General features: G+C 41.1%; 1 protein-coding gene and 1 long non-coding RNA gene across 3 annotated transcripts; one reads left to right on the forward strand and one right to left on the reverse strand.

Moving 5' to 3' along the window:
- Positions 1 to 24959: 24959 nt before the first annotated feature.
- Positions 24960 to 116318, reverse strand: LOC309828931. Its single transcript, XR_014297370.1, has 4 exons — positions 116185 to 116318; positions 64318 to 64423; positions 29617 to 29667; positions 24960 to 25083 (listed from the first exon to the last, which is right to left on the reverse strand). It is a non-coding gene; the product is annotated as an uncharacterized lncRNA (long non-coding RNA).
- A 903-nt stretch (positions 116319 to 117221) lies between these two features.
- Positions 117222 to 154262, forward strand: TMEM170B (transmembrane protein 170B; the record flags this gene model as incomplete). Of its 2 annotated transcripts, XM_082663168.1 has the most annotated exons (3): positions 117222 to 117318; positions 141424 to 141594; positions 152186 to 154262. In XM_082663168.1, 3 exons carry the CDS (start codon positions 117222 to 117224, stop codon positions 152314 to 152316), a joined length of 399 nt encoding a protein of 132 aa, XP_082519294.1. In that variant the 3' UTR covers positions 152317 to 154262. The 2 variants fall into 2 exon arrangements, with proteins under 2 accessions (XP_082519294.1, XP_082519295.1); XM_082663169.1 differs by lacking the exon at positions 141424 to 141594.
- Positions 154263 to 275980: the final 121718 nt, after the last annotated feature.

The raw sequence follows: 275980 nt of genomic DNA on the forward strand, positions 1-275980 counted from the left end.
CATTCATAACTGAGTCATCGGTGCTTTTGAAAGCTGTATAATGGAGAGCATGTGGTGTACCGTTGTTGAAATGTGTTTATGGTCGTCATATAACTCATAACTCAGGTCCCTTGTCAGCCATAAGGTCCATGAAGACACAACCTCACTAAATCCAATACTATATTATAAGGAAAACTGGATTTGATGGACTCGAGTCATATTTGCCGTGCTTCTTGAAGGCATGAAACCTACTGTAAGTGGTTTTAATTCCTTGACCACTTCCCACATATGAGCTCCTTGAGGATGGGGACTTTATCTGCTTGGCTTCACTGCGAGATCCTCAACACCATGCACAGTGCCTGGCCCAAACGGGGCTCTTAACAATTGTTGAATAAATAACTGTTAAGTTATTTTCTAAAAGGAGATATGTTATCTGTGATGGTTAATTTCACGTGTTACCTTGGTCAGCCCAAGATACCTGGATAAGCGGCACTATTCACAATAGCCAAAACAAGGAAACAACCTAAATGTCCATCAACAGATGAATGGATAGAGAAGATGTGGTATGTATATACAGTGGAATATTACTCAGCCATAAAAAAGGACGAAAGAATGCCATTTGAAGCAACATGGATGCAACTAGAGATTACCATACTAAGTGAAGTAAGTCAGAAAGAGAAAGACAAATACCGTATGGTATCACTTATATGTGGAATCTAAAATATGGCACAAATGAGCCTATCTACAAAACAGAAACAGACTCACAGACATAGAGAACAACAGACTTGTGGTTGCCAAGGGGGAGAGGGGCGGGAGAGGGAAGGACTGGGAGTTTGGGATGAGCAGATGTAAACTATCATATATAGGATGGATAAACAACAAGGTCCTACTGTAGAGCACAGGGAACTACATTCAATATCCTGTGGTAAACCATAATGGAAAAGAAATAAAAAAAAAGAATGTCTGTATGTGTATAACTGAGTCACTTTGCTGTACAGCAGAATTTGGAACAACATTGTAAATCAACTATACTTCAGATAAAAAAAAAATTAAGTTAAAAAAACATACCCAGATATTTGGTCAAACATTATTTCAGAGGTTGCTGTGAAGTTATTTTTTTAAGTAGGATTAACATTTGTAGACTCAGAGCAAAGTAATAACCCTCCATACTCTGGGCGGGCCTCATCTAATCAGACGACGGCCTGAAGAGAAAAAAGACCAACTTCTGCTTTGAGTAAGAGTTCTGCCAGCAGACTGACTCTGTGCTCAACCGCAACATCAAATCTTCCCTGGGCCTCCCGCCTGCCAGTCTACTCTGTAGATTTTGAACTTGCCAGCTTCCATGAATGCATGAGTCATTTCCTTAAAATTAATCTCTCTTTATATGTACATATATACACACATCCTACTGGTTCTGTTTCCCTGCAATATCCCTTAGTCTTTTCCTCTCTCAGTGAATTAGTCAATATATAAATGTAATTTACCAGGAAGTATCCTCAACCACCAAGACCCTACAGTCAACGAAGCCAGATCAGTGACACAACCCCTGACACTAGCAGTTGACCTCAACTTCTCCACTCTGGTGGAGGGATAGAGAGCATTACCTCCTCAATGGTCTGTCTCTCTTGTGATGTAAAGCCCTGCATATTTTCCCTCTAGAGAAACAGGTGCTAAGAGAACACGGAACTTGCTACAGCCATGCTGCGATGCTGTTATGTGAGAAGGCACAGGCTCACTACTGTGTTTTTTGGGGAAAATACTTGCCATGGTTATGCTGAGCCACTGATAGTATCACTTCCTCTAAATATTTCCACTCTTTACAAGTGAAGCTGTGGGTGGGGAATTTCAGAGTCACGGAACTAGTCCAAAGGTTATGAAAGGTTCACGGACACGGTACCATTTGATGATGACTATGTGCTCATTAGTCCCATATACTCTAAGGAAAAGATGAATCTAAAAATACATCAGTGGGGGCTTCCCTGGTGGCGCAGTGGTTGAGAGTCCGCCTGCCGATGCAGGGGACACGGGTTCGTGCCCCGGTCCGGGAAGATCCCACATGCCGCGGAGCAGCTGGGCCCGTGAGCCATGGCCGCTGAGCCTGCGTGTCCGGAGCCTGTGCTCTGCAACGGGAGAGGCCACAGCAGTGAGAGGCCCGTGTACCGCAAAATAAAATAAAATAATAAATAAATAAAAAGACATCAGTGGGAAGGCGCCAGGGGAGTTTTGTATGAAATGTGGACTCTTCAGGATCTAGCAATGTGGTTAATACTCATGGTGGTCATTTGCTGATTGGGCAGAGGATGCTTTTGAAAACGAAGTTTCACATAGATCCTTGCACCAAGGGTTTATGCGGTAGGGGAAGTGGCCAGTGAGAGTGAAAGCTTTCCTTAATGCGCCCACAACCAGCACATTTCTCCACCCAGGAGTCCTTTTTATTTCTTCTTTTCCTCCATTTAAGGCCCCTTTCCTCCTTTGATGTCTTTTTCCTTTTGGCTCTCAAGTGCCTAATTCATTCACCTTTTATCCCCAGTTAAAACCTGTTTCTAACATGTTTAGAGACGTGCATGAGAGACGGAGAAATTTGGGAAGCATTGTGCCTTCCTGCAATCATACTCCAAGTCTTCATCTTTGGCAATGACCTAGCACTGTCAACTGATAGAGACATTGTCACTTGTTTACACAACAGAATGCTCTATAGCCTTGAAAATGAGTTGTCAGTATTTACATCGACATGGATAACCCTCCAAAACAATGTTGAGCCATAGAGCCAGTTATGGAGGAATGCATATGGTATGATTACACGTGTTTCAAGTTCCCAAACAGGCAGAAATCAACTGCATATACACATAAACTATATGTAAATTAATTTATATATAAATTGCACATACACATATATGTATACATATAGGCACATGAGGCCAATCTGAAAAGTCACGGAATGTGATTAACACAAAACTTAAGACCGCAGTTCCTTTCAAGGGTTGGGAAGGTGGGCAGTGGGTACACGTGTGTTTGTTTTCTTATTTTTCCTATTATTTGGAAGGTATGTACACATTACGTGTACCTCTTTGTAGTATGAAATGTTTCGCATTATTTAACTATTTTTCTAAAATGAAACTTATCTGGATTACCAACCCTTGTTTACCACCTTCCTTGGAAAGTGGAGGGAGGGCCTTGGGGGAGAACAGCTGCCTATGGAAATTAAATAGAGTTGAGTTATAGACCTCCTTTAACCAAAGCTTCTAATCTGAAGTGAATGTGTAAAGGAATGTGGATGCATTGGCATCTCTCTGCCTGTTACCTTATTTCACCTCTGCAGTTACTCTGAACCCCCAGGGTTTGTCCTTAGGGCAGAACTACCCTGCACTGGAGCCTGGGGCTGTGTCAATTTCAGGCAGTCTTTCCCATCACTGCCTGGACATTTGGGAGCCATTGTGGTCACAGTGAAGTTGCTTATTTTGATGACCAAAAAGCCTGCAGCACACAGGGTGGCTTGGACACTCCCTTCCGAGGACGTCCAGGCCATTCCTGGCCCTGCAGGGTTTCCATATCAAGTGTGCCGCCAGTACAATGAGTACCATGATTCTTTTCTTTAAACTGACTCACTTTTAGGGTGGTGGGGGATGGTGAATTGGGGGAAGGTGGTCAAAAGGCACAAACTTCCAGTTATAAGATAAATAAATGCTAGGGATGTCATGTGCAACATGATAAATATAATGAACACTGCTCTACGTTATATAGCAAAGTTTTTAAGAGAGTAAATCCTAAGAATTTTTGTCACAAGGAAAATATACTTTTTTCGATGTCTTTAATGTTGTATCTATATGAGATGATGAATGTTCTACTATAATAATCATTTCATGATGTATGTAAGTCAAATCATTATGTTGTACACCTTAAACTTATTCAGTGCTATATGTCAACCATATCTCAATAAAACTGGAAGAAAACAAAAAAAGAAAAATAGACACTTTTTCGAAAATTAAAGACATGTAAATTAAAAAATAAAAACCTACTTTCATGCCAGTCCTGCAAATAAAAACACATTGCCATTGTTGTTACTATAAGGTAGTCATTAAAAAAATAAATGCAGGAAGACGAAACCATGATACTACATTTTAGCTAGCTACCATTGCCTGCTGATGGCTTATAGCCTGAGGTCTACTTTCTCTTTGTGCCAAAGGTAAATGGCCACAGGTCAGAGGGGTCTTTAGATCAGGCCTACGACACAGGATCAAAGAGAGAAATGGAAAAGATTTCTCTGTATGACAATGTCTAGTGACTCAATGTGATTAAATGCCATATCTGGGTACCAAGTACCAGATCAAATTATCATATTGTGTCCCACACTTTGGAACTTTTGATCAAATGAGTTTATGGGGAGACAGAGAAGCAGAGGGAAAGTGGAGGAGGTTTGCGGTAGGATGTGTCTTCACGTGGTGTAGTTTCGTACAGGACAGGATAAGTCTAAAGGAGCTTCCCCATGCTGGTACCTGGGTCCTTTCTCCAAGTGGGACCTCACAAGGGAACGAGAAGGACCCTCCCCCCACCCCAGGGCCCTTGAGTGGATATGAGGTGTGTTGCAGGGAGGGAAGGGTGAAAAGAGGAGAGGAAAGCCATAAAGGGCACATCACCAAGCCAGCTACCACTGTGGGCAACTGAAGTACAAGTCCAGGTAGAAATTTTGAGAAAAGGTGAAAGACTGTCTTAGAGTTATTCCACTCGGGCCCAAGGAGCTGGGATATTTACAGCCCATTAGAGAGTTAACTTCTGGACATTTTCATTTGTCTTTGGGCAATTACAGTGACCCTACCTGGCCTGGAGAAAGCCTTCAGGTCATGAGAGAAAGGTGCAGGCTGTTAGAAGTCAGCCCAGTCCTGCTGAGGCCTGAAGGATGTAGGCAGGACTGTGACTGCTTCTACTATGCCCCTTCCCTGCTAGATACTTTAAAAATTGTTACCACATTTAATCCTTACCCACAGCCCTTCCCCACAGCGATTAATTTCCCCTTATTTACATATAAAGGAAGAGGCACCAGGAGTTATATCATTTGACCAAAGTCATACAGTCTGTGTTCTCCTGCACCTCTGGTTATACCTTTCTAGTCTTCTTTTTCCTTTCTTTTTTAAAAAAATATTGAGGTGAAACTCACATAATGTAAATTAGCCAATGTAAAGGGAACAATTCAGTAACAGTCAATATATTCACAGTGCTGTGCAACCACCCCCTCTATCTAGTTCCAAAACATTGGTATCATCCCCAAAAGAGGCCCCATACCCATTAAGCAGTTGTTCCCCATATTTCCCTGCTCCCAGACCCCAATCTACATTCTGTTTCTATTGATTTACCTATTACGGACATTTCGTTTAAATGGAATCATACACTTTGGGGGCCTGGTTTTTTGAGGTTCATACATGTTGTAGCATGTATCAGATCTTCATTCTTTTTTTTTTTTTTTAACTTATTTTTGGCTGCTTCGGGTCTTCGTTGCTGCGTGCAGGCTTTCTCCAGTTGTGGCGAGCAGGGGCTCCTCTTCGCAGTGGTATGCGGGCTTCTCACTGCGGTGGCCTCTCCTGTTGCGGAGCATGGGCTCTAGGTGTGCAGGCTTCAGGAGCTGTGGCGTGCAGGCTCAGTAATTGTGGCTCGCAGGCTCTAGAGCACAGGCTCAGTAGTTGCGGTGCATGGGCTTAGTTGCTCCGCCACATGTGGTATCCTCCTGGACCAGGCATCGAACCTGTGTTCCCTGCGTTGGCAGGTGGACTCCCAACCACTGCGCCACCAGGGAAGTCCCAGAACCTTCATTCCTTTTTGTGGCTGAATAATATTCCATCGTATGGTTATACCAGAATCTATTTATCCATTCATCTGCTGATGGACATTTAAGCTGTTTCTACTTTTTCGCGATTGTGAAATCGTGCTGGTATGAAAGCATGAGCCCCTGTTTTCAATTCGTCGGGGTATATAGCTAGGAGTGGAATTGCTGGGTCATGTGGTAATTCTGTGTTTAACTTTTCAAGAAACTACCTAGTCTTCTTAGAGAGTTCATTCTCCTCTCCCTCTATTTAAATGTTAGGATTTCTTGAGGTTCCTTCCTAAGCCACCCCCCTCATTTCTCACTTGATATTCTCTCTCAAGGACGTTTCATCCATACCCATGGCATCAATCAGCATCTATATGTTCAGGATCCCCAGGACACTGCTCTGAGTTCTAGACCAGCATGTCAACTGCCTGGCTGACATCTGCCTCTGGATGTGTTCAAGGCCCTCCAGAATCATCCATTGCAGAGCGGAACTCACGCCAGGCCTGGCCATTCACCAGCTACTCTAGTCTCTGTGAGCGGCAGGCAGCGTCGACATCCACGAGGACGCCCCAGCCAGAAAACTGGGGAGCGTCTCAACACTCCCCCTGGGATCTCTCTCCTATTTACCCCCAGGTCCTGTTGATTTTCCTTTCTTGATGGCTCTTTATCTGTCTAGCTCCGCCTCTACTGCTACCACCCTTGTCTCGTCTGTATTCCCGCTGATATCCTTGCTTGGCTGACTTCATCAGCCTTCTAACCAGTCTCCCTGTCAGCAGGTGTGGCCCGTCCCATCCACTCTCCACACGGTAGCAAAAGGGATTTATTAAAAATGCAGATCAGACCACGACACCCCAAGCTTCTCCACCAGTTTTAGAATAAGCAGCATCTTCACCGCTGCCTCTTTCTCTAGCCTCGTCCTGAGCCACTCTTCTCTTCCCTCTGGCCACACTGGCCTTAATTTAGCTGGACAATTCGGGTCTCCCGCCTCAGGGAGCGCCATAAGCTGCTCCCTACACCTGGCACTAGCCAGCCCTTTGCCTTATTCATGCCTGTTCTCCTCCAGTTGTCGTGGCCCCTGTGCTATGGAAACCTCGCTGACGCCCAGACAGATCAGTCTCCCCCGCGATGTGCTCTGGTCCTCATTGCACTTGGGTAATGATTAATCAACAGACTACAAGCTTTTGGGGGGCAGGGCAATGTCAGTTTTGCTCCATCTTACTTAAGTTTTGACTTAAAAGTGGCTTCCACACCGTGAATACTCACTAGAGACTTGTACAATAATTTAGTGACCTAATTCACGAGAAATGGTGGAGCTCTAACACGAAACTGAGTTCACACCCTGCCCTTTCCACTGCTCCCCTTTGCTCCATTCTTAGAACAGAAATGTCCTTAAAAATAAGCAAACTTGGGAGCAAACAGAAACAAGGGGGAAAACCGCTTGGCTGGTTCCCAGAGTTCTGTCTGGAGGATAGTTCTTCACACCCACTTCTGGGTGGGAAACCAGCTGCTGGGAGGAAGGGAGGGGCTCTCCAGGCAGGAGCTGAAAAGACCAGAGCCCCCGCCCTCACCTCTGGTCACTAGCTCCAGGACTAGACTGCTCACCGACCTCCTGGCAGCTTGAGATAGCATCTGACCCTTCTAGAAGGGTCTTTCCTCTTTAAAGCTGTATGTATTCTTCATTTTGAAGTAATTTCAGAAAGATAAAAAGTTGCCTCAAGTCTTTTGCGGAAGAAAGGCAATTGAATGAATGAACACATTAAATGGATTAATAAATACAGAGAAATGTAAGGGTGGAGCTGTTCGGGTGGCCCAGTGTGGACACAGAGAACAGTGTAATTTGTCCCCAACCCCTTAGAGGGGATACTAATGACCCATTCTCTGCAGAGCCTGGACACACACAGAGTCTGATTCTCATCACCACTTCTTGCCCCTCCGTCATTCCCATAGAGGCTGAAAACGACATTCTAAATGACTCTAATCCACCATAAACTGTAAGTGACAGCCCACACGTAGAGGTTCTGAAATAATTAGGAAAAGGAAAAGCTCAGGGTCATTTCAGGTAAGCTCTCCGGGCCGGTAGGAAGGGGGAGGAGCGAGGCCGGTAGGAAGGGGGAGGAGCCATGTATTTTACACACCAGGAAGCACCTACCCAGGAAGATATGAAACTAGAATCACATAGGTTTTAAGTTGCACTAAAGCAGTGCCTCCAGGTCAACCTGAAGGGGGAGACTCTTTCCTCCTGAGGCCTGTTGAGTCCCTCCCAGCAGCTGCAGATAAGGGCGCCCCCAGCAGGGAACACAGCTGGTTGTCTGACACCAGCTCAGGAAGTCAGAGTCTGAGCGAACCTCCCCGCCTTCCCCTCAGGCCACAGCAAGTGTCTGGGAACTCACCCCGGGCGAACGGCTGCGGGATCCTCTGGTTGGGTCCTTGCCCTCCCTCTGGGCGGGCAGGCAGGAGGTGGTGGCTCAGTCCTGCCTCATGGCCGTGCTTCTGTGTTGCTGCAGCCACTAGACTTGCTTCTGAAGGCAGCTGTGAGCATTTCCCCACGGAGCAACTGCACATGCAGACTGTGAATGGTGACCTTGTGGGTGTTTTTCCTTCCGGTTGCTGTGAAGTGATGTTGTCTCAGTTCATTTCCTCTCTGTGCATCTTTTTTTTTTTTTTTTTCCTCTGTCAGACCTCCTGATATGCTGAGGACCACTGGTTGTTTAGGGACAGGCGAGCCATCTAGTTCTGATCGGCACCGTTTGCTGTTTTGAGAAAGAGATCTTTAGATTAGGATCACCATGAAATTCTGTGGGATGTACTTTCTAAGTGGCACAAGCACCTTTCTAGGCTGCACTGAGGCAAAAATTAGGTTTTTCAAGACCAATCAATTTAGGATTTTGTGGTTTTATGAGCTCAATATGTTCTAAAGAGTTCTACTATAAATTGACACGAAACATCCTTTCATTTGACAAATATTTATTGAGCCTGTACTCTGTGTGCTGGGGGCTAGGTACCCAAACAGATCATTTCTATGTACAACGTGATATAGAAGCCTAGATTTGATTATGTGAAAGGGAAATTGAAGGTATTTCATTCCAAACCCTTGTCTTCTTCCAGCTGGGCATTTGAGTAGCAGACAAGGGGATGTACTCTGAGACTGACCACCTGGGTTTGAATCATGGCTCTACTCTTTAAACACTTTTGATCCTTCCGTGCCTCAACTTCCTCATCTGTAAAATGGGAATAATAAAAGGGCTGCTGTGAGAATTGAATGAGTTAGTATATGCACCCAAAGAGCACCTGGCACAATCAATAAGTAAACAGCATATGCGTGCTTACCATTATTATTAGTGGCAAATTATACATAACTTCAGTCCTTGGTTTTTTTTCCTTTTCTGCCCCACTTCCCACCCCTTGCTGGTGCCTAGGAAATGACTTGGGGGCATAGAGGATTGAGGGAAGAGGGAGACGGTTTGAAGGACTGATATTCCGAAATGATGTGGTGGTGACTGATGTTTCTGCTCCTGCCTGCTTCATCCCCGAGACAAGGACAGGGCTGTCCTTGGCCTTCCCCTCATCTTTACACTCTGTTCATGTTGTCTGTTGCACTCTTGTGACTTCTGTTTTCTTGTTGTTTTGTTTAGTTTTAATTTCCTGTAATACTTCTCTGAAACTCAGATCCACGTTATTTATTTTTAAATGTCGAGCTGGCCTGAATCATGCTAAGAAATACGCTGTCCGTAAACAGATGCTACCTTTAAACAAAGAAACAAGAACTCAGCTCAATGCCTTGTGCAATTGGGACTTTATAAATACATCAACAATAAGAAGATCTACATTAATCTTTATACATGTACATAATTAGCAAACTTCATGGTACAAATACCATTAAGGTACTCCATTTTTTTTCATTCTCTTCCCTCTCCTTAAAAAACTATTCTTGAGTACATGCTATATATCAGGAACTGGTCCAGATTTGAGGTAGAGTTATTCTAAGTTTTTATTTTATAGTGCAGAGTATTTATTCATGATAAATCAATAGAGGTAGAGGAGAAGTATAGACAGTAAATAATTTTTTCAAAATGCTCCTCTATGCATTTCCCATATCAGTTAAATACCATATCAGTAAAATATTATCTGCTTCATTAGATGTTTATGCAGTATAAATTTAAATGCTAAATTTTAGAAAAAATATTTTACAGTTATATAGTGTAACTTGAAGATTAATGCTAGCTAGTTGTTTCCATAAGTCAATGATACACTAGATATTCTAAAAAAACTAAGCTTGGGCTTCTTTTAAATAAAGTCCTTGAGTTTGGCAACTTGATTATCCTTAACTCTGTTATTTCATCTACATCCTCATGGCTTCTTTCCCCACTTTCCCCCTCATGCCTGGACCTCCCACTGCTGAGCTCTTCAGGATGGAGAGAGGGCACATCTGTCAAGGCAAACTAAGGAGCTCAGACTTTGTCCAAAGACAGATCAGATTTGTTTGCAAAAAACAAGTTAAATATTTTTCCCACTTGGAAAATGGAAGTTTCCTACGTCTGTTTTCCTACTTACAGTCTTAGATTTCCTTCTTTTTTTTGTGTGTGTGGTTTGTTTTCTTCTTTTGATTAGTGGAAGGTTATGCCACATATCAGAATTCTGACAAACCACAGATGGTTCTGACAAAAAACAAACAAGTGTAATTTGTAATCACTGTATCCAATGAAGACTGTGTTTACATTTTCATCTTTATTTACACAGTCTTCCTGACTGCTTTAATTAGTTTCTTCATGCCATCTCAGATTGCTGGAATCTCAGCACCACAGAATGGTTTATAACTACCTGTTAAGCAGTAGCCAACCTCCAGGCAGTGGTTTTGAATGTCATGGATATTTGGTCCAAGCAGGGCCAGCTGTATGAAGTGGAGGCTGAGGGGTGAAGGAGAAAGAAGTGAGGAGAATTTGAGAAGATAAAAAGTTTAAAAAGTCTATCGCCAAGTCGTGTCCGTGTGTGTGCGTGTGTGTGCGTGTGTGCGTGTGTGTATTTATGATTCCATTTGCTTGACTCATTTCCCTCCACGACTGAAGACAGTATTAGCCCTGGGGAATCAGCTGCCCACGGAGGAATTTAAATGAATATGCTCGAGCGTTGGTCTGGCACGTTTCACGAGCAGAATTGTCTAGTGTTGTAACGTATGCCTCCTCCCTTCTCGGGACTGTGAGTTGGTCTTGTGGTTTTCATTTTTGGATGAAGAAATCAGAGTTCAAAAAGCCCCAGCTCATTTGTCCATTCAATAACTATCGTGGACCTGCAAACTCCTCTGATCTTTCCCACAGTTTTGATATATCAGTTCACAAGACTCAGGGCCTGCACTCAAGAGACTCAGAGCTTAGTTGGTAGATTATCTAGTGAGATCACGATTCCCCTTAACGGGTTCACTCACGATATTAAAAGCATTTATTGAACAAGTGCTATGATAAATCAAAAATGAATGAAAATCAGCTCCTAAGAGAAATTACAGTCTAGTAGGCATGACAAAATGAACCTTATTCACCTTCCTCTTTTGTTCTCTTGCTGCTTACAACCCTCCTGTTCTCTCTCTTGTAACAGGATGTCTTTGCCTTCCATCTCTTCTGTTCTCCCGTCCATCAACCAAGTCCTAGAGTGTCGCACCCTTACATTGCCAGAACCCCATGGAAAGCTATTCCAGTGACATGTTAATGTCGATTTCCTTGTTCTTGTTCTTCTGGGTGTTCACCCATTCCCAGCCCTAAGTGGAAGTTCAGTCTACTTTCTCTCATGCTTCAGAGCAACCCAGACTCACTGGGAAAAGTTAACAAAGGCCAAATTGTTTCCTGGCATCTCTCTCTCAATAACCTCAGCTGAGGCCCTTCTGCTGCTCAGGAATCTTCTCACTCATTTCCTACTCTCTGTCAGGTCTTCTTTCCAAACTTTCCTCTCTCTCCAGAAGCCCTGAGCCCAGCCCTGAGCTCACACCATGCAGAGGTAAGATGCCGATGTGAGCTCGTTCAGCGTCCCTCATGATCTCTGCAGAATTTCACTCTTTCATCCATCCAGATCCTCACTTTCTGCTCATTCTTCAATCCTTTGAATTATAGTTTCAATCATTATCATTGGATTAATAAAAATAGCTACCTTTTTTTAAATTTTTTTTTTTTTGCCGTACGCGGGCCTCTCACTGTTGTGGCCTCTCCCGTGCGGAGCACAGGCTCCGGATGCGCAGGCTCAGCGGCCATGGCTCATGGGCCCAGCCGCTCCGCGGCATGTGGGATCCTCCCGGACCGGGGCACGAACCCGCGTCCCCTGCATCGGCAGGCGGACTCTCAACCACTGCGCCACCAGGGAAGCCCGCTACCATTTTTGATGTTTATCATTAGGAGGAAAATGACATTTTCATAGATGAAACCATTCTTCTAGCTCACAGAATAGCTGTTTGAAGAAACATGGGTTCCAAGAAGAGCTAAAGGCAGGAAGACTGAATTCTTTTTAAGACAGAACTGATGACAAACATAAAGGGTTCTGATTTATTGGAGGCATTCATTGCATTTAAGCATCCGGCAAACACCAAGCACTGATTTCTCCATTACTTATATCTCGATCACCTATCCCTCTACTAAATGATAACCACCTTTGACTTCCCAAAGAATAATTAGCAAAATCTTGTCAGTGTTGATTTCACCATAATTTTTAAATTAATTTTTAAAATATACAACTAGTAAATTTATATGGTAAAAAAACTAACGTTGAAGGTAAAATTAAAGTGCTTTCCAACCATCAACCCTAATTTCAGGTCTCGCCTCTGCTTTGCCCAAAGGGAACCCCTGCTACCTGTTTGGTGTGTATTCTTCGAAGACATCTGCTAGGCATTTACACGAATATACGTAACCACCGTCAATTTGCAACATGCACGTGTGCAACCTTGCCTTTGAGCGCGCTCTTGTGCACAAACAGAACACAAGACTGAAACCATCACATTATGCTCGGTTTCTGAGGGAACTGTACAAACTGATGTTCTGGTTTCACATGAAATAGGAACTTGAAAGCAACATCTTATTCATAAGAATACACAAAATAAAATTACACTGTTGTTTTCGATGGTTGAAGAGATTAGACTCCTCCATCTATCTGACTTTTGACCATTTGTTTTCTAAATATACAAAAATGTGGATTTACATCCAACTGGTTTGCCCCTGAGTAGAGATTCCCAGATCAAATACCAAAGGTTGATTAGTCATTTGATAAGGTGATTTTTCTGGATTTTCCTTTATGCCTACACAATCACTTAACCAAAAAATCAAGTCAAATCATGCCTCTCTCGAGGTAGGTTTGCTGCCCTGACAGTGACCCAGTCCCAGGGAGGGACTGCCAAGTATCATGATAATTTACAGCCCCTTTTTGCTCTGCCATGGCTGGTTCTTTAGCCTTCCTTTCCCTTGAGCACATCCTCCTCCTGATTCTCAGAGCAGCCTCCATTTCACAAGCCCATATTGACAGATTCCTACTCTAAAGACTTAGAAATATTTTTTTACTGATTCCTGGTACTTAAAGCCCCAGCACACTTGTTCCCTTTAGTTTTGATATAAGTATTTTACTCTAAGACAATAGAAATTCTAAAAAGAAATCCAACTTATCCCTCCTCTATTTTCACCACAACTTTTCCTATTGTATAAGCGAAAAGCCCTGTGCCCACAGGTTCATGGAAACCCTAATACTTAGTGCCTTAATTCTATTCACTCTTCTTCTTACTCTGCCTCCTTCCTTTCATGCTCAGCTTTCCTGAAAGAGTTGTTTCACCTACACTGTGTGCTCCCACTGCCACACCTTCCACTCCCTTCTTCCTCACTGCGTTCCCTCCATCTTGACCTCTAGCTCTCACCCCCAGCTCTGCATGCAGTAGTCCCTGTTAATGTCACCCATGGCATCCTAGATGGTGAAACCAAACGACATCACAATGGCTTTCCTCTGTTGCATTTAAAATGACCAATCACTTCTTTCCTCTCAGACCCCTCTTTCTTTCTCTGGGGGATCCCGTTCAGCTCAGTTCACTTCCTTCACAGTTCACTACATCCCCCCGCTTATTGCTACCCATGTTCCACCACTGGACCTCACATATTTTCACTCTACTTCTCCCTCTGGATGGGCTCCTCTACTCCCATTTAGGTCTGGGGCAAGTCTTTTCCTCCTGACTCTCCACTAATGTCATTATCATCCCTTCAGTCTCTGTCTTAGTCAGTTCTAGCTGCTTTAACGAAATTCCATGGGCTGGATGGTTCAAACAACCAAACATTTATTTTTCACAGTTCTGGAGGCAAGAAGTCTGAAACCAAGGGTGCCAACACAGTTGGGTTTTGGTGAGGGTCCTCTTCCTGGTTTGTAAATGGCTCTCTTTTTGCTGTATCCTCACATGGGGGAGAGAGATGATCCTTCTTTGTCTCTTCTTATAAGGACATTAATCCCATTCATGAGAGCTCCATCCTCATGACCTACTTACCTCCCCAACGTCGATCTCCTAATGCCATCACATTGGGGATTAGGCTTCAACATAAGAATCTGGGGGGGACATAAACATTTAGTCCATGGCAGTCTCTCTGCCCTAAAACATTACAAACATCTCCTTGCTTCTTAAATCTAACCTGTCACCAAATCCTGTTATTTAAAAAATTAAATCTTAAATCTTGTTGACCAATTCCATACATGCCCACTGCTGATACCTTAGTTTAGTTTCATTGCTTGGACTGTCACAACAATTTCTAACTGTGACAGGGCACAAGGTGGGTCCTCAGGAGACATTAGTTGAATGAGCATCTCCACAATACTAGATGTTTTCATAGAAAAATTTCAAATCTTCTCATGTCACTGTCTGCTTAAAAACTTCCACCAACTCCCTGTTGCCTACAAAACAAAGTGAGATGACTTAGATGGTGAATCGAGATCCATGCTCTCTTCTTCGATTCTCTCCTGCTTATCCACACCTAGAGTTCTTCTCACCTTCCCATCACCATGTACTGCTCACTCTTCCCTAGTATTTCATGTCTTCTCATGATTTGGGGATTGTAAAGCCTGTTCCCCTAACTAGAATGCCATTCCTTCTTCTCTTTCCGGCGACATGCTTCAAGACTGCACTCCCCTGGACAGAGAATCTTTTCCCCCTTTCACTGTCACCAAAACTCCTATTATTGTGCTCGTCACATAGTATCATAATAGTGTGTCTGTTTCCTTGGACTTCAAGGCTCCAGATGGCAAGGAACTGTTGCTTATTCATTTTGTTTAGACCAAACTAAACATTTTACAAAGTGGTCTGTAGAGGTCTTGTATCAAAATCTCCCGCAAGGTGGTTAAATACAGATCCCCAGGTCCCACCCTTGAATTGCTGAATCAGTTTCTCTGGGGAGTGGAACCCTCCCAGCTAATTCTTATGCACATGAACATTTGGGGACACAGTTACAACATCCAACAAACATTTGATGAATAAAGACACGATGAAAAGTGCTAAGGTCTCTACTCCTGAAAATCTGCTCTATTTCCTTCATTCCTCTGGGGTGTAGTTTGGCTGGAGACAGGTCCAGGGAACTTGGCTCGGCCGCAGGTCAAAGTGATCTAATGGGAAACAGCTTTGCGTTATTCTCTAATCAGGTCATGCAAAGCACCTATTGTCCTGTCTAAATGCGAAATTAGGTTTAGGGCCATTCAAAGCCTTGAAGATGGTTGGTCGTGATAAGAGCTAACAAATTCTTGCTCAAGTGAGAACTGGTATTTCGGGCATGCTCTGCAATTTTAACTCACCAAAGCCAAGTTCTTAACCTTAAGTGGTTCAGAAGTACCTTCAAAGGAGTCTCACTGTCTCATTTGCTGTGCTTATCACCAGTATTGGTAACTCTAATATCAGTTAATAGTCCTCCCCTATTGACATTGGGTAGCTGTGAATGAGCCTAAGAGTTTTTAGACTTTGGGTGAGGCTGATGGACTTGTGAAGCCACAGGGTCTCTAAAATGTCCTTCTAAAATTTCTTCAGTAGACTTTTGAACTCCATCAACATGACCTTGAGCTCTGTCACAGTGCACCATACCAGGCCTAACAAAGACTAAAAAACGTGCAGTATCTAAATGACCTCAGGACTACACAAAGTACCTTCAAGAAATGTTTGTTGGGCTTATTATTTACCAAATAAATCTTACCAAAAGTACACATAACCACTTCTTTATTACACAAGTAACATATACTCATTGTTGAAACCAGAAAAAGTAAGGAATTCAAAAAGACGACATAACCAATATTACATTGGAATGTGTATTCGTTTAAATGTTTTCCTATATATATGTAGAGTGATATTATAGTGGATTAGTTTACTATTGTTGCAGTAACAAGTTACCACAGAATTAATGGCTTAAGACAAAAGACATTTATCATCTTACAGTTCTGTAGGTTAGAAGTCCCACACAGTCTCCTGGGCTAGTTAGTGTGTAGGCGTGGCTGCATTCTTTTGGAGGGGCTAGGGGAGAGTCTGTTTCCTTGCCTTCTTCTCTTCTAGAGGTTGCCCATATTCCTTGGCTACTGGCCTCTTCTTTCATCTTCAAAGTCAGTAATGTTGAACCTCTATGACTGCTCCTCTATAGTTATATCTCCCCCAACCTCAGCTGGGAAAAGTTCTCCTATTTGATTTTAAGGACCCATGTGACTAGCTTGGACTCTCATGGATAATATAGGAGCCCAATTCAAGGTCTCTAACTTCATCACACTTGCAAAATCCCTTTTGCCATGTAAAGTGACATATTCTTAGATTCCTAGAATTAGGACATGGACATGCTGGGGTCATTATTCTGCCTATCGCAGGTAGAGATTGAACCTCTAATGTTCACGGAGGTTAAGTGACTTACCCAAGATCACAAAGTTTGTAAATATTGAACCTAGTAGTTAAGTTCTTTCAGATTGCAAGAGCTTGACCCAATCAGATTCTCAGCAAATGGAGATTTATGATGAAGGCACGTAAGGGACAACGGTAGGCAGTTGGCATAAACGCAGGACCGAGCCTCCCAGGAACTGGCACTTCATCCTCAGTCCACAGACCCCAGGATCTTGCTGACTCTCAGCAGCGGCCACCCTCAGCACCAAACGAGGCCACTGCCTCTTTCTTAATACTTCTCATACCCTTTTTAGCTCCCTCCAATGTCCTGCTTAGCTTCTTAATCTTAAATTCTACTGATTCATGGCTTTAGCCCATGGTCTCCTCTCCATGAATCTCTTGGTTTTTGAACCCTTCTGTCACATATATTTTTCTCTCTGTGTCACCTTCATACTTCTTAAGAGAAAGGATCTGATAGAGTCCATTGGCCACGACAGGCCACTGGACACCCCTGTCCTATAGAGGGCTCCTACTGGATTATCTCATTGGCTGCTGGTCAGCCTACGGATGGCCATCTTCAAAAACAACTGCCCCTTCCTGGTTCCATCAGCCAGGATCAGGGGGTCAAATGTGATGATCTGTTTGTAGGAAATCATTTAGGGTCCCTTCCCTCAGAATAGGGCCATGAGCAAGTGGGCACAAAGAGACTCTTCTCCAAAGCCTCGGCCAGAACGTCTTCCCCACGCACCCCTGCATACACTGCAGCTGAACCATATCTGGGAACCACAACTGGAATAATCTAGCTGAATGAAAGAGTATAAGCAGGGGCTGAACAAGAGGAAGAGACATTGCCCAGAACTAATACTGAATATGGACATTTTGAAAACGATTTAGGTAATTGTTTTCAGTACTTTAAGGCCCTAATTGCTGATCTTCAACAAAAAGGCCACACAGGCTTATGAAAGTTCTAAAATTATATCGTATTTATCAGTCACCAGGACCTCAACTTGCTTCCACAAACCACATAGGGCCTTGTGAAATGAGGCTTTGGAAAGGGGACCCTGATGTTTCTAAATTTTCATCCATTTGTTTCTCTATCTGCATTTGCTCTGAAAGGGGAAAGTGGCCTCATTAATTTGGAAAGAATGAGTCTAAACATGTTTCAGAAGGAGAAAAACTCTCTTGGGCATGCTGAAGCCCGTCCCCCCTGCCCCCTCCCGCCCTTCCTGATAGAAGAATGTTGCCATAAAACTTTCATCTGATATTTCCCACAAAAATGTGAGCTGTGGTCGCAGCTCAAAGATGCCAACACAAATCTTGAACACAGCCACCTCCTGACTGAAAACACAATCTAGGCTGTTCTTTAGTCTGGACCTTGGTAACCAGGGACACAAATTGATTTTAAATTTCAACTAATTACATGGGAGGAAATGGCCGTCTGATAGACAGAGGTCTTAACACAAATATTTCTCCCTGGTGACAGAGTACTGAGATGCTGCCATGTTACACACAACCAGGGTTTTTTCCAGGTGGTGTTGTGCTCTTTTTCTCTCCTCCTCTTGTGCTTTTAGAGAGAATGCCAATGGCATGCTGTCACCTCAATTTTCTATACCCTGTAATAATTCATTGAATTCATTCATCTTTACTCTGAAATACACAACATTCTTCATGCTGGCAATCAAAACATTTTTTTTTTGAGCAATTACCACTGTGTTAGGAGCTGGGAATAAACCAGTGGGTAAAAATATACATAGTATATTGTGTATATTGGATGCTTTGGCTACAAATAATGTGAAAATAGAACTTAAAGTGGCTTGAACAATAAATACCTGTTGCCTCACCAAGCAAGAAGTCTGGGGGTAGATCAATGAATATCTTCATGTCAGTTTTATTCTCAGGTGGTTGGTTCCCTCACAGTTGCAAAGTGGCTGCAATAGCTTTAGGTAGTACCTTCTCAACCACATCCAAATGCAAATAAATACATAAATAAACAAAGCCAAAATGAAGACACTCCCCAGCAGAAATGCCCTCACGTCCTAGGAGGCAGAACTGCATCACAAGCCTGTCCCTGAGCTGATCAATAGCAAGACAAATGAAATGGTCATAATTTGCTTAGACTAGTCAAATTTTGGCCCTGGAATTAGGAAAGGGCTCAGTCTTCGCTGAAGCACAGGGTTACCCCATACACAAAGAAAATCCAGTTCTGTCAGCAGGAAGATAGGATTAGCTATTGGATAAGAAACCAGCACGTCCACCTCTGTGGAACTTCCAGATGACATAGGAAGGACAGGACAAACACTCCCCAACATACAGGTTTTTCATAAGGAGTCCAAAAGACAGAGGTTCCAGTATCCGTTAGTAGTTACAAGATCTTGGGTTAGCCTCTTGGAACCTCAATTTCTGAATATGTAAAATGGGAAATCATACCTATCTCACTGGGTTGCTCTGAGGATCAAATATATTAGTACTTGCAAAATACCTAGCACTGTGCCTGGCCCATGGGAATTGCCCCAAACATGCCATTTCCTTCTTCAAGGCCCTCAGGCTGCTCAAGTCTAAATGGCTGGATAACTGACAAGTCAATGAGCCTATATTCTGATTGATAAACACTGGGATATTAGGATTTACAGAGGCTTCCTGGGGGAGGTATTACTATCACAGTTGCCAGGAACCAGTAAGGTCCCCAAAATGCTGTTGCTACCTCCAATGGGTCCTTTCCATTTCTTCCTATTACTTTATCTTTCTGCAGCCTTGCTACTCTTGTCAATCCCCTTTCCTTTGGAACTCTATCTTCTCTTGTGTTCTGTGATGATTTTATCTGGGTTTACCGCCTTCCTCTCTAGCATCTCCTTTCCATGCTCCCTTAAAAGGTCCTCTTTATGGTTTTCCCCAGAACTGTGTTCTTCAACCCTGCTGCAATCTCACCTGTCGATCCCCGACGTGAGATTTCATCCTTTCTTATAGCCTCAATTCCTAGTTATACATTTACAACACATATTAGACATTCAATACACATTTCTTTCATCCATTTTTAGTCAATCATGTATTCAACAAGTATTTATTGAAGGCCTGGTACTATATGCCCATTACTGTTCTTCAGTAAGATAGATAGAGATATAGCAATAAATAAAAGAGACCACACCCTGCTCTTGCGAACTTACATACTAATGAAGAGACAGATAATGAATAAGCAAACATTTCCTGTTAGAGATGAAGTAAGTGCCGTAGAAAATATCATGATGGGTACGTGGGGAAGGAAGGTCAGGAGGGAGAGACAGCTCCTTTACAGGGTGCCTAGGAATGCTTCTTTGATAAGACATTTACACACAGACCTGAAAGGTGTGAGTGACCAAGACGTGAGGCATGGCAGCGGGAACAAAGAACACCAGTGCCCTGCAGTGGGATCGAACTTGGCATCATCAAGAAACCCTCAGGGGGCTAGAATGAAGTGATCCAGGGGAAAGAGGAAGGAAACAGATCAGGGGGCAGTGGGGAGGGTTTCACAGGCAATGTCAGGGCTTTGGCCTCGCCTTTGAGGGAAATGGAGAGCCACGGGTTTTTGTTTTTGTTTTTTTTAATTTTTAAAATTTATTTCTGGCTGCGTTGGGTCTTTGTTGCTGTGCTCGGGCTTTCTCTAGTTGTGGCGAGCAGAGGCCACTCCTCGTTGCGGTGCGTGGCTTCTCATTGCGGTGGCTTCTCTTGCTGTGGAGCATGGGCTCTAGGGCACACGGGCTTCGGTAGTTGTAGCACGCGAGCTCAGTAGTTGTGGCACACGGGCTTAGTTGCTCCACGGCATGTGGGATCTTCCCAGACCAGGGCTCGAACCCGTGTCCCCTGCATTGGCAGGCGGATTCTTAACCACTGCACCACCAGGGAAGCCCGAGCCACTGGATTTTAAGAAGAGTGATAGGATCTGACTTACACCCTTAGAGGATCACTCTGGTGTCTCTGTTAAGAAGAGACCCTGAAGGCCAGAGCAAAGGCAGGAATTTCTGTTAGGAGACAACTGCAATAATCAAAGCAAGAGACGATGAGGGCTTGGATCAGGGTGGTAGCAATGCAGTGTTGAGAAATGGATGAATTTTGGCTCTAATTTGAGGTGAGATCAATAGGATTTTCTGTTAGATGTGGGAGTGAAGGAAAGAAACCAAGGTTAAGCCCAAAGGTTTGGGCTCTGGCAAGTGGAAGGAGGCGTGGTCATTTTCAGGGATAAGGAAGGCTGTGGGGGACCTGGTGGGGAGGGGAGAGTTAGATTTGGGGCAGGCTAAGTTCTACATGGTTCTTAGACCCTGTGTAGCTGTTGAGAAGGAAGTAGGATATATGAATGTGGACACCAGGGGAGAGGTCTGGAGACAGACCTTTGGGAGTCACCAGCATGTAGGGTGACATTTGAAGCAGTGACACTGGGTGACATCACCAAGGGTGTGTGTTTGAAAAAGGGAAGCAAACTGACGCGTGAGCGTTGGGCATGCGACATGGAGAGGCTGGGAGAGGACAGTCACCAGGAGAGGAGACTGAGAAGTGGCCTGAGACAAAGGACCGCCGCCAGTGCATGGTGCCCTGAAAGGTCAGCAAAGAGTGTCCAGGGGGACATGAAGTGTGTCAACTACTGAAAGGGGAAGTACGATGGGGGCTGAGAACTGCCCGATGGATTTGGGGATGCGGAGGCCACCGATGACCTTGACAAAGCAGTTTCAGTTGTGGGTGGGAGGCAATGGGAGAAGTTGGAGGCTGCAGTGCAGACAACTTCTCCAAGAGCTTTGCTGTAAAGCAGAAGAATGGGGTGATAGTGGAAAGACGGTAGAGGGTCCAGGGAGGCTTTTTTTTTTTTTTTGGTTTGGTTTTATTGATAGGAGATTTAATAGGCTCGAATAATAGACAATCTAATAGGAAAATTTTTATGACACAGGGGAGAGAGGAGTGAATTGTTGGAGTGAGGTCCTGGAAAGGGCAAGGGGATGGGATATAGGAAACAGTGGAGACGTGGCTTCTGCCAAGAGTTTAGTTAAACTACTCCGTGGCGTTTCTGCCTCAGCGCTCATGTTGTTTGGCCAAGTGACCTGCAGGGGCCTTAAACAGACACCAGCCCCTCATACCAGCCAATGGCCTAAAGAATAGCCCACAGAGTCACAAGCAAATGTAAGTTCCTGATATGACTTCCCCAGCAGCCCTTGTGATCAAACAGGCTCCCCTGTCTCCCAGGGCCTTCCCTTTGTGCGCCCCTTAGATAAGACCCCATGGAGCTTACCAAAACCACACTCATTTTGGTTTGAATTGACCAACCTGGCCTTAGCCTGGGAAACCCAAGGCACTCCCCCCATGACCCTAATAAAGGCACATGTCCCAGGACCTGTCACTCTCACAGCCTGTACCCTGTCTTGACCTCCCCTCATGGCCCCTGGCGGCCTGCCCAGTACTTCCTCCAGAACCAATGAGTAATGAACCTATTTCAATGTTTCTTGTGGTCTTTTGTTGAACATCATTCACCATCTCACACCCTGTGCTTTCCTTAACAAATGCTAACAAAGTTGTTAACAGCTTCTCCTGAAGAGGAAGGGCAGACTACAGGTATGGGGGTGTGAGTGGGTGCATGACCGCTGCTGACCCTTCCATTTTTTCCTGTGAAATAGAAAATAAGGTTATCAGCCAGGACTGAAGTCTGGGGAGGAGGTGATGGAGGTTTAAGGAGAAAGGATAGGATGTGAGATAGTCATCTTGAAGAGTGAATGAATTAGGGAAATGTGGTAGGGTCACTGAATCAACACTGGCTACTGCGTGTTGGCTCCCAAATCTATTTTTGAACACTGGTATCGCTCCTATCTCCAAACTCATATATCCAGCTATCTACTGGTATTTGTCCCCTGGCTTTCTCGTGGGAAAATTAAAGCCATTCTCTCTCTGCCCACCTCCAGCCAATCCTCCTACGCTCCCTATTTCAGTGACTGTCACTCCCATGCCCCCCGCGCCCCGTTTCCAAAGCAGAATAATAAAGCCTTTGAATAACTCATAAACTAGTGTAGGAAAATATTTCTTATTTTCTGAGGTTGAGAACACTGGAAGAGAATCATGTTTTGGAAGGACCATTATTAGCTCAGTCTGAACATTATCGACTTGAGATGTCAGTGAGAGATCCAATTGGAAGTGGTGAGGAGTTCAGCTGACACACATTGGGTGGCTGACTGATTATTCCTTTAGTAATAAGGCCACAGTTCACCTGGGGCTCCTGTTCAAATGCAGACGGTGATTCAGTAGATTTAATGCTAAGCTTCAGAGTCTGTAGTTCTAAGAAATTTCCAGATGATGCCAACAATACAGGTTCATAAACCTCACTTTGAGGGGTAAAGGTTAGGAGAAAGAAACCCATGCAGATCATTTCAATTTAATGTGTTCAGAGTTATAATAAAAAGGGAACTACATGGACATAGTTCAGCATAAGAATTAGGCAAAACCATGGAGACTGTTAACTGGCAGGCCAAGGAATGTGTTCTCAGTTCTGAGAAGTATGGAGAACCATGGAAGCATTTGAACAGAGCATAACATGGTTCTATTGCAAAATGCTCATTGAAGGTCAACCATGTGTCAATTGCTACTTCAACAGCGGTGATAACGCTGTGAACAGGGAAACCGGGGGTCTTGCATCCTGGAGGGGTTAGGGAGCTCATAGTAAGCAAACAAATAAATAAACAAGGACATTTTAGACTGTAGAAGTGCTGTAAAGAAAAGAAAAAGGATTCACGTGATTGAGCCTGGCGGGACTGCTCTAGTGGGAGTAGTTGTTGAGCCAAGAGGTAACCACGCAGTGGAACCAGTCAGTCCTGCAAGCATGGGGGAAAAGCATTCTGGGCAGAAGGAACAGCAAGGTGGTGGCCTTGAGGCAGGAGTGAGCACTGAGGCAGGAGGATCAATCAAGTCAGAGTGACTGGAGCCTAGCGAACAAAGGGAAGTGGTATGAGATGGGGTAGGGAAGATGAGCAGGGGCCAGGTCATGTGAGGGCTTTGAAAGCTGCGCTAAAGAGTTTGCATTTCATTTTAATGTGGGAATGAAATAATCCAATTTTTAAAAGATAACTTTTGCTACTCTGTGAAGATTGTATTGTCCGTATGTTTGTTAGGTCCGGTGGAACATGGATTCCTTGGATGTGCTCAGAACTGTACTTTAGAAAGATGAATCTGTCAACAACTTATAAAATAGCTCAGAGAACAGAAGCTCTTCAGAAGTGTGTACAATTGAGAGTTAAGGACAGCACAAACTGGGGAAATCAGACTCACACTTCCAAATGAGGCTACAGGAAGCGAGATGAGAGATTCAAATAGTACTCAACGCTCTTAAGCTAGGACTTTCTCATTAACTCCCTCGTTTAATCCTCTCTACAACCCCACAATGTTGGTTACAAAAATCAGTTTCTGAGGTTTTAACCCAGACCTATTGAAAAAGAGATCCAAGGGCATCTGGTTGTCAGTACATAAATGCTTCAGGGGATTTTAAATTCAGGGGAGGTTGATTTGCTGCATCTCCACCTCCTTCTGTCTAAAAGAATGAAGGTGGTTACCATTTCGTAAGCACCAATCGCTCTCTCTAACCCTTCCTGCTTTTCTTTAAACTCTGCTGATTAACTTACAACCTAAGTGGTGAGATTTCAGGATTCCAGGATGAATCCACAATGAAAATGCCAACGATTAAGCTTCTGGAGTTTGCTAAAGAAGTCTCTGCTCCTTGCTGGGGTTGGTGTGAATCTTTGCTGGGGTTTTAAAAGAAAAACCTTGATGTAATGCTCTCAGTTGCAGTCCTCATTTGTATTTTAATGTAAATGAGTTTCAGATCCTTCTTGAGAGAAAATTTTGTCTGGGAAACTATGGACAGTTCTGTGCCCAGAGTTGGGGGCGAAAGGCTTGGGGAGTAGAATGGGGAAGGGGAAAGGGGAAGGAGGTGGCACAGGGCACTCAACTTCACTTCCTTCCCGCGTTTGCGTGGAGCCAGGAAACAACCACCCATCTCCTTCCTGAGCCCGAGGGCTCTTAGATTGTTTGCTGAAGAAGAAAAAATAATCTGGTTTTATAACTTTGCATTAGCTGTGCTCGTTTAGATTCTCATGTGAACCATGCATCTGGATGGTTACCTTAAAATATGCATTTCTTTAAAAAGAAAACCCTGATCTGCATTTTGACCACTTTCCCTTGGTGTTGCTGCTGGGCTGTGTTCAGCCATCTCCAAGCCAGAAAAGGTCTCGTAGGCACAGGGAAGCTCCAAGGTAGGGCAGGGAGAACTGCACACTTGACAGTCAACTTCACAGAAACAGGGAGATGACAAAAGTGGAAGGAAGGAAAGTCATCACTTACTGAGTGCCAACTGTGTGCCCGGGTCTGCTTGGACACATCTCGCGAAGGTTCTCTCAGGGCCTCCTCATTTCCTCTGGTTCTCCTCGGAATCTCCAGTATTAGAGATGAGCCCAAATGGTGAACACACCTCCTGCCAAGTCATTTATATGAGTGTTAGTAATAACTCATATTTATCAAGCATATAATGCTCGCCAGGCGCTTTACAGTGTTCCTTCATTTAGTACTCTCAACATCTTAGGAGATGCTTCTCATTCATATATTCATTTCCAGATAAAATAACTGAACCCTAGAGATTCTACGTGACTTATCCAAAATCAACGGTGCTGTGATTCAAACCCACGCCACCAGATTCTTAAGATCACATGTTTAGTTGTTATGGGATATCACCTTTCACTGAGACAGTAAAGTCATAAAATTATACCTGCTCTGGGTATAACTTGCCCGTAGGTTTATCTTTGAGGTCTTTAGGTCCCTTAATTTTTGTCTCCTTTTTCTCCCTAAAGGCATCCTCTCATCATTTAAGGTACCTACAGCCCTCCTATATTGTATACCTCACTACAGTACCACCTCTTTTCTGAAAAAATTACCTAGTATAACTCACTAATTCACACTGATGCTATCTATGCCTTCTAGGCATAAGTGCATTTAAAATTTTTTTATCTCTAACCATAAAGAGGGTTTTTTTGTGTTTTTTTTTTTTTTTTTCTGAGAATTTTCAGCTATCAACTCAGGGATAAAGGATCCGTTTGTCTCTACTATGGTCTGGGGATGTCTTCGGCTGGTGACTGGTTGGAATATCTAGGTGTAAGAACTTCCTCTCAAGGGTTTCCTGCTTATCTGGAGAGGGTGAGCTCCAGAACCAGTCACAGGAGGTGTGTTCTCTGAGTGATGTGAGGTATAGGAACAGGTGTCCTGGCCTCATTAACTCCGGGACCTGTGATTCTGAGACACTGAGCCTACTCTGCCTGAGCATTCATTTATTCATTCATTCCTCAAGGAAGCATGGTCACTTCGAATGGCACCGGGGATGCTCTGATAACCCAGACATTGTTCCTGTTGCCACAGAGTTCACAATACAGAGTAGGAGACAGACATTAAGTAAGAAACGTCAATGAAAAATGGGCATATTTCATCTCCCATTGGTCCTTTTCCTTCCTCTTCCTTTCTTACTCCATTGACATTATAATTTTTCTCCCAACCTTTTGCCCCAAGGCTCCCAGATGTCACATATCTAGAACCTTCCTTCCACCCTTGTGCCATCTTGGACTTTTCTATCTCACTTTTGCCTAGTGGGTGATTATTCCATTTGGTCCGCTCACTGCCAGCCAGAAAACCCATGGCTTGTGACCCATTTTGATCTGCCATGAGTCTTTTTGTCATTTTAAACACACACAATTAGGAACAGTGTCAAGAACAGGGAATAGTTGATGGTCATCTTCAGAGTATCCATTAATTAATTCATTTAGCAAGCATTACATAGCTGGTATCTGCCAGGAATTGAGGTATATGGATGGAAAGGAAAAACACATTTTCTGCATAGTAAAAAATATATAAATTTCCAAAGGAAAGGACCCCCATCTATCTTCTTCATGACCCTGTCCCCAATATCTAACTCCTTAGCACAAGGTGGGAACTCAATAAATATCTGCGAAGCAAAAGAATGAATTCATGTTTTGGCTGAAAAGACAGATATATAAAGAACTGTAATAAGGTAGGATGACCATTCATTCAATAAATATTGCTTGAATATCTCTAAGTGTTACATAATATGTCAAACAAGACAGATGCTGTCCTTGCCCTTATGAACCTTACAGTTAAAAAATTGCACAGATAAGTATTGGAGTTATGATAAGTAATGTGAAGAAGTGTAGGGTCTGGAGAGCGTGAAACATGGTATGTTTACCCGGCTCATGAGAAAGCCCTATAACTCAATAAAGCTCAGATTACTTCTGAAAAACTGGAAGATTAATATGGTTGAAACATTTTGAGTGGAGGAAAGGAGAGAGTAGAAAGAGCAAGGTTAGGAAGAAAAGCAGAGATTGGATCCCCACGGTGTTAAGGCGAGATCCCCAGATGTGAGGGCAAGTTAAGGGTTCAGGGCTTATCTTGAGAGCAGTGAGAAGCTTTTCTAAGATTTTAAGAGCAAGATATGATGGATTTTAATTTTTAGAAAATCATTCTGCTTTGAAGATAAAGAATGGGAAGAGATCAAGAATGGACAGTAGGAGACCAATTAGGAGGCTATTGCAGTGATCTAGGTATGAGGTGACAGTGACTTGAACTAGGAGGGTGATATTGGAGACAGAAAGAAGTGGATGGATCCAAAGTATATCTTGGTTGTAAGATCAATACAACATGATCATTGGATTGTGGGTGCGTGGTGGTGACAGTAAAGGAGAGAGGTTGTCAAGCATAACTCTCGTCAATCCCATAAATGTCGGTGTCATTTTCTGAGATTGAAAATACTGGAGGAGAATCACGTGCTTTGGAGGAACATTAGGTTCCTAACCTAGTTAGGTTTTGGATACTATCACCTTGAGATACCTGTGAGAGATCCAAATGGAAATTTTTAACAGTCTAATGGATACATATGGTGTGACTGCCTGGCCCAGCATTCTTCCTCTAGTATAATTATGAGGTGTGCATGTGACTCAATCTAAGGCAATTGTAATATCTTGACTCCCAGGCCACAGGGACTGATTTATAGAGAAGTCATGTGAACATCAATGGACCAATCAAATTCCTTCTCTTAGTCTGAGTGGACAGAAGAGAGATTTTTACACTCTGGTTGCAGAGCTGTGAGGATATATGTTCAGAGCTCTTAATGATTATGGGGATTATACTGGCTTAGAAAAATGAAAATAATGTGCAGAGAGACAGGAGCCGGAGAGAAAGGATCCTGAGAATAACAGTGTCCTCTTGCTTCTGCCCCTGGTTCGGTTACATGAATTAAGAGTCAGTATGTGTCTATTAATCTTGCACTCTCTCTCTGACTCTTTCTGTTTCTCTGTCTCTCTTCCCCCCTTTTTTTTTTTTTTTTGTATGTTTGTCTGTTTTTTATCTTAAGCTAGTTTTGGGTGGGATTTTATCACTTATAATCATGACAATGCTAGCAATATATACAGTTGGATTTATTAGCTAGAACTCATACAGCGAGACCTTGGCTGTAGATATATTGTTGAGGCTTGTTGATATATCATTTGAGACAGGGAGTGGACAAGGTCACCAAGAAAGAAAGGAAAGAGACAGAGTACTGAGGTCTAAGCTCTGATGAACTCTAACACTAAAGATCCAGGAGAGGAGGATGAATTCCCAAGGAGGTTGAGAGAAATGTCCTAAGTCATTGGAGGAAAACCAGCAGAATGTGGTGTCCCAGATACTAAGGGTGTTTTAAAGAGGTGGTGATCGACTACATAGAATGTTCCAGAGAGGGCAAATATGATAAGAACTGAAAGGCAGCCATGGGACTGGGCAGCACAGATGTCATTGGTGCCTTTACCAAGAAAAATTTAGTGAAGTGAGAGGTTAGAAGCCAGGTGGAGTGGATTGAGGAGGAGATGGGGGTGAAGAAGTAAATAAAGCCTGAGTTTGGAAACAATTCTTTGGAGAATCCTAGCTGTAAAGGGGAGGAATGGGTAGGATGGCACTGGAGAGGGAGATCAAAGAGGGATATTGTTTATTTTATTTATTTTTTTAAAGATGAGAGGTACTAAAACCAAATTATATTTAAAGATCTATTAGAGCACAGAGAGAACGCAGGTAACTCTGCTTGGGTGAGTAGAAGGAGGTCTCCCTGAGGAGATAACTGTGAGCTGGGTTTTGAAGAAAGAGTAAAACTTTTCCAGAGGAAGATGGCATTGCATGCAAAAGGAGATTGTAAGCCAACACACAATGCTGCGTTTAAAGAATGGTCAACAGCTCAGAGCATGGAACATTTTCGTCCTGGACCCTGTTAGAAGAAAGGAAAACCATCCAAGACTTCTTCTCCCTTTTAGACTTGTTCTCAATTTCATCTTTAAAATAATTCATTAGACCAGATTATCTTTAAAGTCTGTACCAATATTAAAATCCATAGCTAACGGTGATCTGTCTTGAATGTTTTGTTAGACTGATAGCAATACTCCCCCAAATGAATACGCCACCCCAGCTGTTTTCTGAAATTATGCTTTATATTGTGAGGCTTCCAGGAGGTTGGAGGCTCAGCTTAAAGGGGTCCCCTCAGAAAAAAAATAATCGTGAAATATCTTTGAAGTCTACTGTGTTCTACCTTAAAGGTTCATGTGCATCCTATTCCTTAATATATCTGACATGAGTACTATTAAATGGTTTTATTATTCACTGATGCCCCAGGAAGATAGGCCAGCTACCCCTTTAGATTTAAGTATTTCCACCTAGTTATACGCATAAGCTCTGAGCAAGGCTGAACGTCCCTGGCTGGCTTCTATTTCCTAGTCTTTCCTCACTTGCCCACTCACGACCAGCTTCATAGAGGCAGAGAGTCTGAGTGTCAGCTCTCTGCACAAGTGAAATATGGTAGAACCTGGGATGGAGAGGAAGGGAGCTTTAAGAGTAGCTTAAACTGAGTTAGTTGATCTTTATAAATGTCCTGTGCCAGCGGGAATCGAGTAATTGCATTATGAGCCTTAGCATCTCAGATACTCACATATCATAGGCTTCACATCAACGTGGGTGTATAAAAGCCACATAAAATTGCCTGAAAGAAAAAAACAACACACATTAATTGGATTCTTGGCAAAAGACTGAAAAAAATGTCCCAGACTGATGAAGCAAGTTATTTTTAGACAATTTTGCCCTAAAATATGTTGGTGCCTCTGTGAATGAGTTCATAACACATGCTGAAAACTCCTTTGGCCTGATCCTTTCAAACAAATCTCCATTTTTTCCTTTTTATTACATAATAAAATAAAATGAGCTGTCTCCCAGTGCCTCCTCTTAGAAGCATTCCTCAGCTGAAATGTCTTTTTTCTGCTTCCATCTTCACGTTTACCTTCCTATGAGCCCCTTCCTTTTTTTTTTCATATGCCCTACTTTTGTAACCTAAAGACATTGATAGAAATTTAAGTTCTTTCCACCATTCATTTAGTATTTCAGTTGTCCCCATTTTTAACCCATGAGCTCATTCTTATGATCCATCAGATTTCCTACATCTCAGCCCTCTGTCCTTTTTCTAATGAACAAGTAGAGGACTGACACTTTATATGGCATTGCAAGGGGAGGATTAAGCCACTGGTAGTTACAGAGATCTGGCTTAGTGATAAGAGATCTGCCAATGATTAGAAGACTTCACCTACTTGGTCTTAAGATGGAATTAGTCCAGATGGTGCCAATGGGAATTAAGGGACTGTATGGTCCCGGAGCAAACACAATGCCTGTCTTTTGGATGCTCTTAATCTCAGAGGTAAATGAGGGAAATAGGGCTTTCTGAGGCCTTGGCCACACATTCCCCGGTCATTATAGTACCAAATACTCATGATTCAAAGTGACTGGTTATCAGATACTAGACACATCTTCTAAATCATTAAAGGATTGAAGGGTCTGCTTGATGGTCCCATGTTACTAAAATTAATGAGTTTTAAAGTCATTTATTATATTTCTGAAGCTGCATCTACAGAGGTATTCAATAATCTTGGTCATATATATCACTGGAAGGAAAGACAAATTTAATTCTTCAAGAAAGCATGACATGGATATAGATATGTTTCCTTAGTGTGTCCTGTTTACTTTGCTTACAGAACCTCTACTGTGTATATCCTGGACAAACTTCATGAACTCTATGCAAACAGGCATACTTATAGTGCTTCCTTCTTTATGTTTCTAGCAACCTAGAATTTGACATCACAATTAAAGTACATTCTTAGTGTATGTATTGCTTTCAGGGGCTAGGAAAATCCAGAGGCCCTCTGTACTCACATGATCTTGCCCTATAAATTATTCCCTAAAAGATTGTCTGATGACAGAAACAATCAATTTCCAGTCTTCATGTGTAAGCTCAAATCTCTGATAAAATGCACATTGTCTGATTGAAACATTCTTTATATTGTTATCATTCATTTCGACTTTAATGTAAATGAAGACCCTGAGAAGTTGTGACTTAGAGTGGAGGGGAGAGCTGGGGTTACTGGGTGCTATTGGGTGATAATGAGGAAAGATTCGCTGAGGGTGGAAATCAATCAATCCTGACTTTGCTTAATTCAACAGTTGTGCATGAGATGAACTTGCTCTCAGTCAGGAAACTAGCGCAATTCCTCCAAAAGGAGGAGCTTCCAAACTTTTCTGTAACTAGGAATGGAATCTAAGGCCAGCTCCCATCTCTGGAGGCCCCATCCATGGGCATCACCATCTCTGTCAATGTGGGCAAATCAAAATGACTTCTTTTCAGAAATCTTAGGCATTTATATCCATCACACATTCTTTATGGCTAACTAACTTTCTTGCTTCTGATTACAGATTTGACTCTCGAAAAGGAGTGATGCAAAAACTTCCTGTCAAGTCATAGAGTTTGCACGTACAGTTTTCTTTTCTTGAGATGTCTTTGTCTGGTTTTGCTAACAGGATACTACTAGCTTTAGTATAATGAGTTGGAAAGTGTCCCCTTTTTTTTTCTTTTTTGAGAAAGCTTATGAAGGATTGGTATTTTTCTTTAAACATTTGATAGAACGCACCAGTGATACCATTGGACCTGGGCTTTTCCTTCTGGAAAGTTCTTTGATTACTACATTATAGAGGAAAAGAAAGTAGATTAGTGGTTTTCTGATGACCACCTGGTAGTGGTTGATTTCCTAGTAACTGCTGAGGGGCTGAGGGTTTCTTTTTCGAGGGTGACGAAAATATTCTAAAATTAGTTTGTGGTTATGGTTGCACAACTATGTGAATATACTAAAAACACTGGATTGTTCACTCTGAGTGAGTGAACTCTATGGTATGTGCTAAAATAGCTTTTAAAATTGTTGATATTTTATTAAATTAATCAACATGTTTTGTTAATATTATGTTTATCACCATTTCTTGTATCCCATGCCCTCCCTCTGGGTCCACTTTTTTTTTAAACTTAAATATATTATCTAATATTTGTGCTCATAAGCATCAATTGGTGGTAAACTCTCTTGCTCTTTCTTTATGAATCTAACAACACCTTTATTTCTCTTCTTTTTGTTTTTTTTTAATGATAGTTTGTCTGGGTATGAAAGTCTAGACTTAGATAATTTCACTTAGTATTTTGAGGATATTATTCTTTTATCGCCTCGTATCTACTCTTGCTGTCAATTTGTCAGTCCTTTGTAAGTAATCTGTCTTTTTACTCTAGTCATTTTAAAGATTTTTTTCCCCTCCCTTTGTTCTCAATGATTTGTAGTCTCACTACATTTGTTACCTTGTAGTAATTAATATTTATTTATCCCTCTGGGCCCTTAGATTTAATTTTGAATCTGAGGACTCATGTCTTTTTTCAGTTCTGTAAAAACATTAGCAAATCTCTCTTCAAATATTGCTTTTCTACCTTTCTGGGAAATTCTATTAAATAAATTAGACATTTCCATTTATCCTCTAAGACCTTTAACTGTTTTGTCATATTTTCCTTTCTTTATCTTTTTGTGATGCAGTCTAGTAAAACCCTCAGGGCTATCTTCCAATTCCCTGGTTCTGTACTGTCTAGTTGTTTATCAAAATTTTTTTCAATAAATACTTTTCTCATGTCTAAATTTTTTACATTGTTTCTTTTAGATCTACCTATTTTGTTTAATTTCTTCCAGATTTTGCTTGCCAATTAGGTGTTCTATTTTTAGTGGATGTTATTCTTTCGCTTATCTCCTTTATCATCCTGAAAGTCTCTGTCAGGCTCTTCTTGTACTTTAATTTTGTTGGGCTAAATGTACACCCTTTTTTATATTGGCTATGTCTTAGCATTCTTTTCTTTGTTTCTGGTATCATGGTTTCTAGGCTCATTTTGAGAAGGAATTAAGTTTTCTTTTTGTTGTTTTCCTTCTCTGTTTATCCCTCTCTCTCTAGTTTTTACAATTGCCTCCATTTGGCTTCTTGGGGCTTGCTGACCAAACAAGTCTTATGTTAACAGGTTTGGAGCTCACATACCTTAAGGATTATGGCCTCAAGGATTAAGGTTTATGGCCAATCTGGTCATAGAGCCAGAAGTTAGCTCCTTTTGGTTCCTGGAAATGAGGCTGTTTTTATGTCTTACCAATTCAAAGAGGCAATATTCCCAGGCAACAATTAGCAGAGCTTTTCTCAACCTTTATTATTACTACTAATAATACTACTGGGGTTTTTATGTTTTTTTTTTTAATAAGGGGAAATTCCATCCCAGTCTCCAGCTTGAGTCCTGTTGCCACTTCATACTGAGTAATTTTAATTACTGTAATCTCAGATGAACAAAACTCCCAGATATCTTTGCTTGCTTCCTGCCCCAGAAGCAGGCCCAGATCTTTGTGCCATATGCTACTGATTGCTTTGCTTTTCTGGTACGCATACCTAGTCCATGTAGGTGCTTATTGTGTTTTGAACCTACTTATGTCGTTTTACTTTTTTATTTATACTTCACCTATCATTGTACTTATTTGAAGGGGGGATTGAGTATAAAAAGCATATACTTACTAATATAATCTTAATACCTGCTTAGGGTGATTCTTGCTTAAATACAATTTCCAAATTGCTTTAAAAATAATTTGAGCCCAACTGAAATAAACACTTTCTTAATGCTTTCTTAAACTTTAGAGCAGTGTTGTCCAATAGCAATGAAATGCAAGCCACATATATACTTTTACATTTTCTAGCAACTACAGTAAAAATCTTTTCAAAAAACAGGTGAAATGAACTCTCATAATATATTTTAGTTAACCCAATATATCCAACATATTATCATTTTAAAATAAAATCAATATGAAATTATTAATGAGATATCGTTATTCTTCTTTTCACACTAATTCTATGCAATCTAGCATGTATTTTGTACTAACGGCACATCTCAATTCAGAAGAGCCATGTTTCTATTGCTCAACAGCCACATGTGGCTCGTGGCTTCCATATTGGATGGTGCAAATTTATAGTATTTATAAAATAATAGTAAATCTAATCACCACCATCACCAGTTTGGACTTTTTAAACTTCTTTTGTTCCAAGAATTTCATTAAGTAATTAAGACACACAGAGCAAAATTTAGACGGTCGCAAAAGCTGTATGGTCCTCTATATTATACTTGTCATCACAATGCTAGTATATTTGGAGAACTTTCCTTAGCTGCTTTTTCTAAACTCAGGAAAGATAGTGAAAGTCTTGTGTGTACAAATTTACGACAGAAATAAGACCATTTAGGCTTTCAATCTTGAAAAACTGGTTTCTGAAAAATCAAAGTTTTTGGTTTTTTTCTGAGTGACAGGAAATGAGATATATAGGGTTTGAAATGGTCATTACGTTAATTACTTAATGAATTAATTAAGAAGTTAAACTCCATTTACTACTGAAAAGCATTTGAAGGTGCTAGTAAGAATTAGAAAGGTGTCAGAAGTGTAAAGTATGATGGAGTTTTATGAGTTTATATGGATTTTCTTTCAGTTAGGATTAATTTTCATTTCCCCCTAGACATAGGATATTTGGTTTTTCTGAGTGTTCTAACAATGATTTTGAAAGGCTGTTTACAGTCTAACATCTCAGGTATCTCAGACACCTAGGTAGATCTGTTGGGTGCAAAAACTCCTTGCCCCTGTGCGGTATTAACAAACCTTGTTACTTCCGGGGAAAGTAATCCTTTCAAAATACTTGGTTACATTGTTAAATCACTTGTTTTCTAAACCATGGGACTACTTTCTCTCAAGATCTCGAAATCACACTCCTTTATAAAATTGTTTGTTTCTACAGCTTAGAAACATTGATAGTTCATCAACCTCTTGATTTTATGGCCAATCTTTAGACATGCTAATTTGTCACATATTTTGAAACCCCTTCCTTCATGGGGAGTGGTTTTCCCCAGTAATTCCCAATCATGTTATATTTAATGAGAACAACACCAGTAATCACATTGGTACATAGCCCTTTTCTCTTTGGAATCTCTAAATGGTTTCCAGATTGGTGAGGGGTTGGTTTTCAAAAGCTCCTTGTGAAGAGAGAAGGGGAGGGGATTAGTTCCTAATCAAGGTAGTGGCGATGAGGCTCTGGACAAAACTGCGTCGTTACCCGTGTTGTTCAGTCCATCTGTGCTATAACACTTCCATCCGGACTGAATGTTCCAATGAGCTGAGATGCACCTATTGGGCAGGGACTCTTCTTATGCTGGCTGGGGAACCATCATGCTGTCCTCACAGCTGGATATGACAGGTTCCAGGAACTCAGAAATTGTTCTTGACATGATGGGAAACATATTTCTGCCTGAGCACCAGGAATGCGTCATTTCCTATGTAAGGAGTAATAGTACTGCTGCACCCCCAGCTCTTTCTATCTCAGTTGCCATGGCTTATCGTTCCCTATGGCACTTATCACCACATAACATGTTACATACTTGTTAATTTTCTGCCTCTACCCACTAGCATGTAACCTCCATGAAATCCCTAGCTTTGTCTGTTTTGTTCACAGGTGTGTTTCCTGCCTCAGGCACTTAGTAGGAGTCCAGTAAAGCTTTATTGAATGGAAGAATGAATTTACGCGCAAGAATCCTGCCTTCTTTCAAACAGTGAAGTGGAGCTAGGGAAGCCTAGATTGAGATCCCAGCGCTCTGGTTTGTGAACTGTGAGAGCTCGAGCAAGTTCTCTGGCTTTCAGGTGTCTCAGGTATGAAATGAGCAATAATATGTACCTTATAGGTCAACGGAGGGTTAGATGATGTCAAATGCTCAGGCAAGCTCAGGACCTGGCCTGCAGTAAGCACTCAACAAAGGACGGCTATCTGGAAAAAATAAATCACTATTCCAGTGGTTCCTCACCCAGAAAGTTGTTAGCACTCAGAACCAGTTGTTAGAATTCAGAACCTTCACTTCAACCACAGAGGTTTAAACCTCAGGGCTAAGTCACATTCCTTCAAGGATCTGGGCAAAGACCTGGGCCTGTCACGGGTTCCAGAGTCTTTAAGGCAGCAGAATGTGCTTAGGGGTTTTCCAGCAAATTTCAACACAGTCTTCAGGAATACCCTGCTCTGTGCACTGGGGCCATCGGCCGGCTTTGCACCCCAGCCCAGTGGGGACAGCGCTCGTGATACCCCACAGCACGTAGCTTTCAACAAACAGAAGTAAAAATTTGGTTCAGCCCCCTCTGGCTGGGGGTTATCAAGCTGGCTTTGCTAAAGGGTGCTTTGTCCTTATTTGGACGGGGTGAGAAGTGGTGATGGGAGGCAAGAAAGTCTGGGGTGGGGTCCCTCCTAGACTCCTGATTACCAGCCCTAGCTGGTAGCTAGTGCTGAAACAGCAGCGTCAGTGTGGCGACAGCTGACTCACAGCCCAAACCCTCATCTTTGGAAAGAGAGATACCTGGGCGGTCCTGCTTCTCTTCCTGGGCCCTCCTGGAGGAGGCATACCTCTGAAAGCAAGTGAGTGTTAAGTGCATAATCTTATCTGCTTCTCAAAGCACAGAAGGAATACTTTACCAACCATTTGAAATAACTGGCATTGCAAAAATGCAATATTAAGCTGATAAGCATTCCTGAAAGCTCCAGGAGTGGGTAGATGCAGGCTCACTTCAACCGAGCTAATAATACAGTGTAATGAGTGAGACAGAGACGTGAAAAGCCACTTCGGAGCTGTTGGCACTTTGACGCATGTGAGCTATTGTTATCATTACTAATACACAGACTATATGTTTCAGATGAAGAAAAGGGAGGTAAAAGGATTTAAGAAACAGAGTGTGCAAATAAAGATTTCTATTAAAACACGTATGTGCATGCATGGGTGTGCTGGTACACATGCACATGCACACACGTGCACATACACTGTCTTTGCAAGGTACTCATTCTCTCTGACTTCTGGGCAGAGAGTGGTCACGCAGAGCCCCGACACTGTGCCCACTCCCAGCTCCCACCTCAGCTGACTCCCCGCAGGAATGCTAGGAATGTTCTCCCTCCCCCTCCCTGCCCCCCATGCCATCCACCAAAATCATGGGCTCCAATCCCAGAGCCTGGAGAATTCTTCCCTAGGCCTTTCAAGGTGATCCACGTTCTACTTTCTCTAAATGTCTGTCACATGTCTGTGTTGTCCCGTTTCTGTAATTGGAAATTTGTTTTTGTAACTGGAAGAGTGGAATACACCAATCCCTTCACTCCCTCCCCCACAACTGCCGACCACCTCGAACAAGGTAGGGGCGACGGGGTGCGTTTCTTTCACACTCCCTCTTCCTCTGCGAGAGGCCTCCCTAGGACAGGGAGGTGACCCAACGGACAGAAAAGTAGCATTTCAGAGCTTCTGCAGGGCTTCCTGCAGCCGTCTATGATTAGCGGGTCCTGACTTATCTGGGGTTTCTTAAGCAGGGGTCAGGGGTCCAGGGGCAGCCTGGAGTCCCTCTGAGGGTGAGCAGAGCCGGGGGTGGGGGGGGCGACAACACTTGACATTTTTCAGTATATTGATATAAACTATGAATTTCACAGGCTAGAATTACACTGTATTAGTGTGGAATGGGTTATGCTGTATTCAAAAAACATGCTTGTTCCTGGATATTGAAGTACATCCCCTGATGTTAAAAAGTACTGGTTATTTTTGGAGGTGGTGAGTGTGCATGGTGTGTGTGTAATCAGCAAGCCCTCCTTCAGTGGCCCACCCTGGAGACCCCCAAGGAGACTGTACTTCAAAGCCCCTCCCAGATCCCATGCAGTCAAAAAATTCATTGAGCACCTACTCTGTGCCAAGTAATGTTCTATGTAAATGAACCAGTTCCCACCCTCCGGGAGGTCACAACCTGCCAGGAGGCCAGAGAAGACAAAGGCAGAGGGTACACAGAGCGGTGGCAGGGGGAGGCTGATAGCCCAATTTAGATGAGTAAGATGATTAAACACTGATGTGAAGCGAATTCTAGAAAGAATTCCTCTCTCCTGGAGTAGAAACAATTTCCTGTAATTCTTTTATGTAGAAATCTAATCTCATGAGGGTTTTTTTTTTTTTTTTGGTCCCTTTCCTGACTAATTTGTTTTTCTGGTATGTGTGTGTGTGTGCGTGTGCGTGTGTGTGTGTGTGTGTGTGCGTGTGTAACTGTCACTGAGATTGCCTTGGCTTAGCCTGAACCCCATGTCACTTTTACTCTTCCTTAAACCCTTTCAGTGCCCCCCACATCACTATACACACCACACACACACACCACAAGACACCACACACACTACATACACACCACATACCACGTACACCACACACACACACCCCTTTGTGTTGGGATGTCCTAAAATGCAGTGACCTGGGCTTACCAGGTGCCTTTCAGTCTTCCATCGCATAACATGGCCGTGGGGAGAGGGGACACTGGGCAGGTCTTTCTCCCCCTAAGACAGTTTATGGCTAAGAGCAGCCTCCTGGGAGTTTCTGGGATCTGTTCTTATTCCTATTCATACCTTTACGTCAAAATTGACTAGGAATATAATAATCCTTATGACTTGCTTGAAAGGACATAGGAAGTCAGGTGTTTTTTTTTAATTTGCTTTTTCTAAAAGGTTAAAATTAAGGCAGGAAGGAGCAGAGCATCACTCCACGGGGCTCGGCTGGGATGGGTTGTCTGTGTATCTTTCCCATTTTATCCACGGTTCACCTTCCTCAACTACATGGGGAGTCAACTCGGAGGTGATTTCAGATGCCCTCCTCACCCACACGCTTAACCCATCCTTCTCAGGCTGTTCTCCCACTGCCCGGCCTCTGCACTTCAGTCATTTCCCCTCCTGAAAATGCTTTGGGCCTCCCAGTCTCCTGGCTTGACTCACCCTTGTCCCCTGACCTGAAAGAGTAACCTCTTCCTGTCATCCCTCCATCCCCTGCATTGAGTCCTACCCCTTCCTGAAAGCATTGCTGAAATTCCACCTTCTTCATGAAGCCTGCCCGGAATCAACTGAGCCAGGACAGCTCACTTCTCAACTTGGAGAGGATTCTCTGTGCTCAAGTAGTGCTGATCTCATTCATTTATTTGACAAATATTTGTTAAACAGCTAGTATGCACTAAATAAACATCACGCTCCTTGTGGGAGACACAGCGATGGATGAAACACAAAGCTTTCTGTCCTATTGTTGGTGCCCAGACTGCTTGTAGTTCTTTGTACAGGAAGACTGGGTGCAACACTTCCTTGTACCTCCCAGAAGGTAGTAAGAATTCAGTCGAATTTACTGAACTGATTAACCAATGAAGTCATTCTTTCTTTCGTGCAATGCCATACAGAGTTTGAGTCAACACTGTAAATAACCCTTCTGAATAACCAAAGCTGAGTGTGGAAAGAAGAGGAATACACTTCACTCTTATTAAAAACAGCGTGTGATTGTTTTCTGTAACAAATGTAGAATTCCGGTTTTATCAAACATATCTCAGAGAAACACCCCAGCCCCCAAGACAGACAGCGGTTGTAAACATCTCCCCTTCCTGCTCAGAGACTGTAATTCCAGAGCCTGACCTGTGAAATACCAGTTCTCTTCTCCCTCCCCAGGATGTAAGCTAAGCCCCGAGGGTATTTGCGTGTTTAGACCCTCTCTGGGTGATGCCTACCACAGGGCTGGGAGTTAGCTCAGCCCACAGACCACTAGCAGAGGGGTTGAGAAAAGACAGACGGGACAGAAAGGAACACAGTTGCTCAGTGACCCACAGTCTGGATCCTAGAAGCCTCATTATGGTTAGACACATTGCTTCACTATTGACCTTGTTCTCTGATACATACATTCTCATGTGTACACTGTGTCTTTTCTAACCAGTTCCTCCTTCCCACCAACACCAACATACTAAAAGATGGCAAATGGCACGTATACTGGCATTCTTCTGCAGCTTAAGGCCCAGTCAAGACTCCTGATGCCTTAAAAGAAAAACAAATGACATCAGCTACTTCCTTCCTGATAACTCCACTACTTTAAAGCAACACTGAAGTTTTGTTTATAAAAATACACTGGTGATTACATAACCAATGAGATCTATATTCTCACCATATTTTGTTTATTACAGACTCAATTAAAAATTTCAGCCCTCGTGTCATCTTCCTTAAGCTTTGTGGTTTACTTGACAATCTGGTGAAACTTCACACTTACCTGAGGGTTGGCTGTGCACTTTAAGGTGTCAGAGCATGAGGAGTTCTATGCTGAGGTGAAGGAGGCTAAATGCAGTAGGCTTCCTGTCTTAAATTAGCCATTAGGTCATAGGCTTCTGGGGGACCCCATGACATCAGGTGACCAGAGTGGTGGAGCAACAGGAGTCCATGAATCACATGATGGCTGGGGAGGAAACTGAACAATTCTCCTGTCTAGCTGAGATTGTTAACGCCCAGGCTGGGGAAGAGCTGTGTCACCCTTCTGTGGCCCTGAGCTGGGCAAACCTGTGGGTTTCTGGAGAAGTCTCTGTTTGTATGGCTAAATAATAAAAGACTGTCTTAGATGGGCCTATGCTTATACTGAGTGATGAACCATTATTAGAGTCCTGCTAACTGATGATACTTTTTTTTTTTTTTTTGCGGTACGCAGGCCTCTCACTGTTGCGGTTTCTCCTGTTGCGGAGCACAGGCTCCGGAAGCGCAGGCTCAGCGGCATGGCTCACGGGCCCAGCCGCTCTGCGGCATGTGGGATCTTCCCGGACCGGGGCATGAACTCGTGTCCGCTGCATCAGCAGGCAGACTCTCAACCACTGCGCCACCAGGGAAGCCCCTGATCATACTTTTGACTGACTAAAGAGGAGTCTTATGGTTTTCAGCCATCAAGTCCATGCGCGTTGGGAGTGGGCCAGAAGAACTTGTCAGTCAGTTCTTCACCATGCATTCCTTTCTCCTCTTAATATCAGCAAAAGCTATGCTATGAACTAAATGTGTGCCTCCAAATTTATACGTTGAATCTCTGATCCCCAAAGAGATGGTATTTGGAGGTGGGGTCTTAAGAGGCAGTGTGGTTTGGATGAGGTCCTGAGGGTGGAGCTCCCATGATGGGATTAGTGCCCTTACAAGAAGAGACAACTTCTCCATCACATGAGGACACAGCAAGATGGCAGCCATCTGCAAGCCAGGAAGAGAGCCCCACTAGACACCAAATATGCCAGCAACTTGATCTTGAACTTCCTAGCCTCCAGAACTGTGAGAAATAAATGTCTATTGCCTAAGCTGCCCAGTCTATGGTATTTTGTTATGGCAACCCAAGCTGACCAAGACAAGCTGTTTGTACTTGTTGAAAAGAAAATTGCTCACACCCAACTCTTTTAAGCACACTACCCTCTTTTCTCTTTATTCACCTAATAATTGTAGTATTTAATTAGCATCTTTTTATGTACTCTCCTTTATCTTTTTATCTGTCCCAATATCCTTTTGCACCTCACTGCTTATCTTTTCTGCTTTTACATAATTACCTGGATAAATCCTAGTGCATGTATGTCAAGACTCATCTCGGGTGGCCCCTCTGCCATGAAGCCTTCCCTGCTCTCTTCTCCTTCACCCCAGCCTGGATTCAGCACTCCTATAGCACACCGTGGTGGCTCCTACCAAAACCTCTATTCCTCTGTGTTTTACTCTTTAATGTCCTTCACTAGACTGAGTTTCTCATTGAAGGCAAGAGTGTGTGCTGAGTTCCAGGAGCAGAGCCTAGAGCAATAGGCATAGAAAATGCTTATTGAGTGAAAAATGTTTTTCAGTGAAATCCTTGGAACAGAGAGTTAAATCATTGATACAAATTAGGGTCAGTGTGCAGGGAAGGACATGGGGGAGATATGCTGGGCAAAGACTAGGGAGCCTCCTGGGGTTAGGTAGGAACTTTCAAGTCAAAATGGGGCCTCAAATGTTGCTGAAATTGTTGAGACAAAAGCAGTGAAGTAACAGAGGAGTCTGTAATGGAACCGGTTGTAGAAGCCCATAATGCGGTATCTCAGGAAGTGATGAAGTTCAGTATGGAGGGTCAGAGACTCTAGAATTTTTACCCATTTGAACAACTGTCATGGGTTAAATTGCTCAAAAGATGTTGAAGTCCTAACCCCTAGTACCTGTGAATGTGACCTTATTTGGAAATAGGGTCTTTGCAGATGATCAAGTTAAGATGAGGTCACTAGATTGGGCCCTAATCCAGTATGAATGGTGTCCTTATAAAAAGGGAAAATTTGGACACAGAGACAGAAACACATGAAGGGAGATGATGTGAAGACATGGGAGAATGCTATCAATAAGCCAAGGAATGCCTGGGGCTGCCAGAGGCAGGAGAAAATAATGGAACAGATTCTCCCTCCCAGCCCTCAGGAGGAACCAACCCTGCAGACACCTTGATCTCAGTGTTCCAGCCTCCAGAACTGTGAGGAAATAAATTTCTGTCTTTGAAGCCACCCTGTTTGTGGTACTTTGTTAACGACAGTCCTAGGAAACTAGTATAAAGTTCTGCACCAGACTCTGAATTGGGGTAATTTATCCTGGAATCTCTAGCACCTGGCATATTCACGAGATGTTTGCAGAAATCTGAGGATTAATTCACCGTGACAGAGGCTTGAAGTGCCTCTAAGGCAAGCTTTCCTCATACTTTAAGTTGGAGGACGAGAGGCTAAAAAGGGTAGAAAAATGAGAGGCTGGAATTTGTACACACCAGAATTTTGCCCAAGCTTTTACTGTCACCACCCACCCTCCACCCCCAAATCAAGACAACTTCTCAATACAGAGACCCCAGCAGGACTCCAAGATCCAAGAAGGCTGTTTGTGTTTAGAGCCATCACTAATGAGGATGACAGAGAACACGATGTCCTCACCCTGGGTCCTGCCCCCATTCCTACCCTGGGGTTTAGCTACCCCACAATTGCATAGGAAACTCTTGTTTCTTATTATTTAAAGGTTAACTTGAAATTCATTTCTGATGAGAAAAGTAAGAAAACTCTGGAAAGCTGTGCTTGAGTAAATGTTTTACCTTAGGTTAGCTTCCAATTCCAGAAACTTTGAAAACTATAAAGCTGGAGTGATGGATTTATGTGGTTCCCTGACCAATACAGATATTTGTAATAATAATAATAATAGAGCAAAAGATAGCACAACCTCAGAATTTTTTCCCTTTACTCAGCTGAAAATTAAACCAGACAGGCAATTACCAAGGTTTTGCCATAATATATAATATGTATACACCGCATTTATGGCATATTTCATATTACATGGTTATTATTCTGCATTTTCATCCAATCATCTTATTTTTATGTGGTGAATGACTACAAGCTAAAAGTCAAGTGAGAAAGGCACTGGTGGAGAAATAAAACACAGACTCAGTAAAATAGGGCCCATTAAAGAATGTGACCACCATTACAATGGACCACAATTGGGGGTGTTGGCAATGAACTCTTGAAGACTGGGAAAATACTAAGGTACTAAGGTGAGAAGCACCATCTCTAATACCATTTTTACTGCTCCAGTTCTGTAATTCATCCTACTATCATACACAGTCATTCCTCATTTGTCTTTCTCAAGCATGATGGTTAGATAGCTTTGTGAGTGCTTTTGTAATGTTCTACTCACTTAACTAAAAAAAAAAAAAAAAAATTAAACGAGGAGAGTACCATGTTAAAATAGAATTGACAATGTCTTTAAATATGTTTTTTAGACCCTAGAGAATGCCATTGTATATTCTGACATGTTATTAGAGGAAGACGAAACCGCTCTATTAAATTCTAAAAATAAACTTGGATCCATTTTTATAGCTCATTCAACTGATTTTCTAAGTTATGAGTCATTTGTTTGGTGCTTTTGGTGTTTGATGTCATTTACTTGAAGCTAAGTTGAATCCTATTTTGGGTATGTAAGCAAAGAAATGAAGGATTATAGTAAATTGGCCTGCTATTCAGATTTTAAAAAATGTTTTTCCTAACAGTGTTTGGTCTATCTTTTCTTTTGCCTTCTTTCCTCTTTCTAAATTCCTGAACTTCCTCTGTCTTTTCTTCTGGAGCTAAAGTTTTGTTTCTTTTTGTTTATTTCCTTCTCACTTGCTCTAACTTTTCCCTTTTTTCTTCTGGAGTTAATGTAAACCATCACCACTGGGAAGTCCAGAGTTTTCCATCCTGAGGATAAACGCCACTCAGCAAAGTAGGTCTGAATTACCTACTTGCTCAGCCAAGTAGGTAAAATTCAACTTCTTAATCATATTCGAAAAAGTAGGATTGGTAGAGAGAAGCTCTTTTTTTTCCTCCAATGTAGGAGAAAGTGGTCATGTGAAGTATATTAAAACTGAAGGATGGAGATACCACTCATTGGCACCGTAACTTATATGTAAGTTATCATCTGTTATAATTACATATTGGACCATATATTCTGACTTTGAGAACCAAAAATCAGCATGCATATGTTATGAGCAATTCTTTTCTGACCTACCAAAGAGCAGTAAATGACAAAGCAATCTGTCAAAATATGTAACTTCTTTTCTATAATCACTAGGTAGAGTGAGCTAGTTAAACTCAGGATGTGGGACCATTTATTTCTGCTCTGTAGCTTAACGTCTAGCTCACAGTAAGGCTTCAAAGGTCAAAGTGAATCAAACTAAAGGAGTAAACCCTTGATCAGAATCAAATCTGCAGCTGCCTGTTGGAATAGGCTTTTCTCTTCTTCCCTTGAATTCTGGGGAATCCCTGTAATCTTTGAGTAACTTGATTCAGAGCCTAAGCACTTGATTCTAGTCTTTCATTTTCTTATCACTGACTGTAAACTGAAGAAATTACTGATTCTGTGTTGCCTTAGCAGACACAGCTTGTAAATGCACTGTATAGTGGGGAATTAACAAAACCAACTCAATTCACAGTGGCTGCTGTGATCAGAACAGCTAATGTGGTCAACCAGAATAAATCTTAGAGGGTTGCTTTCCTTTCGCCAGAAACAGAAATGCATTCTTGGGCATAAATCAATGTATGGCTTAAGGCCATCTACTGGATTTCTCAACCGTCTTCTCTGTGGTGTAGTGCACTGTGTTGGAACCCCATAGCTTGAATTCTTGATCCTCAAGGCATGGCCAGGACAGTGAACTCCAGGTCAGTTAGGAATTCCTGGCAGTGCTTAGGCGTCCAGGTAGTCATGTGAGAGGCAGTAGAATTCAAACAGATGTTACACTGGGGTGTCCAATTCTGTGCAGAGTCAAAGTGATCCCCACGTCATGATCCTGTTTGAACACTCATCCCTGTAGGCTATTTGGAGACATTTAGGCTATAATAGAACCACCTATAGCCTAGTTGGATGGAAAGAACATGGCATTTAGAGGCAGCCCAATGTGGCTAAAACTTCTGGCTCCAACATTTACTGTGTGATCTTGGGTAAATTACTTAAACTCTTTGAGCAGCATTAGTTTCCTCATCTACAAATTAGAAAGTATTCCTATATTGTAAGTTGTTGTTTCAGATTAAATGAGATTATACCAAAAGAAGTTCTTACTACAATTCATGGCATACAGCAAATACCAAATAAAAGATAGCCCTTCTTCCTCTCTGCCTGCTCTTCTTATCCTTCGTATTTTTCTTCTTCTTATTTTTATTTTGTCTCTGTAACTGGAGCAAATACTCAGCACAGAAGGCTGCAACCATCGTGCACAGAACCAGGTGTGATTCAGGATGCTGGGCCTCCTCCCAGCCTTGTGTGTGTGTGTGTGTGTGTGTGCACGCATGTGTAAGAGCAGGGAAAGGGTTTTGGGTGGAGGGAGAAGGTGACAGACTTTCTAAGGCAAAGGTGTTATCTCATACAGCCCAGTGCCTGAATTCCCCACCCACCTCCTTCACAGCTTAGGCTCCTTGAGCCAGAGCGGATGACGTGCTCTTTTGATATGATTGCTAACTCTGCAGGCTCTCCAATCCCCATGTCCTAGGGGGTGTGGAAAGAGAGAGGCGGTATCTTTCTAATGGATGGTTCTGCACCCTCACGAAGACTACTCCCAGGTTGACGGGATTCAGAGGGTTGCTGGCATCCAGTCACCCTTCCCTTCACTCCAGTCGCCTTTTGGTGAAAGCAGGGCTACTCAGAAGCTTTTTCACCAAAACATTATCAAATGTCAGCGTGCACGTGGCCTGAGCTGAATATGGGCTGCTAAAGGCTTGAGTGCTGCCTCTCTTTCATGTTTGCACAGCCGCTGCTGCTCATCGCTGGGCCAGTCCTATAGCCTGCAAAGGACAGGGGCGAATAGTCCAGAGCAAGATTCCACTGAACTGGAATGGAGCCAGGGATGAGCGCACTGAGCCAACCTGTCCAGGCAGGGACCTGAGAGCCCTTTCTTCCTGTGTCCAGCCTCGTTTGCTCTGAAGACAGACGGGGAACATAAAGGCTCTCTTCTGGCTGTGATGAGGCATTCAGGTGATAGAAAAGAAAGCCAGAGAGAAGCTGGGGAAGTGAGACAGGAATTGCTTTTTATTGACTTGTTAGTGACCCACAAGGCACAAGGCCTTTCACTTGGCTCCTTCGTTATCCCAAACATCGGGACAAGGAATAGTCAAGAGGAACACAGTAGGAATCAATGACGTAGAACTTGACAGACAAGAAAATCAGTGTCTTGGGCAAACCAGCTGTCTGTAACTAGATGACCAAACTTAAGGTGTGAGAAAGAGGCAGATAAACACAAAGCCAGAGAAAGAAGGCACAAATCCAGTCATCTATTTATTTAGTTAAGATTATTTACCAAATACCTATTATATGCCAGGCACTGAGCTAAAAGCTAAGGTTATAATAGCAAACAAATCAGATATAGACCCCCCCTCATGCTTGTAGAATCTGGTGTGGGATCTTACAGCCTAGATAAGTGAACATTCATTTATACAATAATGTTTCAGTTCCTAGTGCTCTGTAACAAATCATCCCCAAATCTAACAGCTTAAACCAACCACTTTATTATGTTCATGGCTCTGCAGCTTAGGAATTTGAATAGGGTACAGGATTCCATGATGTCTGGGCCTCAGCTGAGAAGACTCATGGTTGAGGGTGACTTAAGGGCTGGGGGCTAGAATTATCTGAAGATGTCTTCACTCACTTGGCTGGCAGTCCTTGCTGAGCTGTCATCTGAGAGCTACTGTCTGGTACACCTACATGAGTTATCTCCACCATGACTATATTAAGGGAGACCGTCTTAAGGGAGACTTCTCACATGGCAACTAGCCTCCCCCAGAGCAAGTGTCTCAACAAAATCAGACTAAAGCTTCAGGGCCTTTTCTGAACCAGCCTTAGAAATCATGGGCCATCACTTCCACCACCTTCTACTGGTTACTAAGGCCAGCCTAGATCCCATGGAAGGAGAATCAGACTCCTCCAACCTCTGTCCCCAACCTCTTGATGAAGGAGAACAAGGTAAGACTGTGTGGGCCACAACAGATACAGTTGTGGCCATCTTTAGAAAATAAATATGCCCAAAATACAGTGAAATAAGCGCTACGGTAGGGAGGACAGGAGAACATATAAAGGGACCTAATCTTGGCTGGTAGCGTTAACCAGTAATTTTTCAAAGGAAGTGCCTACTAAGCTGAAATGGAGGCTCAGTGGAAGTTAGCTAAAGACTGTCTTAGTTCAGGCTGCTAAAACAAATTACCATAGGCTGGGTGGCTTAAACAATAAACATTTATTTCTCACAGTACTGAGGGCTGGAAGTCTAAGGTCAGGGCACCAGCATGATCAGGTTCTGATGAGGGTCTTCTTTCCGGTTTACAGACCTTCTCTTTGGAGCCTCACACAGCAGAGAGAGAGAGAGAGAGATCTACTCTCTTCCACATCTTATGAGGACACTAATTCCATATGGAAGTTCTACCCTCATAACCTAATCACCTTCCAGAGGCCCTGTCTCCTAATACCATCCACTTGGGGGTTTGGGTTTAAACATATGAATTTGGGAGCATTCAAACATGCAAAGTCCGAAACAAAGACTATGTGTAAAGCAGTATTTTAAGCAAATAAAAAAGCATGGGCAAAGGCCCAGAGGCTGGTGGGAACGTAGCCATATATGGAACTGAGATCATTTTCACACGGCTACTTTGCAGTGTGTGAGTGTGGTGCCCCGTCACGGAGGACGAGATAGAGGTTTTGGAGGGAAGTTAGCATGTGTATATGTGTGTGTTTCTGGAGGATAAAAAAATGAAGCTGGAGAGGTAAGCAAGGGCCAGATCATGAAGATTCTGGGGAAACATACAAGGGAGTTTGACCAATAGTTACTGGGAAGCGAAAAGAAATGTTGTCTGTATATAGAAAGGTCACTACAGGCAGCATAAAAATGGGAACAGAATTCAAATGCAGACAGCACGTAATTTTCCAAAACCCAGACTCTGGAAAAAATAGGATGTTTATCTTGCCTGTTTGGATGAAAGTGCATGGTGATTGTCTCCTTTATTATTATTTTAAAAATGTAAATGAGTGGAGTTCCCTGTGTTATACAGTAGGTCCTCTGCTCAGTACTCTGCAATGGCCTATATGGGAAAAGACTCTAAAAAAAGAGTGGATATATGTGTATGTATAACTGATTCACTTTGCTGTACACCTGAACCTAACACAACATTGTAAATCAACTAACTCCCATAAAATTTTTTTAAAAATGTAAATGGAAAGTCCTCTTCACTATCCCAAAGAAGCGTACTGAAGACTCATGGACTCAGAAAACCCCCTCCTCAGCATATAGCATCTTCATCACACATACAAGACTTTCCTGATTCCTATCAAAAGCAGTACGTGCCTTGGAAATACCAACCTAAAGCCTAACGTTCAGCACCATTTATTGTTAGTATAATTTTTCATGAACGTGGAGAAAAACTTCTCTCCAAGAGAAAATGTAAATCCGCAGTCAGCCATTTATTCTCTAGAAAGAATCAAACCTTCCTCAGGAAGGGAAGATCGAGTAGGAGATGCCATCATTATAAGACATTTTATGACACTGCAGACTACGTGGCAAATGACCATGGATGTGAAACCATTCATTTCCTGCAGTGTGGTTCCCAAGTGTTTGCTTTCTTGGAACAATGATGGGAAATTTCCTAACACAAGAAGGACTATGACATCAGCTCCACTTACATGTTGCTCTTCCTAGTCTTGGAAAATGTCCCATTATCCTTCATGCATTAGATGGATCTAAAACAAGCAAGTCTAGACAGTGGAAACCATATATAAGATCTATGGTTTCTTTCTCCATTATGTAGTACTGTAGAGTGTAAGTCACTCAATAATCTCCCTCTAATTGAAGGAAAACTGGGGAAGTACACAAGGGTATAAAATATATATGTCAGGTAATAAATCTTTGGCTATTTGCCTAGGTAATTAGTAGCTACTTCAAGTCATTTAAAGAAGTAGCTGTGTCTTGGGCTTCCCTGGTGGTGCAGTGGTTAAGAATCCGCCTGCCAATGCAGGGGACAAGGGTTCGATCCCTGGTCCAGGAAGATCCCACATGCTGCAGAGCAACTAAGCCTGTGCACCGCAACTACTGAAGCCCGTGCGCCTAGAGCCTGTGCTCTGCAACAAGAGAAGCCACGGCAATGAGAAGCCTGCGCACCGCAACGAAGAGTAGCCCCCGCTCGCCACAACTAGAGAAAGCCCGCGCTCAGCAACGAAGACCCAACACAGCCAAAAATAAATATAAATAAATTTATTAAAAAAATAAAAAAGAAGTAGCTGGGTCTTCCATAAATGGTACTGGGAAAACTGGACAGCCACATGCAAAAGAATGAAAGTAGACCCCTATCTTATACCATACACAAAGTGAACTCACAATGGATTAAAGACATGAATGTAAAACCTGAAACCAGAATTCCTGGAAGAAAACACAAGCAATAAGCTAAGCTCCTTGACATCAGTCTTGGTGATGATTTTTTAGATTTGACATGAAAAGCAAAGGAAATAAAAGTAGAAATACACAAATGGGACTACATCAAACTAAAAAGCTTCTGCAGAGAAAAGAAGCTTGATGAAAAGTTTTTTCATCAACAAAATGAAAAGGTAACCTGCTAAATGAGAGAAAATATTTGCAATTCATATATCTAATAAGGGGCTAATATCCAAAATATATAAAGAACTCATACAACTCAATAGCAAAGAAGTCCAAACAAACAAAAAACAATCCAATTAAAAAAATGGGCAGAGGATACGATAGACATTTTTCCAAAGAAGATATACAGATGGCCAAAAGGTACATGAAAAGGTGATCAACATCACTAATCATTATGTAAATGCAAATCAGAACCACTGTGAGATATTACCTCACACCTGTCAGAATGGCTATTATCAAAAAGACAACAGATAACAGGGTTGGTGAGGACGTAGAGAAAAGGGAACTCTTGTGCACTGTTGGAGGGAACGTAAACTGGTACAGCCACTAAGGAAAACAGTATGAGGTTTCCTCAAAAAATTAAAAATAGAACTACCATATGATCCAGCAATTCCACTTCTGGGTATTTATCCACAGAAAATGAAAACACTGATTTGAGAAGATATATGCACCCCCATGTTGATTGTAGCATTGTTTACAATAGACAAGACATGAAAACAACCTAAGTGTCCACCAACAAATGAATGGGCGCTATTCCTGTGTGAGCTCAGGTACGGTTTCCTCTAATCATTTTGGGTGGTTCTTTCTCTAGCTTCAGATAGTTTCCTCATACACATACACTGATGATTACTCAACTGATTCCTGACGGAGACCCTGCTGCAGATCTCCATGTTTTTCTCTCCACGCAGCTCTCCTCTTTTCAGGATTGTGTCCTGTGAACTCTATCTGTCTTGCTCTTCTGAGACTCTCAGCTCCATCTCCTCAAATCAAGGAGATCAGCAGGCTCCACCTGTGTTCCCTCTCCTAGTGACACAGCCTGCAAATGAAAGGCAGCAAGTTGGAGCAATTATAGGACTTTTTTCTCATTAGGATCACTATCCTCTGTTACTTGATGTCCAGTGTCTTAAAAACTGTTGCTTCTCATATTTGTTCTTTTTTTTTCTCAAATAGGAGGAGAAATCCAGGCCCTGTTACTCCATCTTGACTGAAAACTGAATTTCTCCTTTTTTTTTTTAAAGCCGTGGCTATATTGGGTTTTTCTATTCCTTTACCAGAACTTAATCCTAACAATCACAGAAAATTATTAGCAACTTGATAAATAGAGAAATAGTACACTAGAAAAATTTGAATAAATTGTTCAGAATGAAACACAGAGAAAAAAAAGAAATAGAAAATATGAAAAGTTATAAGAGACATAGGGATAGAATGAGAAACTGCAAAATACTTCTGTGTGCCAGTCCTTCCTACTGGGTTTAGTTTTCTTCCTACTGATGTACATCCTCTTGTAGTTATTTTCAATGATGGAAAGACCGTGAGTTATAAACTCTCTCAGGCTCAAAAAAACTGTTTGAAACAGTTTTTCTTTTAAATAAATTTATTTATTTTATTTACATGTTTTTGGCTGCGTTGGGTCTTCGTTGCTGCACGCAGGCTTTCTCTAGTTGCGGTGAGTGGGGGCTACTCTTCGTTGCAGTGTGCGGGCTTCTCATTGCGGTGGCTTCTCTTGTGTGGAGCACGGGCTCTAGGCACGCGGGCTTCAGTAGTTGTGGCATGCAGGCTTCAGTAGTTGCGGCATGCGGGCTCTAGAGCGCAGGCTCAGTAGTCGTGGCACACGAGCTTAGTTGCTCTGCAGCATGTGGGATCTTCCCGGACCAGGGATCGAACCCTTGTCCCCTGCATTGGCAGGCGGATTCTCAACCACTGTGCCACCAGCAAAGCCTCTGTGTGAAATTGTCTTTATTTCACTTTTACTCTTGAATAATAATTTAGCTAGATAGGACCTTCCAGATTGACAACTATGTTCTCCCAATACTCTTTTGTTTTCTGGCCTCTAGTAATGCTAATGAGAATTTTGCTGTTAGTCTAATTATTGTTCCTTTGTAAGTAGTTTACTTTTTATTCTGACTGTTTTAAAAATTTTCTTTTGTCTTTAGTAACCTGCTGCTTGCTAGTGACCATGTCTCAGAACTTCCTTCATTTTTAAGACTAATATTCCATTATAAGTGTATATCACATTCTGTTGAACTTCTTAATAATTTTTGAACAAGGGTTCCTGCATTTTCATTTTGCACTTGCCCTGCAATTATGTAGCTAGTTCTGCTTTTATTCTATCACAGAAAACTTTTATCAAAAAGCTGTAAAAGAATATAGGAGGAGAAATTATTAGTGTGCCCTTCACAAAACTATTCCAATAGTCCAACAGAAAAATTACTCAGAAAGTTAAACCCTTCACAGATACACAGAGTACCCAGCCCTGGCTCCTGACTCTGAGGTGTTACCTCTCTGCAAGGAGGGCTTCCTTCTTCAAACCAATAGAATGTGAATTTTCATCTCCCCTTGGAGAAACCTGTCCCCTACTCACTGGTAGCAGTTACGTCCTAGAATTCCCTTCCTACTCATTTCTATACCTCAACCAGCTCAATTCCTAGGACAACCACTTGCAGCAAAACACTTCTCAAGTTAAGCTAGACTCTCACTGGGAGGTAGGGGGCTTCCTGAAGACAGTCCAGGATAAATGTTGGCTCTACAAGTTCAGTGCTCTTTGAGATTTCCCTGGTAGTATAATGTGCAAATATGCCTTATTATTTCTGAGTCATCTCAGAAGTAACTCTTGTCTCAGAAGAGACATTAAGTTTCAGAAACATCACAATCAAGATCCATATTGAGGATAAGAAACATTTTTCTAATTACAGGAAACTGTGCTCAGACTGCTCCCCAAGGGGATGGCAATATACATTATGATGTACTGAAGTGACAGGTTGGCCTTTGTCTCCTTCCTAATTCCACAACTTGACCAGAGGCCCACAGCACATTAAAAATGAGCCCTAGCATATATAACTTTTCCAAATAACAGAACTATTTGTTTCTTGATGTCCTTCCTCTGGCCACATAAAAACCTGGATGAAGCTTTGACATAAGGGCTCTTCTGTACCTTAGGCAGAACACATTTTTAAACAAAACATACTGACGCTGCTTTTTGTACTAAAAAGCAAATCAGAATTAAAGTACTTTCCTAATTTAAAGCGATTCCCAAGGGTTGGAGGATAGGATACTGCAGGGTTATATGTGTGGTGGAGGGGTGCTGCTCACAACATGTGTTTCGGGTGAATGAGAGTACGTGAAATTTTGGATAACAAAATAATCCTTAGAGAAAAGTCTCTTAGGTAGCTGGGGTTCTAAGTATACATGAAAGAGGTCAGACCTCACAATAATAAAAATCAAGTTTGGCTTCATGATCTCAGCTAGTGCTTTTGATCTGGTTCTTAAAGATCCTGCAGGTATTTTAGAAGTAATCTGGTTCATATTGTCTGGACGTGGGCTGACCAGCACAGTGGCAACTAGTCACAGGTTGCTTTGGGACCCTTGAAATGTGCTGTGAGGGTAACATTCACACTTGATTTTGAAGATTTAGTATGAAAAAAGCACTTACATATCTCACCAGCCTTAAGAATGATAGCATTTTGTACATATTGGGTTAAAGATATACTATTTAAATGAACTTTATTTGTTTCTTTCTACTTTTTTAATGGGGCTACAGACCACTTAGAATTGCTTTCGTGGCTCTGTCTCTATTAGACAGCACTGGTCCGGAACCCAGTTAGTTTTTGATACCAACCCATTTAGCTTTGGACCTTTGGTGTTCACAGACATGTTCTCATCCCAAAGACCCGTCACAGTTTGCACTCTTTTTAACTCTAATCTCAGAAGTGAGTCCTTTGCTGGTGAGTGGGCCCAGCCTACCCCCAGCAGACATACCTTGATCCCTCTACAAGTTATTTCCTACACAGACTTCGGGGAAAGGGGAAATCATTTTATTTCTTTGAAGAAAATACCCCCTCCTCAATCCAAACTGACGTTCCACACTGTGGGGTTTTTTAAGCTGAAATTTGGATCACAGCAAGGAGTTGAACTGTCAAATTTGGCAGGACGTTTTTTTCTAACACCAATGAGCCTGTCAACCGTACTATAAATAAATACATGATTTAAAGCCACGGATATCTTCCTCAGTGTCTTGGCTGGAGCAGCAGAGACTCATAAAGAGAAAGAGAAGACGTCAGCAAAAGCAGGATTTCACTAGACTTTATTCTAAAGAAGGCAGCTAATTCGTAGTGTGAGGAAGTGCACAGAAGACACTGTGCTCAGTGAATTCAGGTGAGACTTATTTAATAGATACAAAATTGATTTTGCTGCTGGAAGCTAAAGGGCAGAGAGAAGGGAGACAGAGGGGAGAGAAGGAGGCATAAGAATATATGCCGTAGGATTTCATAACTTAAGAATGTTAAGAATATACTCCATGCGTTAATTTTTTATTTTCTAAATGAAAGGTTTTTCTATTTTGTACTTGGTTAATAAATAATAAGTGTAATTTTACAGTATTTTAAAATTCATTTGGTGTTGTATTGAGCAAAACATGTAGAACAGGATATATAGCTCATTCATTTTTATTGTAAATTTTATTTAATGAAGTTCATGTTGAACTTGTAATTGGAGCTCATAATTAATACATCCTGTGAGGAACAAAAAATTTGGATTCCCACCTTTCTTATAACCCTATTATTTAAACATTAAAATCTTATTTAGGATTTTTGTTTAAGTTTGATGTTTCTAAGAGGTTACTATTCTAATTTTTTTCCAAGCTGATTTAGAAACTTCTGATGCATCTTGAATTTTGTTTGAATTTTTCCTTGTGTGATATGAAATACCCTAATACCCCCTTAAAATGCAAGTGATGGGTAACAGAACTAACATTTTCCTTGAAATCGCTTTATTGTAGTTACTTTATTGTGTCTGGGAGCAGTGATGGATTTTTCTGGATGTCACCCAAATGTCTTTACCGTGTTTAGCATTATAATAGGAGTCTCTCTTTTTTTTTCCACTGTAATTTCAGCTCCTGAACGAACTCCAGAATACGTATGGTGCACTGTTTGACACTGCAATGAAGAACACTGGTTGCCTGCCTCCCAACCCCTCCTGAGGGTTAATACTAGGAATTATAATAAATAAGTGAAATATGGAGCCCCTTTCCTGACCTCCCTCATGGCCTGCTTGAGAGAGCCTGAGATAACTACTGAGAAAAAACTATATATGTATTTATTGTAGTGCTTCTAAAGTTAATTGTGGTAATGGTATTTCTCTGCTAGTTAAATTAACTACTTTATTTAGAACAAAAGCCCAGATGAAATCCTATTATTTCAATCTACCTAATGTACCATTAACATTGAATCAGTATTACAGTCATGGTAGTTATTATTATTGCAATTAATCTCAGCTTTAATATCATATTTATATATAGCTGAATCATAGATGAACTTATTATAGCTGTATGTGCCAAGAGCTGCTTACCGCTAATACCTTTCCATTTCTGTCTGAGGACTTTCTTTCTGGCCACTGGATCCTGACTGTTCCAACAATACAAAGGTTAAGCCAGAAGTGCCAGAGAATTAATACCCTCAGAAATGGCCCAAAACCAGTATCAAATGGGGAAGCTGAGGGATAAATGTCACAACTTTCTTACCCCTTCGTTAGTTTAACTTTGAGACATTTTCTGCTCCAGTACTCTATAAACTTTATCACTAGGGGATACTGTTCAAAATTCACATTCTGGGCTTCCCTGGTGGCGCAGTGGTTGAGAGTCCGCCTGCCGATGCAGGGCACACGGGTTCGTGCCCCGGTCCGGGAAGATCCCACATGCCGCGGAGTGGCTGGGCCCGTGAGCCATGGCCGCTGACCCTGCGCGTCCGGAGACTGTGCTCCGCAATGGGAGAGGCCGCAGCGGTGAGAGGCCCGCGTCCCGCAAAAAAAAAAAAAAAATTCCCATTCTGATTTAGTAGATTTGGGGTGGAGCTTGAGATAATAGTGATAATCCACTTTGCGTAGAAGTTTTACAGTCTCCCAGAATCCCCCAGAGGAATTAGGTTCCCTTTGCCTTCAATGGGAAGTTGTTCGATTATTCTCCTTTAGTTTTCTTCTCTTCCCTGTTTCTCACATCTTTATTCTCCTACTAGTGTTCCCTACCTGCATGTGGATCCTTATCTCAGGGTCTGCTTCTGGGGGAACCCAAATCAATAATATACATACACATACAATACTTATCCATGCCCTGTTCTATCTATTTAGATCCTGACTATCTATCGATCTATCATCTATCATCTTGAACACAGCAACACAGTGCAGCTTCTTAAAGAATCCAGACAATTGAAGAGCTAGAAGAGAAAGGATAAAGAAATCCAGGAGACAGCAGAAAGAGTAAGCTGGTGATCAACAGCTAAAAAACGGACTTTGCCTCCTTTGTATGTAGCTGTCAAGAGGATGTGATATTTGGGAACTCTGGTTAAAGAGGAGACGGTGCCTCTTGAGAAGTCCACAGAGGGACAGCAATTCTGCTAGGAAAGATGGGCGAGGACTTTTCACCTGAGTCTATTATTCAGGACATGCTGTTGGGAGGGTTGGCCATCGGGGTCATGGAAAGGAGGTAGGTCCAATGTTAATATTGGAAAGGAATGAAATCAGCATAAGCAGAGGGACACTGGCTGAGGTGGCAGGGGAGGCAATGCCACACTTCGTGCTTGTGGGTCAGCTCTGCAAAGGAGAGGAAGATTAGTGAATGGGCTTTGCAGATGTTCACCTGGGATTCTTTAGTGACTTTGTGCAGCTGATACAACGTGTGCTACTTATCTTGTGGGAGCAGGATTGAGAGCAAAGCTCTGGACTTCCTCAGCTCAGATCCCACCTCTGCCACTTCCTGGCTATGCCACCTTAGCATGTTCTTCAACCTCTTTAAGCATCAGTTTTCCCATCTATATAGTGGAGACATAATGCCTATCTCATAGCATTGTAATGAAAATCAAAGGAGACGTTGTGAATAAAGTACTTGTGTTAATAGTTAATAACCAGAGGATAAGAGAGTTGCCCTAATATTGCAAATATACCCAAGAATGCTGGGGAAATGGTGGGTGGTGGTTTTACCTGATTCAGGCATTGTGTACGCACGCGCACACACACGCACACACACACACACGTACATGTTTAATATCATATTCGTAGAAAGCCACTGGGGTGATAATGCCCTGATGGTGTCAGTCAGTCCCAGCTATGATAGCCGAAAAATCCTACTACTGCTCTTTGCTATGCATGAAATCACTCTGTGAAATCTCTCTTTGAGCAAAGCCAACACCTGTCCTTGGCGGAATGCAAAGGGAAACTTGGTTTAAAGCTCTTGCTCCCCCTTCTTTTAAAAGTCTGTGATCCCTGCTAAGATAGTTCCTGCCAAGGCCACTTTTGGTTTCTGAGTCAGGCCATCCAAGTTCTCTCAGGGCACAGGCTCAGTCCTGACGGTGTCCTACTGTACCTGAGAGTCTGGGGGCTGAAAGAGAGGAAGAGTCACTTTGTTTTTACCACCAAGACCAACAGATCACACCCAGTGGTCGCACCATTTGCTGTGGCTTCTCTCCACGGTCCTGACAGGTTGATATTCTGGAAGGTCAAGGACGGGTCAGTTCTTAGGATTGTGCGGAAGAGAATCAGTCATTGTTATCACCATTTGATCCCAGCAGTTCTTTCATCTCAGTCTTTTGAAAGCAACTTCCGCTCCTTAACCAGGTTCTGCCCCAGTCTCTTCATGGGCCAAAGAAGGTGGTAGCTGATGGAAATCACAGATGTGGCCAAACCTCCCTGGCAGCAGTCTGCTCGGAGGTCACATGGCCTCCTTCCAGTAACAGGTGGCACTCGGCCTCTACTTTTCAAGAGAGTTTGAATCAAGAGACATTCAGGGTAAAACACTGTCACGTTGCTTTTAATTTTCTGTATAGCTTGTTTTCTATAAGCTATTTGACAGCTGGCTTTTTGACATAAGCTTGTAGGAGTGTCGTAGGTCTCAGAAGCAAAAGTCTCTGCTCTTTCAATAGTATGAGTTGCCCTTGTTTCAAATTTCAGGATGCCACATAATAGATATACCACACACACACACTTTGTCTCACACAGCCTTACACACACACATGGAAGTGTGGAAGCAGTCAGAGAAGGAAGCATAAAGAATTTATTATAATTATGAGTAAAATAAGTAGAATCTTATTTATACTAGACTACTATTATGAAGGATAATCATCTGTTAGTTAATTAATATGCTGGACTTGAAAGTGGCTCTAACTTGTGCTGAAACTTGAAATGTTTGTCCTCCCCCCTCCTCCTTTCCAACTGGGAATAATAAAAGATCCAAGATTCACACATACTTGTGAAACTCAAACACCTTTTAAAAGAATCGACAGGCAGCAAATCTAATCTAAAATACTCACATTGAAACCACTGATCAGAGAAATCTAAGTGGCCCTAATTAACAAAGGGACTCAAGCATTCCCTGCTTGGGGGGAATAGCCCAAGTTCCAAATGCAGACTTGATGTTCATAGAGCATGCAAAGACACAGAGTTCAAACACAGAGACCATGGGATGTTGCCTAGAGCTCCACCGATGGCATCAGAAACACAAACATTACATCTGACAGGCGTGTGATATAACACAGCTGACTTATATGGAAGATTTTAGCGCTGCCCCTTATTCTCCCTTATGTAAAGGGGTTCAATAGGGTGACCACCTAGGGATACACGCGTGCATTCATATTTGTAGCTCCCCTAGGAAAGAATCAGAGGCCAAGAGTGGGTGACCTGGACTCTTGTTTGGACTGGAGAGCACAGACAGCAGCTGCAGCCTGTCACTGAGATTGGCTGCTGACAGGAAAAAGCATTAACAATTTCATCAGATCTTATAGATCAGTAACAATGGAACACCCTTCCCCTAACTGGTGGCCACTGTGGTAGCTACAGTTGGTTTGATGGAAATCAGTATTTAAAAAAAAATTTTAAATGTGGTAAAATACATGGAACATAAAATTTACCGTCTTACTCATTTTTAAGTCTACAGTTCAGTAGTTTTAAGTACACTCATATTGTTGTGCAAGCAATCTGCAGAAATCTCTTCATTTGCAAAACTGAAACTCTGTACCCATTAAATAATAACTCCCCATTTCCTCTCTCCCCCAGCCCCTGGAAACCACCATTCTATTTTCTGTCTCTGAAGGTGACTACTCTAGGTATCTTACATAAGTGGAATCATATAGTATTTGTCCTTTTGTGATTGGCTTATTTAACTTAGCATAATGTCCTCAAGGTTCATCTATGTTATAGTATGTGTTGGAATTTCCTTCCTTGTAAAGGCTGAATAGTATTCCATTTATGAATATACCACATCTTGATTATCCATTGATCTGCCAATGAACACCTGGATTGCTTCTATCTTTTGGCTGTTGTGAATAATGCTGCTATAAACATTGGCCTATGAAATCAGCATTTTTAATTACAATGGTAACAGGCTCAAATTCCATTTCATGACTAACTTACTGTCTGATCCTCAAGAAACGGTGTTTTGTAGAGAGTGTAAAATCACTCTATTTCAGGAAGCCCTTTTGGCCCATGATCCTCACTGATATGGCTGAGGGGTGTTAGGAAATCGGTGGGCACGGAGCAGAAATGAAGCTAATTGGTCTATAAATCTATCTCAGTTTTAATCTTCAGCTCTTTAGCACTAAATTTCATTGTTCCAGCAAGATGCACTGAATGAAAAATATTACTCAAGAGTTCTACCCTTGTTGATACAACAGTATTGGCTAATACTTGCAAAGTGCTTAAAATGTTCCAAACACCATTCTTAACTATTACACTATCAGTATCCCTGTTGTACAAATAGGAAATGAGTCAGAGAGTGGCAAAGCACCTGGCCCAGAGGTACACAGCTAGTCAGATATTTAAACCCCAGTAGTTTTGCTCCAGAATTCATGCCCTTTACCACCACACTACACTGTATCTCATTTTTTCACATATATGAATAGGTGTGTGTGTGTGTGTGTGTATGTCTATAATTGTTATTTTTTTGACAACCAGCAATGAAAGAAGTCCCCTTAGAACTCCAAAATGATAATTCTAGAAAAATGGTGCAACAACATGTGATAGAAAATACTCTGGTTTTGTAACTGAACACAACTTTGAATCCTAGCTCTCCCATCAACTGTCTGATAACATTGACCAAGTGTTTTATCCTCTTGACTTTAGTTTCCTCATCCGGAAATGGGAGCAATATAATATCTACTTGGCTTATTTGTCAACATTTAAGGAAATAATGTCTATAAAATAATTAGCTCCTGGTAGGTACTCAACAAATGCTAGTTCTCTTAACTTTTATGAGGCAAGAGAAGAATGTGATCTCAAAAAAGTGATATGTGTTTTCATAACAACCTGCACTGCATAAACACATTAATCTCCACTTTATTTTTCTATGCACAAGGTACTTAATTAGATGGCCTCTTCTCTCTTTTGCATTCTGCCAGAGTCTGTTCAGAAATACAAGAGACATGCTATGTTGGATACCTAACGGTAGGTCCTGATAAAAATCAACTCCGTATTTTCTTCAAGTGGGGAAGGAACTCCAAATGCCAGGATCAGGGGCACAGCTAAGGGGCTGTACCTGTATCCTCCTTCCCTTTGCTCCAGAATACCATGACTTTGAGCACTCATCATAAATCAGCCTTCATTGCCAGCACAGAAAGAACTGCCTCCCAGCCTTGACCCAAGGCCATAATTGTGTAATCATGTCTTCACAGCCTTATAATCAAATTCTTGCCTCTTCCCTTGATTTGATTTTTTTTAATGGTGTAACAATTTGATTAGTAGAAAATGCTATAAAATCCACTATTTTATTGATAAAACAATACTCACATGGAAGCTAAGATATTATTTGTCCACTTAGCTCAGTTGATTCAAGAATGATCATACTTGGTAGGATAGTGCTGCACAAGGAAAGATTTCTTCAAATTGCCCCAAGACGCTTTGCTTTGAAGACATGCAGTGAAGCACTAAGGGGACCAACGAGATGCACATACATCCAGGCCTGACCCTCTCAAAAGAAGACTTTCTAGACAGCAGAGAAGGAGTTTCTTCATAGAGATTGAAAGATAGCGTATGTCCCCATGTGGACATACTTGCATCTTTACACATGTATATGAAACAAATATATGTCTCATGTAGTTTCTCACTATCTCTATTATTTTAGAGCAGTTTAAGGTTCACAGCAAAACTGAGAGGAAGATATGGAGGTATCCCCTATAACCCACATGTACTCAGACTCCCCCACTATCAGCCTCCTCCACCAGAGAGCTACATTTGTTACTGCTGATGAAGCTACACTGACACATCATTATCACCCAAAGACCAAGGTTTGCATTAGGGTTCACCTTTGGTGTTGTACATTCTTTGGGTTTGAACAACTATATAATGACGTGAATGTATAATGTCTAATGACAGTGGAAGTGTGGGTTGTCTTTCCTCATCGCTCTCTCTTGTTTATTGCCTGAGATGAAAGGTTGAAAGGCCAGTATCCAGTTAAGCTGTATGGAGGGGCTGGTGCTTTCCTGCATGGAAGAACTAACTGGAAAAACTACCATTTTCCAGAGGTGGATCATCATTTCTGACGTTTAAGATGTGGCCACCAGCTCTGTTTTTGTGTGCTGTGGTAGTTCGTGATTTCTGATGTCTTTTCTCGAACAAGTAGGTCCCTCCTTGGGAGTGAGTAGAATGTCTCCTGCCAACACTTAAGTCAGATCACGTTTTTCCCTTAGGCCAACTCTGCTTACAACTGTTCTTGAACTATTCAGTTACTGCTATAAAGCACTCCTCACAAATTTTAAAGGGTAATCACTGAGCATTTGCATTTTTTAAGTTCTCGGGACCACTTTTCTTAGTTATCTGCACTGTCTGCTATTAGGTCATATTCTCATTGCTGAGATGAAGCCAAGCATGAGATAGGGTAGTGACTGGTTCAGAGGTTAAGGTGAATTTTGGTTCAAGGTGAGAATTCACAGGCTTTGGTCCATTGAGCCATGTTTCCCATGCTTACCTATCTGTGAAACAGCAGCTATGAGTTGAAACTCTGAGAAACATTCTCAGTAAAGTGGAAGATTTTGAAAGAACCAACCTCCCCCCCTTCCCCCTCTTCTTTTGATATAGCATCTGTCACACTCCTCGTAGCATCTGTCACCTGTCCTCCTTGGCTTGTGACCTTGTGACGGGGTGCTCGCTGCCTCACAAGCAACTCATCTCAGATCCAAGTATCTCTTCTTGACAAAAGGTGTTCCTTCTTTAGGTAGAACCCTGTGTCCCTAAGAGTCTGCTTGGTCCTTGAAACTTGGCCAGCATTTTGGGACAAAGAGTTTCAGAAATAATTTTTAAAAGGGAAACGGTTGCACGCCTGAGTAGCTAGATCATTGCATTTGAAGTTCATGAGCCTTATTTATATAATTGATAAATCAGGTTAGTTCTCTGTTTCTCAGGGTATCGTCTCTTTTCTTTTTACCTCTGTCATTTTCTCCTATTTTCTGCCTGGTGTCTTCCTTCTCTTGTAGATGTTTCTATCTTTTTCTGTCTCAGGTTTATATTTCTCCCTGTGATGTTTTTCTATTTTTCTCTTTTTTGCTTCTTTTCCTTTTCCCCTATTTGCCTTTTCTGTCAATTTTAATGAATATTTATTAGATACCTATTTCAGACTAAGGGGTGTGCTAAGTGCGTAAGGAAATATAGGGAAAGCCTTTGCCCTTCAAGAAAATAAGCTCTTCTGTGGAATCTGGTATCTCTCCTTTAATTAAGCACAATAAAAAACAGTTATTTTTCCTGGCTTTGTCTTTTGTTCCTCATAGTTAACTGGAAAAAAAGGCAAATTGAACATGTTCTATTTCTTATTGGAAGGAACAAAAAGATAATCTAAGTGGGCTTATTTTTTGTACCTTTATGTGACACTAAATTAATTTTTTCACTTTTTACATCAATGGGACTTGGTTGAAAAACATGTTTTTTCTTCATCCCCGCATTACTCCCTTTTCTTTGAGAAAAATGTTAGGAATAAGGCTCGAGTGCTCTGGACACTCTATTGGTTTTTCTATGTTATCAGTAAGCAACGGCATATGGTTGGCTTATATTCAACACCAGTCGGTTTTTCACAGAGTGAACTGGATGAATCCAGTAGTCCTCAACTTGAGCCTGCATCAGAATCACCTAGAAGGCCAGTTAAAGCACCCATTTCTGGGTCCTACACACCAGAGTTTCTGATTCAGCAAGTCTGGGGTGGGGCCTGAGATCTGTTTCTCTAACAAGTTCTGGAGTGCTGCTACAGGTCTGGGGACTGTATTTTGAGAACCACTGTATTCAACTGAACTTCGAATAGTAAAGAGACAGTTTTGCCAGTAGGGAATCGGTGGCAGGTCTATTCACCTATGCTCATTTTTAGGGTTCAGAACAGTGGAACTTAAAATAAACCTTTAAATAAAAATATTATTTAATACACTGTTCTTATATAAATGTTTTTCTGTGAGTGAAGAAAAGGATCTTCTCCAGAGTCTCAGAACTTCAGCCTGGCACAGATCCAGAAGGCAGGAGGAGCCTTCCTCGGACGCTACTTAGTGTTTGCACGCTTCTCTCCAACTGTGCCACGCACTGCTAGCCAGTTTTAGGTCAACCTTGCTATACTGTTTTTCTAAGCAAAGGAGCAAAAACATGAGCATGATTCAGGTTATAAACTGTTGATTTTAAGGACCTCCTGCTCTCATGGTTTTGGTAACTTAAAGAAATCTAATCTCCGTAAACTACCCTGCTGTGACTTTCCCTGATATCATGTTTATTTGAGCTTTGGATTCAACAGTAAGATCATGATTTAAAAGAAAAGAAACAGCAACCTTAAAAGTCAGGTTTCTTCTAGACCCAGGCTGTAGACAGGCCAGCTGTTGTGGGCGTGGACATCCGTCCCTGTACACACGTGTGTGGTGTGTGCACATCCTTGCAAAGGGCAGGTGTGTGTGGGAAGAGTGGAGAGCTCTGGCACTACCCAACTCAGGAAACATACAAATACTTCATCATTTAACATCCCTGAGGGTCAGGACGATGGCTGGGCTCGGTGACACAGGAAAGAATTTAAAAACTCCTACAAATCATAGTTAAATGTTATTTAATAAATTTAAGCTTCCAAGAAAACATTTCTATTAACTTGCTGATTTCCTGTCCATCCCAGTAATAGCAAACTTATTGCAGTGGTTCTCAAATGAGAACCTTTTTGATTTTCCAAGACAAACTGTAAGTTGTTACACTACTTCCCATCTGAACCATAAAAAACTTCACTGTGAGTATTGAGAATATTTCACTTACAAATGTTATACTATCTTTTTTTTTTTTTAATGTATTCAGCAGACTTACCTTCAGACCCCAGTTTAGCGGTGCAGAGAACACTTCATTTCGATTCATTTAGTCTTGTCTGTAGGTACGTTGGTAGAACTGGAGAGATTCTGACACATACACTTGCCTGGGAGAGAGGAGATTTAAAATGTTACAACCAAAGAACAGCAGGATGGGATGTCCGAACTCTATTCCAAAGTACCCTAGTAATTTTCTCAAGATGCGAATACCACAGCAGATCACTTCGTCCATTGTCTTCTTTGGTTTTTCAAAGAACCTCAGTTTCTGGGACAAGGATAGAGACCCTGGAGACAATCTAACTAGCCAGGAAGGTAATTCCTTGTTCCAGAACCAGGCTATCCCAGAATAAAGTAAGTCTTGTTCTCTTTGATGACTCTTCGTAATCTGTGCATCGAGTCATGAATAAATATCTGAACTTGCCAAATTCTGAGCACCTCAGATCTGATTTCAAAAATTACGAATGCACAGAGCTTACCCTGAAATATTCTGGTGTAACATATGAGGTAAGGCTCAGGCAACGGGATCTTTTAAAAGTTGATTCTAGTGGTTTGGGAACCACTCTGATATGAGAACACAGAGGGGAGAGCCACTGATTTTCCAGGGGGCAGGAGAAAACAAGGCCTGGGAAGACTTCACAGAGAAGGTGACATTTAAGCTGGGCTTAGAAGCATGAATATGATTTCAACAAATGCATGAGGCTTTTCTAGGTAGAGGGTAAACCACAGGAGGTCCTGGGCGGTGTAAGAATCCACGGCATGTTTGGGGAAGCAGGGCAGCATGTAGTAATCACGTGGGGCTACATCAGAGGATGTGTGGGGATGGAGTAGGAAAGAAGGGAGGGTGGGAAAAGTAGACTGGGGGCCAAGGACACACTCTCTTGAGTGTTACGTAAGAAATTTGAATTTTGGTGCAGGCAGTGGACAATCATCAACAATTTTTATTTTAAGGAATGCTTTTTTAAATTAATTAATTAATTTTTTTTTTTTTTTTTCTTTTGCGGTACGCGGGCCTCTCACTGTTGCGGCCTCTCCCGTTGCGGAGCACAGGCTCCGGACGCGCAGGCTCAGCGGCCATGGCTCACGAGCCCAGCCGCTCCGCGGCATGTGGGCTTCCCGGACCGGGGCACGAACCCGTGTCCCCTGCATCGGCAGGCGGACTCTCAACCACTGCGCCACCAGGGAAGCCCAATTAATTCTTTTTTAAGGAATGATTTTTTTTAAACGAATCTGTATTCTAGAAATGTAATTTGTGAAATAGCATGGAAGAAAAAGTGTAGTAAAAAGAAATGGAAAACAGAGTCTTCGTTAGTGAGGCTATCCAATAGACCAGATAGAAATAGTCAGGGTCTGATTTTAAAAAGTGGCAGCGAGAATGAGCGATGGATCTGAGACACACTTGTAGGAAGAGTTTATGTGCCTAAGTAAGAAGGAAGAAATGAAGATGGTGTCCATTTTCCTGACACAGTGGATGAAGTAAGAGGTAATACTTTTGACCAAGCTAAGAAATAAGAAGAGGAATCCAGTTGGTAACTGTTGAGTTGGAGATGCCAGGGTAAGGATGCCCAGTAGTAAGGTACCAGTGGGGCTGAGGTTCAGGCAAGAAGTCTAGGGTGCGGACACAGGTCTGGAAGTACTCAGTGACTATGTGACATCATAGGAGGGGCCCCAGGAGAGTCTGGAGTGAGGGATGAGAAACTGACAGTGGTGAGACCCTGGAACCGCCAGTCTTTAAAAGGTAGGCAGAGGGAGAGGAACTAATATAGAGATGGAGGAGGAAAGAGTTATCAGAGAAGATGGGGAAAAAAACCAAAATAACTTCAAAAATGGACAACTAAGGGAGTCAAGGGAGAAAAGTTGCAGAAAGAAGGAAGGGATCAACAAGAAAATTGACTTGATCTCCTTAACGGGTCATTAAAGAATCTGCAAGAACAGTCTAGCTCTAGCTCAGCTAAGGAAGTGGTGGCTTCCAGTGTTGCAGGATGGGTGAGATTTAAGTGAGTAGGGAAGTGAATGGAACTTTCCAATGGGAAAGACAGTCAAGGTGTAGAATTGGAAGGAGTCGGGTCCCAGAGGAGGGGGTAGAGGAATGGAGATGGCTACAGGGGGATGATTATACCTATTTAAATGTGCAGAGACTTTCCTGGTGGTGCAGTGGTTAAGAATCCACCTGCCAATGCAGGGGATACGGGTTTGTGCCCTTGTCCAGAAGGATCCCACATGCCGCAGAGCAACTAAGCCAGTGTGCCACAGCTACTGAGCCTGTGCTCTAGAGCCCACAAGCCACAACTACGGACCCCGAGTGCCACAACTACTGAAGCCTGTGCACCTCAGGCCTGTGCTCCACAACAAAGAGAAGCCACCGCAATGAGAAGCCTGCGCACAGCAACGAAGAGTAGCCCCCTCTTACCATAACTAGAGAAAGCCCGAGCACAGCAATGAAGACCCAATGCAGCCAAAAATAAAAATAAAATAAAATTTATTTTAAAAATGTGCATAGGACGAGAAAGGAGATTAAAATACACAAAATGGATGACGGCAGCAATGTTAAGGAACTGGCTGGGTTATGGGAGATATTTTCTCTTTCTTAATTTTTCTATGTTGTTGTTTTACATATTTTTGCAGTTCTTTTACCTCACTTTTATATTGGAGGATGAACTTTATTTTTAAGAGCCATCTGAAGGAACAGCCTTAGAAAAGACTAGACACCTCTTCTAAGATAGGAAGAAAGATGGTAAGAATATCTGTAGCTATAGATGACTTGGGAAGCAGAGGGAAGGGAATTTAGGAAGTTCATCCCAGATGGTCTTTGTGACGCTTGTCCCGCTTTCTAAGTGGAATTAATGACTCTTCCCCTACTCTCCCTTTACCCTATACACCTATGCATTAATTCACCTACATGGTTTGACTGCCCTTACTTGTTTTCCTGTCTATTTATCTCCCTCTACCCAGCTATAAGCCCCTCCAGGGTAGAGATCACAACTTACTTGTCTTTATGTTCCAAAAACTTAGCATAATTCCTGCCTCATAGCAGGTACCCAATGAATTCTTCTTTTTTTTTTTTTTTTTTTTTTAACCGGTACGCGGGCCTCTCACTGTTGTGTCCTCTCCCGTTGCGGAGCACAGGCTCCGGACGCGCAGGCTCAGCGGCCATGGCTCACGGGTCCAGCCGCTCCGCGGCATGTGGGATCTTCCCGGACCGGGGCACGCACCCGCGTCCCCTGCATCGGCTGGCGGACTCTCAACCACTGTGCCACCAGGGAAGACCCCCAATGAATTCTTATTGAAAATACTCCCTTTTCTTAAGAACTTGGATCACCCCCTGAGAGTAAAGGGGGTAAGAATCGGGTGAGAACTTAAGAAAAGAAGTTACGTTCAGAAACAACTGTGCTGGAGAAGGGCAGAGTGACTGGCGAAGGATCCGTGTAAGGATCCTTGGGAAAAAATCTGCTCTAGAGGAGACAGGGGTGTTTTATCACATTAGTTTAAGGGCAGCATTAGCAGCAATAAGGTAATGATGCAGGCACTACCTTGTAAGAGCAAAAGTCCTAGTTGAGGCTTTCAGAGACATTTGATAGTTACCAAGAAGCCTCCTAAGACTTCCTCTCACATGCTGGTGAGTGCGGAGCCCTGAAGTCAGGACATCCACAGCCCCCCTCATCCTAAGAGGCACTCTTCAGTGTGTCAAGGAACGTGATGCGTGTGCTGTGACCGCCCCCTCTCAGTCACTGGGCACAGGAACAATCAGAACTCCCCCTCCGCTGGGAGAAGGTCACAGTCCAAGAAGACAGGTAAACCCGAAGTTGAAAGCCCACACAGCTCTCAAGGATGCCAACTGGCTTTGCCGTGTCGGGTGAGTTCTCACATTCCCTCGGCCAAGTCTCCTGTTTTGTAACGAGTTCAGTCAAGGGTTTTACTGGAGTAGACAAGCATGAAATGAATTTTCCAGAGAAGTTTCCGAAGTGGGGGAAAGTTCATGGCTCGAAAGCACCGGTGGGCAATGAAACGAGACCGTGAACTTCTGTTTTTCTTTATAAAAAAGAAAAAAGAGAGTTTTCCAGGTTTGAAAATCTGAATCTAAAACTTGTGCTGTGTCCTCAGCTCTCAGCCCATCTTATTCTCTAGCCCTGGTGTTGCAAGCTTATTTTATGCTGTTTCAGAGCTGCCCAAGTGGGTGACCTGGTCCCACTGAGCACCAGGATATTGGGTGGAAGACATGCAGGCTAGCCTCCCTTTGCCAGAGACCTCTGCTTTGTGACCCCTCGGTCACAGCTACCCAAAGGAACTCACTGAGGGCAAACCTACTGAAGGCTGCTTGCCTTAACCAGCTGGTAATCCCTCATTATAAGTCTTTATTAGACGGTTGTTTATTATTATTAGGAACTCATCTTTCACTCACCTAAAACCAAATGCTAGTTTTAAGGATGAAGAAGCAAAACTAAAACCAATCTGGCCATCACTCTCAGCTTTGGGCATTACCTACTCAGCCCTTGTCTTTGATATACAATCAAATACAAATGAATGTTAGGCTCCCAGACTTAGGAGAAAAAAATAAAATAAAGTAGAAATACAGCTTTTATAAAACAAACAAACGAAAATGCTTTGATTCATCCTAGTCTACCACCCATCCAATCTGCTGGTTCTCAAACCTGGTTTCACTGTCTGACCTTGAGTAAGTTATTTAATAAGTTTCTGGAACTCAATTATCTCTAAATTGGAATAATAATACCTATTTGGAAGGGTGGTTGTGAGAATTAAGTAAAGTATAGAGCACGTAACCCTTGATAAATGTCTATTTCCGTTACCTTCAAACTGCCTCTTGGAATTACTCCTATATCTCCATTAAAATTGCCATATGATCCAGCAATCCCACTCCTGGGCATATATCCAGACAAAACTATAATCCAAAAGATATATACACCCCTATGTTCATAGCAGCAGTATTTACAATAGCCGAGACATGGAAACAACCTAAATGCCCATTGACAGATGAATGGATAAAGATAGTGTGCTGTATATATATGTATATACACACATACACATATACATACAGTGGAATATTACTCAGCCATGAAAAAGAATGAAATAATACAATTTGCAGCAACATGGATGGGCCTAGAGATGATCATACTAAGTGAAGTAAGTCAGAAAGAGAAAGACAAATACCATACTTATCTGTGGAATCTAAAATATGACACAAATGAACATATCTACAAAATAGAAACAGACTCACAGATTATAGAGAACAGACTTGTAGGTTGCCAAGGGGGAGGGGGTGTGGGGAGGGAAGGATTGGGAGTTTGAGATTAGCACATGCAAACTAGTTGAATAGGATGGATAAACAACAAGGTCCTACTGTTTAGCACAGGGAACTATATTCAATATCCTGTGATAAACCATAACGGAAAAGAATAGGAAAAAGAATATATATATGTATAACTGAATCACTTTGCTGTACAGGAGAAATTAACACAACATTGTAAATAAACTATACTTCAATAAAATAAAAATAAAATAAAATAACCATCATCAGAGTGCAGATCTTTAATTTATTACGTTTTACAACCTTATTGCAGAAATGGCATCATAATAAGACCTCGAGCTTACCTCCTTGCAACCCACCTTGCCTTATGCCATCAATCCTTTCCCTTCCTAAAACATCACTTCCTTCGTGTCGCCCTTGCTTGAGGTTTTCTCCAGCTTCTCACTGCCTTCTCACCCTGCAGCCTGGAGTTTAAAACCCACAGCCGCTTCACACCATCATTTCCTATGACTATTCTAAATGTTTCCATTTCAATCAGGGTACCCTTTAAAACTTTCTCCTAGGGATAGGGAATTCTAACTTATTTTTTCTACCTTTTTTATTTTGTTTTTGTGCATGTGTCTCTCTTCACACTTTCTCCTCACTGCTCACATCTGTCTCTATCAAAATCCACTGCATTCAACAAGATTTAGCGGAAGTCCAGCTCAGTCCGTAGAGTAATTCCTGCTTCTCCAGTCCACACCGACCTTTAGCCTCTTGCTGAACTCTGACTGCCTTGATAGTCCTCATCATGGTTTCACGCTTTCCACAGCGGAGGCACGCGCAGAACATGGAAATCCCAAGCACACGCAGGTAAATACTGACCGTCGTTTTCTTGAGTGCACAGCCCAAGAGACCGAGCTAAGTGGTTAAACTAACTCAGGAGTGGCCCCTCTTCGGCAAACTCTGCCTTCCTTTCCTTGCCCTTCCTTCTTCCCTCTTTTTCTTCTTTTCTTCCAGTAAAAAAGTATTTTATATTAACTCTTTTATCCTGATCTGCAACACCTTATATTTAATTTACCAATTTTTCCCTATGTTTTAGAGGTAATTCTTTGACATTTTCAAGAGTGTTAAATGTAATATCTTCACCTGACCTTCAGCGTTTCAGGCATTGTTTCAAGTCGGGATTTAGAATTGCTGAATTGTATGTTTGAAGTAACACACCTGTTAGTTGAAATTTTGTTTTATTTTTTACTTTAGAATTATACACAAAATTTTTTTGATGATACAGTGTGTCACAAAACACAGATGGTTTAGCATCCATTTATATTATGAGCTCATAGCATTACATCAGTGTTTCATAGATACAAGTTCATATCCCGAGGTATTGTTGCAATGAGTTCCATATCAGCATCTTTATTTTGTAATTCTTGAGAAGAAGAAGAGTTAGTATCACATAGTCTTGGGATCAATGTATTTGAAATAAAAATGTTAATTTTGTAGCATTTTTAGAATTCCAATGATTGAAAATCACGTACAAGCAACCCTAACCCTTCCACAGCTTTGCTCACATTCTAAATTCAGATAAAATGAAATGCACAAAACAGACAGAAAATAGAAAAAATTAAATTTTGCTAGTGAAACTCTGAGAGCTCTCATAACTTAATCTTTGATTTTTTGCCATCGTTAAGGGATACACTGCTGAAAAGCTAAGACTTAAAAGCTTAGGATCTCCCTCTAATCTATTAAAGTTCCATATCCTCTTTGAACAGAAGTTGCAAATGAAACATGTTCCTTACTCTAATGCTCAGATACTTTACAAGGAGTAGACTGGCAAACAATCAAGGAAAACCAAATGGCTTGAATAATCTAAAAACTGATTTATTCACTCAACAAATACTTATTGAACATCTATTGTGGACAGTCGTTGTTCTAGACAGCAGTGATGCAGGTATGAATAAGACAGAGCAAGTCCTTACTCTTATGGAGCTCACATTCTTGTGGGAGATGAATGACAGCAAATGAGAAAACAAGCCTATAATTACAACCTGTAGTAAGGGCTTTAATAGGAATGAACTGGGTGTGCTGCTGGGAGAGCACTTCCTTTGAACAGTCATCAGGGAGGTTTGATCTAAGGGGCTAACAGTAACGTATAAATTGAGACAAATAAGAAGGTGCCAGATAAGCAAAGGGATAGAGGGAGAGCATCTCGGCATATTGAAGGAGCAAGAAGACAGCCAACATGGCTGGGAGAGAGGAAGTGAGGTAGAAAAATGGTTTAAGGTGACAAGCAGTTAGGTAGGGGCCAAGTTAACTGGAGTCTTGCAAACTGGGGAACAGAGGTGCATTTTATTCTAAGTGCTTTTGGAAGGGAAATACCTGGTTGGTTTAAAGCATGGAAATGACATGCTCTGATTTATATTTTTAAAAAATCTCTCTGGTTGCTGTGTGGAAGTGGATTGTTCGTGGCGGAGAAGCAGAAGTAGGGAGACATTCAGAGGCAACTGCAGTCATCAAAGTGATGATCATGGTTTGGATTAGCATGATAGCAATGAAGATAAGGCGAGGTGGATGGATTTGAGATCTATTTTGAAGATGAAGCTACCAGACTCACTGATGGATTAGGAAAAAAAAAAAGAAAAATCAAGGCTTGAACTCCCGAGTGGGTAGTGAGGCCATTATCGAAGACTGGGAGGACTGGGAAGGAGCAGGATGGAGGGTAGGAGAAAATTAACTATATTTGCCATACCTCTTAGTGAGCCAAATGGAGGTAATGAATACAAAATTGGATATCCAAGTCTGGAGCTCAGAGGAGAGTTCAGGAATGAATGAGAACCTGGGAGTCATGGCATATCAATGACATCTCAAGCCTTAGGATAGGAAGGATTATTTCCCTAGAAAGACAATGTAGGTAGAGAAAAGGGCCTGGAACTCTGCCCTGGGAGCCCTCCAACATATTAGAGACTAAGCTGAAAAGGAGGCTTCATCAGTGAAGATACAAAGAACTGCCAGAGAGGTATGAGGAAAACCAGGTAAATACAGACTAAGAGACATGAGAGGTTCCAGTAAAGGAAGTGGTAAGCTGTGGTAAAAGATACTGAGGGACTGGGTCAGAGAAGGACCTTGAAAAGAGTCTTGGATTTGGCAACATGGAAGTTTTCTGGGATTTGGACAAGAATATCTTAGGAAAATCCGCAGGGGTGAGGAAGTGGATACAGAAACCATAGATGACTCTGTTGAGAATTTTGCTACAAAAGGGAGAAGAGAAAAAAGGCAGAAGCTGGAAGAGGATGTGGGGTTAAAGGACGTTTTTGTTTGTATGTTTTGCATTGTTTTGTTTTAAGATGAGAGACAGACAAGTGATTAGTATTCCAGAGGGAATGATCTAGAAGGGCTGCAAGCCTGCTGATGCAGGAAGGAGGGCACTTACAGGAGTGAAGCCAGCCCTCAGTGGCGGAGCTAATTATACTACCCAAGTGAAAGCAGACACTACCACACCTAGGAAATGTTCAGGTTTCAAACATGTATTCTAAGACAAATCTTTTGCCTTCTGTAATAAAAATATAAAGTCTGAGTAAAAGTGTTGCAATTTGTTTTCTATAATTCCTAAAATCACAGAGCAGGGATATAAAGAAGCATCTTTAACACTCGTATTCATACCTATCGACCTTCTATTTTTGTTTCTTCCACTTATTATTTGTAGCAGCTTTTAATCAGACAAGAATCCAAAACTTGCTAAAGTGTTTTCAAAGCTTCCTCCAGCTTAAAGGTGGAAACACATTCCCCAGACCCCAGACCCCCTGCCACCTTGGGAAATGTCAGAAAATAAAAGGACTTTATTTTCTCAAATGAAATGGCTCTAAGTTTAGAGAGCGATTAAATATGAACTTAGCTGAGGAAACAAACAAAAAAGAAAACGTGAATAAAATGCAAGGCAGAAGGAGTACAGTTTTAGAAAAATTATTGAAAAACTTCTGACAAATTAATAGTGTACTTTTAAATCATGATTCCACCATATAAATAAGAGTGAGACCTGAATCTGGAAAAATCCCATTGAGCCATCAGGACAATATACAAAAGGAAATGTGTTGTCTGGGGACTAAAGGGTGCACAGAAAATTGTACGCTTAGGGTGCAGCTTGGATACAGTGAATATGAAACTTGGCACTTTCTTTAAGTGTAATTAGGAGCTTGGGATGGATTCAAAGATTAGACACTGCTACCAAAAAATAAAGGGATAAACAGTCACACTAAGTCTCCATTTCCATCTCTGATCTCTCTCCAACCTTCCACCACGGCCAGAATATCCCTGTTCTCAATCTTATGATCTGAACCCCATTTTCTAACCTACGATATATGTTCCCACCAGTTCCTAAAGACCAGTGCTTGGGGTGAGGGTGGTGGGCTAGACAGATACAAATTTTAAAGACAGCTTCAAATTTTTAATTTCATATTTTCATTTGAGGAAGCAACACCATTGCTTTTTCCTTCATGAAATCTTTCCCAATCTTTCCAGCAGGAAGTAATCTCTCTCTTCCCTAAACTCCCACAGCACCATATCTGTGCCACTTTTTACGTGTTCTCATGTATATATGGTTATTTTTAGTTATTTTCCGTTTACCCTATTGGGTAAACCCTGGATGGAAGGGTTCAGGCTTTTCGATCTTAATATTTCCGATTGCACTTAACACAATGTCTCGTATTTAGTACGTATTGAATAAATATTTAAATATTGGCTGAAAAGTTTTACGAGATTTTTGTGACATGAAGGTGCCTGATTCAGGGTAAAATTACAGTGTGTTTGGATCGGAAGATTGCTGTTCAGCTCTTTACTACCAGAGCCATCGCTCTGCACGACCTCGGGCCACTGCTGGCACTGAGCTCTGTGTGAGTGGAGGCCCCAGATCTTTGTAACAAAGCGTTCCCTTTTCCTACTGAGGCCTTTCATTGCTACAGGGTTACATCCTTCACTGCACACCCTCAAGGTATGAGGAGGGCAGCATAACAGAATGAGTAAAAGCGTGGACTCTGGTGCCAGACAGCTTGGGTTCCGTAGCCTCCCACTCAGACCTCCCTTCAAGAGAGGGGGGCAGAGCCCCCCGTGGCTTCTTTGGATCCCCTGCAGCACTGGTGGCAGACCACACTTCTCTTAGACTCCTCCCAGCCGTGACTGAGCAACAGGAGGCTATGAAACTCCACCATTCATGCTGCCTGAGGGAATCTCCCACTTTGACCCAGGGACTCCCCATCCATCAGTCTGTCTGAGGCTTTCCCAGACCTGCACAGGAGTCTGAGGCTCTCGCTACCCAGTCCTTCCTTCCTTCTTGCCTTTCACAAATATCACACCTGCATCTCGGTCTGAAGCCTGTCCCTGCCCACTCCTCCTGCCTCTTCCTTCTTTATCTGTCATAGATGTTTGTCCCAGTGAGCCTCATCTGTATCTACTCTCACCCTGGTATTTGTTCTCAGAGAACCTATAAGGGTACAAGTTCAAATCTTGGCTCTTTTATTTTATAACCTCAAGATGTAACTTCAGGCAAATAATTAATTTTTATTTTTGCCTCTGTTTCCTCACTTGCAAAAATAGGAAAAGAATAGCACTAACTTCATACGGCTGTTGTGAAAATTAAATTAATTCCTGTGTGCAAAGCACTTTGGACAGTGCTCAGAGACCAAGCCTCTGCAAGTGTTCGCTATGATGAATTTTTCAGTGCCCAGGGCTGAATAGGCCTTGAATCAATGTGTGATGAATGTTAAGTTCCTGTTGGAAGTAAACATCACTATTATTTCAATTATCAGTGGAAAGTATTTCTGACTCTGTTATGTGAATAACTTAATTCTCCACTCCTCCTGGTAGGTATTGCTGTGTTCTTAATCTCCAGATTGATCTGTGGAATAGTATTCTGAAATGATTCTAGGATAATTTCCTGAGTTCCTAAGCATTCCATTATTATTTTTTTAAAAATTAAAATAAATTATGTTAGTTAAATGCTTTGCTCCTGCCTATATTCACTTGTTCTTCCTAACTCTTTGGTGAAAAAGAAGAACGACCCTCGTCCTGTTTATGACAGTTAGGAAAAGTACGACTCTACTCCTTCTTCTTTTCTCTAGACTAAACATTCCCAGTTCTCCCAATGCTTTCTTTTTGATCTTCATTTCCAAACTATTTATCACTTGTGCTCTCTTTCCTTGAAAGTTCTCCAGAGTTCCAAATAGTTGAGCCATGCACTGAAGAAACTTCTCCAAGGAGGTTTAAGTGATTGCAAATAGAAGAAATAAGAACTTTGCTTGTCTTCCCCAAAAATCCTGTGGTTAATAAAATCCAAGGAAGACAGTTTCTTTCTTTAATTTATAACTTCACTTTATTGGGGGGAAAGCAGTAGATTAATAAGGAATTAAGTGGAAGCAATTGGTTTTGCATCTGGACCTAGTTACTATAAAAGAAATTCAGTATGAAGAGTTTCTATTTTTAATTAGAATAAAATGCATTTGTTTATCATTGTTAAAAAGCTAATTTGAAAGGCTTAATATTAATTAGTTCACATATGATTTGCTGGTAACCACATAACTAAGAAAAAATTTCAGGGATCAGAACTTAAAAGGCGCTCTAAAGTTCTGTCAAAAATAAACAAGCAAAACAAAACAAAACACCAATTAAAACTAGAATTTTGTTTCCTAATACATCTTTTTTGGCAGTTCAACGACTTTATGGTGCCAAAGTCAAATCCTTGATTAGAATGTTCGTTTTGAATCCTATTTTTAAGTAAGCACTACCTTTTGTATCCCTTACTAGTCCTTACGAATCAGGCCTGTTTTTACTTCCTCTCCGTTTGCTGAAAATGAACGTGAAGCACAGTTTCCACGGCCCCCTGGCTTCTGATCTGGAGTATCCATGAGCAGAATAATCGCAGACAGTCTGTGCAGACTCGATCAGTAGTCTCAGCTTCATATGTTGGTGTTTGTGATGGGCAGCCCAGGCCACCAGCCACCAGGCTCACAGTACAATGCCCGGCACTGCGTCCATCACACCAATCAGTGGAAACAGGTGGGGAAGCTTGTAATTCACCTATAGAAGCGTGGAGAAGAGGATGGGTTTTCTGAGAAAGAGCCTGTAGGCATTTCCCCCTTTTTTAACATCAGGATTATCCAGAGATACCAACAGACTAGGCTCAGTCCGCCATGCTTTATTCAGATCCAAAAGCTTTGCCTCATCTGTAAATAAAATAAGTGGGAGACAACCACTCAAAGAGGGAAATCAGAGATTTAGAACACCTTGGGATGTGGCAACAACAAGAGTGTAGCAGGGGACAGGAAGGCGACAAGACAATGAGTCTTAAGCTTCCCTAAAACTAACAAGAGCTGTGCTTTTAAAAGCTTGTCATCTGAAACCAACACGGGGTTGAGAGAGAAAATTAGTGCATTCTGAGGCCCTTGCCTTAAAAATAAATGAAAAGTCCACGTGCTTAAAAAAGACAACAACAGATACTAAAACTAAAATAAAATTGAATTACAAATTACTTAAACTCTCCCACCACGAATCGCCCAGCTGTCCCAGATTTTTCTCATCAAAGGAGGTTCTGTAATACAATCAACAGATCAGAGATGTAAACATGGAAGAAAAGAATAAGATCTCCTTGGTTACGTGTAGGCCCATTAGTCCAACATGGTTTCATGTATTTAAAAATCATGCTGAAGTCACTTTGGAATGTCTACAACCAATCATTTTTCCCAGTTAGGAATTTTTCCCAGTAAGAATGGGAATAAGAATAGAAAACAACAGAAAGTAGAAATAGAAAACAATAGAAACAGAAACAATAGAAACAAAACAAACAGAAAGTAGAATAGAAAACAACAAAAAGTCATCAGTAAGGTAGCCCAAGAGTCATAGGATTTTATGAGATGCTATTAAACCAGCGAACGATTTTCCCATCCATTCCTTTCATATAATGGACTAGACGCCAACTCTGGTCATTGCTCTTTCCATCATCCTTCTCCCTCCTTTCTGGAAATGCACACAAGTCAAATTCAGGGGTGTGGCTGGTGTAAGTCCTCTGGGCTGAGAATGAGGACCCCTGGAGCCTGGACCTACCAACTGATACGAGCTGTGTGATGCTGGACCTCAGATTCTTCAGAAGTCAAGAGGAAGAGTTAGACCAGATGGTTTGATAGGGCTGCCATAACAAAGTACCACAGATGGAGTGGCTTAAACCAGTGGTCACCAACATTTTTGGCACCAGGGACCAGTTTTGTGGAAGACAGTTTTTCCACGGACCAGGGGGGCGGGGGTTGGTTCAGGCAGTAATGCGAGCGATGGGGAGCCACAGGGAGTGGAGGGGGAGCGGCAGATGAAGCTTCACTCGCTCGCCCACCGCTCACCTCCTGCTGTGCGGCCCGGTTCCCGTGCACAGGTACCGGTCCATGGCCCGGGAGTTGGGCACCCCTGGCTTAAACAACAGAGTGTATGCTCTCACAGTTCTAGAGCCTGGAAGTCCAAGATCTAGGCGTTGGCAGGTTTTGTTTCTTCTGAAATCTCTCTCCTTGGCTTGCAGGTGGCTGTCTTCTCCCCGTGTCCTCACGTCATGTCTGTGTCCTAATCTTCTCTTCTTATAAGCACACCAGTCAGAGTGGATTAGGGCCAACCCATATGACTTCATAATCACCTCTTTAAAGGTCCCATCTCCAAATGCAATTACATTCTGAGGTACTGGCAGTTGGAACATATGAATTTTGGGGGGACACAATTCAGCTCATAACAGTCTCCAGGGTACCTTTCAATTCCAGAGTTCTCTGATTTCTTTTCTCTCTCAAATACTGCCTTTTCATTAGCTTATCTTCCCTTTTCTAACATGGAGAGACTCAGCCTGCTATCTTTATAGACTGCAGGGAACTGAGGCTGCACTTTTAGGCTGTCTGTAGTCTTCCTCCGTGTAAGTTAAAGCTACTCAGTAGGGGAGGCGGCACCATTCCAGACAGTAGGTGGGTCAACAGGAATTTTCTGCACTTTTTCTAAAGACAGGACCATTGAGCCCATGGCCACTGGAGACTCTTCGTTAAGGACCTGGCACTGTGAGAATTTTCTGCAATTATTTTTTGCAAGGACGCCAACACTTCCACCTTACTCTGCCTTCCAGACTTACGTGTTGTTTATGTTCTTTCAGATTGCAAGAAACAGAATTGTGCTTGGGTTTTTTTAAATCATTTGTTGAGTTGTTTTATTTTTCCATAAGGATACAAGGGCAAGTAAGGAAGACAGAATCTCAGCAAGGCTTTCCAGAGGATGAAACACTTAAAAATACTATGAAATTCCAAGGTTCTAGACAGCTCGTTTCTTCAGGGAAGATATCCGTTGTTCTTTACTCAGAGTGACTTCGGGTGACAAAATGATCATTCTATCTCTACCTCTACTGCTCCCTGAGTCTCTCTGATGTCTTTGAGTTCTACGTCCTTGACACAGAGGACGAGTGGTTGGCCAGTTATCAGTCAGTACGCATGCACTGCCTCTGTTGGATAGAACTCTTCTACCAAGCCACCCCATTGGATATTGGTTAGCTTAGCAATGGCTGGCTCCTGTCAGCTGTCTATGTCTGGTCCTATCAACCTCATGATGAGACCACATGGCTCTAAGTAAGGTGACTAATGGCCGAGGACTTCCTTTGAGATGACATTAGGTGTTCTAGGTACTCTAAGATTTCAAAAAAGTAGAAAGTAGAGCCAGCAGTCAACTCGCTAACTATTCGCAGCATATCTCACCTTTTTCCTTCCATTGACCAGGAAGCTAAAGAGTAGTTTGTATTTATCGCCTTTACTCTCTCACCTTCATCCACTACTATCCTAATCCTTGAAATTCTGAGCCCACCTTCCTTAACTCTAACTGGAATTACCTTCCAATTTTAACATCAGTTTGTCATTTTCTCCTCAAACTTGCTGCTGCACTTAAAACTGTTGATGGACCACCCTTACTTGCAAAGCCTCTTGCCTTGGCTTCTGTGACTGCATTATTCAGGGGATGGAAAGTGGACCACAAGCTGTAGGGAAAGCCTTGGAGTCAATGGCTCTGGATCTGCATCCTGATTCTCCCCACTCAACATCTGTGCAGCACTGTGTGTGTTAATTCTATTCCATTCAATATTTATTTTTGTGTACCTATCACATTTGCGATGATTGAGTAATGGGGAGGAATTCCAGATAACACCAATGTTTGGACTCAGATGAATGAAAAAATAGATGTGCAGATGCTTAAGCCTTACTCCTTATACCCAAGTAGACACTAAGATCTATTGATTCCACCTCCATAATATTGCTCACATCTATTCCTCTTCTTTATCCCTGTCACCCTGGTAGAATTCCCCACTACCTTTGACCTGGCTTAGTGGTTAACAAACTGAGTTCTGAATAGCTCCTGGAAATCCCAGGGAGATTCCTCAAGGACTTCTGTAGGTGTCCTACAGAAGGCAAGAAAGTGGTGTGGCCCCTCACAGGGACTGTTCCTGCCTCCTCATTTAAACAGGATCAGTTATGTGTTTTGTTTTGTTTGTTCTTGGAAAAAACCTTTTTTATTTTACTTTTTTAAAAAACCCCACTGGCCCACGTATTGATTCTGTCGCATCATAAGACTCTATCTTCAGAGTACCTCCCTTACAATCCGCTTTATAGTTGGCTTTCAGGTCATTTAAAGCGAAGCACCCTTCTGTTCATGTCCTTTCTCCACTGTCTGGAAATGCACTACTAGATACGGCAGCCATTAGCCGTATATGACTATTAAGAATCTATAAAAGAGTGGATATATGTATATGTAAAACTGATTCACTTTGCTGTACAGCAGAAACTAACACAACATTGAAAATCAACAATACTCCATTAACATTTTAAAAAAGAATGAACCCTAATGTAAAAAAATAAAAATTAAAAAAATAATTTAAACTAAATTAAAAATCCAGTTCATTAGTTGCACCAGCCTATTTCAAGTATTTGATAGCCACATGTATCTCGGGGCCACCATATTGCACAGCTCCTATTTGGAACATTTTCATCATTGCACAAGTTTCTATTGGATAGAGCTGGCCTAGCTCACTAGATTAAAATTTCTGACTTTGACATAGGATTTAAATCTTTCCTTTCTAGGCCCTTCTGCTGCTGTTTTCCTTCATATAAAGCTCCAGTTAGACTGAGCTGTTCCCAAATATACCTACTCACTTCTGCCTTCATGCCTCAGCTTACCCAGCCCCGCCCAGAGTACCCTTCACTCCATCACTGTATGCCCAACCCTACTCCTAATTGGGGGGGCTGTCCTCCATGAAGTCCTTGAAAGTTTCCCAACTCAAAGTTATTCCCTTGTCCTGCGAATTCTCATAGAATTTTAAATGATGCACCCTAATGTCATCCACCACCATTTCTTCACGGGCAGAATCAGTGACCTGGGGACCCAGCCACGCAGTTTCTAAACAGCACACTGGGTATGTCACATCTGCTACTTCGGGTCTACAAAGTGGTTTGGGGGAGCTTTAGGGCTTCTTAGGAGTGCATTATGAAATGCTCTAGAAATTTCCATTACTAGCTGAGAGACTGGAGATACTCTGAGGTCTCATAGTCCACAATTTGTGGTTAAGCCAAAGAGCGCAGCGTTTGTTAGTGTGTTATAGATAAGTATATTACATATACATCCTCTGAACACCAAGTGATGAGACACTGCCATAAGTTATACCCGAAAAGCAATCCCATCATTTACAGACACGTGTTAGATAGAAACATCATTCTACTACCTTTACCATACATTTGTGTTTGTTTTGGCTTTGTTTTAATCCCTACGGTGGGGATTAAAACAAAATAACAGGATCTGAGTTGATCAAATCCCTTGTGGTTGATCATCAAGATGGTAGGTCAGCTAGAGCGGGGGTTGAGTCAGTTACAGGACACCCTCGAAGAATCAGCTCTTCAGAGTTCAGTTCTCTCCCACTCTAGTCCCCTTTGATTTATAATCTACCAGCCTGCAGAGTCCTGACCTCACAGCGTAAGGCTCTAATCAGATAAGCTCACCATAAACCTTTCTTTATTCTCAAAACCCCTGCTCCATTCAAGCCCCGGCTATACTTGAGCCCCCTCAGGGGAGGGCCAGACTTCAGGAGGTACTTAGAGACAGGCAGACCGTCATCATCGTGCAGGCTGCCAACCTTCTCAGGTTACTGTGAATGATTATAGATAAAGTCTGCTTTGAATTTGTTGGAAGAGGGGGAGACTTACAATGTATTTGGTTCAGGCAATTCATTTTAAAGGTTTGGGTTCCCCAATTTCCTGCAATCATAATCATGGTCCATTTTCACAGTCACTAGACTATCAAATCCTGTGTACATAAAATAAAGACCTAGAAAAAAATGGGAACTTTAAAATCTGTAAGTTAAAGTAGTGGTACAAATATTGTTTGGGACACTGTGAAACAGTAATCAGAATTACCCTCTCGCCATCAGAAGCTAACTGCGGCAGAGACACTGCTTTTGCCACGTTTCTAGATGTAGTAAAGATTCGGTACAACGTTGTTTAGAAATCATAGCATTGCAGATCCCTTCTCTACCACATTTAAAATGGAAAAAAAGAAGTGTGGGTGGGGATTTTCTTCTCCTTTGTCTGCACATCCAGTCTGGGGGCAGCGTTATTCATCAGAAATAAGCTTTCTTGTTTTTTAGACTGTGTTTACGACGGTTTTCGAAAACGTCTTCTTATGTATGCTAATTCGTTGGTACTGAAGCCTTTTTCCATTCCGTCAAGCTCACCTTCCGAAAGGGATAGTGAAAAGTTAGGGGCTGGCTCCCCCTGGTGCCTTGGTTGGAGAACCGCAGCTGCATGTCTGAGACCATCTGCCAACGGATAAGAGTGCCCTCTAGCGCATAGAGGCAGAGTAAAGCTACAAATTAAATGCTAATTACTAATTAAATACTCATGAAAAAATGAAAACTACAAAATACTAACACTACAGGAAAAAAGTGACCAATTATGCCCGAACTATGTGCCAAGCATTGCACTAAGGGCCGGATGAGCATTGGTGCTTTGGCTGTCCACTGCAGTGGGACACACCGTCCCCTAACACGGCAGCTTAAAATAATGATCGTTTATTATCTCCCACGGTTTCAGTAAGCCAGGAATTCCACAGCAGCTCCGTTGGATGGCTCTGGCTGGAGGTTCCTCACGAGACTGCAGTCAGATGGTGACTGGGGCATCTCCAAGACTCGTTTGTTCACGTCTGGTGGCTGAGCTGGTGAGACTGGAAGAGCTGGGGCTGGAACATCCAGCACCTCTCCCTGTCTCTCCATGATGGCCGTACCTGCCCCTTGCAAAGAATTCTCTCTCTGCTTTCTACCAAGATGCTGGTGTGTGTGTCTGTGTGTGTCTGTGCAACTCGCACAGATTTACTTAGTGCATTAAAGAAGGAACTGGCACAGTGACAACGATAGTTCAAAGAAGGAGAGGAAGAACTATTATATCCAGTCAGTGGATGAAAAGAATGCTGAAATAAGATTACAAATTAGATGGAAACCGATCAATGTCCTATAAAACAATAAAAGCACAATCGGTAGGATTTATTTTTTTCTACTGGACAGGAATAAATTGCAATGTATAGATCTTCTATAAGTGAATGTTAACTTTACAGAGCCCTCTCTGTAGACCCTCCTCTGATTCCCCAGAATATCCAGACTTCTTTCAGGTTGGATCCCAACGAAGAGGGCCAGGGGGAAGCTACATTGCTTTTTATGACCCAGCCTCAGAAGTCATGCAGTATCCCCTCTGCTGTGCCCCACTGAAAGAGGCAGTTACAGAGGGCCACCCAGGCTCAAGGAGAGGGAACGTAAACCCCACCTGGGATGGGATATATATTTGGTGGCCATTTGTATAAAAATACAATCGACAATTGTTTTACTTAATTCTCCCCCAAACTACATGAGGTTGCTACTATCATTATCCCAATTTTACAGTTAAGGGAATGAGGTCAAGAGACATTAAAACTGTGCTTCATATGTCCTTTGTATGTCATACTGGAGCATTGTCTAATAAGCCATGTGAAGTGCTATCTGTACATGGTTTTCAGTCTGGGCACTGCTGACATTTTGGGCCAGGTAACCTTTGTTGTAAGAGCTGTCCTGTGTATCGTAGGCTGTTTAGCAGCATCCCTGGCCTCTACCCACTTGATGTCAGTAGCATCCCCTCCCTCCCTCCCCTCGGTTGTAATAACTAAAAATGTCTCCAGACATTGTCAAATATCTCGGTGGGGGACTGCAACTCTGGCCCCATTAAGAACCACTGTTTTAGGGGAAGGTAACTTTGTTTGATTATTTACTATTGATTAGGCCAGGCTCTGTAAATGGCCCAGGGCCTAGGCCATTTCTGATCAATGTGGAAACCCTCCACCAGGCAACCTTTGCTCTGGACCTCCCGTTGGGCTGGCTGAGACTTTTGCAGGGCAACACTGCAATTTGAGACCCTTCCTAACATATTCTTCTGCCTCCCAACCAACCTTTCACAGATTACAGGCCTGCATCCTGGTCTGCATCTACTGCAGAGCCCTTTCCTGCTTCAGGCACCACTCAAAGCTGGTAGCCATCATGCCACCCAATGTGCTCTTAGCTGTGGAAGGAATTGCCTCTAGAACTCAAAGAGGCCTACGAGGTACCGTGCTTCCTTCTCTGAGGTGGGGCTTCAAGATGCAGCGATTCGTCTTCGGCTTTGGAGGGGATATCCAGTGTGCACCTGACAACTGCACTTCTGAAAACTTCCCTGAAGTGGCAGTTCTCTGAATCTATGTGGAATTCTGAGTTGGTAGGTTTTTCTTTTTTCTTTCAGTATTTTAAAGATGTCACTCCATTATCTTCTGGGTTGTATATATTCTAATGAGAAATCTGCTGTAATTTTATTTGGACTGCCTTCAAGCTTTTTTCTTTATCTTTGGGTTCCAGTAGTTTAACTGTTATTTGTCTATAGGTGGATGTCTTTTTCTCACATTTATGCTGCTTGGGGTTTCCTGTAATTCCTGGATGTGCATTTTGAAGTCTTTCTCCTTACGTTGTTTTTGTTAGCACTTCAAATATTGTCTGTCCTATTCTTTCTCTTTTATTTTCCTTATATGGCATCAACTTCTCTTCCTCTCATGCTTTGACCCAGGTGTGACAGTGCTTATATCCTTAGAAGGGCCTGTCTTCTTTAAATTTCAGACTTCTTGGCTATCCTGCAAACTTAGTTCTCTGACGGGTTCAAAAGAGTTATAATTTTATAGTTTATCTTACACTTTCTTGTATTATTGTGGAAGTGATGTTTTCTTTCTAAAATATAGCTTTATATATATATATATATATATATATATATTTTTTTTTTTTTTAAATCTTTTGGCCGTGCTGCACGGCATGTGGGATCTTAGTTCTCAGAGCAAGGATGGAACCTGCGCCCCCTGCATTGGCCGCGCAGAGTCTTAACCACTGGACCGCCAGGGAAGTCCCTAGTTTTCTATATCTTAAGGATAAGTGAAACTTACCATAATTTTTAATTTTGTTATAATTTAAAATTTAGATAAATGATGCAAAAATAGTATGAGAAGCTCCTAAATAAACTTTATCCAGATTCATCAGTTATCTACATGTGCCTCATTGCCTTATCATTCTCTCTCTGTCTCTCTGCCTTTCTCTCTCTTTATATATATTTATCTACCTATGTCTGTATTTATATATCTTATGAATTATTTGAGAACTGGCTGGAGTCATTGTATCTTTTACCCTAAATACTTTAAACATCATTTTTGTGAGGACTTTTCCTTATAAACAATAGTATATTTATCACAATCAATATGCTTAACATTAAGAACATATTTCTATATCTATATCATTCATATATATAAAAATTAAGCTTACAATACACAGAAGGACTTCTTAGAATTGCCAACCCATACCCCTGTAAAAAGCAATCCTATTAACTAGGGCTCAATATCTCTCTACAGTTTTTTCAGGTAAAATTTAAATACATTGAAATGCATAAATTATAAGTGTTCAATTTAATGAGGTTTAAAAATTGACATACTCCCAATATCACACTGAAATTTAACCTCTTTATGAAGACTGCCTAGGCTAGCCGCCACATGCAACTTGAACATCCCTCTACTACAAAATTTACCGCAAATATTTCTCTATATTTTCACTAGACTATGAACTCATTAAAGAAAGAGACTATGCTTTCAGTTTGGGGCCCCCAGTTTCAAACAATATCTGGCATATAATGAGGTATCAATAAAAGTTCGTTAAATAAGTAAAATGGCAATTGGAACAAATAGCCTGCAGTTTAAATAAGGGAGTTGTGTAATTTTCAATTTAAGATCTTCTTACTACTTCTACTAGATCACCAGTAAGGAATGTATGATAAAAATTGTCAAGACACGAAAGGAAAAAAAAAGACAGCAGTTGGAACACTAATAAATCATTATGTTCTTAGAACTCTTTACAAAGACATGAAACTCTTTTAATCATTCATGCAGCATTTTCAATTGGTGGGTGGTACAAATTACTACCACTTTTTTTATACAGTAAAACTTTCAGTTTTAACAAGATATTTAAAAGCAAATATATGTTACCTGTCCAAAACCTAATGGAGAAGTACTTTTATGTAGTTCCTGGTTGATATTCTAACACCTGAGATTTACTATTTTCAGTTGTCTAAAAGCAGTGGTAGCCAAATCTGTTGACAGACAGCTCTTTCCTCAATATCACTAACTATCTTGGCAAAGGGATAGGCTACGTGAATTGAAATTTGATTATGCAGTTGCTTCAGAGTCATGTCTGTAGTTGCTCTTCTTTTTCTTATTAAGAAAAACAAAATATATACTCTTTTGAATATAATTAACTAAGTAAATGTTTTTAATTCCTGTGAGAAAGTACTACAGAACAGTTTTATGTAGTAAAACTAACCCTAAAATAGATACACAGAGTCAGGAGTTTTCTTGTAGTTCCCTTATCTATTTCAAGTCTTCAGAGCTTATTGATACACTATTTATATTTCCTAGGATAACTGATCAAATCCTTCTAATCAATAAAAATTCAGCTTAAGAATCATTTCCCCTTTGGATCTTTCTAATAACAAGTAAGTAGTATCACCTCTGCTCAACTGCCATACCTTATATACAACTCTATTCTTATACTTTCTCACGCTATATTTTAGTGATGCATTTTCATATCATTCTCTTCCACTACACCAAGACAGTCCATTAGAACTTTTTGGATGATTGAAATGTTCTATATGTATTCTAGTCACTACTGTAGTAAAAGTATAGCACTAGACTCTGAGCTCTGTGAGGGCAGAGACTGTACCTTATTCACTTTTATGTATCCAGTACCTAGGACATAGCAGATCCTTGATAAATATGTGGGGATAAACACAACCAATCAATCAAAGAATAAATCAAGGGACTTCCCTGGTGGTGCAGTGGTTAAGAATCCACCTGCCAATGCAGGGGACACGGGTTCGATCCCTGGTCCAGGAAGATACCACATGCCACGGAGCAACTAAGCCCATGAGCCACAACTACCGAGCCTGAGCTCTAGCGCTCACAAGCCACAACTACTGAGCCTGTGCACCACAACTACTGAAGCCCATGTGCTCTAGGGCCCGTGTGCCACAACTACTGAGCCCACGTGCTGCAACTACTGAAGACTGTGTGCCTAGAGCCCGTGCTCCACAAGAGAAGCCACCGCAATGAGAAGCCCGTGCACTGCAACAAAGAGTAGCCCCCGCTCACCACAACTGGAGAAAGCCCGTGTGCAGCAACGAAGACCCAATGCAGGCAAAAATAAAATAAATAAATTTAAAAAAGAGAGAATCTCTTAAAAAAAAAAAGAATAAATTAAACATTTTACAGTGGTAGAGTCGAAGAAAATCTACTTACAACCAACACCAGGCAACTGCTACAAGAGGTAATGGGAAAACTAATTAGTAATCTCTGATTTCTCAGTGAATTAAAAAGTAATGCAAATAGATTTCCAGTAGTGGAAAAGTAGCTTCTATCAGTCAACTCACTCTCAGAGAACAACTATAAACTCTAACTAAAATACAAAATATAATAAGTTGAAGGCAGTCAGTGGAACTAAAAGAAGCGAAGTAAATCTATATTTGAAAGAAGTAAATGGCACAGGGTAATTTTCCTGTTTTGATACAGATTTTTGTTTGAGGCTAAGCCCTAGTTTCAGCTTGCTGAGTGGCTAAAATTCTAATAGAAATCCATAGTCTTACTGGCTTGGAAAGCCATAGGTCAGAGTTTGGGGACACCACACAGCTGGAACCTGAGGGAGGTTGGAATCCTGGAAAGGTGAAAGCGATAGACATGGTGGGGAGAGGGGGATTCTGTATATAAACTTGGCCAAAATCTCTGGTTGATCCCTGAACTACATACACATGGGGTAAACTTCAAATAGGCCAATTAAATCTAAAAGAAAGGCAATAAGTGGAAACTGACCTTGAGATGACCCAGATGTTAGAATTAGCAGATACGGATTTTAAAGCAACTATTTATAACCATCTCAAGGATTTAGAGGAAAACACACTTATGATTAACAAATAGAAAATCTTAGCAGAGAAACTGAAACCACAAAAAAGAACCAATTGAAAATTCTAGAAATGGAAAATATAGTATTTACAATTAAAAATTTACAAAGTGGCTTGACACAGACCGAAATGAGAAAAGAGTAAGTAAATTTGAAAATAGATCAATAGAAAGTGTCTAAGTTGCAAAATTGAAAGAAAAGGTTGGAGAAAATAAAGAGTGTCAGTGAGCTATGCAGGCACCGTAGAAAGGTCTAACATTTGTGTACTTGCTGTCTTAGAATAAGAGAGAAAAAAAATATAAGGAAATGATAGTGATAATTTCCCCAAATTTGGTGAAAGGCACGCATTTACACATCTAACAAGTCCAGTAAACCCCAATCAGGAAAAAGACAAAGAAAAGCATATCTAGGCACATCAGAGTCAAACTTCTAAAAGCCATAGTTTAAAAGAAACTCTTGAAAGCAACTGCAGACTAGCTACAGATTAATTTATTACATGCAGTGGAATGATATGATTTAACAATGATTTGTTGTCAGAAACACTGGACACAAGAAGATAATGGAATGACATCTCTAAAATGCTGAAAGAAGAAAAAAGTCAATTCAGTGCAGTGAAAATATCCTTCAAGAATGAAAGCGAAATAAAGATAGATGAAAACTAAGAGAACTTTTTATCAGCAGACTTGCAGTACAAAAAAACCACAGAAGTTCATCAGTTGAGAAAAATTGATGCCAAAGGGACATTCAAATGTTCAGAGGAAAGTGAAGTACCAAAAATGATAGATGTGTGGCTAAATATAAAAGATTTTTTCTGTAGTTTTTTAGAAATATGTATGACTGTTTAAGCAAAAATTATAACATTTTATTGTTTGATTTATAATATTTGTAGATGTAATATAGACAACTAAAAAATAAAGGAGCTTAAAAATCTATATTTTTGAAAGATCATTATATTTTGTAATGAAATGGTCCAATATTAAATGTAAGAAAAATGTGAAAAATTAAGGATACTGTATATATTGTGGTTCCTAGAGCAACCAGTTGAAATAATGCAAAATGATATAACTGAAATGCCACAATCCCTTGAAAGGGGATTCTCAAAAAGATTCAATTAAATCAAAAGAAATTAAGAAAGTAGGAACAGAGAATCAAAAAACAAATACAAAAATGATGGGACCAAAGGAAAACAATTAGTAAAATGGATGGTCCAAACTCAACCATATCAATAATTGGATTAAATGTAAATGGACTAAACACTCCAAATAGTAGTCAGAAGTTCTCAGAATAGATAAAAAAAAATAAGACCCAACATAATCTCTCCATAAGAGATGAACTTAAAATATAAAAATACAAACAGGTTGAAAGTAAATGATATCAAAAGATAAATCATGCAAACAGAAAACAGAAGAAGGTTGGAATAGGTAGATTAGCATGAGATATAACAGATGCCAAGGCAAAGAGTATTACCAGAGATAAAGAGAGACACACTAGAACAATAAAAAGGATAAATTTGTTAAGACATAAGAATCATACATGTATGTGCCTAATAAAAGAGGTTCAAATACATTAGATGAAAAAGTAACATAATTAAAGGAAGAGACAAATCCACAATTACAGTGGAGTCTTCTCTCAGCAATTGACAGAACAAATAGACAAAAGATCTCAGTAACACTAAAACTTCCTTCACCTAATTGACATTTATAGAACACTACACCTAACAATTGCAGGATAAACATTCTTTTCAAGTGCACATGGCATATTAACCAAGATAAACCATTTGCTGGACCATAACACACATTCTAATATATTTTAAAGGATTGAAATAATATAGACTATGTTTTCCGATCACAGGCAATTAGTTAGAAATCAACAACAATAAGATATGTAGGAGGGATAAAACCTAAATATTTGGAAATTAAACAACATACTTGTCAATAATTTATGGGTAAAGGAAAAATGACAAGATACATCAGAAAATATTTCAAACTGAATTATAATGAAAATATAGCATACTAAAATTTGTGAGCTACAGCTAAAGGAAAATTTATAGCTTTTAAATGCCTAGATAAGGAAAGGATAAAGGTATAAAATCAATGACCTAAGAGTCTACAGTAAGACCTAGAGAACGTAGAGCAAAGGACAGACGGTCCCCAACTTACAATGGGTCAACTTACAAATTTTGAACTTTACAATGGTGCAAAAGCAATGTGCATTCAGTAGAATTTGAATTTACAATTTTGGTCTTTCCCCAGGCTAGCGATACGTAGTATGATACTCTCTTGGGATGCTGGACAGCGGTGGCAAGCTGCAGCTTCCAGTCAGTGCCACAATCACAGGGTAGACAACTGATACACTTACAACCATTCTGTTTTTCATTTTCAGTACAGTATTCAATAAATCACATGAGATATTCAACACTTTATTATAAAATAGGCTTTGTGTGACATGATTTTGCTCAACTGCAGGTTACTGTTAAGTGTTTTGAGCATGTTTAAGGTAGGCTAGGCTAGCCTATGATGTTTGGTAGATTAGGTATATTAAATGCATTTTCGACTTAGGATATTTTCAACTCACAGTGGGTTTATTGGGACATAACCTCATTGTAAGTGGAGGAAGATCTGTAAATCCAGAGTAAGTAGAATGAAGGAAATAGTAAAGAGGAGAAATCAATGAAATAGAAAATAGATAAATGAAAGAGAAAATTAACACATAAATTTTTTTTCTTTTTGAGAGAATAACAAAGTTAATAAGCCCTACATAGGTTGATAAAGAAAAAAATAAGAAAAATTACCAATATCAGGAATAAATGTGTGAATATACTACGGATGCTACAGATATTATAAACAACTTTATGTTAATAAATTCAACAACTAGATGAAATTTATGAATAAAACAACTTACCAAAACAGACACAGAAGAAATAGGAAATTTTACTGGCCCTATATCTATTAAGTAAATTGAATTTGTTATTGAAATCTTTTCTCGAATACAACATCGGGGTCAGACGGTTTCACTGGTGAACTCTGCTAAACATTTAGGTAAGAGATCAATCTTACACAAATGCTTTCCAAAACAGAAGAGGAGGAAGCACTTTGCAATGTGTTTTATGAGGCTAGAATGACCCTGATACTAAATCTGACACAGACATTTTTAAAAAAGAAAATTAAAACACCAGTCATGTCAAACTGCCCACCTAATTTAGTTTCCTTCCTCCACTACCAACAGGCAAACAAGCTTCCCTGAATTGGGGGAAGGGGAGGGAAAAGCAGGCTGGCTGGCTGGTGGGCGACAATATCAAACTTTTGCACAGCCCCCAACTGAACATGGAAGATAATGCAGTCCAATCTGACTTTCTTTAGGTTCCTGAAAGATCTGGACAGAAGCCAGAAGTGGGTGAAGAAATGTAAGATATGTGACTTAGAAGATAAAACACCTGATCTACTAAGCAAACATTACTGCCAAATGCTTTAAGAAACCTATGGTTTGTAGAACGAGTACCTAAAAAGGAGTTCTTTGAGATTATGCTGTGCCAGCAGTAGTTGATTTCACCAGTCACCTGAACAATCCACGTGGAGACATTGAGAATTAGTAAAATAACTGAGTGATCATGAAATGAGAATACAAACAGAAAAAGAAATGGTAAAACTTCTGAACAGGAACAAACTCAGAAATAAAGAAACCATAGCAATCCTCACCACTCCAACGCAGAGGAAGAAGGTAAAGAACAAGATTTGAAGGCATTTTTATCCTTAAACTTCGCAGAGAAAGAAAACAAGGAGCAGCTAAAATCTTCATCTGAAGTTTGATTTTTATAAAGCACAAGTCTGGATTAACATGAAGCTGACAAAATCTCTAAAGATATCTTTTCTCCTGCTGGAGTGCAGAGGATATTCTGGTGAGGCAGTTCTGAGAAAGTGCTTCGAGACAGTAGCAGTTACACATCCATCCTTTTGAAAACACAGCAGAAATACGTGCTGGACACTGCAAGAGTGCCATTGGAGAGAAACAGGGAAGTGAGAGACTCACCTCTTCCATTATCACTGATAATAAGATGGACATAGTAGGTGAGGAGCAATCACCAGTACTGGTGAGGTTCATCAATGAATCTCAATCCAGACAGAGGAATATGAGCTTTCTACCTTCTGAAGTTGATGCAGAAATTCTGGCTATGAACTTTCACACTATGATAATGGACGAGTGGGGGACAAACATGGAGCACTGATGTGGTCTGGCTTAGATTATGTCTAGTGGACTTTCTCCCAAACGCAACTCATGGTAACTAGACTTTTAGAGAAACAACCCCAAAATATCTACACAGTCTATTCTTCCTCTGCCTTAAATACATAGTTGTCAAAAGCAGCGTCTGTTGTGGGAGTATCTGTTGCTTTGGGAGAAATTAAAGATGTTTGTTCTTTTTTCTGTTGATCACAACTGCTTTAGAACTTAACAATGTAATATCTGTCCTCTTTCAGAACACTGAAGGATAAAAGGCACATGAACTGAAGGAATTTTGCCAGTCTCAATGAATAGGTGGGTATGATGCTTTTGAAAATTTTGTAGAACTCCTGTAAATACTCGTTTTGTGTTTAGATGGTATAAATAATGATACGAATCTAACGAATGTTAGATAGAATAACTTTATAGTTGGTTGAGCTTTTGTTCTCTGTAGTGCATTAACAGATTTTGTTTTAATTATTATTGTTGTTCATAAAAATATCCTATTTTTTAAAATAGCCTTTGGAAAAAACTTCCAGGGCCGCATTTCCAATATTTCTTTGCAGTAGAGTTGCACTCTATGAAGAGATGGAAATATTTATGTTTATCGTAAATTTTGATTTGAGAAAGCTATGATTGAGCACCAAACTTGATATTTAAATGGAATTTCCTGGAACTTCCTCTGGGCTCAGCAAGATAATCTCAACTAACCATTAAGAATTAGTATAAACAAATACTTAGTATCCCAACAATGAAACACATTATTCAGGACGTTAAAGATATTTTCTTACAATAGCACCTCACAAGTTCTTTTTTTTCTAAATTTTCTTAGTTTTTTTTTTTTATTAATTTTTATTGGCGTATGGTTGCTTTACCATGTTGTGTTAGCCTCCACTGCACAACAGAATGAATCAGCCGTACACATACAGATATCCCCTCTCCTCCCTTCTGGACTTCCCTTCCATTTAGGTTACCACAGTGCACTAGGTGAGTTCCCCTGTGTTATACAGCATGTTCCCATCAGTTGTCCATTTTATACATAGTATCAATAATGTATATTTGTCAATCCCAGTCTCCTAATTCCTCCCACCCCACACTTTTCCCCATTGGTATCCATACATACAGCAATCCCACTACTGGGCATATACCCAGAGAAAACCATAAATCAAAAAAAACATGTACCCCAATGTTCATAGCAGCACTATTTACAATAGCCAGGACATGGAAGCAACCTAAATGTCCATCAACAGAGGAACGTATAAAGAAGATGTGGTACATATATATAACGGAATATTACTCAGCCATAAAAAGGAATGAAATTGTGTCATTTGTAGAGATGTGGATGGACCTAGAGAGTGTCATACAGAGTGAAGTAAGTCAGAAGGAGAAAAGCAAATATCATATAATAATGCATATATATGGAATCTAGAAAAATGGTACAAATGATCTTAGTTGCAAAGCAGAAATAGAGACAGATGTAGAAAACAAATGTATGGGCACCTCACAGTTCTTAAATGCTTATGTCTTATAGCACCAGTCCTGGAACAGCTCACATTCAACACCATGCCAACATGTACCAAAGTGACTTATCCATTCCCAACACACTCTCTGCCAACCTTCATTGTTGGAGAATCAAACAAAACACAGAGAAAAGGACACAGAACTTCCATTAACCATGTACAAAGCCCCCTACCTGTCTCACTTCAATTTTTTTCTTAATGTCTATACATGGCTGAAGGTCCTGTGTATTCTTCCCTGATGAAGTTTGAGAATGAGAGCAATGAAATTAGATGAAAGCATCTTAAGCATAATTAAGAAATATTTCAACAGACCAGAGGTCAAATAACTTTACTTTGTTTAACATAAATCTTGATATAAAATATGATCTTAATTTAATGGTAGACACATATATCAAACTATGAATTTAAGCCAGAGTTTCCTACAAGTACTTTAAAAAGAACACTGGGGGCTTCCCTAGTGACGCAGTAGTTGAGAGTCCGCCTGCCGATGCAGGGGACACGCGTTCGTGCCCCGGTCTGCGAGGATCCCACGTGCCGCGGAGCGGCTGGGCCCATGAGCCATGACCACTGAGCCTGCGCGTCCGGAGCCTGTGCTCCGCAACGGGAGAGGCCACGACAGTGAGAGGCCCGCGTACAGCAAAAAAAAAAAAAAAAAAAAAAAAAAAAAGAACACTGAAAATACCTAAGAGAAGTTTTAAAAATTGGTTTTATCCTTACAGTTGATATTTGGAGGAAAAGCTCTAAGGTGTATGTAGGCCATTCAATCACTGACTATTTGCTTCTGAGCCTTCCATTGAAGGCATTAAACATTGATAAGCTGCTGGTTAAATGGCTGCTGTTTGAACTTTTATTCTCTGAAAACCTCTCATTTCAGAAGACAGCATTGAAAGAACATTTCATTTCTCTGTGATTTCTCTTGGTGGTACTCCGGGGAAATTTTAGTTGAGTCACTTGAAATAGAACATTATTATTGCCATGAATCAAATTATTAGGTATTAGTTTCCAGTTCTTTGAGGAAATAAATGTTGGAGAGGTGTGGGGAGAAGGAATATATTTCATAAAATACTGCAATAAAGCTCAGGACTGACCATTGACTAGTAGGTGTTTTAGTATGTGGTTAAAAATCTGTAATGGGCAGTTAAGGAAATTACCAACAAGTAGAATAAACTTTGAGATCACCAAACAGAGATTGCAATGTAGATTTTGTCTCCATTAAGTAGAAAATTGAAGTTCGAATAGAAAGCAATCCACTGTGGTTCTTCTTCTGGATGTTATTTACAATCATTGTCGAATTTATACCTTAGCTGAGTGTAGTCTTTCTAGCAGGTGTACATTGAACACTTTTGTTTCATGGTCAAGATAGAATCAGAAGCCAAGGCTACTGACCATCTATTTGACTGTTTTTTCTCTCCATGACCATACCTACTGCCTTGTTTTTTTTTTGTTTGTTTTTTGTTGTTGTTGTTTTGTTTTTGCGGTACGCAGGCCTCTCACTGTTGTGGCCTCTCCTGTTGCGGAGCACAGGCTCTGGACATGCAGGCTCAGCAGCCATAGCTCACGGACCCAGTCACTCCGCGGCATGTGGGATCTTCCCGGACCGGGGTACAAACCCGCGTCCCCTGCATCGGCAGGCGGACTCTCAACCACTGCGCCACCAGGGGAAGTCCTGCCTTGTTTTGATTTATAAAAATTACCTGGGAAAAATAGGAATTTTTTTTTGCTTATATAAAAATAATACAGAAATTATTGCTGTTATTCTGGTGAGAAAAATGTTGTACAATGTGTTTTAATCTAAACAAAACGTAAATTTTATTTTTTTAAAGAAAATTCCAAAAATTCCTTTATAACCATAGATGCAAAACTCCTTAACGAAATATTCACAAATGGAATCCAGCAATATATTAAAAGAATGATATACCATGACAAAGTAGAGTTTATCCCAGGAATGCAAGGTTGGTTTCACATTTAAAAGTCAATCAATATTACTCATTGTATTGACAGATAAAAGGAACAAAATCATAGGATCTTCTCAATAGATGTGTAAAAAGTACTTGACAAATTTAAAAAACTCTCATGATATTATATTAACAAAAAAAATCTAAGTAAACCAGAAATAGAAGGGAACTTCCTTCACCTGATAAAGGATATTTATGGGGGACTTCCCTGGCGGTCCAGTGGTTAAGACTCCACGCTTCCACCGCAGGGGGCATGGGTTCGATCCCTGGTGGAGAACTAAGATCCCACATGCTGTGCGGTATGGCCAGGAAAAAAAAGGATATTTATGAAAACCTTCCAGTTAATATAATGCTCAGTGGTGAGAGAATAAGAGTTTTTCCTCTCAGACTGGACACAGGGCAAAGATGTCTCCACTTAACGTTGCAATGGAGGCCCCAGCCAGTGGACTAGGGCAATAAAATGAAGTAAAGAGCTTAATGTGTTTGTATGAAAATTCTAGGGAACCAATAAGCAACTACTAGAACTAATAAGCAAATTTTAAAATGTTGCAGGATACATTGTCAATATTCTAAAATCAATTGTTCTTTTATAACTTACTGATTTAATGGTAATAAAATTAAAATTTTTCATTTACAATAGCAACTAAAACATAAAAATTTAGAAGTGAATTAAACATGCAAGACCTCTTCACTAAAAATTACAAAACATTGCTGAGAGAAATTAAGGAAAACCCCAATAAATGGACATATGTACCATGTTAATGGATTAGAAGACGCAAGTAAATCTGAAAAAGAAGAACAAAGTTGGAGGATTTACACTATCTGAATTCAAAATTTACTAAGGCAACATTAATCAAGACAGTGTGATACTGGCATAAGGACTGAGAAACATCAATGGAACAGGATAGAGAGCCCAGAAATAGACTCACACTCGTAAAATCAATTAATTTCCAACAAAGGTACCAAAGCAATACATTGGGGGACGAGGAAAATCTTTCTAATGAAAGGTACTGGAATAATTAGATATTCAACTGGGAAATGTTTATTCAAAAGGAAACTGGATGTTCTTCAGCATTACTCTTGTTCAATACACTAATCTGATGTGTTGTTCTTTTCTATTTATACATTAGCCTATCAAAGCACTTTTTCCACTATTATAATAATATTCCTACTGCAAAAGTGTTATTTTTCTTTTTATAAAAATAACCTTTTTAAGTTTTAAAAGCAATAGTTTTTCACTTATGACAACTCATATGTTAAAGTATAAAGTAAACAAAATTACCCATGATTACACAAGAAAACCAGAAATCACCCAAGTTGACCTTTTGGGTTGGTCTTTCTAATCTTCTGTATATAGTGTCATAAAATTGTATATTGCATTTTTAATCTAATATTATTTTGCATGTAATTTTCTTTCTCCAAGACTCTGAGATTTTATTTTTGTTTGCATGTAATATGATGATATTAGCTTTCATTTTAACATCTTTTTATGACACTTGTAATTGCATTTCCTGAAGATATAAATTTTAACTGTAAGCTACATCCAAACTGCACTTCCAACAGACATCTATTTCTGGAGTATCTGCCAAACTCATAAATGACTCTTCTTCCATGGCAATGGTCCATTTCACAATCCCCTATCTAAAATGTAACTGTACTATTGAACAAGCATGACTCAGGGAAGCAATCATGGAACAAATTTTATTTTAAATTTAAACTGTTACTTTAAATTTATTTCATATGTTTAGTTGTTCTCTTGCCCCTGATGAAATTTAGGGCAGGTCACAAAACTGAGCATTTCAAAATTATTTTTAAGTATCCTGTTACAAGAAAAACCACAGAAGCAATCTCTAGGCAGCCAAATTTACAGTAGATAATCTGTTCTAAGGCCACAAGTGATTGTTAAAGTTCTGGCAACCTGAACTAAATGGGCCAATTACTCTCTCACACAGGAATTCCGAAATTAAGTCCAGAGTAAAGTTTGCCTGCAATTGTAGCACACACTGTGGACTGAAGGCCAGAGAAACGGAGTCTTCAAAGAGAAAGAAGACAAGAGGAAATGCAAAAAGGAGAAGCAGATATGGACCAAGAGCATTTCCTGGATTCTGCCAGCTGTTAATTGCTGGTTTCACTTCCTTCCAGAACTCCAGTTGCGTTCCTGCCTTTGGGTTCTGTGAAACCCCTCAATCATTGTAATACCAACTTCTAACTTTTTTTTTGTTGAATTAAGTTTTTGTTAAAGGGGCCCAAATAATACAGAAATGAGTATGGACTATGGGAAGTTTTATCCCTTAAACAACTAACATATTCGTGATCAGTATATCCTTTGGCTTTGGATGATGGCCTTTCTCTGATCTACTCCCTCCATCTGAGGGTCCATGTTAGCTGTAAACTTGTAGTGTTCCCTGCTCACTCACTAAGGTGCTGACTGTAGGGTTACCTAGATCGTCTTTGCTCTTTTGAAACATCAATGTCAAACTTTTATGTATAGTTTCCTGATTTGAGAGAGCACATTGTCAGAAAACGCATAGGATTTGATATTCAGTGACTCCTGCAGATGTTTTTAATTCTAATTCCTTTGCGTTGTTCTTAGAAAGGAAATCAAGTTTTATTTGTCTTACTATTATTTCCAAGGTAGTCAATAATTTTAATACTGTGAGAATAAAGCACTTGAGATTTTTTGGCTTCTGAATGTCAATGAGTTCTGTTTTCAGAAATTTGCCTTGGGTGAAGCATAAATTTACATGACATAGTTTTAGTGACTGAGGGAAAATTCACTCACATTGCTAATAAAAAAGTTCCAGTATTACCAATATAATTTGTATTGGTTAGTGTAGCTCTAAGGATATGTCTAGAAAACCAAAGATAGCAGAGAATTAACACAACCCTAAAATGTCCTGATATTAATTTTTCATCACATGATTTAGAAAATTATCTTTACTAGTCATATTGCAGACTCTACGTTGGGTGAAATACTTTTAGCTTAGAAAACCAGTCTGTAGGACACATTATGTTTTAGAAACTTGGTTTCTTCACACTCTCAAACTATTGTGAAACTTTATTAAATTAAGTGAATCAAACAAAAATTATTCAATAAATATTCAACATTTGCTAGGTGATATGGGTGTTATAGCCAAAAAAAAAAAAAAAAGACATGTGGCCTTTGCCCTCCTTTACCTGGTAAAGTAGTTGGGAAGAGATACAGAGTAAGAGTAATAAAACAAGACAGTGCAGAGTGATGCGTATGCTGATTTTTAGAAGTTCTGAGATGGGGGAGAGAGAAATGGAAAAAAAAGTAAACAAAGAAGCTAAGAACAGAGGATACAGAGAGAGAGTATATCTTGCATTTATGACAACTTTTCTGTCATTCCCTTCTTGGGGATCCACTGAAATGAACTGAAGCTGAAATGGTCAGAGAGAACTTCCTAGAGAGTTGATTTGATTTGGGACCTGAAGGAAGACACAGGATTTGAAAGGATAAATGGCTAAGTAGACAACATAAGCCAAAGTATGGAGATGAGAATACATTCAGGTTTGCAGAGGAGCAATTAACTGTACTAGCGTTGGAAGCCATAGGAAATAATACTGGGTGAGCATGGTGAAAAAGAGAAGTCAAAGGATTTTAAACATGAAGAACATAGGGAATTGCTGAGCAGAGGGATAATAGGATGAAAATTGGTTTGGGAGGATTAGTTGGGCAAGGTTATGAAAGGTGCTTGGGAAGGGTGGAGACTGGCATCTGGCAAGGTAGCCAGGGCGTTGCTGTAGTGATCCTTCCATGAGGTAATGAGGGCAGTGTCATCGCAAATAGGAAGGACCAATAAGAGCTTTCCAAAAAAGAAAACTACCTGATCTTGAGCAATCTGAGTCAGAGATGATGGTAGAACTTCTTGTCTAAAGGAATTGGGAGGTATGAGGCTGGAACTTAGGGAAGAGGACAGCATGAAGAAGTAGATTGACATAGATTTACTAGCCAATGATATAGAAGCGACAGCTGAAGCCAAGAGAATGAGGGAGGATTCATCAAAGAAGGAATGTGGAGGAGAGAACAGAGAAATGAAAGTTGGAAACCACCCACATTTAGGGCATAGGACAAATAAAATGAGCCAATGCAAGAGGGAACATGTGGCCTGGGATGTAGGTGAGACTCAGATAGTGTTGCCAGATAATTAAGGCAGCAGAGTGGTTAAGGAGGAGGACGCTGTCACCAGTGCTGGAAGAAGGTGAAGGAGCGAGAAGATGAGGACTTTAGGAGAAGAGTTAATAGTGATCTGGGACTGGAAACCAGATCACATAGACAAGGGAGGGAAGGAGCTATGTAGTGATGAGTGAGTGGACATGTGCAGAATAATGAAGCAGTTAGGAGGACAGGGTCTGATGGCAACTCTACCTGAATCCTGGCTCCAACCAGACTGGGCAAATCAACACACAGAAGTTGACCTAAGTCTCCATGCACTGGATTGAATAGCATCCCCCCAAATTCATGTCCTTCCCAGAACCTCAGAATGTGACCTTATTTCGAAATAGGGTTGTTGCAGATGTAACTAGTAAAGGTGAGGTTATACCACAGTAGGGTGGGCCCTTAGTCCAATATGACTGATGTCCTTATAAGAAGAGGAAAGGACACAGAAAGAGACACACACAGGAAAGATGACCACGTGAGGATGGAGGCAGAGACTGGAATTAATATGCAACTGCAAGCCAAGGAAAACTCAGGATGCCTGGCAACACCAGAAGTTAGGAGAAAGGCACAGAACAGATTCTCTCCTAGAAACTTGAGAGAGTACAGCCCTGCTAACAGGGCTGATTTTGGACGTCGAGACCCCAGAACTATGAGAAAAAACATTTCCGTTGTTTTAAGCCACCATTTTGTGGTACTTTGTTATGGCAGCTCCAGTAAACTAATATTCTTGGTAATCTCATCCTTAAAGTGAGGATACTAACACTCTCATTATAGGAAGGGTTAGCAATATAATATGAAAAATGCTTAGCACAGTGTCTGCCCCACTGGAAGAGCCCAGTTATATATTGTCATATATTATTTTTTTCTTTGAACAATTTGGTGTGGAAGAAAGGAAAAAGTGGTCCTAAAAAACCACACATATGGTGAGGTAAATATTGTTATTGCTTCTTTTTACATTTTTATTTTAAACATTTTATCAAGAAGGCACCTTTTTTTTTATACAGCACGTTCTTATTAGTCATCCATTTTATACACATCAGTGTATACATGTCAGTCCCAATCGCCCAATTCATCACACCACCATCCCCATCCCACCATGGCTTTCCCCCATTGGTGTCCAGACGTTTGTTCTCTACATCTGTGCCTCAATTTCTGTCCTGCAAACCGGTTCATCTGTACCATTTTTCTAGGTTCCACATATATGCATTAATATACAATATTTGTTTTTCTCTTTCTGACGTACTTCACTCTGTATGACAGTCTCTAGATTCATCTGCGTCTCAACAAATGACCCAACTTCGATCCTTTTTATGGCTGAGTAATATTCCATTGTGTCTATGTACCACATCTTCTTTATCCATTCATCTGTCGATGGGCATTTAGGTTGCTTCCGTGACCTGGCTATTGTAAACAGTGCTGCAGTGAACATTGGGGTGCATGTGTCTTTTTGAATTATGGTTTTCTCTGGGTATATGCCCAGTAGTGGGAGTGCTGGATCATATGGTAATTCTATTTTTGTTTTTTAAGGAACCTCCATACTGTTCTCCATAGTGGCTGTATCAATTTACATTCTCACCAACAGTGCAGGAGGGTTCCCTTTTCTCCACACCCTCTCCAGCATTTGTTGTTTGTAGATTTTGTGATGATGCCCATTCTAACTGGTGTGAGGTGATACCCCATTGTAGTTTTGATTTGCATTTTTCTAATAATTAGTGAGGCTGAGCAGCTTTTCATGTGCTTCTTGGCCATCTGAATGGCTTCTTTGGAGAAATGTCTATTTAGGTCTTCTGACCATTTTTGGATTGGGTTGTTTCTTTCTTTAATATTGATCTGCATGAGCTATGTATATATATTTTGGAGATTAACCCTTTGTCCGTTGATTTGTTTGCAAATATTTTCTCCCATTCTCAGGGTTGTCTTTTCGTCTTATTTATGGTTTCCTTTGCTGTGCAAACGCTTTTAAGTTTCATTAGGTCCCATTTGTTTATTTTTGTTTTTATTTCCATTACTCTAGGAGGTGGATCAAAAAAAGATCTTGTTGTGATTTATATCAAAGAGTGTTCTGCCTATGTTTTCCTCTAAGGGTTTTATAGTTTCCGGTCTTACATTTACGTCTCAAATCCATTTTGAGTTTATTTTTGTGTATGGTGTCAGGGAGTGTTCTAATTTTATTCTTTTACATGTAGCTGTCCAGTTTTCCAAGCACCACTTATTGAAGAGACTGTCTTTTCTCCATTGTATATCCTTGTCTCTTTTGTCATAGATTAGTTGACCATAGGTGCATGGGTTTATCTCTGGGCTTTCTATCTTGTTCCATTTATCTATGTTTCTGTTTTTGTGCCAGTACCATATTGTCTTGATTACTGTAGTTTTGTAGTATAGTCTGAAGTTACGGAGTCTGATTCCTCCAGCTCCATTTTTGTCCCTCAAGACTGCTTTGGCTCTTCGGGTTCTTTTGTGTCTCCATACAAATTTTAAGATTTTTTGGTTCTAGTTCCGTAAAAAATGCCATTGGTAATTTGATAGGGATTGCATTGAATCTGTAGATTGCTTTGGGTAGTATAGTCATTTTCACAATATTGATTCTTCCAATCCAAGAACATGGTATATCTCTCCATATGTTGGTATCATCTTTAATTTCTTTCATCAGTGTCTTATAGTTTTCTGCATACAGGTCTTTTGTCTCCCTAGGTAGGTTTATTCCTAGGTATTTTATTCTTTTTGTTGCAATGGTAAATGGGAGTGTTTCCTTAATTTCTCTTTCAGATTTTCATCATTAGTGTATAGGAATGCAAGAGATTTCTGTGTGTTAATTTTGTATCCTGCAATTTTACCAAATTCATTGATTAGCTCTAGTAGTTTTCTGGTAGCATCTTTAGGATTCTCTATGTATAGTATCATGTCATCTCAGACAGTGACAGTTTTACTTCTTCTTTCCCAATTTGTATTCCTTTTATTTCTTTTTCTTCTCTGATTGCCGTGGCTAGGACTTCCAAAACTATGTTGAATAATAGTGGTGAGAGTGGACAACCTTGTCTTGTTCCTGATCTTAGAGGAAATGCTTTCAGTTTTTCTCCATTGAGAATGATGTTTGCTGTGGGTTTGTTGTATATGGCCTTTATTATGTTGAGGTAGGTTCCCTCTGTGCCCACTTTCTCGAGAGTTTTTATCATAAATGGGTGTTGAATTCTGTCAAAAGCTTTTTCTGCATCTATTGAGACGATCATATGGTTTTTATTCTTCAATTTGTTAATATAGTGTATCACATTGATTGATTTGCATATATTGAAGAATCCTTGAATCCCTGGGATAAATCCCACTTGATCATGGTGTATGATCCTTTTAATGTGGTGTTGGATTCTGTTTGCTAGTTTGTTTTGTTTTGTTTTTTTGCAGTATGCAGGCCTCTCACCGTTGTGGCCTCTCCTGCTGTGGAGCACAGGCTCCAGACGCGCAGGCTCAGTGGCCATGGCTCACGGGCCCAGCTGCTCCGCGGCATGTGGGATCCTGCTAGACTGGGGCACGAACCCACGTCCCCTGCATTGGCAGGCGGACTCTCAACCACTGAGCCGCCAGGGAAGCCCTGTTTGCTAGTATTTTGTTGAGGATTTTTGCATCTATATTCATGAGTGATATTGGTCTGTAATTTTCTTTTTTTGTAGTATCTTTGTCTGGTTTTGGTATCAGGGTGATGGTGGCCTCATAGAATGAGTTTGGGAGTGTTTCTTCCTCTGCAATTTTTTGGAAGAGTTTGAGAAGGATGGGTGTTAGCTCTTCTCTAAATGTTTGATAGAATTCACCTGTGAAGCCTTCTGGTCCTGGACTTTTGTTTGTTGGAAGATTTTTAATTACAGTTTCAATTTCATTACTTGTGATTCGTCTGTTCATATTTTCCATTTCTTCCTGGTTCAGTCTTGGAAGGTTGTACCTTTCTAAGAATTTGTCCATTTATTCCAGGTGGTCCACTTTATTGGCATAGAGCTGCTTGTAGTAGTCTCTTAGGATGCTTTGTATTTCTGCAGTGTCTGCTGTAACTTCTCCTTTTTCATTTCTAATTTTATTGATTTGAGTCCTCTCCCTCTTTTTCTTGATGAGTCCGGCTAATGGTTTATCAATTTTGTTTATCTTCTCAAAGAACCAGCTTTTAGTTTTACTGATCTTTGCTATTGTTTTCTTTGTTTCTATTTCATTTATTTCTGCTCTGATCTTTATGATTTCTTTCCTTCTGCTAACTTTGGGTTTTGTTTGTTCTTCTTTCTCTACTTCCTTTAGGTGTAAGGTTAGATTATTTATTTGAGATTTTTCTTGTTTCTTGAGGTAGGCTTGTATAGCTATAAAATTCCCTCTTAGAACTGCTTTTGCTGCATCCTATAGGTTTTGGATCGTCGTGTTTTCATTGTCATTTGTCTCTAGGTATTTTTTGATTTCCTCTTTGATTTCTTCAGTGATCTCTTGGTTATTTAGTAACGTATTGTTTAGCCTCCATGTGTTTGTGTTTTTTACGTTTTTTCCCCTGTAATTCATTTCTAATCTCATAGCATTGTGGTCAGAGAAGATGCTTGATATGATTTCAATTTACTTAAATTTACTGAGGCTTGATTTATGACCCAAGATGTGAGCTATCCTGGAGAATGTTCTGTGTGCACTTGAGAAGAAAGTGTAATCTGCTGTTTTTGGATGGAATGTCCTATAAATATCAATTAAATCTATCTGGTCTATTGTGTCATTTAAAGCTTGTGTTTCCTTATTAATTTTCTGTCTGGATGATATGTCCATTCGTGTAAGTGAGGTGTTAAAGTCCCCCACTATTATTGTGTTGCTGTCAATTTCCTCTTTTACAGCTGTTAGCATTTGCCTTATATATCGAGGTGCTCCTATGTTGGGTGTATATATATTTATAATTGTTATATCTTCTTCTTGGATTGATCCCTTGATCATTATGTAGTGTCCTTCCTTGTATCTTGTAACATTCTTTATTTTAAAGTCTATTTTATCTGATATGAGTATTGCTATTCCAGCTTTCTTTTGATGTCCATTTGCACAGAATGTCTTTTTCCAATCCCTCACTTTCAGTCTGTATGTGTCTCTAGGTCTGAAGTGGGTCTCTTGTAGACAGCATATATATGGGTCTTGTTTTTGTATCCATTCAGCCAGTCTGTGTCTTTTGGTTGGAGCATTTAATCCATTCACGTTTAAGGTAATTATCGATATGTATGTTCCTATGACCATTTTCTTAATTGTTTTGGGTTTGTTTTTGTAGGTCCTTTTCTTCTCTTGTGTTTCCCACTTAGAGAAGTTCCTTTAGCATTTGTTGTAGAGCTGGTTTGGTGGTGCTGAATTCTCTTAGCTTTTGCTGGTCTGTAAAGCTTTTGATTTCTCCATCGAATATGAATGAGATCCTTGCCAGTTAGAGTAATTTTGGTTGTAGGTTCCTCCCTTTCATCACTTTAAGTATTTCATGCCACTTCCTTCTGGCTTGTAGAGCTTCTGCTGAGAAATCAGCTGTTAACCTTATGGGAGTTCCCTTGTATATTATTTGTCATTTTTCCCTTGCTGCTTTCAATCATTTTTCTTTGTCTTTAATTTTTGCCAATTTGATTACTATGTGTCTCGGTGTATTCCTCCTTGGGTTTATCCTGTATGGGACTCTCTGTGCTTCCTGGATTTGGGTGGCTATTTCCTTTCCCATGTTAGGGAAGTTTTCGACTATAATCTCTTCAAATATTTTCTCGGGTCCTTTCTCTCTCTCTTGTCCTTCTGGGACTCCTATAATGTGAATGTTGTCACGTTTAATGTTGTCCCAGAGATCTCTTAGGCTGTCTTCATTTCTTTTCAGTCTTTTTTCTTTATTCTGTTCCACGGCAGTGAATTCCGCCATTCTGTCTTCCAGGTCACTTATCTGTTCCTCTGCCTCAGTTATTTTGCTATTGATTCCTTCTAGTGTATTTTTCATTTCAGTTATTGTATTGTTCATCTCTGTTTGTTTGTTCTTTAATTCTTCTAGGTTTTTGTTAAACATTTCTTGCATCTTCTCAATCTTTACCTCCATTCTTTTTCTGAGGTCCTGGATCATCTTCACTATCATTATTCTGAATTCTTTTTCTGGAAGGTTGCCTATCTCCAGTTCATTTAGTTGTTTTTCTGGGGTTTTATCTTGTTCCTTCATCTGGTACATAGCCCTCTGCCTTTTTATCTTGTCTGTCTTTCTGTGAATGTGGTTTTTGTTCCACAGGCTGCAGGACTGTAGTTCTTCTTGCTTCTGCTGTCTGCTCTCTGGTGGATGAAGCTATCTAAGAGGCTTGTGTAACTTTCCTCATAGGAGGGGCTGGTGGTGGGTAGAGCTGTTTCTCTGGTGGGCAAGGCTCAGTAAAACTTTAATCTGCTTCACTACTGATGGGTGGGGCTGGGTTCCCTTCCTGTTGGTTGTTCGGCCTGAGGTAACCCAACGCTGGAGCCTACCTGTGCTCTTTGGTGGGGCTAATGGCAAACTCTGGGAGGGCTCATGCCAAGAAGTACTTCCCAGAACTTCTGCTGCCAGTGTCCTTGTCCCCATGGTGAGCCACAGCCACCCCCCGCCTGTGCAGGTGACCCTCCAACACTAGCAGGTAGGTCTGGTTCAGTCTCCCCTGGGGTCACTGCTCCTTCCCCTGGGTCCCGATGCACACACTACTTTGTGTGTGCCCTCCAAGAATGGAGTCTCTGTTTCCCCCAGTCCTGTCGAAGTCCTGCAATCAAATCCCACTTGCCTTCAAAGTCTGATTCTCTAGGAATTCCTCCTCCTACTGCCAGACCCCCAGGTTGGGAAGCCTGACGTGGGGCTCGGACCCTTCACTCCAGTGGGTGGACTTCTGTGGTACAAGTGTTCTCCAGTCTGTGAGTCACCCACCCAGCAGTTATGGGATTTGATTTTACTGTGATTGCGCCACTCCTACCATCTCACTGTGGCTTCTCCTTTGTCTTTGGATGCGGGGTATCTTTTTTGGTGAGTTCCAGTGTCTTCCTGTCGATGATTGTCCAGCAGCTAGTTGTGATTCTGGTGCTCTCACAAGAGGGAGTGAGAGCATGTACTTTTACTCCGCCATCTTGGTTCAGGGCCAATTGTTTCTTTTTAAGTAGGAGTTATGTGTGCATATTTAAACACAGAAAATAAATAAAATCTCCAGAGAGAGGAACAGACTAAAGAATTTAGAGATAATATATATCTTCATCAAAGACCAAATCCAGGGCAAATGAAAGATTTCATGAGATGTGACTATAAAGTAATAGATTGCATGTTTTAATGACTTACTACCATTTATAGTTCCAAAATGATATAATTCTTCAGAGAAGACACTCTGGAAGGTAGATTGTTATTCTAATGGCGTTGCCATTACTTCAAACACATTTTAATTTTCTTCCAAACCAGGTAGTTCCAAACTACACAAAGGTTTCACCACTCATGACACACCTCACTTTTACTCAAAAGACGTTTCTTGCCAGGCTGGCCACTCAACTGACATTACATCAAGCAACTTCTGACTCTTTCCAAATGCCAAGTCCACCCTTAAATTATAAACATTAGTACCATTGAGGGCATTTTTTAAAAGTGTGCCAAATATTTATCAAAGTAGTCTTAAATACCCAAATGTGAAAGAAAACATTCTGATTTCAAATAGAGTATCAATCTTGTTGGCATACATGCTTGATGACTTCAAACCAGGCAAGGCTTTTGACAAAAGTTTTTTTAAGTACATATTATATATCAATTTTTCCCCGGATACTTCAACAGTTAAGCCCTAACTGGCTACTCACTGAAGCAATGATGGTATTTTTACTCGTGAATTTCCAACTGAGGTCCACTCAGCAATTTCTAAGTACATTTAAATACATGGCTTTATTTTTTCCTCCTTATTTCTTATACCTCAATATGCATGAGAAGGAAATGGCCTTGTTTTTCAAAGGCTTACAAAGAACAGAAAGGAATAAACTATGATTTCAAAATGCCTAATAAGCTATTCACATCATGTTCAGATTTTCAGAAAGGAAGAAGGACAAGCAAAGGGAAAAAGGGTCATCTTTAACTTGACCCTGCTGTAACTTTCCCAGAAATTACAGAAAGAAAGAAAAAAAGATCATTAACAAAACATCACTTTGCTTAAAACAGAAACAGACTCATAGACCTAGAGAACGAATTTACGGTTACTGTGGGGAAAGGTTGGGGGAGGGATAGATTGGGAGTTTGGGATTGACATGTACGCACTGCTATATTTAAGATAAAATGTCTTTTCATGAAAAAAAAAGTCACTTTGCTTAAAATGAGATCTTTTTAATGGGACTCTTAGTTCACATGAAACACAAATTTTTCACTGCCTCATCTTCACGCTGGAGTAAATTAAATTCTTTATTCATCCTTCTATTGCATTCTGTGTCATATTTCACAGTGAAATACTAGCCTGCACTTTATTTGAGCTTGGAAATCCAGGAAAAATATAAGGAGGTTGAAATAAAAGAGGAGGCTCCCTCGGAGGCCAGACTCTGAGAAGCAAGAAATGCGCCCTGTTGCAGAGAGGAAGTTGCATTTTGTTGTACAACTTTTTGGTTACGCAGAACTCTTGGCTAATCGTGAGAGATGACATCTGTTCAACAATTGCACAACTTACTCCTCACTCAATCAACATCTGTTAATTTGATTTGATTTATTTTTTTAAAATTTATTTATTTAATTAATTTATTTTTGGCTGCGTTGGGTCTTTGTTGCCCTATGCAGGCTTCCTCTAGTTGCAGTGAGTGAGGGCTGCTCTCCATTGCGGTGCGCGGGCTTCTCATTGCGGTGGCTTCTCTTATTGTGGAGCACGGGCTCTAGGCTCACGGGCTCAGTAGTTGTGGCTCCCAGGCTCTAGAGCGCAGGCTCAGTAGTTGTGGTGCACGGGCTTAGCTGCTCCACAGCATATAGGATCTTCCTGGACCAGGGCTCGAACCCGTGTCCCCTGCATTGGCAGGCAGACTCTTAACCACTGCACCACCAGGGAAGCCCCTGTTAATTTGATTTTAAGACACAGTCTTCCATTCCTTTGGTCATCAGGAGTGATGGAGAAACTAAGAGAAGGAGCCAAGTGCCCTACTTGATACTACCTTTTCCCCAACTGAGAACTGGGTCACGTGACCTTGGCTATGAAGAAGGCGCTAATCATCCTGTCTTATTTTTATAATACCCTCAGCACTTATGGAATATATATATATATATAGTAAATATATATGTCCGTAACTGAGTTTACGCATTGTATTACATATATAAATATATACATATATGTAATATTATTTACTGACTACACACATATATTATGTAACATATGTAAAATATATAATATATATTATTCCTGCAATATACAATACATATATGTAAATTATTATACATATTACTATACGTTACATATAATACATATTAAAATGTATACTATATACATGTATAATAACACATTATGCATTACATTATACACGTATACATAATAAACATACATTTACATATATATAATTATACAATGTTAGTGTATACTCAGTCACAGGTTGTTGTTAACTGTCTTCTATTGTTTCTAATGCATGTTTTATTCTCTTAAACCAATGCTAGGGTCTTTAAGGGAAGGAACAGTGTTTTTCTTATTTTTTAACACATGATTAGTATAATGAAAGAAAAGTGATGAAAATTATTAACTTCAGTTCAAACTTATACTTTTACAGTGGGCCAGATGTTCTCATTTCATTCCCAGTTACCCCAGATATTTACTATCCAGGTAGATCCCAGGGGAACCGCAACAGGGCTGCAGCTCTCATGCAACACCAGAAAGAAATAAGATTTGTTGTTTAAACCAATGAGATTCTAAGTTTCTTTGTTATGTAGCATGGTCTAGTGAAACCTAAGGTATAGCCTAAAGCAGATCTAGTGGACAAAAATAAGTAAGATTATAGAAGACCTTTAGTAACGTAATAAATATGGTAGATCTTATTCATATAGACCACACTATTCCCTAAAAACAGAGAATGCACCTTCTTTAATTGTGTACTCACTTCCCCAAATTAACCATATACTGGGCTACAAAGAAAACATCGGTAAATCCCTCAAAGTGGAAATGGTATAAATAACAGTCTTTGGCTACACAGTAATTAAACTATGAACTGCTAAAAAAATATAGAACTGCCTCCCTTTGAAAGTTCAAAGTTAAAAAAGAATCTCTCTTTTACATAACTTCAAAGTAGAAATCAAAAGTAAGATGGCAGAATTTCTAGAAGGTAACAACAGGAAATGTTACTAGAACATCATGTATCAAAAGCTACAGGATAGAGCTTCCCCGGCGGCGCAGTGGTTGAGAGTCCGCCTGCCGATGCAGGGGATGCGGGTTCGTGCCCCGGTCCGGGAAGATCGCACGTGCCGCGGAGCAACTAAGCCCGTGAGCCATGGACACTGAGCCTGCGCGTCCGGAGCCTGTGTTCCGCAACTGGAGAGGCCACAGCAGTGAGAGGCCCGCGTACCGCAAAAAAAAAAAAAAAAAAAAAAAAGCTACACGATACAACCTAAGCAGTGCTCAGGGCAAATTCAAAGTTAAATATTTATAAAAATAACAAAACTATCCAAAGAATAGCAGAAGAAACTAACTGATAATGATAAAAGAAAAAAAGTGAATATACAGAAACACAGAGAACTGATAAATACATCTTAGAGCTGATTAATTGGAAAAAATATAAAATGATTAGCAAATATAATTAAGATAAAATTAGAGAATGTGTACGTTCGCAAAATAAGCAACTTGTTGGAGAAGTTAAAAGATTTGCAAGAGGTATTGATTAACACTGCAAATTACTTTTAAAAATTGTATCAGATAGATAAAAATGGTTCAAATGAAAAAATTACAAAAAGAAATCAGGAAGAGAAAAAATATCGAAATGGATAAACTGCCATAGGAAAAAACACTACCTAGAAAAAAACTGACAAAGAGCTGCTTCCCTAAAGCATCGACAGCAGTTTTACAGTTGAATTTCACCAAACACCAAAGGAAAAGAAAAATCTAAATAAGGACAGCTTCTAAATATTTTGTATAAAGCCAACACAACATTAATTAGCAAAAATAAAAAATAAAAATAAAAACCACAAACTAAATTAAACACAATTCTAAAGAGAAACGTACAGATCAATCTCACTCACAATACTGATGACATAATTCTAATAAAAGATTAAGACATGGAATTAAGTAGCATATTAAAAGAATGAGAGATCATGACTAAGTGGCATTAACTCTAGAAACTCAAAGAAAATGTATTAGGAAAATTTTAATATAATCCTCATATATTTAGGACCAAAGGAAGAATCACATTGTCATATCCATAGATGCTAAAAAGAGACATATTCAACAACTTTTCAAAATCAAATTTCTTAATAAAATAAAACATTAAAATATCTCAACATCCCTTAAATTTATTTATAAATGTAACACGACTTCAGTGAAAATATAACCAGTAATATTTTTAGAATTAGGAAGCTGATTTTAAAGTTCTTCCAGAATAATACACATTCAAGATTAATCAGGAAAAAAATCGAAAGATGAATAGAAAAGGAAGACCTATCTTAGAAGAATCTGAAGCATATTGTACAGTTAAAGAAAATAAAAATAGTATGGTGCTGACACATGAATAGATAGATAGGACAAAAATGAAAGTCCAGAAATAAATCCAAGTATACACAGAAATTTTGAACATGATATAGCTGGTGTTTTAGGTCAGTGGGAAAATGATGGATTTTTCAATAAATGTTTTGGGACAATTCAGTTGCCATCTGGAAAAACAAAATTAGATCTCTACTAAACGTTTTACATTAAAAAAATTCCAAGTGGACCAAAGGTGTAAACAAAGACACCCATAAAATTTTTAGAAAAGATATGAGACTTAAAAAAATCAAATCTGAGAAGGGAAGACATTTTAAAGCATGGCGGAAGACTTAGATACCATAAAAGAAAAGGCTGACAACATAAGTATCAGAAATTTCTACATGACCAAAGAGTTTTGTTAAAGCTAAAAGGCTACTGACAAACTGAAAAAGATGTATACAGTACATATCACAAATGGTTAATTTGTTAAATATTTAAAAGCTCCTACATGTAAGGTTTTAAAAGATAAATTACCCCAAAGAAAAATGGGCAGAAGTGCCTAGAAAAGGCAATCAATATGTTCCTTCACACACACATAAAATGTGTCACCTCACTTAAAACCAGAAAATCGCCAATAAAATACAGTGAAATACCATTTTCACCATTTTGTTCTTGGCATACAATGTGTTACGATGTTTAGCGCAACAATTAAGTACTTTAAGAATTGAGTTTAGTGTGGATTATGCATCAGGAATCTACAAGTGGCATTTAATCAACACACTATTTTATGTGTTTTATGTTTGGCCTTCCATCCATAATATGACCAGACTGGATGCAGGGTAATTTCAGACACTGGTTTTTAGGGGGGAAACTGAGTCTCCTGTGTTGCCAAATGCAGGATTTTGTATGCGTGTGATTTTAGCGGAGTCTTTCTTTACACTCATATTCAGGCCTCAGAGAATGAATTCTTAGAGTTCAAATGTCGTGTATTATCTTTTTTAAAGACTTAGGATAATAAACAAGGAGCTACACGGCAGTGGGGAGTGGGCTGGGCAGCATCTGGCAGAAATTGGAAGGTAGGTGGTTTGTATGCACAGGTGAAGGGAAGACAACAAGGATGAGGTGGAAAATGGAGCTAGAGGCACGGGCAGTTACCTGCCTGTCCTTCCATCTCAAACATGCTCCTAACCCTCCAGGACTGTGGGTGGATGTCATTTCCCACTGCCAATATGGAGCATCTCTCTGCTCTTTTCTGGACAGGGCTGGACCCCTCAGTAGCCCCATAATGGTGACCTGGCACCCTAGGTATGCCATATCTTACTGCGGAGACAAAATAGGACATACCTTGTTTTTCTGCTTTACTGTGATGGAAATGTCTCTTGACTCTTAACAGGGGTTCTGAGAAACATTTCAACAAGTAAATTTCAGTGCACTACCTATTTTAAAATAATATGCACGACCATTTCTTCCTCTTATTTCTGTCATTTCTTCCAACAGAATTTTATATTCTTCTTCAAAAAAACCAACAGTGCTTTCGCTGTGTGTGTGTGTGTGTGTGTGTGTGTGTGCGTGTGCGTATAAGAACAAGAAACAAGATTTGGGCAGGAGTGAGGTTTTGTGTATAGATTTTGAAAAAAAAATTGTCTAATAGTGTTATAAAATTTAACACTATTAAATTAGTGTTATGAAATTTCAACCCATCCTTGTGAAAATTAAATAAGCTAATATGTTGTACTTGGCACAAGGTCTGGCAGGAGGAAGGAGCTGTGTTGATTATTACTACTAGTTAAATGATGCCAAAAATCTGAAGAGGTACCATTAGTATTCCCATTTTAAAGCTAGTAAGTGATGCAGCCAGTGTTCAAACCATATTTTCCAGATAATGAATCTTTTAAACCTGCCCCATCACTCAGAGTTTGGAGCTGCTGAAATGTGTCGTGAGATGAAATTAGGTTGCCTATGTAATGTGATTCTGTGATATAGTACTGTACAGCGAGAAAGGAAGATAATAAAGGAGAAAGATGTCCTCATAGTTAATGTTTTTCTCAAAGGATCAATATCATTTTATATTCTAATTGACTTTAAAAGCTTTCTTCTGGGCCCTCTCTGGACAATTAATAGGATTCCTAAGACTTATGGGTGTTCCCTTACTTGTGTGTAAGAAATAAACTAGGAACTCTTTGTGAATTGTTATTTATTTCACATGCAAGGGCACGGGGCTAAAAGAGACCTCTAGAATTTATTTGGGGTGTTCCCTGATTTCTGGCAGGAATGTGACTAAACCATTCCTTGACCGGTGTATTAACTCAATACTGAAAGAAATTACACAACTTCCACCTGCATTAATTCAGTTTTGGGTTTCATAACCTTGGTCATTGGGAAATGTTCAATTCACTTAAGAATATACGCTTCCAACATATCATGTTTATCATTAGCTTTATCAAGGCAAACACAAGTTGAATGCAAGGTATTAGCCTAGAGAGCTGAGACCTTATGAATCTTCAAATCCTGTAGGTAATGCCTAGCACAGAACATTATTACAGATAACAGATGCCAAATAAATGCTTACTGAATTGAGCTGAATAGCAAGGGAAACGTCGTCTGGTTATCAAAGTGCATTATCGATTTGGGTCTTCCTTGCTGTGTCTTACTTTCTCATTTCCAGAAATCAACACTTAGGTTCCATTAAAAAAATTATGTGAAACAAGAAAAATGCTGACTTTTCTAAGTTTATTCATTTATTCATTCAACAAATATTTGATGAACACCATGTGCTAGGCACTGTCCCAGGTTCTGAATATTTTAAATGCATGCTACCATGTTGTAAACAGTAGTGTGTAATAATAAGAACCCCACTGATTCCGTGTAAACTAACTAAAAGTTCCTGATGTGAGAGTTTAATGAGCTGCTGCTTAGAGAGTTTGATATGAACCCTTCATTGAATGTAGTCATATTCTCTAATACCGCTAATCATATCATGTCAAATCTCTTATTGGTAATCATTAGGTAACCTGCATCTCCCCATCCAGAACCTTAAAGGTATGGAGTTGATAGTTAGGTAAGGAAGATGTGGCTACTGGAAAGAATGAACAGACTAGGAATTCAGAAACTAGGCTGTGAAGTGGTGTCACCTCTCTAAGGCACTTAATTCTGCAGAATCAGTTTCCCCTATCTGTAAAATAAAGTGAATTAGCAAAGTGGTAAAGCCTCTTTTAAGTTTGATTATTTTATAATCTTAAATTAAGATCTCATGAATTCTATATCCTCAGAAGACGATAACTCCACATTATGAGTTTTGGCTCAGTTCTTATTAGTGATGCAGACTCTTCCCTTTCCTCCTGTGTTGCGACATCAAACAGACAATACATATGCCAACTAAAAATTGTTTTTTGCCTTCTGGTTCTATAAGAATGAAGTCAGTAGCCACTGCAGCCGCTAAACTTCCCCACACCCTGAAAGGAGTTCAGGGTGGAGATCAGGAATGAGGCCCTCCGTGCTCCAGGAAAAACTGGCACAACAGGTCTTCAGTTAGGTATTTTCAGGAGAATTTATGAGCCCAATTTCTTGCATCTTCTCACATCTACAAAAGCACTAAAATCATTAACAGAGACACCTGCTCCTCGTGACCAGCACCAACCTTCTTGTGACCAGCAGCAACTTTCTGCCAAAATGTGTGCTTAAGGGCACATACGTCCCTTTCACCAAAGTCACATATATACTGACCTCCGCACCTCCTCAGAGCAGCTGCTCAGAGCTGCCTGAAAGCCTGTATCCCCGGCTACAGTCCTCGTTCTGCCCCAAATAAAACTTAACTCACACCTCTGTCGCCGTACATTATTTCCGTTGACACGTACATACGTATATAAGTATACATATGTATATTTTAAGGTGGTCCCCAAGAACACCCTTTACAGGTGATCCAACCCTCCTGCGTTTTGCCCAAAGTACTTGATGATTTAGCTCCAGCATGAACTTCGGCGTCCTTTGCAGATTTTCTTTTCAGACAGTAAAGAGATTGAAAAAGGATGGGGAGAGGCGGCTGACTGGTGCATATGTGATCACTGCCAAAATTTAATTCTTATTTTTCAAGATAAAAGGTTTCAGACTTCAAGGAGGAGTTCACTTTGTTGTGGCTGAATTTTAGACAGTTCCTCGGGCTAACGGTGGATATGGAGAAAGGCAGCAAACCACGGGAAGAGAGGTCTAGTTTAAGTCCTGAGCTGGGCGGGGCTGGGGGGAGATAACGGAGACTTTTACAATTTAGGTAAAGAGAGTACTGCAACGAAAAATGAGCTAGCCCCGAGGGTGGCCTTGAGGTGTAGGCCACCTGCCTAGCCCCGGGACTCCAGGTGATTTCAGATGCCGGAACCGCGGGAGGCCCAGGTTCTGGCTGTGGGTAGGACTGGATGAATCGTAAAGTGGGTCTGTTTCTGTTTTAATGGCTTTCGGATATATTCTGCAAGTAGTAACCTACCCAGGTCATGTGACTCACCCCCCCAAAAAAAATCCCAAACCCCAAACCCACAAACTGACAAATCTACAATGTTGAGATATTTACACTTGTTAGAAAAAGTTGTACTCAAACCTTTTTATCCAATGTATTTCATTCGAAGCCAAAGATGTGAACTGTCACAGCATCCACCTGACGGAGTTTGACACCTCGCTCCCCGTCACGTAGGGTCGGGGCTGCAGCTCAGCCTGGAGCTCCAGCACCGCCCGGATTCTCCCAGGGCGCGCGCCCGGGGCCGAGGGGCCGGGGGCAGGGAGGGCGTGGAGCTGGTTCCCCTGGAGCGCCCAGTCAGCAGCGAGGCCCGGCGGTGGCGCTAGTGACGTAGGCCGCGCTTCCCTCCGCCCCACTGCGGGCCGAGGCTCAGCCCCGTCAGCCTCGCGAGCTCGCGCGCGCGCAAAGCAGGAGGAGGAGGGCTTTGGGGCCGGCCGGCTGTCGAAGGGCGACGGGTCGCGGGAAGAGGGAGAATGAGCATGCGCAGCAGCTCCGGGGAGGGCGGGGGAGGTGGGGACCCGTGCGCGCGCGCACGATCGGCCCGGGGCGGCCGCGGGTGGAGGGGGCGGTTCCTCGAGTGTCGGCGGCAGGAGGGTTGGCAGGCTGGCGGCAGGTGCTGCCGCGGCCACTGCCGCCGCCGCCGCCGCCTCCGCCTCCTCCGAGTCCCGGGTCTGCTCGTCCTCTCGCGGTGATGAGCTGAGCCCCGTCGGGGGCTGCACCTGCCGGCTGCCCATCACCCCGGACCTCCCGGCGTGACCTCGGCCTCCTCGCGTGCCCGGCCCCCGCGGCTCCGAGCTGCCCCTGAGAGGGAGCGGCAGCGGCCTCCTCCGACCCGAGTTATCGCTCGGGGGCCGAGCAGGGAGAGCGCCCGGCCCCCTCCCCTCCCCAGTCCGCCGTCCTCGATGTCTCCCCGGCGGGGAGGGGGCTGCCTGGGAGACGCGCTGAGCGGCCCCCCCCGGAGGCCCGTCGGCGGCAGCAACAGCGACCAGCCCGGCGACCCGAAGCCTCCCCCGGCGGCGGCGGCCTGGAGGAGCCGCGCACCCGCCGCCGCCCCCGGAGCCTCGCAGCCGCCGCCGCCGCCCGGCGCCGGAGGAGACGGCGGCGGGCGCCCCCCAGGGAAGATGAAGGCGGAGGGGGGCGACCACTCCATGATCAACCTGTCGGTGCAGCAGGTCCTGAGCCTCTGGGCCCACGGGACGGTGCTGAGGAACCTTACGGGTAATTGATGCGCCCGGGGTGGGGACCGGGATGCGGTGCCGCCCCTTGCCTCCCTTCTCCCTCCCTCGGAGGGGAAGCGCTCCTCGCCGCCCCACCCCCGAGCGCGCCCCGCTCGGGAGCTCGCGGTCCCAAGTCCTGGCGAGGAAGGTGTTAATTGGATCCGCTCCGCTCCTGTTCTGGGGGCGCCGACGCCAGTCCCCCGAGACCCCGGCTCCAGAAGCGCTGGGGGAGAATCCACGACCCCCGCCTCCCCTCCCTTCCTGCATGGGGAGGGCCGGCGACCGCCCTGCTTCTGTAGTACGCGTGGAATAGCTTTAGCGCTGAGACTTGAGTACAGTTAGCCTTTATTTATCTCCCCACCTCCATACACACACACACGCACACGCACACGCACACGCGCGCGCGCGTTTCTTGCTCTTTAGGTCTTTTTCTAGTTTAGCTCTTTTTCTTTCTTGCAAATCTCAAATCGAATGCAGGACTTAAATTCCCTGCTCACAATGATCAGTTTGCTTCAACTGTTAATTTTTGTTTTTTTGCGATATAAATGACTCATTAAGTAGATTATATTAGGTCACGGGCTGGGACAAGGTCTGGTGAATTCTAAGCACTTTTTGCTTTAACCGTGTATCTCCTCCCTCTCCTATTTCCTTTTGTCTGTCTGACTCCCTCTGGCCTCAAGCTGCTGCTTCTGTGACATTTGATAATTTTGTGTATTTCCCTTCATACGTCAAGGCTATCACGAGGGAATTGGACTTAATATATTATAGTAATTAACATCAATTTCTAGTTGTAAAAGTGAGCAATAATACTCATAAACTTTAAAAATCAAATTTGTAGGTCTGGTTTGTGGAGAAACTTCTGGCTTGGTTAATGCAGAAATGCTTGTATTATACCCTGACTTTAAAAAATACTCGCTAAAGATTAGTGTTTACAAGAAAGTAATTTCAGTTGCAGTTTGATGACTCCTCAGTGCGTGCTTCTCAGGGAAAAATCTTAAAAACATACTCAGGATTTAATTTTTGGAAATGTGTAAGACAGCTAATTTTGATAGAGCATTAGTATTTCAGAATGCATTATGTTAAACTGGTTAAGACTATGGAGAATATTTTACAAATATAACCTGTCTTGATAGGATACAAGATATTATAAAATCTAGCATTACATGGAATTCAGATATTCATAGAGAAAAATTGGGATTATTTACCACAAGGTTGAGTTTAAAGACGCTGTGTGCCTTGAATGTGGAAACTGCTATATAAAATTAACATGGGGCGGGGGGCTTCCCTGTGGCACAGTGGTTGAGAGTCCGCCTGCTGATGCAGGGGACACAGGTTCGTGCCCCGGTCCGGGAAGATCCCACATGCTGCGGAGCGGCTGGGCCCGTGAGCCATGGCCACTGAGCCTGCACGTCCGGAGCCTGTGCTCCACAACGGGAGAGGCTACAACAGTGAGAGGCCCACGTACCGCAAAGTAAATAAATAATAAATAAATAAAATTAATGTGGATTCTGGATTGGATTATAGTGCCCTCACTTTTAATCTGTGGTTATTTAACTTGGAGCACACTGACCTTACATGCTGGTTGCAGGTCAGGAACATGTTTTTAGTTCTGAAAACCTACACTGACATAAGAACCATTTCATAATTCAATTGAATTTTGAGATAGACCGCTTTATTTTACTTATGGCGTTCCTTGTGTTTATCCACTGTTACTATTTCAAATGTTGTATGAATTATGTTTATTGGAGTAAAATGAAAAATAAGGATTTAAGAATATGTATTTGTATATGTTAATGACTGGCTTAGCTCATCGGTGGGTATTTAGAGAAAATTAGCTTTGGGAACCATAGAGTAAATGTAAATGTAACTTACCTCTCGGACAGATTTAACAATATTTTAAAATATTTACTTTAACATTCTGAATCATTACAGTAGCTTCCTGTTCCCATAGGTCAACCGTTAGGCTAACAATAGTAGTTTCAACCCAGGGTTAGTTCTAATTATCTCCTAACATAGTCCTAATAATCAGCTGTTGCTCATTGGACTTGCCATTTTATAAAGGATATGGGATATGCTGACCATCCAAAACCAGGACTGAGCGGGGACTGAGGAGCATGGGAACCTCTTCTAGGAAATTTAAATAGAGTCTGAGTACGCAAAATTCTGTAAAAATGGAGAAAATAGATTAGAAATAGGCTTCACCAGCAGGTGAATGTACCACGTTAGGAACCCCATCACTGCTAAAAAGTAGACTCCATAAGTGGTAACATTCTGATGTGGTTCATCATGACCTTCTCCATGCTGGTGACCTTTGCGATCCCAGATGCAGCTTGGTCATTAGTTAAGTGATGCCTCCTACAGTGCCATTTATTTTTTTTTGGCTTCATAATTAAGATGTAAGTTAAAATTGTTTAGTTTTTTAACATCTGTATTGGAGTATAATTGCTTTACAATGTTGTGTTAGTTTCTGCTGTATAACACAGTGGATCAGCTGTATGTATACATATATCCTCATATCCCCTCCCTCTTGCATCTACAGTGCCATTTAGAACTTAGTCTATTAAAAACAAACACACAACTTCTAAAACAAGATAACTCCTATTTATTAAATGCCTGCTATGTATCAGGCAATTTACATATATTATTTCTAATCTTCAGAGTAACTCTCCAAAGCAGGTTTACAAACAAGCTCAGAGAGGTAAAGTTGGCCCACATCAAATAGCTTGAAATGGCTGAGCTAGGCTTGAAACCCGTCTCTGCCTACAGAATTACTCTTTCCCCCTTTCCAAGCTGCTTTAGCTACTTCTTCTCTGTTCTCTATAAACAGAATGAATTAAGTGCTTCATCTTGTTCCTTCTGCTCCTTATACATGCTTTTGTTGTTATATTTTTCAATTACATTATAATTTTTATTTGTCTCTTCTAGACTGTGAGCTTTTTGAGGGTGGGGTCATTGTTGTAATCATGGAATTCTGGAATCCTAGCGTATTGTATCTGGCACGTAGTATATGCTCAATGCATGTTTATTGAATTGAGCTTTTAAAACAATACTTAACAGTTGCATGATTAAAACATTCTAGTCACCTTATTTTCAGCTACATCTGTTTGAGTGAATATGCTTTTTTTTTTTACATCTTTATTGGAGTATAATTGCTTTACAATGGTGTGTTAGTTTCTGCTTTATAACAAAGAATCAGTTATACATATACATATGTTCCCATATCTCTTCCCTCTTGCATCTCCCTCCCTCCCACCCTCCCTATCCCACCCCTCTAGGTGGTCACAAGGCACCGAGCTGATCTCCCTGTGCTATGTGGCTGCTTCCCACTAGCTATCTATTTTACGTTTGGTAATGTATATATGTCCATGCCACTCTCTCACTTTGTCACAGCTTACCCTTCCCCCTCCCCATATCCTCAAGTCCATTCTCTAGTAGGTCTGTGTCTTTATTCCTGTCTTACCCCTAGGTTCTTCATGACATTTTTTTTCTTAAATTCCATATATATGTGTTAGCATACGGTATTTGTCTTTCTCTTTCTGACTTACTTCACTCTGTATGACAGACTCTAGGTCCATCCACCTCATTACAGATAGCTCAATTTCATTTCTTTTTATGGCTGAGGAATATTCCATTGTATATATGTGCCACATCTTCTTTATCCATTCATCCGATGATGGACACTTAGGTTGTTTCCATCTCCTGGCTATTGTAAATAGAGCTGCAATAAACATTTTGGTACATGACTCTTTTTGAATTATGGTTTTCTCAGGGTATAGGCCCAGTAGTGGGATTGCTGGGTCATATGGTAGTTCTATTTGTAGTTTTTTAAGGAACCTCCATACTGTTCTCCATAGTGGCTGTACCAATTCACATTCCCACCAGCAGTGCAAGAGTGTTCCCTTTTCTCCACACCCTCTCCAGCATTGATTGTTTCTAGATTTTTTGGTGATGGCCATTCTGACTGGTGTGAGGTGATATCTCATTGTAGTTTTGATTTGCATTTCTGTAATGATTAATGATGTTGAGCATTCTTTCATGTGTTTGTTGGCAGTCTGTATATCTTCTTTGGAGAAATGTCTATTTAGATCTTCTGCCCATTTGTGGATTGGGTTGTTTGTTGTTTTGTTATTGAGCTGCATGAGCTACTTGTAAATTTTGGAGATTAATTCTCTGTCAGTTGCTTCATTTGCAAATATTTTCTCCCATTCTGAGGGTTGTCTTTTGGTCTTGTTTATGGTTTCCTTTGCTGTGCAAAAGCTTTGAAGTTTCATTAGGTCCCATTTGTTTATTTTTGTTTTTATTTCCATTTCTCTAGGAGGTGGGTCAAAAAGGATCTTGCTGTGATTTATGTCATAGAGTGTTCTGCCTATGTTTTCCTCTAAGAGTTTGATAGTTTCTGGCCCTACATTTAGGTCTTTAATCCATTTTGAGCTTATTTTTGTGTATGGTGTTAGGGAGTGATATAATCTCATACTTTTACATATACCTGTCCAGTTTTCCCAGCACCACTTACTGAAGAGGCTGTCCTTTCTCCACAGTACATTTCTGCCTCCTTTATCAAAGATAAGGTGACCATATGTGCGTGGGTTTATCTCTGGGCTTTCTATCCTCTTCCATTGATTTATATTTCTGTTTTTGTGCCAGTACCATACTGTCCTGATTACTGTAACTTTGTAGTATAGTCTGAAGTCAGGGAGCCTGATTCCTCCAGCTCCGTTTTTCGTTCTCAAGATTGCTTTGGCTATTTGGGGTCTTTTGTGTTTCCATACAAATTGTGAAAATTTTTGTTCTAGTTCTGTGAAAAATGCCAATGGTAGTTTGATAGGGATTGCATTGAATCTATAGATTGCTTTGGGTAGTAGAGTCATTTTCACAATGTTGATTCTTCCAATCCAAGAACATGGTATATCTCTCCATTTATTTGTATCATCTTTAATTTCTTTCATCACTGTCTTATAATTTTTGCATACAGGTCTTTTGTCTCCTTAGGTAGGTTTATTCCTAGATAGTTTATTCTTTTTGTTGCAATGGTAAATGGGAGTGTTTTCTTGATTTCACTTTCAGATTTTTCATCATTAGTGTATAGGAATGCCTGAGATTTCTGTGCATTAATTTTGTATCCTGCTACTTTACCAAATTCATTGATTAGCTCTAGTAGTTTTCTGGTAGCATCTTTAGGATTCTCTACGTATAGTATCATGTCATCTGCAAACAGTGACAGCTTTACTTCTTTTCCAATTTGGATTCCTTTTATTTCCTTTTCTTCTCTGATTGCTGTGGCTAAAACTTCCAAAACTATGTTGAATAAGAGTGGTGAGAGTGGGCAACCTTGTCTTGTTCCTGATCTTAGTGGAAATGCTTTCAGTTTTTCACCATTGGGGATGATGTTAGCTGTGGGTTTGTCATATATGGCCTTTATTATGTTGAGGAAAGTTCCCTCTATGCCTACTATCTGCAGGATTTTTATCATAAATGGGTGTTGAATTTTGTCAAAAGCTTTCTCTGCATCTATTGAGATGATCATATGGTTTTTTTCCTTCAGTTTGTTAATATGGTGTATCATGTTGATTGATTTGCGTATATTGAAGAATCCTTGCATTCCTGGAATAAACCCCACTTGATCATGGTGTATGATCCTTTTAATGTGCTGTTGGATTCTGTTTGCTAGTATTTTGTTGAGGATGTTGCATCTATGTTCATCAGTGATATTGGCCTGTAGTTTTCTTTCTTTGTGACATCCTTGTCTGGTTTTGGAGTCAGGGTGATGGTGGCCTCGTAGAATGAGTTGGGGAGTGTTCCTCCCTCTGCTATATTTTGGAAGAGTTTGAGAAGGATAGGTGTTAGCTCTTCCCTAAATGTTTGATAGAATTCGGCTGTGAAGCCATCTGGTCCTGGGCTTTTGTTTGTTGGAAGATTTTTAATCACAGTTTCCATTTCAGTGCTTGTGATTGGTCTGTTCATATTTTCTATTTCTTCCTGATTCAGTCTTGGCAGGTTGTGCATTTCTCAGAATTTGTCCATTTCTTCCAGGTTGTCCATTTTATTGGCATAGAGTTGCTTGTAGTAATCTCTCATGATCTTTTGTATTTCTGCAGTGTCAGTTGTTACTTCTCCTTTTTCATTTCTAATTCTATTGATTTGAGTCTTCTCCCTTTTTTTCTTGATGAGTCTGGCTAATGGTTTATCAATTTTGTTTATCTTCTCAAAGAACCAGATTTTAGTTTTATTGATCTTTGCTATCGTTTCTTTCATTTCTTTTTCATTTATTTCTGATCTGATCTTTATGATTTCTTTCCTTCTGCTAACTTTGGGGTTTTTTTGTTCTTCTTTCTCTAATTGCTTTAGGTGCAAGGTTAGGTTGTTTATTCGAGATGTTTCCTGTTTCTTAAGGTAGGATTGTATTGGTATCAACTTCCCTCTTAGAACTGCTTTTGCTGCATCCCATAGGTTTTGGGTTGTCGTGTCTCCATTGTCATTTGTTTCTAGGTATTTTTTGAATTCCTCTTTCATTTCTTCAGTGATCACTTCGTTATTAAGTAGTGTATTGTTTAGCCTCCATGTGTTTGTATTTTTTACAGATCTTTTCCTGTAATTGATATCTAGTCTCATAGCGTTGTGGTCAGAAAAGATACTTGATACAATTTCAATTTTCTTAAATTTACCAAGGCTTGATTTGTGACCCAAGCTATGATCTATCCTGGAGAATGTTCGCTGAGCACTTGAGAAAAATGTGTATTCTGTTGTTTTTGGATGGAATGTCCTATAAATATCAATGAAGTCCATCTTGTTTAATGCATCATTTAAAGCTTGTGTTTCCTTTTTAATTTTCATTTTGGATGATCTGTCCATTGGTGAAAGTGGGGTGTTCAAGTCCCCTACTATGAATGTGTTACTGTCGATTTCCCCTTTTATGGCTGTTAGTATTTGCCTTATGTATTGAGATGCTCCTATCTTCGGTGCATAAATACTTAACAATTGTTATATCTTCTTCTTGGATCGATCCCTTGATCATTATGTAGTGTCCTTCTTTGTCTCTTCTAATAGTCTTTATTTTAAAGTCTATTTTGTCTGATATGAGAATTGCTACTCCAGCTTTCTTTTGGTTTCCATTTGCATGGAATATCTTTTTCCATCCCCTCACTTTCAATCTGTATGTGTCCCTAGGTCTGAAGTGGGTCTCTTGTAGACAGCATATATATGGGTCTTGTTTTTGTGTCCATTCAGCCAGTCTGTGTCTTTTGGTGGGAGCATTTAATCCATTTACATTTAAGGTAATTATCGATATGTATGTTCCTATTCCCTTTTTCTTAATTGTTTTGGGTTTGTTATTGTAGGTCTTTTCCTTGTCTTGTGTTTCTTGCCTAGAGAAGATCCTATAGCATTTGTTGTAAAGCTGGTTTGGTGGTGCTGAACTCTCTCAGCTTTTGCTTGTCTGTAAAGGTTTTAATTTCTCCATCAAATCTGAATGAGATCCTTGCTGGGTAGAGTAATCTTGGTTGTAGGTTTTTCTCCTTCCTCACTTTAAATATGTCCTGCCAGTCCCTTCTGGCTTGCAGAGTTTCTGCTGAGAAATCAGCTGTTAACCTTATGGGCATTCCCTTGTGTGTTATTTGTTGTTTTTCCCTTGCTGCTTTTAATATGTTTTCTTTGTATTTAATTTTTGACAGTTTGATTAATATGTGTCTTGGCGTGTTTCTCCTTGGATTTATCCTGTATGGGACTCTCTGTGCTTCCTGGACTTGATTAACTATTTCCTTTCCCATATTAAGGAGGTTTTCAACTATAATCTGTTCAAATATTTTCTCAGTCCCTTTCTTTTTCTCTTCTTCTTCTGGAACCCCTATAATTCGAATGTTGGTGCGTTTAATGTTGTCCCAGAGGTCTCTGAGACTGTCCTCAGTTCTTTTCATTCTTTTTTCTTTATTCTGCTCTGCAGTAGTTATTTCCACTATTTTATCTTCCAGGTCACTTATCCGTTCTTCTGCCTCAGTTATTCTGCTAGTGATCCCTTCTAGAGTATTTTTAATTTCATTTATTGTGTTGTTCATTGTTGCTTGTTTCATCTTTAGTTCTTCTAGGTCCTTGTTAAATGTTTCTTGCATTTTGTCTATTCTATTTCCAAGATTTTGGATCATCTTTACTATCATTATTCTGAATTCTTTTTCAGGTAGACTGCCTATTTTCTCTTCATTTGTTAGGTCTGGTGCATTTTTATCCTGCTCCTTCATCTGCTGTGTGTTTTTCTGTCTTCTCATTTTGCTTATCTTACTGTGTTTGGGGTCTCCTTTTTGCAGGCTGCAGGTTTGTAGTTCCCGTTGTTTTTGGTGTCTGTCCCCAGTGGCTAAAGTTGGTTCAGTGGGTTGTGTAGGCTTCCTGGTAGAGGGGACTAGTGCCTGTGTTCTGGTGGATGAGGCTGGATCTTGTCTTTCTGGTGGGCAGGTCCACGTCTGGTGGTGTGTATTGGGGTGTCTGTGGACTTACTATGACTTTAGGCAGCCTCTCTGCTAATGGGTGGCGTTGTGTTCCTGTCTTGCTAGTTGTTTGGCATAGGGTGTCCAGCACTGTAGCTTGCTTGTCGTTGAGTGAAGCTGGGTGCTGGTGTTGACATGGAGGTCTCTGGGAGATTTTCGCCGTTTGATATTACGTGGAGCTAGGAGGTCTCTTGTGGACCAGCGTCTTGAAGTTGGCTCTCCCACCTCAGAGGTACAGCACTGACTCCTGGCTGTAGCACCAAGAGCCTTTCATCTGCATGGCTCAGCATAAAAGGGAGAAAAAGTAGAAAGAAAGAAAGAAAGAAAGAGAAAGAAAGAAAGAAAGAAAGGAAGAGGGAAGGACGGAAGGAAGGGGAAAGAGGATAAAATAGAATAAGATAAAATAAAATAAAGTTATTAAAATAAAAAAATAATTAAGAAGAAAAAAAATTTTTTAAGGAAAAAATAACGGACGGATAGAACCCTAGTACAAATGGTGAAAGCAAAGCTATACAGACAAAATCTCACACAGAAGCATACACATACACACTCACAAAAAGAGGAAAAGGGTAAAAAATAATAAATCTTGCTCTCAAAGTCCACCACCTCAATTTGGGATGATTCGTTGTCTATTCATGTATTCTACAGATGCAGGTACATCAAGTTGATTGTGGCGCTTTAATCCGCTGCTCCTGAGGCTGCTGGGAGAGATTTCCCTTTCTCTTCTTTGTTCTCACAGCTCCCGGGTTTCAGCTTTGGATTTGGCCCCACCTCTGCGTGTAGGTCGCTGGAGGGCATCTGTTCTTCGCTCAGACAGGACAGGGTTAAAGGAGCCGCTGACTGGGGGGCTCTGGCTCACTCAGGCCGGGGGGGAGGGAGGGGCACGGCGTGCGGGGCGGGCCTGCGGCGGCAGAGGCCAGCATGACGTTGCAGAGGCCGGCGTGACGTTGCACCAGCCTGAGGCGCGCCGTGCCTTCTCCCGGGGAAGTTGTCTCTGGATCCCGGGACCCTGGCAGTGGCGGGCTGCACAGGCTCCCCGGAAGGGAGGTTTGGAGAGTGACCTGTGTTCGCACACAGGCTTCTTGGTGGCGGCAGCAGCAGCCTTAGCGCCTCATTCCTGTCTCTGGGGTCCGCGCTGTTAGCCGCGACTTGCGCCCGTCTCTGGAGCTCCTTTAAGCAGTGCTCTTAATCCCCTCTCCTCGCGCACCAGGAAACAAAGAGGGAAGAAAAAGTCTCTAGAGTGAATATGCTTTTAACTAGGACATAAAGTGTTTAAGCAATTTATATAGATAATTGTCATACTTTTAAAACACAAAAATGCTTTTTTTGTGCTAGTTACCATTCTTTCATGTATTTTATTTAATCTTTTCAACCATCTTGAGAGAGATTAGTGTTTATCCTTATTTTACAGGTTCAGACATTGAAGCAAAGAGTAACTTGCTTAGATCTGGTAGCTAATAAGTGAAAAATTATTACCTTTTTTCAGATTATGATAACACATATTAAGTCAGAAGGCATTTTTGTCATCATCATAAACTTGAAAATGAAACAGGTAATAGAAAGGAGCATAGTGTAACCAGACTGATTTAGATTTAAGAAATGACTGTGAAGGATTTGCAGAAATCTCGTTAATAGGAATTCTGGTTAATTAAAAAGTAAATAAAAGGGTAATGTACCCTCATCTTTTTTTTCAGTTAACAGGTATGATTTATTCCTCTGTCTGTATCTTATCCCATAGGTGAAGCAGAATTTTGACCTTTTTATCTCAGAGGCCAATCTCTTGAAAGTAGTCTTGTGTATGTATTACTTTGATAGAAATATATTTTTTAAAAGTGACGACAACTAGAAATTAGAATTAGCCAACATTTTAGAGCTAGAAGTTATGTAGTTTGATTACTTCCTTTTAGAAATATTGAGATATACATGACTGGGATCAAACAGTCATTTAATGACAGAGCCAGGACTAGAACTGTTGTTCACTGACTCTCAGTTCTGTGCCTTTTGCTTTTATTCCACATCTGATTTTAACTCAGGCAGGTCTGATAGATGATAAATCTTAAGGCACTTAAGAATAGCTGTGTAAGTATTTGCCCCAAATGAGCCCAAGAATGGATGAATGGAACTAATTTTTGTCCAGAAATAAAAGATACTGTACAATGTAAGATATTATTGAATAGTGATAATAGTAATAATCTTTCTAAAATTTTAAGTTGCCATAGGCTATGTAAAAGTTAGTGATCCATATTTACTATATATCTAGTTTTAGAAATCCTACCAAGTTCAATCTGTTTTTTCTCCTTCCTGGAAGACAGTAGTACTATGGGGATTTCATATAGAGATTAACACCTGGAGACCTCATCTTTGTTACTTGGTAACTATTGCCAGAGTTCTCTTCTGTATGTCACTTCCCACAGTGTGTGATTCTCAGGATTCCTAAATTGTTTGTTAACTGTGTATAGGTTATATGCTTATTCAGCTCACTCAAGTAGAGAGATAGGTGGCTTCCTTCCTTCCCATACAGTTTTTCTTTCTCTGAATATGTCCTAAATCCCTCTTGCCCACCACAACCTAAAATTAGAGTCAGAATGTATATACTCTTTCAGTTTTATGGGTAACCTAACTTCAAAATAACGATCTACAATGAGATGTTTCCTTTTGCTTTACTTTTATTTTCTTCAACTATTTTGGCTCCCAACTTTGTGTTCCCACCCAAATTTGGTTGCTAAGAGTTTCGAGAAGAATTTTTTACTTAGAAGGAGGCAGGATCCCTAAACCCCCGGATAAACACAGAGCTGGGCTCGGGTTGGGAAAGGAATAATTGGTTCCTTGGAAAAAAGGCAAAGTCTGGCTTCAGGCTCATCCCCTCTCTGTGTCAGCAGCAAATGTGGGCGCAGATGCACCTCTCTATTGGTATAAACATCGGGAAGCTGGGAATTCAAACTGGAATGAAGGTCAAGTGTGTGTGTGTGTGTGTGTGTGTGTGTGTGTGTTTACAAAATATATATTTGCTTATTTATTTTTACTATATACATACACACTGTTATATTTCCCGTTTAGATTTTATAGTTGCTAAGCCACTTTAGTGTTAATAGTGACTATCAGATAAAAAAAAAGAGAGAAAGGGGGAAAACTTGGGTACCTAGTATACATACTTGTAATTGTTCACACCTCATACTAGTAGAGCCAGCAACTTCGTTTGGTGGTGCTCCCAAACTGGTATGCTTCTCTCAGTCCCTGCACGTATTCTAGTGTCCCATTAGGTTAAGTTCCTCCTCCTAAATGCTCTATTATAGGAGGTGAGTTTATGCAGATAAAATTATTTCAGATGTCCAATTATAGAAATTTATGTTTTGTAAATGTAGCCCTAAAGACAATGTGCTACTCTTCAATATTTGTGCCAGACCCCCAAATTTACTTTTTCTGAAATATATGTGAAAAATCCCTTACTCTTTTGTGGTACTGAGCCAATTAATAAGTACTGATATGATTTGTACTTTATAGGATTTTGCCATTTGGAAGACTTACCTGTGTTATCGAGAATGAAGCCACTGTAATTTTTCAAAAATTAGAATTGCCATCTTCAGGTTTTTACATTCCTAATACCCATCTCTTTATCTTTGAATCATATATCAGTATCCTCTGGCGGTACCATGTCCAAGGTCCAGATGATGTTTCTTAAACCTAAAGCAATTTCCAGATAAGTCTTACGACTGTGTAAGCTATGATTTTGATTCTTAAATGGTTAACTATCAGAATATAAATATATTTATCTTTGCTTTGTTTAGTGATTGGAATAAAGGACCAGAAAAGTAAGATAATTCAGGAGGAAAAGTTAGAATAACTAGGGATATTTTTCCTGTAGAAAGGAATTCTAAACAGAAGAGGAAGGATGAGGCAGAGATGGGGAGGAGGAATTGGAACCAGGAAAGGAAACTGGAATTAAGAACGGTCAGATGTAAGAGGAGAGCCCAGAGAATTCAGTGCATTGGACTTACCTTAGAATCAGATGAATAATTCTAACAATGGCTATATTTATTGAACACCTACTATATGTCAGGTACTGTACAAAGCATTTTGCGTGCATTTTACTTACTATAATTGAAGTGGCCATACAATGTATTTTATTAAATGTATATAGAAGAATTATACTAAGAAGCAGTGTCTAGCATTTTCAAGGATCAGGCTTGTTGGATATTTCTTGATCATGAGCATTTGCCAGTCTCTGTGGCAAACACTGATAAACAAAAATGAAAATGTCAATCATTCTCCATAAGGGGCTCATGGTGTAGAGAGGCGAACTAACCTTCAGGTTAAGTCGTAGTTCGGCGGCTTGCTGAGTTCAGGGAGAACCAGGTAATGGGACTTTGAAGACAACAAAAGAGGTAGAGAGTAGAGAAAGAACCTGTTTAAGGGATGATGGAGAGAGAGGAGAGGTGATCTGTTTTGAGGATGGTTCAGGAATACCACCAGGACTTGATTAAATTTTAAAGTATTATATTGCTTTTGGATAACTATGTGTAGCCAGTATGTTTTATTAATTAATAATTAATTAATTTTGGGGCTGCATTGGGTCTTCATTGCTGCACACAGGGTTTCTCTAGTTGCGGCGAGTGGGGGCTACTCTTCGTTGCGGTGCACGGGCTCTAGGCACACGGGCTTCATTAGTTGTGGCACGTGGGCTCAGTAGTTGTGGCACATGGGCTTAGTTGCTCTGTGGCATGTGGGATCTTCCTAGACCAGGGATTGAACCCGTGTCCCCTGCATAGGCAGGAGGATTCTTAACCACTGTGCCACCAGGGAAGTCCCGCTAATATGTTTTCATTATAAAATTCTCCCTCTCTCCAGTCCCTACCATGAATTAATTTAATCCAATATGGTTACTAAATCTTGCTACATATCAGAATTACCTGGGGCTGGTTGAGGGTACAGTCCATAGACCCAGTCCACAGCTATGGAATTAGAATCCTTGAGACCAGGGCCTAGGAAGGTACATTTTAAACTAGCTCTTAAGGCGATTTTATTACTGAGAACTCAAGGATTGGGAACACTGGATTTTTTTAAAATGAAGCTTTTCTGTGATCAATTTGTAACTGTGTTGTGATATATAATGCAAGTTAATGTGGAGTGTTTAGTATAGCTAAAGACTTATTAAAATTTCAAGATAGGGCTTCCCTGGTGGCGCAGTGGTTGAGAGTCCGCCTGCCGATGCAGGGGACACGGGTTCGTGCCCCGGTCCGGGAAGATCTTTTATAACTTTTATAACTGAGTAACTAATCGATTATGGGAAAGAACAAATTGAATGGCATCTTTTAGGAAGGTAGTGCTGTGGCTTAAATGTAAAGCAAATTTTGAACTATTTTAAATAGCCTTAACCTGATTTTTTTTTTACAGCAAATGATATTCTGATTGTTTTAAATTAAAAATTTATTTTTCTAAGAATTTTTTTTCTATTCAATGATGAGTACTGTAATTTACAGTTTAAAGTTATATAATTAGCTGGTGAAAGGGTAATTTGGTTTAAGTGGGTAATAAACAGTATTGCTGTAAGCTTTGAGAGAGGCAGTATATTCAAGCAGCTCTTGAAGGTGTCACAATTAAATTTAAAAACTAATGTTTTTGCTCTCTTTTAAGAAGTGGAAGCAGGCAGCTATAAAATATCTACAATAGCTTTAACTTCTATGTTAAATGAGGCTTCAAGTGAAAAAACGCAACAACTTATTTTTAAATCTGGTTAAAATATTAGAATGATTAAAAATAAGAAAACATATTAAAAAATTTATTTATTTTTGGCTGCGTTAGGTCTTTGCTGCTGTGCGCAGGCTTTCTCTAGTTGTGGTGGCTTCTCTTGTTGCGGACCACAGGCTCTAGGCGCATGGGCTTCAGTAGTTGTGGTACACGGGCTCAGCAGTTGTGGCTCACGGGCTCTAGAGCTCAGGCTCAGTAGTTGTGGCACATGGGCTTAGTTGCTCCACAGCATGTGGGATCTTCCCGGGCCAGGGCTTGAACCCATGTCCCCTGCACTGGCAGGCGGATTCTTAAACGCTGTGCCACCAGGGAAGCCCAGAAAACATATCTTTTATGTTTACCTTCATTTTAATTTTCTTTGTTGCTCACTTCTTTGTGGAGCGTTAAGTTTCCATCTAGAATTACACTCCTGTTTGAAGAGCTTCCTTTAATATGCCGTGTAGCACAGGTCTACTGGCAGTTAATTTTTCCAGTTTTTTTTTTTTCCTGGAAAAAAATCTTCATTTCACCTCCAGTTTTGAAAAATGTTTCTCCTGAATATAGGTTCTGACTTTGCATTTTAGTTTTTTAAAGTGTTACTGTAATTTGTCATCTGGTTTGGTTGCTTCTGATGAGAAGTTTGCTGTACTTTTTATCTTTGTCCCTCTGTGTGTGTAATGTCTTTTGTTCTCTCTTTCTTTTTTCCTTATTTCTTCTTCAATACTTCCCCTTTATCTTTGTTCTTTTAGTCATTTCACTGTGGTGAATCTAGGTATGTGTGTGTGCTTTATTTTTGTTTTTTTATTTTTTAGTTCTTTTGGGAGGTCTTTTTCTTGCTTAGGATTCTCTGGGAGTCTTAGATTTGTGGTTTGATATCTTTTATTAGTTTTAGAAATTTTCGGCCACTGTTTCATTAAATATTTTTCTTCTCCATTATCTCTTTCTTCTCCATCTGGGACTCCAATTACATGTATGTTAAACCATTTGAAATTATTCCATAGCTCTTGGATGGTTCCTCTTTTCCCTCCTACTACTTCTTTGTTTTTCCCCCCCTCTTTTTCTCTTATATTTCAATTTGAATAATTTCTATTTGTCTACTTTTACATTCACTGATTATTATCTTTTTATTTTTGCGGAACATGGGCCTCTCACTGTTGTGACCTCTCCCGCTGCAGAGCACAGGCTCTGGATGTGCAGGCTCATTGGCCATGGCGCACAGGCCTAGCTGCTCCACGGCATGTGGGATCTTCCTGGACCCGAGCACGAACCCGTGTCCCCTGCATAAGCAGGCGGACTCTCAACCACTGCTCCACAAGGGAAGCCCACTGATTATTTTTAAAAAATTTTTTATTGAAATATAGTTGATTTACAATGTTGTGTTCATTTCAGGTGCATAGCAAAGTGATTCAGTTATATAGATAGATACATAGATAGATAGATAGATAGGTAAATAGATTCTTTTTAAAATTCTTTTCCATTATAAGTCATTACAAGATATTGAGTATAGTTCCCTGTGCTATACAGTAGGTCCTTGTTGGTTATCAATTTTATGTATAGTAGTGTGTATATTTTAATCCCAAACTCCTAATTTATACCTCCCCCCCTTTCCCCTTTGGTAACCATAAGTTTGTTTTCTATGTGAGTCTATTTCTGTTTTGTAAATAAGCCCGCTTGTATCATTTTTTAAATTCCACATATAAGCAATATTATATGCCAGGGGTCCCCAACCCCCAGGCCGTGGACTGGTACCGGTCTGCGGCCTGTTAGGAACTAGGCCGCACAGCAGGAGGTGAGTGGCAGGTGAGTGAGTGAAGCTTCATCCACCGCTCCCCATTGCTTGCATTACTGCCTGACCCATCCACCCCCGCCCCGGTCCATGGAAAAATTGTCTTCCACAAAACCAGTCCCTGGTGCCAAGAAAGGTTGGGGACCGCTGTCATTTGCTATTTGTTTTTCTCTGTCTGACTTAATCTCGCTTCGTATGATGATCTCTGGGTCCATCCATGTTGCTGCAAATGGTATTATTTCATTCTTTTTTATGGCTGAGTAATATTCCATTGTACCTATGTACCACATCTTCTTTATCCATTCCTCTGTGGATGGACACTTAGGTTGCTTCCATGTCTTGGCTCTTGTAAATAGTGCTGCTATGAGAAGTTCACTGATCCTTTGCTTAACTATGTCAAGTCTGCTGGTGAGCTCATTAAAGGAAGTCTTCATCTCTGATATTATGGTTTTTCTGTTTTTGCATTTTCTTGTGTTTTTCTTTTAGGCAGTTTCATTTGACTTTTTCTTGGACTCTCCATCTCTCTGCTGAAATTCCCCATCTGTTCTTGTGCGTTGTCTACCTTTTCCAGGAGAGTATTTAACATGTTAATTATAGTTAAGGTCTCTGTCTGGTTGTTTTAAAATCTGGATCATCTCTAAGTCTGATCACTTTATTTCTTGACAATAAATTGGTTTTCCTGTTTCTGAGGGTGTCTTAATTCAATATTTTTTTTATTGAATTAAGGACTTTATATGTATAACAGTAGTGACTGAGGTATGTAATATCAATATTTATGCCTGGAAATGGGCTTCTTCTGCTAGACCAGTAGGGTGAAGGTTGATTTAATTTAGTCAGGAGTGAGCTGAGTTTGAGCTTTCTTGTTATGGTTACCTTCAGCACACCCTAGGCTTCAAATTCCCCAGAAGGTGCTGTTGTTGCCTTGTACGCAGGGTGGGGGCTGGGTGCTGCAGGGTTAGTATCAGTGTTAGTGCTGTATTGTCAGCTTTTAGCCATCTCTGCAAGCCTGCACCATGGAAGAAGTGTCTCTCCACACCCTTGCCTTCCCCCAGCCACAGCCTTGTGTTGCTCATTACTTGGGGCAGGGGAAATTTCTCTCTTGTCCTGTCCAGTTTTAGTCTCAGGCAAGCTCTGTGTGGTGGGGTATCTGGGTGGGGCTGTCCACGGTCCTGCCTTTCTGAACCGTGGTAGCCACACTCTCCCTAGTATCTGTGATTGGTCTTGGGCAGGAGTCTTCTATCGTTCCCTCAGCAGTAACCGACTCTGCTTAGAATAGGATCCTGGGTCCTGGATGGTTTTCTGCCCCTGCCCCAGGGGTAAAGGATTTTTCCTTCTACTCTTCCCCAAGCTGGAGCTGCAGTGGGTCTTTGCTTGTCCCCTGAGGGTGACAGGATTTGCTGCCTTCCAGCAATGGCTAAGGCTTGTTTTGAATAGGAAAAAGGTATCCAAGAAGCACGCCAGGTTGTCTGTTTCCCTTAGCAGCCACTGATCACCTCCTATAGGCCGACATACACCAGTGGGGTGGCTCTCTCCAGTCTCTGTCTTTCTAGGGAGTGCTCGGTAGAGACCTGTGGAAAAGAGCTTGCAGGTGACTGTGCACTTTGCTTGTGTCACTTACTCCAAGCTGACCGATTAATCGCACACTTGGACTTTAACTGTCAGTTAAAATTTTAGCAGATTTCTTTTTACCCACTTGTATGGTACCCACTTCCTGTTCCTGTGCTTTGCCACAGGAAACATAGTGAGTATGTCACCTGTCTCCTTGGAGGGTCTTGTCCCTCTTTGAAATTCAGGTTACTGTGTTATCTTGTAGTGTCACCTGACTGATGGGCTAAAGAAGAGCTATGATTTTGTAGTTTATCTTTTTCTCATTGTTAGGATGAGAGTGACATTCTTTATAGCTTTCTATATCCTAAATTTAATTCAAATTTACATCTAATAACAGAATTGTTTTAGTAATCATAGATTTAAAATTTGACAGATCCTGAACTTAGGAAGATTGCTGACACAACAAACTTGAGATTTACTGCTTTTTAAAACATGGCCCATAATATGCATGTGTAGGTAATCTTCACATTTTTCTACTTGACATATTCTTTTTTTCTTTTTTCTTTTTTTTGCGGTACGCGGGCCTCTCACTGTTGTGGCCTCTCCCGTTACGGAGCACAGCCTCTGGACACGCAGGCTCAGCTGCCATGGCTCATGGGCCCAGCCGCTCCGCGGCATGTGGGATCTTCCCGGACCGGGGCACGAACCTGTGTCCCCTGCATCGGCATGCGGACTCTCAACCACTGCGCCACCAGGGAAGCCCTACTTGACATATTCTTGCCTTTAGCTTCTTTACTCCTTGCTTCTCACCAACATTTGAATAGTATTGCTGATGCATGAAACATATTTTCCCATGTTTCCAAACCTGACAGCATTGTCGTCTATTCAGCTGTCCATAGCAGAAATCTGGGAGGCCAGACATCACATCTTCCTCACCTCCATCATCCAGGCCATCAGCAAATCCTAAATATTTCAAATTATTTTCAATCCTGAGGCCAGTGCCTAAGTCCAGGCCTGAGTTTCTCTCGGGACTCTTGAAATATTCTGATAGTCTGTCATCTCTTTCTAGTCCCCCTTTCCCATACTTGCCAGGATAATTAATTTTTTAAAAGGTGAATGTGATTGTATCACTTCCTTATTTAAAGTCTTTCATTGGCTCCTCATGACCTTCAATCTTCAGAATAAAGTCCACATCTTCAGGGTCTGTAAGCGCCCTCCCTTCCCCACAAAAGCTGCTCCAGCACACCTCTATAATCTGCAGCCAGTTCTCTCCATATTTCTCGGCTTTAGCCAAACTGGAGGTTTTGCAATTGCATATTCTCAGTTGTACATAATTCCATGATCAGATCATTTTGTCTTAGTGCAGTTTTTCATTCTTGGCTGTGCATAAGAATCAAAACTTTAAAAAATTCTGAAGCCCAATTAAGTCAGAATTTCTGAGGGTGATATTTCTTTTAGGCTCTCCCAAGTAACTCCAACATCTAGCCAAGGCTGAGAACCGTTAGCTTCGAGTGCCCCACTCCCCATTCCTCACCCTCATTCCATCTCCAGTGTGTTTATCATTTGGTTCAGTCCTGTTTATTTTAAAAATTCAGGTGGCGGGCTTCCTTGGTGGCACAGTGGTTGAGAGTCCGCCTGCCGATGCAGGGGACACGGGTTCGTGCCCCTGTCCGGGAAGATCCCACATGCCGCGGAGCCGCTGGGCCCATGAGCCATGGCCGCTGAGCCTGCGCGTCCGGAGCATGTGCTCCGCAACAGGAGAGGCCACAACAGTGAGAGGCCCGCGTACCGCAAAAAAAAAAAAAAAAAAAAAATTCAGGTGGCAACGAATTCTCTTGGGATCTTTCTTGACATTTCTCCCTCTTGTTCTGTGTAACTATGGGTGTATGTACCCCATAGCGACAGCTGCATACTGTGCCCTGAAGAACCTGTGGTGTTAGAATATATGCCATTGACGTACCATTAGTTAAACACCCAAAGTATCAGGTCTTGATAATATATGAAAGTACTGTGGCTGTAATTTTCAGTGAGGTGTGGGGTAACAACCCAGCCCCCTGGAGCATATGTCAAAATCATCTATACCGGGAGTCAGCAAGCTTTTTCTATAAAGGACCAGTATTTAACATACTCAGCATATATATAGTAACTGCAGTAAATATATTCAGCTTTGTGGGCCACGTGGCCTCTGTCATAACTACTCAGTTCTGCCATCGTAGCATGAAAGTAGCCATCGACAATATGAATGAGTATGACTGTGTTCCAGGAAAACTTTATAGACACTGAAATTTGAATTCTGTGTACTTTCTACGTGTCATGAAATATTGTTCTTCTGGGTTTTCTTCAACCATTTCAAAATGTAAAAACCATTGTCAGCTCGCAGACTGTACAGAAACAGTTGGTGGTCAGATAGGACTCATGGTCCATACTTTGCCAATCCCTGATCTAGGGGATTTTTTCAAATTATAAATGCATCATCTCCCTGAGAGTTTAATAAGCTGCCTGTGTGGGACACATCCCCAAACTGAGAAGTCACTGGTGTCGGAAACTAAGGGGAGCGATTGCCTCACCTTAGATTTGCTGGAATGAAAAAACAAACTTGAGATAACCAAATTTGAACACAGATTATTTAAACATATAATGAGGACCATTTCTATAAAGAAGATAGAAATTATGAACAGCCCCCAAATTTAGTCTTACTGGTTTATTTTCACCTTGAGGCTTAGAGTATGCTGAATACATATAAATGTTCAGTATCTATTTGCTAATGATTTTGTTAGAAGGGTTAGATATGCTATAGAGGATTAAAAATTATGTTTAGTGTTTGTCTGTTGAGATAGGTTTTGTTGTTTTTATGACTTTTGGATTTTTTTAGTAAGTACCTCTTATGTAACCTTAGCCTAGAGTGGTGATTTCTGTCTTTACTGCATGTCATGATTATCTGGTAGAGTTGATGAAAATATAATTGTCTAGGTCCCCCCTCAAGTGATAGTTTTAGTTGCTCTGTGGGTAATTCTTGTGAGCAGTCTGGGTTGAGAAGCATTGGCTTCATTGAGCATGTTCTCCTTTGATGAATTCTAGAATGAAAAACTATCTTTTAAAGACAGTGTATCTGCAGTAAAGTAAAAAAACAAACAAACAAAAAAAACCAGGCTGGTTGCTAAAAAATAATCAGTAAAGAATAAAATAATATAACCCATCTCCTCTCTTATCTTTAAAAGATAGCCATTGTTAGAATCTGTTTATGTGTTTCTCTGTACCTATAATTTTTGAACAAAAAGGATCATACAATATGTACCATTCTTTGATTTGTTTTTACTTAGTTAATATATTCTAGATATCTAGAGAAATTTATTTCTCATAAATAATTTTGTCCAAAGATTAAAATCAAAAGCACAGAAGAGGGCTTACCTGGTGGCACAGTGGTTGAGAGTCCGCCTGCCGATGCAGGGGACACAGGTTCGTGCCCTGGTCCGGGAAGATTCCCACATGCCACGAAGAGGCTGGGCCCGTGAGCCATGGCCGCTGAGCCTGCACGTCCAGAGCCTGTGCTCCGCAACGGGAGAGGCCACAGCAGTGAGAGGCCCGCGTACCGCAAAAAAACAAAACAAACAAACAAAAGCACAGAAGATAATTTTTAGTGACTTGGCAACCAGGGCTGAGAGAGCTACAGATTGGGATCAGGGCTATTTCTAGAATTGTTTGGAGACTGGAACAAATCACTACTCCTCTGCCTCTTATCCCACTAAAAGTAAACAAACACACTGCAACAATTCAGTTTAAGATGAAGATTATGGACAGCCTTGAATAGGGAAAAATAATGAAAGGGCTTTAATGAAGATGGAATATCTCCTTTCAGTGAATTACGGTAATTGAATGGACGGCATGCTTCAAGGTTTCTGTTTTGTAAGTGTATTTTTAATTTCTCATTTTGTATTTTGTTTAGCACCAGCAAACTCTCCCTCTGGCTTCATCCTTTTATTGTTGCTTAGTTGCAAGAAGCTTGGATTAGGTGGGATATGGGTGGAAAGAGAAAACTGGGCCTCTGGGTGTTCACGTTAGCCGTACAAGCCTGCACAAGTTAAGAAAAGGTTGTCATACTCCTCTCCCGTTCTTAGCAACTGTTCTTTCTCTAGGGCCCTGGGGCATCTGTCTTCACTCTACTCTTAGGCTCCTGCGGTTCTCCAGGTGTGCTGCGTTTGACACTAGTGAGTCGGACCTTAGACAGACTTGTTTATCTGGAGTAGAACCAGGTCTTCAGAGGCCCTGTTCACTGACATGGCTGTATTGATCTATCAGGTAATTTAAAATAGTAGTAACGGGCTTCCCTGGTGACGCAGTGGTTGAGAGTCCGCCTGCCGATGCAGGGGACGCGGGTTCGTGCCCCGGTCCGGGAAGATCCCACGTGCCGCGGAGCGGCTGGGCCCGTGAGCCATGGCCGCTGAGCCTGCGCGTCCGGAGCCTGTGCTCCGCAACGGGAGAGGCCACAACAATGAGAGGCCCGCGTACCGCAAAAAAAAAAAAAAAAAAAAGTAGTAACAACATGAAACCTAAATTAATTGTAGATATTCTCAGCAGCATTCGGTTTTTTTTCCATGATAAATAGTGTGATTAAGAAAAACAAAGAAACATAAAAATAAATTTGAGTTTGGGCAGATTGTGCTCAGTCTGCTTGAGGGATAATCCTGGATTGGACATTAGAGGACCATTTGAGATTCTGTTTCAGTTGTATAATTCTTTGATAGCTTGGGGATTTATAAGACATTAGACTTAATTTTCCTAATTATTAGGTATACTGACTATAGCTATATAGTCAGTAGGCAAACAACATTACTTATAATGTCCGATAATCCCTGTTCATAGTGTTACATATAGTCAAGAAAATTTTCACTCTACCTGTATTATAAGGACAACAAATAAAAGTGCTTTTGGGGGTAGCCCTGGTGAGAAGCAGGACTGGGGATCAAGGCAAATGGCTGCTCTTATTAAGAGTAGGTGCCTGTTCCAGCGCCTGTCTCATCTCAGAACCGCCTTGATGAGCATCCCTCCCCCCTGTTATTGCTGTATCATAGTCTCGCTTTGTTAGGGTCACTCTGGAAAATTATATCTTTTAAAATATAAATATTCTTCAGGGCAAGTTAAGCATTTTTGTCTTTATTTTTTATAAATTGAAGCTATTTGTTTGGGAGTGACAGTGTGAAAGCATTACTTCTCTGAAAGCTGGAAGAGAAAGACCTCTAAAAGGCAAGCTTTGTCTGTTTTTCCTTAATCACCAGCATCTCTCTCTTATGCCATAGAGAAGCATGCATGGTACTTTAACACAGAAAAATATATCAGATGTCTCTTCCTTGAAATGATTTCAAATTATAAGTCCATTCTAAGTGTCAATTCTTAAGAATTTAGCAGGCTGAAACTGATTTTTTAAAAAATCTGTTTTCTATATATCCTCTCTTCTTAAAAATTAAACTTTTAATTTTGAGATAATTGTAGATTCACATGCAGTTGTAAGAAATAGTATAGAGAAAACCCACGTGCCCTTTACCCCATTTACCCAATGGGAACATCTTGGAAAACTGCTGTATAATATCAAAAGCAGGATATTGACATTGATAGAACCCACCAACCTTTTTCAGATTCCACAAGTGTTGCTTGTATACCTGTACTCATTTGTGTGTGTGTGTGTTTAGTTCTGTACAGTTTTATCACTTGTATATGTATCCACCACCACAGTCAAAATACAGAGCAGTTCCATTGCCACAAAGATCCCTTGTGTTTGTAGCCATTTTAAAATAAGAAGTCCCCCATTTCCCTCTCCCCCAAGTCCTTGGCAACCACCATTCAGCCAGAAAGAGAGAGAATGAAAGGCATGCTCATCAATTGTCTGTAAACCAGGCTTCAATGAACAGTAACCGAGACTACATTGAAGAAAGAGTGATAGAGCTTGAGGAGTTCCTGCTAAGGACTAGCATACGACCTGAGAGACAAAGCATTAAAAAAATTCTGACTGATTCTTTAGTATGTAAAGGTGAGAGCCAAGAGGGAAATGGCCTGAAATTCTTAAAATCATAAAAGATAAAAATCACTGACTTATTTCTGAATTCTGAAGGTAAAGATCAGTTCATTTATTTATTGAACAGATAGTTTTTGTACTTATTGTACTTATTATTTGAATTAAGTGGTAGTTTTTAAAAATGTCTGGGCACTTAGTATAGAAGATAGCAAATTATATATCTAACAGCAGTTAATTAACTTATATAATTTATTGCAAGAGATTTGCAGACATGAGGGTTTATTAGAGAAATTAATAGATTATAGCTATATGATGGGCACATTTAGAGGAAATTAGAGGCTTTGACCTTCTGAAGTCATGGAGGGAATGACTTCCCCATCAAGCATTAGTGATGATGATAACTGTTAAAATTTATTTAGTACTACTATGTATCAAGTCCTGTACGAGGCATGTTTTTAATCTGTTATCTCATTTAACCTTTTTCCAGACCATAGGTGCTCACTATTTGTTAAACTGGATTTTCTAAGATGTTTTTCAACAGAATTATTAACATTTTGCTTTTCTTTTCAGAGATGTGGTACTGGATCTTCCTCTGGGCTCTCTTCTCCTCTCTGTTTGTCCATGGTGCTGCAGGAGTGTTGATGTTCGTGATGCTACAGAGGCATCGGCAGGGGAGAGTAATCTCTGTCATTGCAGTCAGCATCGGATTTCTGGCTTCCGTGACTGGAGCAATGATTACTAGTAAGTTGATTTAATTTTAAGCACATAATTTTATATGCACTTACAGTTTTGGTAACTTTATTCTTATCGTAAATGCAACAGTGTAATCTTTCATGTAGAATATTTTTCAGCACTAACCACACTTCATCTAGAAGGTAAAGATCAGTTCGCTTAATTACTGAACAGATAGTTTTGGTACTTCTGCTGTATGAATACTCATTATGGAAGGTTTTGGGGAAATGGAAAAGCTTGTAGAAATTGTCAAGAGGTAAAGCAGTTCGTGGGAAAATTTATCTTATAGTGGATGTAGTTTCTGCTTTAAAGGAGCTCATTATGTGGTAAGGGAGAGAGGTAGGCACACAAATATGCCAGTGATAATTGTCATTTTAAAAAAGTGAAGATAGGGCTTCCCTGGTGGCGCAGCAGTTGAGAGTCCGCCTGCCGATGCAGGGGACACAGGTTCGTGCCCCGGAGCGGCTGGCCCTGTGAGCCATGGCCGCTGGGCCTGCGCGTCCGGAGCCTGTGCTCCGCAACGGGAGAGGCCACAACAATGAGAGGCCCGCGTACTGCAAAAAAAAAAACCAAAAAACAAAAAAAAAGTGAAGATATAGCTCTTAGGTCCTTGATGTCATCTGCCTGTGACTACAAAATAAAAGTGCACTTCCTTCTTTTTTTAAAAGGATATTCTAAATATATTACAGATAATTTGCCTTCTTTAAAACCAGGCAATTAAAATTGGAATAAATTCTAATTTTGACATACTTAAAATATTTTTTAAGCTTTAGTTATTGTTATTTCACATAGTCTTAATTTTTAATCATTTTAATAAATTTCAGGACAAATTGGTTTATTTATATTTTAAGAACAGTTGGAAGTTTAGAAGTAGCAATTACATGTTTTTTTTCCTTTCAAATTCTTGGGTTTTAAAGTTTTTAATTTTTTTATTGATGTATAGTTGATTTACAGTGTTTCAGGTATACAGCAAAGTGATTCAGATATACATATATATGTATTCTTTTTCAAATTCTTTTCCATTATAGGTTATTACAAGATATTGAATATAGCTCCCTGTACCATACAGTAGGTCTTTGTTGTTTAACTATTTTATATATAGTAGTGTGTATCTGTTAATACCAAATTCCAAGTTTATCCCTTCCCCCCTTTTCCCCTTTGGTAAGCATAACTTTACTTTCTACATCTGTGAGTGCGTTTCTGTTTTGTAAATAAGTCTATTTGTATCATTTTTTTTAGATTCCACATATAAGTGATATCATATGATATTTGTCTTTTTCTGTCTGACTTACTTCACTTAGTATGATCATCACTAGGTTCATCCATGTTGCTGCAAATGGCATTATTTCATTCTTTTTTATTCTGAGTAATATTCCATTGTGTATATATACCACATCTTTATCCATTCATCTGTCCATGGACACTTAGGTTGCTTCCATGTATTGTCTCTTGTAAATAGTGCTATAATGAATATTGGGGTACATGTATCATTTTAAATTAGAGTTTCCTCCGGATATATGCTCAGGAATGGAATTGCTGAGTCATATGGTAACTCTATTTTTAGTGTTTTAAAGAACCTCCATACTGTTCTCCATAATGGCTGTACCAGTGTACATTCCCACCAACAGTGTAGGAGAGTTTCCTTTCCTCCACACCCTCTCCAGCATTTATTATTTGTAGACTTTTTGATGATGGCCGTTCTGACTGGTGTGAGGTGATACCTCATTATATTTTTGATTTGTATTTCTCTAATAATTAGCAATGTTGAGCATCTTTTCATATGCCTAATTGGCCATCTGTATGTCTTCTTTGAAAAAATACCTATTTAGGTCTTCTGCCCATTTTCTGATTGGGTTGTTTGTTTGTTTGTTTGATGTTGAGCTGTATGAGCTGTTTGTATATTTTGGAAATCAATCCTTGTCGGTCGCAGCGTTTGAAGATATTTTCTCCCATTCCATAGGTTGTTGGTTCATTTTGTTTATGGTTTCCTTTGCTCTGCAAAAGCTTTTAAGTTTAATCAGTTCCCATTTGTTTGCTTTTGCTTTTGCTTCCATTACTTTAGGAGATGGATCCAAAAAACTCTTGCTGCGATTTATGTCGAAGAGTGTTCTGCCTATGTTTTCCTGTAGGAGTTTTATAGTATCCAGTCTTACCTTTAGGTCTTTAATCCATTTTGAGTTTATTTTTGTATATGGTGCTAGAGAAGGTTCTAATTTCATTCTTTTACATGTAGCAGTCCAGTTTTCCCAGCAGCACTTTTTGAATTTCTCCATTTTATATTCTTGCCTCCTCTGTCGTATGCAGATTGACCATAATAGTGCACTTCCTTCTTAAACACAAATTATTATGACATAAGTCTCCCCTGGCCTACTAGAAATTAGCCACTTTACGGTGTCCTCCAGCTGTCTGCAAGTTTTCTCCTGTGCTGCCTTATGTGCGTGTCCTACAGCCCTCAGGTTCACTCCCTCTGACCTTCTCCTCTTAGCGCTGTACTTAGGCCCCAACTCCAGCCTGGGGTTCTGCTGTGCTAGATGAGCTAGAACTTAGATGCATCCTGTTGAGCCTGGAGGGCCCTCAGCCGCTTCCTTCGTGTGGTTCTGCCGGACACTGGTGCTTCTCTTTGCTGTGTGGTCTCGTCACTGCAGGTGAACAGCAGAGCTTCTGTTGCTGTTCACTCTGGCCGGCTTCTGGGAGGCTAGGGTAGCTGGCTGTCGCTGCTGGATCTGCTTCAAGACTCGCCACCGAGGGCTTCTTCCTTTCTAAGTTCCTTCTTAGCCCCAGAGATGAGAGGAAGTCCTTTTCTTCCATGGCTCCAAGGCCTCCCTCCTTCTGTGTCCCACAGTCACCTTTTCCCAGAGTGATCAGCATGCCTTGCCTTGAGGGGAGAGCCCTGTTCCCATGTCTCTGGGTTTGTCCTGTGAGACAGTCATAAAATAGTTGTGGGAAATAGGGAGTAGTCTATTTCCTCATCCTGTCTTCATTTACTATTCAGTTTTTGTGTGTTATCTTGTGTTAGGTTTTCTTTGTGCTGCATCCAACCTGTAAATTTCTCATGTGGTACTTCATTCATTTTGCCATAGGTAGAGTTTAAAACAAGAAATCAGATTTCACTGAAGCACCAAATGTGCAGAGTGGAGTAGCAGGAAAGTCAACTGGAAAGAGCCAGATCCTCAAGGGTCTTGGACGGCCAGCCAGAGTCTGGACTTTATTCTGTGGGTCATGGAAAACAACTAGATATTTTAGAATGGGGTTGGAAAGGGGCAAAGCAATTCAATAGGAAAATCTATTTTATGGCTGAATGTAGAATATATGTGAAGAAAGAACCAAGAAGAAACTCTGAAAGGGCAGGGACCTTGTCTGTCTTCATCACTGCTGAATCTCCAACAATAAAACAGTACCTGGAATAGAACAGATACTCAGAAAATACTGGTTGGATAGATGGATGTAGTAAGGGAGGCAGCACAGAGGAAAGGAAGGAAGAAAGTGGGGGGAGGGAAGAAGGGAGGAAAAAGGGGAAGGAAGAGGAGTTGAGGCATTAACTGTGATCTGAATTGAGGCTAGATCTGAACTAGACTAGTGGTGGTGGGTTGGAAAAGGAGTTGGTGTCAGGACTGTGGCAAAGGGAAAAATCCAAATTAGTTGTTATTCACTGTGGTGGCATACAAAGAGACATGAAAGGGACTGCTGACATTCTTGATGTGGGCCACTGCTACAACTGTGGAACCGTAAACAGAGGAGGAAGGAAGAAGGAGCAGCTTGTTCCCAAGTCAAAAGTAGTATGTGTGTTGTATGTGTGTTTATTGCTGTAAATTATTGTGAAATTTTAAAGAGAACATGATTCTACTTCCCTAATGATGTGTATCTACATATTATCTGCTTTCAGTTCAGTCAGGAATAAAATAAGCTAATGATTTTGGAAACCACAGTGTTATATTTAAAAATCCTTACAAATATGTCTGACACAATTTCAAGTAAAAATTTGTATGCAGGTTAACAATAAAACATATAAATTTCTTCTGGCTAACTTTTTGACCTGCAAACACTTGAATTAAGAAAACTAGCCACTGTGAATATTTAACTGCATTTATTTTCTTAATGTATTTTGTGAGTGCTATAGCACGATCACAGCTGTATATTCAGTTCAGCACATGATGGCTGACTGAATATAGATACATATCTATTATATTTTACTACCTCTTAGATTTTTTTTTTTTTTTTTGCGGTACGCGGGCCTCTCACCGTTGCGGCCTCTCCCGTTGCGGAGCACAGGCTCCGGACGCGCAGGCCCAGCGGCCATGGCCCACGGGCCCAGCCGCTCCGCGGCACGTGGGATCCTCCCGGACCGGGGCACGAACCCATGCCCCCCGCATTGGCAGGCGGACTCCCAACCACTGCGCCACCAGGGAAGCCCCCTCTTAGATTTTTATTTCCAGAATAGAGTGATTTTTCATTTCAGTTAGTACTGATAGTTAATACCAGAATTGGGAGGAAATGGGTTTCTCTATAATGCCATTGCTTGGCATTGTATTGCTGTCTAATTTTAGCGAGTCTGAGGGTTAAAGTGACACCTCTTTGTTGGTTTAATTTGCATTTCTCTGATTACTAATGAATTTGAACATCTCTTTCTATTCTTATCATATTTTTAGATTTCTTCTACAAATTGCTTCTTTAAATTCTGTGCTTTTCTTTTGGGGTTCTTGTTTTTTTATTAAACGATAGATGTTTCTTAGATGTATTGGTGTCTTATTGGTTTTGAACTTTGCAAATAACTTCTCTGTCTTTTATCAGTACCTTCATCCATGATGTTGTTTATTGAGTAGAAATCTTTATTCTATATAATCAGCTTAAAGAGTCTTTTTGCCTAATTTAGAATTTTATTTAAGAAGTTCTCCTCCACACCAAGGTCAAAAGATACTCTGATATATTTTCTTTTGTTAATTTTATAGTTTTACCTTTGTATTAAAGTCTTTAATTTATCTAGAGCAGGACTGAGCAAACATTTTCTTAAAAGGCCAGACAGTAACTATTTTAAACGTTGCAGGCCAGAGGGTCTGTGTCACTACTATTCTGCTCTGCCATTAGGGCATAAAAGCAGCCATAGACATTGGTAAATGAATAGGCATGGCTTTTTCCAATAAAACTTTATTTACAAAAACAGATGTCTGACATTCAGGTCATAATTTGCCTTCTGGTCTAGAGTGTATCTTTGTGTTTGGAATTAGATAGGATTCCATGTGTATTTTTTTTTTCCTCCCATGTAGTAAGTCAATTTTTACCACGTCACTAAAAAAATCTATCCATTGATTCATCCTTTTTTGTGTACTGTGTTCTCAAGGTACATGGACCTGCCTTCAAATTCTGTTCTGGTTTGTTAGTCTTTTTATCTGTTCTTGCAGCAAGGCCTCATTTTTTTGTCTCTATTATTTTGTAGTATTTCTTAATATCTGGTAGGGCTGGTCCCTCTCATTTCTTTTCTTTCTCAAAGTTAACATAACTATTCATGGACCTTTATTCTTTCATATAAATTTTAGAATATGTCTACTGAGTTCCTCAAAAAGTATAACTGTTATTTTTATGAGGATTTAATTGATTGTAGAGGTTAATTTGGGAAGAATTGACATATTAAATTAAGTCCCACCCAGGAACATGTAATATATCTCCATTTGTTCAGATCATTTTCTACATCTTTTGTTAGAGTTTAAAAGTGTTTTTTTTCAATAGGAGGATTGTATATTTTGATTAAGTTAATTCCTAAACTCTTATTATGTTACGGTTGTTGTGCATGGTATCTTTTTTAATTACATTGTTTAGTTTTATTATATATATATATTATTTATAGAGAAATGCATTTAAGTTTTTTAAGTTGAGTTTATGAGAGATTAATAACAAAGCAAAAAACTGGTTTTCTGGAAAGATAATAAGGTGAATAGATTGCTGCCGTAACTCTAAAATAGTTAAGGCAGAAAAGTAAAATATGGAACAACATAGAAGAGAGAACTACAGACTCAATAGTAAAGGTAGAATAAAGGATTATAAAAATGACAGTTTTGTAAACAGTTATATATTACTAAATATAAGTTGCTAAAATTGGCATAAGAAGAAAGAGAAAATATGAATAATACAATAAGTATGTTTAAACAATTGAAATGTTGAAGACTTCTCCTTCCAAAAGAAGTCCAGGCTCAAATGAGGTTTACAGATGAGTTCTACCAAATTTTCAGGGAACAGTTCCTATTTTTTCCAAATTATTGCAGGAAATGGAAAGATTAAAAACTGTGCACAGCATATTTGCTGGATCAAAGTAATCTTGTTGCTAAACAAGTTGAAGACTACAGAAGGATGGAAAAGTATAGGTTCATTTACTTTAAGAATGTTATCCTAGGAGTGCAAAGATAGTTCAGTATCAGAAATGACTACGGCTGTATGCCAATAAAACATTATTTATGGACACTAAAGTTTGAATTTCATATAATTTTTATGTATCATGAAATATTATTATTCTTTTGATTTTTTTTAAACCATTTAAAAATGTAAAAACCATTCTTAGCTCACATGCTGTACAAAAACAGGTGGTGAGTCAGACTGGACCTGTGGATCATAGTTTGCTGACCCCTGATCTGATTACACAAACAGAGAATCAACACCTTAGAACCAAATCTGCCTTAACCTTTATATTTGCGTTCTCTCAGGAATGTGGAGGGCAGATCAAATCACTTTTCAGTGGTCCACCTCTCTGCAGACACTTTATGTTGCTGTATATGGACATCTCTGTCACTGGTGACTCTTCTCCTAGTCACCCTTGTCCTTGCAGGTTTACATCTGTTATTTACCTTCAGCTCAGCTCAGCAGAATTGCTTTCTCCACTTCATCTTTGCTATGCCAGTCTTCTCTAGCTCCTTAATACTTTGGGAATCTTTACATATTTCTAATTGATACCTTCTGCTGTTGTTCACAGTGGCAGCTCCAAACATGTTTCATTTATTTCAGGCACCCTATACACTTCTGCCTTCTTCATTCTTGCACACACTTCACCAAGAAAATAACGATCACAATATTTGTACTCCTTCAACTGGCTGTTGTTCAGCAAAATACATCTTAACAGGAGTGAAAACTAAAGCACAAATTGGGGGAAGATATTTGTTAGCTTATATAAATGTAAAAAGATTAATATCCAAACTATATTTTAAAAAACCCTATGAATCAAATAAGAAAATGACAATCCACTAGAAAAATGGACAAAAGATTTGACAAACATTTCATAGAAGTAGAAACCCTAATGGCCAAATGTGAAGAATATGTGAGGAAAAGCTCAATGACATTAAAAATCAGGGAAACCCAAATTAATTGCAGAGATAACATCTCTCACCTGCCAGATTGACAAAAAAATTTTTTAAAGATATCAACTGCTTCTGAGGATATGGAGTAACTGGGATATAAATTGGTACAATTACTTAGGAAAACAAGTTGGCATTACCTAGTAAAGTTGAAAATGCCCATAACATAGGACTGAGCCATTCTGCTTTTACCCACGTTGTAGAGAAACTCGTGATTGCGTATGTGTGCCAGAGGTCATGTTACAAGGATGTTCACAGAAGCAGAGTTTGTCATTGTTAAGGACTAGAAACAATGTCATCCCCAGTAGAATGGATAAATAAGTTGTGGTATATTCATACATGGAATTCTGTACAACATTGGAAATGTATGAATTACTGCTGTATACAACAAGATGGATAATTTTCTGAATATAACCTTGAGCCAAAAATTCCAAAATACTTAGAGTATCAATTTATATAAAATTCATTTATTTAAAAAACTAAATAACAGATATCTTAGGATATAGGCAGGCAGTAAAGCTGAAGAAAAGCAAAGGAATGATAAAAACCAAATTTGGGAGGGAATGGGATGTGACTGTGGAGACTGCACTGGAACCTCAAATGAAATAGTAATGTTCTTTTCTTCAGTTGGATGGTGGTACTTGGGAATTTGTTGTGTGTTTTTTTTAACAGTCTACACGTATTTTATAAATACTCCTTCATATCTGCTCAATATTTAATAGCAGTGTTTCCAAAATCATTTAATAGGCACACAAAATTGTTTTCTTTCAGATCTTTTTGATTAAGAGTTCCACTGGAACAGTCTTTTCAGACTAGTGCTTCTGGGTTGTGAAATGATATAGTGCAATGGGAGCTAGTGTAAATCTGCTTCTTTTGAAGGGAAGTTGTAACTTACAAATTGGTTCCTGATTATCTGCTGGGCGGAAAACAGTAGTTCGTTTTATTTTCTGTATAACACTATAAATATCTCTCTTGATTTTGGAAACTCTGGAGTTTTACAGTGGTTTTTCTCCCCTTACATTATAGGGTTGAAGATCTTATCCTCTGTTTCTTGAAAGAGTGTAAAGAAAAGTGGGTTATTGGTGGTTTTGTAAGTTATTCCTCAAACAGCAAGCCTTCCAAAGTGAAATTCATTTTATTTATTTGCTTTTAACGTCTAGTTTTTTAACCCATCTGAATTTACTCTGGGGAGTGGTGTGAAGTAGGGACCTAAATTTATTTCTTCCAAGTGGCTATCAGTTGTTCCACACCATTTATTGAATGATGAATCACTGATTGGAAATTCCTTTATCATTTACTACTGCAACAACTACTAACCAAAATTTGGAGTACATACTGGGACCAGACACTATTTTAAGCACTTTCCAAGTATTATCTTCAAACCCACCCATTTTACAGTTGAAGAAATAAGGCACAGGGAGGTTAAGCGATTACTCAGTGTAACACAGCTACTAATTAGTGGAGCTTGGATTTTAACCCACAAGTCTAGCTCCAAAATCCATGCTCTTAACTTTATATAAGCATGAGATGTTTGAATTAACAAATTGGCACTTCCCAGGCAGCCTGAGCTAGTAATTGCTATGTTTTTCACCTTTTGGATCATTTTTGAAAATTTAATGCTGGAGAAATGGAGGCCAAATTGTAGTTTTTAAAATTGAAGATAGTCATGGAAATCTAGGGTGAACCCAAAGTAAAGACAGTATTTTTCAGGTTTATTTTAACATAATTTCTGATAACAAAGAAGGCTAAGATCTTTTTTATTTTCAGAATGTTATCCAATTCTAAAATTTGAGGATATGATTAATTATACTAGTGAAGTTTATTAATTGATTAAGTAAATGTTGGTGCTACTAGGAGTTTTATTTAGTATTGAGATGATTATCAGTTACTTTATTATTTTATGAATTCCTTATTCTCTTTTTCACTAGGTGTAAATGTGAAATGATAGAATGATTTGGAAATTTATAGCCAGACTAACCTGGATTGAAATTCCAGCTCTGTACTTACTATATTTCCTTGGGCTAGTAAATGAAACTCTCTGAACCTCTGTTTTTTTCATCTTTAAATTAAGTAATAATACTCAGGAGTGGTATCATATTTAAGATGATAAAGTTCCTGTCAAGATACACAGTATGCTGTAAATATACTATATATTTTAATTCCTTCTTTAAAATATATATATGAAAGCCCTTGGCTTAAATTAATAATTTGCTTTTCCTATTTATATCTTCTATGGAGGAATATAATATTTTGAATTTAAGTGAACTCTGGAGTTAATTCTTAGCTAATTTTTATGAGTAGAATTTCTATCTCAAATAATTATAATTCAGTGTCTTCAAATAATTTATTTCTGTTCTTTTTGTTTGATCATTCTAGGATACATAGACAGTTTTTTCTAGAGAAGAGTTGTAAGGCCATCTCAACCTGTGAGATGGCATAACCATAGTTTAAATGTTTCCTTTTATGATTTCTGAATGTACTTTTAAAATCAGCCTCATAGATACCACATCATTATACATACTATAGCAATCAGATGAAGTGTTGAACCGAGCCTCGGGGCTCTGAAGCTCCTGAGATTCTCTCATTCTCAGAAATGCACGTTATCTAAAAATTTCTCCTAGAACAGATGGATGTCAGGTTCACACTCCACTTTTATTAGATGTCAAGATACTCGTCTCCAAATACCTCTACAGTTGTATGCTTTATTAAAACACTGAAACCATTTTATATGGTAGATTGTGAAGCACATTAGTCACAATTCTGATATTTTATGGGACATTTAAGAATTCATTCATTTTACTGAAATAAATTAAAATTCCTTTAATATTAACTTTTTTCTTGAATAATTTAGAAATTATATTAAATTGTATGGTTTTCTGTATTATTATTTATAATTACCAATATATTGTGTCATATGTTTATGAAAGTGCCGATGAGGTCTGGCCGATTTAACACCCAGCTGAGAGATTACAATAATGAATTACTCGTTTTTTATGAACATATTTTATGTCAGGGAAGCAGCATATACCATAAATACATATTTTGCAGTTGAATAGAAAAGTCTGTTATTCAATTTTGTGGGTAAATGCGGTATGGTAGAGTAACTTTTACCAATCACATGGGAACTCTTTCATAGAAAATTATAAAATGAGAATGACTGATGATTTACTGTTTGGCTCAGATGAAAAGAGATTTTAAGTTACAGCCATGTAGCGTGTCTCAGAATGAATGAAGGTGTTATTTGTCTCTCCCTCTTTCTCGTCTAGGTGCAGCAGTCGCTGGCATTTACAGAGTGGCAGGGAAGAACATGGCCCCCTTGGAAGCACTGGTGTGGGGCGTTGGACAGACCGTACTGACATTAATCATCTCCTTTTCAAGGATTCTCGCCACACTCTGAGGTTTCTGTGGGCATGTCTTACTTCACATAAGGAAGCAGATGTACAGATTCTCTGAAAATGGCATTGTTAACAAGGGAATGAAATTGTACAAGAATGTGGAAGGAGCAGGTCAAAACATAAGGCCTTGAGCTGTGTGGGAAGATTGCCCTCTGGTGTTCAAGTGATTGCACTACCGCACCGCACCTTACGTGCCTCCGTCCCAGGCAAGGCGCATGACACTACGTGAAGCTACAAGAAAAAGCACCTTGTTTAGCTGCCAATCAGGTTAACACTGGCGTTGAATCATCGTTCTTAACAGTGTTGTGTTAAGTTACAGGGACGTTTTGAAGAATTGACATATGTGCCAAACTCTTTTCTTTTTTTTTAACATTGATCATGTGAAATTTGCAAGTGTAGATGTAGATGAGTGCTGTGAACATATCTGACATGAATTCAGGTGGTGTAGTGAGATTTTTGTTTTGTAATGCTAAATCCCGTATGAGTGCTGCATACCGAATCATTTAATAGGAGACAAATTATTTGATTTTTAATGTTGAACGTTTCTGGGATTTAGGGCTTTCATATAAATTAGGCATTATTGTTACTTACGTGAAAAATAATACTTAATGGAAAACTGCTGAACTCTTTTAAGGACTCAAAGTAGATCTATAGGGTGCATCCTTTTCACTCACTTAAGTAACACTCTTTTAATAGTTTCCCTCATACATAAACATTCTATTGATATGAATTTAAAAACTTTACGGGTCATACACATTGATTGTAGCTTGTGTGTCACAAAAGTATAATTTGAAAATTTTCTTATAAATTTTGTAAGAAATCTGAAATGCACGTTGCATTCTTGACCCTTCTAAAGAAAGTTTTTGCCATGTAGCTCATGGAGGAAACATCTTTACAACTAGTATCTCAGTGGGATTATATCACTTGTTGCATATACCTTGATTTTTGACAAAACGTAAGCAGTCTTTCATTCTAGAGTATTAACTGTATTTAAAGAGTGGCCTAAATTAGGCTATGAAAACAAGAAGCCTCATTTGTAGATAAGAAACATATAGGAAGAGTAATAAGCTATCTTACTTTGGGTATGTGGTAGCATCATAATTTCTCTGAGTAAAAATTGGGGAATATAGTAAATAATTATAAAATTTGGCAACAAATCTCAGCATATCAACACAGTATTGAATGCATACCTGAGTTATTCATTTCAGTTGTTCAGCTCTTGTTTTATGCTGTTATTTAAGTTTACTAGAATCTGTGATGACATTTATTAGAATGAAAAAATCCTTAGAGGTTTTAAGAGGTTTTGGCAATATGTAATTGTATTTAAGAGTACAAGAAGTAAGGGCAACACAGAACGTGGTGGAATTTGTCTCCTACTGAGATTTTTTTAATACCAGGTACAATTATATATATGGTAACTCAAAGGAAGAGCCAACTGCAGAAAATATAAGTTAAGGACAATCCAAACAATAATCTGATACTCTAGCCTCACTGTTTTATAACCTAATTTGGAAAAACGTACATTTCTATTAGGTTCCATGCAAATATAAGACCTTTGTTACCCACGGCACCGTTTCTCCACCAAAAAGCTGAGTAGTATCAACAACTCACCGATGAGGAACTGGGGGTATTTTACCAGTACGGAAGCCAGTTTGGGGCGGTGCGGGAGTTTAACAACACTGTGGCTTGGAAATTTGTTTTTAAAAACCCAAGAAGCAAGTATGCATTCTTAGAGATCTTTAAAGTAAATCTTAAAATTGATTCTTTTTATTATGTTCAAGCCTGAAATTGTTTTCATGTGTTCTTTATATTCCTGACATTTTCCTAAATTAAATTTAGGCCTAAATCTTCCAAGTCAATTTGATTTTTCCTTTTCTATTAGACTTGAATTGTGTTCTTCCTTTACTTTGGTTATTCTTTAAATTCTTTAAATTCTTTGGTCAATAATTTAAAGTGTTCATATTCTTTGGGAGGAATTACCAGTAATATGTTGAAATGGTATGAGATCTACAGAAATGAATATTTAACACATGGTTATTTTATGTTTCAGAAAGTTACCATGGTAAGGTAACATGGAACACATGGTTCAGAATCTGAAATTAGCCCGAAAATAACTTGGACACATTAAGTGTATGGCTGCATGGACCAAAGAGAATGAAACTCCTGTTTCTGCTCTAGAATGAAGTATGAGAAGGTGGATCAGTTTGTAGAGTGTCCTGCAGTTATCTCATTATCAAGTTGCTTTACGTTATGAGGAGTGTGTGTGTGTGTGTGTGTGTGTGTGTGCTTTTAACTTTTGGGGGAATTTTTGGTTTCTCTGTTGTTTTTAGTTGCTTCCATTGGGATTTTGTGCAACTGTTACTATTTCGATGTTTTGAAATGCAGTTGATAGTATGAATTGATGAAATGTCTTAATAGCTGTTTCTGTGATGAGATTTTTAAAATGTTATTGGTTTTCTTATAGAGACAAGTAACATTTAATGATATATATCTACATACACATATATCATTATATACACATATATATATAAAGCTGCTATATATGAATACAGTCTAATTGGAAAGCTTTTGTTCAATGAACACTTGGACATTATCGTGGAGAACTTGATACATTTGCTCAGTTGAGTGATCTTTTAAATCAGTTTAAGGAACTTTGAGATTTTTTAATTTGGGGAAAGTTTTCTTGGTTTAATAGTGGTAGAGATCCTTGTTTGTGATGTGACAAAAGCCCTTATTGATGTATTTGGGTTAAATCTTCTTAAAATTTACATGTGACTTAGCAGTAAATTTTCTTTGTGAAAAATGCAGGAGGGAAGGGGAGAATCCTCTGCAGTTTACACTTCGTTATTTTTAAAAATGCTTAATAAAATATTGCTGACAGTGAAATCAGTTCCTCAGAGAAGAGACTCCTATATGCCCAAACTAATTGTTAATTAGTTAACACAGGGAGTTAACATAAGGAGAGTCCTAAATGGTGGCCATATTCAGTGTTTGTAGGTTAATTATTCTTACTTTAGATCTTAGTGTTTACTGAACAGTGTTATAGTTTGTAACCCAATGTACTTTCTTAGTATTTGCAGCATACATTTCTACTGCCCCCCCAAAATGTGAGGGTTTTGTTTGTACTTTAAGTGAGAAATAAAGAAATGAGCTGCCCTGTGTATCATATATTTGTGATGTAAGGAACAGGAATAGTTTTTAAAATGTTCTTGGAAAACGTCTTTAGAGAACCTCCAATTAAGATGAGGAGAGTGGGGCTGCCATGTCAGTGTGCCCAAGCTGGCAGTTAAACGCCAGTGAATTCAGTTTTGTAAACATTTTTGGTGGATCTACTATGTACAAAGTGCTGAACCTGGTATTTTCTGTAGTAAGTACAAGGATGACCAAGATGGGGTTCCCACCCTTGAGTCCCCAAGAGCTACCAAGATGATTTAAATCCTAAAACAGTTGGGAGAATATCTTGCTTCTAGCTGAGAGCTTAAGTCCTGTTTTTTCCCCCAATTCTGATTTTTCTCAGTTTATTAACCAAATGGAATACCGTGACATAGATTTGAATCCAGGCCCTCCCACTTGTTGACTTTTTGTTTATGAGGGTGAAACAGTACAGTCAGCTCTCCATATCTGCGGTTCCGCATTCAGGGATTCAACCAACCTTGGATTGAAATATTCAGAAAAAATTTCCAGAAAGTTCCAAAAAGCAAAACATAAATTTGCCCCACACAGGCAACTATTCATATAGCATTTACACTCTATTTACACCATTTACATAGCATTTACATTGTATAAGGTATTATAAGTAACCAATAGATGGTTTAAAGTATATGGGAGAATATGCATAGGTTATATGCAAATACTACACCATTTTCTATAATGGCCATTTTCTATAAGCATCCTCAAATTTTGGTATCCATGCGGGTGCTGGAATCAATCCACTCTGGATACTAAGAGACGACTCAGTATTTAACAGTAAATGATCAATAGTCATTATAATTTTTTTTAAATACACTTTGCAATACCAATTGAATATATTGTTTTGTAAGATTCAACTGTTTTCTTCCATTTCTACATTTTCCCTACATATATTTTAAGATGGAAACTAAAAAATTTCTCTTATAATGTTGCTTCTCCTCTCCACCTCTTTAGTTTTTAAATCAGCAGATAGTTCTCTAAGAGCACTTTTGGGAATTGGTGGCAATGGAAATGGCAGGGCAAGCCGAATTCAGTATCAGGCTGTGTTTATTACTAGTTAAAACAGGGAAAGGGAGAAGTAGCCGGGATTTAGCCCTTACCTTATCCTGCTTGCTTCTTTTGGATTTACTCAGCCAATATTCATTGAATCTCCACTACACGCAACTTACTCTCCTTGCTTTCGGGGTGGAGGGGTGTCCCCTCTCTCTGTGTACCTCCCACCGCCCCAGCCTGTGGCTTCACCGTGCCGGGTGAGAACAGAACCGGGCTGCAGTGTCTGCCACGTCCCTCCTTCCATGGACCAAAAGTGCTTAAGCCCTACTTGTTGTTTGTTTGTTTTTAACTTAAAAGGAAATACTTTTATTTTTAATTTATGTCCATTTTATAATTCAAGAAGTAACAAGATGTTAAGAGGACTTTCTGAAATGTTCTCAAGCTACTTCACTCTCACTATTACAAATGTTTCTCTCAGAAAGTCTTAATCAGAACTCTTCAAAGAGTTGCCATTTGTTTTTAAGATGGAAGAATGTGGAAAGTTACTGAAGAAATTCTAGTGACCTAGATTGCAGAGAAGTTTGGCAACACTTGGGTAACTGGGTAAACGGTTGTTTCTTTTAATAATCGGGTGAGAATCTCAGTGGTTAAAGTTGACTAGTAATTTCCCTCATCTTCCTGTCCTTTTTATAACATCGTGGAGGAAGACTCTACAGCATAAAAAGAACATTATTTGATTAAAAACTGATTAACTTTTTCTAACATGTGGTAGCATTTATAGCAGAGGGAAGTTCAAAGACAGGAAGAAATGTCGGAGGGTTACACACAAAAACACAGACACACTTGATGAGGCACCCTGCGTTATGTGAACACAGTTTCCCCCTCTGTTAAGACTATAAACTACACTGTATGAGTACATTTAGTGCATGTTTGCAAAATGCAGTGTTTTTTTATATGTGAGACTAAACTTACCACAAAGCATTTTGAAATCGTACTACATTTTCGTGCGTGTGGTGGTAGGTTTGCCTACTAACTTAAGGATGTCTGTTCAGTGTAGGCAATGCAATGTTTTTGAGGAGGTTGCTGAAGTTGTTATCTAAAAATGTATCTATGAATTTGTTTAGAGGAAGTAATGCTTAATATATAAAGTATTTTCAGTAAATGTGGAGATATACCAGTTAATACACTATTAGATTAGTGGAAACACCCGAATTTCTGAGAGCACTAAGCTATGAACTGTAGCCATCTCCCCTGAGCTTAGGGGACTCATTTTCACATTCTTTACATTCATTGCACATATGTTGAACTTATGTAATAACCCTTTCCTGATTTTGAGAACTAATTTAGCAGTTTCTTAAAAATATTCCTCCCCCTTCCATACAGATGTCATATGGTAAAGTTTAAACATATGTACAGTTTGTTGATAGACTCAAAAGTGCTGGTTTAGAAGAGAATGTTCTTAACACCTTATGGTTATGCAGCTATAATCTTGCTGAAAATTAAATACTATAAGCAAGTCAAGAGAGCGTGGACCTCCTGCATGTTTTTTTAAATTATATCCTGTGCCCGTATATACCTCCCCTCAGTGGTGACATGACTGTCCCCATTTGGGAACTATATTTACGTATGTAACTGAAACTGGAAAGCAGTGTTACATAAATATATAGGAAGAGGAACTATAATGCATAATCACCATAACTATAACACTTTCTCTCCTAAACATATTACATATTGATAATTTCTAAAAAGCATCATTTTTTATAGCCCTGTATAAATGAATGATAACTTGACAGTACTATTGGTGGTGAAAAGTTTCCTTTGTTTTTAAATTAAAGTATTTATACATCATCACTGAGTATCTTTGGGAAGGAACATTTTAAAGTTTTCTCCATAGAAGGCAAAATAGAGGCACTTGTTTGAAAAGTAATCAAAAATGATTTACTTTAATACTGGATGAGTTGATGGTCTAATTGTTGACACTTTCTTGGTATTTGTGATATCGGATGCATTTACGATGGAGGAATTTTAAAAGTTCTGTACGTCTCTCAAACACATGCACACACACGAGCTCTACCAATATAAAATTCCACAGTATTTTTCATTTCAGTCATATAACTAGGTAAAATTCATAGGATCCTACTGTAAAGTATTAACTCTCAATTCTAGTCATTCTAGAATGAGGGGATCAACTTTACCTTAAAGTTAATCAATGAAAATGTTTTTATTCACACAGCAAAAATATAGTTTACCTGATAGGTATTAAAAACTCACTTTCAAATTGTGTTAACTCTCAGACCACTGATGAATCATTTAGTAAACCACAGTGCAGTTTTTAAAAGCTAAATGATGCCTTAGTGCCTTGGAAGTTAAGATACTTTCGCAAAGTGAATTTAGTAAGATTCAGGATTGGTACACCTATTGCTGGGGATTCAGAGGTGAGGAACAGTGTAATTGAATTAGGTCCTTGCGGTTTAGTAAAAATCAGTTATTTCACCATTGACTATGACAGATGACAACTGCTTTCATTACATTTTCATGATGTGGTATTTGTCTTTTTTTTTTTCCAAGTAAGTTTGAAATGAGAGAAAATGTCAAGACAATTAAACGTGGAATTTTAAAATTCGGTTTTGTTGTAAATTAGAGAGTCTAGCGTGAACAGTGTGAGCTTTATATTGTAGTACAAGGGCAGACACTTCATGTAACTTTTAGGAATACGTTTACCATCAGGGATTTTTTTGGTTTTTTTTACTATAGAAATACTTAACGTACTGTGAAGCTTAAAGACAGGAAGAAGCAGCCTTGGAGGGGTAACGCATAAAAACAAAGGCGTATGTGATGAAGTATCCTACATTATGTGAACACAGTTTTCCCCCTTCTGTTAAGACTATAAACCACACTGTATGAGTATGTGTACTGCATGTTTACATAATACAGTTTAATTTTGAAGGGTTATTTAAAAAGTATGTTTATTTATAATACCTAACAAGCTGTAAATATTGTATACTATTGATTTTTAATTTTATATAAGCAATTTTTTATTTCCAATTCATGTACAAATCTCATTGTGTATATAGCATAATTTCCTGGATAACACAAACTTTGCAGTGAATTTTAATTATTTTAATTGTAGTAAGTATAGAAATGTTGCTCTTTATTTTAAATTATTTTTCACCACTCATTTTCTTCAAAGGGCAGCAATAAATATATGCAAGTTATTTTTGATTATAGAAAGTTGGTCTGCAAAGACAAGATCTAGATTCCAATTCACTGCTTTAAAGAAAAGATGCACAATTAACATCATCCACTGTCTAATCTCAGGACCATTTCTGAGGTCCACATGTGTCTCTCCTCTTTGTAATATACAGGGTGAACTCTTTACTGATACACACAAAACAACTGTTAAAAGTGAATCCAGCACTTAAATGTCATTACACAGAATTTATTGGATTAAAAATTTGTAATATACAGTATTTTAATAAAGTTTCTGTATTCAGTTTCATGCACTTATATATAAATAAACCTGTCTTCAAAAGCTTTATGGGGTGTTTGATTCTTTACGACATATCTTTTTAACTCATTCACTGTAGACTCAAGTGTTTCCTCTTACCCTTTTGTCAGGTTTTCTGGGCCAGTTTTACACTGGATTTGGAAGGTAGCATTGAAAAGGTGAGCAAGGAGTTTAAAAGACAAACTTGGCCTAGTTCATAGTTTTACCAAGGACCAGTGCTAGGCCACATAAGCATCTACTTCTAAGAATTCCTGTTTTAAAGAGCCTGCTGTCACGTTTATTAATAAATGGCTACCCTTTATTGAGTGCTTAGTATCTGTTAGACACCTCGTAAGCATTCTTTAACACTTACGGTAACCTTTAGGTTAAAGGGATTACTAAGAATTATGAACGTGATCCTTCACTTTACTAATGAAGCATTTGAGGTTCAGAGAAGGTGATGAATTTCTCAAGGTCACACAGCTATTAATGCTCAACTGGGGTTTTCTTACTCTAACCTATGTTTTTTCCCCACCGTGCTATGTTGGTTTCAATAGAGTATTCTGGGAGCTCTTATAATGAGATAAGATCTCATTTTTGACAAAGACCAGACAGCATTATGGGGATTTTCAAAATTATCAACTCAGAATTTGTATTGCCAAAGCTATGCATATTTTGAATTTTTGTTAGGGATTCCAAAGGGAAGGTACTAGGTACCCAACTAGCTTCCACTAATTCTCCTGCCTGAGGAGAGATTGGGGCCAACAGAGCCAGTCACTGAAATTGTTACAAACCCTGATGGAATAAAAACTTGCTTAACTTTAAAAATTGTGCAAGGAAAGTGGAAGTAAACATTTTTTTCACACATACTGACATATTTCATGTAATTACTACATTGAAATGTATTTTTTTCTAGGTAACTTCTTCATTCAACCGTAAGAATTATAAAGTTATTAAATATATTTCCTTCCTGACCGTGAGTCTTAAAGAGTTCTTGAACAAAATATAAATCTTGAGATTAAAAAGAAATTTTCTCTTTTGATTTTATTCTTTTTGGCTCTTGAAGTAATATTTTTATAGTATTTGTAATAGGAAAAGCTATCTTTGGGTATTTTGATATTCACTGAGCTTTGAAAGCATGCATTTAATTTCAGATTTATTGCCACCTGTTTAGAATAAGACCAGAGGGAAAGGTAATCTAGAAGAAAGATGCTCAGTTCTTACATTGAGCTTGCTTTCTGATGGAGAATGAGTTGTGGAGGAAGAATATCTCAGACTTATCAAATGGATACTTGTGTCATCTATGTTTTGAAGTTGAACCATTGTTAATTCATAAAATGGTACCTAAAGTTTTAGGGTACAAAGAAAAAAGTAAACAGGATCTATGGCAGATCTTTGAGGAGGAGAATTGGGGTTCACTTCCAGCTTCCAATAGAATCTTAACAGAAGAGTCTGTCCCATTTCACTATTCCCGTTTATCTGCTTTTAATTTTCCATTATTCATTGTTATCAGACATTTTTCTTTTGGCCAATTTTATGAGTATTCTTCAGGCTCAGAGTTCTGGAGATTGAATTGCAAAATGGAATTGCATTAGGTGGTTTTCTGGCAAAGAAAGAGTTTCATCACTAGATGGTGCAGTAGTTCTATTTTATTTTTCCCTTGCTTTTGTCTTGGCCATTCTTATCTATGAACCAACCCGAATTAAATCAGTCTGTACTTCTGGACTCATTTCCATAAAATACATTCATTTTATTTTGTTCGGATAAAAATACACGTGAGGAAATTAAATACAAGAAAAACCAAGAGTTTCCATGTTATCACTAATTTTCCAAAGAAGGTTAAGAAGCAGTGTTCAGGGGTTATTTACAAATTAGAAAATCACATTAATTTTGTGATTTTGGCAAATCATTAATCTGGACCTTGATTTATGTACTCGTCATAAGTTTGTGTTCCAGCTCAATGCATAATGGTCTTTAATAGTCTATACTTTAATGATTTTTAATTGCATATTTGGTCAACTTGTTGGGATAAAAGGAATATACCAACGTATCACAATCAGTCTTACACCATGAGACTTGGTTTTGAAGTCCTGCTCTGCCACTTAGGATATTAACTTGGGCCGAGTTATTTTACTTCTGTGATCTTCAGTTTTCTCATCAGTAAATGAGGATAATACCTCCTGGGGGCTCAGCAAACACTCTGTCCCAGGGGCTTCCTCCTCTCGTGTGTCATGTGCACATAGAAAGATGATGTTGTTCTGGACTTTGCCATATGAGTTTTGATAATAAGTTCAGGTACCTCTGTTTTCAAAGTCTGTTTCCATACAGTGCACACTGGGATTTTAGAGAGGATTTGTTTCAGGTTTAAACTGTTCCACTGAACCGTGGGCTGCTTTGGCAGCAAAGTTGGCTGAGGGAATTTTTCAGAAACAGACCTCAGTGAAAAAGAGCCTGGTTAGAGAACAGAGTGGATAAACTTGCTCAGCTAGCAAATTCCTTGCATTCTCTAAACCAAATATGTACAAGATGAGGAAGCCAAAGCAGCCAACATAAATCCCCCGAAAGATGGTCGTGACTCGCCTGTCAGCTGTGCACATAGTCATCCACCACCTCAGATCCTGTTGCAAGTGGGCTTCTTGGCTTTGTTTATTGTTCTGCAGAGACAGCCAATGGTTCAAACACAGAGAAGTGTTGGTCTCTTCAGCTCCAGAATGTCTGACCTTAAAAGCTCAAGTCTTAGTACACAGCGTGGTCTGTAATAGCCTCGGAGACAAACATGCACTCCAGGTCTTAAAGCAATCAGAACGGCACTTAAGAGACCAGAGAAGGGACCCAACAGATTTTCATAAAATGACACCTCTCCTGTCCCTTTTGCTTATTTTTTTGTGGGAACTGGTATTGGTGGGTGACTACAGGATGTGCTACAAGAAGACACTTGTGTTGTCTTTGATGTGGAAAATAATAGAAGGTACAGAGATGGGTGGGTGGCATTGTAGGGCTGAGGGAACAACAATTTTGAGAGACTTCAGACTTTTGAAGGCCCTGTGCATGTTGACTGAGTGGGAGGGTATCAGACCTGGGTCTTCTCCCTGGTTCTGACCCCTTGTGCACAGGAGAGCTCATGTTAGACTTAATCTCTCTATGACAATTTCTTCTGCGATAAACATGGAAATAGATTAGCTTCTTTTGTCTTCTCTTAAATGCAGGTTGAAACTTTCAATGGGACAACATCAGTATAGGTCTGTTGTTCTTGGAACTTTTTTAGACCTGGACCAGTTTGACACCTTGAACTTGACATGTGCCATATCTACTATAGTTTTAAGCTTTAATCCATCTTTAGATTTATTTGAAGATTGTCTAACTTGGAGACTTTTTGCAAGGTGAATTAGAAGGGATGAACATTTCAAATCTAAAGTATAACTTCTGTTGTATTTTTTTAACAAGTATCTGGATAAACTATGTAAGGCCTGTATTATTGATAAGGTAGACCTTGTAATAATGTTGGCATTCAACTTTCACTCTCAAACCATTTTCACATCTATAATCTCATTTTACCCTCACAATTTGTTCTTACTTGGAGGAAAAGAAAAAACTGTTTTTGTTTTTTTAATCAAAGTAATTTACCTGGTTAAACACAGGTATTTCATGAGAACTGGGCAGCTGTTTGGACAAATGCCAATAATAAGAGCAGACCTGAAGTGGCCGCAGCAGCCTAGAGGCCTGAAGAGATCCCCGTGGAAACTGATCACTTCCTGGGTAACCCATGATTGGCTCATTCTCCTGCCACAATGCTTTGGCTTAAGAGTTTTTAACTCTTAAGGATGCAGAAAGGCCCACATGTGTTCACACAAGATCTTATTGGGGCATTAACCTGTTTTCTTCTATCAGAAATATCTTACTTGTGATGGACATCTTCAGACATAAGAGTTACATGACAGTGTTGACAGAATGCTCATTATCAGTAGAGGTGCCACCAAATTTAATTGTTTTCCAAGATTTCACTTAACTGAGCAGATATTTTCTTTCATAAATAAAACAGCATGATTTTCAGAGACCCTTGTGTCACCTTAACTGGTTTATCCATACCACCAATTATCTGGACAGGAAAAGTTGCCAAGTCAAAGCAAAACACTTAAGTCTTCCTGGACATTTTGAATCCAAAACAGACCAAAAGAAAAAAGTGTGATTTTGGTATCACAGAAATGGGAGGCAGCGTTTTACTAAAATCTGTAGACTGAGGCCTGCAGTGTGTCAGCAGCAGGTTTGTTGGCTACGATGGAAAACATGAACAGCGTGTTTTCCGATGGAAAACACCTCAGAATCAGGATCAAGAAAAAACGCATCCACCCATGACATCAGGAATCTGTGGTATCTGAAACTGTATTGGGAAACTATTAAAGGCCTGAACAGAAATTTAGATTACAACAGTGCCCATGAACAAAGGCCAGCTCAACGTTATGACAACCCATCTACAAGGGAAGGACGAGAGGCAGAGATAATAACCTGACAAGTAACCCTAAAGGAATTTTTGCCTGACATTGAAATTTGCACCACTTTGCAAAGATCTCTTTATATTTTCAAGCGTTTCTTTCTCAAATGGATATAAACCTTGTATTCGCTCACCATGTCCAGAAGGGGGCAGAGGTGGTCAAGAGTCAGAGGGCTTCTTTACACGCACAGTAGATGGAGAATTAAGAGGGACCAAGTAGACATGATTTTTTGCAAAAGAACGGTCCCCAAAGTTAACAAGATGAGCCCTTCAAATAGGTTCTGTCACTAAAGCAGGGCTTTTTCCATAAGCTAAAATGAGGACAATCAAGCTAACACCTTTAATACTGGAAAGTATCAACCTGAGAAATGTATCAAATCATCTGGTGAGGTTCCAGTTTTATGACGTATACCTCAAAAAATTCGATGGTTATCTTAGCTGTTACTAATCCAGTCTGGGCTCATCCTCTTGTCCAAAGCTACCAATAAATCTGGCTTTTTATATAATGATAAATTTGGTAAAATAAGGCCCAATCTCTTTAAAACTTCCCAGGCTTATCTGTTTTTTAAGCCACAATGAAACACGGGTCAGACTAAATGTAAATAGCACGTATTAAGTGTGTGCTGAAGAGCCTTCGCTGGGAGAGGATCTTGAGAAAAAGAATTAGCTGGACAAGTGAGTTTGATAAAACTTGTCTTCTACATCCCTGTCTTAGAGATTCACAATTCACACAAGCATGTTAAAGACTTTCAAAAGCTTTGAGTTAGGAACCCTATTTGGCTTTGTTTCATTGCCATGAATTCTCTGAAGAATGTCTATCGTGATAAGAGAAATCTCTAGCTTGCTGATTCTGTGGACTCCTAGAAAGCATTTCCAAGCATATTTAAAAAGTTCTACCTGGCATCACCAGGTAGATCTCTGGCTCAATCACACTAAATCTGATGCAGGGTTTTTTGGTTTCTTTTTTGCGGTACACGGGCCTCTCACTGCTGTGGCCTCTCCCGTTGCGGAGCACAGGCTCCGGACGCGCAGGCTCAGCAGCCATGGCTCACGGGCCCAGCTGCTCTGCGGCATGTGGGATCCTCCCGGACCGGGGCACGAACCCGCGTCCCCTGCATCGGCAGGCGGACTCCCAACCACTGCGCCGCCAGGGAAGCCCCGATGATGCAGGGTTTTAATATCTAAGTTTTAACCTGAGTTTTTTATTCCCAGTGTTGCTCCTCTCTGGCCTCCAATGTCTGCTGACCTCTGGCTCCTCATCCTTTGCTTGGACTCTGCATAGCGGTACCTTCCCAGCCCTGTTTGGCAGGTCTGTGTCAGGCGCTTCCTAACTTACACGTCCTTTGGGGACGTCCCAGGCCCAAGCTCCCTGGATGGCATTTTGCTATGCATGGCCCAGGCTCAAGTTAGTCATATTAAATGGGACCCTCATATAAAATTCAAGGTTGCATCTGGCAAGTGTCCAATGAGAGGTGCTGGCTAAATGTCACAGCATTTCAGCAAAGGAAGTCCCCTGGGGACTGGGAAGTTCAGGGGCAGCTTCACAGATGATCTGGCAGTAGGACAGGCCTTGAAGGATGTTTTTAAAGGCAGAAGTGGTGGCCCATAATGAAGAGGAAAAGGGTGGACATGGACAGATCAGGTGGGAGAGCAACGGAAACCCAGGTGGGGGGATCAGGATATGTGAAGTGAGTTACAGACAGGTGAGGCTGCAGTGGGAGACAGTGGAAGGTAAGACTGAAACGTAAACACACACCAGATACCAGGCACATAAATTTGAATTGTATCCTACAGGCAGAGGAAAACCAGAAGCTTTCTGAGAAGGAAAAGTACACCTCCATCTGAAATTCACGGAAGGCGCGTGTGGGGTAGTGCTGCCTTTACATCAACGTGTCAGCTTTCTAGATATTAGTGGGAAAGAACGAGGGCTTTTGAGTCAGAATCCTCCATCTGTTCCCACCTATTACTGCCACTTATGGGCTTGAGAAAGTTACATGATCTCTCGGAAGCTTAGTCTCCTCACGTATGGCATGATTTCAAAAGCTACCTCAGGTTGTTGTGAGGCTTCAACAGTGCAGTACTTGTAAAGTGACGGTGCTGTTGGAATAAAACACAGCTGCAGACATGCTCAATAAAGCCGTGCACTTAGAGATCATTCTGATCTGTAGTTTTCCAGCAACGTGACCGGCGTGCTGCGTGGTCAGCTGCTTGTGCCTCGCAGGATCCCTGAGTCCACACTGCCCTGATTGCCCACAACTGAGAGAACCATGCTGTTACCCTATTTTTCCTTCTTGAGTTGTTGCGTTATTTGGTCGCTGGTGAGGCCCTTATCTCTCCATTCTCCTCATTAGCATTAGTGTCTGCTGTCATCAACAGACAGAGGCAGCCACCTGGACTGGCTCTGGGAGTATGACTTTTTGAAACCCAATCTGCCCAGTTACCTCCCAAGCAAAGAAGACGGTCAGAGGGAGGTGAAACCAATTGACCCCAACCCGGCAGTTTTTGCCTAGAGCTGGAAAACTAAAATTCCCTTTGTAGCTTCTCCCTTTCTTCTTTTTAAAGCTAGTTAATTGGGGGAAGGAATGCCAGATGGGAATTCTCTGTAATGTCTCTTATCAGGACACTACCTGGGCTCAAGGCACTGAAAATAAGTAAAAGTAAACTCTTATGCTGTGAGAGTTTATTTTAGACAATAAGACATTTAGCAAATAGCTATTACTAGCCAGAAATGTATTTATGTCCTTTGATGTACTGTTTCTCTCCATACACTATCTCTCCATGGGGGATTTTATAAAGTTAATTTTAACTTCCTCCCATCAACCCAGGCTCTCTCCTTCTGGACTGAAGGCCTCACTTTGTCCTCACGTGGTAGCTCCTTCCTCATGTGTCCATTCGGCCCCTTGTCTCTGACCCTGCACGTTCCAGTTCCACCTCCCCCCAGGCACGACACCCACCGTTGCAGCCTGCTCCAGGTGAGGTGTACCTGGACTTGGCTCCCGGGGAAAGACTTGAGTAGGCTCCAGGTCGTAAGGAAAAAAGCCAATGGAGAGGGAGGGAAAGGTGACAGAGGGAGAGGGGGAGAAAGAGGAGGAGAGAGAGAGATAGTGATTGATTGTTGGGGGGAAGCCCTGACTTGGTAAGACATCTCTGAAGAAAGGGAGGTAAGATCCAGTGTGCCTGAGGGTAAGTAGGTGGTATTGCTACAGTTCTGTGTTACATTATTATGAAATGACTACAGACACACACACACACACATACACACATCCTCCCAGTGGAAAACATCACTTTCCCCTTCCCTTTAAGAAGGAAGAACATTGGAACAAGACGCTTCTGTACCCTGGTTAGTGACTCTCGCTGTTGGGTTCTGGTGTGGCTGTTAACTGTGCATTTCCTAGCCTTATGGGCACTGGGGTAATTTTCATAAAGAACATTCCTAATCCACATTTTCATTCTTGTGTACCCCAGAAGCCCAAATCCTGCTAAAACTTTAAAGCCTATATTTTACCTTTTTAACTTCTTGTTGTTTAATTGCATTTATAATAAAATAACACATCTTTCAAATCAACGTGATACCAGCAGGATTGTCAGAATATCTTCCTGGATTTATAAACAGGTATTTAGAAGCTTTCAGTGCTAGGTGATAAACAAACTAAAAATAGCTAGATCAATAAATAATTTATGGAGCAAATGATTTGTTTTTAGTATAAATCGGTAGGAAGGTTCTCATGAATGATATCTGCAGTGAGTAGAACATTTTTCATTTTATTAAAACATTAAATAGCTTAAAGCTGCACTAAGACTTCTGGGATACACTGTAGCCATATTTTATGAACTGTGGATTAGATAACAATATCACATCACTGTTAGATTTCTTGAATGTGATAACTATACTGTGGTTACATAAGAGGGTATCTCTGTTCTCAGGCAAACACTGGTACGTTCAGGGGTAAAGAGGAATCATGTATGTAACCGACTCATTATATTGGTATTAATGTTATATAAATTATATTAATATTTATAAATTATAATAATAATTACATAAAGAGAGAATGAATGATAAAGCACATGTGGATCAATGTTAAAATCTGGTTTACTCGGGTAAAGAGAGTATGAGAGATCTTTGTACTATCTTAGCAACTTTTCTGTAACTCTGAAATTATTTCAAATAAAAAGTTAAGAGATATATATATATATATATATTTATAATACACATATATAGTATGGCCATATATTATATACAGTTGTCCTTCGGATCCTTGGGGTGTGACTCCAGGACTCCCACGGATACCAAAATCTGAGAATTCTCAAGTTCCTTATGTAAAATGGCATAGCGTTTGCATATAACCTATGCACATCCTCCCATATACTTCATTTTTTAAATTTAAATTAATTAATTAATTTTTTAATATATTTATACAGCAGGTTCTCATTAGTTATCTATTTTATACATATTAGTGTATACAGGACAATCCCAGTCTCGCAGATCATCCCACCACGTCCCCTCACCATCACCCCCTTTTTCCCCACTTGGTGTCCATACGTCTGTTCTCTACATCTGTATCTCAATTTCTGCCTTGCAAACCGGTTCATCTGTACCATTTTTCTAGATTCCACAAAAATGCGTTAGTATACAATATTTGTTTTTCTCTTTCTGACTTACTTCACTCTGTATGACAGACTCTAGGTCCATCCACCTCCCTACAAATAACTCAATTTCATTTCTTTTTATGGCTGAGTAATATTCCACTGTATATATGTGCCACATCTTCTTTACCCATTCGTCTGTTGATGGGCATTTAGGTTGCTTCCACGTTCTGGCCATTGTAAATAATGCTGCAATGAACACTGGGGTGCATGTGTCTTTTTGAATTATGGTTTTCTCTGGGTATATGCCCAGTAGTGGGATTGCTGGGTCATATGGTAATTCTATTTTTAGTTTTTTAAGGAACCTCCATACTGTTCTCCATAGTGCCTGTATCAGTTTACATTCTCACCAACAGTGCAAGAGGGTTCCCTTTTCTCCACACCCTCTCCAGCATTTGTTTGTAGATTTTCTGATGATGCCCATTCTAATCGGTGTGAGGTGTTATCTCATTGTAGTTTTTTTTTTTATGGCTGCATTGGGTCTTTGTTGCTGCACGCGGGCTTTCTTCTAGTTGCAGCGAGCGGGGGCTACTCTTTGTTGTGGTGCACGGGCTTCTCATCCCAGTGGCTTCTCTTGTTGCAGAGCACGGGCTCCAGGTGCACGGGCCTCAGTAGCTGTGGCACACGGGCTCAGCAGTTGTGGCTCACAGGCTCTAGAGAGCAGGTTCAGTAGTTGTAGCACACGGGCTTTGTTGCTCTGCGGCATGTGGGATCTTCCGGGACCAGGGCTCGAACCCATGTCCCCTGCATTGGCAGGCAGATTCTTAACCACTGCACCACCATTGAAGCCCTCATTGTAGTTTTGATTTGCATTTCTCTAATAATTAGTGATGTTGAGCAGTTTTTCATGTGCCTCTTGGCCCTCTGTATGTCTTCTTTGGAGAAATGTCTATTTAGGTCTTCTACCCATTTTTGGATTGGGTTGTTTGTTTTTTTAATGTTGAGCTGCATGACCTGTTTATATATTTTGGAGATTAATCCTTTGTTGATTCATTTGCAAATATTTTCTCCCATTCTGAGGGTTGTCCTTTCATCTTGTTTATAGTTTCCTTTGCTGTGCAAAAGCTTTTTAAGTTTCATTAGGTCCCATTAGTTTATTTTTGTTTTTATTTCCATTACTCTGGGAGGTGGGTCAAAAAAGATCTTGCTGTGATTTACGTCAAAGAGGGTTCTTCCTATGTTTTCCTCTAACAGTTTTATAGTGTCCAGTCTTACATTTAGTTCTTTAATTCATTTTGAGTTTCTATTTGTGTATGGTGTTACGGAGTGTTCTAATTTCATTCTTGTACATGTAGCTGTCCAGTTTTCCGAGCACCACTTGTTGAAGAGACTTTTTCTCCATTGTATATCTTTGCTTCCTTTGTCATAGATTAGTTGACCATAGGTGCATGGGTTTATCTCTGGGCTTTCTATCCTATTCCATTGATCTATATTTCTGTTTTTGTACCAGTTCCATATTGTCCTTATTACTGTAGCTTTGTAGTATAGCCTGAAGTCAAGGAGTCTGATTCCTCCAGCTCCGTTTTTTTCCCTCAAGATTACTTTGGCTATTCAGGGTCTTTTGAGTCTCCATACAAATTTTAAGATTTTTTGTTCCAGTTCTGTAAAATATGCCATTGGTAATTTGATAGGGATTGCACTGAATCTGTAGATTGCTTTGGGTAGTATAGTCATTTTCACAACATTGATTCTGCCAATCCAAGAACATGGTATATCTCTCCATCTGTTGGTATCATCTTTGATTTCTTTCATCAATGTCTTATAGTTTTCTGAGTACAGGTCTTTTACCTCTTTAGGTAGGTTTATTCCTAGGTATTTTATTCTTTTTGTTGCAATGGTGAATGGGATTGTTTCCTTAATTTCTCTTTCTGATTTTTCATTGTTAGTGTATAGGAATGCAAGAGATTTCTGTGCATTAATTTTGTATCTTGCAACTTTACCAAATTCATTGACGAGCTCTAGTAGTTATCTGGTGGCATCTTTAGGATTATCTATGCATTGTATCATGTCATCTGCAAACAGTGACAACTTTACTTCTTCTTCTCCAATTTGGATTCATTTTATTTCTTTTTCTTCTCTGATTGCCATGGCTAGGACTTCCAAAACTATGGTGAATAATAGTGGCGAGAGTGGACATCCTTGTTTTGTTCCTAATCTTAGAGGAAACGCTTTCAGTTCTTCACCATTGAGAATAATGTTTACTGTGGGTTTGTCATATGTGGCCTTTATTATCTTGAGGTAGCTTCCCTCTATGCCCATTTTCTGGAGAGTTTTTATCATAAATGGGTGTTGAATTTCATCAAAAGCTTTTTCTGCATCTATTGAGATGATCATATGATTTTTATTCTTCAGTTTGTTAATACGGTGTATCACATTGATTGATTTGCATATATTGAAGAATCCTTCCATCCCTGGATAAATCCCACTTGATCATGGTGTATGATCCTTTTAATGTGGTGTTGGATTCTGTTTGCTAGTATTTTGTTGAGGATTTTTGTATGTATATTCATCAGTGATAATGGCCTGTAATTTTCTTTTTTTGTAGTATCTTTGTCAGGTTTTGGTATCAGGGTGATGGTGGCCTCCTAGAATGAGTTTGGGAGTGTTCCTTCCACTGCAATTTTTTGGAAGAGTTTGAGAAGGATGGGTGTTAGCTCTTCCGTAAAGGTTTGATAGAATTCACCTGTGAAGCCATCTGGTCCTGGAATTTGTTGGAACATTTCTTTCTGTTTTTCTTTTAATAAATTTATTTATTTAATTAGTTCTGGCAGCGTTGGGTCTTCGTTGCTGCATGCGGGTTTTCTCTAGTTGCGGCAAGTGGGGGCTACTCTTCGTTGCGGTGTGCGGGCTTCTCATTGCGTTGGCTTCTCTTGTTGTGGAGCATGGGCTCTAGGCTCACGGGCTTCAGTAGTTGTGGCACGTGGGCTCAGTAGTTGTGGCTTGCAGGTTCTAGAGCACAGGCTCAGTAGTTGTGTTATATGGGCTTAGTTGCTCTGCAGCATGCGGACCAGGGCTCGAACCCACGTTCCCTGCATTGGCAGGCGGATTTTTAACCACTGTGCCACCAGGGGAGTCCCTCCCTCGTTTTCTTGATGAGTCTGGCTAAAGGTTTATCAATTTTGTTTATCTTCTCAAAGAACCAGCTTTTAGTTTTACTGATCTTTGCTATTGTTTTCTTTGTTTCTATTTCATTTATTTCTGCTCTGATCTTTATGATTTCTTTCCTTCTACTTATTTTGGGTTTTGTTTGTTCTTCTTTCTCTATTTAGGTGTAAGGTTAGATTGTTTATTTGAGATTTTTCTTGTTTCTTGAGGTAGGATTGTATTGATATAAACTTCCCTCTTAAAACTGCTTTGCTGCATCCCATAGATTTTGGATCATCGTGTTTTCGTTGTCATTTGTCTCTAGGTATTTTTTGATTTCCTCTTTGATTTCTTCAGTGATCTCTTGGTTATTTAGTAACGTATTGTTTAGCCTCCACGTGTTTGTGCTTTTCACGTTTTTTTTCCATGTAGTTTATTTCTAATCTAATAGCGTTGTAGTCGGAAAAGATGCTTGGTATGATTTCAATTTACTTAAATTTACTGAGGCTTGATTTATGACCCAAGATGTGATCTATCCTGGAGAATGTTCCGTGTGCACTTGAGAAGAAAGTGTAATCTGCCGTTTTTGGATGGAATGTCCTATAAATATCAATTAAATCTATCTGGTCTATTGTGTCATTTAAAGCTTGTGTTTCCTTATTAATTTTCTGTGCATTTGTGTAAGTGAGGTGTTAAAGTCCCCCACTATTATTGTGTTACTGTCAATTTCCTTTTTTCGTTTTTTGCGTTACGCGGGCCTCTCACTGTTGTGGCCTCTCCCGTTGCGGAGCACAGGCTCGGGACACGCAGGCTCAGCGGCCAGGGCTCACGGGCCCAGCCACTCTGCGGCATATGGAATCCTCCCGGACCGGGGCACGAACCCGTGTCCCCCGCCTCGGCAAGCGGACTCTCAACCACTGCACCACCAGGGAAGCCCCAATTTCCTCTTTTATAGCTGTTAACATTTGCCTTATATATTGAGGTGCTCCTATGTTGGGTGCATATATATTTATAATTGTTTTATCTTCTTGGATTGATCCCTTGATCATTATGTAGTGTCCTTCCTTGTATCTTGTAACATTCTTTATTTTAAAGTCTATTTTATCTGATATGAGTATTGCTATTCCAGCTTTCTTCTGATGTCCATTTGCATAGAATGTCTTTTTCCAATCCCTCACTTTCAGTCTGTATGTGTCCCTAGGTCTGAAATAGGTCTCTTGTAGACAGTGTATATATGGCTCTTGTTTTTGTATCCATTCAGCCAGTCTGTGTCTTTTGGTTGGAGCATTTAATCCATTCACATTTAAGGTAATTATTGATATGTATGTTCCTATGACCATTTTCTTAATTGTTTTGGGTTTGTTTTTGTAGGTCCTTTTCTTCTCTTGTGTTTCCCACTTAGAGAAGTTCCTTTAGCATTTGTTGTAGAGCTGGTTTGGTGGTGCTGAATTCTCTTAGCTTTTGCTGGTCTGTAAAGCTTTTGATTTCTCCATCGAATCTGAATGAGATCCTTGCCAGGTAGAGTAATCTTGGTTGTAGTTTCCTCCCTTTCATCACTTTAAGTATATCATGCCACTTCCTTCTGGTTTGTAGAGTTTCTGCTGAGAAATCAGCTGTTAACCTTATGGGAGTTCCCTTGTATATTATTTGTCATTTTTCCCTTGCTGCTTTCAATCATTTTTCTTTGTCTTTAATTTTTGCCAATTTGATTACTATGTGTCTCGGTGTATTCCTCCTTGGGTTTATCCTGTATGGGACTCTCTGTGCTTCCTGGATTTGGGTGGCTATTTCCTTTCCCATGTTAGGGAAGTTTTTGACTATAATCTCTTCAAATATTTTCTCGGGTCCTTTCTCTCTCTCTTGTCCTTCTGGGACTCCTATAATGTGAATGTTGTCACGTTTAATGTTGTCCCAGAGATCTCTTAGGCTGTCTTCATTTCTTTTCATCTTTTTTCTTTATTCTGTTCCATGGCAGTGAATTCCACCATTCTGTCTTCCAGGTCACTTATCCGTCTTTCTGCCTCAGTTATTCTGCTATTGATTCCTTCTAGTGTATTATTCATTTCAGTTATTGTATTGTTCATCTCTGTTTGTTTGTTCTTTAATTCTTCTAGGTCTTTGTTAAACATTTCTTTCATCTTGTCAATCTTTGCCTCCATTCTTTTTCCGAGGTCTTGGATCATCTTCACTATCATTATTCTGAATTCGTTTTTTGGAAGGTTGCCTATCTCCACTTCATTTAGTTGTTTTTCTGGGGTTTTATCTTGTTCCTTCATCTGGTACATAGCCCTCTGCCTTTTCATTTTGTCTATCTTTCTGTGAATGTGGTTTTCGTTCCATAGGCTACAGGATTGTAGTTCCTCTTGCTTCTTCTGTCTGCCCTCTGGTGGATGATGCTCCCTCCCATGTACTTTAAATCCTCTCCAGATTACTTGCAATACCTAATAATATGTAAATGCTGTGTAAATCGTTGTAAATACCATGTAAGTGGTATGTATATAGTTGTCAAAGTGCAGCAAATTCAAGTTTTGCGCTTTGGAACTTTCTGGAATTTTTTTCCTGAATATTTCCCATCCACTGTTGCTTGAATCCCAGGATGCACAGCCTGAGGACACAGAGGGACGACTGTATATATATATTTATAATACACATATATAATATATCCACATTTTGAATTTAACCTTTAGACTGAGATGGCTCCAGCTGATATTTTCATGAAATAAGCTGAGTCAGATGATTCTGGTTTAGGGTGTATTTGCAAACTGCACTGTCTATTGGGTGGTTGCCTCCACACCAGGCATGCCAGTAAAGTGCAGGAGCCCTGAGAGTGAGTTCCCTGTGTTTCCCGTTGTGAGCTGACGTTTGGTTTCCCCGGCTCACTGTGTTCCCTGATTATCGCAGAGAGAGAAGTAGCAGGAACTCCTTTCCCAGCAGCTATAAAATGCCAGTTAAATGGCTTATTTGCAAATTGCCAAATACAACTACTAGGTTATTTCTACACAAGAATTCCTGTGTAAGCAAATCTTCAGAACCTCAGGATTCAAATGAGGTGAACTAATGAAAAAGTCCTGGGATTAACAGATAAAACTACTGTACGTAAAACAGATAAGCAATAAGGATTTACTGTATAGCACAGGGAACTGTATTCAATATCTTGTAATAACCTATAATGAAATATTATCTGAAAAAAATAACTGAATCACTATGCTGTACATCTGAAACTAACACAATATTGTAAATCAACTATACTTCGACTTAAAAAAAAAAGTCCTCGGCATCCAGACAGCCAAAAAGCACATGAAAAGATGCTCAACATCGCTAATTATTAGAGAAATGCAAATCAAAACTACAATGAGGTATTACCTCATACCAGTCAGAATGGCCATCATCAGAAAGTCTACAAACAATAAATGCCGGAGAAAAGGGAACCCTCCTACACTGTTGGTGGGAATGTAAATTGCTATAATCACTATGGAGAACAGTATGGAGGTTCCTTAAAAAACTAAAAATAGAAGTACCATATGATCCAGCAATCCCACTCCTGTGCATGTATCTGGAGAAAACCATAATTCCAAAAGATACATGCACCCCAATATTCATTGCAGCACTATTTACAATCGCCAAGACATGGAAACAACCTAAATGTCCATTGACAGAGGAACGGATAAAGTAGATGCAGTATATGTATACCATGGAATACTGCTCAGCCAAAAAAAAGAATGAAATAATGCCATTTGCAGCAACATAGATGAACCTAGAGATTATCATACTAAGTGAAGTGTCAGACAGCGAAAGACAAATATCATATGATATCGCTTAATGTGGAATCTAATAAAATGATACAAATAAACTTACAAGACAGAAATAGGGTCACAGATCTAGAAAACAAACTATGGTTACCGGGTGGAAAGGAGATTGGAGGGATAAATTGGGAGACTGGGATTGACATATACACACTACTATATATAAAATAGATAACTAACAAGGACCTACTATATAGCACAGGGAACTCTTCTCAATAATCTGTAATGGCTGTATGAGAAAAGAATCTAAAAAAGAGTGGATATATGTATATGTATAACTGATTCACTTTGCTGTACACCTGAAACTAACCCAACATTGTAAATCAACTATACTCCAATAAAAAGTAAAGAACTCTTTAAAAATGTCCTTGGACAAGTTAGCAGCTTCTTTTAAGTCAGGGCGCTATGCTCTGCTCCGCTGAGCTCTGCCAGCAGCTGAGAGTTAAGACCTGGAGATTCCCGTCCTGATCCTGTTCCTGGAAAGCGTCGGGATTTTCAGCAAGTACTTTCACCTCTATCTCAGCCTCTGTGGCCTTTCTTCTTCTTGCTTGTAACCAGCATTGGTGTGTCCGGGATAGATCGGATGATCTCTACCCAGTTCTAAAAACTCAGGAGAGTATTGTGCTAAAAGGAAGCTCCTTATGGGAGGAGATGATCCTGAGGGAAAATGGCTAAAAACTAATTGCACTCATCTTTTACTTTCACCCTCCCCTGGGCACCTCCACTTTCTACTGTTCACTCCTGGCCTCCTAAGTTTCTGAGTCTTACAAGAATTTCCCACGAGGACTGTTTTTGGCCTGAAAGATACCCTCAAAACATCAAAAACCTTGAACCAAAAAAAGGCAGACTACTTTTCATATTTAAACTGAAAAATGTTTAATGGCAGAAAAAAAACCCACCAAAACCAAAAACCCTCCTTGACTGGGAAGTAGTAACAGGTTGAAAGTTTAATAGGACATGAGGAGAATTTGACACCTTGAGGGCAAGGGTTTGCTGCAGGCACACCAGGGATGGAGGTGAACATGGTATTTAGGGACCCCAACCTCCCCTCAGGCCTCAGGTTGCCTGGCCAGAGCACCCCAGCCAGGTCCATACCCCCGGCCCCCTGTCAGTGCCCTGGGTTTGGTTAAAGAATGTGTTAATAAAAAATTACTCATGACACTGGTAAAAAATGTAGGGCTGACTCTGTTCAGTCGGGAACTAGCACCATGGTGTAGGGATGACTACACTGGAGGAAGAAGTCTAGTGGCAGCATTTTCCCAACAGCATCTGCTTACTTCATGTCTTTGTAGCACATTTTGCTAATTCTCACACTATTTCCAACTTTTTCACTATTATATTTGTCATGGTGATCTGTGATCAGTGATCTTTGATGTTACTGCTACGACTCACTGGAAGATAAGATGATGTTTAGTATTTTTTAGCAAGAAAGTATTTAAAAAAATGTTTTGCTGCTCAAAGGGTTAAATTTTTTTTTTCATAAAAATGGACTGCTTCATGAATTTGTGTGTTATCCTTTGTGCAGAAGCCGTGCGAAGTTTCTCTCTATCGTCCCAATTTTAGTATATGTGCTGCTGAAGCAAGCATTGCAATACACTTTTTTTTTTTTTCTTTTGCGGTACGCGGGCGTCTCACTGTTGTGGCCTCTCCCGTGCGGAGCACAGGCTCTGGACGCGCAGGCTCAGCGGCCATGGCTCACGGGCCCAGCCGCTCCGCGGCATGTGGGATCTTCCCAGACCGGGGCACGAACCCGTGTCCCCTGCATCGGCAGGCAGACTCTCAACCACTGCGCCACCAGGGAAGTCCTTTGTTTTTTTTTTTCTTGGTTGTGTTGGGTCTCCGTTGCTGCGCGTGGGCTTTCTCTACTTGCGGCGAGTGGGGGCTACTCTTTGTTGCAGTGCACGGGCTTCTCATTGCAGTGGCTTCTCTTGTTGTGGAGCACGGGCTCTAGGCATGTGGGCTTCAGTAGTTGCAGCACCCGTGCCCCCTGCATTGGCAGGCAGATTCTTAAACACTGTGCCACCAGGAAGTCCCAAGAAAGTATTATTAAATTAAGGTACGCACATTGTTTTTTAGACATAATGCTATTGCACACTTAATAGACTAGACTATGTATGGTGTAAACATTACTTTTACATGCACTGGGAAACCAAAAATACCATGTGACTTGCTTTATTGTGATGGTCTGGAACTGAACCTAGAACATCTCTGAGATATGCCTGTACCTGTTTTTGCAAACTGAAAGAAATTTGAAGGCGATTTTTAATTTTAAGAATAAAGGCAAAAAGCAAAAATAACAGATGCTTTATCTCGATTTATTTTGTGCATCTATTTGCAAGATGTGTCTTAAGGTCATTTCTTCTTTGCTTTATGCCATTTCAGCTTACGAAAGGTTTCATAAGAACGCTCTACTTGTGGATTGCAGGGGAAACCTGCACCTCTCAAAGCTCTCTATCTGGCGCACAGCTGCTGAGCTGTCCACTGGTAGGTGCTCCGTGGCACCTGGAGGACCTGCCCCAAGCAAAACTCTCATTTCAATAACTCACGCACAACTGCACCCTGCCTTTGCTTTTGTAAAGGGATTTACTAAAAAGGAATGTAGGGCCTTTGCCTTTAAATGTCAAAGCAATGTTTCTCTCTTTGAAAATAAAATCTTTCTTTTGGTTTTTCTGAAAGTTACTGATAAGACCAAAGGGGATAAAACAGGGAAGGAACAAGGAGAAGAGAAACCGTGGCACCAGTGCCTGGAAAACGGCTCTCTGTGGGTGAAAAATGTTCCAGTTGTTTCTCCCAGGTAAGACTTGAAGCAAAGAAGTCATGCAGAAAAGCTCATGGAAAATCAGAGCAAAGTGTTTTTAGGTGGTTGACCTTTTAGTAAGAGTAGTATCTCCTTTAAAAGGAAAAATTATCATAGAATATTATGTTACTAATACTTGGAAGAGAGGCAGGAAGGTGGGGGGATAAGCCAGGGGTAAAAATATCCAAGTCTGTGGTATACACTTTGGGGGCCTGTGTGCCCAGAAGCTCGTCTTTCTGGACTGGCTGGTACTGGAGCTTTGCGCTTGCATCTGGTATAACTGCATCCCTTGCCTATCGGAATGTGTCTGCAGAACCATTTCTCAGTTCTCAAAATGTTCCCATACAGCCTCCCTCCCTCCTCCTCCTTCCTTGCCCCTTTCTTCCTTCTTATTTTCCTTACTGTCTCCAGGAAAAGAGAGGTGATGAAGCTTCCAGTTAAGAGCACAGACTTCAGTCATATTGGCCTGAATCTGAGTCTGGACTCTGCTACTTACTCTATGCGTGACCTTGGACAAGTTACTAAATTTCTCTGGGCCTCAGTTTCCCCATCTGTGTAATGGGAGGAACAATAGTACCTGCTTCGCAGGGTGGTTGGGATAATTAAATGAGAGAGCACATGTAATGTGCTCAATAAAACTGAGTTCTCAGGAGAAAGGGAGGAGCTTGCAGAAACCTGCTGACTGTCTGCCCAAGGGGACATGAGTGCAGGATAAGCCAGCAGGTCTGGATGCCCAATCCAGACCTCCTTTGATTTTTGTATTTTCTGTTTTCACTCCAGTACTCCCTGACTTTATTCCGTTGTACCTGCGTGGATTATTTTGACAGAAGAAACTGAGCTAATCCCACTCTGTGTTCTGCAAAATTCTCTGATAATAGGTTTTTTTTCTCAGAATACTCCACTGCCCCCCAAAGAGTCAACTCCAAGTAAAATTACGGAGCATACAGGGTTTTGTTTTGCTTTGGTTCCAGTCTACCTCCTCTTTCTGTAGGCTCCGCATCTCCATTTCCTTCCCTTCACCCTAAATCCCGAGGGGTCTTGCTGTCTAGTTCACTGCAGCACCTGTCCACTTCTGCCCTCTTTCTTATCTTCCGAAATAGCCTGTCCCAGTGACCTTGCGCCACTCTCATTTCCTGGGATAGCTGATATCGGCTAATTTTTAGGAGTCAGCATGAGTCTAAGCCAGTCCACAGGTGACCACAATGAATGGCCCCTCTCTTTGCTGTGTTTGTCTCCTCACTGCGATTTCAAAGGCTCATCTCCAACAGTGAAATAGGCAGCAATTGCAAAGTAGTAAGGTATTTCCAGTGCACACCCAGTTGTACCTTCCTGCAGGGAGTTCCCTGCTCTTTCTTGCGGTTAGGCTGGCCCCAGATACGACCGGGGTCATGACTCCCAGGATACTCACTGCTGGATAGAGGGAGCAGGCTGCAGGGGTGAAAACTAGACAGGTCACCAGGTGGAGGTGGCAGAGCGGGCCGGCCATCCCTGCAGGCAGTGACTTGGTCGTCCCAGCTACTCTACTAGTCTGACTTCACTGCTTGGCACCATTCTTGGAATGGATGCAAAGCCTTTTCCTTTGCCCGGAAAATCTCGTCGAGCTCCCTCTCCCCTGGACCCCTGAGGGCTGCTGGAGAGGAGCGCACCTCCAGAGCCTGCGTGCTGCTATCTTAAGGGCTCTGTGGGCTCCAGGCCTCCCACGCATCAACATTCTTTCCTATTTAGCCAGAGAGGGATTTCCTCACCGTTTTCACTCCTGCCAAGACCCAGTCCCACCTCTGCTGCCCCTCCTACCAGACTCCCTCACTCAGCAAATAACCTTGGCTCATCCGAGGGGGGCCCTCCGCTTCTCTCACCTGCCTGCTCTCCCTGCCTGTCCCTCTCTCCTTCCTGCCCCCTCTTCCTCTCCAAGGCCAACGCCCTTTGTCTCTGACCTTGACCTGGAGTCCTCCTACAAACCCACTGGCTTTCTTCTACCATGCGTCTTCTCTTTCTGGCCCAGTGGCTCTCTCCACATAGGTTGTGAATAGCCCCTGGTCTCCTTGAGTGGAGACTAGTCTGTGGCCCGTTCTCCTCTGAGCTGCCGTCACATCCTCCTACCCCTCCGGTGCTTCCTCTTTGAACCTTCGCTCTCAGCCCAGGTGTGCATGGGCCCATCCTCACTCTCTCCCCGACTCCCACCACAGGCTTCCTGGAGGTCGAGTCCGAAACCCTCTTTCCCTGTGGTCACTATGCGCATCCTCCATGCTGCACTGTAACATCCCCGGCCGAGGCCTGAAGCCTCCCGTTTGCCCCTTGCAGTGGTCCTTCTCCGTCGTGATTCTTCTCTAACCCTTGAACTCACTGTGCTTCCTTTACTGTGTGTGTCTCTCCTCCTTTCGTCCCCTCTCCCCATCCTCCTCCTTTCCAAACATGCAGGTTCTGTCCTGGCTTAGAGTCCATTTCCTCCACAAACACTCTCTTGTCTTTCTTCCCCTTTATTCTGACTTCATCTGTGAATAACATGTAAGTTGGCACTTTTAGGAGTTACCTCTTTTCTGAACTTCGGATTTTCCTCCCTCCCTCCCATCCTCCCACCCTCCCTCCCTTCTTTCCTCCTCTCTCCCTCCCTTCTTTCCTCTCATCTATTCAGTAGATATTTACTAAGCATCTTCTGTGGGCCAAGTTCTGTACCATAAAATTAAAACAGCGATCACAGTAAAACGTGCTAAGTGCTGTGAGGTGGGAGGTACAGGATGTTACGGGAGCACCCAGCAGAGACACCTAAATCAGAATGCGAGAAGGGAGGGTGAGGAAAGGCTCTCCCTAAGGAAGTTGTGTTTAGGAGGAGATGTGAGGAGGGGTAGCCTGAAGGGCAGGGTGAGTTTTGGGGGAAAGTCTGGTGACTTCTGCCGCCTCGCCCCTCTCATTCCTTCTTGCAAGCATATCCTCACCTCACTAGGCATCCCCTGGTGACAGACACTTCATACTGGACAGGTTTCAAACTGAACGGATTATCTCTTCCTGTTCTTCCGGTGCTGCTGTGTCAGCAAAAGCCACGCCAGTATTGTTTCCCTAAGTTTCCATAATGTCACACCTGACTCCTCTAGTTTGCTACCCCCTCACACTGGCTCCACCATCTGTGTCTTCTTCTCCTTCTGTCATTCCCATTCAAAAATCCCTTGCTCTTGTGTACTTCCCTGGTGGTCCAGTGGTAAAGAATCTGCCTTACAATGCAGGGAATGCAGATCTGATCCCTGGTCAGGGAACTAGGATCCCACATGCCGTGGGGCAACTAAGTCCGTGCGCCACAACTACTGAGCTTGCACGCCTCAACGAGAGACCCCACGTGCCTCAAACTATAGAGCCCGTGAGCGCCTGGAACCCGCACCACAACTACAGAGAAGCCTGGGCACCACAACGAAGATCCCGCGTGTCGCAACTAAGACCTGCAATTAAGACCTGATGCAGCCCAAAATAAATAAAATAAAAATAAAAAAATCTTAAAAAAAAATCCCTTGTTCTTATAGCCCTTCTTTTTCTTGCCGAGACCTCCAGTCTCACCCTCATTCAATCAATCCACAGACTTCCACTTTTAGATATTTTCCTGAAGTATTTTGAATATCACTCTTTCCTCAAAAACTGTCAAATCACCATAAAATAACATATGCAACTCTGGTGTCATGAGCTTCTACCATTTGCCTCAACCAGGGGAAACAGCTACCCTGAAGGACTTTTTATTGGTCTCACTCAGTAAGAATCCTTTCAAGATGCTGCCTGCAAGGCCCAGATGAAGGAAGCCTCGATCCTCTCCCTCTTCTTACTTCCCCCTCCCAGTGGAAGTCACTGCTTCCTTCTTTGTGCTCCCACAGCACTTTATTTGGGTCTGTAATCACACATTCTTATTCATAAACACCCTGCTCTTTATTATAGTTATTTGCGTATGGTATCAATCTTCATTACTGAAACAGTTGGTTTTTTACTCCCTTTAGTGATGGCCAAACCATCTTGCCTGTAACAGGCATTAGATAAATGCTGCCACATTCAACTGCATCAGGACTATAGCTGTGGGAGACCTTGGCCATGTCACTGCTGCACTTATCTGAACACACGTGCAGTGTTTAGCTGCTCTGGGGATTCCTGTGTGAGTTCCACTAGCAACGGCCAGGCAGCTAATGTCTTTGCCAGTGCCAGAGAGGCTGATGGGATCCTGAGTCTGGACTACAGTTTAGAAATGACACCAAGGGCTGATTCTTGGGGTCTCTCTGCCACCTGGGACTGAGCCTTTCTGCGAGGGAGGCTGCGGAGTCAGGGTTGGGGAGAAGCTCTCATGCTAGGAGAGAAAATGATTTGGTTCCCTTCTGAGACCATTCTCGTCAAGCTCCATCCTGAAGGCCTCACTCAGGCTGAGGCTCAAGGATCCTGGCTGAAATTCAAAGTCCTGAGGAGGTTCCAGCCCAGGACCGCTCACCCACAGTAACACTCGGGTTGTTAGGGGCCAGGCTGTGAATTTCCCAAACTCTTGGGCTGCCCCCATCCAAGCTGGGGTTGTCTAAGAGATATATAGATAAGGGTCACCCCTGGATCCTACCCTGGAGAGCTGGGCCAGAGCACATTATCAGCTAATTAAGATTGCAGAGCACAAAGTGACAGAGAAAAGCAACAGAAGAATCAAGAATTCGCCCTCCTGGATGAAGACAGTGGCTAGACGAACGACCAGTCACGTATGTGGGTAGAACTGAATGTGTGGGACACTGTCTGGAGGTGAGCACACTGCCTACCCAAGGCTCGGCTTCAGGACGGTGCTCAGGTGGTAGGGACTGGCCTTCGGGGTTGACGTGATGCTTTCTCACAGGGTAGCTGTGGTGTGAGCGCCAGACAATCAGCATTTTTATTGTTTCTAAGTGCATGACATTAACCTTTTGATTACGGAGGCATCCACTTCAAAGACATCCATCTGGAATAAACACTTCTCCAGCTACACAGCTAGATCAGAGCCAGGCCGCCCCACCCATGAAGCTCCCCTGGTAGAAAGCCCTGGGTGACCTACACTGCTGGCCATCTGAGTCACGTGCTTCTCCCTTCCTGTGCTTTAATTCCCACTCATGTTTTAAATTCACCAATAAAGAGTGAGCCCACGAAACCCTAGGCGCCTCACCCTCGACCCCGATAAAGGCAGAACCCCAGGTCTGTGTGTTCTCTCTCTCTGTCCCCACGACCTCGCTGTTGGCCCCCAGGACTTGTGAGTTAGGTACCTTGGCTTTTCAAAGTTCCCTGGTGGCCGTCAGTGAGGTGTGCCCTGCAATCATAACAAGAACCACAAGGGCTGGTCCAGTCTCAACTGCTGCTTCCGTGGGGAAATGTCTGCGGGGGGCTCCTAGCAGTAGCAGGGGCCCAGGTGAGCACTCCCAGGCATTCCTAGCTGATAGCATCTCTACTGATAGGCTGAGGCCAGCCCAAAACAGTAGCCCTGAGAGAGAAACCTTAACCCCTGGAGACAGCAGTTACACCGGGATGATTTAAGTTGGCTGGGAAAGTGGGAAAGAGAGGGAAAGGAGGTGTGGGGAGGGGAGGACACCTGGCTGACAATCAGTGCTTTGGTTCTTCATTTGATTTCTGTTGTGGTTAGTCGTTCAACGCAGGAGGGCCCCAGCATCTTTCACAACTACACTACCTAGACTGTGCCTTGCCTTTTAAAATTTCATCATGTCTATGTAAAAGGTCCTGTGGAAGAATACAACAGCACAAAACCCCATTCTTCCTCAGAGCCTAAAGCAGCCCATTTTTGTCAGCTTCCAGAAGTTTCCTTTTGGAATCATCTGTTAATCACCTTTATTTTAGGAACTTGGAATGGGTAGCATAACTACAAGGGACTCATCGGAAGCCAGATAGGACTTCCAGATCCACACACACCACCACCTCCAGGAACTCCGGGGCAGAACCTTCAGGAGTCTCGTTTGGAGGCTTCCACTGGAGAATCCTCTCCTGTTCTTGGCCTGGCTGCCCTGAGGGCGGGTGCAGGAGCTCTGGGAAAGGAAGAAATCCTGATCACAACACCACTTGTCTTGTTTCTCCTAACACCCGCCTTTTCCCACTCGAGTGTGGGCACTCCTGGGCACCATTTGTTCTCATACAAAGGAAAAAACAGATTTGTTGTGAGTTCCCTGTGTGCCTGACTCGGTTACCTGATGTTGCGATGGTTTGTTTTCTGGGATGTTTAGCGCTGTACACGTTCTTTTTGGGACGAGTGCTTTGTAGAGACATAAACAGCCAAGTAGGCTACAGGGAATCAACGCGTAGCTGACTCTTCTTTCTTCGGAGCTACATGCCTGCAGAGATAAATATACAGAAAGACAGACATTATAAAGGGGGAAGGACGCCGTGTCAGCATGACAGCTCCGAACACAACAAAAGAGTTATCTGTGTGCAGAGGCTGAAAATAGAATATAAAGCAATCAGAACTGGGGAAACAGTGGAGGCCTCCTGGGGAATCATCTGCAAAGAAATCCTGAGCCTCCCAGGAAAACAAACCGTGGGTAAAATCGGTGTGAAAGTGAAATTTGAAAAGCCACGTTGAGTAAAGCCATCTGATGGAGTGGAGTGAAGCCACTGCTTTGGAGTTTTTGCTCTGAGCAAGGTACCCTGGCCTTGGGCAATGGGCTTATTGGGAAGCTGCCCCGGTTGAATGCAGTGTAGCCGGGCCAGTGGGAGGGTGGGGTAGGCCTTTGACATGAGCCACGCTAACAGTTCAAATAGAAATATGGCAGCAGAGCTGCTGCGGCGTGTGTGTTCCTAAAACAAGATATGGTACGTTAATTTTACATTTAAGACTCTTTTTAAAAAGCAGATGCTCTCCCCCACCCCCTTCAGCTTTTTGGCAAGCTTGCTAGAACCCAGTGAACCAAGGCAGGCTGTCCCCAGCCCTTATCTCAGGCAGTATCTCTATTCCTTTGCAGATCAAGCAGCTAATGAAAACCTGCTGAAGAAAGGGCAGGGCTCGGTTTAGACTGCATTTCAATGGGTAGTTAACCTCGGAGTTAACGACTCTGCACCCGTGGTCGGCTTCCTGCCCCTGGCAGGCACTTCCACCAACCCTCCGTCAATTCCAGTACATCTTGTTTACTGGCTGGTTTAAGATCCAGTTGGCCACTTGCCCTGTCAGGACAGAGGCAGCCACTGAACTGCGCTTAGAACCATCAGCTATGAGTGCAGCCAGTTGGGTCAAAAAATGAAGGAAAGGAAGAGGCCTTTCAAGAAACCTGGGCCTTCTGATTAAAGTAAGAATTAAGCCATTAGGTCTGCAGGAGGGTCTTTGGGCTGCTGCTAACTTTTCCAAACACAAGTCCCCCTCAGCTACTGACCCAAGCTCAGTGTCTCATCATCAGTTGCCAGGGCTGAATGACAGGACCAAAGCGGTTTAAGATCAAAACGGTTTAAATTTTAAACAACTGTCATCTACCTGCTTACTGTTCACTTTCGAGGTGGAAAGCGCCCCCAACAGGAAGTGGTACTGCCTCATTCTGAGCTTGCCTTGAAAGCCAGAAATGACGCTCCTCCCCAAATTCAATTCCAAGTTTAATTCCAAGCTATCTCTGCCTATTAAGAGATTTGTATTGAGTTGTGTTGCTGTTGGTGGGATGGTGATTTATGATTTAATTGAGAATGGTCCTCATTCTTAACAAGATTACTGTCTCAAAGACATGAAATATATAGCATGCTCTGCTCCGCTCAGCCACGCCAAAAGAGGCCCTCACATGCGTCTTTGTGACACGAAAACGAGTGCACGTCCACAGCCCCACAGAGGTACATCTTATTCAGAGAACCCAAAGGTGGTTTAAGGATCTCACTGGCCTTATTAAAATAGACAACCTAAGGAATGCAGAGAAGAGAGACTAGATAACACAGTTTGCATCAGTTATGGGCTGGGCAGGTGGACGAGTGGGATAGGGATTTCGTAAAATGGATGGAATTAAGGTCGCAACCCAAAAGACACGCTGCTTTACTCCTCAGGGACTCAACCTCATGACCCGGCTCCAGCTCTTGAGCCCTGTGGCTCCCCAAGATCTCCATCCCTACATCACAGTCTGTGGAAGGAGCTGTAAAGTGCATTGTGTTGATTTCAGAGATACTCTGAGTGCTGCCAGCGAAAGACCTGCTGAAAGCCCGGCAGAATGAATGTGCGTCTGGTAGAATCCGGAGCAAGGGAGCAGAGCAAAAGCCAGCCCTCCCCCAGCTCTCTCCCCAGGCTGTTCGGCTTGGTTTCTGACTTAAACCTCACCCTCTTCTCTCTCTCCTTGATCCAAGTCTGAAGTCCCTTTCACACCAGTCGTGTTGCCAGCATTGTCAGGGGGTTGGTTTGATGTGGTGTGAATTCCTGCCACTGGGATGGACTGAGAAATTCACAGAATCTCAGAAAAAGAGAGCATGGGAAGCTTATAAAGACTCTTTCTGTGCAGCCTGTGTCCTGCAAGCAGGCACTCTGGAAACTGACCCCTTCAGATAACTGGTTTCAAAGATATCTGAGAGTGGGGATCCCACAGGCTTTCTGGGGGCTCATTTCTGTGTTTTGTTCCAGGTGGTTTCAGGTTCTTGCATTGGTCCTTTTAAAATCGATCCTGTTTGTTCTATACCCACCCGGACACCTCTTTTGTCACATCTTAATTACGTGCCTGTGAGTTTGAGTCATCCATCCTCCAGAGTGTACCCGCCACCCCAATACCTACCCAGCCTTCCATTTAGATTCACACTGACCAGAAGTGCTTGTTGCTTCTGTGTAAATATCTGATGCTTTTGATTTTTCGAGGTAAGGCAGATGTAGTCATTCACTCATTCATTCATTCAAAAGTTAATTTTGAGTGTCTCATGTATGCCAATCACTGTTCCGTGTACTTGGGACACACAAGGAAACAACAACAAAAATGGTTGTCTTGAAAGCTTACATTATAAGGGTGGGAAGGGAGTGTGGAAGCAGATGGTAAACAATAAACAATAAATTGCGTGGTATATTAGAAGTTATAAATACTGTAGAAAAAATACAGCAGGTAAAGGGACATCTGGTGTGCAGGTGGAGTGGGGAAGGGAAGATTGTAATAAAATTTTCAAGTGCAACTTTACTGAACGAGTGAGAAAAATGACAAACGAGTGCTTCTATTCCTTCTTGTGAAGAATTGGTCTTGCCAATAAAACATATCACTATCTGTGGAAACATTTTATTTTCTGCAAATATTTTCATTTATTTATAAAATAATATTCAGAATATAAAATAATTATGTAATAATATTCAGAATATTATTTTATAATTATATATACACATATATAATCATATGTACGTTACAATTTAATTGAAAAATATGTACCTTCAAGGAGCTTTGATAACTTTCAAGTCAGGTAGATAGATACACAGGAAATTTCTAGTTCTCCAAATAGTCTGTTCGTTTATTCCGGAAGGACTTTCAAACCTGACCAATTCACATCTCGTGGTAACATGAACCACAGAAGCATCTCCCTGCCTTTTGACCCTGTCCTGCTGATCAGGCTTAAAGCTGCTTCATGCTGGCCTTCAGCCCAAGGTGGCTGTTGGAGGCAGAAGGGATTCCGGACAACAGGGTTGGCACAGTGAGCGAGACTCACGCTCTCCTGAAAGGAGGAATGACACTGGGGAGGCACGGCCATTGCCAGCACATTTCTCGCACACTTCATTCCTGCTCCAAAACCCAAGTCAGGACTCCAGTTTCTGGTCTATTTGAAAGTACTTGGTACACAAATAAGCAAATGGGGGATAAGGAATGTCCAGTCATTGTTTGAGGATTTTCTGGAATTTGGAGCATTGTGATTTTTCTTGTTTAGAAAAGGCTTTGGTTGCCTGTTTATCATACAGTGCAGGCTCATGAATAACTTCCTGGGGGACTGGCCCACATTCTTGGTCCCGTTGGCGTCTCTTGCCCAGCAAGGCTCATTCAGGGCGTCTTCCCAACATCCTGTCTGAGAATGACCTTCTTTTCTCCGTTTACTAAGCTCCGAGTCCTTACTGAAATGACCTCCTGCACAGGAAGGCCCGCTGTGGCGCCTGGCAAGAGAAAACAGCCCTGGTTTCTAGGAAGTTAGACACACACGCACATACACACACTCACTGGAAGTCTCGTTCAGAAAAGGAGAAATGTTTATGTTCTTCCACAGACCTGATATGGAAAAACCAGCAACGTGCAGAACAGAGGTGAAGGCAGGCCCAGTGAACACAGCTGGAAATCAGGGAACATGACAGGCCGCAGGTCCAGGGGCACAGCAGCCTTAGTGACCACACCATGCGGACGTGGGCACTGAGATGAAGCCAAAGGCGTGTGTGTCCATGGCTACACTCAGGCTTAAAACCCACTCTATGGAAAGCCTGCAAAACCTTTAGCATTTAAGGGAAAAATAAGCGTGGAATTTATCTTAATGTCTAGAAAGAATTCTGCTCTTGCCAAATATGTTCTAAAGCTGTGGGGTTTTTTTCACTTTTCTAAGTGGCACCCATGGGAGCAGGGGAACCCCAAAGAAAGGGGCAGGCGTGTCCTTTAAATTCTTTCTAGGTCTTCATTAAGACCTGCTCAAACACGGTAAAGAACTTTAAGGAGCCCTCTCACTCTGGTAGGATGATACTATTGTAGAAATAAGACCTTTGTAAATATCATATACAAGACACTCGTTTCATAAGGACTCTGATGGCCAAAGAGTTCAGAGCCTTGCCCCTGGTCATCCCATTGGGTAAAGCATGGTTGTGATGCAGAATTGTGACTCCCACCTCACGGTACTCAGTGTGCCTGCATTCCCCTCTCTCTGCCGCCTGGGGATGAGGGCTAGCCGGTGACCCGTGCAGCTGACAGAAGGGACCCACACTTGGTTTAACAGTCTGCTGTTGCCGTTTGGAAATCCTTAATAATGTTATCTTTGAACTCATGTTTTGTACGAAGTCCATTGGGTCAGCAGAGCATGCATGTGATCTGAGTAGTCAGGAGATATATGGGTGTCCACTGGTCCTCGCTGCCCGTTCACGTGTAGCATTCATGATGCCCCATGAGCACAGAATTCCACAGGACCCATGATTGTGACAGAGTGTAGGGAAGACTCCAAGCAAACACAAGGTAAGCATGTCTATTGCTGAGTAAGGTGGGGGTGGGGAAGGAGGAGGGGCACTTCCTTCCCAGGATGGCACACTTCCCACTGGAACCAGAATGCACTTGGAATGCAGAAGGAAGGCAGTGAGTTTTTAAGAAACACAAATGACTAAGGAACTCTATCATGTCCTTTCAAATACAATCTATAAATTCAAGAAGACAGAAGAAATCATAAACATATTGAGGGAAAACATGGAATCTAGTTTAAAATAAAAAGACCTGAGTCAACCATTTTGATATGAAAATACAATGTCTGAGATAAAATTACACTGGATGGCACTGACAGCAGATTAGACACTGTGGAGGAAAATATTGGTGAATTTGAGGGCTTTAGCAATAGGAACTGTTCAAAATGAAACACACAGAGGAAAAAAGACTAACAGACTTCAACAGAGTATCAGTGAACCGTGGGACAACCCCCAGTGGCCCTATTTGCATGTAAATGGAGTTGTAAAAGGTGGGAACAGAAAAAAATATTTGAAGAAGTAATAGCTGAAATTTTCCTAAAATTGTAGAAAACTATAAACTCACAGATCCAAGAAACTCAACAAAAATCAAGCAGACAAAATATAAAGAAAATGACTCCAAGGCATATCATAATCAGATTCAACCTGGGGTAAAAGTGGTGGTGGGGATAAAGTCCATGAAAAAAAAAATTTTAGATTTAGATTTAAATTTTAAAAAAGTCATTATAAGGAGAAAAATCTTAAAAATAACCAGAGGAAAAAATACACACTATATACAAAGGAACAAAGATAAGAATTTTAGAAGACTTCTCTTTGGAAACAATGCAAGTTAAAAGACAGTGGAGCAACATTTTAAAGTCCTGAAAGAAAAAACAAACAAACAACTATCAACCTAAATTCTATACCCAGCAAAATTAACTTTCAAAAACAAAAGTAAAATAGAGCCTCTTTCAGACATCTGAGAGTTGAAATAACTTGTCACTGGAAGACCTGCTCCGTTAGAAATATTAAAGGAAATCTTGCAAGCAGAAGGAAAATGATGCCAGATAAAAAGCTGGGTCTACACAAAGGAATGAAGAGCATCAGCAATGTCCCCTCATCCATGACATCAGTTCCTCCCAATAGCTCCTCTCCAGATTCCAGTCTCCACATAGAACAAAAATGCCCAGGAAAGCACTTGATCTTCAGCATCATGATGTGAGCAAGAAATACATCTTATTTGTGCTGTAGGACCAAAGGAAGAAGAAAGATACTAGTGATGGTGGCGGTATTTGGAGACAAGGATGCTAAGTGAGACTCTAGAGGAAGGCAGCCCTTCCTTTTGGCCAGGGGCAGAGGACTAAAGCTCCTTTGTGCGCTTGCTTCTGAGAGACTCTTCTGAGAGACTCTTATAGTTCTTTCCTTTATTGAGATTCTAAATAACAGAAGAAAGTGACAATGAATGGGAAGAATTTAACAACATACAGAGTTTAGAGTTTACTTGAAAATTTGACTTGGCATATTAGGGGTCAGCAGGAGAAAAGGCAGAATCTTAGAGGTATGGGGAAGCACAGATAGGAATCTAAATTTAGACTCTCAAGTTGAAACCTCCACTGCCATCCCTGGCCCAGGTTTACTGTCCTAAAAATAAATTTATGCAAATTTCTCTCTCTCTTTGAGTAATTGTTTTAGGAGTTATTAAACACCCAATGATGTAAAAGAAGAGGAATCTGCTCTCAAAGATCCTTTTAAAGAGATCAAATACTCCCCCTCCCATCTCTCCTTCTCCCTCTTACCCCACTTGTTCCCTTTCTGTCTTTATCTGTCTCTCTCCATACCCACAGACAGGGAAGAAATTCTAGCATTGAGCCACAAATGATGAATGTTAAAGATGAAAAATGTGCTTTTTTGTGTCAAGAAAAAGATCCCACTCTTAGGAAGATGTAGTCCTGTGTCCCCTGCCTTGGAAAGTGGACTCAGGGCTGGATTCAACCATCATTCACCCCTGACCCAAGCATCTTTGGGCAGAGCACAACCTATGGAGCGGGTACATGGTGGTGCTGAGCAGAGACAAATAGTATAAAGTGCATATGCATGGTGCGGGGAATGATGAAGTAGTAAAATCATTCAAGGAGGCAGAAGGGGTTACAGAAAGGTATTCCAAGAGAAATCTGTGCTCTTTCTAAGCAGAGATTAGACCCCCTGCTTCCCCCACCCCTCACCTTTGTCCATCATTTCTACACCATGGATTTCAGGAGCTAAGAGGAGACACACATGTGTAATGCTAATGATGGTGTTATAGGCTGAATTGTGTCCACCCAAAATTCATTTGTTGAAGTCCTAACCCCCAGCATCACAGGACGTATTTGGAGTGAGGGTCTTTAAAGAGGTAAATAAATTAAAATGAGGTATCTAGGGTGGGCCCTAATCCCATATGACCAGTGTCCTTATAAGAAGAGGAGATTAGGACACAGAAAATTCAGACTGAAGGAGGACCATGTGAGGACACAGCAAGAAGACAGCCATCTACAAGCCAAGGAGAGAGGCCTCAGGAGAAATCAAACCTGCCAACACTTTGATCTTGGACTTCAGCCTCCAGGACTAAGAGGGAGTAAATCTCTGCTGTTCAAGCCACCAAGTCTGTGGTACTTTGTTATGGTGGTCTGGGCAAACAACTACACATGGTTAGAAAAAATTCCGTAAGAAAACTGTGAAACACAGTTCCTTGCTAGAGTGGACCCTGGAAGAAATGATGTGGCATCAGAGTCTGAGGGCATGAAAGGTGGCAAGTCTATGCACCTGGCTCCAGGTACGAAGAGTTCTGAAGGTCAGCTCCGTCACTCAGTAGATTTGTGATCTTGGGTAAAATAATCTCTTGGGGCCTACGTATCTGCAAGTGTAAAATGAGCTTCGTGATAGCATGTGTCTTATAGAGGTACCACAGGATTAAATGAAAGAACTCATGCAAAGTACTTAGCACGTTACATGCTCGACATGTTAGCTCATCTTCCTGTTTTTTCTGCAGACAGTAAAAGCTCCTCAAGGGAGAGCATCATGTTTTCTTCTGCTTCTGAAATGAACTGAAAGCATTTATGGAGTGTCTCCTATGTGTCAGCCTTTCACTTTAATAAACCAAATCTGTGGGGAAGTCAAAGTCTCGTTAAGGAAAACCAGATACACAGTGACGATGATGAGGGAGGAGTAGCAGGTTGCATCTTTGAATGCTTACTATGTTTAAGGCACTCTGTTATGCACTCGATGTAATGTCTATCTCATTTTATTCCTCCACAAAGTTATGAGATAAAAGTCTTCACCTCATTTTTAAAGATGTGAAAATTGATGGCTAGAGTAGTTAAAGAATTTGTTCAAAGCCTGCTGGCAGTAAGCAAGAATCAAACTCAGGTATGTGGACATCAAACCTAACTATGCAATGATTGTTAGAATAATGCCTCCTCCCAATGACCTTTCTAATAACCTTGGGAATCAGAAGAGGACTTAGGAACTACTGAATCATCCATGAATATACTCAATGTTAGAAGTAAACTCAGTTTTTGGACCCCGTGAGGGTTTTTTTTTTTTGACTATTAATCTGATAATTAGATACTGTTTAGATATTCAGATTCTTAGTTAGTGACTCTGGAGATGGTGTCCATGCACTGTGGGTGGATTGGACTTTGAAGGAGGTTTTGGGATGTGCGGGGTGGGAGACCCCTCAGTGTCAGCCATGATCTGAGGGCAGTGGGAGGGCAGTGGACTCATGGATTTGGGGTCAGAAGACAGAGTTCTGGATCTGGCTCTGCCACGAACTGGCTAGATGAGCTTGGGCACTTCACTCCTTTTGGCCTTGGGTTTCTCATCCTTAAATTGAAGAGATTATGCTTGATGATTTCCGAAATTTGTTAAAAATTGGTTTCTACGATTCTGAATCCGAATGGCCCTAAGAGACTGGTAAGGAAGCCAGAGACATGTGGAGGCAGAGATTGGCCCCCTGTCATCGCAGCAAGAAGGGAAACCCCCACTATGGGCAATGCCTTTTTACGGCTGGAACTGCAGAGAAGCAATGGCACAGACAACGTCAGGCAGCCATGTCCTTATTAATGTCTTGGTTATAGGAAAAAGCCTACTGGGGGCTTAAAGGAATCCAATTTGCACTCCAAGGACCTGCCAGTAGAAATCCTTCATGAACTCCTCGCCCACAGAACAGAGAGTCCTAGAATAAAGCCTGTTTTGATCTTTTGTTGGTTAGCGGTTATACCGTATCTCCCACATAAACTTCAATGCTTGTATTGCTTGTGTGCCAGCAGTAAAAAAGGAAAACACCACCAAGTGTTTTGGTTAGTTTTGGCATATGCAATTCAGGGTGGGAAATTCCCTCAGATCCTGGCTGATCATCTAGTATTTAATTTTTTTCATAAGTGTGTCAGTTTCAAAATACCAGAGGTTCTCGTTGAAGGGTAATCACAAAGAACTCGACATCCTGGCGTTTGGAACAAACATTCCAGCTTATTATCATCACAGTCCTTACTGTAATATTGGCGATAACAACAGTGACCACACTGCAGCATAAGATCCCTGGGGAGCTCCCAGGGAAAGCCTTTCCATTTATGGTAAAAGTCAGTAAAGAAATGGAGAGCTGACGTTCAAACCCAGACAGTTTGTGCTATGGTAGCGCTTCCTAGGCATCCAGTGTTGAGATCAGTGGGCCTCAAGCAAGTGCCTCTAGCCACCAGTTATCTACCTGGCTTTGGAATCCACTGTCTGATCTTGGGCAGTCCTTGGTCCGAGCTTTATGAAGCTTCTCACTTGCTGGTTTGCTCTGCGTTCTGATCCCTAAATCAGAACACATGACTTGATACTTGGTCTGACAATGGTCTGGGCCCTTGCAACACACAGTTGGTTCATGGACCAGCGGCATCCGCATCCCCTGGGAGCTGGTTAGAAATGCAGAATCTCAGCCCCACCGTGGAATTACCGAACCAGACCTGCACTTAAACGAGATCCTGGGGTGATTCACGTGCACATTTCAGGTTGAGAAGCTCTGTGCTAGAATTCCTGAAATAGAGGCTATTGTCTATACGTCCTATACGTCCACTGTCCTATATGTCCACGAGACAGGTCAGCCATTCACTGCACTAGTCCAGGATAGTTTTGTTTTAAGAAGAAAGGACTGAATTCAGGAAACGCAGTGGGTACCATCAGAACTTTACCTGTTTTCTGGTCTGTTGTGTTACTACTTTTCAGCCAAAAGGAAAATTTTATTTTCTATTAAAAGAAATGTATTTGGGGAAAAAAAGCTGAAACAAAAAAAGGAAAAACACCCTTAATATCACCATTTAACAACATGAACAAATAAATGGAAGTCCCCCTACTGCTTTTCTAATTCCACCCACAAAAGTACATACTGTTAACCAATTTCACTTGTATCCTACCCAAGATACTCCTGTGCTTCTATGTTTGACAATATATATGTAATGAAAATCTTTCTTAATGATTCCTTTTCCATATGCTTTCTGAGCTAGCACAATGAAAACATATTAGATGGAACCCACTGAAAAGCCTTCCATTTAAAGTAGCAGCTCTGTGTGAAAAGCATTTTGCTGAAAGAGAAAGCAGCAGGGGCCTTCTGCAAAGTAGGACAATGCAAACCAAATGGTAGTCCAGGGTGTCAGCCAGATGGCCAGCAACCTCTGCCTTCCTTTCTGTTTTCTTCAGGTCTCTCTGCCAACCCCACAGAATACGTAGGACACTCGCCAATGACCTGTGTCCTTCTGGAGTTTACAATTGTGGCTCACAGTCAGTGGATGGGGCCAGCAAAGACTAGGAGACTCAGGCTACACTCCCCATGAGGTCATGAAAGAGCTCCAGGACCCCTGCGAGGAGAGGATTGTTTCTTAACAAATAGTTTCCAATTGCTTTACAACATCCTTAATCTGTTCTAAGCTGGAGCTTTTATTCCTTCGTGGAAGACTAGGCCATAATTCAGTTGAGGTCATCATTTTCCAATTCTCCTCAAATATTTACTTGGAAAATCCTTCACTTAGTTTCCTTGATCCACTTACAGTGTCATTGCTCTGAACCATTCTAAAATTAAAAAACAAACAAACATATATACTCATACCATCTGAGTTCAACAATCCTGATGGCTTATAACTTTTTTACACACTACACCTCTAACTGCTTGCCTTCTTCATTTTATATTCCCTGACTTAAGTTATATTTCTTGTACGTTCTTGGAGGGTTCAGGGCCTGTTGGTGACCAGTACTTTCCTGCTCTGAAGAAATCTCATCTGAGAAAGTGACACCGTCATAGGTCAAGGAGACTGTATCTTTTCTTCTTACATGTGGGGTTTGGAGAGAAAGGATTGTTCCCCTTCTGGGACTCATGACCCATGTTTCTTAGTTTATCTATGTATTTGTTTCCTCTTGCTGCTGTAACAAATTAACACAAATGTAGAGACTTAGAGCAACAATTTGTTATCTTACAGTTCTGGAGATCAGAAGTCCAAATGTGTCTCACTGTGCTGAAGTCCAAGTGTCAGCAGGGCTGGTCCCTCCTGGACGTCCTAGGGGAGAATCCATTCCTTGCTTCTTCCAGCTTCTAGGGTCTGCCAGCATTCCTTGGCTCACAGCTGCATCATTCTAACCTCTGTTTCCATCATTACATCGCCTCTGATTCTGACCTCCTGTCTCTCTCTCATAAGAACCTTGGTGATTACATCCTTAACTTAATCACATCTGCAAAGTCCCTTTTGCCATGGGTGAGATCACATAGTCATAGTTCTGAGGATTAAGATGTGGACACCTTTAGGGGCTTTTATTCTGTCTACCATAGCCTAAAAGACAAAAATACTGAAATTGTGACCTTTCAGCCTGTTCCACCAGCTAAGGTGGAATTTTACTTACTGCCTATACCTCGAGCTGCTTGGAATCATACTACGTAACAATGCCTCAGAGAGGAGGAGGCAGAACCATACTTTTGATAGACCTTAGGGATGTGTTTTTACTGGGATAAAGTCAGTATCAAAAACTAAGAAAGCATAAAAAAGGGTTGTGGAGGCTTAAAAGAATGTAATAATCATCAAACATACTTACTGAACTTCTAGCATGTTCTAGGCATTCTGCACATATTATCTCATTTAATCTGCACAACTGGTCAGAAAAGCAAGCATTGGTGCCTGTTTTAAAGATGAAAAAACTGACTGTACAAGTATTATGGGCTATCTGCACATCTTCCATTTTAGGTCAGTGTTCAGGAACTTGTTAGTAGAGATGCTGTTTCTGCATGTGGTTTTTAATAACTAAAGTTACATTCCCTGAAGAAAGTATATTTATAGATTTTCCAGAAACTCTCTGCTGTTGGTAAACTTGGTCTAACCTAGGGCATCAGCAGAATGAGTCCAGACATCATTAGAGACAACAGTGTTTATCTTGCTTTCTGGTGTATCACTCATTACTTTCTTTGCCCACTTAATTGGCCAACAGCCTGTTGTATCTGCTTAACTTTGATGAAAACAGAAACTGTAAAGTGTCCTAATGGTTGTAATTCAAGACCCTGTTATAGAATACATTCATATTTAATTTACTTTTATTGAATATCTTTCGTGGGCCATGGGTTGAGCTGGGTTCCTGGCACATAGCTCAGTAAGAGTTTGATGGAAATGGAGCTGCCGCCAGCTGAAGACCCAGTTTGCCAGCACATCACTCAGCAACACATACGTTTTGTGTGTTTACCAGAGTCAATTAAAATAGGTAATCAATTAACGATATGAATAAATGTTAATGTGTGTTAGCATTTGTTTAATAATGCTTAAGAGAGCAATATTTAAAAATCATAGATCTGTGTGCTGGAAGAGGTCCTACATCAGCCAGAATATTTTTCCATTTGCCAGACGAGGAAACAGAATTGACTCAATAAGAAGAGCTCTGAATCCTTCTTTTTGGATGATCCAAGCCAGATCCTCTTGGAGATGCCTTTCTGTGCGTTTCCCTCAAAGCTTCAGCTCTTAGGGTAGCCACAGGGACAGGGTGGTCAAAGCTTCGCTGGGGGAGGGCAGGGGAGGCAGAGTGAGGCAGTAAATCCAGGATTCAGGGATTTTGGTGGACACGTCAGGGATGATGGGCCTCCGCCTAAACTTGTAACAATTAACAAGAAAAACAATTCCTGTTTTTCACAAGTCCTTTATTAATTCCAAACCATCTCTGCATGTCAAGCATGGAGATCCTAGGCCCAGAGCTGGGGTCAGCCATGGGCCATTATGGGACTCTCAGCTACAGAAACTTCAGTGACACATGCAGGAACGTGGTCTCAGGAAAAATTCAGGACAGAGGCAGGTGTTTTAATTGTGTCAGTGTTCAGGAAGTCATCCTTCCATGGCTAATCAAACCAAATGGATTGATTTGTTATAAAAATTTATATAAGCAGAAAATTTACCACGAAACAGTCTGTAGGAGGATAGGCTTTCGGTAATTAGCATCCAGAGAACATATGAATGTTTCTTCTGTCAACATTCCCCTGCTCTGTACTTCCTGCTCTGTTTGCTGGCCTCAGCCCCACACTGAGCCCGCTGAAGCATGAAGCTGGGGAGGTCAAGCATCTCATATGGACTCCATCACAGATGTCCCTTTCCTTCTTCCAGCCCACAAGCCACTGAACCATGTAGGGCGAAGGTTAGAATTATAGTTCTTGGCGATTACTCTGTGTTCCTGGGAGCAGTCTTCTCTCCCCATGTCCCTCTGGCCTCCACATGCCACCTCCCAACCCCTAACTCCGCCCCATCATATAACAATTCTTGCAAAAATAAACAAACAGGAAAGAGTGCATAATTAACAGTCTGCATATGAACTCTGGTAGGTTGTAAAAGCTGAGTTCTTGTATCCAACAACCTAAGGTGAATCTGGTTATGTGCATTTTATATAGTAGCATTTGGAAATGGGGTTTCTGATTCCAGGAGACCCCACAGCAATGGTTGTAGATTAGTGTAGCAGGTATTTCCAGCAATTTCACTAGCCTCCCACTCCCCACTTCTTCAAACTTCTTAGCTACTGCTGCCAGGCATAAAATCACTAGGATTAACCTTCTTTACTGTCTATCCAGGGCCCCATGAAAGAGTTTCTGAGGCTTGACAAAGGTGAGTCTGGCCGCAGAACACATCATGCAATGGCGTGCAGGGGGGATCAGTGAGGATTCCCCTGCCACGAGGCATGGGCCGGGCTACGATGGTGATGAGACTGGAGAGGGAGAGATAGGAGAGGCAAGTGAAAGGCAAAATGGAAAAGATTTTGTTCCTGATGGGATTTAGAGCTTCAAGCATTAGGAAGAATCAACTCTGACTCCAAGGGTTTGAGTCTGAGCCACGGGAGACTGGGGATACCATTGAAAGATGGGGGGAGGAATCAAATGGGGTCAGTCCTGGAGCAATGTGTACATAAGGGAAAAATTCTTAGACAGCATTAGTATTACTAAACACGGATGTTGTGGTACCAGCCCATACTATCAAAAGAAACACTAATTAAGCACTGACCTGCCTAAGGCAGCTGTGCTGAGGACTGAAGAGAGCAAACTACAAAGGGTGAGCCCTCTCCTCTCCCCAGAGGGTTGTTATCCTTGACAGGTTACTACTGCTATGCATTTATAGCCTCTTGGGACAGAGCAAGATTCCTGGCAGCCACTCAGATATAACTTGCTTGCCAAGTGAGACCACCTGGAAAGTTTCAATTCCAGAGAAGTTTATCCTGAGTCATTCATTTATTCCACAAACAATGACTGAGTATCCTGTAGGACGAGCACTGGGCTTGGCCCTGGGAAGACAGGGTAAGCCAGATAGATGTGGTCCCACCAGCATGAGCACACTCAGGGGTGTCTTAAAACTTTGGTCTTGAGATGGTGCATTAGTCTGCTAGTGCTCCGTAACAAAGTACCACAGACTGCGTGGCTTAAACAACAGAATTTTATTTTCTTCAGGGTTCTGGAGGCCAGAAGTCCAAGATTAGGGTGTCGGCAGTATTGGCTTCTCCTGAGGCCTCCCTCCTTGTTTTGTAGAAGGCTGTCTTCTCCCTGTGTCCTCACATCATCTTGCATGTGTCTGTGTCCTAATCTCCTCTTCTTATGAGGATACCAGTCATACTCAAGTAAGGCTCACTGTATGACCTCATTTTACCTTACACACCTTTTTAAAGGCCCTATGTCCAAATGCAGTCACATTCTGAGATGCTGGGGGTTAGGACTTCACTGTATGAATTTTAGGGGGACACAATTCAGCTTATAACAGGTTGTTCCCTGAATGCCTGCCTTGCCAAGGATTATTCTGTAAGATTCTGTATAATCAACAGCCCCACCCTGCCTCCTAGTTTTGGGGAAGGCCACCTCATGGGCATGGGGAAGCCAGCATGTCTGAGCTAGCTCTGTCCAAGAAGAAAAAGCATCTGTGGCATGGACAGGCCCATCCCTCTGCATAGGGATATGTGCTCCCTGTCTCTTGAAATCTGTGGACAGAACTGGGCTTTTTGTTCACACAAATGGAGTGATTTGTGTGATGTGGTGATGTGTGTGAAAGGGAAGAACCACTGACATCAGGTAAGCCAGGACATCTATCCCTCTGGCCCTCTCTCCAACTCCAGTGACACTTGGAGGAGTGATCCCCACCTGGGGTCTTAAGGGCTTCTCTGCCTCTGCCCAGGTCCCTGACGCCTTGCTCTTTCCCGCCTGCCACTGCCATACCACTTGCCCACTGTGTCCGCTTCAGCCAAGACACTCTGCTATTCAACGTAACATGAGGTAAATCTCAAGATTGGCTAGAAAATCTAACTTTCATAGCTGTTTCCAGTTCTCTTTATTATGATAACAAAATCTTTCTGAGACCTTTTCTACACTCCATTCTGAGACCAAGAACTTTCTCGTAGATGGCCTTCTCTGTGTTGCAGTTGCCCAAACTGAAACTCAGTGACTTCTTAGGACTTAGCTCATGAAACTTCCCTGAACCAAACTCAGTCCTCCTCTGATCATTTCCGATGCTCAGGTCCCTTGTACTGAACTCACTATACAGTTTTCTCCAAGCCACAGTTCTTTGTAAAATTCTTAAGTATCTTTACAATTCTTTCCTATGACTACCCAGAATTCCTAGCCCACCTGGGTGGCATGGAATTCAAATTCATGCCTCCATAACTCAGGCAGATGTTGGCACAAAGTCATTTTATCTAAATTATACATGATTACTCCAGTCCTAAACAGAATGCATCTGGTCATGAATATACCTATGATTGTAGAACGGTGAGCACACATGGCTTTGTAGGAGGACAGTGTTTATACATGGGAACTATTTTAAGTATAAGTCCCATGAGCTTACTAGATCTTTTTTATTTGTTTTCAAATTCTAATATTCATGCCTGAATTGCTGACAAAACCAGATCTTTTCCAGAAGGGTTGGCAGCAGTGTTTCAAAGTCCATAAAAATCAGACAATAGGTTGTTAACATTTACGCCAAGTGTTAAAAAGTTAAAAGAACCCATGGTAGGCTAAGAAGTCACTTCAGGCCCTTGTTAAGCCAGTATGGGATGCTACATAAGACCTGGCTTGGTGTTAATGCTATTTTTACAAAACTGTTTTATAACGTGATTGTTTAAAAGGGAAAAAAGTTATTTTCTTGTAAAAATGAGGATGCCTTAATGCGAGCACTTTAGACTGCTAAGTGCAGGCTGAGATTTCTCCTTCTTACATTTTGTAATTAGGACAACTCTGCCCATTGGCTCCCAGGGAAGCCGACTCTGCGATGGAGATTTGCCTGCAGAGATTTGACTGGGGATATTTGCCTGTAGGGATTTGATCCTCTCAGGATCGAGGCCTGTGGGGGCAGAGGCAGAAGCTGGGCAACAATGCGGCCTCATCACAAGGTCTCAGCTGACCCCAAGGGTGGGAGGGGCTCTGAAGCAGGGATGGCCCTTCAGAGACATCCTGAGCTGGCAAGAGGGACCAGGCATTTATACGCTGAGTCAGCCACCTACTGGAGGTGGCTGTTCCAGGAGGACGAGTGACCTCTGGTGGGTGACTCAGCAAAGTTAATGCCCAATGGGGACCAAGAGCAGTAGGCACTAAAGTCTTCATTTTCAAAGCCGGGATCTTGGACTCCACTTTTCGCAAGAATGTGGGCCAGTTACCCAGGGCCCTGGTCAAAGAGCATTTAGGTGTCACTACTGCAGTTTATATTGTGGCCCCCAAAAGACATGCCCAGTGGAACTTTAGAAAGTGACCTCATTTGGAATAAGTATCTTATGGTAATTAAGATAATTAAGGTAATGTAATTAAGGTAAAGAGCTCAAACTGAGATAAAACTGATTTAGAGTTGTCCCTAAATCCAGTGCAGAGTGTTATTACAAGAGTTAAAAAAGAAGGAGACATAGAAACACAAAGAGGAGAACACCAAGAGACTGCAATAATGCAACTTACAAACCAAGGATTGCTGGAAGCCACCAGAAACTGGGAGAGAGGCATGAAACGGATTCTCCCCTGGAGCCTTCGGAAGCAAAGACTCTGCTAGGCACTTTGGTTGCAGACATCTGGCCTCCAGAGCTATGTGAGAAATAAATTTCTGTTGGTTTCAGCTACGCAATTTGCGGTAATTTGTTGCAGAAGCTCCAGCAAGCTAATAGAGGCTTGTACCTGAAAAATCCTGATCATCCACGCGTCTGTGCTGCTTCTGGCGTTGCTAGCGGGGCACTATGACCCCCACTCTAATTTTTATTGCTGCTTTCTATAGGTCTTATTAGCTGATCCTTTACTCTCTCCAGTGCAGCAATAGGAAGACTTACAAAATAGGCCTCTTGTTCACTGACCCTAAAACCCTACGGGAGGCAGGCTCCCAAACGAGGCTCCTAGCATGGTGCCTGCTACAGTTAATGCTGTACAATGAACACTTTTCATAGTGTTCTCACATACAAGCATACCTTGTTTTATTCTGCTTCGCTCCTCTGTGCTTCTTAGATACCGCATTTTTTTTTTAATAAATTGAAGGTTTACGTGGCAACACTGCTCTGAGCGAGTCTTCAGTGTCGTTTTTCCAACAGCACCTGCTCACTTCGTGTCTCTGTGCCACATGTTGGTAATTCATGCAATATGGCAAACTTTTTCATTATTGTTGTATTTGTTATGGTGATTTGTGATCAGTGATCTCTGATGCTGCTATTGCAAAAAATTACGACTTGCTGAAGGCTCAGATGATGGTTAGCATTTTTTAACAATAAAGTACTTTTTAAATTAAGGTATGCATACTTTTTTAGACACAATGCTATTGCACACTTAATGGACTACAGTACAGTGTAAACCAATACACTATAGTGTAAACCAATGCCAGTGATACTGGTTTTATATACACTGGGAAACCAAAAAATTTGTGACTCACTTTATTGCGGCAGTCTGGAATGGACCCTGCAATATCTCCAAGGTCTGCCTGTATATTATTTTGCCCTCAGAGGAGCTCAATGAGGATGGAGGCCAAGGATAGTTACCTATGTTACCCCGGAGAAGACTAAAGCCTAGAGAACACAGAACTATTATAGTTATTCTATTATTTGCTAATACATTTACGATGGAATCAGAGGGGACCAGGTTATTTCTTTCTATTGCATCAATTAGAAATGTATTTGGCAACCAGTATCAGAAATATTGACTAGTGGTGGCTTCGAGAGATGAGGATTTGTTCATCTTACAAAATAATAATAATAGTCTGAGGAGGCCAGGCCAGGGCTGAGGGGTGGCTCCCCATGCCCCAGGGACTGGGACCTTCGTCTTCCCACTGTGTTATGCTTAGCACATAGAGCCCTTCATCATACTTGCCATCCCTTGTTTTCCACTATGGCAGCTGCACCTCCAGGCTGTACCACAGGGAGATGAAGAGGGAGAAAAAGAAGGTAAAGTGGCCCAAAGAATGAAGAGCTTCCTCTTAGCAGGCTCTTCCTCCCCAGTGGCTTCAGCCTGCATATCACCAGCCAGGATTGTGTCACATGGCTGATGGCTTCCTTAAGGAGGAAAGTTGGGGAAGGAGGGATGGATTTTGCTAAAGAGTTAGCCTGCTGCCTTGGCCCTATTCTAAGCGTTGGGCTGCATTTAGAAGAGGAAGGGTGCTTCAAGGCCTGGAATATCATGGGAGGCCTCATGGGTGGGGATCTGAAGTGAAAAACGCAACTGGGCCAGCATTTCCAGTACTCTTCGTTTCCTAAACTCTGCTTAGATGGGTATTTGATGATTCCATTCATTATTCATTTCACTTGTGAACTCCGAGGGAAAGAGCTAGCTACTATTATTAATTAGTATTAGTAACAGGCACATAACAATAATAAAGATGGAGATAAGAGTTATCAATATCCACCTGCTCAGGAGACTCCTTTTTCTTAATCTTAAGCAATGCTGTCCGTTAGAGGAAAACAAATAAGTATGGTGCTGCCATTAATACAAGGCGTTTGAACCTCTGACCTTTTTAATCTCCAAGAAAAAAAAAGAAAGAAAGAAAAGCATTAAGGGCAAATATTTTTGATATGTTGTTTAAAAATTAGTATCTCTGTCCTTGGCTCATTAGAATAACAACAACAAAAAGCAATATGAAAGCTATTTTGTTTCCACCCAGTCCTATATTTTGCTTTGCTGTGAAAATTTCAAGAGGCCAAACTGAAAGGCTGAAGAAAGTGTGTGCTCCAAAAATAGCATGGCATCTTTCTAGAGACCCATGGGAACAGGGAGGGAGTCCTCTCACTGTCCTAGACAACCCGCCGCTCTGCCTTTGCAGTTCAATGATGGTTAAGTTATTGGAGGTGGGGTCGATCCCAATTCTTTTCTCTGGAGAAAGACCATTTCTTGGCTTCTGAGCAAAGGTGGGTTTGCCATGAAGTCCGTGAAGCTTGAGCTCTGGGGTCCCTCATTTGCAAAGGTGCTCCTTTCTGCGAAGAACCCAGGCAATGTGTTCATAAGTAATAGGCTTTTGACAACTTGTGGAAGGAATCTTTTCCAATTCTTTTTCTTAAAGAGGTCCCCTAAACTGTCTGAACTTCAGGATCCACAAAACCTGGGTCTGTCTGATGACATTGTTGACAAGCATTTCCTGAGATTCAGCAAACTTTTGCTTTTCCTGCCCCTTACACCTTTGGCCCACGACACTTGGCAATCCCTCTCCTTCATGGGTCTGAAGCTTGCGGGCCAGGCAGGATAGGCAGTCGGTCCTCCATGGCTGAACTGAGGTGCTTTCCAGCTAGAGGTGTTTGACGCACAGAGAGCTGCTCTATGAAGAGTATTGATGGAGGAGAGCCAGGTGGGGGAAATCTCCAGCATTAAATGATCGGGAACCAAGCCAAACATGTATCTTTTAATGTGAGTGAAGTCTCTCTGGGGAAACTTTTTTGAAATCCCAGGCTAGGGGTGGGTTATCTGTCCATGTGTTCCCTGATCCTATTGGTTTCACAAGACCTGGTACATGATGCTGACAGTATCTGCTTATATTTCATGAGCTCTTTGATGGCATTAATCTTCTATCTTCTCTGCGCCCAGGACCAGGGCTAGCAGAGTGGCTGGTAAACAGCAGGTCTTGAAACTATTTGCTGAACCCCTCTCTCTTTCTCCTTCTCCCTCTCTCTCTTCTCCTCAAACAGATGGTTTATAAAAAATGATGCTGACATACCCCGGTATCTCTCAGGTGAGGCTGTTATAATGGGGACCTCCTTGCACACCGACCTTTGTAGAGTGTGGGCAGCAGCATCAGCCTTTTGAGTAGCTGTTCCAAGTAATAACTGCCGGTGTATGATTTTTAGGGAAATCACGCAAGGATTCCTGCCCTCACCTATCCCATCCTCACTGATTCCCTCATCAGGACTCTCTTCTTTTGGGTGTGAGAGTTTCCCAATATGAGTCTGCTTTTAAAATGTAAATATTCTACCTTAGTTATCAATTAATGCTTTAGTGGGATATTTAGAGGAATGGGAGACTGGACACCAAGAAGATTAGGAACAGAGAGGAGAGCAGGCAGCAGCAAAGACAAAGGCTTGCTCCATGAATGTCCAGGACCAGTCCTGAGTGGCTTCTCAGCTTTGGGGGACCCTGAAAGCCTCCAACCCTGGCAAAAAAAAACCCTTCAGTCCTGCATGCCTGAGATCAGGCCTGGGGGTGGGAAAAGCCAGTAGAGGTCAACACATGGACCCACATGCACCGTGCTTAGCTTTTCTGGTGGACCCAGCTGGAGATGTCAGTTTGGCAATAATCTGCCATCCACAGCACCATGGGTCTCTTTGAAGAAGCCCAACTCAGGACCACAGTGGGGTGGAGTGGGGCCGCTCTCACTTGGCCAATAAATGTTTCTGGCAAAGAGTAAGTAATTCAGCAAGTATTTGTTGAGCATCTATTATGTGTGAGGCATAAGCTAGGTCCTAGTTAACTGGACTGTAAATATCACTTTCTTTTGGTCTTACAACTTTCTAGATCACAGGATGCCTCAGAGTCAGCCTGAGGCAGGCCAGACTCAGAGAAGCCAACATTGGGAAGCTGGGCTGGAAAGTGAGAGGCTGGAGGCCAGAAGGGGCCAACGTTTAAGTAGGGGAAGTTTACGTGTGGCTACTCCCTTCCTATACAGTTCACACTCAAGTACCTTGCAGCCAAGCTCTGGCCGTGACTGGCTTCACGTGTCAGATTAACCTGGTTTCTGAAGTTTATCTGATCACGACTGTATACTCTGTGCCTGCGCAGGTCTTATTTTCTGCTCAGGTGGCATTATTGTCTTTCAACTATCACAACACAGAGGAAAAAACGATTCCCAGGGAACTCTGAAAAATAACCTGTAACAATACACAACAGTCACATCAGCAACACCATCATGTTGTGGATTTGTTACTCTATTTGGGGTGTCACCTACACACCTTATTTTTATTTCTATAAAATTGGAATAAACCTCATTCCACAGCATTTCCGTGAGGATTAGATGAGATAATTGACTTTAAGCACAGGGCTAGTCATATTGTAAACCATTAATAGGATTAGGTAATAATGTAATTAATAATTTTATTTGATCTGATTACTAATAAAAATTATAATATGCCCAAAGGAGGGCTCAGTGGAGGAGAGGGTCACTCAGGGAACTTCTGAGCCCATGTAAGATTTCCTTGATGGAGCCAGATAGGACCGGCTTGCTCATTCCAGGGATTTCCTGGGGTACAAAAATCAGCTGGCTACTGGATGACGTACTTACAGGCCATTGTTTTATTTTAAGGTGTTTGCAATTTGAATGGAGGGGGGAAAAATGCATTTCTTTTTCATGTTCTGGGGAAACTGAAATATAGCAATGGATCTCGATTGCCTGGACAGAGCTCAGCCTCTTATCCATTCCCAGCACTCCTGACTCCATCCCAGGGAGGGATATCTTGTAAAACACCTTTTCTTTTAGAGAAAAAGTCAAGAAAGAGCTGTTGGCTCCTGCTGGCCCTGGCTGGTAGCCCCAAGCCTGGAGAACTAAATTCACGGACTGTCAGGTAGGAGCAAAATGGGGCCCCTAGCTGCGTTGCCGGGAGGACAGGGCACCGTGACCTGGCTGTCACTGTCTGACACCACCCCAAAACCTGAGGGAGGGGCAGGCATGAAAGGCATGGCCAGCAAGGCCTCCAGCCACCGCAAGAGGCTGTCTGGACCTGTGGGCTTTTTGGCCTGAGTGTGAAATGTCTGGTTTTTAACTCTTTGGTTGAGCTGGAAACTTTTTTGGGGAGATAATGTTCCACACTGATCATTAACTGATGCTAAGAAATCTTTTGTGATCATATTGTAATATCAGGGTTGAGTTTACACAATTTATTTCACCCATGTCTTCAATGTATCTTTCTTTTCTTTATAAGTGATAGATTGGGAACAGAAATAACCTCTGAGTCCCCTTCTAATCCTTAGCATTAAGTGCAAACGAGGTAAAAACCAATGTTTGTTGAATGAATGAATGAAGCATAATGCAGGAGACACTGTGCCTATTTAACTCATTTTTCACAGGAGTTTTATAAATAACATATTTATTTTTGTTATTAGGTATTTAAATTGAATTAGTAATTCAAAAGAACTCGAGAAAAATTTAGGAAGAGACATAAACCAAGAGAAGAAACTACAACACCAAAAAAAACACACAAAGCAATCCTTCCCTGCTGTTCTCTGGTTTTCTCCGTGATGTCTTTGTACGTGTGTGAGCTTGTGGCCCGGCCTGTGTCTATTTTTCTGGGGCCTCAAGTTGAGTTTAAGAGGAATTGGCTGAGCTAGGTGAGAGGGGTTTACCAGATGCCTGTTTGCATGAGGAACAAAACAGGTGTGGGCCGAATGCTCATCGGGAGGAGGACCGGCCCAGACATGATCTGACTCACTCATACTGAGGTGGGTGCTGCCGGGCCTGGTGTCCACCCACCCGTGCTCGGTTTGCCTCTTACTCTGCCCTCACTGTTCTCACGCTGCTTAGACCTCACTGAAGCAGGGCAGAACCGGCGCCGAGACACAGTGATGAGCCAGATGAAAGATACCCGCAAGGGACTCCAGAACCACTTGGAGGTGGCTTCAGAGGGCTGGGAGTTCCGTATTAGCAAAGGGAGCACAAGGTGAGAAATTCCAGTAACTGTCATTAAAGTGACTCCATTTCTTCCCAGAGGCCCAGGTGGTTTAGGGAAATGTGGGTGTTTTGTGTGCGTGTGTGTGCATGAGAGTGTATGTGTGCTTACTTTTAACAAAATGGGTTCATGCTCTATTTATGACTTTATAATAAATAATTTGTATTGTACTGATTATTACTTTGTAATAAATACAAAGCCCAATGTACCGTGAACTTTCCATGTCATTCTTTCTTCTATGTCGTATGCAGTCCAGTGTGTTACCTAAGGGAAGGATGGCTGCCTTTGCTGACGGGGAATTTAAGAGGAATTTACGAGCGCTTCTCTCCGAGACTGGGCTGCACTGGGCAGTCGCCCCTGCAGGAGGCTTCATCTTGGCACTGGACTCCTTGGCTCCCTGGACAACATGCTCCCCAATGTCCCTTGTCAAGGCTGTCTGCTCCCAGCACACAGATTACTTCATTCCTTCCCTTCCCATATCTTTAGTTTTATGTAGTCATGCTTTCTAAATTCTTCTTTCTAAATTTCCAGACCTCAAGTCACCTTTCTATTCTCTGGGGAAATCGCAGAGGCTCTCACTGGCTTCTGTCTCTTTATTACCCAGTTATGAACTTACTGTGTCAACTAAAGCCATGTGACAAAGTCCTTCTTTCTCCTCCCCTAGACCCTCTCTGCCCACTGCTCTGCCTCCTTCAGTCTTTTCCTCTTGGAGTGCTTCGGGTGCAGCAGTTCCGGCCCTGTAGCCTGAGGAAGTATGTCCTGCTGCCTTCCGTCAGCAGGCCTAGGCTGGGCACGCACCCCAGGCTGGAGGCCGTGGGGGAACAGAACCTCTGGGCAGTGCACAGGGAACGGTGCTTGTATGTCCCAGTAATTTAAGACTCACAAATGAGTGTATGAGAGGTTGTGTTCAAAATCACACGTGTGAAATGTGGTAGGCTTAAGCACGTGGAGGGGAGGAGACCATAGGAGAAGAGTGGGGAGCTGTCTGCTGTGCTGGTGAACCCCCTTCTCTACATGAGGGGGTTCCCCATCTCCTTCTGCCCTGGTGCCATGGAGACCCTGAGCACCCTGGCAGAGAGAGCTGAGGCAGAGCCAGCAGGGACATGTGGCTGTATCTACGAAAGAGGCCTCACCAGCTAAATGCCTTATATGTTGAGACATATATGCCTTATATGTTTCCAGAAAAATCTGGACCCTGCGGCTCCATATTTCACTTGGAAAAGTACAGAAAGTTCAGATCACCACCTAAGCCAACAAAGGACAGTCTCAGTTTCAATCCTGCCCCAGCTTTGATAGGTTGATGTATGCCAAGACCTCACCATGGCAGCCTTGTGAGCTGCTTCACCTCGCTAGGTCTCAGCTTTCCTATCTGTGAAATGGGGATTGGAATAAATGTTGTCTGAGTCCTTTTTCCACTGTAATGTTGTGTTCTCCCTCTACTCCTCCTCCCTAACCCCCTCCCCCCCCATCTAAGCCTCATTCTTCACACAGCTGTCCTCGGCACCCTCAGCTGACCGTCTGAAATTCTCCCCTGGGATCTCCGTCAAACAGAGAGTTGCCAAAAGCTTGGAGGTCTGCCATACCCACCAAGAATGAGAATGTGTGTTGTTTGGAAAGAAAGAGAAGAGGAGGGTCATTAAAGCTAATTATGGAAATAATGAGTTAGCAAGATACCCTAAGAAGAGAAAAATACGGGTCCCGTTGCTTGGTGGTGATGAATTCATTCTGGGTTGGAAGTCCAGCTTCTCTAGAAATGTTTGGGGGGGACTAGTGAGGGCCAGAGAGCAGGCAAGAGCTGGTCATCTTAAGCCACAGTTGTATCCCCAACTGTCTGAAGAACTGGAGAACAGGGTAGAATAATATGTATAAAGCAAGCTGGGCAAACCCCATGATGGCAGCCTCATTCCTCCTAAACCAGGCTATTTCTAGAAATCCTTTTTCCCCCAAATGTGAGGGAAGAGGGCTGGTTTTTATCTGTCACCACTGAATTAAAAATATGTTAACCATGACTTGCTAGAGCACACTGAGCACTGGCAATCAGCTCATTGAGGTCTGGCTGCTGCATAGGATCCAAAGGATACCTTAGGAAGGGGAGGATTTCAGCAATCACCTAGTCTTACTGTGGAGACTCTTCTTGACATCAGAGAAGATACAGACAGTCACAGGAACACAGATGAAGCTGCTCTGCTGGGCCCCAGCACACCTTTCCCTACCGCAGGTCCCATAACTTCTCTGGGAAAACCTGAGGCCTTGGTAAAGACCAGTTTGAAAACCGCCTGTGTCGAACCTTCTTATTCACTCAAAAGGCATTTATTGAGCACTAATAATATGCCATGATTGGGGCTTAAAAGAAAAAGTAAATATGGGAAGTCAGCCATCCTTGTTGATGTCTCATTAACTGTGCTTCCCTGTTTGAAGGTTGCTGCCGATGGTGAGGGCTCTGTGTGGATGAAGTGAGGGCGTGTGACTTTCACCATCCACCTTCCTTTTCTGAATCTGCCTTCAGAAGTTGGATGAACCTCAACCCTACCTCATGCTCATTCTCGCAGAAGCCTCCCTCGTTCCCCTCCACATTTCTAATTGTGGGACAGCCTGTCTGGGTATCTTCTCATCTGTTCATAACTGGGTCACCTTGTTGGAAACTGTGAATTGACAGTGTTCAAGGCAAGGGAGATCCTGGTGTGTAACGACAGAGCTACAAAAAAGTATGTTCGCGTCTCATCCTCAGTACTAAGCTGCTTCTGATAACCCAGGAAACGGATTCTTTATTTTTCAAACTCATTTCAAAGGTGAGTCAAACTGCCAGCTTTATCCTCATAATGAGCCAGATTGAAGGTTGTTTGTGAGAAGGACGCCTGCGTTCCCCATGCTCTGAACCTGGCAGGAGTTCTGATCCTATGAGGGGCCTGAGTGAAAGTAAGAGCTGGGTGCTTCCGCCCCTCTGCAACGGGGCCTGGCAGCTGTTCCCAGCAGCGTCATGGAGGACGCTGCAGTCACGGGGCTGCCAAGAAGACAGATGCCCCCAGGAGAGATGAATCTAGGAGACGAAGGACACAGGATGGTCTGGCTCATTCCCGGCCTACATCTAAGAATCCTCCTCTCTCTTCTCACTTTCCAACTCAGGGCTTCTTTCATCAGCTCTTACACGGAGTACTGCAACAGCCTCCTAACTAACTTCCCTGCCTTACCAACCTCCTGACCTTTCTTCTCACTATGGCCAAAGTTATCCAACAGCAGCAAAGATCTCACCAAATCCCTAAATTAACAGTGATGCTTGTCAGGGGTGGAAGAGAGAGAGGGAGAGAGACAGACAGGCAGAAAGAGAGGGAAAGAGGATCCCTTTATGCTGCCATATTGCTTATGCTATAAAGCTAAAATCTCTTAGTGTGGTGGTCAGAGACTTTCAAAATCTGAATCACCTCGTAAGGTCCAGCCACAGGAGATCCCCTGCTGTCTACTGAACCCTCCACACTCCTCCTCTCCTCTTTTGTTGCTCATGCTCTCCCCTTTGCTCATCATGCCCTTCCTGCTTCCTTAGTGAGACCCTCCTCATTCTCCTAGACTCAGCACAGATGTTTCTCTACGCAGAGTTAGTCAATCCTTTATCTGTGTTTTCACATGTGGTGTATACACTGCTTCACACCAAACATTTTTATTCTAATTGTCTCTTTTCGCGACCATCTCACTCACCAGACAGAAGTGCCCTAAGTCAAGGCCAGCGTTCTAGGATGCATAGTGCCTACAGTATGGTAGAGGTTCACCACAAAATATATTTGTTGAGTAAATGAATAGTCATCTCTGGTAGAAAGCCAAAAGAGATACAGTCAGGAGTTACTGTGCTTCCAAAAAACAACTACAGATGAGAGTCCGCCTGCCGATGCAGGGGACGCAGGTTCGTGCCCTGGTCCGGGAAGGTCCCACATGCCGCGGAGCGGCTGGGCCCGCGAGCCATGGCCGCTGAGCCTGCACGTCCGGAGCCTGTGCTCCGCAACGGGAGAGGCCACCACAGTGAGAGGCCCGCGTACCGCAAAAACAACAACAACAACAACAACAACTACAGAGACACTGTTTCACCTTTACAGAGCTCTGTGTCTGTAGCAGAATTTACAATTTACTGGTTTATCATGGACAAAACACAAAAGAAGCCCATGAAACATGAGCATAGTTGCACCCACCCAAAGGGTCCAGATCTATGTGTATAAGTGTGTGTTTATGTGTCCATACATATATGTGTATATGTGTGTGTCTGTGTATGCACGTGTGCCTTTGCTACCTGGGAATGCTTTTCCTTTGAGATGTTCTTGTCACCTGGTTTCTTGCAGGGCCCTTTCTCTATTTTGGTAGAGGAAGCTTCCATTTTTCCTCTTTGCTTGGTCTTATTTTTCTCCATATGGAATGTTTCCCTAGACCTTTATAAACTGAATCATTGGCAGTGAATATTTTCCCTGACCTCTCTGAACCCATAGTTGGTAGAAAGGATTCTAAAACATAACAGCAAATATTTTTAAAGAAATATGAAATCTTGAACATAATATACCTCTTCCAAGCCATTCCCCTTACACATAACCATGTGCTTAATGGAAAGAAATGAAAAGCTATATTTTTGTTCACAGAAAACAATAAACAAAATGAAGATGCAGCTAGTTGTGTATGTGCATTTCCCCCCCAGACTGTTTTTCATTAGAAAAGAGGTATGTGGAGGAGTGGAGGCTGAAGACTGAATTGTGAGCCAAAAATATTCCTATGTGACTGTAACTCTGTAAGGGGACAGGGCTAAAACTGGCGACTTGTTTTGATTGGTGCACGGAACTGACACCTTAGCTCTCCATTTAGTACTAGTTCATAGAAACACAGCCTGTGGGTTTGAATAAGAGCCCAAAGGAACAGCAGAGTGACAGACACAGTGTCCAGGGAATTAGGGGAGAGAAAAGGCCAAATAACCTCCAGGAAACAGGCCAAGTTTCTGCAGCTAACTACTTTATAGCTCACCCCTCGGCCTTTATTAGACTCACGGTGCAGTTAAAGTGATCAGGGACATTTTTGCTGAGTTGCCCTTTCCTATGCAGAGACATTTTAGAAACGTGCTGGGAAGTCAGGGGCTGTAGGAACGGAGTGGCAGTTGTACCTCTGTTAGTCAACTCCCATCTTGGCTCAGGAGAAATCATCAGATGACTGACTGTGTCTCCCCCACTCGCCTACATCCTCACCTTCAGAACTTAAGGGGCCCAGTGCAGCCCCGACTCAATGAACAAATGATTGGGTGGATGCATGTGTCAAAGGTAGCTGCAACAGATCATGGATTTTCTCTTCTACTTTTGATTCCAGAAGGGGGAAGCGTGCCTTGCCAGTGAAACAACAAGGAATGAATGAGTGAGCTAGGGTCCTTCTCACACTTGTCCCATTTATGAAAACATGTGTTCGTATTCATTTCATTTGACACTGAGATGGATCCAACTGAGATGGCTGCTGCTGGATCTGCCTGGTGAGAGGAACTGGTTTCAATAGTCTTTGAACTTTGGAATCTAAAGGCAGGAGAATGAACCCTGCTGTCCTAGAGGCCCATCAGATCTTTACCCTTCAAGGCTCTTTCCAATTACTCAGTGAAAGAGTGCAGCAGGAGCAAATGGAAATGCATGTTGTTAGCAAGCAGATTGATGCCACCTTAAACTCTATTTGTAGATTCGTGATATTCTCCTGAAAATCCCTGTGCCCAGAATAAAATTATAGTTTCCTTTGCCTATGACCTATTTTGATGGAATCGTAGATGGTCATGGCTGCAAGAAACCCTGAAAATCAAATCCCCCATTTACAAATGAGGAGACCAAGGCCTGGAGAGGTTAAGCGTGAGGTCACTGACCTAATTAGTGGGGCTTGAGAGAAAATGAAGCACTGCCTTTTCTTTTTAAGAGGTCCTGATGGCCCCACTTTGTGAATGCATGTTGTAAGTGCTTATGTGTGGTGCCACCAAAACTTTTTAGTAAAGAAGGGATTCTTTGAAATATGAAGCCAATTCTCTCCCTGCCAAGATACTTAACAACAGCAATGAGCTAGGACATCTGTCATTTGGAATTTGGGAGGCAAATATTTTTACAGAACCGAGTGTTCAAACAAACATGAGGAGCAAATATGGCCTCAACTCCAGCTAAGCCATTGAAACTTGGACAGAGAAGCAACAGAAGATGGAATAGAAGGTGGATAGGAAATATAGGGTCCAGGATTCTTGTATGGACTACATGAAAAACGAAATTAAGGAAGATTCAGGTTTTCTTTAAATGACATGACTGCATTAGAAGACTCTGCACCATCATCACTGGTTTCTAGGAAAGCATATGAACTTACAAGTCTCTCCTTTGGAATGTAAGTTTCTGGTTAAAAACTGGCAGAGCTGGTTGTATGCTTAGAGGATTGGGCAACCCGAGCCAGGGAGAGCCTTGTTTCTGCCCTGCAGGACTGGGGTGGCCTAGAATTGTTAAGGGGCATGAGTTGGACCTAGAGGCTCTCAAATAGATTCAAGCCAGGACTTGATTAGGCAAGCAGGATCCTGGGCAGGGAGAGGTCATGGATGGGGAAAATGCAGCACGGGAGGAAGAACAGCAAGGGCCGGGCTGTTGGTTTCACGTAAGACAAAATAATTGAGTAAGGCAATAGCTGTCACAGAGGGGTCTATGCCCAGATTTGCTCCTGGTGGGAAAGGGCCAGGTGGGAACAGGTAAATGGGGCTCTCGACCGTGAATCTTCAAGTGCTTTTGAGGTAAGAGGTGGGGTAAGGGCGTGGGCCTTCCATCCCAGAGCAGTCCCTTAGTGGTCCTCCTACACCTACCCAGAACACATGCCATGAGCTCAGGGGGGCCAGGAGTGCTAGCTTACCCCAGGACTAGTGGAAATGGAAGCTCTTGGGATAACCAATGTCATCCAACTTGGGTTCTGATACCACAAATATTGACATAGACCTGATTCTCCCCTTCCTTTTAGGGAAAAGCTGTGCTCTTACAGAAAAATGAGTAGAATTCTTCACTATCTCTTTTGAAATACTCCTGCCTAGATACAGGAGGATCTTATCTCCCTAAAAATTTCAAGCAAATGGCAAACTTAGTCTTTCAGCTTATGAGGAATATGTGATAGCCTACACAATTGACTTAAAAACTAGTTACCCCAGACCAGTGCAATAGCTATCGGAATTCCAATATTAGAGATTCATTCTTTAGCATTGACTGTAACCCTAACAGTGCAGCTTGCCTTTAAAATGCGAAATACTGTTGGGGTAAACACTGCACATGACTTCAGTGTGAATTAACTCAGCAGTTCAGGGCCCTGTGTTAGCTCTGAGTGAGGATGGGTAGGAAGGAAAACTGAGAGGTTAGGAAAACTGAGAGGTTAAAAGCATGGGGCAATGTTCTGAGAGGGGAGAAGAAACCCAAGGTAAGGTTCACTTACTGCAGAGGGCCGTCCTGGAAAACAGTGCTGCTTGTCTGCTTCTGATAAAACACAGAAGACCATGAGCAGACTTGGTGCCAGGTAATATCCTACATGTCCAGGGAGAGGCACAGAGGACTAAAGCCTATCCTCCCTGTGGGCTGTACTTTCATTAAGAGAATCACCACATACTCACACAGCAATCTGCAGTTCCAGTGCACTTCCATAACTGATATTTCACTTCCTCCTCAGAGTACTGTGATGGAGTAGGATGAAGCACTGTGACAGAAGATCATGGAGAAGATGAAACTCAGAGACTCAGGGAGGCGAACTGGTTTTCCTGATGTCATGCTACCAGAGGTGATCTATTGAAAACCTTAGTGGGACTCCTGGAAAATTGGAGGATGAAGCTGGTGGTGGTGGTGTTGGTGGTGGTGGTGATGATGGTGGTGGTGACAGTGATGCTGCTGATGGTGGTGGTGACTGTGGTGGTGGTGATGATGATGATGGTGATGGTGGTGATGGTGATGGTGATGGTGATGACGGTGGTAGTGATGGTGGTGACTGTGGTGGTGGTGGTGGTGATTGTGATGATGGTGATGATGGTGGTGGTGGTGACTGTGGTGGTAGTGCGGGGTTTGTAAACTCTCCGAAATGGTATTTAAAGTTTACTTTTCATACATGCATACATGCATTTTTATCGAACAGATTTTCACTACATTCTCAAAGTGGTCCTTGAACCACAAAACTAAGACCTTCAGCCTTTTCAGTGTGTAACTGGAGTGGCATGGAAGAAAGGTCCCCAAACACAACCGTTTTGGGAAGAGATAGGGGCCCACAAGTGAAGTGGGGAGTCCAGGCTGGGAGCGGTAGTCCCGCTGCTTCCAACATTGCTTAAAAGGCCTTTCTTCAGGCAGCAGGCAATGTCACTAGGTGGACGTTCATCTTTCATCTTCATTACTTATTCAGAAGACCCTCCAAATGCTCACAGGTACAGTGATCCTGGTATAGTACCAGCATTTTGTCACATGTAAGAGAGGTTCAATTTATAAAATGTTAATTTATAGGCCTGTTGTGATATCTACAAGTTTCTTAGAAATACTTGGCAACTGTGTGTGTTACTTTAGGTCAATCTCAGGTGCTAATCAAGAAGACCTAGTTAGGAGGTGGCCAGCCAGGGTTATATCAGAAAGGCCATTCCCATCTTTCACAAGGCCTCCTTGTTCAATTACCATTGCTTTGATAATTCTTATATTAGGTATCAACAATGGGGTTTTACTGATGAAACTAGAGTCTTGTTAATTATTTCTCATTGGTGAATTTAAAGGGATTCAAAATGTGTAAATCAGAGCTCAGAGGTGCTCCTTCTCTGTGAATGAACAGTTCCTAAGAATCGACTCAACAATGGACCCAGTCCCCTTGGGGATATTTTCTTAGCTTGAGCCCTATTTGGTCCTACATCCAGTCATTGGTTTAAGAGATGAGATGGTGTCAATGACAACGTTTTGACTCTTACCTAGGAATACTGCTGTATCTGCTATGAGCAAACATTTTACAGGACATGTTTAGAGTACCTAAAGGAACAGAGAGTTGGGATTTGGTCACATTTAGAGAACCAGCTGACGAACTGTTCTGAGCCTGCTTTATTAATGAATGTTTATCAAATAGGTGTCTGTCTGTGTATGAGATCTGGCCTGAGCCTTGCTCTCATAATGACTTGCTAATGAGGTTGCAGAGGAAAGTTAATTATTGCCCATTCAAATATTTTTGAAGGCTACTGTGATCTACCAAACCAAAGCAAACTAAACCAAACTCCAAAAGTTGTCCATGACCCAAGTGAATTAAGTTATTTCCAATAATTCTATTTTTCAGAGGGTTGCAAACTGTACATGTAATGTAGAATTTACATACGCAGATTTGGAACATTTTTATTACTCCAAAAATAGTGTGAGGAAAACAGGCTACTGTTGAAGAGGATTTAGTGAGATGAGGAAGAAGGTGTAAAAAGGCAAGTATAAAAAGACAGCTTAGGGGAGGTCTTCAGAGTATAGGTGAAGATCTGCTCTAAAGCACCAGGGAAGACAGGTGGAGGCATGGAGGGATGGAGACCTCGTCTCTGGACGGAGTGAATGGAAACAATGAGCAGAAGCACCACCTCTCCCCCTGATCCCAACAGAAAAGTTAGAGAAGGAAAATGATGACTTTGTTGTTTCTAGAAAATGCTTAAATGTACCTCGAGAAAAGTTCTAACTGGATTATAAGTAGGGCACGACCGTAATATTTCTGAAAACTTCCTACTTCCGTTTTCAGAAATCTGTGAACGTTTTACTTGTCTCACAGTGTTGGCATGGACATCTTTGTAGGTATTCCGAGTTCCATGTTTAGCAAAATGAATTAAATGTTTATTTAATGTCTATTATGACTACGTAGGCACTGAGGGGGAGAGTGGTGAAACACTAGACTCAGTTCTGGCCTCAAGAGCTGGTTGAAGATGCCCATTTCACAGGCATTAAATAACTAGCGACCTATTCTGTGCACTTTGTGCTCATGGCCATTATTGTAATGGAATTTAGCGAAAGGAGATCAGTGTAGGTAGACAAGAAGGCTCTAAAAAGAAGATAGGATTTGAACTGAAGCTGTAGTTTAAAAACATAAACATTTGTTTTGATGGGGAAAATGGAATCTTTGGAACAGAGCCAAGGGGCTGGGCACGGGGAAGAGGGAAAGCAAACAGTCCTCTACATCAGTGCAGCGGAGTCACCCATAAACCCGAGGGCTTGGGAGACAAGGGCCCTGTCCCCTCCTCTATGCGGCCAGTCTCGGCTGAATTACACTGTGTCAAGCAGGCATCTGGCCAGTGATTTACGTGGCAGCTTAGCAGACAGAGCACCCTGTGCCACCACCGTTAAGTAAAAAAATAAAAATAAAAAAGGCAAAACTATAACAACAAAACTCATGTCCAAAACATGTCAGACCATGATATGATTCACCCACAGGCAAGGATTAATCTGCAGGTCTATGTGTTGCTGGGCTAGCAACCTAATAGTCTCAAAACCATATAGGAAAGGCCCTGAGACATAAGAATGAGCATGGGAGAAACAAGAAGGACTCGTGGGTCCTACTTAGAGTGATTACAAAGGGGCTTCCCAGGTCCTCAGCTGGGTGCCCCCAGAGCCCGGTTCTAAGTAAGCAGATTTTGCTAGTTCACCCCCAGCCCAGCACACAGAAAAAGGCTGTTATCAGCATGTAAACAAATCATGCTAATTTAAAATGCTTTGCTTTCATTGAAATCAAACACAATTAACTTACTATTTTTAACTACCCAATGGAGTTCTTGGTGGAATTTTAAAAACCAAGGAAAAGAATATTATAACTTTAGAGAGTTCAAAGAACAGTTAGACTGTTTTCTCGGCACAATTGTTTGGGATGTCACTGTTTTTGGAAAGAATTAGAAGTGAGAAGGTCCTCAGAAAGCATTTGCTCACCTCACCTCAGAGGTGAGGACACAGGTTGGAGACTAAAGGGACATGCCTGGTTACTTAGCTGTTTAGAGTAGGGTCAGTGTTAGGACAAGACAGCAAAGATTCATGCTCTTGCAATGAAATTTGTCAGCAAATTATGAGTATGCAGAAAGCTCACAGTTGTTTTTTTTAATGTTGAAATACAATTCACCTAACACACCCCTTTAAACTGTACAGAGCGCCTTTAATATATTCACTGGGCTGTGCATCCATCACCACAATCAATTCTAGAATGTTTTCATTACCCTAAAAAGAAACCCCACACCTCTTAGCTGTCAGTCCCAAATACCCTTGTTTGGCCATTTCTGCATTTTCTTTGGAGAAACTTCTATTCAGATATGCTGCCCCCTCAACCCTGCACAACTGCTAATCTACTTTCTCTCTCTATTGCTGGTCAGTTCTGGACATTTCATAAAATGAAGTCATAAAATATGTGGTCTTTTGCAGATGGCTTCTTTTACTTAGTATGTTTTCAAGGTTCACCTGTGTTGCTGCATGTACCAGCGCTTCATTGTGTTTTATTGCTGAATAATATTCCATAGTATGGCATTATCGCATTTTATTTATCCATTCATCAGTTGTTGGACACTGAGCTGTTTCCACTTTTGGGCTACTATGAATAATGCTGTTATACACATTAACGTACAAGTGTTTGTGTGGATATATGTTTTTATTTCTCTTTGGTATATACCTGGGAGTAGAATTGCTGAATCATATGGTAACTCTACATTTAATTGTTTAAGGAACCGCCAGATTGTTTTCCAAAGTATCAGCACCATTTTACATTCCCACTAGCTGTGTCTGAGGCTTCCAAGTTCTCCACATTCTCACCAACATTTGTTATTTGTCTTCTTTATTATAGGCATCTTAGAGGATGTGCAGTAGTTTTGATTTGTGTTTCTCTGATGGCTAGCAATATTAAGCATCTCTTATGTGCTTTTTGGCCATTTGTATATCTTCTTTGGAGAAATGTCTATTCAGATTCTTTCCCACTTTTAATTGTGTTATTTGTCTTGAGTCGTAACAGCTCTCTGTATTGTATATTCTAGATTCAAATCCCTTATCAGATATATGATGTACAAAAATTTTCTCCCATTGTGTGGGTTGATTTTTCACTCTCTTGATGGTGTCTTTTAAGGCACGTAAGTTTTAAAATTTGATAACTTCATAGGCTTTCAAATGGTGAATTATATTTTCTCTGTCTTTGGGTCATTTACATATAGACCTTATTATACATGTAGTAATTAAATATGTGCTAAAGAACATACAGTGTATTGATCTATATGAGGTAGTTTCAGCTAGATATAAGGGACAATGATTTTTTTTTTTTTAATTTGGCCATGCCACACGGCTCGTGGGCTCTTCAGGGATCAAACTTGGGCCCTGGCAGTGATAGCGCCATGTCCTAACCACTGGACCACCAGGGAATTTCCTAAAGGACAGTAAAATTGATAGATGCTTCAATATTAGAGAAAACAGCAAAACAGTAGGGTGTGGTGTCTGAAAGTGTTTTGTAGAGAAGGGCCCTTGCAGTCTTATATAACTAGGAATCACTCCAGTTGCATAATACCAAAGGTCCCCTAATCAGTGTCATCATGAGAAGAAACTATCTTTAGGGAACAGAACTCATGAAGAAAAGGACAATCATAAGAGATTATAGTTTATAATTTTCTGCATTCTCCTGTTTAAAATAAACAGAGCCCCGTAGCAATAACTGTTTATTAATGAAGCCAGGTGTGCTTGCTCACGCCCAGTCCGGTTACTTTATTGCACACATGTAACACAAGGTTTTTGATAGGTGTATGTGTATTTATGTACGGGTGAGCACTTTTATTACACTTGTGGATGAAGCCAGAGTTCCAGGTTGTTATCATTATAGCATGAATAGAATGAAGTTGTTTTTTTCTCTTGTTATTTTTCTTGTCTTTCTCCCTTCACTTCCCCCAATCCTGCCACTTCCCGTCTAAACACAGGAATATACTAATCAGGGAAATATGCACTGCTGTTTAGTAAAGGGGTCAAATCCATTTGGATGGAATTCCAGGCTCAATGTGCTAACAATGGCAGGAAACCGGGTCCTCGAGCTGGCTGCAGCATGGAGCTGTTGAGCGACAGATTGTTGAAAGAGTCGGCCCTGGGGTATGCTACTTTGGCTTGCTTTGTGTTTGGAATGCTGTGATTGTTCCAGACACAATGAGGGATCTGTCTGTCCACACAGGAGAAGTTGTAATTACAGGAACAGAAGCTAAATTACTGCTCTTAATTGCAAATGGTCTATGTACAAGGCTGCTAATTTGGACTTTGTAGGGACAGGCGGGATTTTTAATTTAATGATTTTGGTGATTAGGGGAGTAGACCGTATATCTTAAATCTACTTCATCCTACTGCAGGTGTTGCCAGGATCCCTTCTGACTACCTGTCTTGTTGATTTTGATGACTCAGGCCAGTACGTGATACTGTCTCTGCTGAAAAGACAGGGTGTTGAAAGTCTCTCTGTCTTTGGTGTCCTAAAACCTTGGTTTGTTGTGACCATAACATCCTGTAGAGAGGTCTCCTTGTGTGCTATCACTTAGGAACCACTTCCTAATTAGGAAAGAAGGTTGAAATCTGGCCTGGCGTCATGTTCTAGAAAACAGCTACAACAGGTGAGAGTTTGTAGCCAAACAGAATCACCAAGTGGATATATTTTTTTTTTATTGTGAACGAGGATCTTTGTCTCTTTACCTACGTAGGGCCTACTATATGCCAGATATTGCATTAGGAACAGATCGAAAAGCAGCATAAGAGAAGGTCTACGCCATGTGCTTATAGTCTCAGTGGGGACCAAAACATGTCATTGAATAAAGCAGGGGGGTTGTATCACGACAGAGTTATGAATGTTTCAAGGCCTACAGATAAGAGTGATGACGAACATTTCAAGGAACAGCCAAAATCCTTTCTTCACGTATCACTGCTCAGAATTGAGATGTGGACCAACACTAAACTTTTTGCTATGGCAAATAGTCTGACTCTTAGACCAATCAGGCACACTTAAGGAGATGGAGGGAGGGACAGTTTCCTCTACACAAGGCGGTAAAGGGAGTTATGGATCCCTGAATAAAATCCAAGGAGATAGCGAAATGATGCTGGGAGGTAACTAATAACATCCAATGCCTTCAACTGACATGTCAGAGAGCTCAGTCTGGCAGCAGTGTGGAGAATGGGGTGGTGGAGGCAGACTGAAGGCAGGGAGACAGGGAGGACGTGCTGCAGTATTTGGAGAGAAGTGAAGAGGCCTCAAACTGAAGTGATGACAGTTACCAAGAAGAAGAGGGAACAGTTCTGGGAGCTCCGAGGAAGAATTTATAGTAGTGATTCTTACATGTCTGGGGGGAAATGTACCCTTTTGAGAATCTGATGTAAGCACTTTTGTAGTAAACATCAAGCTTGCCAGTTTGCTCCATTTTAGCATCAATGGCGGGGAAGCTGGGCTGGCGTGCCCTTTGCAAGGCCACAGTCCTTTGTTCGGGTGGGCACCAGCAATTTCTAACCACATCATGGGAGTTGGAGAGATAAAGAATGAGAAGCAGCATTTATCGGGGACTGACTGCTTGTACCATGCTCTGAGGCCCACCAAGCAGATGGGAAAACTGAGACGTTATAATATGCTGTTCAATGTCCTACCCTGAAAAATCACAGCTGTACGGTTTAAGCTTGAGTTTGTCCGAATCACAATACCAAGCAGCCTCCTACTGGTGCTGCCATATTTGGTCCAAATGTAAATTACTATGACTACCAGCTTTTTTCTTTCCTGAAATCCTTTGGTCGTTCCTGTTTGTACAGCTGAAGGAGATACTACCTCATTCCTGACAGTTTTGGGAGCTGACAGCAGAACATTCAAAGAATGACATCAAGCAACTTTCCTCAAGGTCATTTCCTGTCCATGATCTCCACAAAGACCACATTCCTTAAGGATGTGTAGGGGTCGGAAACAGCCCCTGCTCTGTCAGGCGAGAGACGTCTGGGGCAGCTGTAATAGGCAGATGAGTGTATGTGTGTATCTGCATCCTCTGTGACATGCTTTGCTGGTGAGCACACACACCCGACACTTGGCTAAAAACAAACCAGGTCTCCTAGGCTGCATGACTCATGCTTGAACTGAAGTCTTCACCCAGAGTCAATAATTCTCATTTTAAAGGCAAATGCTGAGCTCAACAGCTACTGAGGTTACACTGCCTGGGGTAGCTCTCTGTATTAATTTCGCTTATTAGAAACAGCACCTCCTTAGGTTCTTGAAGCAGGACATTATTCAGTATAATCACGCTATACTAGAGAGTGTTTATGAGACTTGAAGACAATGTGTGAAAAGTATCTGGGCACACAGTACATGCTTAACAACATGGGCAGCAGCATTTGCTTTGCTGCATGCCCTCTGCCTAGCTGGGACAGGGTTTTCTCCCTTCCCCCTTTACTTTACATTAAGAGCTTTATTTCTTTCTTTGAAGGAGAAAGACATTCAGTCTAAGTGATGTATATTATTATACTCCAGAGTGGCTCTTGCCACCTCTCCCGTCACCTCTGTACTTTGCATCACCCGAAAGGAGGACATTGGCTACAACAAGCATTATGGGGAGGGAGAAGCAGAAAGTGCAGAATCAGGAGACCTCACATCCAACTCTGGCTCTTCTCTAACTTGATAAGGGCCCATGGAAAAGTCACCTAAACTCTTGGGACCTCCGTTCATTTGTCTGTAAAAAGAGAGGCTTGAACTGAAATATCTTTCAGAGACTTCAGGCTCTTGCTGGGCTGTTTCTGGGGGCTGTTCTCTCTCAAACAGTGACTTAAATTCTGGTGATGAGCCACCCAGTGCACGAGACACTACCACTCTGCTAAGTCTTGTAGATGTTTTTCTGTACTGGCTGATACTTGGGACCAAATTTCCTACGCCTGGCACACTAAATAACGCCTTTACCGTAAATGTTCCTCTAGAGTACGAGGAGATAGGGCTTGTCTCTGCTAATCAACCTACACATTTCCAGGAAAATGATTTTTTTTATCCTTGTTATTCAAATATATGGCTTGTGCATATGGAGATTTTAAAACACAGTTGATTTATAAGGGGGTGGATTTCCCTGAAACAGAATTTGTGTTAATTATGTCAGCTAGCTAAAATTGGTAACCTGGCATGGGTTTGTTAAGACATTAAATATCACTCTTCTTGTTTTTCTCATACTCAGGAATGAATGGTAGGTTAAGAAGTACACTTCCAGTTCATAAAACATCAGAGGGACTAATTGGGTCTATTTATGTTTTACTTGAGGGTGTGGAGTGTAAACCTTTTCTCCAAGTGAAAGCGTGAGTTTGCTTGGACCAAGTGTTAGTATCAGAAACATTCCCAAACCTTTTGGAATCCTAGCATGTTAGAGATTGGAAGGGGCCTAAAGAATTTCTGGGCATTTCCTTCTCCTTCTCTCACTTTTCCTTCTTTTAGCTCAAAAATGAACTCTGCATAAAATATATTACTTTAAAGAACAATTTTCACTTAGAGAAGGACACCTCTGCAGGAACACAAATTGCCCCAAGTAGTGAGGTATCGCAAATGGGAATTTTTTTCAGTAAGAAATGTAAATTCTCTATATTCTTAGAAGTTTACCAAATAAGTTGTATCAGAGTTTTTCATATCTAGTTCATTTGAGAGAACGAACGTATTTACACTCTGTGAATGCTAAGAAGTCAGCGTGGATTTTGCCAGCAGGTGGCACCAAATATTTTCATTAGAAAAATAACACTGTGAAAGAAAACCTCGTTTGCATCCTCCCTGCTAGTAAAAAAGCCTTTTAGGTGAGTGTTGTGGTTCATTCACTCAAATTCAGGAAACATGTGCATTTCTTATTTGGTAGCTCTTTGGCAGTACACTGTTGTAGTTCAGGGTGAGTTATTTCCTTGAAGTTTGTTAAAAGGGAAGTATGGTGAAATTAAAGACTTGAAACAAAGCTTTATTAGAGTTTTGCCGACCAATTAAAGTCCAGTCTCTCAGCCTACAAACCCTTCCACCAGCCCCTTCTAGGCCTGCAAGCACACAGGATGCTGAAACAAAGGACAGTGAGATGGTGGATGGTTCAATTTCCCCTTTTTATCACTACCTTATTTTTTTCAGACACCAACCCAGCTTTTACAGTCTGCTTAAAATTTTGTCCTATTTAGAAAAGAGTATCATAAAGTGACGTTACTGATCCAGGCCCTGTTTTGGAGGGACACACACTTTCAGGTGTGTGGTGAAGGGGATGATATTTTTCTTCCTCTGCTCAGAGTCACCAGAAGAAAATTCTGCCATACTAAGGATCCTGAAAAATATTGGGCAATTTGTGCCAAATTTTCATTCTTATAAGACTTTACTTTAAAAATAAAAAGGCATGGTAATGCATTTACCATTTATTTATTTGAAAAATATTTATTGAGTGTCCACCATGCTGGACATTGTACTAAAGAGCCAGGGATACAGTGATGAAGAAAAACATGTGGTTTCTGCTCTTGTGGTGCTTATTGTTTAGTGGAAGAACCAGATACTAATCAAGTCACCCACATGAATGTATAGAAACAAACTGAGGAAAGTGCTTTGAAGGAAAGGAACACTATCGCATGGTATTGTTGAACCAAGGAAGTTGACTTAGATTCGAGGGGAAATGAAAGCAGTCAAGGTTTCTTAGGGAAGTGACCCTGCCTAGAGCTGAGATTTGAAGGATGAGGAGGAATTAGTTAGGTGAAGGGGTGGGAGGAGCTGGGAAGAACGTTCACACCAGACAGCAGTGACCTCAAGACCTTGGGATGGGAGGGAGAAGGGAGAGTTTAAGACACGGAGCTGCAGGTCGGGAAGGAACTCAGCGATGGAAGGGGAGAATGGATGCTCTTACAGGAGTGAAAACTCATCATGATTTTTGCACTCTTCTCTGTGTTTATTATATTTTCCCTCCATTAAATAAAAAAGGCCAACACCCACACTCCAAAAGTCTATTAATCACCTGATCCCCACTAATTTCCTGCTTTTATAGTATTGTTGGTTTGAAGTCAATGACCTAGTATTTCTGAAAAGTCTGGGCATTTTACATTCCCCATTACAGTGAATTATATAAATAGACACAAGTACCTTTGGGGAAGGCAAGGAGGAAAATTTATAGAATATAGCTGCAATATTAGTAGAACATGATTCCTTAGGCATTCTCTTTCCCCCATCATTAGAGGATGTGGCTCTGTGAACTGACTGGGATTTAGAGCTACCATATGATCCAGCAAGCCCACTCCTCAACATATATCCAGAGAAAAACACAATTAGTAAAGACACACGCACTGCAATGTGCACTGCAGCACTATTTACAAAAGCCAGCATGGAAGCAACCTAAGTGTCCATCAACAAAGGAATGGGTAAAGAAGATGTGGTATATATATGTAACAGAATATTACTCAGCCATAAAAAAGAATGACGTAATGCCATTTGCAACAACATGGATGAACCTAGAGACTGTCATACTGAGTGAAGTAAGTCAGACAGAGATTGTCATACTGAGTGAAGTAAGTCAGAGAAAGACAAATATCATATGATATTGCTTATATATGGAATCTAAAAGAAATGGTACAAATGAACTTATTTATAAAACAGAAATAGTCACAGATGTAGAAAACAAACTTATGGCTACCAGGAGGGGAAGGGGAGGAGGGATAAACTGGGAGATTGGGATTGACATATACACACTACTATATATAAAATACATAATTAATAAGGATCTACTGTATAGCACAGGGAACTCTACTCAATACTTTGTAATGGCCTATATGGGAAAAGAATCTAAAAAAGAGTGGATATATGTATACGTATAACTGATTCACTTTGCTGTACACCTGAACCTAACACAACACTGTAAATCAACTATACTCCAATAAAAATTAAAGAAAAATGAAATGGCCCCAACTTTCATATATAGTGGTAGTCTTGATTCAAAAGACTTGAAATTTTTTCAGTTACATACATCAAGCTGGGCCAGAATCTCCATGACCAATCTACCATACCCTAAAATCTCACCAGGGCCGTCTATTCTAATGAGCCCTAATGTCTATTAAAGTAACCACACCCATTTGTATCTGACTCTTCTAGTGTAACTACTTGCCGTTTGCCATCTTGGGACTTTTTCACATTCACTGTAATCAAGGAGTCCTATTTCTACCAGTCTCCCAAACCCACAGAGAATAGCCACTACACTGCTTTTCAAAGATGCTGGCATTTCCCTTATTGGTGTCTATCTCAGGCCTTGATGATGAGAGATCATCTATAGGGCTAAATCTACAGCCACATTCCTATCTCTTGACATCTTTGAATTCCTTTCTCTAATTGAACGTCACCATTTCCGGCATCTCAACTTTCCCTAGGCTACACTCCCAACTGATCTCAAGTCTTCTTTAGCCAGCAAGCAAACTATCAGAACCACTCTCAGCTGCTCCAACTAGCATCACTACACCCAGAGTTATTGCTAAGTGCATCCAAATTTACGTTGATCAAAATGATGTTCCTTCCTCCGTGATCAGTAGCCCTTGGGATCCCCTGATTCACACATTTTCAGAACTTTGCCAATATAGTTGAGTAAAGTCCTGTAAATCTTTTGGTGGGCAAATCTCCTACTGGGTTTGACATTGTAAATATCCTTCCTCCCTTGGAAAATGCTGGACTCTGACTCCAGCTACAGGTCTCAGAATATCAAGAATCACTGTATATGGGGTGGAGATAGAGCATGAAGAGAATCTGCTCCCTCTTCCAAGGTAACTAATGGCCCCTGGAGAAGGTAGCAGTGTTCTCAGGCCAGACATGAAGAGTCTAATCAAGGTAGGGAAGAGGAGGATGCTAAGGGAGGCAAGAAGGACTAAGAGTGGGCTGAGGGTTGGGAAAACTGGAGGTCTCTATATCCTCCCACACATCCCCATTTCAGCTCTCTTCTGATCAATGTCCTTACACATGCAAAACAAACAAACAAAACAGACAAAAAGCCACCATGAAGATATGGGTTCAGCTGATAAGGTAATTCAGTAATCTCAGATCAAACTTCACCTTTGGTTTCCAGCTATCCTGGCCCCATCCTCTCCGCACAGTCATTGAAATCCTTGGTTAAAGTCCATGACTTCATGCTTTTCATCTGTCTTTCAATGTCAGTGCCCTGACCATGTCCCTTTGACCCTTTTCACTTCAGTGCACACATGCCAGACTTCTAGTTGCCAGCGTGTATGTTCTTTACATCAAGCCCTTCTCTGGCCTCCAGAACTCCTCTGCCCATGCACAGCAGACTAGAAGGGCTGGGGAGGAGCAACCGTGGCAGTAGCACTCGACCAATGACTGGTGGGAATTGGTGTACAAACACTCCAGCTGCCGTGTCCCTTGGGTGGGATGCTTCTGGCGTACGCTTTACTTTCTCACCTAGAGCACACCGTGGGCTTGAGCTCCAGTTGCCCATGGTGGTAACTGGCTTGGTAATGAACCCAATTGCTTGGCTTCCTTTTCCCGTCTCCCTCCTAGCTCTCCTGCTGGTGTTCCTGGGCTCACCTTCCAAATAAACTATTTGTACTAGAATTCTTACCTCAGGATCTGCTTCCAGGCAAATCCAAACCAAGATAGAACCTTATTGGAAAAATCCCAGGGAACTCACAAATGGATGAAGATGAGTGAGGGACAGAGATGGCAGGGAATAAGATTCACTGCCACTACTGATTCATGGGAACATCTGGTTGGGATGCCCCTGCTGGACACCGTATCTCCTAGACCCTGCATTCTCAACAGGAGTGATACCACCCCTGAAGGGGCAAAATACATAAATTCTACTCTTTATGTATAATGCATGGATATATATATACAGTATGTAAGCAGATATACTGAATATCTGTTGTCTTAAAATTACATGGTGGGGGAAATTTGGAAAAAAAAGTCCAAAAAATCTCCTTATGAGAGCAATAATGAAAAAAAGATTGAGAAACACAGCTCTAGACACAGTAGTGAATACATGAATCCTGTACTGCTGCCCCTGATGGTGCTGCCTTGAATTCTAATCATAGCATCACTCTCTTAAGGATCACGGTCTGATAGGAACATCTGATTGACAGAGGATATATCATGTGACCCAGTTCTAGTTGTACGAGTGGGAAGAAGGAACATCTGCCCCCTTGTCCTTCTGTTGCAGCTGTCAGAGTCCAGACTTCCCCTAAGACTCACAAAATAGGGGAGTTCTCCTCCCAAAGACTGAAGGAGGTCTAGGTCTTCTGAACAGCTGTGGACCTTGAGGAGCTTGAGGGCTCCATCTTGGGAACTCCTGGTACTGCCTCCTTCCAGAAAGTAGAATTTACTCAGCAGTGCTTGTGGGGAGACATCAACTATATCTTGAGTTATAAAAGTCTACCAGAGGTTTATTCATCAGAGCAGCTTTTAAAATAGGCAATGGTCTAGTTCAGGTTCTTGAGTAAAAAGCATGAGATAAGAGAGCTATCCTTGTTGTTATCCCCTTGGATTTGGACCTTTAAGTTCATGCACATGTACATTTTGGAAACTGGTATTTAGAATTTCTAATCCAGCTACATGTGCCCCCCACCCCAAATGGGATGGTGGAAAGATCACACTATATTCAGGAGACTTCAGCCTTCCCAGTGGCCAGTGGTGGGAAACGAGCAAGTCTCTTGCTTCTCGTACCTGTATGAGGAGGGTGCTGCAGTACAGGATTTTAGGGTCTTTTCTATCTCTACCATTTTATATATCGAGGGAGGTAGGAAGAGGGGATGGAGGAAAAGAAGAAAGGGAGGAACAAAAATAGGCATTGTGGCTTTTTCATGTGTCATGGCCCTTTAATTCTTCTAATAATACCAAGAAGACTTTATTATTTTCACTGCATAGTGAGGAAGTGGAAGTTCAAAGAGGTTAAGTCACCTGCTCAAGTTCACTCAGAAACTAAACAGCACTCAACCAAGATTCGTCTGGTTTTGAAAGTCATGTACTTTCCACCAAACTGCACTGTCCCATGCTCTAAGGGAAACATTAGTCAGCAACTGCATGCGTTAGGTGTTTTTCTTTCCCCTGATTTTGGGTGCATTCTCTTAGATGCCTCGGTGTCTCCCATGCTGCTCAGATCCTGAGCTATCTCATCCTGGCATGCATGTCTTTGCCAGTGCCCTACATTCACTCTCTTTCCTTCTTTATTTTCAGCTTTCCTTACTCTCACTGAAATGCACAGTCAGGAGACTGTAAAATGCACTGAATGGACTACCCAGGCTCTCAGGACTGAGTGCTGATAGCTTGCTAATCTAGTTAATATATATGTTAATGGGAGAAGGGTAAAGCAGCAGCAGGTCTTTCTGCCTTGAGGCTGTGGAGTAAATTAGATGTCCATTTCAATCCAATACCTCTAAAGCATACATCCATATAAACTGTGAGTATAGGGCTGAACACCACTAATTCACAGTAGATATTGCTTCTAGCGTAGCAGCAAAAGCCTTGGACCATGAACTGGGAGAGCACAGTCCTAGCAGCTCTGGCAGGAAGGAGAGGAGTGTGGTGCAGAGCAATGAGAGGCAAAGGAGAGGTTCTGAGCACGCTCCTTACTTAGTCACAAATCACTCCCATGGGCAAGCCATCAGGTCTACCCCAGCCTAGGCTCACTCACCAGGTTCATGTGTGTGTTGCCCTGAGCAGAGATCAGAACGCAGACTGAATTAAAATTTTGGAAATTCGATTAGAAACAGATGATGAGTGGCAATTTCTGAAAAGATGTGATTACTTTTTCTCATCTCAAAGAGTGTAATGATTAAATTTCCCCCATGGTAATCCCAAGGCAATGTGCTCCGGCGGGGAAAGCTGTGTATTGGCAATCAGAGGACCCTGGTTTGGGACCTGGTCTTCAGTAAATCGAGTAAATCCTCTGAGCTTCCTCCCTCCCTTCCTTCCTTTTAAATCAACTTTATTGAAGTATAATTTACATACAGTAAGTGTACCTATTTTAAGTGTACAGTTGATAAGGTTTGATAAATGGATATGTTCACCATAATCAAGATATATGATTTTCCATCAGCCCCAACTTCTTTATTAGATATAAAGCTATAATGATTATTTAATTCTTCTTGAGTCTTGACAATTTATGTTTTTCAAGAAATTTGTCTATGTCACCTCTGCTATTAAATTTATTGGCATAAAATCATTCATAATGTTTTCCTTTTATGCTATCAATGTCCATAGATCTTTAGTGATGTCTGCTTTTGCATTCTTTATATTGGTAATTTGTATCTTCTCTCTTTAGGTAGAGGTTATCAATTTTATTTTGAAATAGTTCTTTTGAAAGAACTAGCTCTTGGTTTTTATTGATTTTTTTCTATTGCTTATCCATTTTTTGTTATTTCTGCTTTTATCTTTACTATTCCTTCCTTCTACTTACTTTGAGTTTAATTTGCTCTTCTTTTTCTAAGTTATTAATGTTGAAGTAGAGATCATCAATTTCAGATCTTTTTCTACTCTAAGCATTCAAACCTATACATTTCCCTTTAAGTACTGCTTTAGCTTCATCCCACAAGTTTTGATATTTGTGTTTTCATTATAATTCAGCTAAAATATTTTCGAACTTCCCTTTTCAGTTCTTGGAAATTTTGTAATTTGTTGTTTGATGACAAATATGTGGATATTTTCCAGATATCTTTTGTTACTAATATCTAATTTAATCAAACATTATTAGTGTGGTTTCTACCCTTTCAAATTCATTGAGATATGCATTATGGTCCAGTATATTGTGTGGCGTGGTGGATGTTCAACACGCACTAGAAACGAATGTGCATTCTGTAGTTGTTAGGTCTAGTGCTTTATAACTGTTAATTAAGTCAGAAGGGTTGATTATGGTTTCCAATACTGATTTTTATGTGTATGTGTTTTCATAGTACATATTTTTCTCTTCCTACTTTTACCTTATCTGTATCTTTATAGTAAAGTGATTTTCTGTAAATTGTTGGATCTTGCTTTGTTACCCACTGTGACAATCCCTGTCTTCCAGTTGGAGTGCTTAGACTTATACACATTTAATGTAATTAACAATAGAGTTAGGTTTAAGTCTATCATCTTGGTATTTGTTCTCTGTATGTCCCATGTGTTCTTTGCTCCTTTTCCTCTTTTTCTGACTTCTTCTCCATCAATTACGTTTTAGTTTTCCGTTTCATTTCCTCTATTGGCTTATTAGCTGTATCTCTTTGGTTCCCTTTTTCAGTGATTTCTCTAAGATTCACAAAACGAATCTTAAAATCATCACAGAATATATTCAAATAATATTGTCATTTCACTTATAATACACAAGTTTTACCCACATTTACTTACATATTTACCATCTGTGACATTTTTCATATCCTTGGACAGAGATGAGTTTCCATTTGTTAGTATTTTGCTTCTGCCTGAAGAACTTTCTTTAACATTTCTTATTGTACAGATTTGCTGGTGAGAAATTCTCTCAGCTTTCGTTTTACTAAAAAAAAATTTACCTTCATATTTGAAGGATATTTCTTCTGGACATAAAATTCTATGCTGACAGTTTTTTCTTTATTTCAATACTTCAAAGGTTTTCTTCCAATATCTTCTAGCTCACATTGTTTCAGATAAGAAGTCTTTGGAAATACTTATTTTTGTTCTCCGTGTATGAGTCATATCTTTCCCTCTGGCTGCTTTTAAGGTTTTCTTTTTCTCACTGGCTTTTGAGCAATTCAATTATGATGTACCTTGGTATGGTTGTCTTTGTGTTCATCCTGCTTAGGGTTTACTGAACTTCCTGTACCTGTGAGTTTACCGTTTCCATCAAGTTTAGAAATGTTTTATCCATTATGACTTTAATATTTCCATTTCCCCTTTTTATTTTCTGGGACTCCATTTATACTATGTTAGATTTCTTAATATTATCCCACATGCCACTAAGGCTCTATTCATTTTTTTTTCAATCTTTTTCTCAGTGCTTTAGTTTGGATAATTTCTGCACCTCTGTCTTCAAGGGCACTGACCTTTTCTTCTGTGCTGTTTAATTTGTTGATATTCCCATCAAGTGGATTTAACATTTTTTTTAGACATAAGAATAGAACTTTTTGAGACCAGCTGGAAGTACTCTATCCTACACAAATACCAATATGACTTCCTCTACCCTAGGGCTTCTACGCAGAACCACTTTAACAAGTGCTAGCTGAATTACAAGCTAGTGTTAAGCCAATCTTGATCTTGATAGTTCTAGACCTGGCCCAAGTCTTATATTAGAGATAATAGCTGACCCCAGGAATGTGAATTCTCTAGATGCTTATCCTATTTTAGTTAGCTTTTCATCAGTTTTGGTTCCTGCTCTATACACACACAACTTTTATTTTATTTTTTTTGAATAAAATGTCACTTTAATTGAAATAGGCTATTGTCTAAAATCTTACATTTTATCAGTTTGCTTAAAATCTTAATGAAATAATAAATAAAAATAGTATTTTCAATCATATAGTTTTAGTATTTAAAAGCCCAAGAGGCAATTACATCAGAAATTTACATATAACACCAATGCTTGCTTGCTTTACTTATTTATTTTAAAATTTTTATTGGAGTATAGCTGCTTTACAATGTTGTATTAGTTTCTACTACAGCATAGTGAATCAGCTATACATATACATATATTCACTCTTTTTTGGATTTCCTTCCCATTTACGTCACCACACAGCACTGAGTAGAGTTTCCTGTAGGTTCTCACTAGTTATCTTTTGGGATTGACATATATACACTATTGATACTATGTACTGAAGAATTCGGAACTTGAAAAATTGCATTATGTTTAGTCATTTGCATTATATTTAGACAATGTTGAACATTCAGTGGTCTGACTTATTTAAATAGTATCTCACCCTTTCATAGTTTTCTAGATTTGGTTGTTGGAGGACTTCAGTGAAAGACGTATTATCTTGTTAAATAAAACTATGCATATAATCTTTTTTTTTTTTTTTTTTTTTTTGCGGTACGCGGGCCTCTCACTGTTGTGGCCTCTCCCGTTGTGGAGCACACGCTCCAGACACGCAGGCTCAGCGGCCATGGCTCACGGGCCCAGCCGCTCCACGGCATGTGGGATCTTCCCGGACCAGGGCACGAACCCGTGTCCCCTGCATCGGCAGGTGGACTCTCAACCACTGCGCCACCAGGGAAGCCCTAATCTTGTTAAATATTTCCTTAATTAAATTAATGATACTTGAAAGTTGTTTTAGTGATAAACATATATTAAGCCATCACTTGCTTTAGAGGTGGTGTTTTTTAACTGCTCTACACACTACTTCTTAACATAGAAAAAATTTATAATTTATCATGATAGATATTAATATTTATACAGGTATCTCATACTTTTCAGAAGTTTGCTTTATGCCACTTTGCTATTATTAAAGACTTACATGAGTACCTGTTTACACTAAGTGAACGAAATCCAAGAGGATTTTCAGTTTTATGAAAAAAAGACAAAAAGTGAAAATAGCATTTGGTATTTGTTTTGCAGCAAGCCATTATAGGGGCAGCATACATCCCAAGCAGGGAGAGTGGATCATCAAGCTCCTTCCCTGGGAACTACATTCGGCATCTCATCATCAAGCCAGCAGAGCTTTGAACTGTGTCTGTGAGCATCTGTATTTTATCTTGACTTACTCTGGGTATGCATTAGCAAGATCTGTTCTGAGGTAATTGCTTTTGCTTTATACCATTTTGGCTTATGAAAGGTTTCTTACGAATGCTCTACTTTTGGATAGGAGGGGAAACCTGTATTTATATATTTATACATATATACATATCATCTTATCTAAGAATAGCTTTTTATATTTTATTTTTATGTTTTTTAAGATTTATTTATTATTTATTTATTTAATTTATTTTTGGCTGTGTCGGGTCTCAGTTGCGGCAGGCGGGATCTTTGTTGAGGCATGAGGGCTCTTCGTTGTGGCATGCAGGCTTCTCTCTAGTTGTGGTGTGCAGGCTCCTGGGCACGTGGCATGTAGTTGTGGCACACGAGCTTAGTTGCCCTGCCGCCTGTGGGATCTTAGTTCCCTGACCAGGGACCGAACCTACATCTCCTGCGTTGGAAGGCGGATTCTTTACCACCAGACCACCAGAGAAGCCCCAAATAGCTTTTTAAATTGTGACCAAAAATCTTGTTTGTGTGCATAAGGGTTTTATTATGCCCAGAAATAGATGAAATCTGACAACTAAAATAACATTGAAGACAAAACTACAGAACTCCTAAGATGTGGAGTTTTTAACTTTATAAACCATCAAACATGCAAATTCCTCTCAACTTTGTATAGAAGAGCTCTAAAAACAACTGTCTTTATAATAAAGCCAAAAGTCCTCCTCTCTATGACCAGGATAAAACACTGAATTAAGACAGGGTTAATGCATTACAATTTGATCAATACCATCTAGATCTAATGTCACTCAATTTTGAGGCGGGTCTGTATGAGATGACAGGCAAGAGGCATGAAGAGGCGGGCAAGAAGGGCATGAAGCCTGGAATTGTGTCGCCATTTAAGTGAGTGTTGCTAAAAGGTGGAGAGTGATATATGTGGAACCTAGAAAAATGGTACAGATGAACCGGTCTGCAGGGCAGAAACTGAGACAGATGTAGAGAACAAACATATGGACACCAAGGGGAGAAAGTGATGGGGGTGATGGTGGTGGTGGTGGGATGAATTGGGAGATTGGGATTGACATGTATACACTAATATGTATAAAATGGATGACTAATAAGAACCTGCTGTATAAAAAAATAAATAAAAGAAAAGAAAAAAAAAAGTGTTGCCCAGACACTTAAGCTTCTCCTTGTTCCTCTGAGTCCTGGGTCCAGCTAATATGGGACTTGATAAATGATAAAAAAGTTGTCATCATTTCCTTTTCAGAACCTACATGCTCCTTCTCACCAACATTTAAAATACTTAAGACTTTCCTGTACTTTAGGGGGAAAAGCCCTTGACTACAAAATTCCCTTGAACTCTTTCCTGGCAGACAAACTTTTTGAAAAAGTTTTCCGTATTTCCTATTCTCATTTTCCATTTTTCAGTATATGCTTCCAACACTGCTTCCACCACTCCAATGAAATTGCTCTTCACAAGTCAACAATGACCTTTTTACCAAATATAATACATGGTCTCATTCCTTATCTATTCATCACATTTGATCCTGTTGACCACACTGTACCGAATTCTTGAATTCCACGAGACCACTCTCTCCTGTTTGTTTTTTTTCTCACTAGCTTCTCCATAAGTTCTTCTCCCTTTGATAATTTCCTCAATATTGGTGATCTTTAACTTGCTTGGGCCTCATCTTTTCTCATTTTTTGAACTCTACTAGGGAAGTTCATAAAAAAAAAAAAAAAAACGTGGAAAGAGTGGAGAGGAGAAAGCCCAGGAGAAGGTGACAGAGAGCCAATATGGAGGAGGAGATGAAGTACTCACGTGGGTTAACGTCCAGCCAGGATGCCTGGATGTCTCCAGAAGGAAGGAGGTCCCGCATTTGATAGTCCAAACAGAGCCCTCCGGCTCCGGCCACTTGTCCGGGATCATGATGCTGTGACCAGCCTGTCTGCCTCCAATGTCGGGCCGGCCTGGAGGGCTGGGGGCGACCCCATCCAGGGTCCGCATCCATGACACTGCCGCCACCTCCTACTTCTGGGATGACGCCTAGCACCTGGTGGTCCTGAAGACTCCGCAGGACCGGGGCATTTCCCCCAGAGGCTGCAGGCGCAAAGTTCCAGAGGCTCCACCACGGGCGCCCCCCCCCCCCCCCGCCAAGCCGAGCGGGGGGCCTGGGTACACGTGCTGCTTGGTGACGCCGGCACGGAGAAGTGGGTCTTCCTGCTTGTGGACGCGCAGGCCCCGTCCGACGTGCTGGACAGAGACATACTTGACGAGGCCTCCACACCCGCCCTCCACTGGGCCTTCAAAAAGTGCCCGTGTCTCCACAGAAGCGGACACAGGCACCGCACGAGCCGAGGCGGGCGGGGCCTCTGCCGGGTGTGCGCGCGCAGCCACGCCTCGCCCAGGCCCCGCGCGCCCCGCACCACAAGTCGGCGCCGCCACCCGCGCGCCTACAACTGAGCTGGGGCCTAAACGCAGGCGGACGCCGCGCCCAAGCTGGGGCCGCTGCTCCAGACGTTCGCGCGCTGCGGCCCGAGGACCACGTGCCTGCCTCTGACTACGAGTTCATTAAGTTCTCTGTCCACCAGCGGCGGCGGCTCTGTGGGCACAGCCGCGAGTTCCCGTCGCTGCGCCTGGGGCCCCTCATCCTGAGGAGATTAGCCAGCGCGTTGAGACTTTCCCGGCGTGAAGGACGGCGCGGCCTTCTCACGGTAAGGACAGGCCTGGGTGCCTCGCGGGTGTCACCGCCTGCGCCGTCCAGAGATTCCTGGGGCCCCTCGCTTCCGCTTCCGGCTACCCTTCCCGTCAGTGCGCTGGGGGCTGGGCTAGGGGCTCGGCTAGGGGCTCAGGGCGCCGGTGGCACAGGTGGCCCTCTGCTGCCCAGGCGTGCCCGTATATCAGCAGTTTATAAAGCAACGTAACATGCTAACTCGTTTTATCAGCCAAAAAATAAAAAATTTTAGACATTAAATTTTGCATCTCTAGAAGGCCCACTTGGTTCTTCTTAATATTTTCTGTCTCTCCCCAAGACGTTCGTGTTTCTCTTTACACAGTTGAACATATTTATAATAGCTGTATCAACAGTATTTTCTGATAATTTCATCATCTTTGTCATTTCTGAGTCTGTCTTGATTTACTGATTTCCCCCTTGATTATTTGTCCCATTTCCCTGCTTCTTTGTCCAGGGATTATTGGTGGGATGATGGAGGGTGTGAATTGATTGGGAGTTGGATTTTTCCTTTTTCATCTTTTAATGAGTTTGAATTTTGTTTTGCCAGGTAGTTAAGTTATTTGTGGATCAGTTTGGTTCTTTTTAGGCTGTTTTAAAGTTTTATTAAGGCAGCCTGAGGGTAGCCACTATTTTAGGGTTAATTTAGCTCCACTTCTAAAGTATGGCTCTTTTGGGGCCCATACTAATGTCCTGGTGTTCAGTGTGTTCTCTTCGGTGTAGCTGGCTGGAATGCAAATGCTCCTACTGCTACGATGAACTCTAGAAATTGTTCAGCTTTATAATCTATGATAGTTGTTCTAGGCCTGACTTTGTGGAAATTCACCCTATATATATACATATATATATATATATATGTATATATATACCACTTAATATTCAGCAAAAATTCAAGGGTAGCCCTATTCAGATCTCTGAAGCATTTTCTCTATGTAGCTCTGATTTCTCCGGTACTTTGTCCCATATGTTCTAACCACTTTAGCCTCCCTGGATTCAGATGTCTGTATTTGCAATTCGTTGAGACTGACATGCTCTGCTTGGGTTCCCTTGTCCTGTGTCAAGGTCCAGAAACTGCCTGCAGGAAGAAAGATGGCCAAATTGTCATGCTCACCTTACTTGCTTTTGTTCTTTCAGTGATTACAGTTTTGCACTGCCTACTTTCCAGTAACTAAAAACACTTGTTTCATACATTTTTGTCTAGGTTTATATTTGTTTACAGCGCAAGAAAAAGTGTAGTACTAGATAATTAAATTTGGATGGAAGTGAAAGTCCTCTGAGTCTATTTCTTATTCAGTAAATTATAGGTTCTAACAATATTTGCCTGGCCTATTTCACTAGATGGTTATGAAGATAAACTGAGATAATGTACATGAAATTGCTTTGTACACTGTAAAGTATTATACAAGCCGGAGGTATAATAATAACAATAACAACAACAATAACAATCATGATTAAATAAATCAGGAAGCACTTCAGTAAGACACAGCTCTTGGTGATTAAAGAATTACAAAGAAATACCTCCAGTCTAGGGAGTTACGATATATACATTGAAAGTCCACAACGAAACAAGATGGCAGATAGTACGTGCCATATAATAACATTATAGCTGCTCTTCATTGAATACTTAAGACATGCCAGCTAAGTTCTTTAGAAACATTACTTCATGTAACCCTTGAGAATCTTGAGAGGTAGATATTAGTATCTCTTCTCCACAGATCAGGGATCAAGGTTCAGGAAGGTTAAGTAACTGAGAAAGTTTACATAGAATGTGCTAAAGCTGGAATTTAGACATATAGCTGTATCTTGACTCTCCATTAGGAGGTTAGACCATGAGTTTTATGAATTCGGAAGATAAAAAGAGATGTGTTGGCTTGAAGGCTGCGTGGATGCTTTATACAGGAAGTGGGAGTTTAGATGGATCATCGAAGAAAACTTAAATAAGAGTAAATAGGAATCCAATTTTAGAAGACAGGGATTATAGAAGCAAAGAAATAAAGATAATGTGTTCCAGAGACAGTAACTAGAGTAATTTTACTAGTTCGTAGGAGTAGGAGCTAAGGTTGCAGCCACACTGGGTAAGATGGTGATAAATTAAGTTTAAGATATTAATCCATTACTTCAATCTTAACATATCTTCAAATGTAATGCAAGTGTTGGTTGTTATTCTTGTTACTTAAAAAAATAGTAACCAGTGGCAACATATTTGACTATTAAGTGCTTTCCACAGACATTATTCCATAATCTCATAGTCTTACATAATATCCATTCATTTTTTTAATATCTGTGAGTGTCTACTCTGTAGTACGTGTTGCACTAGGCATGGAGGATATAAAATTAAATCTGACATTGCTCCTGCTTTCAAGGAATTCACAGTTAATTTTCCAGAGGGAAGGTCTGTCAAGCAGATAGACATTTAGGGGTAGAATTCCGGAGAGAAGTCAAGGCTAAAAATGTAAATTCTGGAGTTGCTGACATGTGCATAGGGAACCTGTGCATCTAGAAAGAAAAACAGTGGTGAGATTTAAGAGAGCAGACAGAGCAGCTGGAAACTTTAAAAAAGTTTCTGAGTCATACACACACACACACACACACACCCCTATTTTAGCTAATCTTGCACTAAGGAGGTAATGAGAAATGTTACTTTGCGGTCACAGAGTAATTATTACAATATGCACATTCCCTTGAATCAGTGGAGTAGGGAAATGTGAATCATTTTCTCAGGACTCTCACTCTTGGGGTAGAAGAAGATAGCTCATTTCCAGAGAGAGCTGAACTGTACTCAGTGTATTTGGGACTCATCTCCGTTTCTTCAGGAAAAGATTTTATGGGGAATTAATAGCAATAAAATCTTACCATCCACATATGACATAGCCAGGGATTTCTTTATCCAGCCCTGTATTACGATGGAGCAGACTGTGGGAGGGTTCTGAATAAAAGAACTTGGGAGATCCAGGGGCCCTGAAACCTGCTGCAGAACTTGGCCCCTAGCCCGGGATCCTGGAGGTCATAATCATTAAGAGTAGCCAGTGAGGGAGTTATCCCCACTTCCAGCTGGAAATTGGAAGTAGCTCAAAAATATAAGCAGAGTGATTGCACAGTCATATTTATGTTTTAAAAGATCATTCTAGGGCAGTATGCATGAATAAAATTATTTTTGTATAACAGCAACAGTAAATGAAATTTGAAAGAATTATATACCATGACCAACAGGGGTTTGTTCTGTGATGAAAGCCTGGTTCAATATGAAAACTAGTCAGTGTAATCCACCATGTTAACAGCTTAAAGGAGAAAAGTCACATGATCATATTATCAATCAATGGAGGATAAGTACTTGACAAAATCCAATACCCATTCATGATAAAAACTATCAGCAAAATAGGGATAGAGGGGAACTTCCTCAATCTAGTAAGGAATGTTCATAAAAAAGCCTATAGCTAACATCAGACAATGCTGAGAAGCTGAATATTTTCCTTTTAGGATGGGGGACAAGCAAGGATATCCACTCTGACAACTGCTGTTCAACATAGAACTGGAAGCTCTAGCCAGTGCAGTAAGGAAGAAAAGGAACTAAAAGGCATATGGATTGGAAAGGAAGAAATAAAACTGTCCCTATTTTCAGATTACATGTTGTTCCACATAGAAATCCCAAGGAACGTACAAAATAACTCCTGCAACTATTTAGTGAGTTCAGTATAGATACAAGGTCAACATAAGAAACCTATTGTATTTCTATATACTAGCAATTAACACGTGGAACCTGAAATTAAAAATACAATACTATTTATAATTCCTAAAAAAATAAATAAATTACTTCGATGTAAATCTAACAAGACATGTACAAGATTCATATGCTCAAAACTACCAGACAGTGATGAAAGAAATCAAAGGAAATCTAGATAAATGGAGAGATATTCCATGTTAATGAATTGAAAGACTCAACACAGTGAAGATGTGAATTCTCTCCAAATTGATATACAGATTAAATACAATTCCTATCAAAATTACTGCAAGAATTTTTGTAGATAGTGACAATATTTTTCTAAAATGTTCATGGAAAGGCAAAGGAACTAGAACGTGTAAGGCAACTCTAAAGAGAAAAAATAGGCCTATACCCAACAGGCCCCATAAGAATTAGGGCTTCCAGGCCCCCATCTGCAGGGCAGCCCGAGGCAACAGATCAGGTGTCTGTTCTGTGCTACTGTTATGGATCTAGTGAGACCAGTGGTGGTGGCTTTAAAGAAGAACTGAGTTTTCTTGAGCTGTAAGCTCAAGAGAATCAGTTCTGTTTTTCTGTTCATCTTGGTTTTGTGCTTTGAAATCTCCCTGAAATTTTAAATATTTATAACATTCTTTGCATAGAAATTGTGTCTCTCTCTCTTTGGATGTAGTAATCTGTTTCTGTTTTTTGTTTATTAATTCATTTTGGGTATGTTTTAAACACTTTACCATGAAATAATTTTAATCTTATAACCAAATTGTAAAAATAGTCCCAAAAGTTTTCACATGCTCTTCTTCTAGCTTCCACAAATGTAACCATAGTACAGTGACCAAAACCAAAACTGTAAAACAGTACACACAATATCTTTGATTAGTTGACAGACCTTATTCAGACTTTATGAGTTGTCACACTAATGTTTTTTCTAAGATCTAGGATCCAAGACAGCATCAACAATTGCGTTTAGTTGTCATGGCTCCAGTCTGGGACAGTTCATCAGTGTCTTTTTGTCTTTCATGACCTTGATACTTTTGAGACCTGTCTCTCAATTTGAGTTTTATCTGATTTTTACTCATGGCTAAATTCAGTTTTGCATGCTTCTCCCTTTTAGGCACTGGGTCTTAGAAGCTTGGGAACAGGAATGTGTGTACTATTCAGTCATTATGAACCTGTGTTCTTAGTGAAGGGTACATTCATTTAGAGGAAAAAGAATCTGCTTCTGGCTTCACCTCTGGAGCTATGAAATTACTTCTCAATGCAACTAATACAACACTTATAGTTCACCTCTTGGGTTTTCATAAAATATTTTTTAGGGCACATGAACTTTAAGTGTTATATTGTTTAATGTGCTATTTAAAACAGCTCAATACCTGGGGTGTCAGTTCTAAATCCCTATCATTAGTCATCATTAATTCACAAAGAACACAGCTAAATCATCAGAAACTAATGCTTAGACCAATTATTGGATCCACTGAAATTCCTGAAGACTAGAGTCACCCATAAATAACCTCAGAGCATAACAGTTCTTTAGGCCAAATGCACCAGCAACTAATCATGGGACATGGAGGGACTGACTCTTTAAGAGATTTACAGGCTGGGTATCATTACTAACATCTCCAAAACAGATATGAGAGGGTGACAGCAGTTAAGAAGTTCTTTCAAGCTTTTAATTCAAATGCCACATGAAACCGATAACTGGGCCAGTAACCAGAAGCCCAGTTCCAGTTTCCCAACTTATTGCCGTGTCACCGTAGTCAAGGAACTTAACCTGACTCATTCATTTATTCATTTTTGGAAAATGTGGAGTGTCATCTGTGTGCTCAACTCTATGCCAGGTGCTGGGTATCTTACGTTGAGTCAAAATAGACAAAGAATCGCCCCAAAGGGGTCAGGAATTGTGCTCTAGGTGGGGGGAACAGCGTGAATAAGAGCCTTTGGCAGAAGAGAGCAGGAGTTCTGAAAAAAGTCTACTGTAGCTGGATGGCAGAGAAAGAGGCAAGCAGGGTTGAAGCTGGGTGGGGAAGGGCAAGGCCTTGGGGAGCACTGCAGGCATTTTAAGGAGTTTGGTCTCACCTATCTACCTATCTGTCTGTCTATCTATCTATCTATCTATCTAAACTTACACTATTACTATTAAAAAGATGTTTAAGTGATAAAACTGACAGGACCAGGAAATAAATTGAGTATATGAGATAAGCAAGAGGTACATGTGTATGTGTTTGAATTCTTATTTGTGAACAATAGATAGTGCCTCTGTCATATTTAAGTTGAAAGGAAGTGATAAGAAGGGTATTGGCAGAATGAAGTTCTCCTTGGAGCCAAAATGGAATAATAGGGACAAGATTTCCCCTCCTGCCTGAAACAACTAAGAAATTAGAAAAAATATATGAAGCGATGGATTTCAAGATGTTGGACATTTAAGCAATGAAGGACAGTTATCCCTGAGAGATGATAAAAAGAAAATAGGAGATAAGCCTTACAAATGCCCCACCTTGCTGCCTTGAGAGTTTCTAGGCTACAGTGCAGGGAGGAGGAGCCAGCTGGACACCTGAGTTGAGGAGGTGGAGCTTCTAGGGAGTCCAAGGTAGCTAGAGCTCTCAGGTTGCAGTATGAGAACGGAGAGGGCTGTACAGAAAGATAACTCTGGAGATATGCATAAGGGCCCCTTGAGTATTCAGATGAGTGCTGAGGAGCACTCATGGTTACAAACCTTACCTGAGGCCAGAGAATGAACTCCTGAAAGGTGAAAGGGCGGTTAGAGGAAACAGTATCTAGAGCTCATACAATGCCACAAATAGTTCTTGTGTTCAGCCTGACTGGAAAATGAGTCATTCAATAGATTGCTTAGAAGAGTGTTACCTCTGTAGGAGGGAAAATAATTAGCCCCAGACTAAATTACTAAAAAGTAGACTGTGATAAGTTTAAGATGTGTACTATATACTATAAATGCTAAAGTACTGCTAAAATAACAAAACAAAGAGATCTAGCTAAGATGCCAACACAGGAGATAACGTAGAATTATAAAAATGTTCAATTAATTCAAAAGAACACAGAAAAATAGGAGCTATGTAACAAAGAATAGGTGGAAAACAAATAGCAAGATGATGGCTTTAAACCTAATCATACCAGTCATCACATTAACTGTCTGAATACCTCAATTTAAAAATGGAAATTGTCCAATTGTCTGCTGCCTACAAGAAACCCACATTAAATATGATACAAATAGATTAAAAATAAAATCATGGAAAAAGATATACCATACTAACATTAATTAAAAGAAAGCTAGAGTGACAATGTTAATGTCAGAGAAAGTAGATTTCAAAGCGAAGAATAATCAAGAAATAAAAAGTCATTTTCTAATGAAAAATGTCAATTTATGAAGAGAACATAATAATCCTAAACTTTTATGCCAGTAGTAACGCATTTTTAAAATGCAAAAGCAAGGAGAAATAGACAAATCCACATTTTTAGTTGCAGATTTCAATACCCAACTCTCAATATTTGACAGAGCAAGAAGAGAGATAATAAGTAAAGATATAGAAAGTGAGAAAGCCACTATCAACCCATTTGACATATTTAACGTTGATAGAAGACCCACTATACAACAGTAGAATAGGCATTCTTTTAAAATGCATGTGGAATCTACCAAGATAGGCAATATTCTGGGCAATAAAACAAGTGTCAATTTTCAAAGGATTCAGGTAATGCAGAGTATGTTATTTTGCTCAAAAGAGTTAAATTAGAAATCAATAAGAGAAAGAAATCTGAAAACTGTGCAAATATTTGGAAATAAAATAGTACTTCTAAGTAAACCATGAGTCAAAGAAAAATTAGAAAATGTGTTAAACTAAATGAAAATGAAAACACAATATATCAAAATTAGTAGGATGCCACTGTAGTAGTACTTGAAGGGAAATTTATGGTACTAAATGCCTTTATAAGTAAAGAGAAAGGTCTTTACTTACTTTAAAGCTAGAAGATAGATAAAAGTGTCAGTGAAGCAGAGTAGAGTCCAGAAATGGACCTACACATATTTAGACACCGGATTTTTTATCAAGGTACAAAGGAGAAAGAATAGTATTTTCAGCAAATGCTGCTAGAACAGTCAAATACCTGTGTGTACACACACACTCACAAGAACTTCATATCTCACACCATATACAAAAATTTACTCCAAAAGGATCATAGAGCTAAATGTAACACCTTAGATTATAAAACTTTTAGCAGTTAATATAGGAGAAAATCTTTGAGACCTTGAGTTAGGCAAAGATTTCTTGGATGTGATACTAAAAGCAATTTATAATGGAAAAAAATTATAAAGTAAATTTCATCAAAATTAAAAACTTCTGTTTTTATTTATTTATTTATGGCTGTGTTGGGTGTTCGTTTCTGTGCGAGGGCTTTCTCTAGTTGCGGCAAGTGGGGGCCACTCTTTATTGCGGTACGCGGGCCTCTCACTGTTGTGGCCTCTCCCGTTGCGGAGCACAGGCTCCAGACGCGCAGGCTCAGTAGTTGTGGCTCACGGGCCTAGTTGCTCCGCGGCATGTGGGATCTTCCCAGACCAGGGCTCGAACCCGTGTCCCCTGCATTGGCAGGCAGATTCTCAACCACTGTGCCACCAGGGAAGCCCAAACTTCTGATTTTTAAAAGAAATTCTTAAGATAATAAAATGGCAAGTCACAGGCTGGAGAAAATGTGAAAATATTTGTATCCTGAATATGTAAAGAGCTCTCAAAACTCAGTCATAAGGAAGCAGACAACTCAATTAAAAATGGGCAAATATTGGAACAGATACTTCAGCAAAGAATATATATGGATAGTAAATAAGCACATGAAAAGATACTCAACATCATTAGTCATTAGGGAAATACAAATTAAACCACAGTGAGATATCATTTAATACCTATTAGAAAGGCTAAAATTTAGGAAGACTTATCATACCAAATGTTGCAGAGAATATGAAGAAACTGAAACTCTCATTGCTGGCGGGAATGTAAAATGGTACAATCACTTTGCAAAGTTCTTTGCAGTTTCTTAAGGTAAACATTACTTATCATATTATCCAGCCATTCCACCCTAGGTATGTACTCAGAGGAAACGAAAGCATATGTTCATGTAAAGACTTACATGTGAGTCTTAATAGCAGCTTTATTTATAATAGCCGAAACCTAGAAACAACCCAAATGCCCGTCAGCAGATGAATAGATGAATTGTGGTCTCCCTATACAATGGAATACTACTCGGCAATAAGAAGGAATTAATTATTGATACCTGCAACAAGCTGAATCTCAAAATAATTATGCTGGGTGAAAAAAGCCAGACAAAAAGTGTGTACTTTGAAACAGAGGCTGAGAACAGAGGCATGCTTACCTTATAAGATGGAGGATTCTCCGCATGCTACAAGGGTAATGAGATGCTGCGTAGACAAGAGGAAGAATGGCCAACGTCAAGAGTCAGGGATGCCCTTCATCTTACCCTCAATGTGCTAGTTTCTTTAGCCAATAAAGGAGTATTTAAGATTTCTGTAACAATCAAACGAGCTCATATATATGGAAAGACTTGGCAATTTTCAGTATAATGTCATTTTTTAAAAAACCCAAAACTTTGGAACTAAACCTTTTTGGGGGCCAGCTAAAGCCTTTTTTTAAAAGGAATAAGCGAGAGTTAAATGGCTGAGGGAGACAGCTCAGTGAACAAATAGCAGGAGACTCCAGGAGACAGAGGAAGGCCTAGATAACAGGGTGAGGTAAGAAAATCACAGAGGTGAAGTGCCATTTTCATCACATCATATCAAGCACACATGTTATCAACATGAGTTATCACAGTTGATATCAACCTTGGTCACCCAAGTTAGATATATTCTGTAATTTGTGTTGTTTACTCTGTGCTGTAGCCATTCTGTCTGCCATTTAGTTTTTCATTGTTTTCCAATATTTTGAGAATTTGAAAACATACAGAAAGTTGAAGTTTTAAGTTTTTATAATAGTTTTTTACATACATCCCCAACCTAGATTCTACTGTTGGTCTTTTACCACACTCACTTTATCACATACTTGTCTGTCTGTTCATTCTGCCATCTATCACATCGATCCACCTTGTTTTTCTGATGCTGTCATTTATTTTAGATTCTGCCAGTTTTGCCCTTTAACATAATAGGGAATAGAATCAGCCTTGTTGCAAAGAAACAAAGGAAGAGAATCATGCTGGATTTTAAAATCCAAGTTTTATAGATGAGGGGGAAGGGGCACATTTAAAAGAATGTGAAGGATAAAAATTAGCCTGCAATTTAAGAACTGGTAGAAGTCCTTTGACATTGTCAAGGGTGTCAGAAATATCACTGCAACCGCAAAGATTGCCAAACATTTGCATGGAAAGAAGCTAAAGGAAACTGGTCCAAAGCATGCATGCCCTTAGGACATTTGAAAAGAATGGAAGAGCAGTTGCCAGTTTTAGATACCCAGGAGCGGACCTGGATTTGCATTCCCATTTCCAGGAACCCATTCCCGGCACTAAACAGGGAATGCTGGGATACCGCATTTTAATTATCCATTCCCCTAATGCAAAGAATGAAGCAGTAATGTCCCTTTATATTTCTCCTTGTCTACAAGTGAGAGAGTTTATCCAGGAGAGTGGTCTTTGTATATGGTTTGCTAGGGCTGCTATAAGAAAGTATCACAGACTGGAAGGCTTATACAACAGAAATTTATTTCTCACAGTTTTGGAGGATAGAAGCCAAAATCAAGGTGTTAGCAAGGATGGTTCCTTCTGAGGGTTCTTAGGGAAAATCTGTTCTAGGCCTTTCTCCTTGGCTTGTTGACGGCTGTTTTATCCCTGTGTCTCTTCATATTGTCATTCCTGTCTATCTCTGTGTCCAAATTTTTGTTTTTATAAGGACACCAGTCGTATTAGATTTGGGCCCACCCTAATGACCTCATTTGAACTTGATTGCCTCTATAAAGGTCTTATCTTCAAATAAGGTCACATTCTGAAGTACTGGGATTAGGATTTAAATGCATGAATTTGGTGGGGAGACACAATTCAACCTATAAGTCTGCAAATTTATTTTTTGTATAACCCTTAAAAGAATTTAGAAAAACTATGTGCCCCTCACACAGTTTAACATTGACATTTAAGGATTTAAATCATAGGGTTAAAAAGTTCCAAAGAATAAAATTTCTGGCATTTTGTAAATATTAACACTTTAAAATAAAACGGTTACCTGTTTAAGTGTATCTAAAGGAATCTGAATACCATAACAATTTGACTCAGTAACCATAATTCATTATGAAAAATGCATGCGTAATTTCCTGTGGAAAGTTTCTTTCTTTCCATTTTCTCCTTTCTATTCCAATTCTCCCACAGAACTTTATCTTCATGTAATATGTTTTCATGCCAGAAAGTCTCTTTTTGAACCACCCTATCATACTTCTCCTTGACAAAATTGTAGATAGAAACTGAAATTTTAAAATATGTTTTGTTTCCTGAATCATAAGGCTGTGTTTAAACTTTCTTGTAGATTGAGTTGTTGCAATTGTTATTGTTACACAATTGATCAAGATAAAATTCTTTTACAATATTGTAATTCATTAAACAGAAAAAAAAAATATCATTGAAAATGCTTCTCTTGAAATGGTGCTCCTCTCTCTAATTAGTTCTTGTATCCATTGTTGAGTGGCATATGCTAGAACAGTACAGGTTTCTGCACTGATTTTATTTCTGCCCCAACCCCATTTTTACAGCTGAAAATCAGAAAGACTTGGGCCCTTTGCACTAGGTGAAGTGAACTCAACAGGTGGGCCATTAGGATACACAGCGGGATATCAATAATTCCTGAACTAGCTGAAAAATAAAAAAAAATTGTTAACTTTATTACTGATAAAAATATTTCTCTTACCATGTTTTAAAATATATTTTCATCAAACCTGAAACAGCAGATTTATCTAATTTAATTTATAAAACAATATCCTCCCCATGTAAACAAAACCAATACCCTTTTTAAACCTATCATCAAAATAAGACTTATTTTCTGACGGAAATAGTTTAACTTCTTTTTTTTTTTTTCCTTTGCGGTACGCGGGCCTCTCACTGCTGTGGCCTCTCCCGTTGCGGAGCACAGGCTCCGGACCTGCAGGCTCAGCGGCCATGGCTCACAGGCCTAGCCTATCCGCGGCATGTGGGATTTTCCTGGACCGGGGCACGAACCCATGTCTCCTGCATCGGCAGGCGGACTCTCAACCACTGGCCCACCAGCGAAGCCCCTAGCTTCATTTTTAATTCAAATGTTAATACTGGATTCAAAAATCTCATTAAGTATTCCTTGAATTTAATTTGCGTCTAATATTGAATAAATATTAAATACTACTAAAACTATTAAGAAATAAATTTCAAAATGCATATTGTAAAGAGATTTAAGTGATGCAGATGTAATATAATTAATTTATTTACCTTATAGTAAGTTATACAAACAAGAAAATGTATTGAGATATTATTTCTCATTATTTAATTTATAATAATGTACTATTTAGCAAAAATCATAAGTTTTTTTGAAGTGAGGTATATGATAAAAAGCATGGTGTTTCTTTAGCAGACGTGTTCGTGTGCGTATATTGATTGTTGGTATTCTGCTATGAGGAATAATTAAATTAGAACCAACTATATTATAAATAATGCTATTAATTTCTAGACCTCAGGATAAAACATTTCCTAGTATTTAAAGGAAGAGAAAGCTACCTACTGCTAAAACTCATTGGTCTAGAAGCAAACATATAATTTTATTATTTTTTTGTTACAGGAGTAGAAAGCATTAAGTGTTTTATAAGTAAAATTAGATGAGAAATAACTTCAACTGGAATACATGTTTAATGATAACGCTTTTATCATGTGAATTTTAACTGCTTTATTGAAGCACACGCAGCAGATCAGAAAGAAATTATGAACATGTTTCATATGTGAATTTTATTCAGTTTACTTTGGGCAGTTTGGTAGTTCCAGGAAAACATTTCAAGTACACTTAAAAAAATCAGTCACTAACATATACTCCTTTGGCTAGTCAATGCTGCTTTTCTTTCCAGCTGATGATACATTTTAGAGATAAATTTTGAGGATAGCCTAAAGGAATTGCCTACACCTGAAATTGCCTATACCTGAAAAAGTTAGAGTATTAAAAATATCTTACCCATTATTTGTTCTCATGAACTGCTCCTACCCCACCACTGCCAATAGTGTTGCAATTTTTGACATTAGTCTAGGAATAATAGAGGCAAAATAATAGAGGTAAAAAAAAATAGAAGTTATCACTTCCATGCCTCTCTACCACGTAACAGAGTATCCCATTTTAATTCCAAACTTCACTCTTAACAGAAATGTGTGTTACATAGGAAAGACTGGAAGACAGAAGGCTTTATGGTGCTCTAAGTAATCATTAAAAGAGGCTTTCTTTTGTTTAGTTAACAAAAGGTTTTGGAACTCAGGAGCAATACACTGAAGATTTGGGATGGATGTGGAGAGAAAGGGCTTTTGCGAACATTTGCAGGCTCTTAGGCCAGTTCAGTAAAACTCTCTATATTTGTGAACTCTTTGAATAGCTCTGGTGTGAAGACCACCAAATTCTTGGATATGCACATGCTCAATTTTAATAAATATTGCCAAATTGCCCTGCAAGGTGTTTGGCCAATTTACACTTCCACCACCTGTGTATGGGCGTTCCCATCACCCTAGATGCTTGCCAACATTTGATATCATCAGACTGAAATTTTTGCCACCTTAATAGGTGAGAAATGTTATTTCATGGATTTTGCTTTACATTTTCCAAATTATTAATAAGCTTGGGTTTAAATATTTGTTGGCTATTTGAGTTTCTACTGCAGTGAATTGCCTTTTATTTCTTTTCCTCATTTTTTGATATTATTTTTTAAAATTGAAGTTTGAAGTTCTTTATGTATATATATTTTATATGCTACTCCTTTGTTTCATACGTTGCAATATTGTATCCCAGTATGTCACTGTCTTATAACTTCAGTGACAGAGTCATTGTTATCATCATCATTATCACATCATCATCATCATCATTTTAATGCTATTAATAATACCCATATAGTTAAAATATATTGAGTGCTTACCTTATGCCGGGCCCGCTTAAGTACTGTATGTGTATTACCTCATTTAATTTTCACAGTAGCCCTATGAAATTGGTGCTTATTATATATCACCATCTTAATAGATACAAAAACCGAGGTATGAAAAGGCCTAAGGAAATTGATCAAGGTTGTTCAGCCAGTAAGTGGCAGAGGCAGGATTAGCACCGAGGCCGACTCATTGCAGAGCACTCATCCTTCACTACTGTACTGTCTCATGTAACTTCACCTCAATACAATACAAATAGTATTGCAGTCTTCAAGTAACTTCATTTTGTTATAGTATAAATATAGTTAAAAGCTATTGTCCACTTCATCTTGAGAGTTGACATGAAGTTCCCACAATGGGTTATATATTATGCTAGACTTGTGGATTAAAAAGAAAAAGAAAAAAGACAGTCCCCACCCTCAGAGAACTTACAGTGTACATGGGAAGATAGACAATTGCAGTACTGTGTGATGAGCATTGTAATAGGGTTCAGCCCAGAGCACTGAGAGAACACATAGCAGGGGTCCCTAACATGCAATCATGTGTGATCATATAAATAACCATGTCATATGAATTATTCATATTGAATCTTCAGTCAATAAAACTGCCTCATCTGTATCACATGTGCCAACCTTCCTTTATTTTACACATTAGTTTGGACCTGAATGTCCTAATTAATCTTGTTGATCTGCTCGTTGAGATCTTTTTGGACTCTCCTTTGCCCGTGGAAAGTTTTGGCTAGCGTTTCTACCAATTGCCATTTACAGTTGCCTGAACATTATTGACATCCTTATTCAAGTCGTTTAACCCTGAACAATTGATAAGAGCCCTAGGGTAGATTTCTCAGACGACTCTGGGGGCAACAACCAGGCTGCTGATCAGCATTCTGCAGGTTGTTCATCAGTTTCCCATCTACTTCTAGAACACAGAAAGGTGGGGAGGGGGAGGGGAGCACAGTGCAAGGTGGTGCTCACCTGGTAAGCAACTCAGGCAGCAGTGTCAGTCGCTGCTGCTGCCTTTCTTTTTCCTTTTTCTTTACACCCCCACAAAGCTGCATAATCTCTTCAAGAAATTAATGAAGCTTTAAGTTTTTATTTGAGCTGAAATTTACGAGATTTATACTAAAACTGCTGGCGCCTCAGTGTATTCCTCTTTCAAATGGAATAAGTAATGCTGGACACTAAGTGAAAATTTTTAATTGCTTAGTGTGTTTTGGAGAGAAGGAAGATTAAGGAATGCAGGAGATTACTTTTGCTTTTAAATATTTGTGGTACCATGAGGAAAAAGTGCATCCAGCAGTAAAGCTACTTGTGACTTCACGGCAGGGCAAATGTTGTTTTATCTGGATTTTTCCAATTATGTCATTCCAGATCGGTTATTTTTAAGCACACAACCACAAATATTTATTTCTTGGCTGCTGGTTTTTGGTATCACCTCAGTTGCTATTTTAGCGATTGTTCTATAAATGGACAATGCTGTGATCTCACAGAGTGCTGAAAAAGGGAGAGAAGAAAGGCAAGAGACAAGCACGATGACATGACTGGAAGGAGAGCAGAGTGTTTGCCGTGAGTGCTGTTAGCGAGCAAAAGTGAACAGGAAAGCAAGCGATGAAGATGCTGCCCCACGGGGATGGGCTCTTTGCCATTTATGGGAGAGTTAGGTTCTTTAGAATTATGAAGAAGTGAGACTGGGTGACACTGACACCAATGGTAAACAAACAAGGAGCAAGTCCCTTGTTATTCTGTCATGCCCTAATGGAAGAGGCAGACTTGAAGGGAATGGCAAAGCAGAAATGGAGTTTGCAGAGTCAGTGCCAGAATCACAAAGCCAGGTATGGAAGGATGGGTTTGACGTAGAGAGAGAGTAGCTTAATAACTGGCTCACTAGCAAAGTGCACTAGGATGAAATCCTAGCCGTTTATCATTAGTACACTTATAGACATGGTGAGAGTCAGGACAGTAATTAGGCAAGTAGGAGAGGACACATACCTTCCCTAGGAAGGAAAATATTATTAGTTTCCCTGCGAAAATGTTTATTTCTGAAATAGCCTCCATGGGATTACTCACTTCTACTATGAACATTATTTATTAGCTCATACATTTACTTAACACATGTCAAGATGTACCTTCTAGGTTTACGGTGTTGCTTACTGGAGATTGTCTCCCGAAAAGAGGGCTCATTTTTTTGTTTTTGTTTTTGTTTTAATTTATTTATTTTTGGCTGCATTGGGTCTTTGTTGCTGCACACAGGCCTTCTCTAGCTGCGGTGAGAGGGGGCTACTCTTCGCTGTGGTGCGTGGGCTTCTCACTGTGGTGGCCTCTCTCAATTTGGAGAATGGGCTCTAGGTGCGCAGGCTTCAGTAGTTGGGGTGCACGAGCCCAGTTGCCCCATGGCATGTGGGATCTTCCCGGACCAGGGCTTGAACCCGTGCCCCCTGCATCAGCAGGCAGATTCCCAGCCACTGCACCACCAGGGAAGCCCAGAGGGCTCATTTAAAGTTGAGATTTCCACTGTGGCAGTAGCAAATTTGTCTGAAGCCAAGCAGTTTGTTTTGTTTTGTTTTTTTACCATGGCCCATTCTTTATCATCAGAAGGTGTGTGTGTGTGTGTGTGTGTGTGTGTGTGTGTGTGTGTGTGTGTATGAGAGAGACAGAGAGAGAGAGATTGATTTTAAAATATTAAAAAATAGAAACATTACCTAATCCCTGCTACTTAATCCATTTTTGCAATCTCTCAGGAAATTTGAGAGAGGGAAGGAAGTTTGAGTCTCTCTCTTTAGGCACTGATTATATAGGGTGAGATTAATTCTCCCATATGGCGCGTGGAATCCACCTCATTGCTTTGCAGTCATACTTCTGCCTCACTTAAGTCTGTTTGCATCTAGCTAAGCACACAGAATAGGGTGTAGCTTAGAATAGAAGAAAAGGTGGTGGGAAGGTAAAAAGAGAAAGAAATGTGTGGAGGGCAAAGAGGGAGATAGTGGGTAATTTATTTCTAAGCTCATCTTTCAGAATGAGTTCAACCTATTAGGGTCCAGTCATTCATTCAGGCATGTACCGTTTATTAAACATTTACATGCCAAGTGTTGCAGGATACAAAGTCTCTAGACACCAGGCATACAAAGACAAATAAAACATGGCCCTTATCCTCAAAAAGCCTTCTGTCCAGTGGAGAAGTGCATGAGTCAAATAAGCCACAGCACGGTGTGTCAAGAGCTCTGCAGAGGCTTGCACAGGGCACTGAGAAGAAGAGAGAAAGGGTTCAAAATCACGCTAAAAGTCTGGAAGGCTTCCTGGAGGAAATAGTGCTTTTAGCTGGTTGAAAACAAAGGAAATAAGATTTGGGGTAGAGAGACTAGCATCTTTCAAGGCACAGGGGCAGGAAATAGTTCAGTACAACTGGAGCATAGGACAAGAGATAGAACAAGAGACAGGAGGATGTAGGGCTATCAAAAAGTGAAGGAAATGGAATTTCCCCCTATTTGCAAGCTAATAAGTTAGCTTGGTACAGTCTTGTGGATGCTGGCAGATGACGCAAGGCTACTGGGTCGGAGACAAAGGACTTCATTATTAATGGTGTAGCAAGCATATCATGAGCATCAGCATATTTGCATTGGTTTCCCTTCCCCTCAACGTCCCACACGGGTGATGTGATGGACCTAGGTGGTTGCTACATATTCAGTGGGTTTGCATAGCAGCCGAGAAACCCAGAGCCAGGGGCACAGCACGTTTTATGCAGGCAGCCAGCTGTCCAGTCCCCCTCTCCAAGGGACGCACTAGCCACGCTGTGGTTGCCTTATGCGACGACTAGCTATAGGAGCTGCTCAGGACCAGGAGATGGATGAGTCTTGCAGTTTGGCACCCTCAGCAGAGGGCAGAGACACTTAGCACCCATGGTAGACTGTCTCTTCCAACAGGGGCTAGAGAGTTAAGCAGGGGCTACACCATGAAGGGAATTTTAGGCAGTGCTAAGGAATTTGAGCTATGTTCAAAAGCCTGAGGTGCCACTGAAGACTTCTGACCAGAGAACTGTGATGATGATAACCAGAATTTGAAAAGATTACTCACATAGCTATGTGTGGAAAGGATTAGATAGATAGCGGAGAGAATGCAGAAAAACTAGTTAGGAGGCAATTCCAGTATACCATGTGTGCAGTGAACTGCCCAAAACCAAGGTAGTAGAGATAGACCAGGTCTGGGGAAGGTTTGCAAGTCAAAGAATATTATGTAAGGTAAGATCTCAAACATTTTTGTGGGGTTAGTAAAAAGAAGAGATTTAAGAAAAAGTGTGATAGGCAACATTACTGTTAACTTACTTTGTGTCCTGTATTTTATTAGCATTTTACATGTATTGACTTATTTAATCTCATTCTCTGTGAAGTCGATACTGTTAGTATCCTTATTTTACAGGTGAGAAAACAGGCTTGGAGAACCTAGAAGGTGGCCCCCGGTTACCAGTTAGGCTACTGGATGGGTGATGCTGTCCTGCACTGAGCTGAGGCACAGCAGAGGTGGAGCATATGTAAGAGGGAAGGGTGAGGCATTTGGTTTTGGCCCATGTTATGGACTGAATATTTGTGTCCCCTCCAAATTCATATGTTGAAGCCATCATCCCCAATGTGATGGTATTTAGAGATGGGGCCTCTGGGATGTGATTAGGGTTACATGAGGTCATGAGGGTGTGATGAGATCAGCGCTCTTGAAAGAAGAGGAAGACAAAAAATCTCTCTCTCTTTCTACACACACACACACACACACACACACACACACACACACACACACACACACACACCCAAGTAAAAGCCATGTGAGCTCACAGCAAGAGGCACCATCTTCAGCCAGGAAGAGGGGCCTCACTAGGAACTGAATCAGGTGGCAGTTGGATCTTAGACTTTCCAGCCTCCAGAACTGTGAGAAATAACTTTCTGTTGTTGAAGCCACGCATTCTGTGGTATTTTGTTATGGCAGCCTGAGCACACTAAAACAGCCCAGTTGAGTGTGAGGTATCTGGGGAACATCTTAATGGTGATTTCTAGTAGGTATTTCAGTACATAATTGTGGACTCCAGAAGGGAGGTCTTTGTTGGAGAAATACATTTAGAAGCAGTCATTGAGTGGGTGGTAAGTGAAACCATGAGTTTGGATGTAATCCTGAAGAGTGTGAAGAATGAGAGGAGCAGAGGGCCATGGGATGGAGCTCTGAAGAATGCCTACATTTTCAGGGCAGGCGGAGGAAGAAAGCCCCCCCAAAAGACAGAAAAGGAGTGGTCAGAGTGGTAGAAGGGAAGAGAAGGAGAAGGCACCGGATCCAAAGGAGGGAGGCAGTGCTTAACAGTGACTTGACCTCAGGCTGGGCAGTGAAAGCACATGCCCACTGAGTAAGGCAATTTGTAGGTAATTTCTGGCTGTGAAGAGAATAGTGTAAGATAGTACACAGGTAGGGCGTCATTGAAATTTGAATTATAGATCAAGTTGAAATACCATTTGTTAAGTGAGCAAGTTACCTCAATGAAAAAGACTTTACAGGATGTTCAGTCTGTGTTGGTTGGAGGAATATGTGAAGCCGAAATGACAACAAAATGGAAAGTCTTTTTTTCTTTTCCTAAAAAATGTGTTTCCATATCTCTTTGGGAAAGAATACAGTTGGCTTTTAAGAAGGTCTTAGCAAGAATATGCATTCCTCTTGCATAGTTTGGAAAGACAAAATGGGCACATATCCCAGATACTCCACTTATGTTTCAGACAGAGTTTGGACGCTGGTCTAGCATTCCTGTGCCTTGTTCTTCTGCAGTAAAACTTGAACACGAGGGGTTAAGAGGAGAGAAGAGAGCTGGCTATCTTGTTGGTTATGCTAAAATGTACCGCTGTTCATAAAAGTGTTGGGAGTCTTTTAAGATAGTAGAGAGCAGAGACAGGCCAAAAAGACCATGTGATGGAGATCTTTAATCTTTCACTGCAGTTAATTAATAGCCTAAAGGAGAAAGGAAATGCTAAGAAAAAAGTAAGTAAAACATAGGCATAGGGTCAAACAGTACACTTGTTGTAGAAGGAGATGATTATTATAATTAATGGTGATGCATATGGATAATGTCAATTTGGGAAAGCTGTGTACTATTTCTTCTATTTTCCTCTCCTTCTGCAGATCTCTGCTAACTCAGCTACTCCTCACTTCCACTCTGTTAACCTGGTCACTAACTGTCTTTATATTTCTGGTGTGTGTTGGCATGGGGGGAACCTAGATAGCTAGATATATGGCTATGGTAAGTATTTCTACAGTAGACAAATATCCCAAAATGATGAAAGGGGCTGGAAGATGTTCTTAGCTGAATGTAATTCAAAATGTAACCAAGTTCATGGTCACCTGTGATTAAAGTGAACTAACATCCTTCCATCTAAAGATGGTCTTCCCCAAATATTGACTATTGCGCATTATCTAGCCAATTGAAGAATTACCAAATTTTAAAGGTGGAAGGGCTTTTTAGGAATCAAATTTTCTAACTTCTTATTTTTACAGTAGAAAATTGAGGCCTAGATAGGTGAAATTATATCTCCAAGATCACGCAGCTGGATGGTGGCAGGGTCCAAATTAGCACAGAGGTTTTCCAGTAACTTACTGTTACTCATTGCATGTGGTATACATGTAACTAGAAGAGGTTAAATGTGCTATTATGTGTTCAGACACATTTAAATATTTTTTTAAAACTGCTCTCTCTACACTTAGGTTTTTATACAGAGACATGGGTTCAAAGACCTATTAAACTTTTACTTATATATCCTTAGACAACAAAATGTTGTTATTTGTAGAATATCAAACTAAATCATTGAGAACCTTACCCCTTTTATCCTTCTAAATCCTGCCTTTCAAAAGCTTCTTTGGTAACCTTTCACTATGATGATAAAGGAAATAACATCGTTAGCTTCACATAAACTCAAGTTCTCTTTGATAATCCTACCCAAGGAGGGTTCCTTGGAATACAGGGTGGTCTCTGAACTGTAAAGGGGAAAACAGGAAGCAAAGAACACACAGAGGGGTAGAGCTGGTGAAAACTACAGGGCCTTGGCAGTGATCTTTCTAGCTCCTGCTTGGGCTTTTCTGGAGACTTTTGTCACCTTGAATATTCACTTTTGAAACTTGCTCTCAATTGCTGCTTATATGAGCCATGGCCGCTGAGCCTGCGCGTCCGGAGCTTGCACTCCGCAACGGGAGAGGCCCCAACAATGAGGGGCCTGCATACTGCAAAAAAAAAAAAAAAATAGCAGTCATGTCACAGATGCATGTCATTCTCTCTAACATCAAACAGACAGCTCATGTTCTCAGTTGGCATTGTTTCCCGTAGCTGAAGAATGGCCTCCCCTAGCAGGCCATAGCCTCGTTAGTCATAATTCTCCATTTTTATTCTTCCTTTCTTATTTCCATCAGAGCTTGTAGCATCAGTTGTCAAATCATTTATTTTCATGAATGTTTATATTTACTGCTATTGTTTCCATTTGTCTTTGAAAAAAGCACTGTCAAAAGTTTGGACGTCACACTCCAGTTTAGCTACTTCTTAACTCTGTGGCTACAACCAAATCACCTGACTTCTCAGAGTCTTATTTTTTTCCTCTATAAAATTAAAAAATTTATGCCTGACTTGCTGCTCCAATGAGATGAAATGAGATAGTTCTTGTCATTTTCTGGTAAGTATGATAAACAATGCAAAGATGAACCCCGAGATTCCAACCCCTGGTATATGTACCCTGTGTAACCCCCTCTTCTTGAGTGTGGGTGACCACCTGTGAATATGATGGGCTTTTACTCCTATGAATGGGTTAAGAATCAGTTGACTCAGAGTTAATCGAAAGGGAGATTATCCTGGGTGGACTTGGCCTAATCAAGTGAACTCTTAAAAGAGGAACTGGGGCCTTCCTGAAGGGAGATATGAAGCCTGAGATACCCTGATGGCCCTGAAGAAGCAAGCAGCCTTGCTGTGAACTGCCCATGAGGGATGGACCTGTGGATATGGCAAGAACTTGAGTGTGGCATCTAGAAGCTGAGAATGGTCCCCAGCTGACAGTTGGCAAGAAATCAGGGACCTCAGACACACAGCTGCAAATGAATGAATTGTGTCTCCACCTGAGGGAGCTAGGAGACAGATTCTTCTCCAGTTGACCATCCAGATAAGAATGCAGCCTAGCTGACACCTTGATTACAGCCTTAGGAGACCCTGAATGGAAAGCCCAGCTGAGGCTATGCCAGAATTCCTGGCCCACAGAAACTGTGAGATAATCAATTTGTGTCATTTTACACTGCTAAGTCTGTGGTAATTTACTATGCAGCAATAAAAACTAACATACTCAGTACCGAACGCCAAGAGGTGAGGGGTGAAGGAAGTGGGTATTGTCTTTTCTTACCCCCCCCCCCAACAGCTAGGGCACAGTCTTGGCCAATCAGACGTGCCCACCTGGAACTTTGAATCTGGAGGGAAGGATACAAAGACTCAGGTGCTGTAAGAGGTCAGCCCCAGAGAATGGCAGCAGTGGTGGCAGATTCCCAGTGGTGGCAGAGTCTGGGGCAGCTTTCAGACCAGAAGTGACTGTGGCATGACTTCGGTTGTGCCACAAAGTCCCTTAAGTTCCTGACTGTTCTCCATGCTTTGGTGTTTATGTAAATTCTGTGAACTACTCTTTATCCTTCTAATACATTTATTTCCACTGCAATAGCCAGAAATAGCTTCTGTTACTTGCCACCAAGTATGTGGATTATTATACATCATATATGTAAAAGTGCCTTGTAAACTTTGACAGATAATATAAGCATAACTACCATTTTAATTATTTCTCTGCTTTCACTTTCCTTCAGGCTCATATGTCTGACTTTTGGCTCTCTTTGAGTTATTATAATTCTTGGTGTCAATCTGCATGCTGATATTCCAATAAATAAATATGCCTTTACTCCAAAAAAAAATGGAAGTAATATGTAAGTCTGTGTGAAAATGAGACTATTAGCAAAAAAAAAAAAAAGAGAACATTTAGGAGCTCATAAGAGGGACTGTTTTCTGGGAATTTGTAGGGCTTATTTCGGCTTAAGGACATGCCTTCAGTAACACTCAAGGGTCAGACGGAGCAATCTCTGCCTGCCTTAAACCATTTAGAAAACATGTGTCTGCTACTGTGAGGATCTCCAGGCAAGATGCTTCCTTGACCGTTCTTCTGAATGGATTTGAGATTTGGAAGCATATGTTGCAGTTGATTCAGATTCACATCTTCACTTGCAGTGAACCACAAATCTGTACACATCTTCACAGACTTCCTATGTCCCTGCCACTGAAAGGTGCAGACTGGGGAATAAATGCAATGGAAAAAATCATCTGTGAAAATTAATGATTGTAAAGCATGGCTTTACATGCTTTACACTGCATTTATCAGAGCCACCTCAGGGGATAGGAGTTTGGGCAGCTAATTACACGCAGTCCTTGCAGCCATGCTCTTAGATTTACATGTTAGGGTTTTGAGGCTATGAAAGTTTGATGATGGCTGATCTGATGGCTGATCTAGTTGTTCTGACTGTCTAAACCCAGTACCATTGGGTTAGTTCACATATGGCCACTGGGGCTCCAGGAACCCTTTGTGCAAAAAGGCAGCCCTGTATTTTAAGGGAAAAGACTATAACCCTAACTTTCTCCACTTAAGACATTTGCATTTAGTCTCCAGCGAGGGGAAATGAGGTTTTTGCCTCTGAGCCGTGGTTGGAGAGCTCAAGGCCAACTTGGGGCTGGAGGCAGTCAGAGAACAAGAGTTCTCTTTAGAGCACAGAGAACGTGGTAGGAGGAAGAGGAGTTGGGCTGTCGCATGGAGCTTTGCTGAATAGCTTCCCCTGTAAAACAAGCAGAGGACTTCACTGAAGTTCCTAAATAGAGAAAAAGCTACCAACATGGCCTCAATAGAGAAAGCTGGCAAAATGAATAAACATAGCAACCTCGGGTAGCAGTTTACCTGTAGCGCTTGGAACAGAAATGATGATTGTATCAGAAAGCCAGGAACCAAGTGATAATCAGTGGGGAGACCGAGTGCATTGGTGGTAAAAGCAGCAGCTGCAGGAAAAGCAGAGCAAGGGCAGGAGGCCTGCCCTCTGACGTCACTGGCATCAGACCCAAACTGAGGTGGGTGACAGGTTTAGAGGAGCAGTCTAGAGGCAGTCCCAGGCCTGGCCGGATCTGTCCTGGAGGAACCTGTTACCCTGAGGTGCCTTATGTTGACTCGACATTAATGGTACATCCCCCAGCGTGGGAGAAGACAGGGGGTGGCCAGGGGACTTGGCAGTGTTTAGAGTCCCGATGGTATCTGTGTGGTCGCTTTATTTTGCAGGCATAGGCTTGGCTGCGAATAATGGTTGTGTGCCAATTGATGCAGCAGAATCAACCTGGCCGTCAACCCCTCTCGTTGACGTGAGGTCAGAGGAGCTCTGCCTCTGTCCCTTCGGTTTGTGTTTATGAACATGGCCTGTGCTTTAGTGAGACCTCGTAGCTTTTAAATTTCCTATGAAAATGATGCTTCCAGTAAAGGATAATATAATTTCAGTATTTCAAGGCTCAAAAGTTAACAAACAGCTAAACAAAGTTGAAATTATATTCCTTGGTTTATATAAAAATGAATGTGTCTATATGTGAGGGACTTTATGTTTAGAAAAATTGATCACTGATTTATACACACAGTTCACTTTATTCAAATTAGTGAAAAATCAGAACTGCAGTCTTTAAATTAAAGGTCTTGAGAGAACAAAGGACACTGATGTTTGCGAATATTTTGATTATTGCTGGAACCTGATGTGACTGATAACAGGCACTTTTCTAACAGGTATTCTGATTGGTTGCTTTGGTCAAAGCTTTAGTATGGCTGAGAGAGGGAGAATCATGGAGCCTGATTAGAAGCCCTCCTACCTACCAGGGAGGGACGAGTTGGCCAGGAATGAAAATATGAACAAGAACCATGGTGTGAACAAGCCAAGGGGGGCAGCAGCAACAGTTCTGTGTTGAGCAGTTATTCAGTGCCAGCTACTGCACTGTGCTTCATGTATGTTACATCTTTTGCTGCTGCTTCTTGCTCACTGCCCATGAGACATCGTTTTGGGTGATTCCCGTGACTTGGGTGAGGAGCCCTTCTCCAGGCAGTCTTGCATTTGCCTCTCCAGACATTTAGGGGCACTGCCTCTCTGTAACCAAGTCAAACTAAAGTAATGGCTTGAAGTTTTCTGAACCACTCCTGGGTTTTGAATTTATGCTATAAATTCTCAGAGGGCTCATCACTGGGTAGAACTACGCGAGGACAGATTGTGTGTGTGTGTGTGTGTGTGTGTGTGTGTGTGTGTGTGTGTGTGTGTGTGTGTCCCTTCTTTGCTCTATTAAGACATCTCTGTCTTTGGACCGTTGGGTTTTTTTGGGAAATGGGGAGTGAGGGGTAGGTAGTTTTACTTCTTTACCTTTCTCCTGTAGGTTCTCCCTTTGGGATTCTAGGTTAACATAAGAGGTGGTGTCTAATATTAACTTTTCACCCTGGGTGGACCCTGAGATTTGACTTGTCTCTCTTACTCTGTGAGATCTTCAAAACAGTAACACAAGTCCCCCAGCATATGTCCTCAGGGCAAAAGGTTTTGGTTGTTTTTCTTGCCTTTCTGGGTTCTTGGAGTCTCTTAGAACTTGGTCTGGTAATTCCTCATTATCTTATCCTTCCTTTGATGCTTTTAAGGAGATTGGAAAATTATTTTATAAATTTTTAGGAAAATTATCTGACACATTTTTAGCAGGAGGGTTGGTGCAAATGGCCCAGCTCTTTATTATTGGAAAAGGGGGAAAATGAAATTTGGAACATTTTTTAATGGTCTCTTTTTCACCATTTCTGAGTATAAAAGTATTCCCCTAAATTGGTAAATTTAATTATGTTTACATATGTCTACATAGTGAATTTTTAAAATTCTGCATGGCAAGAAAGAAAAGAAATAAAAAAGAAATCACAAAGAAGACCAGTAATAAACATTCAACAAATGGAGAGACGCGTTTGAAACTCATATAAATAAGCTCATACTCAAAGGAAAGAAAGGACTGGTTTTTAAAAATATATTTAGAGCTATACATTATTATTGATTAAAGTCTAATAAATTACTTCAAAACTTAACAGCTTAGAACAACCAGCATTTATTATCTCTCAGTTCCTGAGGATCGGGAATCTGGGAGCAGCTAGCTTAGCTGGGAGGCTCGGGCTCAGCGTTTCTCATGATGGGATTGCAGTCAAGCTGTTGGCTGGGGCTACAGTCTCATCTAAAAGCTCAGCTGGGGCTAGAGGACCCACTTCTAAGGTCATTCATGTGACTCTTGGCAGGAAACCTCACTTCCTTGCTGGCCACTTGCTGGAGGCCTAGGTTCCTCAGCACTGGCCTTCTCCATCAGCAGCTGGCTGAGATTGCAGCTTATTTCCTTCAGAGTGAGGAACTCAAAAGAGGCGCACCTGGGCTTCCCTGGTGGCGCAGTGGTTGAAAGCCTGCCTGCCGGTGCAGGGGACACGGGTTCGTGCCCCGGTCCGGGAAGATCCCACATGCCGCGGAGCGGCTGGGCCCGTGAGCCATGGCCGCTGAGCCTGCGCGTCCGGAACCTGTGCTCCGCAGCGGGAGAGGCTACAACAGTGAGAGGCCTGCGTACCACAAAAAAAAAAAAAAAAAAAAGCGCACCTCCAAGAGAGAAGTACAACATCTTTTACAAGCTAATCTTGCAAATGACATACCATCGCTTCTGCCATATTGGTATTGGTTCACTCAGACCAACCCTGGTACAGTCTGAGCGGGGCTGCACAAGGATGTGAATATCAGGAGGTGGGGGTCATCTGGGGCTATCTTGGGGGCTGCCTGCTACAAGTGCCTACAGTTCAATAAGGAAAAAAAACCCCTCAAAACAGAAAAATGGAAAAGAGATATAAAAGTCTGTTCATAGAAATATATATAAATTATACATACTAAAATATCTTAAACATAAAAAGATGCTCATCCTCACTCAAAATAAGAATAATGTAAATTAAAACTATATTGAGATACTGTTTCTACCCATGAGATTGTATAACCCACTGTATTGTTGAGGATTTGGGGTAACAGGGTCTCATATCTTGTCAGTGAGTGTAGATATTGGTAAAACCTCTATGAAGAGTGATTTGGCAATAACTATCAATACTAAAAAAAAACCACATTTCCTTTGATCCAACAATTCCACTTACAGGAATTTATCCTAAATATATGCTGGCACATATGCAAAATGGTATCTGTATGAAGATCTTTATTGCAGCATCCACTTATAATAGCAAAAGATTGGAAACCATCTGAATTTCCATCAATAGGGAACTGATTACATAAATTACGGTAGTATACATATAATAGAATTCTTTTAATCTCTTAAAAACGAATGAGGCAGCCCTCTTTACACACATTTATGATTTTCTCCAACATGAACTGAAAGATGTGAAAACAAGGTGCAGAACAGCATGTCACTACTGTGAAAAATATATATATATGCTTGTACATGAATATAGTATCTCTAGAAGCATACGCAAGAGATTGGAATTGTCGGTTGCTTTTGTAGAGGGGACCTGGGTGGCTAGGGAATTAAGGGTATGAGAGAGACTTACTTTCTATGCATTCCTGTTGTACTTTTTGAATTTTATAATATGTGCATGCATTAACCACTCAAAAATAATTAAAATATTTTAAAAAGTATATTGTAATAACCTGAAATGATGGTGCCCTAAGCTAAACTGGTGTCAGTAGAAACAAAGAGAAGTAGAATTGGTAGGACATGGTGAGTAATTGGAGTGGTGAGTAGGAGAAGGAGGTGTCCAGAAAGGTGCTCAGATTCCTGCTACAGGCACCCAAGAGGATAGAAAGGTAGAGAACGTAAGGATATAGCTCTTAGGAGAAAATATATATATTTTATAAGACAATTAAGTTTTATAGAAAAGCCACATTTTAAAAAACTAAAGCCTCTTGTTTTCTGTACTGTTCAATAAGCTTCTTGTAATTAGAGATTATATTTTAAATTTCCTCGTATCTCTTACAGTACATAGTATGGTCTTTGACTTGTTATAGATGCCCAATAGATATTTGTTAGATAAATGTCTGAAAATTAATTTTTAAAAGTGTGTTTTATCTTTTCAGAAGGATTTGTCTGCCCAGATATTTGCAGAGTGTGAGCCTCAAATAAATTGAAAATAAAATATCTCATCATCTCTTTATCTGAGGGTGAGGGATCACAGGTGGAGAAAAGGTGAAGTTCATGCAGCAAGTTGCTCATGAGAACAATGCGTAGGGCTTTCAAAACATAAGATAGTTTGTTTTAATATCTCTAAGGAAAGGGAAGAGTAAATTTAGCCAGCAGAGGGCTCTCATCATTCCATTTTATTGTAGGCCTAGAACTATTCATGAGATAGAGAAAAGTGCAGTTGAAGACCAGAAGAGGGTATATATCCTTTCCCACTCCATTGACTTTATACTACCATTGTAAGGACATCCTGCCAAGTCATCTTATTACAAGATGAGAGAATTGAAACTAGCAAACTTGCTTTAAATACTCTGTCTCCAAATGGCAAGGAGGGGCTCCTTGTCTTTTGTTAATCGAAAAATGAATTTCTCTCTCATGCCCTATAATAAGGCAAGGACCGCGTGGGAGGTATTCCCATATGTCGGGTGGAAAGAAGTGGGGAGTTACAGTGAGGCCTAATGTAAGCTACCTGAAGTGGTGATGTTTGCTGAAATGTTAGGGCTTTATGAAGACTTAGAGGGTTCTAAAACCTAGGATTGCTGGAGTCTATGGCATTTACAGTTTTTCATTGCCTTCTCTCATTTTTATATTGTTGGGTCACTCGTAATGGTCTCCTGTTTGTATTTTAAGTTAGGGAATGATTGGGACCCTTTTGTGGATTTTGTGAAGTCATGCAGACAATAAGTTAGATTTCCCATTAAAATCTTCTGACTCCTGGTGCCCCCACTGGCTGCTTTGTGCTCTGTGATTTCACACTGAATCCACCAAGGTCACAAGTGACAACCTATGAATATATCCCTCCTTGGATTAATAGAGCCTTTGAGTTAAGAGAGCAGAGAAGGAAATGGATGTTTATTGAGTGCCACACACTGGGCTGTGTTCTAGCTTCATTATTATAGTCCATCCCTAAAGTAACTCTAACACAAGGTAAGTATTGCTCCCCCAATTTATATAGGAGGAAACCCAGACCTGAAAGGTGGAATGAGTCACCCAAGATGGTAAATGTTGTGGGCGAACTGGATTTTGCCTACCCGTGAAGCTCATCTTCTTTCTGACATTGCAGTAGCCCTCATAATGTGAGCTTATACCTTGGGTTTTCTTTATCCTCTGGCTACCCAAGGAGTCCTCTCCCCAGGCCATTCAGGGGTCTTTGGAAGTGTAGCTCATTGGTTGAGCAGTGTGTTCCGTAGCCTCTGCAGTGTGTGCCGAGAGTGTGGTTTAATGGTGATTGCAGCAGCATCACAAGGCCCCTCCACACAGGTGGTAGGAAAGGGAGGGGTAGTGTCCCCCAGCCCTCCATCATCCGGAGTGCAGGGGGCAGTGACAAGACCCTTGCAGGTCTCTTGCAGTAACCGCCATGGTTTGGCCATGGCTATTCTCATCCCAGACGCTAACGTTCTCTGACCGTTGGATGGTCTGCAGGGAAACACAGGCAGGGTGGATGAGCCACCAGAATGATTGTACATATTGATCATCTGTGTTGAGCTTGGGTAAGAATGGGCTTTGCCCCCAGGAGGACGTATGCTTCTGGATTTGTCCTGACCCCTTTACACCTTCTCACCCAGTTCACCTGATAAATAGTGTCACGTGAGCAGGATGGTAGTGTGAGGCTGGTTATAAGATCTGTAGCCATGGAGGGCAGTGGCCTTTAGCACTCAGTCCGGAAGCCACTCCCAAGACCATGGCCTCGTGAGCATCATTAGAACATGTGAACATGTGCCAAAGACAAACCTCTGCAGTGCAGACCCCGCCTCTTGCAGCCTGGCCCCTAAAGCAGAGAATTTTGAAACACCAAGTCCCCTTATGGTCATGTGTGGAACAGTCTCAGAGTTTAATTTTCTTAGCAAAACTCATACTATTAGATATTTTCAGAAATCTGTTCCACTGAATGGACTCATCTGAGGGAGGACAGACTGTTGTTTCCTTGATTGGATGATGTGGGATTTTGGGAGACTCTTGAATGAAGAGAGGGGAGAGAGAGTTTGTCACACGGAAGCTGAGGGCTTATTACAGGCCTGTGAGTCACAGGGGCTGCAGGCAGGTGATGGGGAGAGGGGTGAATGAGTGCGGGGCCGGCGTGGAGCGGAGCCTGGAAAGGGTGGGGTGCAGACAGGGAGGGAGGAAGTGAAGCCTGGGAAGAGGAAAGGCAGAGGAGTGAATGAGGCTAACCAGGATTCTCCAGAGAAGCAGAACCAAGAGGGCTGTGTGTGTGTGGAGAGAAGGAGGGATGGAGAGCGAGAGGGAGAGGTTTCAGGGAGGTTGGTTCATGCTGTTGCGGAGGTTGGCAAGACCTAAATCTGCAGGGAGGGCCGGTGGGCTGGAGACCCAGGAGAGCCCAGGCGGCAGTCAAGCCCAAAGGCCGACTGCTGGCAGAGTTCCCCACGGCTGCGACTGCGTTCTGCCGGTCTGGAATTTGTCACCGCTAGGGAGCTGTGCTGAGATTGGCGGATAGACGTGAGAAAGCCCAACCGGGACGCTCCGGAGAGCACTGTGAAGCATCCTCAGAGCCTGGCCCCTCACTCTGCTTCAGGGTCACCTCTGATACTGCGTGCGAAGCGAGCAGTCAATTATGCCACCAGGTCTGCCAAGCACTAGGATGGCGGGGTTTCAGAAGGCAGCTAGGGTAGAAGACGGTGGCTCTCCCAGGAGACGTTGAAAGCAACTGCAACTTCTTATATTCAATCAGACCTCAGCTGCTGCCATTTCCAAATAATATTCGATCAGAATTCCCATATATCAGTGCTTCCAACTTTGGCTGCACATTGGAATGACCTAGAAGTGTTTTTAAAACTCCCAATGCCTAATCCATAGCTGGGAACACTTCAGAATTTCTCGAGGAGGGATCTGGGCACAAGTACTTTTATAAGCTCCCCGGGTGACTCCAGATACATGGGCCAGGCTGAACAGCTCTGCCATATACAGCTCCAGCAGCTTTGTTCTACGGTTGACCCTGAGTAACACAGATTTGAGCCGCACGGGTCCGCGTTTATACGGATGTTTTTCTGTAGTAAATACGACAGTACTACATGATCTGCTGTTGGTTGAATCTGTGGATGTGGAATAGTGAATACAGAGGAACCTCGGATACAGAGTGCTGACTATAAGTGATATACAGGTTTTCCACTGTGTGGAGTCGGCGCCCCTAATCCCTGCATTGTTCAAGGGTCAGCTGCATTTCCTTCCCCACCTCCCCTATGTGAGGCTCCCCCAATGTCCATTTAACCCGTTTCCATGGCCATTCAAGCTGCTAGGGCTCTGGAAAGGGAGTTTTCCACAATAATGTGATTTTCCTGGGGCCTGCACTTTCTCACATTGTATCAGAGGGTTTAAAATTAAAACGTTTAACGTTTTGACCTTGAGGAGCCAGCAGGAAGGGTTGATCTTCTAGACATCATGAAGGAAACAGAAGCAAGATTTGGTAGAAGTTACATGGTATAAAGAAAAGGGGGCATCTGAACTGACCAGACTGGGCTTGGGCTCCATTTTTCTGGGGTGATTCTTCCTTGGGCAAATTCATCAGCCTCACTGAGCCTGTTTCTTTATCCTTAACATTGGGATAATAATGTCTGCTTTTCAGATAGGGAGGGACTAGAGATAATGAATAAGTAAATGGCTATCCTGTAGTGGGCGTTCAATAGATGGTATGAACTGCTGGTGACTGCTTGACTTAAGACAGACAAGACAGAGGAATTAAAAGCCAAAATTTGATGTCCAGTGACCTCTGACCCTCAGTTCTCTCATTTGTAAAACAGGGATAATGTGTTGTGTTGGATAGCATCCCCCCAGTATTTATGTCCACTTGGAACCTCAGAATGTGACCTTATTAGGAAACGGGGTCTTTGCAGGTGTGATCAGTGAAGGATCTCGAAATGGAATCATCCTAGATTTAGGGTGGGCCCTAAAACCAATAACTCATGTCTTTATACAAGAAAGGAGAGGGGAATTTGGACACAGATTCCAGATTTCCTCTAAGGTAAGAGACACAAAGACATACCAAGTAGAATGCCATATGAAGATGGAAGCAGAGGAGTGATGTGGTCACAGGTGAAGGATTATCAGAAGCCACTAGAAGGAAGGATTCTTCCCTGGAGCTTTCAGAGGGCACATGGTGCTGCGGACACCTTAATTTCAGGCCGTTAGCCTCTGGGACTGTGAGAGGATAAGCTTCTGGGGTTTTTAATCCACCTGGTTTGTGGTCCTTTGTTATGGTAGCTCTAGGAAAACAATTTAGGTAGTAATATAGTACTTCTGGGTTATTGGAACTATAAATGAATTTATATTGTAAATATAATTAAATTTAGAAATGGTAAAATTTTAGCTAACTGTTAATTAGGATTATTTAGATATTGGATAAACAGCCTAGTCTGATGATATTCTGTGCTAGGAGCCAAGGCCGCTGGCACCTGGAGGGTCTTTCAAGGGTGACCGTTTGAGAGATGGAGTGAAATAACGAGTGTTGCATGTAGCAGGGGGCCACGTGAGAGGCAGTAAGGCAATAAGTAAAAATCAAATTGCCGCCTGCCCTGGGCTCGTCCACCCACCAGTCAGGGGAAAAGGGCTCCCTGCCCTTTGATCTCAGGTGCACTAGCACAACCCTTTGTGACGCACACATAAACACACGCACACTCAGCTAGTTCAGACTTTGCTGGCTCTCATCCTTGGACACCCGCTCCTGGAGTTGTGATTTCAATCTCTGTCCCAATAAGCAGCCACAGACCAGAGATTCATGTGCACATGACATTTTCGTTGAACCCACTGGAATGTACGGCAAAGTCTCCCTTTATCGTTGGTGATACAGTCACACAAGTAACCCCTGCAAATACTCCATGCCTAGGGTCTAATGTGGCTCCCAGGTGGGCCCGGGAGAGGTTCATCTGTACGTTGGAAGAATATTTTGCAACAGGTCTTTTCTTTCTCTTGACGTGAAGCTTACCCAGAAATCCACTTCGCTGGGCAGGGAGACTGACTGAATTGGCTGCAGATAGATCTCTTGGCCTCTTCCTCTGAGTTGGGTGATATAAGGGCACTAAAAGGTCACGATGGCAGGAAGTCTGGCAGAGGAAAATATAGGCAATGCCAATGCAATTTATTTTACAGTAAAAAGAATTTTAGTTAACCCCATGACTTTAAAAATTGGCAAAGTTGAGTCAATGCATGTACATAAAATGTCAACACGAGTGCATTTTAGACTTTAGTTAGAAAATTTTTCAAATGGAGTAAAACGTGCCTAGATTGAGAGTTTTAAGAACCCTGTACCAGATTCCTGGCAAAGTAGAAGTCGTATAGCATTTGTTTTCCTAACTCTACGTCATCTAACTTCATAATTTGAATCTTAATAAAATTAAGTGTTGAGTGAAAACAAATCCCAAAAGTATAACCAAATATATTGGCTCAGGCCAGACTTAAGCCTCAGCGGAAGGTTTTGTAAGCTCTCGTAGTGGAAGTGTTTTTTCTCTTCTTCCTGTCAGCATCTCAGAGGAGCTGAGTCTGGCAGAGCAGCTGCTAACAGAATGAGCTGGAAAAACAAGGCTTGGTTCTGCTTTCCCAAAGGTGCTGCAGGATGAAAGGATACAAATCCCAAACCCTAATGCAAGGGCCTGGGTGATGGCCACCATGTTCCTGTCCTCAGGCCATGACGTGCATATGGCCAGGGCCATACACGTAGTAGGCACTTTACCATTACTTGTTCAGTGAGTGAATGAATCCTACAGTACAGTGGAGTGCAGCGTTGATCAGCTTATTGGTTGCAACCCTATTGTTGTATTAAGAAATCAGTTTAAAGGACTTCCCTGGTGGCGCAGCGGTTAAGAATCCGCCTGCCAACGCAGGGGACACGGGTTCGAGCCCTGGTCCGGGAAGATCCCACATGCCGTGGAGCAACTAAGCCCATGCGCCACAACTACTGAGCCTGCTCTCTAGAGCCCGCGAGCCACACCAACTGAGCCCGTGTGCCACAACTACTGAAGCCCGTGCACCTAGAGCCCATGCTCCGCAACAGAGAAGCCACCGCAATGGGAAGCCTGCGCACCGCAACGAACAGTAGCCCCCGCTCGCTGCAACTAGAGAAAGCCCACGTGCAGAAAGGAAGACCCACTGCAGCCAAAAAAAGAAAATCAATTTAATGGTCACAATATCTTTCTTTTTTTAAAATTTTATTTATCTATTTATTTTTGGCTGTGTTGGGTCTTCCTAAGTTGCAGCGAGCGGGGGCTACTCTTCGTTGCGGTGCGCAGGCTTCCCATTGTGGTGGCTTCTCTGTTGCGGAGCATGGGCTCTAGGTGCACGGGCTTCAGTAGTTGTGGCACACGGGCTCAGTTGGTGTGGCTCGCGGGCTCTAGAGAGCAGGCTCAGTAGTTGTGGCGCACGGGCTTAGTTGCTCCACGGCATGTGGGATCTTCCCGGACCAGGGCCCGAACCCGTGTCCCCTGCGTTGGCAGGCGGATTCTTAACCTCTGCGCCACCAGGGAAGTCCCACAATATCTTTCAAACAATAGGATAGAAAATAATAGGATAGAAAATAAAGTGGTCTATCACACGTGTTAAAAGTGTGTGTGTGTGTGTATGGGGTGTGTGTGTGTGTGTGTGTGTGTGTGTTTCTGCTGAGCCATGATGTAAAATGTATTTCAGAAGGCATCAGAAGCTCTTCAGGAGCCAATGGAATCTATTTTTCTCTTTGCTGTCTCCTCTCTTCTTAGGTATGGTGACAACCCAACAGTAACTTCTCTCCCCAGCCATAAAGCAGGTTTAAATTCTTGTAGTGCCAGCTAGTTAGTCAAGACTGGAATCATAAAGTGTGGCATGTCACAGCTGTGCCTCCTCTTTCCACTCCTACAAAGGGATGCAGAATTTTGCTGACCCATCAGTGGCTAAGATCACTGTCTATTCTATATTGCGGTACTCTAACCATAGATTAGCTCTCTTAGGGAGGGGTGAGAGTCAAGACACACATACCTAGCCATTTCTTGGCAGCCACGTGGTAAAACACTGTGAACTCGGTAAGGTTTGTCCTCCAAGTCTGCAGCTGACCCTTTCTGTACCGTTGCTTTTCTCACAATATCCCCATTTTTATTCTTCCAAGCATGCTTCCTCCCATATTAATACTTGCTTTTAAATAATCAAATAACAGGTATCATCTGTGAGGAAGGGGTTAGCAGGCACCTAAAGGAAAATAAATTCAGGTCTAAACGAGATTTTAAAGATCAGTCTCCCTGATTTAGACCCTAGTGGCCTATAGGCTCTCCTTGGGGTAATCAGGGTCATTCTAATAGTCCAATCTGGAGTGTCACCTGCATGCAGTCTTTATTCTGCAGGCCTTCCCTCATCTTTTTTTTTTAATCAAAATTTATTTTTCCTGTGTCCCATTCTATCAGTATGCTTTCCACTGCTGGATCACATGAAATTATAATATGATCATCATTGTCAGTAGGATCCTGGGATTTAAGATGGAGAGAGTATCTTAAATGAAACAGTGAGTCTCATGTTGGGAATCTCAGCTTCTGGGAAAGGAGGAAGCTATTTGGTGATTACGCCTGTAAAATTAATAAGTTGTTAGTAATTCTCAAGTCAGCCTGTATGTATTTTCATTGCTTCCTAATGGTATGGAGTTAGGCGTTATTGGGGATACAGACAACTACCTGGCCTCAAGGAGTTTGCAGTTAAGCAAGTGGAATGGGGAATCTTGGATGCCAAGCACTTGCATCCATCACTTTAAATAATATTATTTAATCGCAGTAGGGATTATCTTATGACTTTAAGGAACCAAGGCTAAGAAACGTAAACTGTTTTCCCCAGGTTCTATGCAAATAGTGAGTGGTGGAGTCAGGATTTAAATTCAGATCTGGTCTGGTTCTGATGCCTGTGTTCTTTTCAGCATTCCACATTGTTATGGACACAGAAGCCAAGAGGGAGAGGTGAAGAGAGCAATAGAAGTCTGTGTGGGGTGGATGTGGCCTCCTATGGGAGTTTAGAGGAGGAAGAGCCCAATGCCCTGGACCAGTAAGAGAAAACTTTTTAGGAGAACTGGGAAGTGGCACTCAGATAGGGCCAGAAGCCATGAAGGACAGCTTATTTGATAGCAGCTGGAAGAAGAGAGGTCTTTCCAGGTAGGATGAGCAATAAAGGAAAGGCTTGGGAGTAGGAATAAGAATGTGCTGAACAACAGAAGCGGGGCAGATCTGATTAAGGGAAGGAAAGTCATTCATGTGGGCTGCCTTCTCTTTTACCGTATCTTAATTCAGTTGAGTGAGGGGGAGTCATCGCGGGAGATGGTTTCCCTCTAAAGGACAGGAGCTCAGGAAGCTCAGCCTTCCACACAGTCTTACCTGGAACCACTGCCTCTGAGAAGGATGTTCCGGGTCCCCAAGGAGAGGGGCCTTTCTCTAAAGTCCCTGATGATGCAAGTGGTGAGCTTCCAGGGAGCCAGGGCAAGGGAGCCAGGTGTTTCTTTCTTCCCTTTTTTGGAATCCAGGCCAGTTTCAATTTACATTACACAGCTTAATCCACAGAAACAGGAGCCAGAGCCTGGTTCTTTCTCTCTCTCTCTCTCTCTCTCTTTTTTTTTTCTTCTCTCCAAGACACAGAAACCTTTATTTTCTCCCTACACCACAAACCAGTGCTGTTAAATAATATTGGATAATTGCACCTGTCGTACTCCCCATATTGTGCTGAAGAAAAATAATTGCTGGTTTTCTGCTTTGCAGTTTAGCTGTGACTCCATCATTTGACTTGGAGCATGTCATTTTCTCCCATTTTAGACTGTGTACAGTCAAACTGTGTGAAAGGACTCATAGATAGCGGCCCTGGGTGTGTGAGTGGGCGTGGGCCTCATTCAGCAATGATTTCTAATTTATACAGCATTGAAAACCCACAGCTATAAATAAACAGTTCTGACTGGCTTTGCTGCCTACTCAAATGCTTTATTAAAAAAAAAAAAAAAGGAAGCACCAACTGCATGAGAATGGGAAATAATATCTGGATATGGAATCTGGTTGCTGATACTTGTGCCCTCGCAGGGGGGATACCCAGACTTGGGATGGGTTCAGCGCTCATCCAGGCAGCCTTCTGGCAGGCCCAGCCTCCCCACTCTTTCCTTGCCCCGCCTCACACTCCCCATGTGCAGGCGTAGCGTGTTTGGGGATTACAGTATATGAAACTGACTTCCTGTTATGACAAGTATTGCAAGCGAGTAGGTGCAGAGGACCCAAAAATAGCTTGAGAAATGTATGACCCATTTGCAGGGAACATGGGGCTAATGTATTGTTTAGGCAAACAAGGTAAGTCTTCTCTCCAAACTCAAAATTGGTGTCACATGTGAGATAGCAACTCCAGAATATAAGCACAGGTATGGACCAGTCCATGAAGCAGTAGTGTAGCTCCCCCTGCCTGTATGGGTGAGAGTTTCCACCAAGTTGGGGTCCCTAACCCCTTCTTTTGTGTAACCTTGCAGATGTACATACATTTTTGCTTTTGAAAATAAAGGCTTCCAGATGCTCAGTTCCTGCTTTGTTCTGTAATAAAGAGGAAGGAAGGTGGGCTTGGGAATCAACCATCTGTGTGAACTTGGATCGCTTTTTTTCCCTTTCTCTGAACCCAGTAGTGTGCTGGAGAGAGTTTGTACAGGCTCACAAGGATTCGATGGTTCTGTGTCTCTCTTCCCAACTCTGCGTTCACTGACATGTTGGTAGCTTGAAAAAGGTCATGTTGGAGTGTTTACACCATGGCAATGGGCAAACTATAAATCAGGGCCTTAAAGTTTTCTTTTTTCCAGAGAGTTGGATTTTAAACGTTTACAGCACACCAACATCAGAAACTCAGTTTGCTAATTTGTAAAATGAGGACATAATATATTTTCTACTTTTAAGACTTTTGTGAAGATAAAACGAGGTCATGGAGGTGAGAGTGGCTCTAAATTACATGACACTGTACAAGTATTATTGCTGGTTTTCTCATCATTTGGTTTGTATTGTTGTTTTCTAACCACTAAGGGCCAAACACAGCCTTATGTAGGCAGGTAATACTGTCTCCCTTTTAATGAATGTTTAGTCAGTGTTCATTACAGGTGTTTTGTTGCTTCTCCTTTCTTAAGCTATACC

This window comes from Grampus griseus, assembly GCF_964374135.1.
Source record: "Grampus griseus genome assembly, chromosome: 10".
Classification (NCBI taxonomy): Eukaryota; Metazoa; Chordata; class Mammalia; order Artiodactyla; family Delphinidae; genus Grampus; species Grampus griseus.